The sequence below is a fragment of the Lagopus leucura genome, unplaced genomic scaffold, assembly GCF_019238085.1.
Source record: "Lagopus leucura isolate 7727_CA_CO unplaced genomic scaffold, USGS_WTPT01 Super-Scaffold_100159, whole genome shotgun sequence".
Taxonomy (NCBI): Eukaryota; Metazoa; Chordata; class Aves; order Galliformes; family Phasianidae; genus Lagopus; species Lagopus leucura.
In genome coordinates, this window is record NW_024962335.1 from 14,938,145 (window position 1) to 15,207,725 (window position 269,581).

The window sequence follows — 269,581 nt, forward strand, 5'->3', positions numbered from 1 at the left end:
TTGTAAATCTTTTGGTATATGCTGGTGGAGAGCATTTGCTCTGCAGCTGCCATATATTCTCCTGAAATGGCATGTCATAATTACAACGTACGATGTAATGCATATGTAGGAAGACAACATAAGATTTCACTGTTGACCTTAATTTCAGCATTTCCCAGCTTTCAACTGCTTGAGTTTGCATCCTTGATGTTTTACCTTTCCCCTGAAATTATAAATAACACTTTGCATTTCTCTGATGTATTCTGCCCCAAAACTTGATACTGTTCTCTAAACAATTTTTTTATTAGGCTTGACAGCAGCCTTTTGAAGTAAGTAACTTTTGCCATTATTTCAGCTTTTGAAATGAATGCATGCAGAGATCATGCTTTACTTAGTCACACAGGATGTCAGTGAATTGGAAGTGACAGTCCCTATCTTCTACATCCTGACCTACCATTTGACCTTCATTCACACTTCTTTTCTAGATAAAAGCTCTTTTTAAGATCACAGGACTGCATTTGTGACTTTCCTATAGAATTGACTTGAAATAGCACCGTATGCCATTTGGAAATGTAAGGCCACATCTCATCTGCAGTGAGTCCGAACAGAATGCTCACTAACCCAGTCATACCCCAGTCAACCTGGGGTTCATTGCTAAGGGCCACATGAATACTTGATGAATAATAATATGGACTGGAAAAATCTGGATAATGCAGATGAGGTCTTGTGCAGGGGTTATTTGAAGTAATAACAATAATAGATTGTCACTAAGTTCTTGTTAGCTGACTTTAAATTTGATCTTCTTAATATAGTTTCTTGTTTGTCCATCAATAAAGGCCTTCTGTGCATCATGTTCCCTTTTGACAGAGCAGTCCCTGTCTGTTGGTAAGCTAATTACCTGTGTTTTCATCCTGCCCTGTAAACAGATCTCCCCTTGCCGTTATCACAGGTCACAGCTCACTTGTTTTCTAGTAGACTGCTTTTCCTTCTGTCAAACTACAAAGGCCTCTTCTTCCAAAGCGAGAGATAATAAGCATTAGAAACTAGTCCAGACTGTAACTGTATAATCCTTCTGTTCTGTACAGACAAAATATGTAACTAATTGAGAACAAAGTCTTCACCTTGCCTGTACACACTTGCCTTTTCACTCTGATAACTTGTGGCCTCATGCCTTAATTTTATTGGTTTTTGTTTCCTAAGTGCTATTTATGGTACTTCCATCTCTAAATGCCTTCACAGAACTTCTCTGATCAACTTCCTTGGCTATTTCAAGGAACAGAAATCTTCCTTTTGCCTCTGCCATGACTTTTCTCTTCTGCAGATCCAGGCAGTGTGGTTGGGTACCATTCCTGGAGCACTGAGCAATACTGGAATCCACTTGGCTTGGTAGTAGCAGCAGCAGCAAAAGCTGCTGGGCTGCACATCCTATGGTCTAGCATGAATCATAGGAGTATGTATCACTTCAGCCCCCAGACAGCAGTGGCCCTGCTCCACTGTTACAAACAGCTTCATGAAAAATGCTCCTCCCTGTCACCTCTCCTGAAAGAGACTTTTCCTGACATCATGTTTTTTCCCCACTCTTTGCCTCCTCCATCATGTGAATTGGACTGATGGATAGGCTGATAATGGAAATCAGCCTTTGCTGAAATAAGGGGTAGATTAAGGTGTAAAATCGGGTGTCAGGATCATATTTCTACCAGTGTACTTTGAAGCTTCTGGCTGTTCTCCATTTGGTGATGAATGGAAGGAGGGGGGAAAAAGAGAGAGTAGGAAGCCCCCCTGCTTTCATCAGGGGGAGAATGCTTAGTGTGCAGTAAATTCCTCATATTTCCAACTCATTTTGGAGCACATTTGCCAAGAGTTTGAGTTATGGACCTATAAGTCAAATACCTTGCAAAATAGGTGTCATTATTCTCCCATTTTTCACCTGAGCTTGTAAGTAGGCCACATACATCTTTGACTTACTGCAGCACAGATTTCTTGCATGTTCTGTTCTGTTCCTGTATGTCAATTAAACTCCAGCAGGGAGGTGATATATGAATGTATTTCATCAAAATAATTATGCCCAGATCCTGGTGATGGTGCTCCAACGAAAGATGTGTTACAGATACAACATGCCAGGAAGTGGCATCAGAACTTCTGCAAGTACCCAGTGGCTCCTACTGGACTGCACTATGACTTCATCTTAGCAGGTTCAACAGCATTTATTGTGTTGGCCCCATACCCTGCCACTGCTCCTGTGCCCAAGTGCTTCATACCACTTCACTTCTCTTGTAGGTGTAAGGAAGAAGAGAAACTTTCACCCCTATTTTGTGGTGGGAAAACAAATACTGCCAAGCTAATATACTTACACAGGAGATACTTTTTGAGGATTAAGGACTAAAAGAAAAAGGACCCACTTGACCAAATGGTCACTTCAGTCTTTTACTGATAATACTTGCCTTCTGGAATCCCAGATCTTTGTGGCTCATGAGAAAATCTAGAGCAAGGAAAACTTGCCTTAGGTGCAGGAAAATCAGGAAAAAGAACACTTAAGCAAAATGGACACATACAAGCTCATACAAACTCTGGTAGACTTGATCACTGTGTTGCCATTCAGAAGAATTCAGACAAGTAGAACAAATGGACCAGTATGGACCTAATGGTGTTCAACAAAGGGAGATGCAAAGTTGTCAAGTTGAGAAATCATGCTCTAGTATATGTTGGGAGTGGGCAGGCTAGAAAGCAACTTGGTAGAAAAAGACACATGGGATTTGGTGGACAGCAAGTTGACCATGAACCAATGTGTCCTTGCAGCTAAAAAGGCCAACAGCTTCCTTAGCTGCATTAGGAAGAGCGTTGCCGGGAATGATGATTCTTTTTCAGCGGTAGCAAGAGACCTCTTGGGAGTTTCATCCAGATCTTTGGCTCCTCTGTAGAAGGATATGGGCATATTGTAACTATGTCCAGGAGTTGGACTCGATGGTCCTTTTGAATCTCATCCAACTCAAGATATTTTATGAAAATGATTTGGACTCTGGAGCATCTGACATGTGGCAATTGTCATTGTTGGAATTGTTCAGCTTGGAGAAGAATATGGGGGATATTAACAGTATGCAAAATACTTGATAAGAAGGCATAAAGGCTACAGAGCCAGACTCTACTCAGTAATTCCCAGCGGCAGATGATGAAGAAATGGGCACAAACTGAAACAAAGGACAATCCATTTAAACGGGGAGCCAGGGGAACAACTTTTTCATTGTAAGGGCGCTGGAATAGAATGCCTAGAGAGCATGTAGAGTCTTCACTCTTCAAGATGCTTGAAACCTATCTGAGCAATTTTTATGCTCTAAGCACACCCACTCTGAGCCCAGAGGGCTGGACATGAGCACCTCCAAAGGTGCCTTTTAGCCTCAGCTGCTCTGTGACTCTGTGGGTCCTGCAGAGCTCATGGAGTGGAACAGGGCTGTGGTTTGGTTGATGATTTCTTCCACCAAGTGTTAATGCTAGTAATCTTTCTAATAAAACTTTTTTCATTTTCTTAAGGCAGCAGTGTTGTCCCTCAGGCTTTGCACAGACTTTGCTTAATTTGGGTGCGTCTCAGGGTTTGGTTTTAGTTGAAAACTTATCTTTGCATATGCTTTCAGTAAGGTTGCTCATGACTTTTTTTTCTCTACTGTTATGGCTGGTGGGGAAATTCCTGCCTTTGGTGGCACTGTGCACCTTTCTGAGCTTTGTACCTGACACTAGTTCACATAAAGATGCAAAATGCTCAGTCAGGTCTTTTACGCGTTCACTGGCTTTTTAGCAGGTCGTGAAGTGAATATTAAGCTGGTTGCTGCAGTTCTCTGAGCTATTAACCTGAAACAGCACTACAGCTTTTATTAGGTGCAGTGACTTTTTCAGATGCATTTTAGCATTTTTCCTCTGCACCACCTCTCTGAGAGATCTAACACAAAGGTGAAATGGCTTAACGTTTCAGGCACTGAAAAAGGAGTGTTTGTACTACCATAGGACTGTGTTATCTCGTCTGATAGCTTTCAGCTAACCAGTAATACCACTTGATTAGTTGATTCAATGTTCTTTACCAAGCCTACACTACCCAAAGTTAGTTGTTACATTGACCGATGCATTTCAGAAGAAATGAATTAATGTCTGTTGCATTGAGAACTCCTTCCCTCTGAATGTCTGCTTCAGGGGAGATTTAGATTGAATATTAGGAAAAACTTCTACTCTGAAAGAGTGGTGCTGCAGTGGCACAGGTTGCTCAGGGAGGTGGTGGAGTCACCATCCTTGGAGGTATTCCAGAACCGTGTGGATGTGGCACTGAGGGACATGGTTTTGTGGGCTATATTGGTAATAGGTGGATGGTTGGACTAGATGACCTTAGAGGTTTTTTCCAACCTTAATGATTTTTTCCAACCTATGGTGTCAATGAGGTCTCTTCCCCTTGCTCTTGTCACTGCCCATAGCCCATCTAAGGATCAGCCCTGCTGGTTCCTGAATCCCCAAGGAGTAGGAAGAAGAGGCAAGACAGCCTGGTGGTGCATGCTGTCTCCAGAGTCTACAGGGATATCAGTTCCAACTAAGGAGACCTTAGTGATTTTCTCCACTGTCAGCAACAGAGGGGAGTCCATAGCACTTCAACACGTGGCTGTCCCACTCCACCTTTCAAATGAAGGATAATGACCTCTAGTATGGGCTGTTCAGCATAGCTAAGCTGCAGCAATACAGGTGAGTTCACTATCTGCAGAAAACAGGAGGTGGAGAAAAGAAGGCAAAGTTGCCTGGAGAAGATCTTGTGACTGGCAGTGTAGGAAAGGCAGCACAGCAATGACAGTAGTGTCAATGTCATGTGGCAGGAACAGAAAACCCTCTTGAACTGCATGGAGTTTACAGTACAGCTCTTAAAGTGGTAAAAGTTCTTCACATCACCAGAGTGTCCAGTGAAGCAATATTCCTAACAGTTAAAGCTAGTCATGGTCTCTTTTCATAATTATGAGCCTTGCCTTCTGCCCTGGTGAAGATTTCCTGGGGCAGCATACTAAAACAGTGAGAGCTGTGTGCATTGCAAGTGTGCCTAGGTTTCCTAAAGCAAGACAGAAGGATAGTAACTGAGGCTGTGAATTTGATAAAATAGTGAGATACAGAACAAGATCCACTGCAGGGGTGGGGGGAAGGGAGTAGAGAGCCAAGGTTATCCCTGCTGTAGGTATTGCACAAGAACAGTTGTCACTAATGACTGAAGAGGACAATGCAGAGATTTATGTGCCTGTAACCCATCTTCAGCATTAATGCATGCAGATGTTGATGCTGAGTTGGAAATATTCCCAAGAAGGAGCTGTTGGCACTAGCAGCTGATATTTAACAGTGTTTCATATCCTTCACCCAACCTAATCCTGACAAAGAAAAACTGACACAATAAAGAAATGATTAGAGAAAGCAGAACTTTAAATACATTAAGAGCTTTATGTGAGTAGAATTAAGAAACTTTTATTAACGCTTGTAAAAAGCTCATTAAAATGAGACAGCAGAAAATAACAGGGCAATGTTTTGGGCCTTCCTGACATTTCACACTCAAACAAAGATTGTAATAGGCACTAAAATAAGTTTTTTGTTTTTTGGGTTTTTTTTTGTTTTGTTTTTTTAAATGACTGTGCCTTCCAACCCTTCTTGGTTCCTACACTTCATGACCATCTGCATTAAACTTCCACACTAGTTTTAGTTTTGGTTGATATTTAGATCAATTACAGTTATGGATATGGTCACATGCAGTAACTCATTAGAGGTATACGGCTGGTAAGAAACTTCTAGTAGTTAACAGAAGGTTTTGTTTTAGTATCTCTAGCAAATTAAGTTGCTAAAGAAAAAATATGTAGGTTTTGCTGGGGAGGCTAACAGTGAGATGAAAAGATAGCTCAAGATTTTGCCTCTTTTTCTATTAAATGTATTTTGAGCTAATGAAATCATCTTTTATCAGATGATTAAATCAATTCTTGCTGTGTTTGATAGAGTAGATCCAGTATTTTATCAAAGCAAGTAAAGGAGTGTGGCTCAGTGCCCCTTTGCCAGGCATAGCAAGAAGCATATGGGTGCACTATAATTCAGATGTCCTGGTCGTGGTAACAAAATCCATGCTAGCACTTGAAATGTTTTTACTTGGGCATAGAGATGTGACCCTGTGCCTCAGTCTGAATTAAGTCACTTCAGGAGTGAACTTGACAAAGCTGACATGGACACAGAACAAGAACTGATATATGCCCAAGCACGCCTGGTTAACACAGCTCTATGGTCTCAATGCCATAGAGTCATAAAATGGCTTACATTGGAAGGACTCTAAAGATCTCTAGTTACAAACACCTGCCATGGGGTGGATTGCTACCCACTAGATCAGACTGCTCAGAGGCCCCTCCAACCTGGCCTTGAATGCCAGTTTAACACTCATTAACCCGGTAATACATCACTTCTTGTATCAACTACCCAACACACTTTTGGGCCAGCATCACAGCTAAGGATAGGCAGATACAAGTATGTTTCAGCCAGGCTTTCTCTTTGTCCTCATCTGTGAATGCAGTGCCAAGAGCAAAGCTGTGTGTGTGCAGGAGCCACCTATTTTAATATGCAACTTCTGGTTCATAGAATGGCCTGGGTTGAAAAGAACCCCCCTGCTACATGCTGGGTCACCAATCACCAGACCAGGCTGCCTAAAGCCACATACAGCCTTGCCTTGAATGCCTCCAGGGATGGGGCATCCACTAGATCCATTTCGTTGTTCAAGGATGCTCCCTATGGAGTGCTTTAACAGTGGGATCAAGAATCTTAGCCCTTAAATACTAACAGTGTTTCTTGACTTCTTAAGAAAGCCATTATCATCACTAAGATGGAAGAGTCTGAGGACTGCTTTGCTAGACTGTAGTATCCAAAAATGCCTGCCTGAAGTCAAGTTTTTCATGAGGTTTTTGAGCATCTGAAAAGTCTCCTCTATTTAAAAAAAAAAAAAAAAAGTTGAATATTTAACTTGATATTTTCACAAACATGGCCTCAGCATGAAAAGTAAGTGTTGAAATGACAATGGTTTGTAAAGCTCTCTTACAGTCTGAGGTGAAAAAAATAAATTGAGGTTAACAAGAGACATCAGGAAAGTGGAGAGGCAGGAAATTAAACCTTACTGTTCTCAGCGCTTGCTTGGAGAAAAAAATAATAGCATTTTGTTTTGTAAAAAACATTTGTCACACTGATGGCAAATATCAGCCACAGATATATTGCTTTACCAGAAAGCTGGCAAGCAAAGAACACAGATGAGAACAAAGAGATGGAAAAATTGGCAAAAAGCATTTTACCTTGTATCTTAAGCATTTATAAGTTACTAGCCTAGTATCTAATTATAGGCTGTGCAGGAAGTAGCAGCTATCGTTAAGGTTTTATGACGTTCTTCTCTAAATGTCCTCCATTGCTTTCAACCCTCACACATTGTTTAAGCTGCTGTTTTCCACTGTGGATATCAGACCCTGCCTGAGCATGTTCCAGACAGACTTAGCCCAACTACTTTGACTGTTTTGGATGAGGAAAAAAAAAAAAAAAACCAAAAAACCAGGGGATATAACTTTGGAACTTTACTTCACCCATCCTAGATAAACATTTTCTTTTCCTTTTTTCTTTTTGTTTTGTTTTAATTTAAATGATAAGTTTGCCTGCTGTAAAGCCTTACATTCTTTCTGACACACACACAGCTACTGAACCAGCCATGCTTTTGGCCATAGCTCAATATTGCAAGAGAGCTCTCTGTCAGCAAGCCAAGGTGATGCTATAGGTTCCCACCCAATGGCCCAGATTTCTCCAGTCTTAAGTTTGGGCTCAGCTCTCACATTGACACCACCTGGGGCCTCCAATTCCTTCCCACTCTGTCTCTGATCCTGCACCCACTGATAAAATGGTTTTCTTTGCAGTGCTCTGTACAGCCTCTGCTATGAGGGCCTCTCTTATTCAGGGCGTTGATCTTGGAAGGCTTCTTGACATTGCATTTCTTTGTATCCAAACAACCTGAAAAAGTGTTTCTCGTGCAGTATTTGTTGGGGGGGCAGGGAGATTCATTCCTATTTACAGGTGAAAGAATTTCAACCATTTTTATATTCTTTAAACAAACATGCCTATGGAATGAAAAGGGCCTTTGGAAAGAGGATAAACATTCATGGAGCTGCTTGCTTCTTTTTGTAGAGAGGGCCAGAGTAATTCTGGAGGTGGCAAAGTACATAAAATAACAGTGCCATAAAAGGGTAAACCTCTCTGATGAGTAAAGAGTGACCAAGGACACTCAGAGACAAGGAAAAACAACCCTGAGCTGAGAGTCAAGCACTTATAAGAAAACACTTGACAATTCTTTGGGCTCAAGCATTACTGGAGGTTAGCCATTACTGTCTTTTAATGCTATGAAAACAGCAGAAGTAAACAAGCCTTTATTGTCATTGTCAGTAGTTTCAAGGTTGCATATTGTGGAAGAAAGTGGTTTTTTCTGCTTAAGAGATCTTATATGTAAAGTACGTACAGCTGCAGAGGCATATACAGAAGGAACAAATGGTACTGTTGTGGTGAGTGCTCTGGGACTGCAGAAAAATGTTAGAAAAGAAGGAGGGGGAAATAGTAATTTTCAAGTGCTTTGTAGGTGGTAGTGGTGTGTGTGTTTGTTTGGTTTTTTTTTTCAGCATAATTTAAGGTGGTATTCTCTTCGTTGCATATGGACAACAGCCTGATGGAGCACCTTTTTTGCTTGTGATAACTAGAGCCCCTTAAAATGTTCCTGAGCCACATCTTGCCTCCAGACAATTCCCAGCCTTTGTCATCTCTGCAGGGCTCTCAAGTAACACGGGGGGGGAAAAAAATCATCAGGCATCTTTCAGTACTGGACAGGGTTTAGATCTATTTGCCCAATGGAAGCAACCTAAGAACATGCAAAGAAATACTCAAGTCAGAATTTCCTCTGTCCTCAAGCACAAAGCACCCCTGAGCAGCTATTCAATCCTGACTGGCCAGCATCTGGGCAGACTTTTACTTATGCAAAACTGATGGGCAGCTCTGACCAAAGTGCCTCAGAGCTCAGCCAGCACTGCCTGGTTCCTACCATGTCCCGTGAGATGAAAATGATGTACCATCCTGGCTCATTGTGGGGAACAGAAACACAGGAAACTTCTGACCAAAAAGATTCATTTGTCTGGATACTGCATTTTCATCTCTATTATGTATTCTTTGGGTTTCAAGGTGATTAGGTAATTTTTTTCTTTTCCTAAACAATAAAAGTTAAAGCTGCATTGCGGTATTTCAAAGCATAGCTATCGCTGTCTGGCACATGTAGAAAACAGGGCATTTTTGCTCAGTACCATTGCAAATGCAGACTACTGTCAGGATAAAATTTCTCCTGGGCATCTTTCTAGTCCAAGAGGATTTAGTAATCCATCTATGCCTTTGATTCCTAGAGAGGCTGGTTTTTCTGACCAGTGCTGAATTATCTTAATATATATTTGGAACAATTTTGGATTATAAATTCTATAAATAATAATAATAATAATAATAACATTCTAGAAAATGCATTCTAGAATGCATAACAATAACATTCTAGTACAAATCAAGCATCCAACCAGCTCTATTACTAAGTCTGCGCCTCTTTTCCTCTACTCAGTCTTGCAAAAGCAGAGGCTCACCTGGGGCAAGCAGCAACCTCTACACAAATTGTTTGATTTTTTTCTAAATAGCCAGGTGGCTTCAGAAATCAGTTACGACTTTTCTAGTTGATACATGACATTACAGTTGAGGAGTTCACCTAGCAAAATGTAGCATACAAAGTGATCCAGGATGAATTTAATTTCTCTTGTTTTAAATCGTGATTACATTATTTTATGTGGACATACAAGATTATTCTGGTATTCTGGTATTTCTGCTGCTATTAAATTCTTAGTAAAGCAAGATAATTTGAGCACTGGGCAATCAATGTCTGATCCAAAAGTGTTGAGAACATACTTGCCTCTCCCACAGGACTTGTTGGGAAAGAGCCCTCACTGTCCTTTGCTGTGAAAGGCTAGCAGGACAAGAGGTAATGAACTTAATTTGTGCCAGGGGAGGTTCAGGTTGAATATGAGGAAAAAATGTATGCTCAGAAAGAGCGGTGCTGCAGTGGCACAGACTGCCCAGGGTGGTGGTGGAGTCACTGTCTCTGGAAGTGTTCCGGAACCATGTGGATGTGGCACTGAGAGGTGTGGTCTAGAGTGGTCACAGGCATGAACTGATGGTTAGACCGAATGATCTTAGATGTCCTTTCCAATCTTCATGATTTTATAATTACCATTCTATGATTCTATGAAAATCCAAGCAGCTGAGGAAGAAGAGAAGGGATGAAACAGAAGCTGGGGGCTGTCATTAGGCCACTGCAATAAAGCAAAATGTAAAATAAAGTGGCAAGAAAGACAAAGGATTGCCTGCAGCAGGTCCCCAAGCATTTGTGTCTATATAGGTGATGAACCAGAAATGCTGTGTGTGTGAGATAAAACTTCTTGGAGGCATGACCAACCCTTCAGTGCTGGGTGCAGAGAAAATCTTTCACCAGTAATGGTTCATCCTGGAGATCCCCAGTTAGGTCTGCTGTAGTTTTCTATTCTCAGGATGCTCCTCCCCTTCTGGTTTCACAGCAGTGGGATTCTGATCCAGATTGTCCATATGAGTAGTGATCTCACAAAGTTCTGAGAGCCCCAGCCCAACTGGCCAGAGATATGATATAAGGGGAGACTCGTGGTGGGGTTCTTTCTTCAGCTGTCTAAGAATGCAGGGGCAAGCCCTTCCAATAACCTCTCTACAGCTACCATGGCTCCTCCACACTGTTCTTTATAAGAATCCTACAGCCACAGAGCTGTCTCAATGGCTTTTACTAATCAATGCCTCTTATCAAATGGACTGCTCTCATCCTGCCTTTCCCAGGGCCCACCATTTTTCCTAGCCAAACTTGTTGCCAACTTCCTCTTGCCTCATTGCAGCCAAGAAGATTGTCCCAAAACATCTTTGTTTCTCTCCACTGTTTTCCCTGCCTTTTAGGGATAATAACATGGTTTATCTAATAGTGACTACATCAAAAATCCTGCTGTAATTGCTATGTATGGGTACTAGGCTAAAAGCAGCTCTGGCAAACTTCTATTGAAATTAATGCGGGTTTGCTAAGACTACATTTGTAACATTTCCTTCGTAACTCTGCCAGCAGCCATTGTATGATAAGCTTTGGTACATAGAAAATGAAACAAAAGGGTAACAGGAAATAACAAAATACTTCATTCATCTAGGGAACAGGTTATTTTTGGGGAGTGCAAAAAAGCTATGTACTTCTAAAAATTTTACTTCAATTCTTATCCAGAGCAACCTGCTAGCTTTATTCTTTGACGAATCCTTGTTCCACCACTTTTCACTGAGGTCCTTTGGGGTTTTTGTCTTTCATTAATTCCAAGGGATACTCCATCCCTGTCATAAACAGAGAACATGTCTGTTAATAATGCTACTTGTACTGGTCTCATAGCCCTTTCATAGCTCATTTTTATTTATAGCTCTTTTCATGCTTGGATAAGGAGTCAGTGCAATACATGAGAGAGAAGCTAAGGTGAAAAGAGACATCCCATTTTCAGACACTACTCCCAAACTTGTTGGTTCTCTTGGATAATGTGTTGACAGCTGCAACCAAGCACTTAGAGTTTGGTAATACATCCTGAAATGCTTCATTTCTAAAGTTGAGGATTTTCTGTTCCTTTGAAAAGCCTACTGAGTCCTTGGGCAAGTACTACGTCACAGATTCTCACTTTACTGATCATCTTGTTTAGACTGTGAGGAGTAATTTTAATTGCAAAGTGCTTGAAGGTTGTAAAACTGTTTCTAGTTCTAAGCGTTCTAAGGCCATGGGATGAGTGATAACCAGCCTATCAGTGAAGTTAGACTCATCCTGGTTCAAGTTCTGGGGTATTGGTTTCCTTGCTTTTGAAATGTGCCTCAAGAGAATCAGCCCTTAAAGTTGTATCTAGAACGGAAACAAGCTTATGTCTTCCTTACTTAAAAACTAATTGATACCTAGCATCCCTGATGGACTTGGGGCTCACACTTGCCTGTGCCTTATTGCTTGGGCAGTCAACCAGCTGACTCACACTGGTGGGATGAGGTAGCATCAATGTCTCTAAAAGCCCAGCAGGGCAATATTAACCCTATTTGGGTGGTGGTGATCTTGCTTTAGCAGAAGTTTTGAAAGAGCCCCCAGTGTTGTGAGAAGTTATGAGGCTGTGGGCAAACTGGTTTGGTATTTGGAGAGCATGTAGCTACTGAGGGGTTTTGATCTAAAGAAAGTTTCCAGGGAAACTGCCTTGGTGAGAGTTCCCCTTAGAGATGAGAGAGCTGAAGCAAACATGGATATGCTTCTGAGAGGAAAGAAAGACTGAAAATACATCTATACCACGTGACTATAACAAATGCTATACATGGGCTGTTAGCAAAATCTTCTGATGGTGGCTTATTACTCTTCTGAGCATCAAAAATATCCTTATATTCACTACGGGACAGGGACCTGTTTGTATGATCACAGAATAATGTAAGTTCATTAAGTTTACAGCATGCTTTGTCTCCCAATAACTTCTCTGAGTGCACATGACCAAAGACAAACTGCAAATGTTTAAGCTCTCGGGTAGGTCTGCTTCTTAATTTGCATCAGTGTCTGCTTTCTTGGCTTTTCTGAGTAAGGATGGGAAGCGGAAACCAAACATCTGTGAAAGGAGAAAACATGGGGAAGCATGGGCCTCAAAAAATTCTTGGAGTCTTACTGATATTGCATTTGCATTTTGCATTAGAAAGCAACAGTGTAGAAGTGGAGTTTTTCCATTTGACAAGGTTACCTGGCTTTTTGGTATAAGAACCCCTTCTTTTGGAAGCTCCTGTGTTAACCACGAGAGCTCAGGTGTGGGAACGCCACTTATGGCTCTAGCCATCTCCAAAGGTAAAACCCAAGTGCTGTGCTCTCCTCTTAGATATTGTGTGTAACACCCAGTGCAGCAATTCTGCGCAGCTGAATTCAGAGCCTGTTCAAGACTCTAGTGATTAATAATATGTAGAATTATATGTAGATACAGCACAAACTGCCTCTGTAAATCTCGGGAACAGCAGCTAAATGAGCGAATTTGTTAGGTACCGCTAGGTGGTGCCTCCTGATCACTGTTAATGAGGAAAACAACTGGCAGGAAAGGCGAGGGGAGATGAAGAATGGAAAGGCTCAGCGATCTACTTGGGGTAAATGTAGGTAGGTAATACAGCTGTGTCCATTGCAGGCAGAGCTGACTTTCCAAAATCCTTGACAGAAAGCCTCTGCAAAAGCACCAGTTCTGCAAATGGAAGCTTGTATGTTTCTTTCTAATGTTTTGGAAGCATTAACCTCTGTTACATGAGCACTCCCCAATAAGGAAAGATGCTTAGAGAAAAGGGAATAACTTATGATCTTGCATAAACTGGTACTTTTTTCATCATAAAAAGAAATTAGATAAGTTATTTTTGCAATAAATGCATGCAATTAGATGAAGCACAGGCAGAGAAGCGATCCTGAGGCCTGTTAGTGATCTGAAGGGTTTACGTTATACTATTAATAAGCCAAGTGTGGAGTAAAGATGCAGTTGTCTAGGGTTCAAATACTCTTGGTGTAGCTTCATTAGCTACTTTTTTAACAAATAAAAAAATAGGAGTAACCTCCTCTCTTATAAGAAAGAACAATATTTTTGGATCAATATTTAACTTTGTTCTCACTATGGTAGATTTCAGCTGAGTTCTTGATCTTGCCTTATTGCTTTCTATTCCCTTTTTCTTGTTAATCCAGTGTGCACTCTTCTGTTAATGTAATCACACTGCTAAGATGTGTGTTTGCTGCTGGGGGTGAAGGCCTTGGTTCCCAGACTTCTTGTTCTCTGCCACTGTATTTCAGTGCTGTGGTTTATGCCAAGGCTGGTAGGGAGGATAAGCCATGTCTAGAAACAGGACCTCAAGGGAAGGGTGTGTGCTTTCCTGTGGTACAAAAGCAAAGACAGGAACTTGCTATGTTTAGTTTGGGCTCTTCTTAGGAATAAAACAACTTCCATAAACTCCAGGTGGATTTTTTAAGTCCTTTCCAGAATGCTCTGATTCCAATAAAAAGCAGAGTGAAAGGAAGATACTCTGTAGCATGCTGGAAACGCATAATGTAAGATTAAAAAAAAAAAAAATTAAAAATCTAGCCATTGGTAGTTAACCCCACAATTAACAAGTCCATAAGGCAGTAACTTGTAACATAACAGTGCTGTCGACAATTATTAAGACCCTGAACACTATCCTTTCAATCTGTGCCTACACATCAAAAAGGATATTGGTGACAGATGTCTCAACGTATTTAGAAAATTTTTTGGAGGTTAACTCAGGAAAATGTACATAGCAAAAATCATAAACTTTGTTTATGTGAAAGGTTGTTATGACTTGTGTCCTGTAGGAATCTGAAAAGTGCTGAATGTTCTGCTAGGTGGCTCTCTAACATAAGAGAAAATTGATGCACAGTGGTTGGCAGCTGAAGTGAGACAAAGTCTGAGTAAAAATTGAACTCAACAGTGAGGCTAATTAGTTAATAAAATGACTAATAGCAGGAAGGACACAAGGACATTGTGACTTAAATCTTGATTAAAAACCTGAGTCTCTTTCTGATGATGTATTACATCTTAGATAGGTTATGGACTTAAAGCAGAAATTTCTAGGTCTTCTCTGTGTTGAACGGACTTCAATCTGTGGAATAAAATTATAGATGAATGATAAGATGAACCAAAAGGAAACCATATCAGCTTATGTTGCTTTGAGATACACCTTCCTGGTTTTGAGGGTTCCTGAAGAACTTCTCAGCTGTGCTTCAGAACAGGTCTCTGTCTAACTTGCTCAAAAAGACTTACTGTGGTCTCTCCAAACCACGCTGTTACTCCCAGTAGTTGAAACTGACAACTTTTGCAGGAAAACCTGGGGCCTCTGAATATATTGGCTTAGGTTGCTACTCTGAAGAAGACCAGGTTCTGAGAAGAATGGAAGGGATGACTATAAAATATGCAGTAAGTTTCATTTAACTTGGCTGTGTCATGCTTCCACTGGACAGGGCCCTGTTATTCTTACAGATGAGCTCCGGGGTCGTAAAGAAGAGACACGATGCCCCGTGTTCCCTAAAAGTCATACCCACAAAATGGCATCTGCTGAGATTTCACGATCAGGTGTAATACCTTGATTGCTCTCTGTGGTTTTTCAGACAGCAGTCTAATGGCCACAGGAATGCAGCTGTTAGTAGGGATGCAGTTGTTGGCCACAGTTCGACTGAAAACTGCCTGGAGTCTTTGGAGGAGCTGAATTTCTTGGCCCTCCAGCTAAGTAGAAGCAAGTACAAAAGGCCTATTGTGATACAGTAGCCATTATGTTAAACGGATTTTATTAATATTTTTATCTTCTGGAGGAGAATGTCAACACTGACTGTGCACCTGAGATAAAAATTCCACTACTTCCTTTAGTACCTCAACAAGGGCTTCTAAGACTCAGTATCTCCCAGATAAAGTAGGCCTTATCAGCACGTTCCAAGGAACACTTGGTAGGTTTTCATAATTTAAGTCTCCCCCCAGCACATATTTTCCTCATTTCGTTTGAGCAAGCTCATCTTCTGAACCATTTGTAGCTCCATCCATCTGCAACAACATATCTTTGCAGAGACTCTGCTAGCTCCATGGTATGAATAATGCAGAGGAATAGCTGTGTTGAAGCTGGCTTCATTGTCAGTTTAAGCTTAGCATGAATAATTGAACACATTTTCTTTTCAGGGACAAGAACAGCTGCCATATGAGCTATTTAACCCCTTTTGCCTTCTCACATTTCTCCTTAAACTTGCTAAACCCCCTGTGCTTAGCCATGCCATGTAGGAATGCATCAAACACATTTGGGGTGGTGTCACAAATAATGTGCTATGCTTATAATCCAGGCCTAAATGAAGGCTGCTTAGTGTATACACCACTTATCTCCAGCCTTAACTCTTTTGTTGCCAGCTTGCTACTGGACTCTACTGGGACATCAATATTAGCATGCTGGACAACCAGTAAATGCCTTCTCAAAGGTAAACCTTCGGTAGGGAAGAATATAGCTAAGAGGTGTCAAGAGTTCAAATATTTAAGCACTTGGCATAAAAACTATGGAATTAATGGTCTGCCAGTTCAGTCTTCAAAGTTATGAACGAAGCTCATGCTCTTCTAGTCCCATTAGATGGGGAAGGAAGCCTATGGATTTATTTCCCATGTATCTTTTGAAAATGAAAAGTGTCACTTTGAAAATACAGGAGCTGGCTTGCAAAACTGAACTTCTTAATTAAGGAATTTGGTGTTTATAACTAGTCTTGCTCTTTTTTTTTTTCTTTTCTTTTTGGGAAAGTATGTGTAGTTGATATTCCAATCAAATGTGAGTTCAGTGAGGGAGGAAAGTTGAGAGGAGGAGATTTTTATTTTTTTCCTGAAGTCTGGTATGGGAATATTTTGAAACCATGAAAAGAACTTGTGAAATCTTCACTCTGAAGAGAGAATAAATTTATCATAAAATCCTAGCTACATGTCATTCCTTCAAAATTCTTTCACTCATAATTCTCCAGTTATATTCATTTTTATAAGGTTGTCACAGATGAATGCTTTCAAATGCTTTGTATTACAAGCCTCCATAATCTTGGGAGCCTACTACACATAATAATGAGCATATTTTATAATGAGATGTGTTTGTGTTCCCTAGCTTTCTTGTTAGAAATCTTGTTTCTTCTATGTTAGTGAGTCCCTCTCTTTATTCTGTCTCTGAATCATGCAAGCACAGCTTTCCTTTTAAAGTTTTAAAAGCTAGAAACAACACGTTGTATCTCCAAACCTAAAGGCTTTGTCCAGCAAGACACGCATTACATTATTAGTAAGTAGGTAAGTAAATTCATAAAACAAACGCATTAAAAAAATGTGAATACTGGAAGTCATACCTAGTGTTAGCGAAGGAGCTTTTCTGCATGCTGTATGTGCTAACTGAATTATATATATGAAAATTGTGTTTTCACAATCTTAGGGTAATGGAGTTGCATGAGAAACTCCTACTGCAGATCCTTAAGCTGTCTCTGAGAAAAATTTTCTTGAAGAGATCAAAGGAAGCTGGATATGGTGGTCTTCATCCCTCCATTACTTCTGAAAATACATTTCTTAGTTTATACCCCATGATGAAATTATGTGAAATCCCTGGGACTACTGTTACTGCAGTAAAATATCTTTGAACTTTTCATATTTGATGACCTCTGTCTTGGTCTTTACTGAGTCTGGGTGCCAGCAGGGCTCTGGTGGGAAGTGCCAGCCTCACACTCTCCTTCCTAGCAGGCTCCAAAGGACTATGGCTCCTGATTTCAGAGGAATTTGGAAAAGCATCACTTTCCCAGCCCTGCTGCAACAGAAAGCTTTTTTTTTTTTTTTTTTTTTTTTTTTCTCCCCAATAAGGAAGCATCAAAAAATATCTCAAAATCTGATTGAATCAATAGTTAAATATAGTGGTATGAAACTTTCAGTTAAAAAGACAAACTGCCTAAATCCTTTTTGTGTCCAGACAGCCCTATCCTGATTTCTGAAAATGGGAAACCAGCAGAACAAAAAGTATGTTGGAAGATTGTAATATTGGCCTCTCCTCCAGACTGGACAGGCCAATCTTCTTCAACAACTTTCATAGGACATGCCTTCCAACCTTTCTACCAGCTTTGTTGCCCTTCTCTGTACACTCTCAAAAAGCTTAGCACCCTTTCTATGCTGTGGAATCCAGAACTGCACACAGTATTCAAGGTGAGGCTGCACCAACACTAAATACAGTGGGAGAATGGCTTTTTTTGACTGTTTTGCTATGCTCTATTTAATGCACCCCAAAATGCTGTTTGACCTCTTGTCTGACGGGGCAAACTACTGGCACACATTATAAATATAAATAGAGCATGAGATATGTTAATTGCTATGAGGAAAGTTGTTCTCATGGTTGCTTCTTTGTTTTCTTTTAATTTGAGGTTATGTTTTTTGACATGTCATTCCCCCCCTTTTTAGTTTTCAGCTCTAATTTCTATTTCACAGATTAAATCTTGCTCAGCTCAGGGGAAGCCATCTGAAAGGTGCTGCTGCTGCCTCAGCTTGTCTGACAGTTGATACTCTTCACAGTTCAGTACTCTCTTTCAGTAGCTGGTAAAATCCCAGTAGGTCTGATCTAATAAGAAGGACCAGAGGTAATGGTTGGTCTGTCACATTCTTCAGCAAGAGAAATTATTGATCTTTGAACATGATCTTTCAGACAATATTAAAAATGGCAAGTTCATTTTGAGCAACCAGAAGGTGGCTTGTGCCTGACCTTGGTCATACAGCATAAATGAAAGTGTGATCAGAGGTGATGTGGAGCAGCTAGAGTTGCCAGAAGGAGTCGTCACAATTTGGAGGGATATATCTTCAGTGATATTTTAAAAGTGTTCAAGTCCTCCATGACTTCTGTGTTTCCCAGCATAAAAACTTCAGTTTTCTTTGGAGTAAGTCTGTTCTTTTTCTTTGCATTCTTCTGCCCTGAGCTACCCAGTAGTAAGGAGGGGTACAATGAAATACGTTATGCAATGCTTGTTAGCCAAGTAAAACAATCTGCTTACAGCTGAGTTTATTCCTGGAAGAAAAAAAAAAAAAGAAAAAAAAAAACACTATCAAGACTTCTGAATGTGATAACTACGAAAGAATACATTCTTTGTTCTCTCAAATATATGGGGGTGAACTGTGAGGTAGAGTGGAAAGCAAACTGTGCGCTAACGTGGGATATGTCATGAATAGGATTTCTGTCTCCAGAGCTGCCTTTTAAAGCTCTCGTAAGTACACTTAGAAGGGGACATGAAGTGAATAGCTGTGGCTCCAGACCTGCTGCTCTGAGAGCAGCAATGAACTGCTTGGTATGAGATATGGGGCTCCCACCTGCTGATCCAACACCTCTACCCCCTGGCATTCTCAGTTTCAAGAGTAGATTATAATGTGAGTCCAACCCCTCCATCCTGGTGCTGCATGGACAGAAACTTAAGTATGGACTGTTGCGTAGGAAAGGCTAGATGAGGCCTCAGATTCTTAAGCCCCTAAGGCTAGGCAAAATGCTCATGTTACTTAGTTGGAAATCTTGTTTCTTAAAGGGATCCACCGTTCTAAGCCCCATCTTGCCATTGAGTGAATGTGGTAACTACTCAAACCAATTTTTATGAGATACTTCAAGGAAAGTAATTTCTACCTATCAAAAAAAAAAAGCTATATATTTTACAGCTGTACTGTGTTGACAGGTTTCAGGAAGCTAGAGGATGTGTACGTGTGCCACGGAAATAGGCTACGTAGATGATCTTGTTGCACTGTCTTCATCCATACCCCCTTCTTTATTTGAGGCAGAATTACAACAGTTTTCACCAAGTCTTCAGTTCCTGGCATTCCCCTGAGTGTGGTTGTTTCCATATCTCTTGAATTTTCTCCTCTATTGGAGGAAAATAAAAACAAATGATTGCATATTTCTCTTAATGATGGCCTTCAAACTTACAAATGAAAAATTAGTTATTAAAATAACAGTAAGAATTATTATTTTTTAATAATCTAGAGAAAAGCTATTTTGGTCTAGTATTTTGCATTGTCTAGAGTTGTAAATACACTGAAGAATTTCCAATTCTAAAGGGAACTTCTTAAACTCTTATTTCTAGAACCTCCTGTATGAAACTTGTATTTATCTGTTATTCCAGTATTTTAGAAAGCAATAGGAACAGTAAGGAAACAAGAACAGAGCCAGGCCTCTTGCCCCTAAATCTTTGATGGTTTATTCTTGTAGAGCCTTAGCAGTGATTTGTGACTGTATGAGCAACATACTAATGATTAGTAAATGATGAGTTGCCAGTTATTTAAGAAGAGATGTGGCTTTGAGGCTTCAACCTGTTTTCTGGAGGGTAAAGTCAGAGGAGGGTGAAGATGGAAAGCAGACATTTGATATGCCATAAGGATGCATAAGTTTCTGTTCTGTGAGAATAGACATAGCTACCTCAGCTTCACAAACAATATTTATACTTGCACTTGTGTATAGGATAACCAGGGAACTGCTCTCAGTACATGCTCCATGAGACTTTTTTCCTTTCATCTGTAAGTGTTGACCTGCAAACACGAGCATCTTTCTCACGGTCATGTTCCAAATTTGGTCTTCTTTCCATCCCATCCTCATCTGTAAATTGGTAGATAAGGTCTTCAGATGTATTTAAGTATTTGCCTTAGTGCAAAGGGCGTGAGCAGCCTCTGCTAAGACGGAGGCTTTGTTGATGAAGATTTCCATGCTGAATGAAGCCTGAGATAATTTACTATGTGCCCAATTTTTCTTGAAATCATCTGGAAAAAGAAAAAAGCAAACTAGGCTGGAAAAAAAAAAAAAAAAAAAAAAAAGTAGCATGTTATCAGTTTCCTATTAATAAGGGATAGAGGGGAATAGTGACTAAGTAGTGGGAGATGGTATAGAAAGTTGGTACTTAAATGCTTATTTATCTGCATGCATCGATCCCAATGAGAGCTACCTAGCTGCAGCAGATGTCTGAATTTTGACATGCAGTAGCACTTTCTTCATGGTGACACCAAGCTCTGACTGTCACGGTGTCACTAGGAAGGAAGCCGCTGTGAAGTCTTTCAGTACCAATTTAATGAGGTGCAGATCTGCAGTGATGTACAGGCCTTCAATTATACTGAAAGGTAATGAATTCCCTGCAGGCAAGCTGGAATACTTGGCCCTGAAAAAACCTTATTGCCAGCCAGGACATTAATTTTTCCTGATGGGTTCTACGGAGACAAATGAACCCAAATGAGCAAACATTACACTGCCAGTTTGACAACACATTCATCAATAACTGTGATCTCCATTGCAAACTCAATGAGAGAGGCTAGAATCTGTCTTTCACCCTTTCTCCTAACACTACTCAGTGGTGCTAAAGTATCTTGTCCAGGGTGGAGGAAAGAAGTCACCAATTTCTTTCTTGTCATTCTTCTGAACAGTCGGGTAGGAAAGATGAGAATTCCTTGTAATGGAGATGCTTAAATGGTTGCGTTGGTTAATGCAGATTATCCATTTGCTGCTGCTTTTTCTGAGTGCCTCTGTAGAACACTAATCTCTTCCAAACCCTCTGGTCTTGTAGCATCCCTGGATGTAGACATGCTCTTTTATTCTCCCTCCTTGCAAGTCCCAATGCTCTGCATAACTAATTTCTCCCTGGCTAGCATGGCTCTAGCATATGAGAAGAAGGAATCATTTGGTGCCCCGTCCCACAAGCAGTAAGCAGAACACATTAATCTTGCAAGTAGCGTCTGAAAGCATGGTACTGAATGACATGCAGTGTTTATTTCCTTGAATTGTTAAGATTTGTACTACTGTTGTGCTAAAATACCACTCAGAATTTTAAACGAGCAGTCAATGTGTAAGAAGAGTGTAAGCTAAGGAGAGGAGTTGATGCTTCTCTGGCATTCAAGGGTGAAGCTTGGATGGCTTCGTAAGCCAACTTCAAAAAACCAAAGTTGCATACTAGAGTTTTTTGCTCTGTCATGTGCTAAGGCAAACCAAAAGTCACTCCTCAGGCATGCAGTCTCGTTGTGCTGTGAGTGAGGGCTCTCTCATTGCTTGAAGATGATGTATTTCAGTTGAGTGTGTTTGGTTTCTACTGCAAGAAGTCAGTGTCAGAACTGAGGCAGGGAGCAAAGGGAGAACACTGAACATTACTCTTCATTTGTATGCCACAGAAGCATATAGTGACTTAGGAGAATCAGTAGACAATGAGTCTAAAATCAAACTGCAGTTTGAGATCCATGGAAATGTAACTTAATGCCTGACACCTTGAGAATGATTAAGTCTAGTCAATAATTTTTTTGAAACTTTGGATGTGAAATACATTCTTTTTGGCCTCTTGGTCTGCTGTTCATAGCTGTCTTTCACAAAACTTGATTAGTAGTTTTATAATAAGTAAGTAAGCTCAAAGCAGAGGCGGTTCTTGGTGTCGACAAGGTCTGTGCTGTCTCTGATATGGGAGTTACCAAACAACATCTTCTGGAAAAGCTTCAGTTTCAGAAAGATGTGTAGGATGTCATTCTGAGTTATAAAAATAGCAGTAAGGAAAAATTAACCAGGGTCTCAAGATTCACTGCATTCAAGCTTTTTCCTCTTTGTTTCATTATGGAAAATGTTGCACTCCTGTTAAATAGCTTGGTTAGAGTTCACATCCAACTGTTGAATCTTCAATCAAGTTAAGCTGACCTGAATGATCTAGATTATCTGACTGATCTAGATCTCCAGCCACTCATTAGACAATCCCTTTGTTACAGTATTTATTAGTCCTTGCTTTCTAAAGTTTCAGTTAGCTTAACATTTCAGAGAGTGCATTTCTGGTGACAGTTCCTTATCTGCGGGAGCTCAGTATACAGGTCTCTCTCTGCTGGACAATTTTGCACAACTCATGCTAATAATAGAAAAAAACTAAAATTCTTTAATTGAATCAGGCCATGATTCAGCCTTTCAGCTACTCTAGGTGCCCTATTCATGTCCACAGCTTTGCTCAGAAAGCACTAACCTGATATTTTCTTCTTTCTCTTCCTCAGTAACAGTATCAAATATAAGCTGAAGTATTTCTACCTTGTATAATCTTTCAGAATAATAAAAGAAATTTAAAGTCAACTTTTATGCTGCGGGGAAAATTGTCTAGTCTATGGAATTGATTCTTCTACTTAAAACTGAAACAGCCAACACCCTTCAGGCTCTTTGCAATTTAAATTTTAATGTATATACATATACGCATGCACATATGTGGGCACTAGCATGATCTCTATTTTTCTTTCTTCTGGGCAGCTTACCATTGAAGTTTCCAGAATAATAATATCAATATCTCTTCATATTAAATGAACACTAATATTCTACTGTGATAGCAATTTTATTTCTCAGAGAAGGTAAAAATACTTGCCTAAATGCAAAATGCAGCATGTATTTTATTGTACCTTCAAACATAAATTTACTCAAGTGTTTTTGTCAATTCCTGCTAATCTTCTGTAAAAGTCTTAAAAATAACCTATGGAAACTTTTTTCATTCTCCAAGTGACTGTTGTGCATCACACTGACATTAAGTGGTGCTTTAGTACTTTTTTTTTTTTTTTTTTTTTTTTAAGATACTATCTGAGCCCTCTTAAAGTCATCAATATTTTCAGTATTACCTGTTATTTTCATTGTGATTTCCTGAACAGTGTAAATGTCTTCACTGTTGTTATTCTATGCAGTAGATATAGCTCTTCTGCTAGGTATAGCTCTTCTCCCAGGTGTCATGAAATCCTTTTCAATAATGCCTGGTCTACTTGTGCTGGTAAAACATAAGCCTGTTAGTAATGCAGGTAGTTTGGAGCTTGTGTTCATCTCATTCACCTTTTTATCTCTTCTCTGTATTTATGCGACAATGTTGTCATTGCTAGTGGCAAACATCCATGACTTTTGAATTCTTCCTGACTAAGAAAGTATCATGGGTTGCTCTCACCTGGGAAGAAGCACCACTTATTCATTTGTGTGCTCGTACTTAGAAAGGTGACCACTTTCCAAGGACAGTGCAAGGCAGATCCACTTACTTTTATTACCTTGTCCAAGGTGCCAAGGCAGAAGCTACTTTATGGGTTGTTAAATGAAGGCAAATCCTGGTTCTAGTTCTTACAGTTTGGGTACTTTTCTGTCCTACCCTGCTTTAACATGATGCATGGATATTTAATGCATTGAGAAAATTTTATCAAGGCCTTGAAAACCTGCAGTGTCTATCTCATATACAGCAAGTATTGCCCAAAGCAGCAGCACAAGGCTGTATATTGCTTGGTATATACTTAGTCCAGTTGGTTAATAGCATTCAGAACTACAGTTAATACCATTAAATTCTGATGCTTTACTTAAATGTTTTGTTCACAAGGCAAAACAGTTTGGTGCTTTGGTTTGTTATTTTAATAGCTGATGTCAATGGAGGAAGTAAAAGACAAGTACTGTGCCTACTAATCATTAAAAGAAAAAGAAAAAAAAATCTGTATCCAACAGAAAACACAAAGTCTGAGGTCCTATTTCCATCCTGTTACCATCACAGCAGTGATCCTTGATTTTCAAATGTGGCTTCAACTGTACTTGACAACTTCTCTTTAAGTTGCATTAACTAATAAAAAGAAAACCTTCATTTCTAAAATGTCTCTCTACCATTTCTGTAGCACAAGCTTCTCTCAGGGCTAAAACAGCTGAATTAGAGATTCAGTTCTGCTATCTGCAGGTAACTGCAGCTGATGAGTTTCTAAATCTATCCCTGTGGAGTTTGAATAAGATAAAGTTGAGAGTCCGTTTAAGACAACTACATTTTTTTTTATTCCTCAGCATCCTTCCCTGTGCAATAACTGCTATACATGTTTTTAAGCCAGCTTTGGAAAATGGTGCAGAGGATTTCACAGGATTTCAAGAAAATGATTTGCTTCTTTAATATTTGTGTGTGTGTTTGTGTTGGCACTTCATCATACCCAGAAACTTTGAACACTGGAAGCTTTAACAGGAAAAACAGTTAATCAGTATCAAATTGATCCAAAATAAATTTTTGGTTATATTACTGGAAATGTTTTGTTTTGTGAAACCTGGTTTTACCTGAACTCCAAGGATGTTGTCTGGGAGTGACAAAACAATGTTTTCAAGATGCATATTGCCTCAATGGACTGTCTTAGCCAACTTATCCCATGAAGCATGCTAAGAGATCCTACTTTAAGGAATAATTGAGATTGTTTATCTTGAAATGGAATATACTGAACTTTTTTTTTTTTTTTTTTTTAATTGGTCATACAACATTCACAGTGGGCCAGGACTCCTTGCAGAGGCTAAGCAAAACTCTTCAAAGTAATATATCTGGATTGATTCTGGTCAAAGAGAAGGAAGTGCAACATATGTCCTATTAAAACTGACATGAGAAATATAGAAAATGTGCATATTTCATCATCTCTTAAACTACATAATTAGTTTAATTTATTATATATATATATAATATATATATATATATATATATTATATTATTATATATATATATATAACAATGATTTAGTGTCAGTCAAAAGTATGATGATGTAAAATTTATCTACGGGTTTTTAATGTAAAAATAGGGAATGCAGGTAAATTGTGGTTTTCCAGTTCCCTAAATTTCATGGATAAGGGGAGTTGATATCCCTTAGTCTTCCAAACAAACAGTTTTGATTTTACAGGTGAGGCTTCATCATGCATCTTTTGCCAACTTCATGCTGTGCTAATATAATTTACCAAGCGTGCAATGATAAGAAAGAACATAATGATCCAGAAGAAAGACAGCCCCATTTTATTTCTGCAGAAAGAGTTAAAAAGCACTGTTTATTTCAAAATGAAAATAAGTAAGTTAGTTGTGTTCCTTCAAGCAACAAATTAATTACCAGAACTGGGAGGCAGTTTCACAACAGGATTACCCTTTGCTTCTGTCGGCAAAAGAACAACAAACCAGGGTGACAGAAATGCTGTGAGGAAAATGGAAGGAAAGGAAGCAGATGATGCTTTTTCCTCCTGATGCATTTGCATGAGAATAATCTCATAATTATCCGTTTTTGGCTGGAATTACATTCCACAGAATTTTAGCCTGGAGTATATTCATTGTTTCCTTCTAAAAGAGAGAGTGAATTGCATCAGACACATGATAGTGTAAAAGCTACCTTACTGTGATAACTGCATGGCCTTTGTTACAAGAGCTGAACACTTCACAGAAAGGCTTGTGATCGCCATATACTGTACTTCAAAAAAAGATGCTTTAGCTTACTTCTAGATGTGGGTGATGTTATTAAGAATGAAAAAATAATTGCTGCTTTCTGGTATTAGAAACTGTTGAGGCCTGATCCACCACCACTGGAGCCCTGTGGAATGTAGATTTGTCACTAGAGAACCTTTAGAATGTAGGAAGTGACCTATTCACCCTAATATATTTTATCACAGTAGTGAGTTCCATAGGTTATTTAAACAGGATTTATATAAATTTGATAAAACTTAACGGTAAAAGAACTGGGACCATCTGGTCAATGAGGTCTTGTTTCATATGAGAGCAATATTTCTTACATACCCGCACATCCTACATGCACAGTACAAATTTTACATGGCAACTAGTGAGAATACTTAGTCTACTCCATATCTGGTGCACAGATAACACTGCATATTTTCTTCTAGTACATTATGGACTCATGTGACTGCTTTTCTATTACAGTACTTTAGAATTAATGCATCCAGATGGTCCAGAACAGTAGGAGTCAGCCTTATGGAGATTTTCTCAGGCTAAGATGAGGAAAGTTGTCTGTACACATGCCTGAACAACCACAGCCAAGACACTGTTTGCTGAGGGATGTTTTCTCTCTACGGGAGACTAGATTCAGTGACCTACTAAGGGCAATGCTGCCTGCGCTGGAGAGAACAACATGCTCAGGAAGGGGGTGGTTACTTTTTAGGCCAGTTGTGTTCCCTCCCAGCTATGGTCTAGCTAACCAAAGGACACTGTTGGTAGTCTACCAGAAAATTTCACTGACAAATCTGAAATATGCCTTTACTTCATATACAGCACCATAGCTTTGATTTATCATTCAGCTGTCCACTGCCAACCCTATGGATTTCTGTAAGTCTCATTCCCAGGCCGTCCTGTAATAAGAAGCATTCTTTGAGGTTTCCTCATCTATAAAGAGGAAAAAGGACAGAAGATGACTGTTCTCCATTCTTACAATATTGTCTCTATCTATTTCTAGCTCTATCCTAAACATGCTAAAATTTTTACTTTTACTGAAGTGTGTGTAGAATTTGCTATTCAGTTTTTGTACCTGAATGGTTACCTCCTATCACAGTGTGCATGTGCAAATAATCAGCTAAATCTCAGCCTTTTCAGTGAACAAACCATTAGGTGTATTACTGTCAGAAAAATAAACATGGTGCAGAAATTTCGACATACCATCTGCACATCAGCTGGTAGATCACTTTCCACTTCTTTCCTGAGTCATGGATTAGATGTTTGGTAACCAGCAACAGGGACTCTCTGAACAGCATGACAAAACTGAAGACAGCATGCTGTAATCTCTACCCTGGAAAAATTACCAACTGTTCCTCTCTGCTGACATGAAAAATACATCCTTTCTGTTCTAACCGCTATAAACTGGAGCTCTCCTGGCGCCAGGCTGGTTCAGATTGGACAGTTGGTGGCTGGACAGAGTTGGTAGTGGTGGCAACCATCTTGCCATCTGTCATTTCTGATGTAAATTCTCTCTCAGTTTAGTGTCAGCCCCATGTAGTGTTAAATTCTATGGCTAAAGTGCAGAATGAGGCTCATAGAATCATAGAATGGCTCAGGTTGGAAAAGACTTTAAAGATCATCGAGTCCAACCATAACCTAACCATACTACCCTAACTAACAACCCTCCGCTAAATCATGTCCCTGAGCACCACATCCAAACGGTTTTTAAACTCATCCAGGGATGGTGACTCAACCACCTCCCTGAGGAGCCTATTCCAGTGCTCATTTCAGTCTGTTTGTCTGAGAGACAGTTTCAGAACTCTTCCCTGGCATAAAGACCAAGTGGCACACAATGTATACAATAGACTTGATCCAGAAATAGAGCTTTCATCTCTGGAAAGTTTAAATTTGGCTTCTCTGGTCAACAGAGGCAGAAACATAGCAAAGGAAAAACACTTGAAGTCTTCAAGTCAGACGTGCTGAATTCTTTTTATCAGAAATGACGTATTTCATTCTGACAAAGGAAAATGAAAAATTTTCCTAATCACAAGACTGAAAAACTTCATCATTCAATCTATTCTGACAGTTTGGTTTTGTTTTAACGAAGCACCGTTATTTCTATAGACTACCCCTTAAATTCATGTTCTTCAAAAATAAACTCCAAATTCCTAATATTTTGCCATAAACCATGTGAAAATTCAGGAACAATTTAGGATTAGAGTTTATGAAGAAGAAAGGTTTTGCTGTTGCTGGTGCTTTTTCGCTGGCTTCTGGTCTTTGTGGATGGGATGGGGATTTTTTTAGTATGTGCTGTAACTTTTCATCCTACTCTTTCTCTTTAAAAAAAGATTATAGTTGTCCAACTAGAGATTCACTGCTGATTAAGTTCAATGTTAAGTGTTTGTATTCACAATATTGTTTCTACCAGTTGTTTTTCCAGAATTGCCACTCATTTGACGTACCTGATAATGTCAGGTCAAGAAAGGCTGTTAGATAACTCCGAATAAAAGGATTAACATCATTATTTTTGGTACAAAGTGTAGCCTAAAATCTCCTAGGAGCCCCAGAGTCAGAATATCAGTAATGAGGATGATGTGATGTTCATGAAAAATGTTTGCATGATTTACAAATAAGAAGAGAGCTCCTTTCTTGGAAAAAGGTAGACTGCTTCCAGATCCTGTGGTGTATGTCAAAGCCAGCTGTAAAAGATCCTAGGAAAGAAAAAATATATAAAGTTAGACATCTGTTCCTTGCATCTTTGAGAGTCCAAGCCAATCAGTATGCTGCAGCTCCAGTATCAGATTAAGAAGCCTTAAAACCACCTAAAAATGCTTTCTGCGAGACATCCATACAAGAAAAGGTGTATAGCAAGGTGCAGGTGAGAGCAGCAATGATTTATTGTTTTAATAGCCAAACAGTCCTATCTGTTTGTTCTGCTAAAAGGCTATATGCCCATAATCCAAGCAAATGCAGTACAGCCTCAGCATTGCATCTAAAAATATTATAGAAAAAAGTGATGTGTTTGTGAGGAGAAGATTTTGATGATCTGCCAGTGTCCTGAGGTCTTCCCAGGAGGGCTGTGCTGTTTGTAGTGGAGATTTATTCCTCTTTTTTTTTGCTGGTTCAGTGCTGATAACTATTTCTTCCTTAGTCTTAGGATCCTCTTGGATTTTTTTTTATTATTTGATTTTTTTCTATTTTTCCTACTTAATCCATCTTCTTGCATGCTCTGCTTTTATTGATTCCCAGTTGTTGTCACCAAAACTGCTCTGACATCATCCTGTGTCTGTGCTCAGCCCCAACAACACTGTTTTGCTATCAGAGGCGTTTCAGTCCGCAGAAAGTAAGTATTTGATACCACTCTAAAGTGAAAATAAAACAGCTTTAAGCAACAGTTGCATTTCAGCTAGAACAATCCAAACCAGCTCATGCTGGGACAAGTCTAGACATTTACTGAGACCCTGAGCTGCCAGATCAATATAAAGCCTTTGGCTCCTAAGTCATAATAATGAAAATCAAATTTATTGGGCAACAGTACAAACCTTGGAGGCAGGGGGGGTGGAAATGCAATGCAATATGTACTGATCAGTGTCAACATTAATCTCTAATGGCACTATCTCTGGAAACTAGTCTAACAGGTTTCGTACATTTGTTTTATGTTAGCTGTTATGGGCCTCTTTATTTCTACATACAAAAGTTTCCCAAATAAGCACATAAGTGTGTCTGCTATGTTTGCATTCCTCAATTAAAACTGCCTTACTGCATCCATCCATTTTTTCCTTTTTTCTAACACTGGTTGCACTGTAGCTTCTGTATCCAGAGATGTATCTTGCAGATGTTTAGGTATTTGTCAAAGCTGCTTTCTGAACTACAGCAGACCTCCTGCTTTATCAAATTCCTCTTCTTGCATGCTGGGTGTCCTCCAAATGAAAGGATTTATCTGTTTTCACAAACAATTCTCATGTTGGATGTCAAAAAGACATTGCATTGCAGAAACTATTAATGGGAGAGCTTTGTGTGACACAAAGAGAAGCAAACATTTCATGCTTTCAGCTCAGTCCCACTTTGGCTGCCTCCATGCTTCAAAGCCGATCCAAGTATCTGAGGAATATAGCGAGTTTGAAGTGCTGTCATGCTTATGAATAATGCCTGGAAGTCTATCTGGGGAAATCTCAGAAAGAAGGCTGGCTAGAGGGATGATGTGAGTTGTTTCATGGCAAGCAACCTATCTGTTTCATTAACCAATAATGAGATCTTATAAAGCATCCCTGGGCATTGCTGTGACCCGAGATGAACATTTGGTGACTCTGAAACATTAACATTTGAGGCTGAGAACTGATGTGGCTGTGTTCTGGGTTGAGAGGCTTACAGTAGGTTTCGCTGCCTGGAGGGGAGCATAATGCCTAAAGAAAGGAAAATGTTCTGCTTGTTGTGAACAGTGTGTAGAACAGCAGTTTAATGCCCAAGGAAAGAACTATAGTACTTGGAAAAGCATATAAAAATGGAGATTAATCAGAAGCTAGAACTGCAATAACTAGTTTAATTCATTAGCTGAAAATCTGTGCCACTACAGGTAACAAGTTTGCTCTGCCTGTTCTTCTATTTGCTTCTGTGTTGCTCGTGTTTGTTTTTGTTTGTTTGTTGTTTCTTTTCTCTCTTTTCTCTCTGAGGAGCTGGGAAAGACAGGAACTACTATGATTTCATGTGGCCATTGAAATGCTTCTGCTAGTGGCTAGCATAGGGAGCTGACATAAGGAGTGATGGCAGGGCTGACACAGAAGAGAACTGTAATCAGTAAATAAATAGAGATTTGGTCCAGCACCTCTGTCATCCACACTCACACACCAGCAGACAAAGACCTGTGACTTCAGAGCTGTCGAGAAATTCCCCCGTATACACATCCTCAACAGATCAATAGAGCCTTAGCTTAAATCAATTGCAACAAATTGGGAGAAGAAAAGAAAAAAAAAAAGAAAATTAAATTAAATTAAAAAAAATAAAACAAACCCTGCCAGTGAGTCAGTAGCAGTTTAGACTGGGGGCGGAGGAGATTCCAGTATAAAGTACAGCAAAGGGGTGAGATGGGGTTGCTACCAACTCTGGCAAGTAAACTATACGATTTACAGAGTTGGCAGCTAACCTTAGTGCAGCTTCCTGAGAAGTTTTTTCCCTGCCATGGACAAAAAAATTGAACTTTCGTAACATCATTTATGCAAAGAGAAAGAATCTGTCATCCCCATACTGGGAAAACTGTAGTCAAGTTTTCTGGCAGAAGAATTCCCCAGCAGTTCATCTTGTGTCCACGGGTGAGTAACTGGGTTGGATTCAAATATGCTGTCCTAGAGAGCACTGTATGAAAACACAGCTATGGACTGCTTCTCGCAGTGATGCTAAGAAAAACATACTAATATTACAACCTGCAAATGCTAATGGGATCAGAGAGCACTGCTCGAGGTACTAATGTGACTGGTCTTGAATACTTGGAATGGTTTCCCAAGGCCCTGTTCTGCAAATGTAACTAAGACTGCTCAGAAGAGCCTCCTGGTTGACTCTGAAGGCTGTTGATACTCTAATATGTTTCTATTGCAATCAGTGTCTTCAGGTTTTGTGGAAAGAAAAAAAACTTTTCATGAACCCATGGCTAAATTCCCAACCCAACAAAACACTTGTATTCCTAGGTGTTTGGGCAAGTCTCAAACTCAACTAGGCAATAAAGACAAAGTCCTGAAGTTGTCACGAATCCCATCGTGAAACACTGGCTTCAAGGTACTGAACTCCTGATTAATTGATTAACAATTGAAAGCTGTATAAACCAAAACCTGACTGATCTAAGTTCAGGTTTTCCTGTTGATTCTTGAAAGATTACTTGGTTTGCCTTTCTTACAACTTCCCTCTTTGAATGTGCTGCTTCTTTTGTAGTGCTTCTTTTGTAGTTGCTTACTGGCTTTGTGGCAAAAAGCCATGCCTCGATTACATATTTAGGGACCCATTTAAAGAGAAGTTGATTAGTAGGCACATAATGGTCACAACAGTCTAATTTTTGTGGTGATTAAATCATTCCAGAGGGGAGATATGTGCACTGCGTGTCACATATGATTGAATATGTATGTTGCATATGATGGAACCACGGGATATTGTAATTTCTCCTTTTTATTTTTCTCAGACCACTGTTGCTTTCCTCTGAGAGACATCTAATTTTTCTTGGTGTTACCTCGATATTCTAGCATCACTGATGAAAAGTAGAAGCAAAGTTGCATTTGCATTTGTGAAAGGTTTAATTACAGGGATTCTGATGTCTGAAGACAGCACCTTAAATTATTTTGTCATGTGGGCTATTTTTGTATTTTTCTTTTTTTTTCTCATTTCTCTTTGCTTTTCTCTGCAAGACTTGTTTTGATAAACTGGTAGATTGCTGCTTAGAAGACCATTGGCTTTTGCTGCTCATTCTCCTCACATAAAATTGAAATAGAGCTTCTGCTTTAGTCTGCTAAACATCAGACAGATCTGATTCCTCTTCTCTGACCAGCTTTCCCCTACTGCAACTCCGATGATTTATGACACAGTTACCTTAATTTATAGCTTGAGAGAGAAGCTTTTGAAGACACAGATTAAAATCTGAACATGGTTGACTTGCCCATTCATTCTGAATGGTTGTTTTCAGTTGCATGTAGTTTTCTGCAAGGTCATTTCAGTTCAGGCTTTTTAAAAAACAGCAAAAACTCTGGAAGTCTGGCAGTGCTCGTGTAGCAGTCAAAGACAGCATTGTTGCTACAATTAAAATAGGACAGACCCCAGTGGCCCTTACCAATGACTTCTTTCTCTATACTGTTCTTGGGGTAGTCATTGAGCGTGACCATAAATCAAAAAGTGACAGCATGTTGTTATTGCTAGAGAACCAATTGGGCAAAATTTGGATTCAAAGACAGCATGTAAAGCATTTCTGTTCTTTGTTAACGATGCTACCTGCAACAATAGCTTTGCTTATCAACTAAAGCTGGTGAGACTGAAAGGGCTAATAAGCGTGTTTGTATTCTCATTTGTATTTTAGTGCTATTATTTTAGTGATGGTAATATCTGTGACAGAAGCCTCACCAGTAAATTGTTGCAGCCACATTTGAGTGCCAATATTTCAGTGCACTGAATGAGAAGGTCATTTACATTAGCAGAAATGAAATGCCTATGTGTGGGTGCTTGTAGCACAGTTACATCCAGTCCAATAAATTATACATGCCCATGAGTGTCCTTGGGCACTGAGGCCAGTGGGCATGGAATGACCTAGTTCTTTGACAGTAAATCCTCTTGGACTTGAGAACAGCATGGCCTGTACAGACTGCCTATTGGGAATGGTCCTAGCAATGCTCTCATCACTGACTCAGGCATAGGGATGGTTGGTGAACATCCCAGTGCATGTGCAAGTAAGGTGTGCTTACAAATGTCCTCCACTTGGTCAGAAAGATCCTGTTCATGTTCCACATCTCTCATCACAACTAACCCACACTGTCTGAATATGAAAGATTTGCAGAGGACTACTGATCTGAAAATATTGTTCCCAAATGTTTGGGACTGTGTTGAACTGCAGCTGCTTCTTGAGATGAAAAAGTTACATTCATTTTGATAAATTATATGCTGTTTTCTCAGCCTAATTAAAAATTTAAAATGAGAGGACAATATGTGATGTGATGTAACAGGCATAAATACACACCGAGGAGTGAACAGTCTTGCCCAAACTACATTGTGCCTGAAAAGAAGAGCAGAGAATAGGGGAAGCTAGGAACCATGCTCTGGAAAATCTTGCTTTCTTCTGTCGTTGGCATTATTCCCCTTTTGTGTGACAAAACCTACTGTCTGTATAAGCTAGCACACTCCCAGCAAGTGAGAAATCCACTCCCCCTGCCATCTGCTCTCCTGCATGAATAATTAGGAGGAGGAAATAGACCTAGAGCAGTAAGAGAGAGATGCTGGGAGCCAAGCTATTGCTGGGAGAAAATATCCCATGGAAACTAGCGGCAGGCTAGGAGAGAGAATCAGGGAGGTGGATTTCTAGCCTTAGACAAGTGCAGCACGTAGTGAGTTGCTCACAAAGCACCCAGCAGTGCTTGGGAATGGGAGAGCTGAGAGGGGAGAGAACAGCATTGGGTTCCAGCAAACACTGTCCTGGCAAACAAGCGCTGCCAAGTAGCCTGGATTCCTTTAAGCACTTACCACAGCTCATGACTTGCATGTGATCCTTGAGGTGTTCTGCATTGGCTGTCCCCTTCAAAACAAACTCTAAGAGAGCCTTGTTTCCATCCTCTGAGTATCTTGGTCTCGCATTCAGTTGATCGGTTTCCTTTTGCAGTTAGCAGCTTCGTACCATCCTTTATTTCCTGGAGCAATTGATTTGCCCTCCGTGTGGGCTTGTGGGACATCCTGAAACACTTACCTGTCACAGCATGACTCTGCCTAACATCGACTGTTCACAGTGTTGGCAGCATTGCAGGAAATTTGAGTCTCCACCTGTAGTTCTAGTTTACATTTTGTGTTCACAGCTAAGTGAAGAATCTCTGCCACCTACATCTCTTATTGATTGTAAAGCCACGTGTCTTCTGAGGAAATCTAGAACTACAAGTTAGACACAGTTATTCATCTGAAACTTCCCATGAAAAATTTATTAAGTTTTTTATAAGTAACTGGAGAAGGAAGTTCATGTCCCAGCATTTGGCTCCTTGAAATTCTTCAGGGTAGCTAATCCAGCAAGCTTATGGTCTTTCATTTCTTACCCTGTATTCAGCACTGTGTCTGTTTTCCAGACAAACTTTAAATCAAGACGTGGAAGGCACTTCATAGAGGCACTTCCTCCTGACCAGCAGCAAAGTCAGGGCATCATCAGAGCTGCAACTCTGATCAGTGACATTGTATGTAGTATATCATTTGGATAGTATGTACTGTGCATTACTGTGTTCCAAACAGAGATGTGGCAAAAAGCAGTAGATGCAAGACTGAAAATGCTAGGCTCTGGATAAGATTGTTTGTATCCCTTGTTCAAGTAGAGATGTTTTGATTTGATCAGAGATAACCATTTGATCAGCAGGAAGAGCACTGGGACAAGAGTGTGCAGGATGGTGTTGCAGCTGCTTTGCCCCTAAGTATTCCAACATTATTCTTGCATGCACATGCAGACAAATGGCTGTACTCACATTTCATCCTTCAATAACAACATTTTTGCCTATTCTATCAATAAATATAAACATACTTCTTCACTCAGTCATGTCATTTCCATAAGCTTTTAATACCTCCTTACCCCATGAGCACGTATTTTTACAACATACAGTTTCAAAGCCATATTTCAGGGGAAAAAATAAGTTTTCATAGCTTTCTGCATGCTTGTTTATGCCCTGCTGTGCCAAAACTTTCCTCCTGGTCTCTAGCTGCCTTCTAAATGTGTAACATGTGTCTCAAAACAAACTGCGCAATCCCTTATACCTGTACACTGACTCTTGTTAGCTATGGTTGATTTTTATTCTTCATCTTGCTCTTTCTGCATAAAGTTGGAGCAGTTGTTTATCAGGAGGAAAGACTTCCATAAATTCCCTCTGTATAATCCCTTTCTTCTGCAATAACAAACTCCAGCTGCATTTTTATATTGTTTTTTAGTGGCAACAGGGCCTTTTTATTTGCACATCACCAAAGCTGAAAGCACTTTTTATATCCTCTCACTTTTACCTCACCCCTGTGGTTCCTGATTGATTATTTAAACTTTTATTTCATGCAGTAATTAATGTGTTGCAATAAATTAATTCTTGAGCTTCTTTTCTGCTTCATTAATGCAGGAAAAACTCTTTGTTGTTCAAAGAAGTGATGTGCCTGCCAGATATCACACAATACGTTAAAAACTATATTTCAGTGCTGTAAGAAAATCAGCACTCAATCCAAACAAAACAGTAGGGGACACAGGAAAGCATAATGGTTCTACTTACATATTTAACTCTCTCTTTTGCACAGCTTTTTTCTTCCAATTGATAGTCCCAAGATCTGTGTTTTGGTGTTTTTTTTTTTTAATTTCCTCTTTGAAACCAGAAAACCTTAATTTGAAGTAAGGGCTGCTCTGTACTCAAGCTCTGCATCCTGGGTATTGTACACTTCTATAGACTCTAAAATGAGTTTGTTGTTTTTCTGCCATCCCTTGAAGCGGAAGGTGTTTTGTTTTGTTTTGCTTTTTCCTTTTCAACATTTGACAGTACATAATTTGGGGCAGTATCTTCCTGTCTAGTGACCACAGTGAACTTGCTTGTATCATAATGGCTTGAAAGCCTGGAGGATGTAAAGACATGTCACAAGTCATTAAAATGTAGAAGCTTCATCCACCCGCTGTTCCTCTTGATCTTTTTAACTTTCGCTACAGTAAAGAATCTTTGGGTGTTTTTCCTTCTCTCTTTAATTAAAGCAGACAGAAGACTTCTCTGTGAGGTTCTGCGTCTGTTGAATTTCACACATTGCTTTATTTGAGTAAACAAAACCCATAAATATGTATGGCGAAGAAGCCCCAGTACAGTAAATTGTTGCAGCTCTTTTCAGAAAAATACAAACCTCTCTAAATGGTTTCCTGGCGGTGCTTAACATGTAATTGCACTCAGGATATGTTGTACTTCTGCTTTGAATAATGGAACTAACAGAGGTTGCATGACTGATCTCACAGAAAGGGCAGGCACTACAGCATTTGGGGTTCTCTTGTGTTTCCTCCTCTGTGGGGTCTTTCAGTGCCTGCTCAGGAGCTGAGCTGAAGGAGTACTTAATGAATGAGGAGTTTATGTGAAAAAGAGCATTTGTGGTGGAGAGGAGGTTCAGGGGAGACTTTATTGCTCTCTACAGGGATCTGGAAGGTGGTTGTAACAACGTGGGTGTCAGCCTCTTCTCATGTGTAACAGCAATACAACAAGAGGTAACGGCCTCAAGTTGCACCAGAGGAGGTTTAGGTTGGATACTAGGAATCATTTATTCTCAGAGAGTGATAAGGAGTTGGAACAGGCTGCCCAGGGAGGTGGAACATCCTGGAGGTGTTCCAGAACTGTGTGGATGTGGCAGTGAGGGACATGGTCAGTATGCATGGTGGGGATGGGTTGATGCTTGTACCAGGTGATTTTGAGGTCTTTTCCAACCTTAATGATTCAGTAATTTTATGACTGAGCCTGATGTCGTCCAGGCATTGTCAATTCAAAAGCATAAGGAACTAGGCAGCGAACTGTACTATATATACTCTATACTGTATGTATGTATATATGTATATAAACTTAAAACCCATGAAAATAGGAAATACATTCGTCTTTTGTTGAAAGACTGTGTAATTTAGTCAGGCAGTCATTTCGGTAGCAGCAGCAGCAGCAGAAACAATCAGGAAACAGAGAAGACCCCAGTTGTAGAGATCAGTGCAATGTTTGAACAGTAGATGTCATAGAATCATAGATACAAAAATATTACCCTGGCTGTTCAGAAGACAGGATTATCATTTGTCCTTGCTTAAGCATATTTGCAGGACAGTACCAGTGAAAAAAAGTGAAAATTGATGGACTGTCATTGTCTATCACCCATGCTTTACAGACGTAAAATGCATCACATTTGTTATTGCTAAGGCTGTAAACAGTCTTAATCTGTATCACAGCCTCTAAAGCTAGAGCTGTTGCTTTAGGAGACTGTAAAAATGTACTTACGTGGCACAGAGCAGTGTGCTGCAGGACCCTGAAACTGGGGCTGCTGCAGTAGAACAGGGATCAGGAAGAGTTGAGATTTGAGAGTCCACATTGGTGGACTCCTCATCCCTAATGGTCTGGAACTGCACCTCACACAATGCATCTGGGACTGGATATAGATCTGATCTGCTGTAGGTACCCTTCTGTTCTGCTGTACTGCTCCATGTAGACATGTCCTGAAAAGTGTTAGGGTTACTCTGTTAGATTCCAGAAAATTATCTGCAGAGAAGAACAAGCTATTTCCAAAGTTAACCTGAGGTCACGTTACTTATGATGAACCAGAGGATACATGAGGGCTACCAAGAGTGGTCAGTTTGTATGCTGTTCTTGTGTGGCTTTCGTCCTTACAATTTTGCCTAGTGCTGTAGCAGATGCCCTGTTTTTTCTCAGTTTCATTCAGGTCTGCCACTGCTGTCTCCCTTCCCTTTAACATACTTTTAGAAAGGTGTTTAGCCAATAGCAATAGGGAACACATTCGTATTTTGCCTCTCCTATCAAATCAACGAGTAGTCTTTAATTAAAACATTATTTTTCTGTGAATGTGTTCTGTGGTTTCATTTTACAGCCTTACAAGTAGCTTCTCATTTGATTCCTACGCCCCTGGGAAGTGAGCTATATTGAAATACAGTGGTTACTTGCCCACTGAAGATTGCTATTTGAAAAGCTCCCCTAGGATGTATACTCTCTTGAAAGAATTTATTCCCTCACCTTTCTTCTTCCTCTTATTAAAGGAGCCCGCATGGCTGCATCAAGGTCCCCTTGGATTGCCCCCAGACTTCTGTTTCTCTGCCTCCTTTCCACACATAGCTCTCCCCTTCAGCCCCCTCCTCATTCCTCTCACCTCAGCCTTCATTTTGTGATGTCAGGCACATTTCTCTGCAGAGCCCAGCTGAGCTGCTGTGGCTAATGCTGTGTAAGAGTACACAGCTGAGGTCTTCACTTTATGTAGAAAAATTTTTGCTTCCATCCAATTTATCTAATTCTTTCACATGTTGTTTATTTATTCTAAATTCTAGACCTAATAATGGGGAAGATCATTAAGAAAATTAGTGAGGTTGCCAAGAGTCATAATTCCATAATTCCCTTCCCATAATAACAAGAACACCTTGATGTAAAAAACAAAACAAAACAAAACAAAACAACAACAACCAAAAAAAACCTGAAATAAGTTAATCAGAGCATCTGTTTTGTATTTTTTAAAAACTCTTAGATACTACACTGAAGAGGTTTTAAACACCTCTTCACTGAACAGGTTGACACACTGAACAGGTGCCCAAGGAGGCTGTGGATGCCCCATCCCTGAATGCATTCAAGGCCAGGCTGGATGTGGCTCTGGGCAGCCTGGTCTGGTGGTTGGCAACCCTGCCCATGGCAGAGGGTTGAAACTAAACGATCATTATGGTCCTTTTCAACCCAGGACGTTCTAAGAAAAGGAGAAATTAGACAAATTAGCAAAAAAAAACCTTTATTCCTAAATTCTAGTTTCCTTTTCTTAATCATGTTAAACTTTGATTTTCATCTCAAATAACTGGAAACATACCATTGAGATTTTCATTATGGAGCATCGCTCTGGTCTTCATGCCTCTGTGGAAAAGGCAGCAAGCCAAACTGTGACCTTAGAAGACAGAAGAGGCTTGCATGTACCAGAAAATAAATATTGGGGACAAAAATCAACTGTCTGTATTATGCTGCTGGAGAACCCAAGAAGAAATCGGTTTCTTACAGCTAATGTAAGCTGTCAACTTGAAGGCAGGATACAGCTGTTGAAGCAGAGCTCAGCAAGAACAGTGGGATTCAACAGTAGAAGATTTTCAGTCATGAAATATCTTCTTGCTATCAAATAAAACTTCACTCAGTCAGGTAGATGTATAGGAGGAAGAAAAAGCATTTCCCTTTTCAGCTAAGGATAACATCTGGGTCCAGTTCTGACTGGGTCATTTAGATCAGTAATTCAGTAATTTGCGTTGCCCATGCATTAATAGCAAGTGACTAATTAGAAAGGCAGATTCTAATCTGCTCCCAGATTCCCAAGACATTTAAGAAGATACAATACATAACTATACAGGTTCAGTGTCTGCAGTGAATGCTATCAGGTTGGACGGCCTCAGGGTACAGCCATTACCGCTTTAGGCACAACACTAGATAATAAAAATTGGAAAAATCTCTTAGAAACCAATGGCTTTTTTTGGCATGATGTATGGAGGTAGGGTGAAAATAAGATTTTGTTGTGTGGCAATAAGTCTCAAAAATACTCCCAAGCTGCTGAAAAGCATCAATAATTCAGTGTGACCACAGGAAACTAAAAGTGATATTGAAGTTGCTCAGTGTCTTTGTTTCTTTTTGTTCTTGTTAGGTTCAATCCTGCACATGGTGAGATTCTGAAAATCAGCCTTTCCTTGAAAGCAAAATCACAGGTGTGTCTAACTTTCCAAACATTTTTTTACCTGACTCTGTACTTGTGCTTAGCTAATGCCACCATTTTCAAATCCAAATTGCATTTTGAAATACTAATGATGTCATTTCAGTGTATAGTACTCTGCAGCTTCAAAGATCAGATCTCATTTTCTTTCGTTCATAATACTGAGGTTTATCCACCAATATAAACTCTGATGGTGGGAATTTGGGTAGACATGGGAGATGAGGCAGCATCTTCCACACCAAGTTAGCCAAAGTACTTCATGGAGGAAGTATGGGGCTTTCCATTTCATTTTCTAGTGGCTGTTCGTACTCCTTACCTAAAGGTGCCCAAGCTTTCATTAGCAGATTATTAGTGAAATTTTTATGTGTCTTTGGTGTTTGTCCTATGGGACACATTGTTATATCAGTGCTATAAACATAGGGATGTGGCCAGCCACAGAAGTGATCCTCAGAGACATCCTGAAATGTATTTGGGGTATCTGGCATTGAAAGATCTCCTGCTGTATAGGCTGTTGACATTTATGCTTCAGCTCTTTAAATTATTGATCTGCTGAACTGGCAGAGAACAACTGAACCCCAAGAATGCTCAGAAGCAAGCTTGGAATCAGTGGAGAGCCATTTTTTGTCATTGTGGGTGCACATACCCTTTCACTATAGCCAGTAGCATCACTTCATGGTGAGACATTGCCTCTGTGGCCAAGGCCATATTGTCTTTTTGAGGATTTTCTAGGAAAGAAAGCCCACACAGTGCCTTATGGGGTGGTTTCCTCCAGGATGCTCTCCAGTCCTTTTTTGTAGTTGCTTGGCAACCAGTAAAGGCAGCAAAAGGAGAAGGAGGAGGATGTGAGAACATGGAGGCACCTGAAGAAAAAAATTCTCTGGGGTACTGTACTATTTAGGATACTGCTGATACTAACATAGGATAAGGGTATGTCTCTCCTTCTTCTGAACTTCGGGAGGTGGAAAACTACCCAAGAATAAACAAGAATATTCTCCTCACTTTGGAGACTTCCACAGCCTAAAGAACAGTTTTTGGCAAAATTTAGCAGGGTGATAAGGAAAAGGCAGTGTACTTGTTACTCATGGAAAAAAATAATAAAAAAAACAAACAACAAACATAATTATTGCATGTTATTGTCTCACAAAAGCATAGTTAGATAAACTACATCTTTCTTTGACATCATACTGCTATGATATTTGACACGGCAAGAATTATCTGCAACCAATAGCATTATAGAAAGTTGCTAAAGTCAAGTATGGTATAAGTAGTTATTGATCTCTTTCTAGATTAAGAAACAATAGTTGAAAGGTCCTGAAAAGTTTACAAAAGTTGTAAGTTGCTCTTACTAAAGAATGAAAAATTCTTCTAGTTAGGATCATGTGCGAGGCACTGAAGCATCTCTTCAGTGGTGTAGTAACATCCTTCTTATGGAGATTACCACACATATATGCAGTAGCACTGAATTCTCAGCATAATACCTCAGTCTGACTAGGTAAAATGCAGCTCATCCTAAAGGCATCTCACTTCAGAAAAAGTCATCCCAGACACTAGCAAGGAGTCTATTCTTGCCCTAATATTCACCATATTTATTTCTGTGGAACCTACCACTTGAATGCCTTTGCTGCTCTTACATCATCCCAAGAGCACGTTCGCCAAGCTGACAGCTGTTAATGAGGGTGTCACAATATATTCAACATGAAAAAAATGCTCGCTCCAACCTCTGATCTCTGCTACATGTTGTGAGTCCAAAACAAGCCTTTATGACTTCTGTGCAGTCTGATCTAGTCTTGCTGTTACAATGTCAATAGCTAATAATGGTAATTTGCAAGTTAAGGGCTTTGGTGAAATACCAAGGAGAAAGAAAAGATAAATAAAAGACAGACACACACGTAAAAAAGAAAAAAGACTCTTTGCAAGTCAACTCCTTTTTTATATTCTGATCCAATCTATCAGAGGTTGTATTAGCAACGTGTAACAGTGATACTCAGACACTGGGAAGCCAACTCATCAAAAGATCAACATCCAGCATAAGGCAGACTATCAATCAGGCTTGGAAATCAGAGGTTAAACAGGATATCAAAGACTCAGTGGACTTCACCTCAAAATTTCTCCTTGATTTTCTTAGAAGATGAGCTATAGAAAAAATATTCAACTGAAAACAAATTATATAGAGAGCTAGCATTGATGGAAAATGTTCTATTAAGTTTTTAATTCCTGCCAAAATCTCTAGTACTCTGTCTTCCATTTGCTCAACCTGTTAGCTTCTTCTGACACCATTCATTCTGCTTTTTTCTTCAACTTGCCATTTTCTTCTCAAATTTGCTTTAATTCACTTCTTGGAACAGGTGGAAGACTTTGCTTAGCCTACCCCAGCTTTCAGATAGTTTCCACAGACTGCAGCAAGGACTCTCCCTCCCTATTTTCTCTAAGAATTCTGTGATCCACCTTCTGTATTCGGTTCTTGTCCACAAGGAAGCCTCACTCCATTTCTCCCACCCCACCTCTTTGTGCACTATTGCTGCCACTGCTGTGGCTCTGTGAAGCTCTCAGCTGAGCACCTTTCACCACAACTACATTCACAGGAGAGCTGGCAGAGGTGGCTTATAATTTCTTTAGCCAAAGCTTGTCTCCAGAATATTAAACCTTTTGTCAGAGAGGATTTGATGCTAGGAATTAACTTGAAAGAGATTTGATAACCAAAGTCCATACTCATAATGCAAAGCTTTCCATTGAAGAGCTTTCCCCCTCCTGAGCATCTCCTGAATTTTGAGCAGATTTTCTGGTAGCCATGGCAACTGCCTAATTTGCTCTCTTTTTGTGATTTAAGTAAGCATCATGTAAAAACTCTCCAATAAATGCTGCTAAAATACCCTGAGTTTTGGTATTGGGCATCTTGCCACGTGACTTAATTTAATCACTCTGAAGCTATCAGTAAGTGCATAATTCAAGACTTCATTTAGCACAGAAGCTCTTAAAAGTTTGGAAGGCTGCAAGGGAAAGGGGGAGAAAACAGCAGCTGCCATTCTTCGAAAGTATAGAATCTTCAGGAGCAGGAAGGCAGTTTTTTGAGAAAACCACTGGTCTGTCACTAGTGATCTGTGTAGCCAGGCTGGTACTTGGGTGTAGCTTCAGGGAGGTTGAGAATTCAACCTTGTGTCTGTGCTGCCTCTGGAGATAGAGTTGAGGGGTGTTCAGCCAGCCAGTCTAGCAAATGAGCCAAGAATAACAGCTGAATGAAGAAGTTTGGGTTTTGGTGCAAATCTGAACCTCATACTGTTGTGACAGAATCACAGGATCACAGAATCATTGTTTGGAAAAGACCTCTAAGATCACCTGGTCCAACCGTCATCCCATCCCCACCATATTACTGACCACGTCCCTCAGTGCTACATCCACACGGTTCTGGTACACCTCCTGGGATGGTGTACTGGGTAGATAGACTCTTCTGGGTCAATATTGACACTCACGGGAGAAGCTGAGTAAAGAGAATGTTCTTGGACCCCAAGGGAGGCAAGCTCCTGTAACGAGAAGAAAAATGGTTTCTTCATGTGGATGTTCCATTCTTGGAGGTGTTTAAGGCCAAGTTGCACGGGGCCCTGAACAATCTGATCTACTACTTGATCTAGCAGTTGGCAACCCTGCCTGTAGCAGTGGGTTTGGAACCTGATGATCCCTGATGTCCCTTCCAACGCAAGCCATTTTATGATTCTGCGATTCTGTGATTCATCCTGCCTGTTTAAATTATAGAATCACAGAGTTAGAGAATATCCCCAGTTGGAAGAGACCCATAAGGATCATTGGGTCCAGCTCCTCAAAGTCTCAATTATAATGATATGATTTGCAAGCACCACACTTGTAGGCAAGTATTAGCAGTAGCTTTAAACATTGTTGTGAATGGTGATTAAAAACACCTGCTTTCTGCTTGGTCTGGATGGCGTAGTCCCACTTTGCTCCTCAGCAGCCAGTGTTGGTCCCATGACAAAACCTTCAGACACGTAAAGGGCTCTCTTAACACAGAATGTAGTATCCCTGTCGCTGCAGAGGAAGCTGCAGTGCTTTGTAACTCTTCAAATAAGGCTTCATTTGTAGAGGACTGTGTTCGTCCGGGGGAAAACTGCTTCTCAGGAAAGAGATGTATGATTGGTTTCTGCTATGCTACAAATTTCTGTTCAGAAGAGAAAAAAAAAAAAAGAAAAAGAAACAGAACAACCTAATCATTTGTTCTGAGGGAAAACTACCACTTTGGTGTGTTGGTTTTTTATGATGTGAGGATGCAGACTTCCACCAGTGGAGTGTGAAATCACAGTCCCTGAGCGATGCGTACATGCGCCTTCCAGGAACCACGTACCTGCATCCCTTGGGTGTCTGAGCTGATGGGATGACAGTGCAGTTGCTGAATGGAGGATATCATGGAACGATACAGTCTGTCCCATTTCCTTGTAATCTGCTTGTCTTGTCACTCCCTTCTGCAGAACAGTTGTTTTTTTTCTTTTGTCTTGCATTCAGGAAAGATGCGAAGTGACTGATGCTGTGTGCGGTACCACTTTGCCTGGGCAGAGATCTCTGCATCCACCGAGATCGTGATGACCATTCACAGGGAAAACACAGTGTTGTGGGATGGTTGAACAGCAATAAAAAAGAGAATTCTGTGGCTTTAGGGAGAAGAGAACAAGAGAGACAGACTAGGGAACACAAGTAGGTAATGTGAGGTCTCTTTTTCAGCGGTGACAGATTCTGGTTTCTTTACCCTCATCTCTTTGATAAGAGAAAAGCCTGCCAGTGGGGGTGAAACTTGTGACACCAGAGCCTGCACACCCTTGTTGTTTGACTAAATTATTCATCCTGTTCCTGTGATAATATAGTTATGAGGAGGAGCCTAATTGAATTTACTGTCTGGCTTTGGCCAATAGGGAGATAAGGATCCAGCAGAACGGGATGACGGTGAATCCTGCCAGTGTGCTGTGAATGTGAAGCAGGAGAGACCGGCAGTTTGTGTGCAGAAGGGAAAGCGAACAGGTCCAGGGCCCCCGGATTAGCATCCCAGGGAAAGGTAAGGGGCGAGTGGGAACAGGGCTTGCTAGAATCTGACCCTGTGCCACGGGGCTGTTTTTGTTTACAGCAAAGCACTCTGCAGGCGGTGCTTTCCTGCAGGGTTTGGAGGGAATCAGAATGTGTGTGGTAGCACTTGCTCAGCATGTGAAGTGTGTGCCTTTGTCTTTATGTGTGCTGCAGGGCTTTATAATATCGCGTGTTTGTTATGTGTGTCTGTACAGTGATGCCTGTGTTTTGCACGGATGCTGCAGCAACCTATGAAGCCTGTGCATTATAAATGCAAGGAGAGAGTGAAAAAAGAGAAATTACCTCATGGGCAGCCTGGAAAAAAACAGTAGTGCTTTCTGGTTTGATTGAAAATGGGAATGAAGAAGCTCTTAGTGATCTGTTTGTGATCAGAAAAAGAGCAAGCGCATGTGCATTTGTCTGTGCATGTATCGAATCTGCAGCGAGATGTGAAAATGGGAAAGAGGAGGTAAGACTCTAGTATTAGTCACGGCAGGTGGAAAAAATGGCAAGCAATCTGTGTAATCAGATTCTCAAACATGGAGAGAGAGTGCAAATGAGTGGAGAAGTGGATTAATCCTATCTGCAGTGGAGCAAGCTACACCTGGAAAGTGAGGCTGAGAGGCTCAGAGCAGGCTATCTGCCTGGATAGGAGAACTGATAATCAAAACGTCCTGCCTGCTGGCTGCTCAAGAAATAACTGATTGCATTGCTTCCACTGATTTGCCATCTCCCTTTTCACCATACAAAGAGAGGGTGAGCAACTCCAAAGATCAGGTTGGAGACTATGAATTAACATGATCTGGAAGAACAGGAGCACATCAAGCAAATTAGCCTTTGCTCTTTCTTTTGTTTTACTGCCATTGCTCTGATAACAAGTGTCTGCATACCAGGAAGGGCTGGTGGGGGAGCTTGGATTACAAATGTGCCAAGTGCCACTAAGCCATGTATGATGATGTTACAGACACAGAATTATACAATCGTAATCACATGAATTGAAAGGAACACCAGAGGTCATGTAGTCCAACTCCCTCACAATGAACAGAGACACCTATAGCTAGAGCAGGTTGCTCAGAGCAGTCCCACTCCTGCAACTTACATCTTTAACAGCAGGTGATGGTGAACCTTAGCCCAGCCATCAGTGAAACAGAATCTGTTGTAAGATGGTCATAGGTTTAGCTGCTTTGTGTATGTCTTAATCACCTCTTCCTTTTAAAACCAGGTTCCAAAGGGAGATGTTAAGCCAAAGAGTACTCAATGTGGAACTCAAACCTGTGGAAATAAACTATTAGGGTGAATGCTGAGGGGAGTAGGCTTTTCAGCTTCCTCAGAAAGCAATAGCCAGAGGGTTCCTCCAAATAGAGTAGTAAGGCAGAGAGCCCCATAGGAGCAGCACACAAAATGACTCATGTTGGATTAACCCAACCTGTTCACTCCAAGGAAGACCTAAGCTTGAATAAGTTCTTATTCTGCCATGATACCAAATCTCTTACATTGGGGTTAGCTTTGCCTGGCAAATCTCCTTTGCCTTCTGGGGTTTTCCCATGTGACCCAAAGATGGGAAAATGCAGACACAGTGGCTATTCCCACTGAGGAGAATCTCCCTGCTCATCATGTCCCTATTCACAAGCCCCCGAGCTATGATTCTGGAGTGGTGGGCTCAGCCTGATGCCATCATCCTTCAGCTTGTGTGCATGCCCCAAGTGAGATCAAAGGGGATAGAAAATGTGTACTGTCACTGCATCGGTACAAAAAGGCTCCACCTCATAGATGATGTTTGTATTTGCTGATGGAAAACTGAAAGGGAATGTGCTGCAGCTTCTGGTAGGATGGAGCCATGCTCTCCCTCTCACTAGAAACAGCTTTCAGAAAAACAGGTCCAGCTTAGGACACATACTGAAAGCTAGCTTTTTTTTTTTTTTTGTCTCTTGATTTCTCATGCCTCTTTCCCATCCTTCAGCTCCCTCAAGTCAGCAAAAAAATGGCCATTTTTGAGTTTGCCTCCAACTTGCAAAGCACAGGTAGCAACAGTGTGAGCTGGAAAAGAAAGAAAAACAAATTTTGGAAAAACTTGGAAATAAATGCTTTGGCAAAATCTTATTCTCTTCCCTTTCCTCTGCCCCCGAATAGGAGCAATAATAGCACACTTATTCTCCTGCTCCAAAAGGCTGTGGGGCCTGCAGGTGCAAAGCAGAGGGCTCTCCTACAAAAGGGGAGATGTGCTCAGTGTGCCTGGAAAGCACACTTGAGAGATGTGCAATCTACTGTAGACCTGCTTTAACAGGGGGTCAGACTTGATGATCTCCGGAGGTCTGTTCTAGCCCCTATGATTCCACGATTCTGTGAAGCTGTGCGCCTGCCTGTTTGCACCTGCATGTTTCCAGGTAACAGCACCTTCCCCAAGAGATGCACTCAGGGTTCAGCAAAGCAGCATCCCTCTGACACTGCAGAGGAGGCAGCCAGGATGTAGCACTCAGTGCCGGCTGGGTGAGTGCATTGTTTGCCGCTGCCCTCAGAGTCAACAGAGAGGCTCAGAAATGGGCAGAACGCCAGCGTATTCCCAGGGAAGCTGACGTCATTGCCAGCTCTCCAGTGCCAGACACAGTGCTGGAAACCTGAGGTTGCTTTGGCCATTAATTGCCCAGATGATTAATTCATTCAATGATATCATTTTCCTGAGTGGAGGTTACAAGGTTTTGTACTCTAGTAATGAGAGGCGTGATGGGATGCCAAACTTTGCTCTGCATTGAGGTTAATGCTAATTACAAGAAGCCAGCCACAAAATCCTCATCGTTCCTCCCCTGGAAAGGGCATTATTTTTCTTTACTTTCCCTTCTTTCTCTTTGGCATTTATTTTTCTTTTAATTTTGGTGAGGAATTGCTTTTATGAGTTAAGCAGTACTGCAAATTCTATCTAATACACTGTGCTCTTAGCTTTCAGAGCTCCTTCTTAAGCAGGTTTGTTGCTTTAATTTCAGCTCTTATTTAGGGCTTTTTCCACCTTGCAGATCTCATTCCACTATCCAAGAACTCCTTGTATTTATGTCATTTATATTGCACAATCTGGCATACATGTATATATATACACATATATACATATGTACATGTATGATATAACAGGTTTGGATCCCACTGCACAGTGGTCCTTATTCTGCGCTGTGGCTTTCTCCCCTCGAAGGATAATGGTCTGTCTATAGGGGTGTGCTATTGCTTTCTATTCAGCTTGGAAATTCTCCAGAACACTGGGTTTTGTGCTAAACTCTCCAAAATATTTTATTGTTTTGTAACGTTTTAGGCTAAATATCACTCCTGCCACAATAACAGCTAAGCAAATAAGCACAGAATTCCCAGAAGGACAACACAGATTGCTACCTTGATCCAGATATAGTTATTAGCTGATAAAGGTGCAGCAATTTGATCTGATAATCTATCATTAGGTGAAATTGTCAACTCCAAATGTCTAAGAAAACACTCCGTGTATTTTCAGAGTCACTGTAAGCCACTGTATTTTCAGAGCTACTTTCAATCAACATTACATCTCTGCCTCCTACATCTCTCCCCCTCATCGACTCCAGTGTTTCTGTTTCCCCCTCCTTCTTCTGTGCTTTCATCTGGCTTTGGACCCCAGAGGTATACAAAGCCCTTCATCCTAAGTTTTCAAACAGACTCGGTAAGATCAAATGGAAACCTTACAGTTTCTGGATAAGCTTGTTATCTATGGGATAAAATGGTTTCCTTTCTCTTAAAGCAGTGGGTAAGCCATGCTGTCTCTCCATTCTGAATAATTTTTCACTTCTTTCCATCTTTCATGGTTTGCTGTGGTATTCTCCTATCTTACTGAAATACTAGAAAATGTCAAGGAATTTTTCTGAAGCACTGACAAACAGTAGAATTCTGATTAGCAATTGTTGCCAGTTTGGTATATATTTATAATAGGGTTATCAAGGAAAATTAAGTGATTATGCAGATCTGACAATATCTGTATTAGTGGCTGTCAGGCTCCAGACTCATCTGTTGTCTGTTTAATGAGAAGTAAGCCTATGGTGGCTGCGCAGATGAAACGCCAGAGCAAGGGTGTAGCGTAACTTGCTGGCATTAGCAGGCTACAGTGGCCACAGGACAGGCGGCCCAGAGCATGCATCTGCAATTGAGACCCTGCTCTTAAATAATGAGATGGTCTTAGTTTTAGTGAAGCAGTAAAAGAGTCTGTGACGTGGACTTCCAGATGAAAATGATCTTTTGTTTGGGTGGCAGCATTCTGTTGCAAAGCATTGAATTCTGCATTGCCACTACAGCAACCCGAAGGGGAAGGAAGGATCGCTTGCACAGAGTGGTTTGTGCACTTGTGATGGGCTATCATGGGAGAAAACAAAGCATGAGGTGGGAAAGACCCCTTTTTCAGGCTTACTGAAGCTGGGAGCATTGTGCTCAAATCACTTCTGCAAGAGTGGCAGTCATTTTTAAAGGGAAATTCAATTTGCTATAAACTGTCAGGCTGAAATATGAACAAGACAGACAGCTGTTGTATTGTTCGATAATTCTGAGGAAGTATTACTTTTCAGAAAGGGTGGTCAGGCACTGGAATGGACTGCCCAGGGAGGTGGTGGAATCACCGACCCTGGGGGTGTTCAAGGAAAGGCTGGATGTTGTGTTGAGGGACATGGTTTAGTAGGAGCTATTGGGAATAGGTGAACGGTTGGACTGGGTGATCTTTTAGGTCTTTTCCAACCTTAGTGATTCTATGATTCTATGATTCTATGAATTCATCATGAGGAACCGTGACAGTGGTGTTGCCTTCCTATGGGCCAGATGCAGAAGTCTGAGTTCATGTAAAAGGGAGGAGAAGTAATGAAGGGCTGGAGAGATGGGGGAAGAGCTGTAGAAAGCAGGGCGGGGGGATGTTGTCTTTTTTTTCAAAGAAAAACACTTGATTTTTATGAAACATTTCAGCTTTGGGCTGATTTATTTCTTGCTCTCAGCAAGAACCAGTGCCAGCATTTCTTCATTCTGAACCTCAGCTGGGAAGCTTAGAGAAGCACTGATTTACTTATTTCATCTCACACACAAGTGAGAGCACATAATAATTCCTTTCAAAGTATTAAACCAATGTCTTCCACAAGTTCTTCATCATTTGAAATAGTTACTTGTTCAACTCCCTCAAGTGTAAAAAGAGGGTAAGCTCAGGCCTTACATTTTCATTTCCAGCTTTATTTTAATTGGCAATAGCACAAACATAGAAGGAAATATATCTTAATTTGCTAATTCTAGTCCTTTAAAGTCACTACTCTGCATAAGAAAAGATTCTAGGAAAGCACTTTTTTGTAGAGGTGACAGCTGAAATCAACATTATTCAGAGCAAAGTAAGGATCCCACTGGTACTTCATTTCCAGCCAAGTAAGTAAAGAAAGTCACAGTTTACTGGGACCCAGGATACCCAAACCTTGCACAAGGAAACAACCAGAGCTGCTTGCACCATGCTTGCACCATGCTTCCTGTGTAGCCAAAACAAGATACTTTTAATAAGGAAGGACTGGCAGGCTCTCACCAGCCCTATATGAACTTGATAAATAAATGCGAAAATATTTACTATTAGAAAAGCAAAATCAAACACTGCAGAGCATTCAGCTCCATGTTGAATCAAACCTTAAAAATTTGCCATTTAAAATATAGTGGCACTCTTTTTTTTTCTTTTTTTTTTTTTTTTCAAAATGTGTTATTTTTAATGTAGGATATTTTTGCCCTGTGTGGTTGTACATCAAGTAAACCCATCCACTACACTGCTGTCATCCTCCCCAACTTTCATCTGCTTCTTGCTGGACTTACAAGAAGGTTGAGCAGCCCTGTAGCACCTATAGGAAAATATCAAAGATTTTCTTGGCTCAGGAACACTTTTGCTTGACATTGCAAAGCAAACTGGTAAACACCAGGGAAAGGTGCTGAAAAACAGAGACTCCTTGGAGAAAGAAGTTGAGAAAAGCAGGTGTTTTCTCATTCAGCTTAGCAGCGCAGCACAGTTGGGTTTAGCCACAGTTATAGAAAAGTAGTGAAAAAATATGGAAATCTGGGAAAAAGAGTGACCATGTGGGCCTGTAGGTGACAGACTGAACACAACACTGATGCACTGTGCCTATCATAGAATCATAGAATCAATAAGGTTGGAAAGACCTCTAAGATCACCTGGTCCAACAATCAGCCCACCCCCACCATGCCCACTGACCACATCCCTCAGTGCCACATCCACACAGTTCTGGAACACCTCCAGGGATGGTGACTCCACCACCTCCCTGGGCAGCCTGTGCCACTGCAGCGCCTAGGGACTGAGTGCACAATGCGCTTGGGTAGGGAAATGCACCCAACACCAGTCTGCTTTCTCAAGTGGGTCTCACAAAACCAAAGACCAAAGGACTGATGGGTTAGGAAGCATTTATTCTTTCTTAGCCCTGAAATATTTGGTTTTGCTGCTTAAAGATGAGACTCGGTGTCTGTATTTCCTGTCTGTTTGCTAAAGCATTAAAGCACTTTGGAGAGAGGTGTTGGATGAAATACTGCACTCCCTCCAGCAGCTGAAGCCATATTTTGCTCAATGCATCTATCTAAAATAGGCCATTGTGTACTTAGCTAATCTTGCAGGCAGGCTTTCTTCCTTGAGCAGCCTCATGAAGCTTCTTTTAACAGCAGAGAGAGGAGTAGGCGAGGCATAGTGTGCTGTTCTATAATAAAACCAAAAAAGACTGTCAGGAATTAGCATGGTGGTTACCCTGTCTTATTCTTGGCAACCTTAACAATACAGCAGAGCCTTTCAGCCAGGGTTTCCTCTTCTAGTCCCTATGGGGACTAGTTTCAAGTGTGAGAGTTTCTTTTCTTGAAAGCATTCACTGCTCCAGCTCCACAGAAACATGAGGCATAGGAGGGGAGGGTGCTTATCAAGACCTCAAGCTGACAGCCCCTATTAATGCACAGGGAGATTTTTCAAGGAAGATCCTTCGATGTCTCAAACTGTTGGTCACAGGTCATAGGCCTCTGTCTTTTCATGTCATACTTCTGCCTTGAAAGAAAGAGGCAGTTCTTGTTGAGCCCTGCAGTCAGATGGCATCTCTATCGTCCCCTCCCTTGGAGCAGCCCACAGAATGAGCAGGATGGTGCTTTTGATTACCTTCAGTGTTGACACATCTTCTGAAGTCACCAGATGGTGCCACCCGAACAAGTGATGCCAGCAATGCAAGATTATCTGCCCTTCACTGTGGTCAGAAGGGTAGAAGGATGAGATCTGAGCCTAAAACATTTAATGACTTCATTGAGAATCCTGTTCAAGCTGATGGGAAATTTGCCTGAGCTAGAAGGGAAAGAATGGACCAAATGCTTACTAAGATATTTTTTGGTTAAGTAAGTAGCACTGCAAGTTTTCTTCTACTTTCTGTTCTGTTAACTTGCACAAAATATTTGAGTTTAGTAAGTATTCCAAGAAAAGTAAAGATGTAATCAGATGAATATATAAGACACAAGCTTCTGCATTGCTGTAGCATTTCATCTGTCAGATAGAAAATGTTTGCAGTCAGATTTGGTAGTCTGGGAAAAATAATTATGATAACATACTGCAACTTGTGATATCCAAACCTCGCAGTTCTCCCTCAATGCCACTGTAAGGACCCAGTATGTTTTCAGTGCAACATCTCTCCATTGAAAAACCACAGCCCATCAGCTGTGAAGGCAGGCTGTAGTAATGCTGTATTTGAAAATTTGTTTAGAAAAGAAAGCTTAGGAATGAATGGAACATGTGGTGCTCTACTTACATGTTGTAAGAAAATTTGAAATATTTCTTGTGCTGTTTTGGAGGAAAAATTATTTTGAATATTTCCTTAAAACAAACCGTCTGGTTTTCAGCCTACTATGGATAATACAGGAATTTTCAACCATGCCATTCTTAGTCCAGCTCCATATTCTTCCCATACTACATTGGCTGAAAAGTCCTTTGCACTTCCATTTGGAAGAACAAATACCTTCAGCTCTGCCTCTGACACCCTGCCTTTCGATTCCTGTGATTGCTGTGATCTCTGAGAACCCCAAGATAGTTTAAACCAGGGTTTAATTTGTAGTGAGACATCCATAACTGCAACCTTCTCCAGAACTGCCTACATCTTGGACTAACAGAAGTAATACATGGTTACGATGCTGTAAGACTAGTATACTTTCTCAGAGTACAATGGGTGTTGAAAAGTGAAAAGACTCTAGGAGCTCTCCATAGTTGTCTAGCCTTCTAGGGGTACATTTTTGTGCTTAGTTAGTGATAGGGCATAGAGGACAATGGGTAGGTAGTAAAATCTTTGCTTTTTTGAAGGAGATTACCGCACAGGACTGTTTCATGGAATGGACATTGCTGGCAGTTGGGGGGAAGGTGGAAGGGTTGTCAGCAGAAAGATCTGTGAGTCTATAAAGAGCACACGTGAAGTACAAAATACAGTCAGATGCCCATATTAGCTAATAGCAAGTTCTGCACTTCCTCTTGGCAATAAGCAGTCGTTATACTTACTAGGTGGGAATACTGAGTTACTAAATAGGTTTCCCATCACATTTTTCCTAGCAAGAAGGTTTCTGCTACTGCTTCGTTAGTAGTAAAGAGCATCAGGCAGGTGCTGTGGTTGCACCACAGTGTGAACAAAGGCAATAGTTTGATTGAAGTCTGAAGTCTCACTGCCTCTTGCTAACAAAAAAAACTTGGTGGGCCATGGACAGCAGTAACACCAGGGGTTGGACTGTGCATGAGGTTCAGTGATGAAAATCCCAGGGAAGTGGTTGAGTCACCACTACTAGAGGTATTCAAGAAATATGTGGATACGGCACTAGGGACATGGTGGGGATGAGTTGATGGTTGGAATAGATGATCTTAGTCCTCTTTTACAACCTTAAAGATTCTATGGTTCTATGAAATCGCAGAGGGAAGACAGGGCCATGGCTGAAAAGCCCTCTGCCATCTACTGCAATGCTTGGCAGTGTTCCTTGTTCAACCTTCAGAGTAGCTAAGCTGAGGAAACAACTCAGGAAGGGATCACTGCCAGACACTGACTGGTCTTGCAGATGATGCACAGATAGCAGCTGCTACTCAAAGTCTATCTGATCAGGACACAATTGCTGCCTTGCAGTATGAAGAAATGAGCTCTTCTGAGTTGCTCAGGCAATGTTTTTGCATTAGTTTACCATCAGATTACATATTGCCTGCTGAAAGTTGGGGAGCATTACAGGCAGACAAAATGCTGTCTTCTTCACTTGAGCTTTCAGGGAGATGTTGTTACTTTGCTTTTGCTGCAGTTGAGGTGGTTTAGGCTCTGGACTGGTTTGGACCAAAGTGATAAATGGTTACAAACCAGAGATGGAGTTGGTTTATGAATAAGAAGTTACAAACTCATGGCAGGGATTGCTGGGAGAAACTACACACACTGTGCTAAGTGGGAGGCCAAGCTGAATGATCTTTGTCTTCAAATCTGAATGATTTTTTACAAGTACTCTACAGTGTAATTGAAGAGATCCAGAGCAATTATCCTCTTTCAGGAGTGAGTTACTAATGATGGGGAGCTGAAGTGAAAAAAAAAAGTATGCGATTAAGCTCATAATAGTGAAGAGGTTTTATGTATTTGGTATCATGCAATGTGCATAATTATTAATGCTCATGTAGCCCTCTCTTTCTTTGGCTTCACATGGACTTTCTTGTGTAAAATGAATCATAGAATCAGTCATACAGTCACTAACATTGGAAAAGATCTCTAAAATCATCCAGTCCAAACATCATCCCATCCCCACCATGCCCACTAACCATGTCCTTTAATGCCACATCCACATGGTTTTTGAACACCTGAGGGGACATGCACTCTACCACTTCCCTGGGCAGCCTTTGCCACTGCAGCACCACTCTTTCAGAAAAGAAATGGTTCCTAATATCCAACCTGAACCTCCTCTGGCACAAGTTAAGCCATTGGTTTAACCAGAGTTCTTCCTGCAGCTCCTAAGGAAAAGCATATGGTTGTACAGGATCTATCACCAACTTGTGAGGATGGTTTTCATTTTCATGGAGTTTAGTGATGGTACCAGGTTTACATAATCCCAGTGCTCACTGCATCATGTTTGGATACTGTGTTTGTGTTGGAGCTAAGAGAGGAAACAAGACAGAGAAACTTGTGTCTAACCTGGTTTATTTATAAAAGGTCACTCATACACCACCCTCTTACACAATTAACCTCATCTGAGTATACAAAGTTTTTCCATTGATTGGCTCTGAAACTGAGCTCCAGTGACCTTAGCAGTTCTTTGTTGAGCTAAGAACTCTATAATATTCTTCCATGGTAAAAAGTAATAGAGTTTTCAGTTTTCAAGTAGAGTGCATTTAAAACAGCTGCCATACTTGCTCTGCGTATTATAGAACACCTCTGTAATCTGTATTTATATCATTGTGCAACTCAGGTTCTCTCATACCTAAACGATTTTAACATTTTCATGCTTTATTTTCTTTTTAACAAGGAATGCCATTACTCAGTCAGGCATACAAATACACAAAGCTTATTAGTGATCTGCTGAAAGCCAGAAAGTAAGTCCATAGCAAAAAAAAAAAAAAAAAAAAAAGGTACAGAAAATACTGTTGTGGGTTGGAAGATGAGGTCTGCACTGCACCTCTGGAAAAGGCTGTATATGCCTGTGTAAGCATGAGCAGATCTTGGCTGATTGTCCTAGCTGGGGGAAGCTGGGCTCCAAGAATGTGTAGCTCTGTGCAAAGCTCTGGGGATGAAGCGTACTTCCCCAGCCTGCTGCAGTTAGCACCCTGCCATTTGTGCCAGCCACCCAATGCTTGATGCTGAGAAGTTGTGCCCCAGGGTTTGTTTGGTTGTTTGTCTTTTTAGCCTGCTTTTCAGCCTGTCTTTTTAGCCTGTGATGGTGTAGGGGTGACAAAGCAATGCAGCTGTTGCAGGGTGGTCAGTTGCATAAGGCAAGCTTTTGAAACAGCTATCTTTGTGAACCTAGGCTCAGGTACTCCTCCTCGGGAGCGCTGAGAATGAACCCAGCAGAGCAGAACAGCTCTCCAGCTGTCTCTCAGGGCATTACAGAGTTTGTTTTGGATCTTATACTGTACTTTTAGACACATCTTTTTTTCTGCAAATATATATCCACAGTTAAAACAGCTTTTATCAGTAAGGTATAGTCACATGCAACTGCATTGCTCAGCTCTTATCAAGTACATAGAATCATAGAAGCACTTGAGTTGGAAGGGAACCTTAAAGGCCAGCTAGCCCAACTGCCCTGTGATGAACAGGGACAGCCACAGCCACAGCTAGATCAGGGTGCTCAGAGCCTCTCCTGCCTAATCTTGAATGCCTCCAGCAACAGGACATCTACCACTTCTGGTTCCAGTGCCTCATCATCCTATAATCATAAGTAAACAGCTATGTTACTGGACCATCAACCAAGTCAGGACACTAATACAGAAAGTGAGTTTGCAGAATGGCTCTCAGATAACTTCTGTCAGAGAATAGCAGATGTTTTCACTGCAGTGCTCCCTGCCTTTAAAAGCTCTGGTGGTTGGATTCTTAAATAAGGCTGGCCAGTTTTGTTAACCTAAAATCTTTGTACTTCAGCTAACTGATCAGCAGGGGAATCAGAGCTCTTGGCTGGTGGAAGCTCCTCATGCTCAATTTGTTGGTGCAGCAGGTGGACATTCAAACTGAGCCATACAGTGTCTCTGCATTTTAAAAATTCCTAAATGAGGAAATCAAGGCAGTGATGTCAAGTGACCTTTCCCCGAGCTGATGGCAGAGGATGCTATTAAAATCATGCTGTGCTTTATTTCCACTTCTGTGCCCAGCCCACTCACCTACTGTCTCAGGACATTTTGTGGGTACAGAATCTGTTCCAGTTCCCACACTAATGCATCATATTGCTTTTTGTTTAAACATGGTTCTCAGATTTTGGAGCCAATTATGAAGGGCTCCTATACTGTTCAGCATGAATTCAAAATCTGTATGGATAATCAAACAGGAACCAGGAGAGAAGACGTCTTGATACCAAGGAAGCTGAGTGAAATGATTTTGTGTTGTTTTAAAAGCCATCTTCTAATTGTTGTAATAAACCTGAGTATAAAGCTCTTTGTGAATACAACATGCCTAACTTCATAAATGGCACTCAAAAGCTGACTAGATGCTTTACCATGAACTTGGAGCACCTGTCCCTGACTGTCCCAAACAGGATCCTTGCTGGCACCATGAATATATCTGCCTTGCAACTCCAACCTCCATCAGGACAGAGCAGGATCTCATGGATGTTTGTGAGCTGGAAAGCAGCTCACAAACTGGCTGGGGAGCAGACTGGAGTTATTAATCCAGGTCTGAGCAAGGAGGTTGTCACCCTTGCTGGGGCGTGAAGTTTGTGAGTATGCAGTAAAAAGGATGTACTTACACAAACCCACACAGCTTTTCAAGTGTCCCCATGTGATCAGTAGTAATCACATGAAAAAGTGAAGAAAACATCTCCTGGAAGCACTCAGCACAGTTTGAGTTGGTTATTACAGAGCATGAGTCAGATGCAACCAGCTGGTCTCCCACAGTGATCCAGAAGCTCTACCAATCCCTACTTTCTCTGCCTCTTTGGGGGGATAGTCTAGGCAGCCAATTTTCTACCATTTCTGCATCTGATGGGTGGATTTGGCAAGAAGTTATCTTACAATTGTGCCAGAAATCTTCCCCAGAGGGCAGTAAAGCACTGCTTTTCCCTCCCATCCTTAAATCAGCTAATTTTTTTCGCATTAAGTGCTGCTGCTTGAGATGGGCAAATATGCTTGGAAAGCAAATGAGCATCTTGCCACACAAAGGCAGTTTGTAGGCTTTTTATCTCCAGGTGTCTCGTTACTCGTATCATCAGGTCAAGTGCATCTCAAGTATCAAAAAGGGTTCCCATTCATGTGGGAGGAATCTGGAAAGCTGTGGTATTGTGATGTCTGTAATGATCAGGGTAGAAAAAGGGTGAATGCAAATGGCAGCAAAGCTTAGAAGGACTATACTTGTAGTAGTGATGATCTAGAAAACTTCAGATGTTTGAAGAGAAGAGACTTTGACCTTCCAAGGCATAAAACATTTTGGGGAAAAAAATATATATAATTTTTAAAACAGAATAAAAAATAATGGATTTTCTTGGCATCCTAAAATGAATTAGAAGCATTGATGCCAGAATTGTAGGGTTGAGTTTGAAGATAAGTTTCTTGAAAACATGCAATTAATCTCTGTCTTATAAACCTATATAAGTAATAAAATTGCTTCAGATATAAAAAAATAATACCATAAATTAATTACAAATTATGCTTTTTTATTTATTAAAAATATGCTTTGCATATTATTATCTTGCAGTGAACTTTCTTCCCTTTCACATCTTGAAGCTTTTTTTCTCCAAGACATCTAGTTAGTTCTACAGTAGCTAAATACTTTGTTTACCTGCATTTTGAATAAACAATATACTGAGGCAGAACTGAAACACTCTGGAAAGAAAATGATGTAGGAATGAGGAAGCATGGGAGATCATTACCAAGACTGGAGTCCCATTAGCTCTGGGAAGATTGCTTCAGTTTCCTCTGAGAATCCGTGAGCTGTCAGTCCCTTAGGCACCTTCCATCTAGACGAACTCTAATGCATATTGGCAGGCCCTACATATTAAATACATCCAGCTTCTTGATTTTATTTAGATCAGCACTCTTCAAAGCAGCGCATCTCTCAGCTGAAGGAAATCCTTGCTCTACTAATGGCACGTCTGAAGCCGCTTTCACTCTTCTCACCATGAAATCAGGACTTGTATGGCTACTGCAGGAGACTTGGACACACACACGACATGAGCTGTGATCACATCATGACTGGAAATGAAAAAGATGGGCAACACAGCCATATTTGCTTCTTCCTCACAGTTCTGTCCACTATACAGACCTATAAATTCTTCAGTTTGTACTGCTGCCTCTTGTTTTTCTTCAATGCAATCATGAGAAGCCCCTTTTGCACATGTGTAAGCACTAGGTTTGATGGATTGTCAGTGTTGCTCAGGTTGGGAATGGCCATGATAGTCCAGGGAAATAAGAAATTGAGGCAATATGCCAGTTCAACTGGCTTTCAGATGTAGATGGCTTTGTCGCACACAAGAGTTAGCAACAGATTTCTTTACCCCATCCTGCCTATATCCCCCAGCTGGATCTGGCTTGGCTGATAAGCAAGTCTTGATATTGAATGGAATCAGGGCACAACGGCCCTTCTAAGCACATTGACAAGGGGATATTACCACTGCAAAAAGACCAGGGGCTGTTAGTTGCCAACCGGATTTCCATGCTAAGAATGAAATGAGGAAGTAATGTATTGTTTCCAATAAGTAGCAAATCAGCATTTTAGTTCTTGTAAGCATTCAAACCATGGAGTATTATCTTAATATTCAGCTTTATTTTTCACTAGAAAATTTTCTACTTTGTTATTCATGGCTTTAAACATCTTCCTTAGCAATCTACTTAAGTGTCTGACAATCTTACAATGACATTTTGCTATTTTAAAATCTTTTTAGTGCTTTCTTTTCTTGCCTGGCATTGCAAAATAACAGGGAAAAGAGGAGAAAAGGCAAATTCTTTTCTGAGCTGGGTGTAGACCTTGGGAAATGGTTTCATTTGTATTCTGATGTCTACATAGTATACGTATTATCTTCAGGCCCAGACAAAGCACATCCTCTATGGTGAAACTGCTATACAGAAAGCACTGACAGCTACAGACTGAAAAAATAAGTAAGATTTGTGAAGCCTAGACTTTTCCAGTAGAATAACCACCCAAGAAGGTGGCAAGGTCTGCAAGAATGCAGCAACAAAACAGCAGAGTTGATGTGCATTTGTATACACTGGTGGTTTAATGAAGCATGTTGGACAGTTTAAAGTGATCTATTTCTGACAAAGAAATTGCCTGGCATCTCTAAGGATCTCTCTGAGCAGATAAACAGGATGGATAAGACATTGCTTTCCTGTGAAAGTTCTGAGAGGAATCATTTCCAAAGGAAATCACTGCTACTGTTGCAAGATGATAAAGAGTTTGTGAAGTAAGTGAAACTCTGATGAGCAACAGCCTAACACACAACTGGGATCTGACAGTTTGAGTAGCATCCTTGTCCTGACCATATGGCGTGTCCAGTTCCTTGCTCTGCCACCTCTGCCAGCTGCAGCTTCTCACAGCCTCCCCAGAGAGGCTGCACAGCTCTGATGGTGTCATTCACAGCACATACACCATGTTGAGAAGGGCCCCTGGATGCACAAAGCCTACTGGCCTTGGGTGAATCTTGTGCTGTAAAGTTGCATGCTTTGGAAAATTTCTACCAACGTCTACATTAGACTTGTAGATCATTGCTGGTATTTGGGAAAGCTCTAATTTTTTTGTACACATCATGCATTTTGGTGGGGTATTCTTTCCTTTTTTTCTTTTTCTTTTTTCCTTTATTCTTTTTTTCCTTTTTTCCTTTTCTTTTCTGTTTTTCTTTTTTTAATTATTATTTTCCTTTTTTCTTTTTTCCCTTTTTCCCTTTTTCTTTTCCCTTTCCCTTCTTTTTCTTTTCCCTTTTCCCCCCCTTTCCCTTTCCCTTTCCCTTCCCTTTCTCTTTTCTTTTACCTTTTTCTTTTTTTTCCTTTTTGTTTTCCTTTTTCTTTTTCAGTTTCTTTTCTTCTCTTTTCTTCTCTTTTTTCCTTTTTTCTCTTTTCTTTTTCACTTTTCTCTTTTTCCTTTTCCTTTTTTTCTTTTCCTTTTCCTTTTTCATTTCCTTTTAATCTTTTTCTCTTTTTCTCTATTTTATTTTTCCATTTTCATTCTTTTCTTTTTTCCCTCCAACACATGTTGTTTTAATTTACCGATTTACAGAATTTTGACTTTTATAGACAAACCTCAAGAAAAGTTTGAACACATGAACCTCTTGAGTCCTATAACTGTGTCAGGTGACATAAAATCTTAGCAAACTTTTTAATTAATTTCAGAACTACTTGTTTTATTCTGCCTTCAATTCCTACATTGCAACAAGTTTGGGAACGTTGATGCCTTTCAAGGGAATTTGACTAGAATATTTTGCTGAGAATTTGACTAGAATAACTGATCTCTTGCTTTCTTTTTTTATAAATTATGTGTAGAGAGCCATGCAGCTGGACTTAGAGCTCCTTGGTATAGCTGTACCTCGACAGAAGTCTCCTCCCATGCCGTGCAATGCACACAAAGGCAGAAAGAGATGCCTGGGAATATCTCACACTGAGCATGTATGCTACAGGCTATCTGCAAAGCAGATAAGTAAGGGGAGTTAGTCAGTGGCCATTTCCAGATGAGGAGCATTCCCTCATCTCTACATCCCCCTTGAGGACATACTATGGAAAGGTGGGAGGGTGATCTCCACTACTGATATCTGTGTTGGGTGTTCCATCTTGCTGCCCCCAGTAGTGCTCAGGTGAGGCTGTCAGGAGCAGAATCAGTTACCAGCAGATATGGTTGTGCTAGTTCATTACCTGATGGCATAAATAACAAACTCAGGGGAAATCTAAGCACACTTCACAGTGTGCAATTGAGTTTGGTTCCCTCCGGAAGCAACTGCACATTAGAAAGTAATCCAGGGGGATGGCAAAGAGGCTTAAGTGAGCATTTTGCTCTTGCTTTCAAACATGTTAACAATTTTTTGAGATAACTTACGTCTCCGTGGAGTATGTCCTTGAGAGAAAGCAGCTAGGTGCCTTGGTGCTATCAGCATGCTAAGGGAACAGATTGCTTTCCCTTTCTTGCCCTTCCAAAAATATCAGCCAGGAAGTTTAACTGCGTGTTAGTAAGGAGCTGATGGTGCCAGCTTCTTTGCTGTTGTTCCCAAGGTCAGCTCTAATTGACCTTGCTCTTGCTTCATTTAGTTGCTCACATCATTTTCTTTTGATTCTCTGACTATGCCTGCATTGTTAGGATTTCCACATGCTTCTGTGTTGTGTTTTAGTTAAAATGATTCTTGTCTACTTCCTCCCCTTCTGCTTATGCATTCTTGTCCTCCCCCTTTCCTGCTTTCTTTCTTTCTTTTTTTCAGGACTCGCTCATTCTCCTACACCTTATTAATTATTTCCCAATCCCCAAGCGCAACCCACAGCCCCAACCTGCAGCTCCATGGCCCAAATGCCCACTGTTTTCCCAGCAGCAGGTTATTCCTGCATGGTGGGAGGCAGCTCAGACACCTTGGCAGGACCTGCTGCCTAGCCTGGAAGCAGCCCATGGGCTGTATTTCAGCTGTAGGCTGTATTTCAGGACTTTCTGTGGGCAGATTTGTCCCTGGTGTGGCAGTAAGTTGCTGATTCATCTGCATGTGAGCCATAGGAAGACCGGAGTACACAGAAGCTAGGTACAACTTGATGGTTTAGAGCCAGCAGCTCTCCTACCTGTGGCTATGGAGTGACAAAATACAATCTAACAGCTCTGTCTTGTTTCTAAGAGACATGTTGGCTCCTGGCTTTGCTGAAGTTACAGCCCAGCTTGTCTACTAGGGTAGGAACTGTATGTACACTGGGTGGATGCCGAGCTGCGTGCTGTGAGAGCTATGCAGAGCCAGATTTGGTATGACGTGCTGAGCCCTCAGGATTTCCACAGGAGTTTCAAGCAGCGGGTGAATGAAGTCCTAACCTATTCAGACTGTGCCTGTAAGAAAAGTTATGTTGCTGAAAGTTAATGACTAGCAAATGTGCATGATGCAGAAGCAGATCATGAGATTTTCCAGTAAGCAAAAGGATCTGCTGGCTGATAGCACTGCTTCCATTGCAATGATCTCCTCAGTGATTGTGCTAGTAGTAATCAATACATTGATACAATGAAGCCATCACTAACTTCATTAAGAAAAAGAAGAGGGACGTTTTTACTACATTACTCATCTCCTTAGGAAAAGCTGTGTGATAAGGACAGTCTGTGCCATCTCTTCGGCAAATCTAAAGTCAAAGTTCCTATTAAAGTCAAAGTTTGCTACCCCCATTCCAGAGCAAATCCAGGTGCCGCTCTGCCACAGCAGCAGCATCTTCCAGAATATATCTGCCTCATGTTTTGCTGGAGGGAGATTTCCCCATGACATCAGTGTCTTGGGTTTCCTCTCCTTCCTTCCCAAGCCAAGGGCACACAGCCCAGACTTTGCAGCAAGCAGAGACTGTGCCAGCCCGACACAGCATCCCAATCTTTCTGGACAAGACAGTTTTATCATCCTGCAGTGTCTCCTGGGCAACACCTTCCACTACCAAACCCCTGGTGGAAAAAATGATGAGGCACTCTAAATATTATTGTTTGAAAGAGTCCAGGAGACAAGTGGTCATGGGATACTCTGGCCCCCCCTAGCCCTATGATGTCCTAAACCACACACTTTCATACCCTTATCCTACAGGAGGTATTTTCCCATTGCTTCACTTGCTGATGCTGCTTGCAAGCAGCCCATTTTCTTTAGCAGACTGAAAACTTGCAGAGGAGGAAACAGCCAGGCACCTGGCAGTGGGAAGAAACAGTTCAAGAGCGTGCGAGTCCTACTGGACCTCATCCCAAGGAGACAAGCTAGTGAAATCAGCCTTGTACAGCCTGTATGGCTGGGGCAAGATTCCTTCCCATGGCTGAGAGCTGTCACAGCAGGAACCAGCAGCTGAGGCAGTCTGGTGCTAAACTTCTTTCCTGAAGCTGGTATTGAAATCACATTTGTGTCCTACCTCTTGCCAGCTTATGCCAAGATTCTCCAATAGAGCACACCTAATTGCTGTGCACAGTCACCAGACAATCATTTGGAGCCGTTCTGATGGCTTACTGATATCTTGGATGCTTCTCTTAACCAGGACTGGAGCAACACTTCAGTGTGCTGCTATTAAGGTGAAGGAATTGTTCTTACATGTGTTACATGAGGTAGAATACACTAGTTCCTAAAGAGAGAACAGCAGAGCATGTTTTCACCCAGTCTGTAGTATGTAAAGGGCCCAAAGTCTTTGTAGGATCTACCACTGTGGTCATCCTGGACAGGTAACTGTGTATGGCTCTGTGCTAACACTCGTTTACAAGAGCATGCCAAATGCGTATAGAAATATGTATGAGGTAAGTATCTGGATCATAATTCATGGATATGGCACCTTCTTTTTGGAACAATTGCAGCATAACCAGAGAGGGCTACTGAGGTGCTTGCTGGTGTGTGCCTGCTGATTTTGTGCAGTTGACAGGCACACCAGGATTGGGTGGGAAGTCAGCACAATGCTTTGAGATACGTTATCAGCTGTAAATGTGGCAGGAAATCATTAAAGATTTCCTCAGCTGTTCCCTGGGAAAAGACTACCCCCAGGCTCCAGAAAGCACAGAGGAGTTGTACTGCCAGGGCTGAGAACCTAAAAGAAAAATCGCTCTAATAAGGTGATGTGTCAGCAGCTTCAGCAGAGAGCCCTCTGCTCCAGATGACTCCTATGCCCATGAGTTCAGGAGGGTGATGGATAGCTATAGATTCAGAGGACAGTGCTAAGGAGCTATTTGTAGCTCTCTTATTCCAGGCAGGCTCCTCTGAGTGAGCTTCACTAAGGTTCTGGGGGGCTAAGAGAACTATGGATGTAGAGTTCTGAAGCCTATGTCTTTAAAGCTTTGTAAATCCACGTAGTTGAAATTAAATGACATTTTAAAACTGGTTTGGTTCTTCATGAATTTTCAGACATAGCTCCAGGAGGAAGAATCACAAATGTTGAGCTCTTTTGGACCAAGTGAGAGGAAACAATCTCCTGCCATCTGGAGGTAGTTAGAGACTGGGACAAAAGTGCAAGCAGTGAGGAAGGCCACTGTGGGGAGGTCGAGGCAAGGAGTCCTTGCATTTGTAGAGGCTCATTCAAAAGGATGTGTTTTAATAGCAATACCAGAGATTCACTTGACTCATCTCACTTGATGTATGGGGTACATTTCACTTCTGTTGTAGCAAATATGACTGTCTTGAATAACATTCATATTTTACCAGAAACATCCTTCTATACTTTGTTTTTCTTTTTTTTCCAAACCTCACCAACCAGCCTCTGGTCAACAAGACTCAAATGCTGTGTCAGCAGAGAAAAGGTCTGGAGGAATTACTGTGGAAATCTCATTTCTGGACTGTGCCCACAGGTGCAATTAAAAAAAAAAAAATAGATCTGTACTAATTCTGTGAAATTATTCAACTGCTGAACAACTTAATGTTCTTGGTAAAAACAATGTTGTCATACTATGGTCAAGGGAAAAGAGCCAGATAGTTACATTCCACAGTGTTCATTTTCTCTCTGGGAAAGATGAGTAGAGGAACAGACCCTTCCTCTTATAAAACAAAACAAACAAGCAAACAAAAAAACCTTCCAGGTTTGAGTTCCTGCAAAGATCCCACTAGTAAAACTTGAAAGGCAGGTTGTTCGCTGTATCTGCCTAGCAGGAACCAGTATGCAACTGGTTCTAAGTCTAATAATTTTAAATGCAGGGAGCAGCAGGGACAGAAAAGCGTATTTTGAAGATTCCACTGAACTTGATCAAGATGTGTAGGAGGATTTTTCCACTGCTTGTTTTCTTCATGCTATTTCAATTTAAGATGTTTGCTTCTTAATTGTGGAGCCTCACTAACAAGCCTGCCAAAGATGATACAATTCTCTATCCTGCTGGACCATCTTCTGGTTATTTTGTAATAATCATACTATGCTTATTACACATATTAGGACAATATCAGAAATAACTGTCTCTCTTTTAAAAACCGTCATTTATAGTCAGAATTATGGGGAAAAAACTTGTAAGTATGCTGGGAGCTTTATTTCCATTTCTTCTGGATTGTCAGTGCCTAAGCTGGTCAGCCCTGACTGAAAATTGTTTTGAGATGGGCAAGAGGCCCTGAAATCTACTTTGCCACATCTGCTTGTTTATACTAATGTAGCATGCCACAGAGAAACAAGCACTCCTTTACCCTCGCACTGTTGATTAATGTACTCATTTAAAAGGCCAGAATAGTCTTCGTTATGCAAAATTCACAGTATGTATCCCACATGTATGTGTTTAACTCTCTTTCCACAGGAAAAGAAAGGAAACGTAACTGAAAAACAAAGACATATTTCTCCAGCAGGATTTCAAGAAGGAAAACCTACCAGGATAACAGCAAAGTTCCCTACATACACAAAAGTGTTTTTGCAGGACTGGTGACCCCATCAGAGTCTTGTTCTCGCTGAGGTTTCCACACAACACTACAACAATGAATTTCCTCCGGAGACGTCTGTCAGACAGTAGTTTTGTGGCAAATCTGCCCAATGGCTACATGATGGACTTGCAGCGTCCTGACAACTCCACAAGCTCCCCAGTTTCTCCTGCCATGGAGAGAAAGCACCCACAACCACCGCAGCCCTCGCAGTCTTCCTCTACTGGCACCAGCATTTTCAGCTCCATCTCCAGTGCCATGAAGCAAACCACACAAGCAGCTGCAGGACTGATTGATCATTCAACAAGTACTACACCACCTGTGGCTCAGAAACCCAAGATCCTCCTGGTTATTGATGATGCACACACAGAGTGGTAAGTCATCATAGCTGTCCCTTTGCCTTCAGCTCCACCATGTTTGGGGGATGGATCTAGGAGGCACAGGGCATCTACTGGGGAATACATAGAACCTTTCACATCTAGATCATCAGCTAGGTTGGATGATCTAGGTTAGATGACCTCTATGACCAGCAGACTAGGCTTTCCTCAAACCTTGTTTAAAAAATGCCATTAATTGGCAAACATCTTGACAGCCTCAATATATGGGCACACACAGAGCATTCTTGGCTCAGTTGGCTTAGCTGAGCTGGCACATCAAACATTGGTCCTAAGAGACTGTAGCTGAAGGTGTTTTAATGACATGGTAAGGAAGTTTGGTTTACTATCTGTGCCAGCTCTAGAATTAAAAAGGGACTCCTCTCTCTAGCTCTTTCTCTCTCTTTCTCAAGCTCTTCCATGGGTGCAAATTTATTCATAAATTAACAAAAAACTATCCAACTACTACTACCAATAGTAATGACTAGAGCTCACTGGTTGGTCAAGAGTCCTTCACCTGTTTATCATAGTGAATATGGGCAAAAGATTCTCAGGTTCACATAAGCATTAAGTTTGACTTGTTCCTGCAGATCTTTGTTTACAAACAGAAGCTTGGAAGTATATTTTTTATGATATTTGGTAACAGAGAACTCTTTTCAAAGGGAAGGAGAGCTGAAGGCTTCTGAAATGTTGCAGTGTGCTCCCTTTCAAAGTCAGCTGTTTTCAAAAGCTGGTGGAGAGACATGTTTTAGGGAAAACCCAAACCATGTGTTAAGGAGTTAGATGCTCATTGTTTTGTCAGCCAGCTTGTCTCAATATAAGCTAACACAGGCAAAGAGACCAAGCTGAAGACCTGGTAGTGAAAGAAGTTGGGTTACTAGATCTTAGCCAAGGGATATTATTTTATTGTTCTATCACCCCACTCTACTCTCTAGGAAAGCAGTCACCTTTGGTCTTCTTCACTTTCCCAGGAGCAAGAACACAAGATGAGACCTGCCTCCCTGGAGGTATCTGCACAAAGTGAAAGTCCTACACTCTGCTTTGCCCCCTTCCCTTGGATAAAAGGGGCAGAGACTGAGCACAGCTAGGTCACAGTGCTTCAGCCAGCTTGAATTAGAATAGGGAAAACAGTGGAGTTTTTCTCTAAGGAAAACCAACTTCTTGAGTGAGTGGGAAAGTCCCTGATAAGATGGCAATTGTATCAAAAGTTTCATCACATACTGTCTTTTATCGTGCAGCAGCACATTTATTCAGGATAGTGCAATCTGCAACATCATTCTTGTTCAACCCCGATCACTCTTTCCTGTGTGCACTTGTAAGTTTCCCAGCAGGTTCACTGACCTCCGTCTCTGCTCAGCCTTTTGCAGTTCCTTTAAGATGCTGCCAGGTGGCAGTCCCCTAACATAGCATCCTCCAGCTGGGGATGGGAGTGCCTGTAATGTGCTGCTCAAGCAGCTGGAGTTTAGCCGGCACTGCCTCGTCCAAACAGTGTAATCAGAGAGGAAAGCCCTAGCTCAAAGGCCAATACAGTTTTTCCTTGAGATTAATGGTGCTGAAGGTAGTCTGGGCAGGGAAGATGATGGGGAGGGGCTGGACTCCGTTGCAGTGTTTTCATGGTTTAACACACATTGCACTCAGTTCCCTAACTTTATATCTCCCAGCTGCTGGACTGTCATGCAGACTTTGTGCTCTGCAAACTGAGCTTGTCCAAGGAGCAGCAGCTGGGAGTTATAAAGAGGAGGTATGGCTACCCATGCTGTCTTCACTCCTCCACTTGTATGTAAGCACTCCCTGTATCCTCCTGTCTTGGCTATCCCTCAGCTGTCTGTAACTCAGAGGTTTCTACACATGATTTCTACACCTTTTCAATGACATAAACGGCAGGATTGGACCCTCAGCAAATTTTGCTGTTGACACTGAGTTGAGTGGTGCAGCTGACACAACAGAAGAGAGCAATGCCACCCAGAGGGACCTGGAAAAGCTCAAAAAGCAACCACATGAGAATTTAATGAAGTTTAATGAGGCTGGATATCTTAGATATGAGTACAGACTGGGAGAAGAACACCTTGAGAGCAGCCCTGTGGAGAAGGATTTGGAGATCTGAGGGACAGAAATCTGCATGTGAGCTCTTGCAGCCTGGAAGGCCAGTAGCATCCTGGGCTGCATCAAAAGAGAGGTGGCCAGCAGGGTAAAGGAGGCAATTGTCTCCATCTGCTCTGCTCTGAGGCCCCATCTGGAGGACTGCATCCAGGTTTGAGGCCCTCAGTACAGAGCTGCTCAAGCAGGTAAAGAGGAAGATGATCAAGGATGATCAGAGGGCTGGAGCACCTCTCCTGAAGACAGTCTGAGAGAGTTCATCTTGTTTATCTCGGAGAAGGAAAGGCTCTGGGAAGACTTTGTTGCAGCCTTCCAATACTTGAAAGGAGCTTACAAGCAGGAGGGAGACTGACTTCTCACACAGTCTGATAGTGACAGGAAAAGGGGGAATGGCTTTAAACTAAAAGAGAATACATTTAAGTTAGATGTTAAGAAGACATTTTTTACTCAGAGAGTGCTGGAACAGGTTGCCCAAAATGACTGTAGGTGCCCATCCCTGGAAGTGCTCAAGGCCATGTTGGATGGGAACCTGGACAGGCTGATCTAGATGTTAGCAGCCCTGCCCATGGCAGGAGGTTGGAACTAGATGATCTTTAAAGTCCCCTCCAACCTAAGCCATTCTCTGAGGTTTTTGTGATGGAGAACCCCATTCAGTCTTCCCAGCTCTCTGCCTTTCTCCACAGGCTTACAGATATCAAATAGAGCTGCATGAAAAGGCTCCCTGCTTTCACTCTGTGTCTCATGTTGTGAGGACACTGACCAAAATAGTCATGTGTATTTATCATAGTCTTGTGCCATATGCATGGCATGAAAATACTACCAACCCTTGTGTACCATGGCTTTCTGTAATATGGGCAAAAACACATGCTTAGCCTATAGACTGTCGCAGCCTAAAGGTAATGTGGTCCTTTCTGAAACAGTGCCAGTGCAACCACCCAGCAGATCACAGGGGTGCTGCTAGCAGCTGATTCTCAACTCTCCAGGAAATTCAGGGAGCCCTTGACAGCAGTAAAGAACAGTGGTTCTGTGGATGTTTATTCTTGGTAAAGTATGTCCAAGTAATGTCAGTCATCTTGTTCTCAGCCATTGTGTTAGGTGAGCTCAATCTGACCAGACCAAGGACAATGGCAGCAGCGTTTGCCTTGTGAAGGCACGTCCAAAGAAGTTGATTATCTGGAGATTCTGGCTTGTCCACTCTCCATCAATTATAGAAACACTCCAAGAATATCAAGTGTGAACAACAACAACCTATTGTCATTCCAGTGCTGGTGACTTGGGTTTTGGAATGAGCATCATGTTTGCAATGCATTTCACTTCTGCCCACTCTTATTCTTGCTACTGTTTAAACCTTTGTCTACTGTTTTCAAGAGAGTGCCCTTTCCTTTTCTATTTTGAACTAGTTAACAAATCTAGAAAAGATCCCCCCCCCTAGAAAAAAAAAACTACTGACGTGCTACCCTTATCTTAAGGGCAGGAGTCATCCTCCCTTGCATCAAGTCACACAGTTGACAACAAGGACTAGTTTGCTCAGAGGCAGGAAGAGTGAGAGACAATGGAATCTGCCATTTGATTTATCTTTTCTAAATGAAAACACTTTCTTATAATTGGAGACTGTAGCAATATTGCCAAGCCAGACATTAATTTATCATCACTGTTTGTATTACAGCAGAGGGAAAGAGCTGCAATTAATGGATTGGGACGAGGTGTTGCACAAGTGCATGACGAAATGATCTAACAACCTAAATAGGCGTGTGCATGCTGAAGGCACTTTAAAATGACAAATGGCAATCCTTTCTATTTTTAAGGAGCTGCTCTGTTTCTGATGGCACACTATAGCACTCTGCATATCTCGGAGATCTGGAGGAAGTGAAAAGCACCCAAGAGAATTCATGGCCTGTCTTCCTCTCTAAAATCCTTGCCACTCTTGACAGGTAGCATGCTCTGGTTTATTCCAAAGACAAAGCACTATAAAAATAATGTGAGCTCCACAGAATACCATCAGCTGCTTTCTGCATTAGCAGCAGTAAAAGAAAGATACATGCTACTAAAAGCAGGGGAACTCACACAGCTTTCTGTTGAAGCAGCAATGCTTGGACAAATTTTCCACCCTTCTCCAAGACTCTGCTCGAGCACATCACAAGAAAGCACGCAGCTAATCTGCCCCATGCAGGATGTGTGCAAGAGGAAAGGCACTATCAGTGCAGCTCCCTCATGTTCTTGCCTTTGACAGGCAGGCCTCAGAGGCACCACAGAAGTGACAGTATCCATGCACTGACATACTAGAGGAAAGCTCTGTTTCTCCTTAGCCAGTAATGGTGCACATTTCAACTGGATGCATCTCTCTAGAAAATGAAGCTGCTCCTTGTACACCAGGGAAGCAGTAACAGTGCTTTGGGAGGCTCCAGAAAATGTATCCACAACCCACCCAGAGCAGCTGCCAGGAAAGGGGAGCTCAGACATGAATACACACACATGCATGCAAACACACAGCTAAAAGCAGCAAGACCACGAAGGAAGGGGATGGCAGGACTCCATGTAACAGCAGAAGAGCCAACTCCGGCAGCCTGACCTCAGCCAGGAGGAAAGCATCCCACCTCTGGCAACTTCCTTACTCAAAGCACCCTTAAGTAAAATCATGCTCTTGCCAGATTGAATGTCTCAGCAGATCAAGCAGTATTTAGTATTGTGAATTGTTAACCCACCTCCTCTGCGAAAGTGCTCAGCTTTTGAGCCTAATGCTTGGTGTTTAAACAGATTATTTGGGAAGCGATCAAGCACAGCTAAGGCTTCCATTAACAACATATGCTAAAAACATTGCTTTTTGGACCAGGCAGCATAACAAAGTTGTTCTTGCTGCGTTTGTTACATATCTCAGTTGTATTTGTGAAATACCTCATGACGATTTTCAAAGCCATTGGCACGTGTTATCCAAATTTCAGGCTGTTTCAAGTGCTAACAATGGTTATGCTGTCCTGCACTAAAGGCCCTATGTGTGCCCTATGTGATGTGATTTTGTGTGCTAGGATTGTGCCATGCTTCACTGAAAATAAGCTGCTGAGGATATTTTAAGAGATGCAAAGTTGAATTGATTTTTCCTATTTATTTTACAGCCAAATCTGCCTAAGCATATTGTCTCCAAAAATTTAAAAATGAAAGAAGGGAAAAACTATGATTAATACTGAATGAAATCCTCTTAATACATCTGAAATGACTCTTTGTAAAATAATAATGTCTCAACTCAGATCTAATTATGGGCTGACCTGACAGGATTACTGTTTTTCACTTTATGAAGGAAATTATCAACATTTTTTCATTGAAATAAAGCTATTTTTCCTTCTGATCAAACCTTCAATATGTTATTTTTCCAAAAATGTAATTGGTCAAATATAATAGTCTCATAGTAAATTTTAGCAATTTGGGAATTTCTAAGACCTTATTTTTTGCAAAGAACTGCTTTTTAAAGATATTGCATGAGTATCTTGAATGCCATGAGTCATTCCATGCTTTCAGTAGGCTGAAGATGATATGTGAAAGCTCACACCAAGAGGAATATTTCTGTACTTAACTGATTGAAATACAACAGGAAGTTCAGGATTAGCTTTTAAATTTGGACTTCATTGTAATTTATCATTTCTATAACTCATTTTTCTCTTTATAACTCAGAGTTGATACTTCAAGCTTGACCTCATGAATTTGCAGGTTACATTTCAAAACTTGTTAAAATTTCTTGGTAAGAAACCCACGATCATCTAATATGGTGGTAACAGCCTACAATTATGAATTTGTTGCAGAGAGGTAACCTTATAATATTTCACAAGTTCTGTGCAACTATTCAGCTGTAACTTTAACAACTAACTACAGAAATGTATGTTTTCAAAAATCTGGCTAAAAGCCTTATATTTGCATTATTTAATGATGTCTAACCAGGACTGAATATTTGTGTTTCTATAATCCACACCAAGTGTGACTTGAGGGCAAAGTTCCATTTTAGGAACAGAGGAGGCATGTTTGTGTTAAACCATGTGTGTGTGTACGTATGCATGCTTGGAAGCAGCATGAAGATTTTCAGAATTAGAAGTAGTCCCTAGCAGGCAGGCATAGGGGTGAAAAAGAGGTAAGACTGTTGGAGGTATTCAATCAATCACATTTATCACATTGCTTTTCAATCTGTTTTAGGTATATCACCAGCATGTCTGCCTGTATTTTTGTCCTGCATATGCAAAGCAACTTGGGATCTAGTCTTCTTGCATGAAAGGTGATACAGAAATGTAAAGGATTAGTATCATTACAAAAATAGACATAAGGAATATGGAAAACATTCCCCACCAGGTTATAAATATGCTAATGCAAGTCAAATCTGAGACCTTAATTTCTTTACCAGAGATCCTATAAATGCATAGAATTTAACTTCAGAATGTCCTGCCTAGTCCTGTGCATATTAAAAAAATAAAACAACATCCCTCAGATGTGTTTCTCAAGGTTCGTGAGACAGATTTCTTCTGCTGGAAGCCAGGAGTTCTTTCTCAGAGTTGTGTGAGTTATCCTACTTCCCCAACTCCTAACATTCAGAGAGGGCAGAAAAAGGTTTTCCATTCCAAGGAGGAACCAGGAAAGAACATTGCACAGTCCCCAACAAAATGATACCACCAAACAGCTCCAAGCCATACTATCTAGATTTAGCAAGGCAGAAATGTGCCAGCAATGTACTATTTTGAATACTATGCAAAATAAAATAGCTGTCTCACATTGTGCTTAAAGCACACCTCCCCAGTCCTGTTTGTTGCCAACAGAAATGTGACCATGAGGGCATGTACCCTTTGGAGTGTAGCCTGGGGAGGGAAGACCAACATCGAAGTGTCCTTGCTACCCTGGTGGCTTGAATACAAAAAGACCTGCCTGCATGTTGCACTCACAAGTGCTGCTTCTCTTGGCCAATTTCTTTGATTATCGCCATGCCATGAGCATGAGGTGGCACAGGAAGATGCTGGGGGGCCAGCACTGTGTGGGACTCTGCAGTTGAAGGAATAGAAAGAGTGCCTGAATAGTAGTGTCTGTGATTGTTAAAAGTGCTGTTTGTTTGCTGGCCCAGACCTCCCCCGAAACTAGGCCTTTGGTTCCATTTGTCAACTCCTAGTCTTGAGAGAAAGGAGGGACCCACAGAAAGAGATGTAAAAACCCCTTCTCCCTTCTGACCCCGAATTTTCCTTTCTGTGTGTGCTCAAGCCAAGAACATACATCTGGCCCTATAGGGTGGGGTCTGGGACCTCACAAAGAATCACAGAATCATAGGATTTGGAAGGAACACTTCTGGGGACCATCTAGTCCAATCCCAAAGGACCTCACCATGAGGAGTTCCTTTATCCCAAAAAAGAACCAACTCCATAGCACCATCAGAGTCTGACACAAACCTCTTCAGGAGTAGGTGTGGAGGTATTTCTTCCTGTGTGATCCCATAGCTAGTAATGTCCTGGGGGCTGTTTTACAGTAACCAGAGCAGGCTTGACTTGTGGTTGTTCTGAGAAGGTAACAGAGGAGCTCTGTTCCCATCAACTTGCCATCAGACCTTGGGCACTGAGAGTGTACCTGTAGTGCAGCTGGGCTGGCTCTGGATTAGGTGGTTCCAGCAAGCTAATTTCACCCCATGGAGCCCTGGGACTGGCTATGGCAGCACTGCATCCCAAGCTGGAGCTGAAAGTGCTGTGTAGCTCCTGGCAAGGAATCAGTGTATTCAGGGCTACCTTTTGTCGCATCCTGAATCTTCAGTGTACCTCTTAGTTGCTTCCTCCCTATCTGTAAAATGAGGATCCCCTTCTATTTGCTCTTGGCTCTGGTCTGTTTAACCTGTCATTAAAACTTTGTTGTTCAAGATGTGAAAACATACATCTATTATGCTTTTCCATCATCTTCAGCATCCTGAACAACCCGCTAGGATTTATTAGGTACCCTACTTAACAAATATTAACTACTAACCAGCACATCTCAAGCTGATCAGTGTGTAAGTCTCTGGGCTGTAGCAGATATAGACAAGAGCTCGAGTAGATTGCAAACTCCAGCACTCACCCCAGTGATTTTTCTTTTCCCTGTGCTCTGGGCAGTCAGGACTTGACTGTCTCAAAAGTCCCTCTTGTTTGCAGCTGGGAATTGCTAAACTGGGGAGAAGTGGGGAAGGCATTGAGGGCTGGTCCCTGAAACGAAAACATCCCTTGTTTTTACCCCTGAAGAAAAAAAGGGCATAAATGCACCTCTTCTCCCTCCTCCCTCCCCACTGCTTTTACAGCCTGTTTGGGGGCTGGGGGGGAAGGGGGGGGGGGGGGGCTGGGCATTCCAGCAGCTGCTGGCCAGTATCCTAGAAACTACCTCCTTTTTCCCAGTCCCGGCCCCTTTTATGAAGGAGACAATGCAGACATACAGTGAGTGCCTTGTGCATCACTTAGGCCCCCAGGCCCTTTGACACAGGGATTTCGTGCAGTGGCTAACCCCCAGCCTCTCTCCATGACGTCCCCCCACACCCAATCCTGGGGACACCAGCTTAGCCTTTTCTAAGCTGCTCCAGAAAGAAATGCCATGCCTCGTTTTCCCAAGGGCTTGAGAGAAATATTTGTGATGGAATTTCAAGGGAAATAATTCAGATAATTCTAAAATGTATCCACTGATCCCTTTTGGCTTATTTACCCATGTCTCTTTCTCAGCACTTCTCTCCCTCTTTCTTCCTCCCACTCCCTCAAGCTCCAGGTGAGAAGCGGTCTCCACCCAAAGAGTGTCTTTCCTTCCTTTCATTATTGTGTCTTATCCCAGAGGCACAAACCCAGGGGGACTCAGAGAGAAGGGATTGTCCCACTCTACTCTGTGCTGGTACTGCCTCACCTGCAGCACTGTGTGCAGCTTTGGGCACCACAGTACAGCCATAAAACTATGATCTATTATAAAACATTTATTATATTATAAACTGCGGGAACAGCTTTTGAACCACTGTGCTCCTGCAGTCCATTGCTTCAACTCTCATAGTTCCTGGCTGATTCTGATGCTGAGGCCAGTGTTAGGCCTTTTCTAGCACAGAATGCTGTCTAGTGGCACTGTATGTGGGGAAGAGGTCCTCAGGCATCTTCTCCAGCTGATACTTGATAGCTGTACATCTCCTGTTCCTCACCTGTGCAAAGCATTTTCCAGCCTGGCTGAAGTTATGCACTCCCCTGCTGCATCTCTAATGTCTCCATTTCACAAAGATTCAGAGGAAAGTACTGAAGCAGCCCTCTGAGTCAGCTTTGATGTGCTTCTTTGCATCAAAAGAAAAAAAAGCAGAGGGAAGAGAGGAGAAATAACTCCAGGGGAGATGGCATGAGCTCTGTACAAGCAGTACATCCGCAATTCCTTTGCTGTGTGTGTATAAATGGCATGGATACAGGGGAGCACAGAGATTTGGGCACCCTCTCATAGCTGCAGTGCAAGTCAGCCTGCTCACAGGTGGGTAACACCAGAGATGTCAACTCCTCTGCTGGTATTTGAGTGCCTCACAAGTCTATTAGCAGCCTTGCATCAGTGCTTGCATCTCTTGTTCAGAAGGATGCTTCTCAGGCATCTAAGCAATAAAGTTATGGGTTTTCTGAGAATTTTCTCTCTGATGTATGTAATTCAAGGTAAATTGATCAAACTATCAGTTGGTTTGTTTTTTCCCTGCTGCTATTCAGGATACGCTCTGTATATAGCAGAAAAAAATGCATATATGCTTCCCATAGCCACAGTCACTGAGGAAAAGTGGGACTGTTTCATGGAGCTCTGGAAAACAAGCTTTTATTCTTTCCAAATTACTTCACAAGGAGAGGCATCAGGTTTCCTGTGACCCTGCCACCATTTCAGGCAGAAAGCAGAAGTAATGCCTGATGCCCTTAAGCCAGAAAACCTATCCTTTTCTAGGGTATGCAGCTTCCTTGCTGAGAGTTTCAAGGAAAGTTCTCCCCCAGAGAGACAGGGCAGGCCTTTGGCTGTTTATTACTGTGCTTCCTTCCTCCCAGCTGATGTGGCCACCTCTAAATGCATTTCCTAGCACTGTGAATCCCACCCAAGAACTGCTCCTGAGTGTGGCCCAGCAGTTTGCATCAATCAAAACATGTTTACATGCTAATTTGCTGAAATCACCACAACCGTACCACCCCATCTATAACCTGCATTGCCAAATTATAATGCTGTGTTCTACAAGAGTAAACATCTGGTATGCTTTAAAACTAAGAGCTGGACAACTGATCACTGGTCAACACTGAAGGTTGCCTGAGGTGGGCTTATGTGGCTGGTGCTTGTCCCATGCTGGTGGTGCAATGAGGCAGCCTCCACCTCAGGCAATGATCCAATCTGATTGCTGATGGCTGGCTGTGATGGAGATGAAGGAAGACACTTCCAGGCTCCTTAGAAAAGCTTTTGGCTGGTCTTCTGGGTGAGGCTCACAGCTGCATTACAAGCTGCCTAGGTAATCCCATAGCAAGTCACTTCCTGGGCAGAGGAGCCCAGCACCTAGCAGCTCATGTTGATTTAGGGGAGATTCATAGATGTTTTGCACACTGTCCAACCTGCAAGAAATACCCATGTTTCTGCTGCATCCTCATCAGTCAGCATGTTCTTTCTTTCCTCCATCCATTGCCCGCTGTACTCTTGTAGGGAACTGGTTGTCCAAAACTGTGGATTCCTCATCCTTGGAGGAGTTCAAGGCCTGGTTAAATAGGACCCAAAGCAACCTGATATGGTGGGTGGCAACACTATCCACAGCTGTGATTCTATAATTTTATGATTCTGTTATTCTATGATTTTCTGACCAGAAGCCCTTTCATGTGCTGTGCAGTACTGACCAAAAATTGTTCCCTCTTGTCATAGAGGAATCATGATGCTTCCACAGCATCAGCAACAATTCTGGTTTACCTAAAATTTCAAGGACTCCAGGGCAAGGCTAAAGCCATTTTTCATTTCAGCATGATAGCCTCTACAGCCCAGGGCTCTGAAACACCATGAGGAAATTGAAAACATCACTCCATCCATTTCAGAAATGTTTTCAGAATGAAAAGTTTCATTCTTACTCTGGACTGTGTCAAAATGGTGGCCTGACCTAACTATTTGGCTGCAAATTGATCAGCACCTGTAGTCTACAGAGACACTCAGAGCAGGTTAGCCACTTTGAAAGAAAGTGATGTATTGTTTTGGTAACAGATACTTGCCTGAGACACGGAATGAGACAAACTGCATGGAAGGAGGGATAAGAAGGAGAAGAGGTCACATGGTGTCTAACTTGATGTGCCTTGTCCTACTCCAAGGAATCCTGGTGCTGTCTGTGCCCTCTCTGTATCCATGAGCTGAGCCAGTGTTAATAGAACAACAGAATAACAGAATTGAGGTTGGAAAAGACCACTAAGATCATCTAGTCTAACCACTAGCCCATCCCCACCATGCCCACTAACCATGGCACTCAGGCTACATCATCCACATGTTTCTGGAATGCCTCCAGGTGACTCCACCACCTCCCTGGGCAGCCTGTTCCAATACCTCACCACAAGAGAAAAGGCTTTTCACTGCGTGAAGGGTAATTTCTGGGAGTGGAAGTCTCTTAGCTCCATCTGTGTCGAGCTAAAGACCACAGCTAATCACACTTCATTACAAGCTGAAGCAAAGCAGCACCAAGGAGTCTGCAACCAGCTGGTCAGCATAGTGGAGAGGCTATAGAGGGAGGAAGTGTGTCTCATAAATGTGGGTAAGGAGCATATGTTATGAGCAATCTGGGAATAAGACAGGCTTGTACCAGTGAATAGCGTGCCTCAAATTTCAGACCAGTTCCTGTGGGCCCACTTAAATCTTATTCCAGTTTTTCAGAAGTCGCTGGTTCTAGCAATATCCCCTGTACTTAGGAGCTAGGAATGTTGCCAGACCCAGCCATACCTCTAGAAATACGATGGAATTATTGAGTGCATTTAGCATTCCTGTTTATTGTTAGAGGTGTGATGTCTCAACTTGTCTGGTGAGTTGCTGTTTTTCATACAATGCATAGACTCAAAAGAGGGTAAGAAGTGGCCAGAACTCTGCTAGTTATACTAGACAGGGATAGTTTGAGCCACACTGGGCCACCTGGCTGTTACACCGTTCCTGTACTTACGTCCATGTAGAGGTCTTATTAGGACCACGCTGATGGATAGACTGTCTGGGAAGGGAAGCACGGTATAGCCCTCAGATGCCCTCGTTATAATCACATGGAAAACTTCTGACTTTTTCTTTTTTTTATATCTTTTCCTAATAAAACAAAAAGTTGATTTGGTTTTGAGCCAGGACCACAGAACAAAGCATCTTTACATTTCTCATTGCCAGAGGAGGGGAGAATTCAGTTCAGAACTGGTGCATTTCAGCCATGAGGAAAATTGCCTCCCTACTCTCTCTCCTTTTTTATTGGAACAAATAGACACATAGTAAAAATGTGAGCCAGCTTCTTATTTTGCTAATACTATAAAATAGGGAGTAAAGCCGGCTTCCCTTCATTTTCCTTTACTTTTTTATTCTACCCTGTCTTTGCCAATTGGAAACAGAACTCAGAGAGTTACTTTGTCTCTGGAAACAAATCTTGCAGGGCTTAACTGTGTTTTCAGCGCTTTTCAAACAGAAGAGATTTTTGGAACCTACATGATCTTCCTGAAATTTTGGGGGGTCTGAGAAAATGATCTATGTTCATGTTTTCTTATGTGAAGCTTGTTTTCTGAGGAGAAGAACTGGGGAGAAATAGCATGGAGAAATAGAATCATAGAATCGTTTGGGTTGAAAGGGACTCTTAAAGGTCATCTAGTCTAACTCCTCTGCAATGAACAGGAACATCTACAGGTAGATCAAGGTGCTCAGAGCCCCTCCAGCCTGACCTTGTGTGTCCAAGGAAGGGGCATCCACCACTTCTCTGGACAACCTGTGCCTCAGCAAATATCCACAGAGGAAATTCTATTGGCAATCTCCCTGCTGACTGATTGACATAACAAGCATTGTAATACAATAAAATTGTCTGCCTTTTTCCTATGCCAGTGCAAATGTCAGCTTTTTCCTCTCTGAAAGTGCTCTGTGGTCTATCTTGCATAGGCAGCTAGGAGAAGAAGTGATGGGAGGCACAAAGAAATGCTCCTTCTTGCACTGTTCAGCTGGAAAACAAACAACATTTCTCAGGTCAGGAGATCCTACATTCAAGATACTGTAGATGAGTATACAAATTCTCTAAACTAGTAATAGTAAGATAGGCAGTGGTAAAGCAACTCTTCAGTGAGTGAGCAAGAGAGAAAGCTTTACAAAATAGTTTGATGCCATGCCTTGCTTTGTTCTCCTTTTACAGGATAGAGATCGGGTATTAAATGAGATTAGTGAGGAATCATTGATTAGCGCTGTTGCTCTGGAAAAGATTATGAGAACATGTGGTTTTCAGTTTGAAAATAAAATGAAAAAGTCACAAGCCTTGAAGGAACTTTCCAATGTGGTTTTCGTCTGGCTTTCATCTCCACTGTTTCTCCTGGAGAACAGAAGGCTGAAGAAGATGTGAATTAGGAAAACATGCCATGACCCGGATAAAAAGTCTTCAGCAAAAATGGAACTGCTGAAGCAAAATAGTATGCAGTAGAGCTACAAAGTCTCTTTAACCATGCCCATATCTCTCATTTCTTCTACAGGGCCAAGTATTTCCAGGGGAAGAAGGTGAATGGAGAATTTGATATCCGTGTGGAGCAGGTCAGTGACAACTTACCTGTAAGAAATGTGTGGGCAGAGCTGAGGTGTCAACAACAGATAGTCTGTGGATTTTCTCCAAGAGAAGAAAAGATTTGGGCACAAGTTTTAACACTTGTCCATTTTAGTCGATGATGTATGACCTAAGTGAAAATATCCTACCTTCTCTCTCTGTCTTTGCAGAATCAGTCACTAATTCAACTTAAAATTAAGTTTTCCATTTTGGTGGTGGGACTATCATTTCTTCCATTGGAAGACTACCTCACAGTTCCATATGTGTGTCTGTAAAAGTGAAAAGCTAGTACACAGAAGTGCATCTTAGTGATGTTATATTCCACATGTGTGTTATTGAAGTCTTCCAACTTATTCTGATTTAAGTCTAAAAGTTTTGGTTTCCATATGCAAAATAACTGCACACAGCAAAATCTCTTCAGCATTGACTGATGTGCTGAGTGTGATTGTCACAGCAGAAATGATTGTTAATAACCATGCAGATGCCTAATTTGAAGGCAGGCATAGTAAGAGAGATGTAGAGAACTGAGTCTGTGATTGTGAAGAAATCGTGTGCTTGCTTTTTTTTTTTACTTTAGGGCTGTAAAACTACTTGGATGGGTAAAGAAAGCTGGTGAATGTTTGAATGACCTGGTATTCTCTGTCTTTATAAATCTGGAGATTCTGTGTCATATATGTGGATGTGCATATGTGTTTATATAAAAATACTCATGGAGTGGTTTTGAAGACTTTCTCAAGATCCAGTATCTGTGACAAGTTGTTCCTTCTCTTTTCAAAGGGATATTGTCCACTTCCTAAGGCTGTGCATGTGGACGCACAGTTTGATCAAAATCTGTGCCTAGGACAGAAAGGTTAGCAGGTCATCTTTTGCAACTGTGATATACGAATGCTTAATTTTCCTCTTTTCATTTGTTCTTGCTTCAGATACCCACGCATCATTACTTCAATCAGAAATATAGTTTGTCTTAGGAGAATTTTTTGTACTTTATAGGAAGAAACTCTTGATTTGAAAAGCTAAGTAACAGAACAGTTCGAATGACATAAAAACATGAAAATAAAACTGAACATTCAAATGTTCAGTAGTCTTGAAAAAAGATCATATTGGGAAAAAAGAACTACCCTATTTTTTTTCTGACATAATATTTTGCTGTTCTTCTAGAATGCTCAGTATTTGGTTTAAACTAAAGAAAGATTCTGTCTTGCTGCTTTCCTTTTCCACCTCCATCTCTATTACATCTTCTTTCTTGGTGAATCATTTTGGAAGGTTGGGGCATGGGGGAAGCAGAGAAGGAAAACAAGAATATTTTTTTTAAGTCAAAACATCACTTATTTATAATGGAGTAGCAGCACTGAAAACTGCACAGCTCTCTCTCAGCAGTGGGAAGTCAGTTATCTAATCTGGTTAAGCTCCCCTACCAGCTCTCTGAGCTGCCTCTCCCCCTTGGCTGTTGTTCGAGGAATGCAAGACATATGTGATCATGCTGTCTCGCTGTCTGTCCCCCACACCCAAAACTGTGGAAGACATTGGCTGATTTCAGCTGAATTTGAGAAACAGGCAGAAGTTTCAAAATATTAAGTTTCAACAAGTTCCTTCAGCAGAGGTTCAGTTCCTATTAAACACTGGATAACCCACAGGGAAGAAACTGTTAAGTACCATCCAGCTGCTTAGGGAGCTACTTTTATAAGACACGGCTTGTATAAAAATAGGTTTTATGGACTCTTGAAGAGGGTTTTCTGTTTGTTTACTGTAGAAATGAACTGAATAACCTCAGTGCCACTTCCAGGCCCTTGGTCTTCAGCTGATCACTAACCATTAGCATTAAAAAGAGACAGTAGACTCTATGGGCACACCTGGTTGCCGGTGAGTAGGAGAAAGAGTTGTCAGGGACACTGCAACCCATGTATATGTGTAGCTTCTACTTTCTTCTTCTGTTCAATTGAAATGAATGTGAGGGCTGACTTTTTTCCCATCTTTTCTTCTTCTCTTCTAATTTTCATCATGATGTCCAAAATTTATTTATTAATTTGCCTTAGAGGCTGCAGAATTTGTTGTCACCCACCCCTAACTGAAACTCAGGGACACAACTTCATTTTCAGGTATGTCAAGCTGAGTGCTGGGGTGCTGGGAAGCAACCATAGTCCTGGAAGGATGCTGGAGAAAACAAAACATAGGAAGCCAATCTATTAAGTGAAAGAGAAATCAAATGCCATTGGTTGTACGGGGGTTTTAGTCCTGGGCCTCAGAGAAGCAGTGGGCATGAATGACTCTTATTATAAACTATCAGATGGAGTCTGAGGGTGGTGACAGTTAAGTATTTTCAAGTAAAACTAGTGCTGGCACAAAGAAGACTGGATGACATTGCTAAGTCATGTCTTTGATGCTAATCCACAGATAGAAATATAGTGCAGCTCTGCAGCTTTATCTCTTTAGCCCACCAATACATCTCCAGCCTATTCCTGCAAGATTTTTTTCCCCAAACAGAGGAGTTAATTTGGTGTAAGTCCATTTAGGAGACCATTTAGCAGGGCAAGTATGATGTATTTATAAACAAAATATTTCCACTCAGAGAAACACATAATTTGATTTAGGCGTAAAACATAAGTTTGCACAAGGCAAAACTTCTGTGTAAATGCTCTCTTGAATTCAGGCCCCATTTGCTTTGGAGACAGTTTCCATTAAGTTGCCATTATTTGGGTATTTTTTTCACTACACATCCTTTTGTAGCACCAGTAGTCATTCCTGAAACTGAACAAAACACTGATCGGTAAGTGAAAATCTCTTTGACCTATTCCCATTTAAATCCTGATGGTTTAGGTCTTACTCAGTATGGGTTTAAGCTTACTCAGTATAGCTGAGTCTAAAAATACTATTCCTAGTTTATGCTTAAAATAAGATCATTAAATTTTGATCCATGCTGTTGCTTTTACTTGCCTTATGATTTCTGGCTTTGGGAACTGCAGGGTATACATCTGCAGCTCTTTCCCTCTAGAAATAGAACAGCTAGTGAATTTTTTTTAGAAAAGAAAGGTTTGATTATATAAAATGGATATATGGTTAAGCTCAGCATTAAGAAGAAATATAAATGCCACCGGACTTGGCAACACTGCTTTTAGTCTCTCTTGAAATTAATTCTGCGTTTATCTTCTCAGACCATCTTTCTCCTTCACTAGCCAGGGGACATGAGGCATTAGGAAATGCAGTCTACTTGGGAGGAGAAGGAATTGTACTGTAGGCTTTACACTCTTTGATTTTCCATCACTGAAGGCAACTGGTACTAATTGAGCATCTCTTCCACCACCTTCTCTGCCTTGTCCCACTGAAAACCAAACTGTAAGGATTTCATATGACCCTTGGATTTCCCATATGGATCATAAAATGTCCTGGGTTGGCAATCTCCTTGTGGGTTATGCTTGCACCATGTGCAAAGAGGATACTGTATGGTTGTGTGTCACCAGCAGAAGATGGAAGGAGAGTTGGAGCAGAGGCCTGGACAACCACAGCTCCATCAGCCAAACCATGACACTGTGGGCAGTGGTCATATCCCACATCTAGGATACAGATGCCCACGAACAGGATATGTGCAGAGTAGGAGATGTGCACAGGGATGACTGTGGAGACCTGACTCATGGCAGCAAACAGAAAGAGTTAGCTTGCTTATCCTGACAAAATGGACAGATGCTAAAGGAGACATGACTCCTTTTAATAGACGCACCAGTTTAAGAAAGGGTTTTGTGACACAGTACTGACAACAGCAAGGGCTTGAATCCTATGGGTCTGGTGGTCATCTTTGGCCCTGTGTCCTGAACTGACTGAAGAAAGTACGAGAAGAAAGAGGAGAGCACAGACCTAACTAGCAACAGCAAGCAGCACTTCTCCCAGTCTGAGTACCTTTCCTTTAGATATTTGCTAAAGGCACTTCAGTGCACTCAGAAAAAGTCTTTCCTGGAATTAGCTAACAGATTGTCTCTGATGAGGCCAAAAGTCTTATCTAAATTTTGATTCCTGTTGTCTGTCCACCCGTCTTCTTCCCACCATTTCCTGCTGTGACGAGGTGGGTCCGTCTCTGTCTGACATGCATTCTTCTTGCACAGCTCATTCACTCGTTACCACTGCCTGGTTTATTTTCAGGGAATGATTATTCAGTGAACTCCTATGTACATGCTTCTGGAAAAGTATTGTGGTATAGATTATGACTTTATTGGCAACATTGTCAGGAAAAAGTTGTACTTGGCTCATACAGAAGATAATTGCAATACAGATCATGTCTTCTATTTCCATTGTACCTCTCATCCTAAAACAATGTTTTCATGTGTGACTTGAAGTGGTCCTTTCAAAAGGTAGAGTTCGATAGGACCACGTGTGACAGTGTGAATTAGTCTCTCCTGAAACAACTGTATAATTTTTATTCATTACATATTCATTACAAGTTGTGGGTTGGGTTGTTTTGGTTTGTTTTTTCCAACTGAAAGCCAGAAAGCTGTTCAAGAACAGTAATAGCAGTTCTCATAACTTTGCCACATACAAGCATTCATAAACCGCGAATAAAGGGAATTGGAAAAATAGGAAGAATGACTTGAAATCATTAAATAGACTCAAGGGTTGTTTTTTTTTTTTTCATTTTCCAATTGTTTTTGGAGGCTTACAGAGTTCATGCATTTGATCTATATCCTGGGATCAAAAGGTTTAGAAATGTGTTTTTACTAACTAGAACTCCAATTTTCAAGCAGTCACATGATTTCTGAAAAGAAAATTTAAGAGGCCAAATGCCATCAGGGTGAATACTCCAAACAGCATTCACGCAGATCAAGGCATGGGGACCTTCACCACTATGTGTAGATTAGGAGCACACATCCTGAATTTGCGCTTTGCCAGGAGCAATTCCCCTTAGAGCTGCACAGGAGTGTGTGTCTCCCTCTCTGTTGGACCTCTCCATGCTTTTCTCCCAGGTAACAGCCCCAGTACTGGGGGCAGGGTCAACCTCAAGGGACAATGTCTCAGCAAAGAGACACAGAGAATGAAGTGATAACTAATCTCCAATTCTGCATGCATGCATGCCCCAAGTATGTACTGCCTTAGCCCCTCCTCTTCCCCTCACTCACATCCAGATGATCTGTTCACTTTTCTGCATGTGTAGGGATTAGAGACTGCTTACCTCCCCCGTGAAATGCTTGTAATGGTTGTAGTGAAATGTGCTGTTACTGGAATGCAGTCTGGCGTCTGCCGAAGTCTGTCTTTCCTTATACATATTGGAAGGTCCACCAAAAAATGAAGCATAAAATCCGCTGAGGAATGTATGTGATTCGATTAGACGTTAGTAATTCCTCATCCCAAGTGCCCAAGTCGTGACACAAACTAGCCTGTTACTCTGACTGCATTTCATGTCACAGGGCAGGGGAACAAAAATATATCCATAATGATAATTGGTGAGGAGGTTCAGGAGCAAGCCCAGGAAAGCAGAGGGCTTTGTTCAGAGGCTGTTTGTGTAGCACAGTTGTTTGAGGTATGAGACAGACAGTCTCAAATAGACTGGTCAAGAATATTTGGGGAGATGAATGGTGATTTCCAGATGGAGAGCTGGCTGTAGAGGGAACAAAAAATATGGAACAACAGCAGTCATCTTGCTCAGACTGTCTCCCTTGCGATCCTGCCTAGTATTTAATTAATACCACATTAATCGACTCTCCTTGTCAGTTAATTCCCAGAGCTCCAGACATCCAGTGACAGCAGGCTGGGAACAGAAAGTCCATTGGAAAGGATATAGCAAGATCAAGACTCAGATCTGAAGCGTGTGTGCGACCACCGCAGGAATAGTGGAGGAGAAAAGGAGCTCGGGCACACAGCTTGAGTGTGCATGCCTCACCAACACAGGGATAGGGCCAAGGTAACCAGCCTTCCCAGGCCTATTTGGAGGTGGACCACCATCAGTGGGTAGGCAAGAGCCTGGGAAACCAGGGATCAGTCAGGGAGCACAGCGGCCTCCCAGAAGACCACTGTTCCCTTGCAGAAGGTAGGGGTCTAACACCGTGCTGGAACATAAGAACAGGAGCCACTTCTGTAAGGCAATGATCAGATCTCAATTAAAAAACCACAGCAAAAACTTGAGCTGTCACAATCCAAGAACATTGTGGTCCCGACAGAGAGGAATCCAGTGACAGCAACATTTACCACTGTGTTGCTAAACACCGCCTACAAGAAAATCTTACAGGAATGAGGTTGTTCTGTCTAAGAAAAATAAATAAATAAATAAATAAATAAATAGGTAAATAAATAAAAGGGTAACTCTTCAAGCCTTCAATTTCTGCAGTGGGCTTAAGAAATCAAGAGAAATTCGGGTTAAACTTCTGGAAAACTTTCCAAGATTGTTATAGCACAGATTGTCTAAAGAGGATCATTGCACATGGAAGAATTTTTCTGTAGCATCTGCACACAATGGCAGAGGTAGAACTAATCCTGCCTTAGGAAGGAGAAACAGTTTGCATGATATCTTGAAGTCCTTCCACCCCAATTCCATGAAAAATATTTTAAATCTAGCCTGAACATTTGTATCCGAGGAATCTTTAATATCTATGGCCTCTTTGTTTTATTCTCAGCAAACAGAAACCCTAAAATATCTCAACAGAAAGATCTCCAGTATCTAGAGAACACTAATGGGACAAACTGAGAGTAGCTTGAGACTGAGTCCGAGTGAACTGGAGAGATTTGTGATTCCAAATACTTGAAATAGTAGGCATTTTTAAATAGAATAGTCCTTTCAAATCTGAGACTCACAAAGGTACAAATATACTCCCAGGCCCACAGTCTGTACTACATTATCATAGAAAATAGGTTGTCACGTTTGTCACACGTGGTTCTCTCTTGCTCTAAATGTTTTTGCAGCCACTGGCACCGTTTGCAAAGCAAGTATAAAACACCATCTGGCTAATGTTTTGCTGCCTTATACTTGATGAGTCCTAACATGAATGACTCTTCAAGGCAATGGAGAGCTGCACTCTCCTGTTCTGTGCACAGTTACCTGTCACAATCTGCATGGGCTGCTTTCTTTGTCTGCAAGGTAAGAGCAGGCTGGGGATGATCTCAGACTTAAAATCCCAGCCAGGGGAAGTCATCAGGCTACAAAACCCACAAAGTTAAAAATACAGGGAGCATTGGAAAATCAACAGGAAACAATTTCTGCTGACTGAAATTTTCAGCCTTCTTCCAAATGCCGTCTAGCAGCAGACTGTCAGATGGGACAAAGCATAAGAGCAGCAGTGGTCCTTAACTTAGTCTGTTAAAACAGAAGTGGATGCCAGGGGAAGGTTAGGACTCAGCTGTGGTTGCATGTTGGAGTTGTTTTGGGGCTGGGGTTGTGCAGAGCCCTGCAGACCCTTTCTCTGCTCCTTAATTCTTGCCAGGGTGCCCAGTACAATGGTTGCCAAAGGGGATTTCTCCCTTTCTTCTGGCTCTTGACATAAACAGGCCTGAAATTGGTCCTGGCAGTTTGGTATGAAGTACTTACCAGCTCAGAGGGTTCTCAAGCCTGTTTGGATGTCAGGTGTCTGAGCATGGCTTTGTTTGGTCTGACTGCTGCAGAGCAACGCCTGTCAGGCTGACTTAGTTTGGCTGTGTATGAGGAATGCCCATTTTCACTCCTGGCAAATCCAAATGTTAGAACAAAACCACTTTCGAAGAAGAGCATAAAAGCCATGAAAACACAAACCCAAAACTTGCCTCTCTAGAGCTGGCTTTCATGTTGGATGAGATGTCCCTCAGCTGCATAAACTGAAGGTGCAAAGTAACATCCTAAGTGGGACAACTCTGAGGAATAGACAGCCAAAGAGGTGGGAAACACATCCTTTCCTTTCCCCAGTTTACTAAGCCCACGTATACGCTAGCAAGCAGATGTGTTATATTGCACTCTCATCAGACACCCTGAGGACATTATGGATAGTACCGGAGGCATCTCCTCTCCTTGAATTTGTTCAAGGTGAACTAATCCCTATATCTATTGAGCTTTCCAAACATTTCAAATGCAGATGACTTTTGAAATACATATTTTCTTCTCTCTGATCCATTATAATCTCTGAAGATCAACTAACCTAAGTGGTATGTCTGCAGCTAAAACAAAGGCCGTGCAATCTCATAAGAGAAGGCCAGCAAGTCACATGAACCCACTACCTGTGTGTGTGTGTGTGTGTGCATGAAATAAGATTTTATTCTTGGCAACAGGAATTTTCCCCCTCCTTCTGTTATAACTGGGAGTTACAGTGATGTAAGATCATGCAAGGGTGTTGCTTTGAAAAGTTTACACAGGGCTGCAGACATGAAATTTCATTACATCATCAGGTTACCAATCTACAGTCACTGCTTTAAAATTACACAGATTATATAAAATGAAAGTTGGACGTGATTTTTTCATTTATCGTCTGGCCTACAAATCTTTACAGGTGCACCAGTTCTCCATCTACAAGCTTTTTCCATGAGGACAAAACATGTTTTTTTTTTCTTTTTTATTATTTTTGGTGGGTTTTCTTCTGTGTGAAAGTTGTTCCTGGCACTATCTTGCAGTTCCAACTAGTAGAAATTTCAGAAGAATATTAGATACTGCAAGGATCTCAATAAAATCACAAGGATTAGCAACACCACACGTTAGTGCTCTGTTATTAAGTAGCCACAAGTTAGAAGATGATTAACTGCTGCCCAGTCCCCACAAAACTAATTCTGAAAGAAAGTCATTAGTGAGAAGGGGAAAATTATCTGTTGAAAGAGAAGAAAACAAATACAAACAAATACAAATTTCTGTCTGGAAAACTGAAATCTGATTATTTATAAATATAGGTAAACCACAGCTTGATCAGGCAAGCCCAGTAGTTCTGGATCCATAAGGATGTGTTTGCATCATGATGGAAAGCAAAATACTGTATGGTGCACCAGTGAAGACAATAAATGAACAGGTTATGCAAGTCTGAGATCTATTCACTTGCCTCATAAAAGACAATTTTAGGGTTTGGAGCCCAAGTCTTGTGCAGAGCAGCTAAACCCAACGTTCTCCTCCTGCTCCAAATGGCTTGAACCCGCAAGCCTTGCTACACTCCTGCCTGTTGGGTGCATGACCAGCTGCCTCACCACAGGTCATCACACCTCTCACCCCGTTAATCACCGTGATTTGAGTGTTAACTTTCACTGACACCCTCTGCAGTCAGAATCACCTGGTGCACATTTGCCTTTTGCTCCCCCAAAGCTTAAATATTCCTTGCCAACCTTCCCAGACTTGTAAGTTGCACCTCTTTTAGAAGATAAACTGTTTCAATAACTGAGAGTACTGTTAAGAGCCTATCTGGCTTTTCTAATCCTTTAAGAGTTAAAATCTTAATAAGTGAATTGCATCATGTGGGTGCATCTGCTTATCACTTCCCTACAGCATAATGAGGATTTTTAGCTATTAAAGGAGGTTTAAACCATTTGTATTATTATTATCTTTATGGCTGGCCAGCAGCACAGCAGCCAACTCAGACATAATTCTAAATGAATGTTTCCAAGTGGAAACTTGGAATTTGAATTCAAATGACCTTACCTCTTTTTATTATTATTTTTATTCTTTCCTGTATGCGTTTTTCATCTTGCTTATTCTTAATTCCTTCAGTATTTATTACTGCAATAAGCTTAATCCTGTAAACTTGCGCACCTGAAGTGTGGGACTCGTAAATATTTCTGCAGCTTCTCTGGGGTAAATCAGATGGAATTGGATCTCCCATTGCCTCATGGGAAAAAAGTAAATTAAAAAAAAAAAGAAGACAATTGGATGTTGATGAGTTTATGTCTCTGCTGCCCTTGAATAATGCTCTGTCCTTTTGCTCTACTTCAGGCTGAGTTCTCTGAGCTGAACCTGGCTGCTTATGTCACCGGTGGCTGCATGGTGGACATGCAGGTCATGAGGAATGGCACCAAGGTGGTAAGGTGAGTAGTACCAACTTTTCTTGAAAACTGGGTTTTCTGGAGAGATTTGAGAGCAAGCAGGATGATTTCAGGCTCTGGCTGGTATTTGAAGGAGAACAGTTATGATGATCTGGAAGTTTCCCAGAAGAGATGGAAAGTCTGATTTGATACTAGTGGTTTTGTACCAGGTCTCAATTGCACATTGTGCCATCTAGTCATTGCTTCCAGTCCAGATCCTTCATCCCTCATCTTTAGGTTCTTTTTAGTCTTACGTATCCTAATAAAGGAGAGATGGTTAATCTTTATTTCTGTTCATTTATGTCTCCTGTTCTACCAACCATCTTTCACTGTAAACAGTGCCTTGCACTCATTAGTCTACCTGTGTAGATCCTGATGCTTGTAGACTGTTACTGCAATAAACACAAAGTCCTTCTATGAATACGTCTTCTCTTCCCAATTTGCCCCTTAAATCTCACCTCTTTTGCATTAGATTCTCTATGCTTTAGCCTTACCCTGATATATATCTCACAGGTAATACCTTATCATTTGGTGATGATTTTCCCTGCTAACATTACTTCATAATTTGCAGTCACTGCAAACAAAGATTCTTCCTGAGCAATGCTTTCCCAATTACACATCCAATTCACTTTATTTCTATTTTTATTTCACACTGTTTCTTTTCTTTTGGACACCAGAGTGCCTGCAGTTTTGACTTGTTACTGGTGCTATACAAAGAGCAGCGTAGGAAGTCATATGGAAGATATGATGGAAAAATGCTGTTTACAGGGCCTTGATACTACCTTCCACTTTATTATTTGCAAGTCTACATATTTATTAGTTTCTGTCATTAAATCTTTCAACTCTATATTTTATTTTTGACACAAAAGCTTTTCCTTATTTGATTGAAATCTCATTGCCAGTTTCCCAATCCATTTTTCTAGCCTCCCTACTTCTTTTTCTACATTTACATTTTCTACATTTCTACATACACTTTTTGATGTATATGATATCTTGAAATTTAATAATGTTCACACATTTAATCAACGCTTTTGTTTATGTGCTTCTTGTTCAGAAATAGAGTTACAAATATATAAGATATAATGCAGGGAGATTTTTTAAAGGGATTATTAGAGCATATGAAAAATGGTGATTCTGACAGTGCTGAGCTCAGTTTCATTTCTCAGGACAACATTTCCAAAACAGTGCTTGTCATTGTCAGTTAGCTGTGACTGTGGTCCGTGAATTCATTACAGGCCTTGACATCTCTCAGAATGTCCACAAGTCTCCATTCTTTCTTTGGCACAGTTACAAGAGTGTCTGCTAAAAACTGTAAATGTCAGGTCTGTTATATCCATTTGCTTTCTTTCAGTCCATGAATGTCTGTTTCTCAGTTAAAGTCAGCAAATGTCCTATGAACCTACCACTGGAGCATCCATCAGACAGTACACAGCGCTAATGCACTCTTTTGTTCACTTGCTCACAACGCTGGAAGGCTTCCCAAGAACCATTTCCTAGGTTGATCACATCTTCATTTTCCTTCCCATGCTTTTCCTCCCAAAGCCATTCATATGTCTAGTAGAAAATTCATCAGCTATTAAACTGAAACTGAAGACAAAATTTATTTTCACAGGAGTGTCTGAAGCACGGTGTTCATGTTTCTGCTCCTGGTTAATACACATATATAAAAACTAACCTCGTGTGGCTATTTATATATAAAGTGTATATTTATATATATATGTAAATGTAAATTTTTCTGTGAGTGGCAGCAGTTCAGCTTTTTGTGTTTACATCTGTGAGTGCTTATGGGAGAGGAGGATTTGTTTCTGCCTGTGTAGAGATGTGTATAGCATTTCAACACATCAAACTACCGTCGATGCTGTAGCCTCTGGGAGCACAGAGAGGTGGCAGATTGGTCTAAAAATAGTAAATACATTACAAGCCAGTGGAATTTAAATCAATGAAACAATAAACACTTAAGAGTAATAATAAAACAACTACTGGGATTTTCTCTCCAGATTGTGTAATGTTAATTGAACTCTTAGCCTATTAAATTATGTCATACTGCAGCAGATCTCCTACCTCCTTTAGACTGGGGACTTTCTGTCATATGGTAGAAGGAAAACTCTTTCCTTGCTGATTTCTTGATCCTTTCTGCCACCTTAGATTTAAGTCATTCTCATACACCCTGTGTAAACTGATTTGAGCTTCACAAAGAAAGGGCTGTGGCTCTTTAACCTGAAAGATAAATCTTCTTTTGTTGAGAAGATACAATCGTTGTCAATTAAAGAGAGCAAGGAACTGGAAGTATACAGACCTTCACAACTACTAGCCCAGGTATCTTTAAACAAGAAACTACCTAATAAGTTTGCGAACAACATAACTGAAGCATGCATTATTTTTCTTGCTTAAATTTTGTAAAAATGTATCTCCCAGTGTTCAGTTTTGCAGCAACAGAACTCCTTTATATATCTATTAAGTTCTGCACATCTGTAGTATAGCATGATTGAGGCAGTCTCATTGAAATGTGATGCTGGAGATAGAGAATATTATAAATCTGCAAAATTGCATGTGTTTCGCTGTGCCATTTCCACTGCGGTACACAATGCCTCCATCAGCACTCCATTCAGCAAGCTTTATTCATAGTTAGAAAACAAAGAGCTTGTGATGGAACATCTCACTAATTTTCCACCATTTCCCTATTTCAGTGTGTGACCTCCTGCCTCAAGTCTTGACTGGGAACAGAGCAGAGGGATGAGCAGGGCACTTGGGGCTCAGTCAGAGAAGCTTCTATGTCTTGGTCCTTGTTATCCCAGCACTTCTTTGGGTACAGTTGGCATCAGAGATTCCCCAGTGAAATCTCAAATATGGGAAACAGGAGATGGTACTCGTTCATCCCAGAAAATCTCTCACTGACTTAGAGTGACCCCTTCAACTGAGAAACGGCAGCCTTTCTGGGTGCAATGAATGGACCATTGTGAAGTAATTAAGCAGTGTGAAAAAAACTAAGCACGGGTGATGCCTGCTTTTATATCATTTGGGTGGATCCTTTATCTTCCTTCCAGAGCATCCACTACTTCCAGTTTTACAGATCTACAGACATATATGCACACACACACACACACACACACTCATACTAAACTGTCTGGAGTCTAATGTACCTTTGAAAGCTCTTAGGTTGTGTCATCTCTACTGAGTTTAGATGTAAAGAGTGGGATTTTTGTTTCCATTTGTTCTTCATTTCCCTGAAGGGCCTTTTTTACCAACATTTCCATAGTGCAAAGAGGCTGTCAGTGCTGGCACTGCACCCATTCTGAGGTGCATTTATACTTTCAGGATATTATAAAAGTGTCTCAGTATAAATGAGAATTTGAGCTGTCTCTGCTTCTGACAACACTTAGACTACTAAACTATGATCTCAGCCTCTGCATTAGATTAAACACAGTTTTCTGTTTGCCTTTTGGGCTTTACAAGGCTTCAGCTATTAATTCCAGTGGATGTGGGCAGGGATATGCCTTATATAAGAAAACTGGACAGTTTTCTTATATAGGGAATACTAATGTCTCTGAGAGCATTACAGGCTTTTAAGGACATAAATTAATCATGGGCCAGACTGCTCTCATCTCCTGTCTCCCTGTGGAGCTGGCTCTGTTGCCATTGGGGCTGATCATCAAGGGCAAAAATTGGCATCATCATCAAGGCCACATTTTGGTATGTCTACATGGGACCTACCACTGTGAAGTTCTGTTGCAGACCTCACTGTAGCACCACAGTACAACGGCTGATGGACTAAGAGGTGCCCATCATCTGGATGTAGAGGCTCTGTGTGAAGCAACAGCCCTGGCAAGTGGAAAGGAGTGACAAAATAGACAGAGAAGCAGAGAGAAGCCAAGCATATGGGACAAACCCTTTCTATGGGAAAACCCCAGCAATGGGGTGGCATTTAATCTTTCAGGCCTCGCCTGAATGTAGCTGCTCAGTGTAAAATGGGTCCCAATGAGACGCATCCAGAATCCTGAGGGAATTAGCTGATGTAGTCACCAAACCACTCAATGATATTTGAAAAGTCATGGCAATCACATGAAATCCCCGGTGACTGGAAAAAAGACAACATCACACCCATTTTTAAGAGTGGTAAAAAGGATGACCTCAGGAACTACTGACCTGTCAGTCTCACCTCTGTGCTGGGAAAAGTTGAGGAGCGGATCCTCCTGAAAGCTATGCTAAGGTACTTGGAAGAGAGGAAGGTGGTACGGGAGAACAAGCATGGCTTCATCAAAAGCAAATCCTGCTTGACTAACCTAGTGGCCTTTTATTATAATATATTGCATTAATGGACAAAAGAAGAGCCTCTGTTGTCATCTATCTGGACTGGTCTTTGACACAATACTCCACAACATTCTTCTTTCCAAATCAGAGAGGAATTGATTTGATGGGTGGACTGTTCAAAGGGTGAAGAACTTGCATCTAAAAGGGAGCCACAGGAAAGAAAAGGACAGATTCTTTAGCAGGGATTCTGATGATAGAACAAGTGGAAATGGTTTCAAGCTTAGAGAGGGGAGATTTAGGTTAGATATGAGAAAAAGGTTTTCTACAGTAAGGGTACTGAGGCCATGGAACAGGTTGCCCGGAGTTGTTTTGTTGCCTCATCCCTGGAGACTTTCAAGGTGAGGTTGGTAAAGACCCTGGGCAACCTGATCTAGCTGTGGTGTCCCTGTTCATTGCAGGGAAGTTGGACTAGATGACCCATAATGGTCCCTTCCAACTCTAAGGTTTCTATGGTTCTAAAAACCTGTGTGTTATCCAGCTCATCCTGGGTACTGTGCCTTCATCACTCACAGCTGTAGTGGGGTCACGAATGCTCTGTTTCTTCCATTTGTTCCTTTAACTAGCACTGTTTTCAGCTATTCAGTGCTTATACTAAGCTCTGTGCACTGATAGCATGTCATCTGCCTGTTGAATCACCATCCTACATACACAAAGATCCAAAAGTGCTCTTTTTTTCCCAAAGGGAACTTCGATGAAAAGATGAGTACATCCACAGCAAATGGAAACAAATCCCTTTTCACTGGGGAATTCGGAGCTGTAGTTCATGTCTTCTCTTCTGAGAGAGGTACCCAGAACTGTTGACAATACATGGAACTGGAACATTAACTCTTTAACTCCCAGTACACTACATGATGTTGTGATGTGGAATACTGATAACAAAAATCATAAAACCACATCGCTAGGAAGTGGACATTTTCTTGTCTCTTGAAGACCATTCATTCACAGGAGCTGGTGATTCCTCACAGTTCTTCTACCAGCAGATACCCAGGAAGGTCATGACAGTAGCTGATCCTTGTTGCTGGTGTAGGACATATCAGTAGGTTGTAGGTTGCCACCCAGCTTCTTGCCTTCAAGGAATTTTGTGTCAAGAAAGAACCGTAGGCTCTATGTTGTCCCTACCTTTTAAAATTTAACTCTTGATTTAACTGGGGGACTCTCAGAAAATGTCTTTTTTGTTATTTATTTGTTGCTTTAAAATTCTTCAGATTTCTGCAGAAATGCATGATGAAGGGAAAAATTGATTGGGAAGGTTTAGGTCCCTAGAAAAAAAAAAAAAAGAAGAAAAATATATTGAGCATATAGTTCTCCCAAGATTCACAGCATGTGCCACAAGGTACAATCTGTGCTATATGCATGCTATATATATATATATAACACTGAGCAACATTTGGGAGATAATTTTGTATCACTGACATGGCAATTTGTATTCTAATTGGAGACGGGGTTGTGTAATCACATGTGAGCTTTTAGAAGTGTACTTAAGACAAAACACCAAAGTCCCAAATGGCCGTTTCCCTCACCAACATATTCTGCAGAGAAAATGGACCGGCATAAAGAAATAAGTAGTCTGGATCCTGGCAAGCTGCAGTCACACATGAATCAAATCATCACCTCCAATAAATGTCTACAAATGGAGAAATGATTCCTATGTGGGTGAGAATAATGTCTTCCTGCTCCTCACCTGCCTGTTCCCCTCTTCTATTTTAAGCTGGAAATAACAAAGAGCAAGGAAGTTATAATGTGCTTATTTACTTATTCTCAGTTGCCTCCATCTCAGCTCCTGCTGCTGACCAGCTGCTTGGAGGCCTGCTTCTCCCACTGGGGCTTACTGATCTCCCAGATGAATAATGTCCCCCTTCACCTCCCTAGCAGCTGGCACCCATCTGACATGCAGGCAGGATGCTGACAGTTATTGGGAAAACATTTGGCCTGCAGACAGCTGCCAGAAAGCAAGTCACTCTGAGCAGACAGGGGTGGGGAGCATCTCCGAGACTAAACTGTTCCCTGGCCCCTTTCACATTTACAGTAATCCTTTCCAATAAAAAGTGTGTTGCCAGGGGCTTAGAGCACTCATTAATTAGTTAATCCTGGACTGAACACAGGAATGATTAAGAACTGTTGTAGATTGTTTCAGTCTTGATCAGCTATTTTTTCCAATTCTGCCTTAGTTTGTCTCCTTTATGCATGGTTTTTTACTATGGCTTTGTCTAGGAAAGGACAAATGGAGATGTTAAGGGCAAAGTCATGCTGCACCTGTACAATTCTCATCAAGTTAGAGCCTCATTAGCAATCCGCTGCTTGGACAGAGTGCAGCCTCAGCAAGCTCTTGGATGGCAGCAAGTTGGAGGGTGAGAAGACTTCATGGGCTAGTGAACCACTAGGCACTAGTGATGAAGTATCCTAATGGCTCACTGGGCATTAGTAAGAGTATAGCTAATGAGACACTGTTCACATCTGAAGTACTGAGTCCAGCTGTGAGCACCCTCCAGTTTAAAAAAGAAACTGGTGGACTAGAGTGATGTTGACTGGAAGGTCATAAAGATGATTGGTCAAATACTCGGGGATCTTCATCCTTGGAAATATTCAAAATTTGCCCAGACAAGACTTTGATCAACCTCTTGTAACTTTAAATGTTGTCCTTAAACGAGCAGTGTATTGGACTAGATGATCTCCAGAGATCCTCTCTGACATAAATCTGTGCTGTTGGAAAGTACCTGGATCTCCTTCTGTGAAGGCTTTGATCGCATGTGTTTTAAAGGCAAGCTGCTGTTGGAAGTGTGACTGTTATTTCCCTGACACATCAACAGGATCTACATGCTTTTCTTCGTCAAGATCAATCGGTATTCAAGTAAAACATGTAAGAGACTTCAGAGATTGCAACAGTAAATGTTGGAGCGTGTATGATGTGATTTTATAGCTCACTAACTACTGGTCTGTTGCTGAGTAGCAAATCAGAGCCTCTGATCAGAGCCAAGGTGTCCTTGTCTGTATTTATACAGTTACTGGTCCTACTGCAACCATGCTTCCTGTTTCCTGCTGCTTTTTCTACACTGATCTCTCCCACATCCCATGGCTTTCCCCAAGACATTTCTTGATCACACTGTCACAAAAGACTCCATGTTCCTCTCCTTCAGCCCTGTAAAGTTGGGCCTTTCTCTGTTCTGTGGTACTTTCTTGTTTCTCAAGAACCAGCTCTGCCTAATCTTACATTCATTCTTTCTTTGAATAAACACAGCAATGTTTACTCCTTCCTGTGGAAAATGACATCATGAGGTTAAGACTGAAAGAGATTTTTTTATTAGCAAATTACCCATTGCACCATAACATCCAATATAACACGAACATGTAAGATTTCTTATTACTTTTCAGTAACTTAATACCATTAACACACGGGTAAGGCAAAAATAAATATATAAATGAAACACTCATTCCTATTTATAAATGCCATTTCAATTAGCTCTCAGATACCTGAGGCACTGCATATTTGGAGGGATTACTGCTCTTCTCAGGTAGTTGCAGTCACTTAGTGTTTGGACTTGTGCCACCAAAGCTTGCCTGAAGGCTCCATTAATTCCCAATAATGTAAAACTTGTTGTATCATATTGCATAATTACACACTTTTCTTCCTCTCCCTTGCATGCCAAGCTGATAGGAAAGCTGTAGAAGAGAACTTAGTAAAAAATGTGCTCATTAATAGGAAGTGTCAGCAAATTGAGTAAAGTCTCTTTGAATAATGGACAAGTGGCAGATCCTGAAATAAGGATGTCCCTCATCAGTGTCCAAGGAAGATCTTTTCCTTTTGATATGAAGTGCCTTTTAAGACAGGCACTCTTCAAGAAAGAGCAGGAGAGCCCATCCTCCTTCCAGAGCATAGGCAAAAATTGCTTTGAATTCTTCATGGTGCTGAGGTATCTGAGTTGGCTGCAGATGACTGTTCACAGTTGGAGATGGAAGGGATTCTTCAAGGGTATTTTGACAACATCCTCTATTCTTGTATGTTCATTCTTCATGCCCATCAAACTCTTTGTGCTTCGGAGAGAATAGCTGAAGGGCCAGGAAACAAGCTCAATTCTTGTCTATAATCAGAAATAAGAAATAGGAAATCTCCTTTAGGCACAAAGTCTCCCAGCAGGATTTGCTGTTATCATCTCCTCTCTATCCATTCAGTGGCTAGAGACTTGTTTTCTGCAGAGATATGTTAGTTCAGAGCTAACAAGATTCTTCTCTTATTGTTCAAGAAGTTAGACCCAGAGTCACCAGAATACCAACTGCTGTTCCTGAGATGGTTAACATCCGTAGTCATCATCAGTGATCTCTTAAATTATGTTCCTTCACTTATGATGACACCATTACTGAGACAGATAATGCTGTCACAGATTTTATAGTACATGAGTATTCTGTGGTCAGATCTCTTCCTTCCTTTAAAGTATTAGGTATTTTGGATCCAGGCTTTATACTTGGATTGGTCTCTGAAATATAGTTTTACCACTAAGAAAGAAAGAAAACTTCCAAGTACATTGGAATGAGTTTTATAGAGAGTTTGTTAAATGAAACTAGCATTTCACACAGCTGCATCAGACTCCAGGCTCAGGATTGACAACACCAGCAACATCCCTTCCAGACACTCATCAGCATCCAAAGTGACTAACTTTGACAATTGTTGTCTGGTTTCAGTTACCAGGAGGAGAGGCAAATTGAGTGACTGCCATGGTCTGTGGCTACCTTCAGGGACAAAGAGACAATCATTGTAAAGGGAGAAAGAGTCATGGACACCTCTAAGAATTGCTTCTCCCAAGGGGTGGCTAATTCTGTTGTGCACCACTAACAGGCTTGTGCCATCTGTGGCTGTGCCATCCATCAGAGTCTGCAGCCACATGAATTGAAAGGATTTCTCTTTTCCATCCCAGAGGAAAATGAAATCTCAGTAGTTGTTACATAGAATCACCAAGGTTGGAAAAGGCCTCTAAAATCATGCAGTCCAACTTTCCACCTATCACCAATATTTCCCACTTAATCATGTTCCTTAGTACAACATCTAAACGTTTCTTGAACACCTTCTGACTGCACCACACCCCTGGGCAGCCTGATCCAGCACCTGACTCTCTCAGAGAAGTATTTCCCAGCATTCAACATGAATCTCCCCTGGTACAACTTGGGGCCTCTCCCTCTAGTCCTATTGCTGGTTACATGGGAGAAAAGGCCAACTTCCCTCCAGGTTGTTGTAGAGAGCAATAAGATCTAGAGAAGACAAAGGGCTTGTGTTTCTGCCATTGCTCTTCTAGACCTGATGGGCTGGGGTGCTTAGGACCTCAGCACAGGAGGTGGTACTGAGTTTGGCTCTCCCGATGGTTTTGGCAGCAGTGTTTCAAATGTGGGACTTCTGCCTAACCTCTCTTTCTGCCAAGGTTCTGAACTTTCTGTCGTGTGAGATGGTATGGGGTTGGTTTAAACAAGCAAAGAAAACAGTTATACTGTTGGTTGTTTCAAATCCAAGACTCGCTATGTTAAAGATTTACACTCCAAGAATGAGGAGTAGCTTGCAAAAGTAATCTACAGAAAAGCATGAATCCTCTTGCGTGAATTAAGCCCTCTTCTCTGCATCTCACTTGTACTCCCATTATTCAGTTTTCACACTGCCATTCCTACCGTGATTATTAATTTCCTTTTACTGCCTGCTATCCTTTCTACGCGCTCATCTCACATTTTGCCACTGGTTTTGCCTTCCACTTTACAGACAACTACAGACTCTAGGCTTTCTGGCTGCTGTTTATTCACAGCTAGTCCTAGGCCCTGCACTCCTCTGCCTTGTTCTCAGTATCCATGGGAACATCGTCATTGTCCTATAGTGCAAAAGAGAGATTCAGCATCCACCTTCACTGTAGAGATTCACTCCTCATCTACTATGTGAAAGACTGCCCTGCCTTCCTACACGATGCAGAGCTTGAAAATGGGCTTTTCTACTTCTATTCTGTATTCTTGTGTCCATTTTCTAAGCTGAAAAGCTCTTTCTTTGCCAGGATCTGAAAAGACAAGAGCTGTTTTCTAAGCTTTTGGCTGGCAGAACTAAAGCTGCTAAAGGCAGCTTCCCAGCCACTGTGTTCTCCCCTCAGTGGGTGACGCTTCCTTACAGGCTTCCTTCCCATCATGGCACCATGTGCAGTCTGGGATGCTGGATAGATGTTCAAAGGAAAAACCAGGTTGGATATTAGGAAGAGCTCCTCCAAGAGTGGTGATGCATTGAAACAGGCTGCCTAGGGAGGTGATGGAGTCACTGTCTGTGGAGGTGTTCAAGATACCTGTGAATGTGGCACTGACAGACATAGTGAGCATGGCGGGGATGGGCTGATGGTTGGACTAGAAGATCTTAGAGGTCTTTTCCAACCTAGATGATTTCATGATCCCTCTGGGGAGAGCAGAGCAGCAGCCTTAACATGGATGGCTAATTAACATGCATGGCTAATTATAGTTATTCCCTGAGTCAAGTCTGGGGAGAAGACCTGAGCCCCAAACAGGACTGGTTCCTTCTTCATCTGCTCTGTAAGCTAAATGAAGGAGGGATGTGCCTGAAGCTCCTGACATAGGCACTACAACTCTTTTAGCAGCTCAATGGAGACATTGAGTCTAGTTCATAGGAAGCTGATGAATCCCTCCTGAGGACCTGTGCCTGCCTCCAGTTGCTTTCTACATGGCAAGTCCAGAAGAATGGAGCAGCCAAAGCTTTCCAAGATTTGGATTTTCTTGCTGTTTCTCAGCAGGGAGTCAGTGCTTGCCTCAACAACACTGACACCAGGGAGGTCCATAAATCAGCTGCACAGTGATAGCACAGTTCTCCTGATGCTCATTATGCATCTTGCTGCTGGAGGAAAGTACCACCTTTGGTGCCAAGTACATTAGGGAACATGCTGGAGTTTAAAATACTCCACAGGAGGGAATCACAATGTTTCCAAAAGTTGGCCTCTTGCATCACAAAAGCAGAGCATGCTCCTTGCCATGCCTAGAGCAAGAACAAAAGCTCCAGGCCAACAAACAAAAAGAGCAGCTCTAAAACAACAAAGCTGCTCTGGGTTCTGTATACAGAGTTTGTTGCCACAATCTGGCCCAGACTTACCATCTCCAATTTTCCTGCCAAAATGATGGAAATATAAATAGGGACCATAAACCCAAAGTATTTCCAGCTCATATATCCAAAGGATTGAAATTATAGTCTCTTAGCAAGGAAAATGTTCGAGGGTAGTGAGGTAATGGGACCTGGTTAAAGAACTCATTTCTCTGAAAAACTTTAATACAGAATGGAATTTTTTCCAATGTCCTTGATGCAACCTTTGTTAAAGTATAAAATAATCCCCCATTTCAGAGGAAAAGACCCTTATATGCCTTCAAGAATGAACTGTTGAGCTCAATTTTGGAAAGTGTTTCTTTCCAGTTGCTGTTTCCAGAGATTTCTGAATGGCTACAAAAGCACAGCATCAACAAGGAATGAGATCTGACTGTTTGCAAGCAAATCTGTGTCCTCTTGGCTTACCTAGAAAGGGCCTCACTCTTCTGTTGATTTGCTGAGAGCTGCTGCTGTTGAACTATAGGAGTCCCAGCTCCAGACTTGCTAAATAATATTCTGGAAGTCCGCACCATGAATCACAGTGCTGGATTCTGCTCTGGACTCTGCTCATTTGATTAATTACATTACCATGCCTGCCTTTTATTTATTGACTCGCAGCCATAAGAGCCTGAGATGTGCTGCATGTGCAGCGAACTGATTAAAGGAGGAATGTATGTTAATGCATGGATGTGTACAATAGCTTTTTGAAATCCCTCATGATCTTCCCACCCACTGGGCATTGCTTCAATATCAAGTTCAATCGTCAGGAAACAAATTTGCTCCCTCATCTGCGTAGCACATTGCAATGAGCTTGCCAAATATGGCCAAGCTTTTTGAAAGAAAAGAGAATCCCCCCACCCGTGAATTTATGACCCTTGGCTCCCACGTGTGCCTTGTTCCTGTGCATGCTTCAGCGACATGGAAACTGCAGCAGATCTGTTTGACCTCTTCCTACACTCTCATATTTGCAGCTATGTTGGATTTTTGCTTTTTTTCATTAAGACCAGGGTGTGGTTTTTTTAATCTGTTTTGTTACTTTCTAACACAAGCAACACGTGAGGAAAGGCACAACGATGACAACATACGTTAATGAAAATTAAAGGGGAAAAACGGAGAAGAATCAGGGAGAGGCTGGAAGTGTTGCTGAATGTGGAAAGTAGTATTATTCCTCTGTTCTCTTCCAGGTCCTTCAGACCTGACTTTGTCCTGATCCGACAGCACGCCTACAGCATGGCACTAGGAGAGGACTTCCGCAGCCTCATCATCGGTCTCCAGTATGGTGGCATCCACACGGTCAACTCCCTCTACTCTATCTACAACTTTTGCAGCAAACCATGGGTGGTAAGTGATGATTCGGCTATGCTAAATGTCAGCACTGCAAAGTAGGTATCTGGCACCGATACAGCACTGTAGTGGAAATGCTAAGTTATGACCTGAACCAGTGATTGAGCACTTGGTGGGAAGGCAGGGACAACCCAGAGGAGCTCAGCTGCATGCAGTGCACCTGAGTGACGAGGAGGGGTGGAGTCAGGATCCACCCCTTGTCTGAGGGTTGGCAATGGAGGCAAGGGTCTTTTGCTGGAGTTTCCTACCTACTGGCGGTCTTCCAAAGGTAAGTACTTTTTCTTCTTTTGTTCATGTGGCTTCTGCATTTGGGCTTGTTTTCTTTTGCTGCAGGCTAGGATTGTGCCACCCTGCTACTATTGCTGTACTTTCTGTCATATTACAGCACTACAGCATTACAAGCACTAAACTCAGCTTTTGGGATTCTTTCATAGGAGCTGGATTCTTTAGTGCTAAAACCACCATCCCAGCCACTAAAGCAATTTGGTAGGGAGTGTTAACAAAAAAAATATATCAGCACTACTCATTTATGACATCTTGATATTACTTGGGGCTTATTTCCTCACCCTGAGCAAGGCATGTTTTACTTCTTCCCAGACTCTTTGTGTCACAGACAGTTGTACAGTAGCATCTAGATTTCTTGTAGGACAGAATAGTTGAATAGTAATAAATAATAGCACTGGAGATGTCAGCAAAATGTATTTTATGCTTTCTTCCTCCTTTTTCTGAGTGATGCTTTCTTGAAAGGCAGGAGAAGTAGAGATGTTATCTTCAACAAGTAAGTCTATCCACTTAAAATGATAAAGGCTGTGGGAAGATGCAGAAAGGGGGAAGAGTGCAGGTTCTCTCAGTGATTTCAGGAAGAAATAGAAGTCTGTAATAGTGTTTTTTCATTCCGCCTGAAAGACTGTGCCCTGGAAACACCTTGATCTGAATAAATTCCTGGGAAGCACAATACTGTTTTAATATTCAAGGCCCAGCTGGATGGAACTTCGAGCTGGTCTAGACAGAGGCATCCCTGCCTATAGCAGAGGGTTGGAGCTAAGTCCCTTTCACCTCAAACCATTCTATGGTGATATTGGATGCTGTGAGCCTCCTTCACCTATTCTTTAAATTTTGTCAGGTTCACCTGGAAATCTCAGGAAACCTTAAAAGCAGATTTATTTTATAACAAACTCAAAGTCATCAAGAGCTGAAGCAGCTGGAGAGCTTGAGGAGTAAGACTGGCCATCATAGCACCTGCAGGAAAGAATCAGATCTGCTGCCTTTCTTCAGTGCAAATCTGGGTCTTCCAAGCAGTTTCACTGCCCTCCCTGATCACTGCTGCTACCAGAATGGGAATTTCCCCTGCATTGGTCTAGGTCTGAAGCAGGCAACTACAGGCTATGTGGATTTGACAAGGAGATTGTTCTTTCCAACGTACTGCCCCATGGAAAACTCAGATATGTTTGTAGGAATTCCCACTACTCATTGAACAAATATAGTTTGGGATGGGACTTAATGTTTACAGCAAGAGTTAACTGTCTTCCCTCTTTACTTAATACTTTTTGGTTGTTGTTTTCTTGGAATAAAAAGTCTATTAGTCTTCAGACCCGTGGTTTAAGTCCAGATGAGGCCTGTAGTAACTCAGATGTTTCTTTCCATGACTGTCTAGTGTTGGGTTTAACTCAATTCCTATCAAAAAGGTACTGGTATTATTGAAAGTCTTCTTAATTGTCAATCTTTTTGCAATATTTGGAGTTTCCATTGAGACAAAGGCAGAGTCCTGCCTTACCCAAAAATGTTGCAGTGCAGTAATGCACTGGGAAGTCCAGGTCCTCATGTCCAGAAAAAAATAGAATCATAGATCGCTAAGGTTGGTGAAGACCTCTGAGATGATTTAGTCCAATCATCAGTCCATCCCCACCATGCCCACTAACCATGTCCCTCAGTGCCACATCCACACAGTTCTGGAACACCTTTAGGGACAGTGACTCCACCACCTCCCTTTTACATCTCACTTTTCCATCCAGGTAGATGATGCATGTTTGCCCTCAGTCCCCATTTGAATCATGAGGGTTGCTGGGAATTGAAAGGAGAGGAAGAGAGAGGTAGTAGGTTCAGTACAAGCTGTTTTCTACAATTATTCTGACTGTGAGCATGCTGACCCCAGTGACCAGACGAAAAGCCTGCACAATATGCTAGCTTTTGCTGAGAAGACCGCCATGTGGCCTATTCCATCTCATTTGTGGTTGGAGTCTGTCAGGTATCAGTCAACTGTTTTCAACTCATTCTTTTTAATTATGTTTTGTATGGTGTACAGGGGCCTCAAGATGTGGCAGGCTTATTTTTAAGAGTCTGAAGTGAAAGAAAACAAACTCAGCACACTGCAGAAAACTAAAAACTAAAAATAAAAAATGTAGGGCTGGCAAGGCAGCGTGGGATAAATTGGCTCTGCCAGTAACTCATGTCTAAATATGCTGGGTCTGGTTGTGCTGTGCCATGCTTTCCTCACAAGGAATACAGCTGGCTCAGACAACCTCCCAGATAAGTCAGAGAAACCACTTCCAAACACTTAGGTTTATAGAATGCCTCCTTTCTCCACTGCCCCGTGCACACATCAACCTCAAAGACAAATGATTGTAATGCACTAAAGTAATCTAACGCCTCAAATGGATCTGAGCTGGCATTTGGCACAACTGAAATTTTATCAGATTAAGGTTAGCTCAGGTAGAGATTGCACTGGGCCATTTGAGGGCAGAAAGCCTCACTGGCTGGAGAGTCAGATTTTTGTGATAGCTGGGGAGTGTGAGATAGGGACAGAGCACTTTGGTGCATGTTCTACTTTGATTGCAAAACAGGCATCTTGAAATAAGGCATCCGTTTAACAGAGATTACTGGAAAATTTTTGGACCTAAAACAGTTGAGGCACATGAAGAAATGAAATTAAACCCCATGGGAAAATGTGCTTTTCACTCTCCCTTTTATTTTTCCAAAAACAGTTCCATTTCATAGAAATGTTTATGATTTTGTGGAGGGGGATGGAATGGAGACTGCTTTTTCTTGGCAATTTGCATCAGTGTTTTCTCAGCAACTGTAATTACAATCAGCTGAGTTTGGCCTTGAGTATACTCAAACATGCAGCCCTGCTTTTTAATGACATTTTCCAGTACTACACATTTCTTCAAAGGTTAAAATTTGCATTAAGCACAGGCACAGTTTGACATGCGCATTTCTGAAGGAAAAAGAAAAGAAAAACACAACAAAAATCAAACACTGTGAGGGGACCTCACACAGAGAGAAAGATCTAAGCCATCTAAGTTTTAAGATGATCACAGAACTATTGAGAAATAATGGTCTAACCATGTGAAACACAATGCTTTAACCATTCATAAATATATATATATATTTGGTTGTAAAAGTCATGATACAAAATCCAGTGGGAACAATGCTCAAAGTATTGCATGCGAAAATGTCTGTAACTCTAAGACAGCTTTTGCATCTGTAAGACTGTAGGTAATTAGAAGTCTTGATGACAGTCATCTACAGAGTCCAAGTAGACTCCTAGCCAAGCTATTATGGACTGTAGAGGAACATAGGCTCCCTGGTGGCCTAAACATTTTAAAAATATGCAAATGGACTTGAGATGTTCTGAATGGATCTTCTTATTTCTCTGGAAAGATTCCATGCAAGTACCTTGAAACCAAGCAGCCAAGCAAGATATTTCCGCTTGTTTATCTGTTCCAAGTGCCTCAAACCCTGACTTTGCCATATTGCCTTGCCCCATGTTCTGCTCTGCAGTCCGAATGCAATCTCATTAAAATCAGTGGAGCAACAGACAGTAAGAAGTGACACAAAAATGTGTAAGGAGCATTTATTTCTAGTTGGACTGCTGATGAGAACATTCCTATCCATCTAAAACGCACTGGGAGTGATGACTTGAGCTTTACCATCGGGTATCCGAGAGGATCCTGTACCATGCAACATGCATGTTTCTGCCAACTTATTGTCCAATAAGTGTCAAGAAGGAAAAAAGGAAGGAAGTGACTCACAAAGGCCAATACCAAAGGCAGAAATTTTACAGATCACTGAGACTCTCACTTGCATGCATCAAAAGTAAGCCCAAGGAAGAAGTTGGGATGCCACCTGTCAGCCACCCAGCTGTTCCAGTTATTATGTTTGTGCTGTTTTTCTGGTATAACACAGATCTCACCTCAACATCACAGTGTCTGTGGTTCAGCAAGTCTGCATTCGCGCACAGTGAAGGACATGTGCTGCACACAGTCTGGGTGTTTTTCTTCCTCTCCCTGTCTCTGTCTCATTGTAAGTCCTGTTTGCTCACTTTGCTAGTCAAAACAGGGCTTTGTTTTTTCTTCTCTAGGATGTGCAGCTCTAGTACAAGTAGTAAAGAGAAGTAAACTGTCTTCCTTCCCCCAACATCAATACCTCTCTTGCCAACAATAATTATTCCACACAGGGAGTTTTTCTCTTATCTACTGATGCATATGAGGGGGTGGTGGTGTTAGTGATGGGATATGCCAGCTCTTGCTGTTTCCTGAGCTTTCTTAAATGCCACTTTTTGACATATGAGATTAGCAAAAGGATTCTTCTAATTTGTTTGCAAATCTGCTGGCAGCTGCCCCTTCAGCATGTAGCCTGAGTCTGGCACACACCCTGCAGCTAAAGTTTTTTTCTTTTTTACATGCTGGTTGCACTTTTTTTTTCCTCACATAGATTGCTCTTTAACTTTCAAAGGGGTATTTCTTCTCAAGACAAGTTCCAGTTTCTTGCAGAGAATTGCTTTTGCTTAGACTAGCCCAGGAAGTGGGACAGGAGCTCTATCACAGTAGCTCTCTCTTTATCTGCAATCTAACCTTGAAGTTGAAGCTTGGTACATTTGCTGCCCTTAGCCATTCCCCTGAAGTGCCTAGAACATGTAAGATCAGGCAGCCCATACTATTGGAAGAAAGTAGGCTTTCTCTTCTCTTCCCGGTTCCCCAGATGTCTGTTCCCTTCCCCTAAAATATGTGTCACCTCCCTCCACTGATAAAGGTGACACAAAGATCGCCTTCAAGATGAATGCATCCCTAGCTTTAATGAGAAACTTGAAGGAACTTACATAAAGAACTTACAGTGAGACTTGGGCCAGACTGGAGGCCTTTTGTTAGTTTAACTCAATCTTACCACATTTCAGAGGACTTGGAAACTTGATGCTGTTTCTAAATCACTTTGCAAATAGGACACCAATGAGGAGTGAGTTCATCCATGTCTACCAGCTCAGCAGGAGCCAAGATTCTCACTTCTTGTCAAGCAATCCCCAATCACTTTATTCTCTCAACATTCATGAAAATAATCAAGCTACTGTATTCAGCCTCATTCCTTTCCTGCAAGACTGGTCTTACCACATCACTGACAGCACTGCCAGGTCAGCACTGTCCATGGGAACAGAGCTGTATCTCTTCAGAGGGGGAGGGGTGTAGCTAGATGCGTGATTGTGAAGAATCCCTGCTTTTGCTTCTAATATTTGGAGGTTTTCTAATATGTATGTCACTTCTTATTCCCTTTTCTGTACTAGATCTATTTTGGAAAATTTTTCTATCATACTATCTCAAGATATCAGATTTCTCTTAGGCAGATTTGGTTGTTTTTTCCATCTGATCAATGACAGATTACGTAGGGAGGCTGCAGACAATGTATGTATTAATCTGATCATTCAGAAATTGCCATTTTGGGGCAGGAACTCACTGTGCTAAACTTCTGTTGGGTCTCTGGAACATAACTAGAAATCAGAATACTCTTATCATGGGAAACTTTCAATCTGGCTGGGCACAATCCTGAATAACAAACAGTTTATAACGATGATAATAATGGTGATAATGGGGAAGCTCCGGCTGACAGTCTGGGACGATGGCTACCTGGGACATGTAGGTGGGGCATGGCTAGGAGATGATGTCTCCTTTCTGCTGCTCTGGGAGACCCTCAGTTCATAACAATTGCAAGTAGTGTCAATTGTGCTTCCTTGGTCTGGTGCTCAGACCTGGTGGTCCTCTTGTCAATTTTATCCCTTAGCTATTCTCTTTCCCTTCAGTACCATGGGTAGATGTGTCTTGCTTTACTTTGGCTATGGGACAGAGATGCAAGGAAAAGTTTCAGTTTTGTTTCTCTTTGCTCAGTGGTGGGGCACTGATTTTCCACCTGATCATGCCTCTAAGCCCTTTCCTCTAACAAGAAGGGCACCAACCTCTCCCCAGCCACCTCTGGGAAATTAATGCTTGTTGATAGTAAATCCATAACTAAATCCAAACTGACCCCCTTCTGTCTCCTGAACTCCTCTTCTTGGTCCAAGGTTGTGTATATTGTTTAGTTTGGCCCTGGGTAACTAGTGCAAGTTCTTAATTGTTTTTCTTCTCTTTGTTCAAGAAAGCAATGTGGGAAAGGGATAATAACATTTTTCATTTTTTTCACTTGCCTTCTTCACCAGTATCAGAACACTTTGCAAGCTTTTACCTGTTGCACAATAGGCCACTAACATCTACTCTCTCCATTTTCTTTTTTTTTTTTTTTTTTGTCCCCCTCTGTCCCTCCCAAGTTCTCTCAGCTCATTAAAATCTTCAACTCGCTGGGTCCCGAGAAGTTCCCTCTCGTGGAGCAAACTTTCTTCCCGAGCCATAAGCAGATGGTAAGTACTTGTGCTTTCTTTTGATTCCAGCATGGGTGGGGGAGAAGCAGTAAATGTGATTTAGGCATGAGAGAGCGGTAGGTATGCTGGGGAGAGCCTCAATTTTTGCTTACAGAGAATTACTAGCTCAAAAGCAATATGCAAAAAAGCTCATGAAGTATGGAATCACTTTATTCAGATTAACTGTTTCCCCTCCTGTCACACTGGAGTTGTTTACGATACATAGGAAGTCTGGGATATGGGCAGAAATAACTGTTTGTTTCACATTAGTTTGCTTGGTCTGTCATGAGGTTGCCATCCATGAAATATTTATCAGCTTGACTGGGTACTCAAAGAAAACTGAAGTTCCAAAAACAGAGGTTGTTTCAGCTTGTAGTGTTTACTTTGCCCAGTGGCTCTGGTCTTCTTGCCAACACCGAAGTACCCAGTGTGTTGCGTGGCTGCTGGGCACCATATCAACCCCTTAGGGCACCTTCCAAAGGGACATGCACAAATGCCCGCTGCAGACTGGGCGTTAGTCCTGGAGAACATATGAGTGGCTTCATTTAAAGCTGCTAGTACCTTGTTTCCTTTTGCTTACAAGGATAACTAGTCCTTGGTGAGTTTTCCTCACAACTTATATGTGTGACTTAGTGACTCTCCCTGCCTGGCTGACAAGTCCATGTGACCCTCTGTGTAAGAACCATGGCCCCATGTGTGAGCCATCCAGGCTTGTGTTCTGTGCTTGATTGCAAATGTGAGCAGAGTTGACAGTCTGCATGATAGGGTGTTATGGACCTGGCAGCAGAAACAAACACCCAGGGGGAGCTTCAGAATTCCAGAAGAAGCTTCACTTTTTTTCTTGTAGAAGATCCCACCAGTGCTCACTAGGTACCTGAAAACCTTGGAAGGCTGGTCTTTCATTTCTCTGCTCCAATACTCTGTGCACTCTAACTGTGCTGTGGGGCCAGCAGCTCTTTCATATTTCACGTGTACATGGTGAAAGTAAGTACAGACATACTCTGAAACGCTCAAGTATTGCAGTGATGAGAGTTGCATGAGCGTTTAAGACAAAGAAATGGATGGTCCTTACATACCGAGCTAGAGTTGATTGCCAATCTTTAAGACAAAGTAATTGATAAATCCTGTTGCGTTTAATTCTCATTATTTATGAAGAGGGATTTGTGGCATGCATAGTGTTTTGGGGACAGTTGTGACTTTGGCCATCACTTCAGAAATGGTATTTTTGGAAGACTTGATTAAGCTTCTCATTGCAAATGTGTTACCTGGCAATTTATCATTACATTTTTTTTGTCTCAAAATATGATTCTGTTTCGTGTATACAACACATTTATAACCATATCGTAGTTTGGTTTAGTGAAGCACTGATCTTAATTTCACTTATTTGTCATCTCTATAACTTATCACCAGCTTGCAGATGCTATTGCTTACTTCCCAAAGAATACAGGAACCTTTTAAAGCTGTAGATAATATCTGAGCACACACTGTTGTTGACATGCAAGTTGAAGCAATCTGATTTAAATCAGTCACTTTCCAAACATTTACACAAGCAACAATCTACTTGGGCAAATTATGACCTGCTCTTCCCAGATTGGGGACCTGCTTCTCTCTTCTGCCTGAGGGAGAAATGGAATGAGTCTACATAATTTCCCAAGATCTTCCTAGCTTGTTTTCACAGTATCCGGGACAGAGAGAGTAAGCACTTAAGGCAAGCAAGTAGTCAGCACTCCAGCAAATGTATGTGAAACTTGCACACTGTTCATCAGCTTCTCAAGGTATCAGGAATGATAACAATATCCCTTCCGTGGTCTTTCCTTTCCTTTCCTGTAGGTGTTTTCAAGCTATACGAGTAAACACGGGTGCTTTGGTTCCTGATCCTGGAAGTGTTTCTAGTTGGTGTTATGGTATTACTTCATTGAGTGCGGCATACTTTAAGCAATGAAGTTCTCACATAAGAGACCCTCATCCATGTATGCCAAAAACTTTCTAAGCTTGGTCTCTAAGCCTTTGGATGAAACACAGAGCGGATGTAAGTCTGCTTTATTCTTTCCTCTTTATGGAGGAAATAGCGATTCTAACAGCTACAGGACTGTATTTGTATTTTAATTTAGTTGAAAATGCTTTCTCTCAAGCTTGCTTCTATGACAAGAGGGCATTTTTACCCAACCTTAAGCAATAAAACTAAAGAAAGGACACAAGGCTCTGATATTCCACAGCAGAAAAGATCTGAGAAAGGAATCTCCAATTCCTTTGCTGTGGGTGTGTACCTTTCAACAGTCCCCCTGGCTCACTAGAAATAAAAACAATCTGGCAACTGTTCTTCTAAGGCCCTACTGGTGCTACATGAACTACATTATGACAGCCCTGTTCTGCAGTGACCCCCTATGGCCAATTAACAAGTAGGATACATTAACTTCAAAAACGGTTTTTTGTCTCTCCTGGGCTTATGACAACTCATCAAGAGATCAACCTCTCAGAGAGATGGTGGGATTATAGGATGGTGTCTTTGCCAAAGAGCAAGAATTGCCAGAGGGGGAATGTTTGCTTTGAGCCCAATAAATGGTATCAAGAAAGGGAAGGAAATGAATAAATCCACTTGCAAATCCATCTGTGTACATTTAAAGTGGGCAGAAACTAACGTAAGTGAAGCAGAGACAGAATGTCTGTGATAGAAATAAAACCACTTTACTGTTTAGAATAAAAGGACACTATAAAAAGTGAACATTATGCAACATTACCTTAAAAGACAATATACATTCACTGAATATAAAATTTATAAATAACATGGAGGAAAACTGTAAACAGTGCTAGAAAATTTAGCAACAAATACATTCCTTCTGGACAAGATTTTTCACGCAGGTTTAGTTCCCTCCCCAAATTTCCATGGCTATCAGGAACAGCAGAATGGCTCTGTGAAGGAAGGATAGTGTCAGAGAGAGTGTGAAACCAGTACAAGCAAAGCAGCAGTGCTTAGCGGAGTGGTAAGCTTGTTGTCAACACTGGTAACACCAAAAGCAACTTATTCCAATTAAAAAAGGTTCTGCAAAAGTTTTTCCCTGCCTTTCTAAGCTAGAACAGACATTTTAAATATTTTTTTCAAAGATATGTGAAAGAATGGAGAATGGTTTGTTCCCATGGAGGCTTTTACTTTGAGTCCTTAGTGTGAAAAACACTGCAGCGTGTTTGCTATTAATCACCCTGAGATAGTACTCCAACCTGCATGAATGTCCTATGTAAAAAGCCATGCAGTTTTTCAAAACATGAGAAGTTTAGTCCTAAACTTGCAGTTTTGTCCCATGGAGGGATGAGGGAAGCCTACCACAGGGGGGGACCACAGTATCTCGGTGATCCCAAGAGGACTTCAGTCAAGGTACTCCAATCACAGATCTCTTCCTTTTCTCCATCTCCACCTCTTTCCTTTTTGGAAAGGAAAATTAAGATAAATTATTCCCTATCCTTCAATATATTTTTCATACTTTTTATAATTTCTAAGGGAAAACACTCTCAAGCAAAAAAAAAGGAAAATAATTATAATTTAAAAAACAAGAGAATGGCTTATATAGAGATGGCATATAGAGGGGAAAATTGCCCTCATCCTACATGTGTCTGGAGATCATGCTCTCATGAGGTGGGCAGTTGATAGATTCCATCTAACCTTTGATTGCTTTGATTGCAAAGTGAAGTGAAGAGCATGGGAGAGGTGACTCGTGTGAGCCATTGCATGCTCCAGTACCCAGTACTTGGGGGAGAACTTCATACCTGCCTCCTTATATCCTGTCTCTCAGTGCCCACATCCTTCATGGTGTGTTCTAACAATTGAGAACAATCACAGAATCAGCAAGGTTGGAAAAGACCTCCACAATCATCTAGTCCAACCATCCATCTACCACCAATACTTCCCCAGAAAACCATGTCCCTTAGTACAACATCTAAATGTTTCTTGATCACTCTCAGCTTAGCAGGATAGGAGAAAGGAGAGCACAGAGAGAATGGAATAAGTGTTAGAGTCTGAGTTAGAGCCCATAGAAGCCACATTAACAGCTCCCTTCTACTTCAAGGGAACCTTCAGGCAGGTCCTTAATGCAAGCACAAGCTAAAGCTTAGCCCAAGAAGCAGATGTCCCTGATAGCATGCACAGAAACAAAATTAAGTAGCTTCCCAAAAGAAATGTATTTTTACTGGATTCTTCCCCCTCCTTTTGGCTTCACATTTTTAAAAGTCTTAACAACTGTTTCCTTACACAACAAGGGAAACGATTTGCTACCAAACCCCAACCCTTGCTGGTCTAGCTGTATGCATCTCAGAAATATTTTACCGTCTGCAATACAAAATGTGAATTCAATTTATTTTCTGGTAATGTACGGTTGCTGTTTTGTTGTTTACAAAGCACATAGCTACATTATATCCTACCTGGGGACACAAGCACATTAGAATGAAAATATTTCCACAATAATTTGAGTGCAATACTGTGATGTCTCAGCTATAGCTACATGAATCAGTGACAGGTAAAATATGCAGAGCTGCAATTAAATGAAAAATCAACACTTCACTGCTTCGAGGGGCATTCTCATTCAGCGTCTGAAGCCATGATAAGTGGCTGCAGCTCAAAGAAACATCAGCTTTGCGAGGTCGCTTTGAGCTTCAGGAGCATCTCCCTAACTGCTGACTCCACACAGTGTGGACAGTGTGGGTGGAAGCATCCCTGCTGGCCAGGTTGGCTCCACTCTGAACTCAACTGAGATTGAGCCCTTGGAGATTTTGTTGGCAGTACAAAGCTCAAACAGAGGTCCAAATGCCCAATCCCATACTCTGCCAAAAGGGCTCTTGACCTGAACCTATGATGGGACTGATGAAGCACCCTACTACTCTCCCTCTCATCTCCAACCTATAATTTAGGAGTAGTCACAGGGAAGAGGACTTTTTGAAAAGTGTTCCAAGCCTGAATCACAGGAAAATCCAATGGATTTTCAGTGTGTTGAGTTCTGTATTGCCACTCAGAGCAGCTGGAAAAAAAAAATACACAGCAAACCTAGGTGCCTCCTATACCAGCTCCTTAAAAATGCCCTTTAAAGCTCATGCTGAAAATGAAGCTGTAACAATTTTTTTTGTAACAATTTTTTTTGCTGTAACAATTCATCTAGTGAGTGGGGCATTTCAAGGCATGTATATCTGCCAGAGCACTGGTGGCACAGAAGAGCCATAAAAATGCATCAAGACCAATCTCAGACATCCATTCCTTTCCATTTAGCAAAAAGGCCCCAAACAACTCTCCAATAGTTGAGAAGGTCACTGACTATAAAACGCTGTATTGCTCTGGGCTGGGATCACTGCAACACTTTCTCCTGCTGGTGGCAGCTCTGCTTTCTAAGTGGAATGAATTGAAGATATATGGAAACTTAAGATAAATAATCACAATAATACAAAAATGAAGTTAAGCATAATCTTCTCCCTGCCCAAGCCCTCCCCATTCAAAACTCAGTCACCCATTTTGTCAGAACCCCTTCTTCACCGTCATTAAAACTTAAAATACTTTTATTTGATAAGAAAAATTATATTATAGTTTTCTTAATAAAAAAAAAACAAAATAGAACGAAAAAACTTCTCCAGTCAACAGCAAAGCACAAGACAGTAAGGCTCCTCCTCCCACATCACTGCAGGACACAGTATGAGCACACGCACAGATCTATGCTTTACAGTGCCTAGAGGGGGAAAACAGCACTTGACACAGAAGGAATCCTCTGGACAGCTGAAATTTTATGATCCCAGCCAGCACTTATCAGGAGACCACTCTTCCTTGCCTAGTCCCACCCCTCTCCCCCCCCCCCACTTCCTCTCGCTATATAAACAAACACAGCTAGTGCAGCTGCAGGGAGGAACTGTGGTGCTGGGGTACAGAGGAAACAATGACTGTAGCCACTACTGCAGATACACTGGAGCTTCAATATCTTAAGAACAACTCACTGACTCGGAATGTCAATATTTCTGTCTTTAAAACACAATCAAACCATTCTTTTGTTTCTAACACTAAAAAATTTCCACGTCTTGTCAAAAATAGCTTATGTCATTATGTGTATGTATATACATCTTAGTTCAGCAAAACACTATTTTGGCAATAGATTTTTTTATAATAAGAGCTCTAGCAAGTCTCCCCTTTCCCTCTCCCATGTGATTGATTTACAGTTGGCATTTTTGCATGTTGGATTTAAGGTGTTTACAAGCTGTTTGTGCTGTTGAAGCTGAGCTGCAAAGAGTTCAGGCCCAACACTGTTCAAAACAGGATGCCACAGCATTTTATCTGCTCTGCTGCAGGTGGATTTACCTCTCTGAACACAAGGGATGGGGCTTTTGTTTTTTCAACAACAAAAATACAAAATACTCTCTCCTTTGTTCTGGAGAAAGTCAGAACTTTAAATATGCTCTTTAAATTAGCTAGGACAATCAGCCAACAATGCTTTTACCAGATGATGCGGTCAGACACACCAGGTGAATTTCTCCCACTGCTGGAGTCAATCACATTGCCAATCTCTTCCATAGAGGAGGATTTCTTTTGGATGTCATTTTTATCCAGAGTTTAAGCTGGGTTTCTTTTCAGTTTGCTTCATCTGCCAATCTGATTAATGAAACCTGTTTTTCTTTAAACAGATTTGTCTACGCGTTTTCAGCATTTAGTGCATGAGGAGGGGTGAGGGGAAGCCAGCGCACAGAAGAATACAGTGCCTAATTGGCATAGTTTTTAGATTTTTGTTTTCCTAAAAAAATAGAGATTATATTGCTACAGCTAATGATACATGTAAGAGAGCAAGAGCTCCATGGTTTTTTTCCTCCATTTTTCCCTCTGGTGTGCAAAAGTAAGCTCCCAAACGTCATCTGACCAAAACGAGTGGTATCAAAAATGGAAAAGGTAACTACTACAAATTCAGTAAGGTAGCACAGACTTTTTTCTTTCCTTCTTTTTTTTCTCTCTCTTTTTTTTTCCTTTTTTTTTTTTCTTTTTTTTCTTTTTTTTTTTTTTTTTAAGTGTTCGAAGTGCTAGAATTTGCAAGAAAATAGGCACTAATTTCATTGTCATCATCATGATCAGGTAAGAGTTAGTGTCCAAAGGAAGATCAGCCACAAGTAAGGGAGAGGGAAGATAAGGAAGGTACAGCGTGCTCAGGGATCTGTGGCATTGATGATCGTTTTATCTGGAGGCGCCCATCCTCTGTACCAGCTGCAGTAACCTTCCACCCTCTGGATGCAGGCATAGTGCTTTGCTTGGTGTCCTGAGTGGCCAAAGTTGGAGAGCATGTCTGTCCAAATGCACTCATTCTTGGAGGTGGCAAAGCAGGGCAAATAGTAGCAGGGCCGAATCTGCAATTGTAAAGAGCAAACCGGTGAGGCAACACAGAACTTTGTATAAAATGCCTTTCTAGCAGAAGCAAGGGATTAAAAATTCCTCTCCTTAGAACCTTGCTTACTAACTCAAAATTCGGCCTCAGTTTATTAAGCATGTAAACATATGCTTAACTTCACATACACAGGTAATTTCAGAGTCGAAGAGGCTTCTCAGGTACAGAAAAGTTGAGCTTTTATCTATGTTTTTGCAGGTCTGAGGCCATGAGAAAAATCTTGGTGCCAGGCTGACAGATTTTAACTATTCAAACTGTTTGCACAAGAGAAAAAAAAAAAAAAAAAGCTGGCAAGCTGGCCATATTTTGCCAAGCCTTTGGTACTTGATTTCATTCATCTGCAAACAATTCTGTGTGGATTCTAAAAGGCTTCCCTAGCCTCAGTTAGCTCCAACATGGAATTACAAAGGCATAGACATGGCATTTTTATGTATCTCTTCTCTAATCTCAAAACTAAAGCTGAGCTGTTCCATTTTCCCTGCAAAAACTGCTGTCCTTTATTTCCTTCACTAGCTGTTCACCATCATTGGGATTACCAGCTAGAGGAAACAAAATTCTAGGGTTCTAACATCTTAACACTACCTAATTAGAAACACCACTTACCTTGCATCCACAGCCCAGATGATAACGATGATTCAGTCCTTTACGCTGGGACAGAGTCAGTCGGTCCCATTTCTCATACCAATTGCACAGGCCAGTGTAAACCTTCCCTTCGTACACGCGGCCTTGAAAACAGACACATAGTCACAAGTTAGCACTTCTCAGCTCAAGCACTTTGCTCATTTCCTGAGACCGCTAATGCTCTCAGCATGTTTGGCTTCAGTCCCTGCTCAACAACTGCTTTCTTTTTATTAACTGGCTCAGGAATTTCTGACCAGAGAGATTACAGCACTTCTGTAAGTTAGGAGTGCTATGCCAGCTGTAAGCACCAGCAGCAACATACAGGTAAGTAATAGTGACAAGTTTGTCTCAACAATATTGCAAAACCAAGTGAATTGACACCTTCAGAAGGACTTGGCAGCTGTCACATCCCTATCTCCTTGCATCTCTTATCTCAACTGTCTGTACTCAGAATAGAATGGGTTGGAAAGGACCTCTGGAGATCATCTAGTCCAGTACCTTGCTAAAGCCTGTGGAGACACCATAACCTCTCTGGTCAGCCTGTTCCAGTGCTCTGTCATCCTCAAAGCAAAGTTGTTTTTTTCCTCATATTCTGATGGAACTTCTCGTGTTCCAGATTGAGCCCACTGCCCCTTGTCTTTTCACTCCCAAACACTGGTGAATACTTTAACATTTGGAAGGCTGTTAACAGAGCTGGGTACACAGCTGCCCATGTCTTTAGAAGCCATATGTATAGAATGGAAGATTTTGATTACAAAGTACGTTGTCCTTTACCTGTAATCAGATATTGGTACTTGTTGACCTCCAGTTTCACACCACAAAGACTCTCTGAGGCTTCTGTGTAGATGTACTGAACGTGCGGCATTATCTGGAAGCCCCTGTACATCTAGACAAAGAATAAAAAGGCATTAAGTCATCTAAAGATGACAACTTTTCATTCAGATTCTTTACAATCCGTGCTTCTGGACTGTGGCAGCAAGCAGTGAACTTTTAGTGGTCAGGGTGAAGGACTGACAGTACCAGCTGAATTCTGAGAGAAGTCTCCTTAGCAATCTTCTCATAGGACAGAACACCCACCTGTAGTGAGCCACTACAGTTTTACAGGGGCATCCCCATCCCTGCTCTCATTAGTTCCAATGGCACAAAAGGAGCAAAGCACAAACATCGCAAGCTCTGCTAACATCCTCAACAATTTCGTTTTTCCTTTATGTAGCTTATAATCAGGGAGAAATTGGTTCAAGTTTGGCTTCTTTCTCCTACATGTGACTTAAGCAATTTCTTCTGAACAAAGGGATTTTTTCTTTTAAACAATGACCTTGTTTTCCAGTATCAATGCTGTAAGAGTTTCAAGCTTTTGCTGCTTGATCCAAGTCATCAAGCCAGATGCCTCCTTCTCAGATGCCCAGCATACACAACTCCTGCTGACTTCAGCAGGGATTTAATGTTTCTCTAACTAAATGAAAGCAGAAATAGAATTCTACTTAAAATTAGCCTGTTACTGATGCCTGCCATAAAAACAACATCATGTATACATAATTCCTCTATGCTTTTTCTCCTTTTTCATAATCATTAAGTGGAAGACAAGATGCAGTTCAATTTAATTAGAAATATGAACCCACAGACATACTGGCAGTTGGAGTCAATCAGGAATTAGCACGTGTCCTTATCTGACTTGACCTTACCACTGCCATTTAGGGAAACTGATACATACCTGTTTAGTAGCATAAGGAGTCTGTGCATAGCAAAGAAGTAACTATTACATGCATACACTGAATCCAATAAATCATATCCTATTTTTGAAACACTGAGGATAATTTTCCTCCAAATTTCATCTTTAGAATTTGCATATTTCAAATTATTCAGGCTCTTTTTCCTCCTCCACCCCAAGCTGTATGAGTTGCCAACATTCAAAAGTTAAACAACGGAGGGCAGAGAGAATCACTGTTTCACAGTCTTTCTTAACCTATCCTTTTCTGTGTCAACTTTGTTGATAGAGAACACATTCATATTCATTTTAACTATTAACACTGTAATGAGGCATAAGACGAAAAAATCCTAAGCAGCCCCAGAGCTATAGATCCCTGCTGATGATCCCCACTGAAGTGGTAGTATTCTCCTCTGTGCTTTATTTTATTCTTTGCAGTCCCTTATTACCTAGCATATGTGTTCATTCCCATCTGCCCATCTTTCACTACTCCTTTCTGCTTTATTTAAAAAACAACCCTTTTTCTTCCACAGAATTCAACAGTGCTATTTTTTCTGGTGCTAGGTGCCTGATTCAAACCTCCACGAAATCAGTGAACAGCTCTCAGTAAGATGTAAGATCCAGTAAGATGCTAGATCCAGGTACTGCATATACAAACAAACAAAAAGCTACTATTTTTCAATGTGCAGAGGTCAAATCACCTTCTGAGTATCCAGGGAGTATCCTTACTGCCAATACTCCAATCAGCATTTTATGCACTTATCACAGGTCAGTAACAGCACTTCTGTGTACAGGAAAAGACATTCCAGAGGGTTTCTAGTTTCCAGCCTTCCTTCTACGCCCAACAAATATGCAAGGAAAGCATTTTTTAAAAATTAATCATACTGTAAGAACAGAAGCTCACAGATCATGTTTGGAATAAAGCACTGTATTCTTAGGTCAGCAAAGCCTTACACTGAATATGGAAGAACTGAACCTTGCCTCATTATTCCTCTTTATTCCTGCAATTTTATTGGTACAGGATGATTTACTCAGATTTTCCAATCACCGAGATAGCTGAAGATCTAAGTTCTGGCACAGGCATCCTATGTGTCCTTGGATGAGTGTTTTAGTCCTTAGTACATTTTCATTCCTCATTTGCAAAACAGCTCTGTCTTGCTTCACAGGGGGTAGTGGTGTGAGGAAATGCATGCTGACTGAAGATCGTATGTTCAAACCTCAAGCTAGTGATAGTCACAGCAAGAAGCTACGATTGCAGCATCTAAGCAGATAAGCCTAGCTAAGATAACAGCTGAGGCCGGGCCCACGCAATACAAGCAACCACTCACTCTGAGTGCTAAACTTCAAGGAGCATAAGGCTAATTAAGGATCTGAGCTACAAATCTACACCTGCACAAGCTCCCCTTGTAAAAGGGTCTACAACCCAGATCAACTGTTCTTCAGAAGAGCCGCTCAGCCCCTTCCTACAGGACCCCTGCAGTCCAACTCCTTGGACTGCACCATCTTCTGCACCATTAAGATCCAAACGATAGCCTCGGAGGTAATGCCAAACTGGCATCTAGTTTTTGACTCCTGTGCTTAATTTCCTGTTCACATTAGCATCAGGGACAGCACTGCCAGGGTTACTGAAGGCATCATGCTCAGCCTCTCACAAAGCCCTTCAGCTAACCCCTCAGCAACAACTGCCATGCTAACAGGCCTGGGCTGGGCCAGACAGGGCCTGCCTCCCCATCTGACAACTGAAGAAAATTTGCTCTGACCTTGGTGCTCGGGAGGAAACAGAAAATTCCGCAATCTTTTACAGATGTCCCCTTTCAAAACAAATGAAGCATTTTCTTTTCTGGACATGCAAAATATCCTGGAAGTGCTATTAGACCAGTCAGAAGAAAACCAACTACTAAACTAGCCTCTCTCCTAACTGCTACCCTCGGAGTCCTCCTGTCACCACAAATGTGTATTTTCAGAAACAAAATGACAGGGAACAAAGTATTACCAAGTGTCACATGGTGATGCCTGCTAGTGCTACTCTATTTCCAGCTATGTCAGCATTCCCCTTCACAGCTCCATACTGCTCAACACACGTGCAAGTACTGTGGTGGCTCCTGCTGCATGACTAACTTCTGCCTGTGATGTGATGGCTCTCCTCCATTCCTCCCATGTGAGGTTATACTAGATGCCACAGCTTGGAGTCATCTTGCCAAAAGTCAGCTGCCTAAAATGTAGGTGCTTCACAGGAATTAAACGCCCTCTCTAGTCATATGCCAAGGAGGTGCCCAGGAAAGTGGTGGAATCACCATCCCTAGATGTGTTCCAGAGCCGTGTGGATGTGACACGGAGTGACATGGTTATTGGGTATGGTGGGGGATGGGTTGATGGTTGGACTAGGCAACCTTAGAGGTTTTTTCCAACCTTAATGATTCTATGAAAGGCAACTCCAGAACAACTCAGCCCATCCTAAAATAGTTGTCTACAACTGATGGGCTAAATTACACTTTACATACACTAAATACACTAAACTAAACTATACACTACACTAAATTACACTAAATACACTTAGACTTAAATACACTTAAGATACACTAAATTACACTTAGTGGTTCCTATCTCTCTCCATTGACAACCATGAGAACAGGGAAGACTCAACATTTCATTTTAGTGCATCTAAAATTAAACTAAATTAATCCCACCCCACTTCTTCCCTCTTGTGACTATCGCACTTCATCCCCTTCGGCTCACTTTACAGATAAGCAACAAATCAAAGAAAGCCTTCTTGCTTTTGGCAGCTTGTACTGAGTGCTGCCATGGTCAACCAGCACTGTGTGTGCATATGGAGAAGAAGTATCCTGTCTCCTTGTTTCCTTTGCTGTTTCCTGAAATAGCTCTGGGACCATGCTTAGAATGTACTGCAGCAGCACAGAGCATGCAGGGGTTAGATCAGTCCTGTACAGAGTTCTGAAACGTGATCTTGAAATATTCTTACATTATTTGAGAAAGCAATGAAAGTAGGGAGTGCTAGAAAAAGCAAAAGGTCTTTTCAGACAAGTCTGAACACTAGGAAGCCTGGCACTGTTTTGTGCCTGAAGGCTGACCCTGTGCTCCTGTCTGGGCCCCAATCTGATTTAATTATGAAATTCAGCAGTGAGTTTAGCAGTGTTAGCAAGAATAAGAATCAATCACAGCAAACTCTAGAAAGCCATGAAAGAAATATAGTTGGTTTCCTTTTAAGGCATTCAGTGCTTTTCACAGGCAATTCAGTGCACACAACTAGGCTTAAAAGGCTTGTTTATTTTTCATCTGCAGGTGCAGGCAGGTTTATAGGTGGCCAAAAAAACCCCAAACACTGACATGTTAGTTTTATCTTCAGAATTACTCCCATGCAGCTGTTCAGAGCCATAGGCTGCCTTCATTTTCTTTTCAGAAGGACAGTTTTCATTGGGACGAGCAAGAGAGATTTGCTGCATCATTCTCATGTCCCCATCACATGGAGCTAAATTCTTCAAACTGAATCCTCTAAACTCAGCAGAAAGACAGCAGAGTTTCGGAGAAGTCACTTACTTTGTTTGTTTATCAAGAAGTGTGTCCTTGGGACATTCCAGTTTTACTGAGCACTTTGACTGCTTCGGGTTCCTTCCTGCCAAAGGACTGTGCAATGCAACATCTCACCAGCCCATCATTAGTGCAGCAGGGCATAATGTGGCAATACAGGCAGCTTGACCAACAGTCTTCCCTTTAAAATCACTCTTGTCCTTGCTGGGCATACAGCTTCCCAACAAAATGCTGTGGGACTGCTACTGCAAATTGCCAATTGGTCTTGGCATGAGGATTACTGCAGTATCTGCTATAAACGCCTGGTCCTGTGCTGCAGGCTTAATTCAAGAAAAACAGCCAGGACAGGCTCCCATGTTTTAAATAGTGATACAACAGTGTCTGTTGACATTAGAGTGGCTGGTGCTCTGCTCAGCATGATCACCTTGCCTGCTTGTGCTCTAACCTTTGTCAATAGAGACAGAGAAGCTTTTTTTACTCTCAGCACTGACACCACTGCAAGCTCCTAGGTAGATGAAGAACACTTATTTAATGCTGTTCCAAAGATTTATGACACTGCATCTTACTGGCTGACAGTAGAGCAGGCTGTATTGTTACCAGATGGAGGATGCTCTGGTTTCATCCTGACAATTTTCAAGGTTCACAGGAACATCAGCGTGCCTCTCATACAGTCAACTCCATTACACAAAATGGATCACCTTCTTTGTTCTGACAGAGGAACACCAACCACTGGGACTGAATTCTGGTGGAGTTGTTAGCGCTACACCACCATCTTACAACAGATTTCCCAGAAAAATGTGTAGCACTTGAAGGCTGTCATACATTTCCTGAGCCATATTCATTTCTCTTATCTCATTTGCATGCTTGGCTGTCAAGATATCTTCAGGAATGTCATCTGATCTTCAGATGACATGAGAGTACTGTGCTGACCTTGTTCCTTAGGTGAAGTTGGAAAGAAAACTAGGGGCTCTTTCTGGGTCTAGAAGAAATGTTATTTTGTTCATACACTTCCAAAGCAAGCGCTTTATATCTGAAATCTCTGTGCTCAGGGAGAAGAGCAGTAATAATAATTAAATAATTAAAATTTTAATACTGATTTTAAAAAGAGGGTAATAACTCACTTTGAGACTACTGTTATTCTAGATCACCACTGCAGCTCCTCCATAGACATGTGTTAGAAATAAAGCACTGAACTGAGAAAGAAGAAGGTTAAGGGCCCTGGACAGATGAGGATGTAATCAGGAAAAGAACAGTTGATGAACTCAATGCAACACAGTTTTGTGAAGTGAAGTACACCAGTTAACCTGGACAGTAAAAGCTGGACAGTAAAGGCTGGAAAAGAACAGCAGAGAGTGCTGTAAGGCTGGCAAGTCCAGGTACAGCTGTCAAAAAAAACAGTGGCAGCACTGTCTTGCTGCTGCCAACATAACCTGTTGCTTTTATGATACTAAATTAATCAGATTTATATATTCACTTTTGAATCTTAACCAGAAATTTTAAAGATAAAGAAAATAGTAAGCCCAGTACCTTGTGTCCTCTTAAGCAAAGTAGAGGCATTCCACTCTAGTGGAAAGGCTGTGCCAGAACCAGATTTGGCCACGTGTGCAGTTTTGCGATAGTTTATGCAACAGGCTTTGAGCCTCCTCCTCCCAGTTTTGTTGCTTAGCTATAAACTGCCTTATAAAGAGAGTTACTGTTATGAGGCAAGCAACTGTTTTTTTCTGAACCTTTACTTTGTCTAATATGTTTCAGATTTCTTCAGTGTCTGCCAAGCTTTTCCTTTCCCTTTTTTTTTTCCTCCCCCTAAAGACATAAACCAGTCTTATGACTGGAATAGCACAGCCAAGAAAAATAACGCAGAGCTGATTTTTAGCATTACATAACATGGGGGTCAGTTTAAGAAAAAAATTCAAAGCAACAGGTTGAATGCAGTTTCTACACCAAAGAGATCAGGGCTCTGAAGTCAGGAAATAGAGAAACCAAACAATTGGTGAAGGAGACCTACCTCTTTCCACCTACAGAGTCAACAGCACTTCCAAGCTGATGATACCTGAGAGCTAAAACGTTTGCTTTTGCTTTATGTAAGAGCTTTTGCTATGAGATTCCTTGGTTCTTAAGTGGAAAAAAAAATGCCATCATGGGAACTGGTGGTCACAAAGAATGCAAGGCAAGAAGAGCACATTCCCAAGGCTGGCAGACCCCCCAGCACCATATTTTGAGCTTAATAAAAAACACTGCACTAAAAAGCTTCAATTTCCACAGTCTTAACACTGTTTATGTTGAACACAAACATGATTCCAGTATCTATCATCCTCTACTACCAGATACGTTAACAATAAAGGAGAAATGCAGGTATTCAGTACTGCACGTCAGAAATGAGCTCTCCCTGCTATTTTTCCATGCCTCAGGCAAATTTCTATCAATTGAGGGGCTGCTACTTTAAATACTCAATCTCATTCATTGTTACATGTTAATTAGAATCATTATTTTATGTGAACACCCACGTGAAAAGTCTGTAAACATACCTTCATCTGCTTGACTGTGTATCTCATTGTTCCAAATGGTCCATCTTTCATGAGCTTCTTTCCCACAACTTTAGCACGGATCACTGTCAACAGAAAGGAAAAATACAACTGATAAGTAACTTTGAATTTAGATACAGAAGCCCTCACAAGGTTTAGGCTGGACCCTCCACTTCAAAAAAGCCACTCAGATAAATTGTTTTGTGAAACAAAACTCCAGACGAACATTCCTTTTCATTTATTCTAAAATTTCACATGCAACGGAGGCATGTAAAATGGGATGCCAAAGAAAGTATTTATTTAGAGGAAATCCAATTAAGTGTGAAGACAAAGAACAAGCATTATTTGTGTTGAAATCCCTCTCCAATTTGAAAAACAGATTATAGCTAGGACCAAGACAAGGTAAAATGCTTGCACCAAGCCAGTGGGCTGAAATTAATATTGAATGCCTTGAATCTGAACATAACCGAATTGCACGATGGGTGCCCCATGCAGCTTCTGTTTCCCAGTAACCCAACAACCCAGTACAGCACACTGCAGTGTCTCATATCTAGGGACTTCCTACAGCAGCTAGTCTTGAGGTACCACAAGACTCCCAACAACCAGCTCTCTCAAACAGTTAAGGATTTTGAAGTCTGTCAAACAAATCTAGCAGGTAGCTTACAGTCAGGTTAATGAAGCGCTCTCCTGCTTCTGTATTTTTTGGGCATACCACACAAACTACTGTTTCATATATCCTCTGCTTTGAAATCACCTGATCATCAGGAGGAAAGCAAAGCTTAGTAACAGGGCAGGAATTATTCAGCTAATACCCACTACCATAGAACAATCCCATTCTGTTATAAAACCACCAGAAGTGGCTTAACTTTTACAGGAGCTGCAAAAAATGAGATTTGAGAAGACCAGTCCTGACAAGAATCACTGTTAGAAAAGCTGTACCCAGAAGCCACTCAAACCAACAAAATCAAACAAATGGGGAACTCAAAATTCCATGAAGAGAAACATCAAAACTACAACACACCCATGTAAATCCTGCCTCTGAAGTTATGCATTCATTGTGCTTCTCACTATGATGGCCATGAAAATTATTCCAGTAGAGTAATCCAAATAGTGCAACACGCTCACAGCACTAACAGAAGCTCATTTTTTCCTGGAAGAAGGTACCAGACACTTTTGCACAAAGGTTATATTGGTACAACATGATTGCAAACAAAATATCCCTGCTGAAAATACAGCCCAATGTTTCCAGAATACTGAAATCCTGCAACTAAAATGGACTACATACATCCCATCTTCTCAGCCTGCAAAGGTCCTGATCGTAACTCCCTGTGCAGGACAGAGGTATTCCTTTCACAGAGATTGTACTAATGCATCACAGAAAACAATTCATTAAGAAGTAGGAAGGCATGAAAGGGAGATCAAGAGGTGGAGTTGCTCTTTGCAAGTAGGAAAACCCAATGAGCTATTATATGCATTACAGCCATATATAAAAGCCAAGTTCATGGACCCATTTGCTAGGCTTATAGGATACAAAACAAGCACCTTGTTGGTTCTTAACTCATTTCAGGGTTCAGATGGCAATAGAAGCACCTCGAGAATTGGTAAGAAGAGAAGCACTGAGTTTTGTTTGCTACCTCAATCAAATTAATGAAGGAAAATGGTTGTCCTCACTCACCTAAAATGGTACTTTCTAAATAATGTGAAAAAAAACAGATTTAAAGAGACAGATCTAGTTATATGCATCAGCCCTGGAACTTGTTCATGAGGATGGTGTGAAATGAAGACGAGCTCACTCTACTCCAATTTACATTCTGTGCCTTAGCCAGATTTCTCAAATAAACTTTAAATTCAGTAAGACAGTGCTGTTGGCTTTGATTCAAAGGTCCAACCAAACTTCTGTTTATTGAGTGTCAAGCTTGATTCTTTTTTTTTCAAACTTCTATTATCCAATGGCAGTAAAAGCACACGAATTTGTACAATTTTGTTGGTTCCACTATTTAACAAGCAGCTCAGAGTTCAATTTACTCCTTCCTTCAAAACTTCATAGCTACACTGAAGAATGTCCTTGAGGAGTGCAAACAGCTTTCAAAAATGAGGTACTTCCCTTTGTTTCCCCCAACCACCACTGCAAGTGAAACTGCAGAAAGCAGGCTGCCTAAGACTCAGTTAAAAAGAACACAATTTCGTTAACGGTCTGTGAATCCCTTGGTACTTCATTAGTAATACAGCCCTTAGCAAAGGGTATGAAAGGTCTTATCTTTATCTGTTGCTTATCTAACACACTGAAATTGAAAAACAACAACGAGTGTTTGCCTAATATAGGATTATTAAATTCAGATAACTTACAATGGTAAGAAAAATATTAAAATGCAATTTTGCAAAACCATAAGGTTGCCAAGCCAGAACATGGTTAGCATTAAAGATGACAGGCACATTCCCAGTTGCTGACAAAATACCTAAAAATCTGTTTTCTTCATGTACTTAACTGCTAGTTTGGCAGCCCTTTAACTTTCTGGTTAAAGTAGCACAGCCACTTCAGAAAGAAAGCAGCTTTGATTTACGGACTAATCAACAGCTTCACCACAAGACCAAAGGTTCAAAACGTGCATCTTCACTAGCACATAACAGCATCCCAGTTTCAACACTGCTACCCCTGCAGTCAGGTGGAAGGATATATGACTAGGTTAAGACGGCCCCATCTCTTCAGATTATTACTCTCCAGTAAATAGAAAGGAGCAATCATGCCAGCACATTCATCCAGTGAAAGCCATAAAGAACCTTAGCGTGGGCTGTCACTCCAAGCCTTTAGCAAGTGGGTGAGGCTGTCTGTATCTCAGAGAAGTTGTCTTTGTTATCCAAACAGTAACCTTTTGGATAAGTTCCTTCCTCTACCAGAAAGCTTGGAAGCAACAAGGAACTCACCCTATCTCATTTCTTCCATATTAAAGGAGAAATCAAGCTGTTAGCCAAGGAGCAAACAATGCTCCAGTTTCTGCCCTTTGAGGATCGGACACCTCTGAGTAAGAGAAAAACAGTGTTGGATGGATGGGACTGCTCAGAGGCTGCTCTTACACATGCAGCTTCATCAGCCGTGTGAAAGCAGTCCACAAATCGTCCCAGAACAGGGCTCCAAGCTGCAGAACTGCAGGCATGTGGATGCTGCAAATTCAGTCCCCGTTATACTGGAGAAATCCACTGTTTGCTTATGAGGACTTCTGTTTTTTCATCAGAAAAAGGCAAAAGGTGCTGCGAGTGCTCCCCTGAACTCCTTTCTCCCCAAAGCTCTGTTAAAGTCCTGCTGTTACTGATGGGAAATTTTATCCCACACAAGTGGTCACCAAAATAGCTGCATATTTTTAAACCACAATTCCTTTGATGTACTGCCTATAAAAATACGCCGAGATGAATGTTTCTCAGTACTTCAGGGTTTCGGGTCAGGTCACTTTGTGGGACTGGAGCAGTTGGCAAGGTCTCACGAGTGATTTGTAATTATTATGAAAAGTTAAATTAAATGGGGATATAAATCTTGATAAGAGTGGCTGCCATATAGTGATTCAAAGAGGAGAAAGGGCTGCTTGTCCAATGTTGGTAGAATTTTAAAAAATGATGGGTAGCAGAAGACACGGTCACAGTGTGAAGACTAGACAGTGAGCGAGAGAAGTGGGCACACATGAGACTAAGAGAAGCATTTCCCAAGCTGAGAAAACAACGTGCTGAAAAGACATGCAATTACAAAGCCGTTTCATCCTGGCAGAAAGCACTACTACACATGTAGTAGGAGCTCTTCTTCCCCCAGCTGAAAAGCAAAGGCATATTTAGTTAATTCAAGCCTGTCCTTTATGGGGGTCAGCCACTAGATGGTGACACTATCACAAATCTCACATTAACGAGAGGGCAGCGGTACGTGTGGGAGCTAACACCACGATTCCCAGTTGTATGTCCAACCACACCATGAGAACCAGATGCTTCCATGCAAGCTGGATGCTTGTCATCCATAAACAGCAGCTTTCAGTGGAGGCACGCTGCTTTCAGAGGCCAGGATTTGCTCCAAACCCATCTCCCTTGTGGCTAATGATTATGAAAGTCTCAGGAGAATAACACATGCTACAATTCTATTATTGTTTCCAGGATTTCTTTTACCGGTGTGCAAGAAGGGTATTTTTAAGTGAGAAATTTGGCTGAGCTGTACACTCGTTACATTTAAGCAAATGAAGGATGTGGAGGATTCACGTTGTTTACTAATGAAGACATAGGGGAGAAATAATTCTCTCAGCCCATTCTTAGACACCCAAATAGCAGCAAAACAACATATATGCAGAGCATCAATGTGACCAGGAGGCTAAGAAAGCCTCTGTCTGTTCTGAGGCCACTAGCTAGCCCAGCAGCTGGGCTGCGAAACAACCCCTCAGCAGAATGGAGTGCTTGGAAATGCTGCCTTGACACTAAAGGTGGGACATGTTGTGCTCCTTTTTCCAGCCCCCCATCTGATCTGTTAGTAATTATCACCAAGACTCCTGGCTTCCCTAATAACAGAAGGCCATAACTACAAGAGGACTGTGTCCTTTGGACTGGAAGTCTGGCCCAGCTGTATACAACCTCTTGGAAACCTGTTAAATTGTCTGGTGGCTGTAAGCCTGTGTGAGAAGTAAGGGGGTGGAGATGCCTCTGGAACAAGAAAACACCATCTCACCCATTTCTCCACTTTCACAGTACAGCAGAACCATGAGGAAGGCAATGATGGCAGCAGGGGGTTCATGAAAAGACAAAATCAGATACAAATCCCTGGTCTGCCTGTAATTAAAGTCTCATCCTCTACATAACCAAAAGACAATTATAAACATATTGAATTTGAAGGCTTCTTGTAAAGACCAAGGTTGAGAAGATGATACAGTAGAGGAGCTTTCTCTTGCCTTGTTCCACCGTGACCTCCAGCCAAAGCCACATGAGCAAAGAAAACTTTTTTTTTTTGCTTTGCCTTGGAGCAAGCCAAGGCCAGCAGAGCTCCCGGAAAGCATTGCCAGAGAAGCTCATCAAGAAAGCAAAAAATTAAGATGGAAAATAGCAAAGTAAGCAGTTCTCCGCTGGCTGCCTTCCTCTTATACCCCTCACCATTAAACTAGTTCCCAATTAGCCTTCTCAACTGGCAGGCTAAATGTCAATCTTCTGCCTTTTCATAGTGCCCTAAGGAACACTGACAGAGAAGGAACACCCCCTTGACCTCAATCACCACCAATTATCAGACCATTGCGATGATAATACCACAGTGGAAAGAAACTCAGGCTTATGTTGGCAAATTAGCTGCCAAGTTTGTTGGAACATTCTGACTGACAAAAATCTAAACAAAAACAGGAAGGAAAACACCCAGATATCTTTCCCTCCAATTTCTTTTTTTTTTTTTTTTAAACTAGAACTATGACACTTACTTTTGGCCTTTGTTCTACAGATCAAAATAAAAACCTTTCCCCTGTTGAAAGGTTTTAGTTGCTGTTTGAAGGCCACCCCAAAAAGAAGAGGACAATTAAATGGCTTCACCCAGGCCCAAGTTATGGCTGAACCAACTGATCTTAATTGCAATTGCTGAACACTTGAAACCAGGTTTCATATTCTTTTATACTTTGCAGAATTCTTAGCTTCTGAGAGCTTGTTGGCAAAACAAATTGAATTTTGTCATTTCTAACACTGCAAAACAAGAGTGATGCACTTTCATGCAAGACTGATTACATCAGACCTCCCATCACTTCAAAAACTTATAAGCTGCTCTAGAAGGGCTTTTCCTACTTGGGAAAAAAACTAATCCTCCCAACAAGACCACAAATTAAAGATGCAAGGTTGCACGAGACAAGCAGGACTTGGGTTGCACATGGCATTTATCCTGTAGTTTGTTCACTGGATATAATTTTTAACATGGCATCAGTAACAAGCACTTTATGCCTTCTCTGTATTGTGCCTCTCAGCCTATGCAAGTCTAAGCAGGATTGCCTTTGAAATACATCAGGATTGGAGAGGAAGAGGAACTGCAAGTTAAATTTTAGACCTTTCATACTGGTTCCTATATCTGATATTGTTGAAAGCTCTCAACAACCCAGCACTACATCCAGCTCCTGCTAGCTCCTTTGCTTTCCCATCATACGCAGGTAGTAGTCTGTTTAGAGGACAGAGGAAAGATTGAAAGGAGGAGAAAGAAAGAAGGGATTTAAAATGCATTTCCATCCAAGTAGAATCCTTAAGATCTATACACAGATGGTATGTTTCGTGCCAAGTGAGACTAGCTTCAGGAAATACCTTGTGATAAACACAGAGAAGCCAAAGCTGGGGGGGAGGGAACAAAAAAAAAAAAAAAAAAAAAAAAAAAAAAACACACTTGTTTTTGCTAGCTGCTACACCTACTGAAGTCAGGGAAGCCGGCAGGACCAAGAAATTAGCTAGAACAGGCAGAGCATAGCTAGTTGGGTCATAAAAGTTACATGCATCACTAAGTTAAACTCACAGCTTGCGTCAACACCAAGTTCTAGGTTTGCTACAAATGTAAGCAAATAGCATTGCTGCAGGCTGCAGAATGACTGTGTTCTACAGTTTCAGAATCTTCTGGGAAAATAAAATGAGGAACCAAACACACTCTTGTGAAGTAGCCACTTTGCTGCCTCCTTTTTGGCATGCTTCTTCCTCCTCTTCTTCCCCCGTCCTCTTTCCACCTAAACATTTAGGTAGTTACTGGCAGATTAATTCAGTGTAGGCAGTAGCTGAGTGACAGAATGAAGGAAGGAAGAGTGCTGTGAGTGGAGGAAGTGAAAGGAGCCCCCCATGAACAGAGCACAGCACAGCAGCACCTTACCGTCCTCTGTAAGGGATGTTCTCAGCAGAGTGCACTTTACCTCATTTTCTGTCATCAACAGCTACCAAAGAAAGAACTGCTTTCAGCCAAGGTTGGCAGTGTTGGAAGGAAAACCAACATGCAAATACCTTTCCAGAGCCAACTTACAACAAAGCATAGAAATAACATGCATGAGACTCAAAGCTGGTCAGGCAATGCTCCACTCAAAACACCTTTTCCATTTTCTTTTGGTCTGCATAAGATCTGGGGAGTAAGATGTAACTCAGTCCTCATATCTAGATCAAGTACTTCTAGACACAGTATATGAAGGGCAAGAGGAAGCTGAGCCGAGACAGGCAAGGCTCTGGCTTCTCAGAGCTCTTTGGAAGCATTCAAAGGAGCCATAAGTCTAAGTGTTCCACTCAGAGAATATGGCAGAGTTGAGGTGAGACCAATTAGGGGCAAATGGAAACCATATGTGGTTTTAATAAAACAAGGAGCTGGAGTGCATGGCTTACTGCTGGAGGAACATTTACTGCCTGAAAGGAATGCGCATCTGGCATTGATCGTTTCCCAACCCATCAAGTGAGCTGTAACATGGAAAGCAAATTGGAGCATATGAAGAGAGATTAATTGCCTGAAGAAGTACAGTTAGGGGAGCAGCTAAGAAGGAAATGTGTCCTTTGGCTGTGATTTAGTGATATGGTTGCAAGTGAGACTGATCTTGCATTTCCACAGATCATGATCAGGAGAACAAACTACAAAGAACAAGTGTGACTGAAAAGTCTGACAAAGAGTGACTGAAGTGGATTGCGAGGTACTTTAAAGAACCTACTATCATAGAAACCCCATTTCATGTCACACAGAGTAGACTCTTATTCTCAAGGTAATGGGCACTACTTAAAGAATAAAGTGCTGCTGATCCTAAGCAAGGGTAACACAGAATCCTCAAATGGCATAAAGTTGCTGAAGGGGATAGTGGTTGGTTTTACTTGTACCTCAAAACACGTAGATGGGAGATCTGAGGCTGAGGGGACAGTGCAGATATGCCCTTTTTCCCCCCCCCTTTTTTTTTTTTTTTTTTTCTTTTTGATGGCAAATTTCTTAAGACATTTCAGTTCCGCTCTGAAAGAAAAGTCTTTGGCCTGCAAAGCTGCAGATAAGCTGCTCGGCTGGGATACAGTCGCTTCTTTTGCGAGCTGTTGTGTTGCAGCTTGATATCTGCTTCTCAGAACCAAACCACTATCTTCGGCAAGCAGGAAAGAGACTACTCAACAGACACCAGAAGGCAAGAGAGAAAGGGAGATGCCCTCATCCAGCACTGAACCACATATACAGTGTGAAGTCTTCCTTAACTCACTGTGCAACCCAAGAATGCACTACAAGCTCTCAACCAAATGGACCAACTGGAGGAAGAAGAGGAGGAAGGAGAGTCCTGTAAAAAAAACAATAAAAGAACATCTGAAAGCAGTTTTCTTCTGCATATTGGAAAGAAGGCAGCTCTGACAGCCCACGTAAGGCTTTCAAAACAGGGAGTATCAAAAACCACAGGCCTGGACACTCCCCGCCACAGTGACTTACTTCAGAGGACTTCCTTCAGCACCTCGGCTGGCTGGGACGGGTGCCAGGCTCTGAGAGGAGGCCACACTCTGCTGATCACATGGTTTACACATGGTTTACACTCTATTTTGCACGTAGAACTAGGGAGGAAGAAGTGCTTGGGAACATGTATAGATTTCAAGGGTACTGGGTGGGCCTGCAGATTCCTTCCTACATTAGAAAACTTGCATTAAAATGATAGACTAAGCAGCTGCCCATGCCAAAGAGGTATACATACTTAACCAGGTCAGGTCTATAAGTGCTGCTCTGCTGTTCCTATTTGCACAGGACCTTACAGGACCTAGTATTGAGCCTGCTGGATGCTGGGATTAAACCTGCATTCAAACAGTTTCTGCTATCAGAAGCTACTACCTTTGCCCACCATTATAGTACAAACTGTTCAGAAGCTGACAGCTGCCATAGACTGTTCATGGACACTGGATGTACCCATGACACAGTTCTGGTTTATCATAATGTTTAAGGAATTTAGTAATTACCCATCTTAAAAATCCATTATCTAACCACAGCCCCTGACAGGATGGATTAAATCTTTGAGCTTAGCTACATTAAGAATTTTGCCCTGAAGTCCCGACACCGTTTAAAAACAGGGTGCAGCTCCCAGATCCTTATTCAGTGTTCATTATAACAAGTGAACTTCCTGCACCCTGAGTCAGCCCCACATGCCAGAAGTCCCATTTCAGCCACAGTCAGACTGCTTACAGGTCAAGGTCAGGGCACTCCATGCTGGCCAGCTCACCCACCTGGCCAGAAACTGTCCAGGATCCCATATGGTACCCCATGTTCCAGAACATCAAGCTTCAGTTTGATCCATCAGAGGGACACCAAGGGTCAAAGAGACTCAGCATTGATTTGTCTGGGGAGTAAGGTAGTAAATAAGTAATAAGAGAGTAATATGAGACAGCCCATGAAAGAGGTAATGGGATGGCCTGGAAGTCTAATAGCACCTGTAAGCAACAAGTGACTACATGAATAACAATTAATGCACACTGTACATCCCCTGGCTTAAAGACCCAGGATTTCACCTATGCACAGGTGCAGATTGCTGGCAGAAGGGAGAATAGGCAGACACCAGCCAATTACCTTGTTACTTCAGAGCTCAGGAACTAGCTCACTGTCCTACTGACAGACTGACCGACCACATTTGCTCCTTAAAGACCATGGCAGAGAGACATAGTATAGCCACCTTGTTCTTTTATTACTTTCTTCATCAAAGGGAATTTTAATCAAAATTTCATGATGGCAGACAGCCCAAAAGGCTCTTTGTAGAATAGATTTCCAGAAGTTGTGCTACTACCCTGACACTCACATACAACTTGGTGTTCCCTACGCTATACTAATGAGATACAGCTTTTGGCTAGACTTCTGCAGGCACAGAAAACACACTCAATAGTTAGTAGTGCCTGCCCCACCACCAACTGCTGTTGTTATTTATTTATTTATTTTTAAACACAAATTCAAGACTAACACAGTGTTTTATCCCTCGTCAGTATTGCTGATCAATGCTTTTTAGGGAAATGATCAAGTCTGACCACTCAAACCTGATGTGATTTAACTGAAATTAACTTACTAGTCAGTTAGCTTGCCAGTGCTATTGGAGCTATACAGCTTCACAGAATGGCTTAGGTTGGAAGTGATCTTAAAGATCCATGAGTTACAGCCCCCTGCCATGGGCAGAGTTGCCAATCACTAGATAAAGTATTCTGACCCAAATCTTTCATTTAAGCTCCGACTTGGGTGAGCCAAGTCTGCATTCTGTTATCAGTTCTTAAGCATTCAGGTAACTTCTTGGGAAGAAAAAGTGAAATGCCATAAGACACGGATGTTTAGCCCTTTCACAGGCACCTGGCACAGTGATTGCTATTTCTGAAGGCTGTAAGGCTCATTAACTGTTTTGGGAGGCAGATGTTCTCTGGACACTTCCCCGCTGACTGTTTACTGATAAGGGTAATCATTTCCAGGGTACACACCAGGCCTGGCTGCTTCCTGTCTCTGCAGGGCTCTGAGACACAGCTGTAAGAAGGCTTTATTGCAATGAAGTCATGAACCTGAACTAACCTCTCAGGAGCCAGCTTGTAGAGCTTTGCTTAAGCTTACACCTGGGACACAGGTGTAAGCAACCTTCAACATTTTGACAGGGAAATAACAGAGAAATAGGAGGGGAAATGCCTCGTTTCAGCCCATTGGCAGCAGCACAGCCACAAACTCCTTTGTTCATTAATGCAGCAAACCCATGGAGAGTTGTCTACTGCAAAGAAACGAAGTGAAAGGTGGGTACGTGTGCGCTAAAAAGAATCCTCAGCACTCAGGAAAAGCAAATTGTAACCCCAGAGGACCAATGACCCGGAATCTCTCCCAGCTGGAGGGGCAGCACGTAACCTGATCAGAATTTCCAAAAGGGAAGACTGTTACTGTTAAGCCATCAGGGATAGGGCTGGTAGAAATGGTTCTGGAAACGCTTTTTCCTGTCAGGAAATATGGTTTTACTTAAGTCACAAATTTATAAGGAAAAGGATCAACTTCAGGAAAAAAAAAAAAAAAGAAAGAAAAAAATATCCTCAAAAATGACTGAAACCTATTTTCATTCTGAATCAGCATTTCTCTTCAATTTCACTTGACATCTAAATGTTAGTGTGATACCACTGTTCAAAACAGACATCTTAAATTAACCCTTCGAAACATTAGCTTCAGATGCATTGGAGGATCTCTTTTTTTCCCCACCAAAATTCCATTCTGAAGACTTCTGTTATTTTCATTTTTTATCTCATTTCATTCTGAACAAACTTCTACCACTTCAAAATTCTTTACGGAAAAGAAACCCCAATCCTCTCCAACATGTGTCTGGATTCCTCCTTCTCTCTATTAATCAGAGGTGACAGCAACAAGCTCTAATGACAGAAGCAAGAGTACCTTCTATTTTTCCCCTCATTTTTCAGAAGCCACAAGTAACAAATTTATACCACTGAGAGCTGCGGATGCTTCCTTTCAAGAAGTAAACCCCCTCTCCTTATGATCGCATAAAGTATCTAAACTAAAATGAGCGCCCAACATGAGAGATCAGTCCTTTAATAGAACATGCCAATAAAAGCCTGTCAGCAGTGTGGACCTTAAATGAATGCAGACATACTAGAGCTATCTTTAAAAAAACACTCAAGACACCACAAACACGGTAATTTAACCTGTTCCTCAGGCACAGCACTGAACTGCTGAATAACTGTTCTTTGAGACTGCAGGCAAGTCAACTCTGACAAGTCTTCCTATTCTCTTTCTGCTTCCTAGCTGTTCCCAACATTTTGGAGCAGTATTGTGTGACTGCTGTTTCCTGAAGCCTCTTCCTTCAACTGCCTGCTGGACCCAGTCGGAATTTTGCCTCTGATTTTTAGCAGAGCAGGATCAGGCCCTAAATAAGTAGTGGTGGAATCCCCAGACTTAGGGACTGAACAGCTGCGTCTGCCCTTCCGAAAGAAAAGGGAAAAGTTATTCCTGCAGCTGTTTTCCCCTAAGTGCCTTCACTCCAAACTGTAACAGGATTGGAGGGAGGGGGAGAAGGTGGAATTTTAATAACCCATTAAAAAGGAGTATGGGCCATTGCGCAGCAGCTCTTTCAGTTCTACTCAAGCAGGGTCACTGCTGCCAGGCAGAGACAGCCCTAAGGGCACGGGAAAAGTCGTCTTCTTGTTTTCACATCTCGTTCACAGAACGGATAATGAGGGGGAGGGAGGAATCAGCTTTTGGGTTAATTAGCACCATGAACAGACAGCTGCTTTGTCATTAAAAGTTCAAGAAGTCATCGGGGTCATCACTGAACTGCAAGATGTACACACATGCACACGAGGCACACGTCTGAGCCTAGAGTTGTGGCAGCCTTGCATGGCTCTGATTTTCCACTACTCCAAGGGAAACTCTAAAGTTGTAAGACGACTGAGCTGTTGTAGCTCTGAAGGGAAACCAGAAGCACAAAAGCACTCCCTCTGAATGGTAGTTGTTCATCCCCCTTGGAACTGCTTAATTTCACACTTAATATACCAACTAAGAATAGTTAAATGGCTTATGCCCCCTGAGAAAAATCAGAGGCTGAGCTTACCAAAGCTTAGTTTCATCTCTGCTTCCAATGTTCTGTGGTATAAGCAGAGAAAACCAGAGTACCGAAACACATGATTTTCTTCCCCTGCTTCCTTCCATCAAGCAAGGAAGCTGAGGAAGTGCCAGTGCATATTAGCAAAACCAGAAAACGAACATATATGGAAAATAATGAGAAGATAAAACCTCCAAAATGACATGGACTACCATTAATAAGATTTGGAGCGCTGCTAGCCTCAGTCCCAGTTTGGCTTAAAAACAAAACTAACAAATTATCCAACTATGCAGAACAGCCGCAGATTGCTTTCTCACTGCTATAGTTCTCCAAGTAGCATTTTCCAGTAAGGGATCTCAGTGAAAATACACGAAAAGAAGTATTCCTCTCTTACCTTCGGAAAGAGGGAAAGAAGTGGAACTTAAAGCCTTGAGTAGCAGAAGCAGTAGATAAAGCAGGCTGGCATCAACTGGTCCTGTCAGCTGTAGCTTTGCTGCCTACACTCTCAAGGCAAAAATGGGGCTGAGACTACTGTCACTACAGCTACACCTCACAAAAACATGGGTCTCCTTTACTGGGTGAAAGGAACACAGATCCTGTTTGCTGTTGCTATTATACTGGCAGACAAATCGGATGCATGTAGCTCATGAGTGTGTAGTTCCATTCTCAGCTTGCACACTGCCAAGGGAAATTACTCCAGGAACACAGAAACTAGACTGATTTTTTTTTTTTTTTTTTTTTAAACCATATAGCTCTGTTGATTCCCAGGCACATGAGTTGCTCACAGCACAGAATTTCAGTATGCTTACAGCCATACAGTTTTTGTAGCAGTTCAGCTGGAGGTGTTCTGAGGAGGGAAAAACAGAATGGAGAGAGTCCAAAATTCCAGTTCAGAGGGGAAACAACAGTCATCAGCATTTTGACTCTAACTGCTTGAGTTAGGACAGCTGCTGGAAGCTCTGAAGGATTTATTTCATCAGCAAAGCAAACCCAAGTAATCTACGTAGCAATCCCTAGACTACTCCTTTGAGCACCTTCCCCTCCCTCCAAGACTCAGAGTACTTTTAGGAACAAAAGCTGCCCTTACTGTAACACCACGGTGAAATAACCTAGTGAGGTTGCCTCAAATATATAGCAATAATCTTTCAGTAAGCACTGTGGTCAGTCTTCCCTTGTTGGTCCACATATGTGTAGAGGAATATATGCTGGAAGTAACTCTATTATGGTGGCTTGATGAACAAGTATAGAGGCTGAAGAGAAACATGACTGCATCAGGTGTGCTAAGACAACTTGATCCATTTGCCTTCCCGAACTTCCATCAAGAAGGCAGCCTAACCAGGACGTGTGTAGGCAATGTTGTTGAATTCAGAAAGGGGAGCTTTGAACATCACTAAGGACAAAGTTTACGTCAAAGGCCCAAGCTGTCATACTGCACAAAAGACAAACAGGAAAAGGTCTCTGTACAGTTTCTGGGGCTGGAGGAAAAGAAAGACCCGGCGCTTTCCTTTACCTCTTCTAACAGCCGTTAGCAACAGCAGAAATCACTTTTTGAGAAGGGCAATCCAAACCATACATGGAGATCTAGCATGGACAGGAAGGAACCTATTGGCTTGAAAACTTTCCGGTACTAGTGAAAGCTTTGTTTCCCATCTAGTCAAGCACACAGGTGCTGTCTGCTTTTATTAATCTAAACTATTTCTTCAACCAATTTAGATGGGAATGAAAGGCATAGGAAGAAAGGCCAGTAAGGACAAGCTTCCCTGTTCTGTTTTGTTTTTAAAAGGCAGTCACTCTTTTGGAAAGGACAAATATCCTTGGCATCAAACACATTTGGTCCAATACAGCCTTATCTCAAATAAAGCCCTTCATTGCTGTTGGATGCCTCAAGATAAGAAAGTGTAAATGGTAAATAATTCCTTCAAACTTACCACGTTACCTCTCTTAGAAAGGCTCAGCAGTTTTTTATAACACTGTGAGCAGTACTCATGACTTCACAACTAGGGAATAAGTATGAAAAGCAAATGAAAACGACAAAAATAGCGTTGCGGACCATACAGCAATCCCATGAGCCATTCTTCTGCCAGAGCACAGGCAACTGCACCCCACAAAGCACACAGCCCCATGTCTTCAGGGCTCTGAATCATGTAATTCTGAACTCACAGCACCATCCCTGCAGAATCCAACTAAGTCGCACAACAGAGATGCAGGGCTTTGCAAGCACAAGGACTTACTATTCCTAGCCTTGCAGATCCATAATTATTTGGTGTCAGAACAAAAATATGAATAAATGCATAACTCCCATCCTGTGGGCCAAAAAGAGCAAACCAGAATATGCTGGGAATATCAAGAGAGAGCTGCATCTTAGAGTGCACTTGGGAGGTAGATTTGACATTCACAGATAACAAAACAGACTCTCCAGAGTTAAAATAACAAATGCCTTGAAAGAGTTTTGGAAGGAGCTTAAAACCGCAGGGCGTGAATCAGTCTCTCTAACTACAAGGAATTAGGATGACAGAAGCAGGCTATGGGAAAGTCAAGACTATCCCACATCAGGCTTCTGGGAGGTGTATTCTAACAGCATTGGAAATCCAGACTAGATAGATGACATCTCTGACTCACAATCACAATCAGGTTCTGTTGCAGCACACTTGTTCCGAGTGGAAGGTGTAAACTGCAACCTACCATTAAGGGTCATCGGCTGTTTGCCACCAGGTCTAGTAGATGGATAACATTCCATTCAAACCTTCCTGTGATCATCCACGGTCTCTCAAAGTGTCACCTTAGAATTCAGTTTGATGCTTTGGAATCCTCTACTTCTGTGCTTCTCTGCAAAGCTGCAGACTGTTATACACCAGAGAAAACCAGGACAGCTGTTTAATTGCATTGCACATAAACTGTCTGTAGAGAAGATGGAAGCAGATTTATTGAAGTCTCCTTTTTATCTTGATTCTTGAAGGAAATAACCAACTAAATCCTTAAGCTTCCACTCCCTTGGACACAACAAGAAAGAAAAAAGGAAAAAAAAAAAGAAAGAAGGGATAGGTGCTACTCTTCATATTTACAGAAGTAAAACAAAGATCTTAAGAACCCATCTTGCCCTTACCCCCAACAGTCCTTGCCATAGTAAGGTGCTTGCACAGGAACTGCTGCCCTTGTCTTCCCACACTTCTCCAGGTTGGTGATTTTGTCCCTGCAGGATGCTATGTCAGGGGGGCCTAGGTTTTCTGGCTATGGAAACACTGCACACGATGGCTTCTTACATGCCCCAGAGTTCATGTGACTGCTCTCTTTCTTGCTAGACTGGCCCTCTTCACCACTGCATTTATGGTACTCACTGATGCAACTGCAGAACTTTCCCATGAAGTGTGGTATCTGTGCTGGTATCACTTGTTCCTTCTTAAATCTCTCCTCCAAACCCTCCTCCCAAATACTAGACACGTTCCAGCTTTAAGCTCTGTGCCATACACAGTTTATTACTTACTGCAATAAACTGTTTACTCAGAAACAGGCCTGCATACCCTAGTCCAGAGGTGAGAGAGATAAACAAGGAGGCTGTGTCAGTCTTAAAGGTCTCCCTCCATTTGCCAAGAGAAATTCAAAGCAGAGGACCCAGCAACCCCACACGTGCCAAGGGCTGGGCTGCAGACCGTTCTGTTCCATCACCTCAATCCCCTTTAATCTGCAGCGTGTGTATCCCTGGGCTGATAAAAGGCAGGAAGATATTTATAGCAGTGTCAGACCAGGCAGGAAGTAGGAAACTGGGGCGGCTGTTTGGAAAACATACAAAGGGCTCCAAAGAGCAGGGCTGGCCTGGAACACCTTCCCCAGAAGAACACAGAGCTAAAGCAGAAGAGCCAGGGGAACAGATATCCTCTGGCTCTCTTCTCCCCTACCTGTTGCCTTTCCAGGACCAGCCATTTCCCGTTTTTCAAAGTCAAGTGGAAGTTTTCCATTCTGTGGTTTTCCTGTCTTGGTACAAGTAAGCACTTTTTTTGTTTTCCCTAAATATTTTAACTGTTTGGAGACCATGTCCAAAACCATTTCACTAGAGGAAGGAGGTTCCTATTTACAGTTGACTCAAAAAATCTGAGAGAGCTGATTATAAACCTCAGGGGAGTGATTGCTTGCTCCTGCATCCCCTAAGCAGGAGGGATTGAACTTGCTGTCTGAACAATTGCTCCAGTGCTCTTCCACAGAAATGAAGGCTAACACAATGCCAGCAGGCCTCCCTGCAAGGCTGCACTGCAGTAACACCCATTATAGAGGGAAACACTGAGAAAAGGAAACAGATGTTAGAGTCCCAATACTGTAATTACAATACAGCACAAGGGAATTAAAACTCATGTCTCTCAGCCTAGGCCAGCAGGAGCTTTGGACATTTTGAACATGGCCCTATGGAACAGAAGCATTCCCTTTTCCTATGTGCTGATGTAGGAGTATTTATTTTTAAATGAATCACCCGGGAGCAATAAGTAGTAATGCATTACCTTCACACTGCTGCACCTGGTATAGCTGCTGCTGTCTGTGCAAGTATTGTGTAAACACAGCACAACTTATACCTGCTTTGCTGAAGTACCAGTGATCCTGCAGGTCAGGAGAAACCCGGGCTTTTATGTATCAAAGTCAAGGAATTAAGGAGGGAAAAATCTATGGGATCATTTTTTTCAGCCTTGAAAATACAGTACCCAGCCACTTTAACAATGGATGAACAACTGAAGAAGATCATGGATTTTTGTTTAGTGTACATTTTTGTCCAGAACCCATAGCTAACAGGTGCTAATGACTGCTGTGAGTTGGGCTGCTACTGCCTGTATATGATAAGTATTTTTAGACAACATACTATGTTTGGATCGATATCATTTGCTTCTCTTAAAATGTAATCTGCATCACTTTCAAACTACACTCTTTTCCCTATAACTCACCTGGGGGAAGAAAGAAAAAAACAAAAAACCCATATACTTTCTTTCAGTTTTTTTTGAAGGCACTTCATATTCCCCTCCATGGAGACTTCTTGAAAGCCTAAGCCTTGCTCGGCAGCCAGAAACAAATGTGCTACAGGCTGTTAGAGCTAAGTCAGTAGACCACTGCGTTGTTTTACAGGGGTTCTATTGCTACTTTTTCACTTCAGCAGTACTTCCATACAGTCCTTTTCCTTTCTCCCGTAACCCTTCTCTCCTCATACTCTAAGAGTACTCTTCGAAGGGTCTGCCTCTCCATTGTCTCTGAAGCACCTTTCCCATTACAAGTTTCCAGTTGAGCCTATTGCTGCAATCCTCCTCCTCCCCCCCATCAGTAACAATGATGAATTTTTTCAGAGCCCAAGCCCATGGACACAGACCACCATTTTCCTAGAAGCACAACCCAAGACTCTGCCCCTGAGTTGACAACAGTCTCCCCAGGCACTGCTCTATCCTGGTTCCTGGTGGATTTCAGTCCCAGGAAAGATATCCCGGATCAACTCCTTCCTTCCTGAGATAAAAATGTCATTCTACACCTTAGGCAAACCAGTGCTGACATTTGAAGAGGTCTGATGGTATTTTTTTGCATACGTGTCTCTCTATTTAACTTGTTTTATTGTCTGTATACTGTTTCTAAGGGCTGAAATTGCCCTCTGGAAAGGTCTTGTATAAACATGAGAAGGAATTTGGACTATTCATAGTCAACATTTATTTTACCAGCATGAAACTCAAGAGACTTCTATCTTCTTTCCAAAAGACTCACAGAATCTTTTCAAGCTGGCAGAAACACTGACTAAATAGAATAATCAGGGTGTAAAACTACTTGCATTTTTATGTTATTAGGCATTGTCAGTTAATGCACTATATCTTCAGTCTGGTCACTCAAGTGAACTACTTCACATTACAGTAGGAGGTTAACTGTTGTGATTATTTTTTTTAATGTAATAGTTTTATGCACTCTAGTGTTTGTAACATTCCTCTTAGAAACTTGAAACCATCAACTGAAATCCAACTCTGATAAAAGCCACTGAAATGCTATTGAGACTAGTGGCACTACACCTGCTTTATGTAAGTTGTAAGTACAGTGTTGGTCCAGCATTCCCTTGCCATATCAACGACAGGGCCAGATTTAGATCTAGTATAAGAGGGCATAAATCCATTTAACTCACCTTGGTCTTGCCTAATATGTTCAAACAGTAGAAATTTGAAATTCACATGCTTCATATTTACTCAGTGTCACGTTAATAAACACAGGAATTAGTACACTGATTCACAGCCTTTTCTCAAGTTATTCCAAAGCAAGTCCAGTTTAACCCCAGATTTAAAGAAGCACTTATCTTGCTAGGGCAAGATAACACTGGTAGCAGAGTCACCAATAGGCAGGTAGGCAGTTTCAATACACTCTTTCAGACATCCATTTTAAAGAATACCTCTTGGTTTTAACACAGCCCCAGCAGCAAGCAGCCCTCTTCTGTGACTTGAGTGCTCAGATGCAGAGGGTTATTATAGAGGCAGGCCTTCAGTAAATGCTCAGTGGCTCAAAGCTAAGGAAAAGTTGGGATGGTCTATAATAGTTCCTAATAGAGTCAGCTGCTTTGGTCAACTTTTCCTCATTCAAAAGTCTACAGCAGGTGTAGTTAGTTTAAAAAGCAGTATCAATCTATTAAAGTTACATCAGTAAAGCTCCACATATCACATGCAGAGGTTCTTCAGATGTTCAGATGAGCTTGAAGTTCAACAAATTCTGTATTTGCTTAACTAATTAGTACTTGAAGGCCCAATTATCTTCTCATATCTTTTACATTACTGTCTTTTCACCACTAATATTTAAGTTGTTCCTAATCAATAATATCATGTGAAAAAGGAGAATCATACCCTGAGAGTCTATAGTAAGGATACTCATCGCTAAAAGGAAATTCAGATACATGCACCCCAGGCATTAATAGGAATGAAATAGGGCCCTCAGCTTAGTTTGGCTCAGAGCTAGCAAGCACAGCACACCCAGCCTTGCCTGCTAACTCACACCAAACTGTCCTCTCAAGTTTATTAGCTCTTATGAACTTCCATCTGGTGCAGACAGTGGAAGTTTCATTTAATGACAAGACCTCCTGCACAGACCACATGGGCTCCTTTTCTTGAGGAGCATGCTTGGTTGAGCTACCTAAGAGCACCAGATGGTACTGGAGCTGTTTGGAAAAAGAAATATGACCTCAGTCAACATTGTTACAAGGAAAAGCTATGTCCTCATCTTAGCTTTAACATCCAGTTATGGCCAAGGTGACACAACCAAGTGCTCCTCCTGAAGATTCTTGGTCCCACTGTAACTGTTGCAAGGCCCCACCCGGAGTACTGCATCCAGGCCTGGGGCCCCCAGTGCAGGAAGGACATGGAGCTCTTAGAGCGGGTCCAGAGGAGGGATACTAAGACGATCAGGGGGCTGGAGCACCTCTCCTGTGAGGAAAGGTTGAGGGAAGTTTAGCTGGGCTTATTTAGCTCAGAGAAGAGAAGGCTCCGGGGAGACCTCATTGTGGCCTTCCAGTGCTTGAAGGGAGCATATGAACAGAAGGGGGGAATGGCTGTTTATGAAGGTGGATAGTGATGGGACAAGGGGGAATGGTTTTAAACTAAGACAGGGGAGGTTTAGGTTAGATATTAGGAGGAAGTTTTTCACTCCCAGGGTGGTGACGCACTGGAACAGGTTGCCCAAGGAGGCTGTGGATGCTCCATCCCTGCAGGCATTCAAGGCCAGGCTGGATGTGGCTCTGGGCAGCTTGGTCCAGGGGTTGGCAACCCTGCACATAGCAATGGGGTTGAAACTAGGTGATCATTCGTAACTGTGTTGCCACCAGCCTGCTTCTTCTCAGAAAGGCTAGAGGAGCAGCTGTCAGGTGGAGTTCTCTGGAACAGGTGGGAAATCAGTGGAAATAAGAATTTAAAAGGCATCTACATAAAGCAAGGAGCTCTAAGACTCAAGATTGGAACATATGATTATCAGGACTTGGTAGAGTTACTTCCTGCAGAAAATCTGGAGTAAATGCATGCAATAGTAACAAGACACCAAAGGAACCTTATATAATATTCTGCACTACATCTTCCAAGCAGTGCTTTCCATCACATAATTTTTTTCTTAATATTTGCATTTGGAGATAAGACTAGCTACACATCCCAGAAGGTCATCTCCTTGCTCAAGTAGAGCAGGATTTACTTCAACAGTAAATAACCATAAAAAACAGCAAATAAGAAACTTGTATTTCCATCTTTCCCATTTTCCAATAGGATCACCAGTTTACAGTGGTGACCCTTCTGTCAGAAGACAAAACCAGGCACAAAGAACACCATCTTTCACCATGGTCTTTCACATGGACATAGGAATTCCATGTTAGTTAAAAAACTTCCTCAATTTCTTTAAGATCTCATCTATGATCAAGTTGTTCTGCATCTCTCTTCTAGTTTTCTAACAAAAAGGTAGAACGATCATAAAGAAAACCTATGAAAGAAAAAGGGCTGGTTTTCAAGGGGTATGGCACAATGGAGGGATGAATGGCATCCTTCATACCAAGGGAATCCAAGAACTTGCCAACTCCAGCTTAAACAGGAGTGAGGCTATTTAGAAGGCAGAGGGGCACTAATCACAGCTACTCTTGCTGAGACATTTCTTCCCCCAACACAACCTATAGAAAAGAATGTTACTCCAAACTCCTTTGAACTTTTAAGAGACAGCTAGTGCTGCCATAGCTCTTTCTGAAGTATATGCACAAGATGAAATTGAGATAAGTGTGGAATGGAAAAAGTACTTTATTTATCATTTGCAGGTTGGTTTGTAAAAACCCAGCCTGCAGTTTCACATACTTGTCCTTTTTTTGAAGGGGATGTTGGGGGGAAAACTAGAGAGGAGGCATTTTTCCAAACCTGTGAATGCAACGTTCAGCAGCCAAGCTGAAAAGTTCCTGCTGCTCCTGCAAAAAAAGGACAAACAAGCCCTTTTCATGTCAGCTATGTCCTGCTGGAAATGTCACGGCTTTGTCACAATGGAACAAAGCATGCCTGGTGTCTGTTCTTTCAAAAGGTCTCTTAATTCAAACAAAAGAAAAATATTCACATCTGGAAGGGGTCGAAGGCAGGGGGTGGGAGGGGAGGAAGCAAAGTTCAGATGCCATGTCATAGGATTGCTGTTTGTCTAATTATTGTACTGTCTGTTCTGGCACTTACTGATCCAGTTAGAGAAAGAAAGCCAGGGAGTTAAACAATTTTTTTATTGATTGACTTCAAGGGGTCAGATGAGACACACCTCTTCACTTTTGCTCTCTTCATCATTCTGCAACACTCAGACTGAGAAAAAAGGACCCTTTTTAATCAGTCTGGGAGTGGTTTCTCTTCTTTATTTGTTAGAGGAAGAAAGTAAAATTGTTGTGTGAGCTTGCTTTAAAAAGCTCACTTTGACATGCACAGGACGTACATCCTGAAGGGCTGCCCTTTCCAATGGGTTTATTTGAGCATCTGTTTCTGCAGAGATTAAAGCCTTCTAATGACTGCAGAGCTGGGAGGCTGTATCAGAACTGAGCCATGGGAAAATCAAAATCTAAGTGTCTAGTGAGGTGAGATCAGAGGGGAAGAGAATAAACTTGAGAGTAGGACTTCACTGCCTAGGCTCAAAAAGCTAACAGCAAGACTGTATTAGTGCTAAACTCTTATCTCCTTCAGCATTCAGGGCTTCCAAAGATGAAAAGCCTCTCCTAGGCTGCCACCTAGCTAGTTAATTCCTTGTATTGTTTTAGGAGCTATTTTAAAACGCTCTTCTGCTCCAGCCCTTTCAGCACTGACTCCTCCCTTCTGAGCCGGTATTTTGTCAGGAGTTTCAAGAGCGATAAAAACTTGCTGCCAAGTCCCTTTCTTCCTTGCAATGTGTTTTATAACCCAGCGCGTAGTTCAGTCTGTCCAAACACCACACCAGTACACTGCCACCAGTTTCCATGGAAATGGTTAACTCCTTCACAGCCAGAAGGCTTTAACATGCTTTTTGCCATGAAGAACATGACAGCGTGCACTAAGATCTCAACCTGCAGAAGCACTGCATTTTCCAACAGTTCTAGCAAATTTAGCAAAGGCTTTACTTTTGCTTCAACCTATCACATCAAATTGCAGTCTTAACCAAACTTATCCTATAACATGAGCTGCTCTCTTCCCACATGCATCTCAGCATTGCCATCGTGTCTGAAGGCATGATGACCCCACTGACATCAACTTTCTGAATGCCACCACCCGTGAAAAAGCAAAGGCATGAGACACAAGGACTCCAGAATAGACAGACAGGAGATGAAGGACATGACTTCAAAATCAACCAGAAACGAGAGCAGCAAACAGGAAAACTTCCTGCCCTACAGTTGAGGAGCTCTGCTGTATGAAACAACATAGTTTATTCTGCTCCTAGTCATTGCACATTGACAAAAATATACTGGCATCGATGTATATTCATAACAAAAACTTATTTAATATCAGTTTTCTTAAAAAATTAAGTTGACTGAAAAACTAGCCCTAATCTACTACAACATGACCTAACCAGAGTACCAAAGGAGATCTCCCAAAACACAGCAAATGAAGGCCATGCACTACCAGCAGCTTTAGCTGTGGAAAAGTGGGTTTCCATCCTTACTGTCACAAAGGACAAGCTCCCTGGCAGCTGCCACTCGGGTGGCATGCTTGTTAACCCAAACTAAAAAACAGAGGCAGAAATATGGATATTCAACAGAACTTTCAACCGCAGTTTCCTGGAAGGATTCCCCACTCTAAAACTATTCTATAAATATTTTCCAGGCTCTCATCACTAAGGCAAATGGAGCCTTCCCAGCACTTTTAACATGTAATGTTTTCTTTTGGCATTCAGACACTCTACAGAAACGAGAACTGAACAACCAGACACAGCCACAGCTTTTGCACGGAAGTGCCAGTAAGTTTGGCTAAAAGCAAAGTCACTGGCAGGGTTTGTAGCAAGAACTGTACTGTGACTTCCAAAGGAGCCACTTGGAGGGTTTCCTTGCAGACTCTGCTTGGGGTTGGTGACAAGTGGGAACCAACAGCCCCCCCTCATACACCGCACTACTACAACAACCGATGGAGGTGCAAGAAAACCCCATGCGCGCACTCTGCTCACAGCTGCCAAGGTGACAGCCCATGCGGACTGTCAGGAGGACACGTGTCCGGCTGCAGCTCAGAGGACACCACTGATGGGTTTCGTACTTTTTGCCACTTAGCAAACAGCAACCGTATTTGGCTAAGCAGTCTCAGCTACAAACAAAATAGAGAACTTGGACGAAGAGGTAATGGAAACTCTAGTCCCGAGACAGCTCGTGCGTCCCCTACCTCACGTTCGCGCAGGGCTGACCGTAGGGATGCTCAACCCCACAGCAAGGGGCGCCAAGCGAAGAGCTCCAGCTTTCCAAAAACACCCGCGTCCGCACGCTTATGAGATCACCCCACGAAGACACAGCGTCCCAAAAGCGCGGTGACACTCGTCCCTGTCTCCCCAGCACTCCCGACCGCCCTCCCCCCCGCCCCACGCTAACGGAGCCGTGCGGGACGCCCCCCACGGCGAGGCGCTCCCTCCCGCCCCGCAGCGGGCAGGTAGCAGCCCCGCAGCCCCGGGACGGAGCCACTCACCGATGTCGGAGTTGCAGAAGGCGTCCTGCGGGTGGATGGGGACGCAAGTGCACGCCTCCGCCACCAGGTCCCGCAGGCTCCAGCTGCACAGGAACACGGCGAGGAAGCCGAGCCACGCCGTCATGCTGCCTGCCCCGGGGTGCGCTTCGAGCTGCAGCCGCTGTTCTGTTCGCCCGACCCGACCCGAGCCTCGCCTGCTCGCAGCTCGCTCGTCTCTCCCTCGCTCCCTTCTCACACCGCCCCTCTCTCGGCCTCGGGTAGCGCAGCCCTCGCTCGGCGGCACGGAGCGAGCCCGAGTGAGCAGCACTGCACAACTGAGCAGGACCGAAGCGAGCCGAGCTGTGCCGCGCTGCCCGGTGCGCCGAGTTATAGCCTCGATCGCGCCCTCTTGGGCTCCGGGGGCGCCGCCGCAACCGACCAATAGAAGCCCCGCATTACCTCATCGGCGGGAGAGGCCAGCGGGACGGGGCGGGGCGGTGGCCGCGGCTTCAGCGCCTTATACGGAATAGAGCGGGGAGCGCCGCGAGCGGGAGGGAGTTGGGTTGGTGGCGCAGGTAGGGGCCCCGGGGGAAAAGTCCCCCTGAGGAGAAGTGCCTTGTCTCCCTGAGGAGAAGTCTTCAGTTCGGCGGGGGCTGTGGCTTGTAAAAATGAAAACGTTCGTACGAGTGCCTGCACGGCTCTGTCCCCGCACAGTCCCGTCCGCCCCAGTCAGGCTCTGCCTCTCCTCAAGAGAGGAAAGAGGCGCCTCAGACGCCCGTGGAGCTGCTTTTTACTCGCAGAGCTTGGGGTCTTTCTCTCACAGACATCTCAGTTGGCTGTAAGCTGACTTTTGGTTGTGGGAGATGGGAGGAAACGGCGCTGCGAAGGATTTTCAGGAAGCGAGTGGAAAGCAGCACCTCACCGTTTTTCCGCCTTCAGTAAACAGCAAAAGGAGGATGGGGAGAGGTCCTAGCTGAACCCCTTGCTAGGATGGTGTCCTGTGGCCCTTCACCCTGCCCAAGTGCCCTTTCTCCTGCCTCCCCACCACTCATTCTTCTGGGGATGGCAGACAGCAAGGGCTCAAGCTGGGGAAAGAAGTGTTACATCTACCCAGACACTCCCAACATTTAATCTCAAAGTGTATTTTAGCAGAGCAGCTTTAGAGGAATTTATAGAAAAGTCCTGCTTGTTTTGTTTTCCCTTATCCCCTTTTGGAACAGTACATTTCTATCAGCCGGAGAAATGTAAATGTTATAGTAGAGCTGGGACAGCAAGGAAGGAGATTGCCAGCTGCAGGATGCAGACAGCCTTATTATCCTGCAGAGGGGACCGAGGGGTGATTAATCACTGTATCAAACCAGTGTATGTAATGTCAGAGTACTTTCCGTGGGGTTTACAAGATTTAAGCATGTCTAGTTATAAATGATGCTGGTATTAAAGGCCAGGGACCAGCTGTCCTAAATTTCTAGTCAGCTAAGTCTGTAGATTTACAATTCTGCTCCATCTGGGTGAACCACAGTCTGCCTACACCTTTTCTTTAATCATACCACCCCTATAAAATTAAAGCATCCAGCATTGTGGAAACACAGGTTCTCATTTAGGGCATAGGTATACAAAAAATGGGTATTACTAGTGGCTATCAAAATAACAAAGCAAACAGCAGAAGTCATAGAATCATAGAATATCCCAAGTTGGAAGGGACCCACAAGGAACATCAAATCCAGCTCCTGGCTCTACAGAAATTTAGGTTCCTCTCCTTGCTGTGACACAGCCAGCCTGTGTGACAGTTTCATCTCACTGTGCTTCAAATGCCAGTCTGTGTAATTGGGGTAATGGTGATGGAGCTTCATAGGAATGGGTGTTAGTGAATGCAGTGAAAAAATCAGATGGTGTTGAGGTGATAACAGGTTATACAGGTACACATGAATCAGGACATTAAACAGGACATTAGATCTACGTAGGCATGCTAGTGTCAGAATCATTTGGGTTCAAATTGCAATATGAGAAACCCCATGCAAAAAGCTCCTTAGGTATTTGGGCTGTCAGCTCCACGTACTAGGACTGAAGTTGAATCTGTCAGCTTGGGCTGTCACTTCAATCTCACTGAGTGTAAACAAGGAACAATTCTACTGACCTCAGCAGAGAAACATGGAAGAAAAATGAGGTGTGTCTGGCACTTTCGTTTTTTCTTTATAGTTGTTAAAAAGTTTGATATCACCAACATCATGATGCACCTGATCTATCAGCATCTCAGATCAGTACCTGAGAGAAGCAGAATTATTCCATAATCTGACACTGGTGTAAATAAGTGAGACTTTGGCCCCCACACAGCTAGATTATAATCACAACTCCAGCACCACCTGTCCAAATAGATCCTCTGAGAAGGTTTCTTCATGTCTGTAATAACACCTCTCCGGTGTGTTCCGAGGACTAACAAGCTGAATATTTTATAACAAGCTTTGAAGATGCTGGCTGTTGCGTAAATGCTGAGTGCCTGTAATGCACAGACATGGGACACGTCCAGAGGAGACTGAAAAACAAACCTTTCTCTCACCCTGCTTTCTGCAAAGGGAGAAGGAAGAGAGCTAGAAGTTACTGAGGTTCCTTCCTTCAGGCATGGCAGCTTGTTTACATTGGGACTGACCAAGCTTGTTAAAGTAAAACCAAGTTTGTGCTGATTACAGGAACTAGTTAACTTTTCAGATGTAACCCAGTGAAGTAATCTGCAGTTACTTCCCATGCTGAAAAGGAGTGCTGCAGTCTGACCTAGTGGCAAGGCACAGCTGTTTGGAAGGCATGATGCTCAGGTTGTCTGTGTGTCATGGTGAACCACTGTCTTCTCTGCTGCAATTTGAGAGATGTGTACCTGTGCCTGAACAGGAAAGACTTAGCTCATTTGTCTGCTTTTTTGACACTAGATATTCCATTTCAAAGAGCTGACCTTTCCTTTAGTAGTAGGGATGCAGGATACTATGCAATAGTAACAGTCCAGTAGGACTGGATTATTGTGCAATAACTGTATTTATTTGCCACTTAGCATACACAGAAATGAGAGTGCTTTATTTTTGTGAATCACAGGTAAATAGTACTCGGGAAAGCTCAGTGTGCCCTATGGCCTGCTAGGAGGCCTCTGTTAAATCATTTTACCTGCTTATACATTAGTTTCCTCATAAATAGAGCTATTATATATTATCCTCTGATTGTATCTATTAGATGTTCAATACTAGCCTCTCCGCTTTGAGCCCTGTCACTAAAATACACTCTGGAATAGCCAGGAAAGAGTTCTGTTTGTTTATTTATATGAGAAAATTTTGATATGTGGTCAAAGTAACACAAAGTCAATTAAGGAGCTGAAAGGAAAACTCATTCTGAGTCCCTACCCTATGCCCTGTCTGTGTGGGAGTAACTGCAGAGGGAAAAACAAAATTAACTAGCATTCGGCTCCTTTGGCTAGACAAAACTTTAAGCCTTATGTGGCCATTAAAAACATAGCAAGTAAAGAAGGAGAAAATAAAGACCTTGATCTTCATATGAGAAAATTAGAGTTCACATTTGATTTATGTCACCAAATAAAGAAATCTATGTTATTTCAGTCCACCACCAAGAACACATTGTTGAACACAATTAAGGAACTCTCTGCTTTACTGGGCAGCCACACCACTTCATGCTGTGATCTTGTCGGATCCCACAAGCTAAGCATGACTGGGCTGGGTCAATAGTTGGTGTGAAATTTCCCAGGGAAAGCCATGTCTGCAGGTGTTGGCTGAGTAAAGTGGCATTCTTCTGTCAGTCGTGCACGAATGTGTAGAGACGGTGCTAGGGGGCACTGCGCTGCAAGAGATGTTTGCGTCTCGTGTTGAAGTTAAGTTCCTTGCGGTATCTGAAGAATTCACTCTTCAAGAAAGGAGCGATGTTAAGCTGAGTGTCTTGGTTAAGCGTCAGGAGAGAGAACTACATTCGCTTCCATAGATACCCATTGAAGAAGAGCATAACTGCTAATATCATTTTCCTTCCATAAGTCCTGTTTGTGGCTGGAAAGGATCAGTCCAGAGCTAGGCATAGAGGCTGGGATAAAATCATTTCGGGATGGTCCTTCAAGAGGCATAAAGTGTTGATGTAAATGCACTAAAGGCATATTCTCTTCTCTAGTGATCACCTTTCACAATGAGCTGTAAGGGTTTCCAGACACTGGCAGAAAGCTGCTTCTGAACTGACAAAAGCATCTGAATGTAATTAGTACAGAAGTGCTTAATCGAACAGGAAATTTGGGCCAAAAAAGAAAAAAAAAAAAGAAAAGAAAAAAGGGCAAAGAACAAAATGAACAAACAAACAAAAGAAATAACACTCACTACCACCAACTTAAAAAACCCTGGCACATGTAGTGCCTGAAGACAACCCAACTCCTCATAGAGCTCAGCTGGCTTAAACCAAGCAAAGCACAGATTATGTCGGGAGAGTTCGGCCTGCAGTTCAAACAGTTCTGCCACCTCCAAGAACAATACATTAATTTTAAATGTTACTGAACTGTGGGCATTTTTTTATAGATTGTCCATAGTAACTTGACTAGATCCATGGATGTAGAGTCCTTCCATCAGCACTCCAAATTGTTTAGCTGCCAAGTTGCTTCATCTTGTCCTGAAAACCTTTTCTGAAGTTAATGACTCTCATATCCTTTACACCAGTTCAGCATCACACCCTGTAGAAGACGTCACTGCTCTTCTGCTTTTATATAGCAGGTAGGAAAGGACTTTTTTGACATCTAATGTCCTCTTTGACAGCACACCCACACTATGTCATAGAATTATAGAATCATAGAATGGCTTGGATTGGAAGGGACCTCAAGGATGATCACATTCCAACACTGCTATAGGCAGGGCTGCCAAATGCTAGATCAAGTACTAGATCAGATTGTCCGGGCCCCATCCAACCTCCAATGATGAGGCATCCACAACCTCTCAGGGCAATCTATTCTAGCACCTCACCACTCAGTAGAAAATTTCCCCCTTACATCTAATCTGAATCTCCCCTCCTTTAGTGTAAAAACATTCCCCCTTGTCCTACCACTGTCCACCTGTGTAAAAAGTTGCTTTCCCTCCTGTTTATAATCTCCTTTTAAATATTGGAAGGCTGCAATGAAGTCTCCCCACAGCCTTGTCTTTACGAAGCTAAATAAGTCCAGCTCCTTCAGCCTGTCTTCATAGGAGAGGTGCTCCAGCCCCCTGATCATCTTTGTGACCTTCCTCTGGACCCTCTCCAACAGCTCCACTTCTTTCCTGAGTTGGAGGTCCCACACCTGCACACGGTAATGCAGATAGTGCCTCACAAGGGCAGAGTAGAGAGAGACAATCTCTTCTGATGCGACCCAGGATACTGTTGGCCTTCCAGCCTGCCAGTACACACAACTGGCTCATGTTTTGTTTTTCATCTATCAGGACTCCTGAGTCCTTCTTGGCAGGGCTACTTTCAAGGAATTCTTCCCCCAGTCTGTATACATATCTGGGATTACTTTGACCCAAGTGCAAAACTTTGCACTTTCTATGTTGAACCTTATTAGGCTTGCATGGGCCCACTTTTAAATTTGTCAAGGTCCTTCTGGATGGCATCCCTTCCTTCTGCCCTATCAACTGTACCATACAGCTTGCTGAGAGTGCACTTGATCCCATCATCTGCATCACTGATGAGGATATTAAAGAATACCAGTCCCCAGACAAAACTCTGCGGGACACTGCTTTACCCCAACTCGAACATAGAGCCATTGACCACAACCCTCTGGCTGCAACTCTCCAACCAATTCCTTATCCTCCAAATAGTCCACCCTTCAAATCTGTATCTTTGCAGTTCAGAGATAAGGACATGTCAAAGGCCTTGATGTGTCGTAGGCAACCCTACTGAAATGGTCACACATTGCATTAACAAAAGATGCTCTTATTTCCTCATTATCTTTTTCAGAATGTCTGTTGTTTTGTGGGTTGTGTTTTTTTTCTGACACTTTCCTTTGAGAAGACTTCTTTTTTTTCAATTATCATATTTGTTGCGGAAGTTGAACAGAGCAGCAAGGTAGAGTTAGAGGCCGAGCAACAATATTTACCATAATTTGTGTGTAAAAGAGGTTGGAAAAAAAACCTTCTCTGTTAATAACTGTTGTATCAACGGACTTCATCTGCTACTTAAAACAAGATGGCTCTTTATTCAAAAATGTCTTTTATTCTGTTTATACATATGAAAATTTTTTATTTGATCTCTTTCTCTGAGGTTGCAGAGGAATTATGTCACCTTCCTGTCTGCAAGCCAGATGAAGGTAACACTATCCCATTCCCAAGCTTTTAATTAGAGATACACCATTAAACTTCGATCAGCTCTAACCGTTCTATGTTGTGTTTAATTCTCATGGATCCTTCGCAGATTGCGCTTGCAGAGATCAGCCAGTCTGGGAGCAGAACACAGGCACTGTGTGCCACCAACAGCATCACATTATAAGGCACTGTTGAATATGAAATCACCCTCTCAGTAATGTGGGGATCCTCCCATCACGCTGTGATGTGGCATCAGCTGCAGAAAGGTGACCAGGAAATATCTTCTGACAGCCTTATCGAGTTGAAAATGTTTCATGCACATGACTCCGCACTTTGGCCCCAATCCAGAAAAACACTAAGGCACGTGTTCAACTTTAAGCACACGAGAAGGTCCACTGAAGTCAACAGGACCATTTACATGCACAAAGTTAAATATAAGCTTAAGTGCATTTCTGGATTCAGGCCAAAGGGCTCAGTACCATGCAGGGTTCAAGCCAGGAGGCTGTGATTAGATGGTCTGACAGAGTTGGGGGCGGGGAACGGGATGTGATTTGCTTGGCTCTACCTGCCTATGCCTCATTCCAAAGCAATTAATTTTCTCTCATTTTTGTTTATAAAAAGTTTTTCCATTTTTCTTGCTTTGCTTTCATGCTGCTGTAGCTATTCCCAAATTGAAGTTTTGTTTTGCTTTTAAACCCCTTCGAAACAGCATCAATAGCTTTAAGTGACTGAACAAAGAGATTTCAAATAGATGAGGTGCTTCAAATGGTAATAAGAGCTGGTGTTCACAGAGCTTTGGAGGCTGGCACTGAGAGGAGAGGGAGAGCGACTGAAAATCACTTTTCAGTTGTTCCTTTGTATGAACAGTTCTCTGGCTTATGCAATGCACAGTAATTAAAATGACTGAAATGCCTCACATTTTTAAGAGAGCTTTAAGGCAGCTCTGTGGCATTGTGGCCAGCAGAGTTCATGAGTTGTAGATTTGTGACTGCAATCAAGGTTTGACATTTCTATCAGTGTAACTTGAAGAAGACAGTATCTCTGTAGAGGCCTAGGAGAGGAGCTGGAGGAGGAAGGTATACACACAGAAAAACAGAAACATCTGGTCCCTTCACAGTTGCATGAATACCTATGGAGCAAGCTTTCCTTTCAGTGAAGTGAGAGCCTGAAGGTTCGTGTGAATGTCAGAGATCCCACTGCTTTCCTTAACTGTAGCCTGTCCAACTTCAAGAGTGGAACAGCACTTCCACAACCCTATCAGTCAGTGTAATGTCAAATACTCATCTGCCCCCTCCAATGTGCTGTACATTTCCATGAGGGAGGGTACTGGCCACTGCACTTGCTGAATGTATTTGTGGAGGGCCAAATAACTCCCCAGTGTGAGCAAGGCAGACAGGCAAGTCCCTCTGCTCACAACCCCCATTCTTGTGCTGCTTGACAGAGATAATCCTAGAATCATAGAATGGCCTGGGTTGAAAAGGACCACAATGATCATTGAGTTTCAACCCCCCTGCTATGTTGCAGGGTCACCAACCACCAGACCAGGCTGTCCAGAGCCACATCCAGCCTGGCCTTGAATGCCTCCAGGAATGTATAAGGGAAAATCTTGTTGCTTATCAGTGTCCTTGAGAAGTGACATGGGGGAAAGCCACGACATCGCTCATCTTCTCTCAAGGGTTGACCTGGCTGCTGGCAGGGATGAACAGCTGTGGAGAAATAGAGGAGCTGAGCCCAGTCTCTATTGGGATGGGATGTGACTTTTGTCATGCTGAGCATCAAGATCCTTCTCCCCTTCCCTCTCTGCCTCTCACCAGCCTTCTGAGGACACCTACTGAACTCCCTCCTCACCCAGCGTAGTCTTTCTCCCCTTTTCCTATACATCAGAGACACTGTGTACGATACAGTGGTCTCCACAACACTGTGTTAAGTTAGGAGATGGAGAAAGATCCCATCGGCAATGGCCCCGTATCTTGTGCATTACCCTGAGTGCCAGCTGAGGCTAGCAGAGCTGTGGTCCCTCCACACCCAGTAGGTCAGCCAGGCTGTTGGATGTGCCACTGGTTCTAAAGCATGTTGAAATTCTCTGAAATCACTGCATGCATGAAAAGCAGAATGCTGAGTGCCAGGGAGCTGACATTCCTCTTTTTGTTACATTAATGAGCCAGGAGACACTGTCAGGTTGTTGGATCTGAAAGAAGGGCCTCCTCTTTACCTGCATAACAGGTGCAGCTGCAGGAAAAGTTTACTGTCTTTTGCTTTCTTGCATAACCTGCAAACACTTCCCACAGAAATAAGCCAAATCACTTCATCTCCATAGTCCAGCTGTTCCTAGTTTCTTACTTGAAGTTGCAAACAAAGGAGTTAGTTACAAGGATGGTCTCTAACGATAGGACAGTGTCCCAGCAGGGATCAAAGTCAGCGATTCCTGTTTGTGAATGTCACCACATGCGTGTCAAAAGTGAGAAGTTCTGCTGTGTGTAGGTCCCAATGGAGACGATTGCCTCAGGGTAGGACTTTCTAAAATCCAAATTGACTTTTTCAGTGCTTTTGTTCCTGTATTCCCAAATTACCAATGTATTGTAACTGTAAGCAACAGCTTCACTTACAACACATCTCTCCCACACAGACTCACTGTCCAAGGCACAAGAAGCTGGGGATTTCTGATGTGAAATTTCAAGGACAGACCTATTTCTTCTATAGAGCAAAAGGCAGCACTTCTGTTTCCTCACTGTTCTGGAATTTTTCTCCATAAATCTTGGCACGCAGTGTGAGACAAAAGAGGAGATGGTAGGTCTGCAGCCGGGAATGACGAGGATTCTGTCATTTGTTTATTGTCTTACTCTTCCTGAGTGATGAATAACGCACTCATCAAAGGACCCTTTCAGATCTGCAGTGTGAGTTCCACACCTCATGTATTAATGCTGGCAGTGAAAAGATCAGTGTTTGATTTAGCGCAGTATGAAAACAGTATTCTTTCTCCACTGAAGAAAGCAAGAGAAGTCTACCATCCTCATTCCCCTTTATGCAAAGGGCTTGAGCAATCCCTCAGTTGTGCCTTCCTCTGTTCATGCAGAAAAGCACCTTAGTTTTTTCATTGTGACTGGTAATGGGCATTGTGCAGTAAGAGTTAATCTGTAACCAGATGCAGCACAACTGGAGGTGAAGCCAAGAAAGAGGAACAGAGCAAACTTCCTCTGTTTTTCCTTCGCACTGAACGAAAGTACCTTTACCAGGAACCACGGAACTAGGACTACAATATCACAGAATCACAGAATCACAGAATCACCCGGGTTGGAAGGGACCTCAAGGATCATGTAGTTCCAACCCCCCTGCCTAGCAGGGCCACCAAACATACACATTTAGATCAGGTTGCTCAGGACCCCGTCCAACCTGGCCTTGAACACGTCCAAGGACGGGGCATCCACAACCTCCCTGGGCAGCCCGTTCCAGGGCCTAACCACTCTCCTAGTAAAGAACTTCCCCCTAACATCCAACCTAAATCTTCCCTCCTTCAACTTAAAACCATTTCCCCTAGTCCTGCTGTTGTCAGCCCTTTTGAAGAGTTTACTCCCCTCCTGGGTGTAGGTTCCCTTCAGGTATTGATAGGCTGCAATGAGGTCACCCCGCAGCCTTCTCTTCTCCAGGCTGAACAAGCCCAACTCCCTCAGCCTGTCAATATCTTGCTTTACTAGCAAAAGCTGACAGAAACAGTGTTCTATACTTGCAGAGTACAACTCCTAATTTTAACTCAGTCTGTAGCAAGAGCAACAAGTAGCACACTGGATGCGGAGTGCTCTTTGAATGGGAAGCACATAGCATGGATGAATGTTCTTTCACCCCACTGGTACTGCCCAGAAAGGACTTCAAATGCATATCAGAAGCAGTGACAACCGCCCAGAGCTGGCAGGAATCATAGAATCATAGAATGGCCTGGGTTGAAAAGGACCACAGCGATCACCCAGTTTCAACCCCCGCGCTATTGGCAGGGTCGCCAACCACCAGACCAGGCTGCCCAGAGCCACATCCAGCCTGGGAATGAAGCAGGAAGGTGTTGAGTTCATGTATAGACTCCACAGCAGGACCAAAGCTGTGAGGGTACCACAGCTTGAATATGTGCCCTGAGCAAGAAAATACCTCTCTATACATCTGCTCCACCAAACCGTACTCAGAGTGTTGACCAGAAGTGCAGTGTTAAACCAAGTACCTGGCTGTGGAAGCCTGGGCTGCTCCAGTGCAGTGGTTCATCAGAAGTGCTACAAGGCTGGAGAGATACTGAATTTTTGGTAGTTGCAGATGTCACCTCTGTCCTCCTCTCTCCTTTCCTCCCATCCTCCCTAGTGCCCCACAGTGCAGCTCCCATTCTTCCCTTCTCCCAGTGTCTGTAGCAGTGGTTTGAAGCAATGCTTAAAGCTCTCCCTAGACACCCAGCTGAGGACTGAGAGGAAAGGGCTCTCAGTGTGAAGTTTTGCAATGCACAGGGGGATCTGTAGAGAGATCTACTCATGGGATAACCCACAGAAAAAAGCAGTCTGAGCTGTAAAAACAGAGCTCTACCAAAAGAGAAGTGTCTCTCCATCAATCTCCTAACACTAGAAAGTATGAAAATTAGATTGACAAGCATTTTAGGCTTTTTCATTTAAGCTGTGTCTTCATGTTACATAGATTTCAACCAAGCATTCTTTAACTGAAATCCTGTTCTAGTTCAAGTTCAGCAGAACCACCACCTTGGTGAGTGGAAAGGGGAAGGAGGGATTGGAGGTCTTACTAGTGCAGATAAATCCTTACTACAGTCAGAATATAAGGCACTAATCTGATATCCCGTAGCTCACAGCATAGCTATAGGGATGTCTTCCAAAGGTGCTGCAATTCTCTCTCACTATTCAGATAAAATTATCTATTGCAGCATCAAAAAAAGCACAGACCTGCCTCACAGAGGAGGAAGGAACAGGCTAGAAAGGGAAATTTTTACTTCATTTGAAATTGCTTGCCCTATCCGGAATAAATCTTCACACTGAAAATCATATATAATTGTGACTTAGCCTAAGGGGGCTAGTATAGCATTAGCTTACAGCACGGCTGTAAGCAAATAGCACCACAGAGAGTTGGCTGGAGGAAGTAAAATCTTATTCCCAGTAAATGCAAGAGCTTTTCCTTCTCCTTACTGCAGAGACAGAACCTAGCTCCTCAAATTAGACGATATCTTCAACTCCCCTAAGGTGTTTCCACAAATATCAATGCGATTAAATAGTTTTTACTTCATTGAAACTATAGTCTGAAGGCAGACATAGCCATTCAGTTTTATTTTGAGAAAAGTCTTCCAAGAATAAGTGAAAGAGGGAGAAGCTGGTGCTGTAAAACTCTTATTCTGTCAGGCATTGGTGGGAAGGAGGAGGGGGGCAGCAGTAAAGGCATGCCTATGGCATGGAAGGGAAAGTTCTCAAAGGATTCCTTTAATCAGATTCTGCAGAAGATAGGCTCACTCTGTAATTCACTCCATGTCTTATTCAAAGGCCATATGCTCTGGTCATGTGGAGATTTACAGTCTCCAATTTACTGGCCTCAGAGAATCTAAAAGAATTATGCAAGAAATCATGTGCTATGATAACTGAGGCTTCACACAGCCACGCTTTCTAAAGACTGCTTCCAGCTCAATATAAGACCCCTCGAGGGCTTTGTAGCCCTTTCAGGGAAGAGAGTAGAGGAGAAAAAGGGGGAGCTGCTAACCACTGCCATATGTGAGAAGCGTCCCTGTCTGCACGTGGGTGTGATGTTCATGTTATCATAGGGGCTGAGCTCCAAATAGGCCCCCCATTTCCTGTTTCCAGTCAGCAACTTACTGCTGGAGCAGGAATCCCATGTCACACTGTACTGAATTTACAAAAGAGGAAAACGATGGCCAGTGGAGAGGGAAAGGGTGGGGGAAATCCTCTAAAATAACAGGGATACGAGCCAGAAGTCCTGAGAGGGAGCAGAATAAGTGGGAGTTCAGCAAATAACCATTTTCTTTCTTTGACTAGTGTTCCTTAGAGACTTAAGCACTCCAGTTCTCAGAGTTAATTTTAGCTATTTGTGGTTGGCCTGTTCCTAATGTCCCTTTCCTATCTCTCACACACAGTGAACCTTGGGATACTCTCTGTGGGCTGACAGATGACGTGAAAACCTCTAATCTGCAGGTCAAATATCAAAAATGAAGTGGGATCAGGAAATTGGAAGCACAATTTGTTTTTTTCCAAATAAGGGAGATATATTCATATTAGAAGTTCTTAGCATACCAAGTTTGTGGTTTTTTTTAAAAGAAGTGTATGAGAAGAATGACATACTCTTGAAATTTTTATGGTAACCACCAAAGATGTTATCATCCCATGGACATCCCATGGCCTTTCCTATGCAGACTATGACAGATACACATTTATTACTTACAGGCTCTTCTCCAGGAAAACCAAAACCACACTGTCCCAAGTACTGTACTCAGATGCAACAGTCAGAGTAAGTCCCTGCAGAAGGGCACAGAGTACACATTAGGGAGGGTTCAAAATGAACACTGTGACAATAAAGCTGTGGTGCCAGGGATTAACAAGCTTGCTGTATGTGGTATTCACACTGTACTGTGTGTGATGTTAACAGAAGTCTGAGCTGTACCTGTTTTACACTCCTGTGCTGATGTGTTTTATGGTTCACCACATTTGCCCTACAGCTTCTGATGAATCTGATGACCAGAGGCACCACAGGATGCAGAAGCAAGTTAAAAGGTTTGAGATGATGTCTCCCATCTCAGCCAATGTTTCTCATAAACTTGAGCAACAAGTGGGTCTGTTACTGCCCCTGAATCTCCCATCCTTTACCAATAGAAATCTGTAGAGGATGCTTTACTCTTTATATGCTCTGAGTGATATATGTGTGGTATTGAGAACAGTAAAAAGGCATATAGTCCCCTAAGGAATCTGAAGGAGAAGCTGGCTCTACAAGAAAATTAAGTTCAGGGCTAAGAAATCAACTCAGGACCCTTATTGTCCGTTGATAGATTTAAGGCTTTGAGTCAGGTGAGGAATATGAAGGTCTCTCATATAAAAGACCTTGGCTCTGAGAAGCTGTCTAAGAGAAGTTAGTTACTGTTCCCCTCAAGAGCGGAAGAGCAGTAGTCCCTGAGCTGACAGAGGGCAGATTTCTGTTATTAATTGGGCAGACTGCCCTGGTTTTGATTTGGACCAGAAACAGAATACTGACTAGGACATCTTGGAGAAGGCTGCCTGTAGCTCTCTGTGCTGGCTAGCAGGACATGGTCTGTCTTCACAAAAAACAAGCCTGCTGAGTTGCCAATGTCACTTTTCCATGCATACAGGTTTTTCTCAGGTGAGGTTATGCTACTCAGGGAGCTATTTTCCACTATACAGAGATGCAGCAGGACTCCGACAGCTGTAGTCAGCACTGCTGGCAGCAGAGACACAATACAGCTAAGCTTTTTGGAGAAGTCTGGCAATGAACAGAGCACATGTGGGGCACAGGGGGCATCCCAGGTTGACTCTGGCTTCCCACAGATTTCCTGGAAGATCTACAGATGTCTGAAGATCCTCTTCATTTTTTAAGAGTAAAGTTGGCAGCTTGTTTCAGTTTCAGAAGGAGAGGCTGTTAGGGGCTGACCTGCTGGATAGGAAGATCTGTGGAGAAGGATCTGGGTGTCCTGGTGGGCAGCAGGTTGGCCGTGAGCCAGCAATGTGCCCTTGGTACCCCGGAATGCATTACAAAGAGCGTAGCCAGCAGGTTGAGGGAGGTGATCCTCCTCCTCTGCTCTGCCCTGCTGAGGCCACATCTGGAGTGCTGTATCCAGGTCTGGGCTCCCTGGTTCAAGAAAGTCAGGGAACTTCTAGAGAGAGCCCAGTGGAGGGCCACCAAGATGGTGAAGGGCCTGGAGCATCTCCTTGATGAGGAAAGACTGAAAGCCCTGGGACTGTTCAGCCTGGAGAAGAGAAGGTTGAGGGGATATCTTACCAATGCTTCTACATATCTAATGGAGGTGTGTCAAGTGGATGGGGCAAGGCTCCATCTTCTTGGTGGTGCTCAGCAACAGAACGAGGGACAACAGACACTGGAACAGAGGAAGTTCCATTGGAATATGAGAAAGGACTTTGCCTTGAGGGTGACAGAGCACTAGAATAGGCTGCCCGGAGAGTCTGTGGAGTCTCCTTCTCTGGAGATGTTCAAAACCCATCTGGATGCTTTCTTTGTAACCTACTTTAGGGAACCTGATTTAGCAGGGGGATGATCTCCAGAAGTCCCTTCCAGCTCTAACGATTCTGTGATTTTATGATTCTGTATGTCCTGTCCAAACCAAAGGTATGAATAGTGGGGAGCTCCCTCCCGTAAACCATATACAGGTTTTCCTAATAATCCCTGGACAGATGGACAGTCATGTGAGTCCTTGAAAATCTATCCACTTTGGAGCAGCCCTGGGTGTGGTGCAGTGGATGTGGCCAGATACATGTGCTGCCCTTTACAGACAAGCCCTCTGTCCCGCAAAGACTGAATATCAACAAAATTCTTCCTGTGGGGACTTCCAGCTCTGCCTAAGCCAGCTGTAAATTCCTTTGAGGCTGAAGACTAAGAAAACTGGAATCCTGGGAGGACCTTGGTACAATCCCAAAACCATTTCCACTGAACCTCCCCAAAAATATGGTTTCTCTGACCCAGGAATGCAAGCTCTGTAACAATGGCAAAGCTGAAGTCCTAGACCGTTGGCATTAACTAGTATTAGCTCATTATTTCTGTGCACTCTGTCTGCCTCAGCTAATATGAAAATCATTCATGTGATTTTGAGATATGTCTCCCTCTGGGAGACAGACTTATTGTTCTGCTTTTGTGCAGCACCTGGCATGAAGGGGTTGCTATTTTTTGAGTGAGATGCTACCTCCACATAAACAAATAACAAAGCTTGTGGGACCCCTGGCTTCTCTGTTTACTGCTTTCTTTTTGAGTTAGTTATTTTGATGTGAGTAATTATAAAGCATCTGAGTTAGCATAGTAAAGTTAACAGCTGTTTCAGCAAGGAAGTGGCTGAAAAGGGGTGACAGCAGGAATAGAAGCCATGAGCTGATGTGGAATGGCTGAAGCAATCAGAATCTGCATATACAGAGAGCTCCTCTGTTAGTTTCAGCAAAGCAAAAAAGAGAACTACATTTGCTCTAGGGCAGGTGAAGGCCCTATCAATCCTTCAAATCCAGGAAAGCCAGCCAGCCTGACCACAGGATCAGCTACTGCCTCACTTTCCATACCTCCAGTTTTTGTGCTCTGTTCCCCACTAGCTCTGTCCTCATATAGGAGTGGTGCCCACCACTTGTCGCCTTCTGCATGAACCAGTTGAAAAGTTTGACTTCCTTTCTGTGGCAGGTTTCCTGCACATATTTTTTATGTTTCCTTCCTCGATTACACTTTCTTTTCTAAACATTTGCAGATCTCTCCCTTTACATACAGAGTTTCTGAGGGGATGTCCCACCTCTTGGAGGGAATGCATTCTCCAAAAGCCTTCCCCATGGTGCCATGGCCCCATTTGTCAACATACTTCTCTCCAAGGAAGGAGAATACAATCCAAACCTCCCTCCCCTGCCTGTGATGTCTTCAAATCAGCAAACTGTACACCAAGCACCTTTCAGAATAGCCACCAGCATGCAGGGAAGGGCATGTCAAGGGTGAGAAGGAAGAGTGGCTACACTGTATTGTGTTCCAGGCACGTTTTGTTGGCTGATGGTCCCAAGGGGATGCTGGTGTGTATATAGGCAGCTTCTGGGCTACTTGTATTCACACTGCTGATGGAGTTAAGGCAAAATGAGGCAGCTGAAGCTGGCTCTGAGGATCTCTCTTATTTCTCACTGCTTGTCAGCAAAGCCTGAGCAGAGCAGAGTACCTAGCCACACATCACACCATACACACACCAACTTCTCTGCCTCCTCTTCCCAACTGTCGAAGGAGCAGGGTAGGTATTTCAGTGAAATCTTCCCCCCCGGGGTAAGAAAATAGCAGATGAAGAACAGTCAAGTGGTGTGCTGTACTCTCATACTTCCTTGTGCCCTAGACTAGACCCATAGACTCACACGCATGACTTTACACAGACATGCTCACATGAAATACTGAAACACTGAAGGGAGGAAGGCTGTCAGGCCTGGTTCCAGCTCCAGAACTGCCCTCTGATAGGACTAGACTTCTTATATTTAATTACTTTTTTTTCCCCAAAAGAGGGGATGGTCAACACCACCTCTAAACTCACCTCCACCCCCAAGCAGCTGTTTTGCCAAAGGGTGGAGAAGCAGACCTCCTGATTGAGGGTGGAGCAGTTTGAAGGAGAGGAAAGCAGTGACTTCACTGTATATTAAGTAACAGCAGAGCAGGCTGTGCGTCATTCTGAAAAACAAGATTTTGGGTGGGGGCAAAGGCTCTCTGCAGCATCTTGCACATGAAGCCTTCCCCTTTGTAGGAAATAAGCAGAACATGCTGTTCTGAATGGAGAAGCTCAGAAAGCTGTAGATGCAGTAAGCTAGACACCTTATAATCTTATTTAAGGAGATCCAGCCAGAGTAGCAATGAAAAGGACACATAATGGCATAGGGGAGTTTGCTCTAGACTTTCTTCCGACATAGATAGAGGAGCATGGCAATAGATCAAGTCCATGTGAATGGAACACCATGGGAATAGCTTCAAGTCCATCCAAATAAAATGCGAGTGAATGAGTGGGCTGAATGCAGTAGTGTGTCCAGCCTTCAGCCAGGGCAAGGCAGGGCAGGGCAGCACTAGGATTAGCTGTCTGCTTGCAGTGGGAGCTGGTCAGCCTTGGCACAAGCACCAGTACTGCTGCAGCTCAAACGCCCCTCCCCCCTTCCCCCCCCATTAACCTTTCCTTGCAGCTGAGGGCTGTAGGGCAAGCTCAGGCCAGTCTGTACCTGCATCCCCTGCATCCCCCCTCATCCTGGTTCTGACTGAAGGAGTCTCTCAGGCTTAAGGGCACTCTAATACATTAGAGCCCATTTCAAGCTGTTTTCACCTTCGCAAAGAGTTAAAAGCAGTCTTAAGACTACAAAGAGGGCAAATGTAACACACTCTTTTTACACTGCTTATACTGTTTGTACTGGTCTAGGAGTGCAGTCCTGAGAGAGGCCATCAGAACAGAAGCTTTTTCACAGGTGGCCATGGGCTGGCTGAAAAAAGCCTTCCTGCTGGCTCTGGGCAATATTTATGGCATCACAGCATACCTCTGGCCCCATTTGCAGGGGGAACATAACAGCAACCACTTCCTTCCTCACTCTTCCTAGGTGAAACTCAAAACACTCAGAACACTATCCTCCAGGGACAAGACAATGTCATGGGGACATGGCTCACCTAATATTTCTTTAGCTAGCCCAGGTAACAAAGTGCAGTGCCTTGGTGCTGGTGTGTGATTCTCCTGCTGGATATTTACCCAGGATCTCATCAGGGCTCTTTTGACCTATACTTAAGTCCAGGCTACAGAGTTTTGACTTGTGCTGTTGAGTTTGCTCTTCAGGATCTCCTGGCCACCTTTGTACCCCATATCCCCAGAGGTTTTGTTTGGTCAGTATCCCCAAGAGAAAACATTCCTGTGCCTTTGTGTGCAGAACACTGTGTTTTCCCAATAGACATCACTGTCTGGCCTACAGCATGAATATCCAACAGTACAGTGAATATATGGAATAAAAATCAAGCAAGATGTTATGAGTTGGACCTAGACAGGCAGTGAGTTGGGCAGAGAAGAACGGGATGACGTTCAACCAGGGAAAGTGCAGAGTTCTACACCTGGAGAGGAATGATCGCATGAATCAGTACAGGTGATGGGCTGACCTGCTGGAAAGGAGCTCTGTGAAGAAGGACCTGGGTGTCCTGGTGGGCAGCAGGTTGGCCATGAGCCAGCAGTGTGCCCTTGTGACCCAGAAGGCCAGTGGCATCCTGGGGTGAATTACAAAGAGCATGGCCAGCAGGTCAAAGAAGGTGATCTTCCCCTCTTCTCTGCCCTGCTGAGGCCACATCTGAAGTGCTGTGTTCAGGTCTGGGCTCCCCGGTTCAAGAAAGACAAGGAACATCTAGAGAGAGCCCAGTGGAGGGACACCGAGATGGCCTGGAGCATCCCCCTGATGAGGAAAGACTGAAAGCCCTGGGACTGTTCAGCCTGGAGAAGAGAAGGCTGAAGGAAAATCTTATCAGTGCTAATATCTAATGGAGGTGTGTCAAATGGATAGGGCAAGGCTCCATCTTCTTGATGATGCTCAGTGACAGGACAAGGAGCAACAGACTCACACTGGAGCAGTGGAAGTTCCATACAAACATGAGAAAGAACTTTACCTTGAGGGTGAAGAGCACAGGAACCAGCTGCCCAGAGAAGCTGTGGAGTCTCCTTCTTTGGAGATGTTCAAAACCTGCCTGGACGCTTTCCTGTGTAAGCTACTGTAGGAATCCTGATTTAGCAGGGGGTTGGACTGGATGATCTCCAGAGGTCCATTTTAAGCCCTGTGATCCTGTGATTTTATATCTGGCCCCTACACACCTTCACATACTGATACCACACATGGTAAGCATGCCTCAGATGCAGAGAACTCAAACTCGGCTCAGGAAAGGTATAAAAAACTGCTAGACTGTTAGATGTTCAGGCCCTTTATCTATCTCTTATAGTTGTATATAAAAACTGAACCCCCATTTTTGTGGTACCAAGGGAAAGAATGAAAGAAGCAAGAAGTGAACTCTTTCACCCAAACTTTGACAGAGGCAGTGTTCAGTTTCTAAGGGTCACTAATAACCAGAATTTCGTGTTCTGTCTCCCCACCTGAGAAAATTAAACAGCATTCACAGAGGTCTGCTTCCTTGCCCACAAATCATAAATGGTTTAACAGAACAGCACTAAAGAAAAATGAGAAAAGGACAAAGGAGCATATACAGAATAACCAGTACAGATACCCATTCCTGTAGCACAGGGCACTTACCAAAGCCATCTCTCATTGTCTTCTGAAGTGTCACTACAGCAGATTATTGTTCCTCTCAGATCTGGAAACTCTCTGCACAGCTGACAGTTTGGGGCCCCCACCACTCACCTACTGGGCAGCAGACAGTTCTTCTAAGCTGCAGCTGTAGTGGGAGCCACTGACTGATCTTTGCAGCTTGCTGCTTTCTATAGCTGTTCTGGCTCCACTAGCTGCCCTTCTTGGTGGCTCCAGCTAAGCATGCCCCATCACTTTTAGTTCCTGCTCACTGCTCTTCATCCTCACTGAGTCCTGGCTTTTGGCTGCTCAAAGATAAGTTCTTAAACAAACTTTGCTGGCCCTCTAGTTTGCTGTATTTCTGCCTCTTGAGGGACTGCAAACAATTGCTTGAAGCTAAAGGTGGTCACCTACAATGGGCACAGCTAGTCCCAGCTTTTCACACTTACTGAAAATTGTATTATCCACATTTTTATGATGAAATTATGATTATTTTCTTATACAAATCTTCTCACATATAGTGAGAAGACGTATGGATATTAGGTCTGCCTCTAGGCTCTTTCAGCTCCTTTTATTCAGAAAGAAAGGCAGCAGAGCAATCCTCCTCTTCCAGCTCTTCACCTCTCTGAGCAGCCCAAAGATAAAAGAAAGGAAGGTATTCAAAGTCAGTTCTTAGCATCTTGCAGTCAGCTTAAGCATCTCAATAGGATTCACCAAAAAATAATAGTTATCTTATATAAGCCTCAAGACAATTCCCCTGTAATAATTTAAGACCTAACTGTTGTTTCTGCGCCACGGATGAGTGAACTCAGACAGGCTAAGAGATGCCAAGGAGTTTGTGACCCATTCCCAAACTTTTCTGCTCTTCCCTGTTTTCTTAGAGCAAGCAACATCCCCTCCTTAGACTAAGGCATTGCATTAGTAACACTAATGATGGGTTGTACCATCCCTGCATGCTGAGCATGATTCACAAAGTCAATATGGCCCCAGCAGCTGAGGAGAACAATGCAGTGTGCTCTCAGTTACTCCTTTTGGCTACACCATCACCAGAGCCCAGAACAAGGGCAGTGATGTCATGTTTGTAGGCTTAATGTGTGAGTAACATATACAATGCTAAAAGCTCTCTGTGATCTATTACTTCCACATTAATACAGCTTAGGGCATATATACACAATCAGTTGCCAGAGCCAAGAATAAGTCATTTGGAAGAGATTATTTTATTTTAGGCTTTTAACGGGAATAATTCTCAGTCCCAACAGGCTAGTTCTGGAAAGGGAGTACCTAGCTAAACGTGGAGCTATATAATTTAGCCAAGACCTCAGCATTAAAGACAAAAGTTTGGAATGTAGAAATGGGCAGACCAGAATCCCACTGAGAAATAGCTTACATTTTTTTCTGAGAATTAGCCATTGTTGTATTTACATTAAAAAAAAAAAAAAAAAAAAAAAAGATTAAGAAAAAGCTCAAAAGCAAAGAAAGAAAGGAAAGACATTTTCAAGAAAATGACTTTGGAGCCTTTTTGTGCACTTGTGTTTGAACAAAGCTTTTCTCCATTTAGCCTTTGAGTGGAAGGAGGGCGTTATTCTTTCCTTTTGAAGATGTATTATGTGTATTCAATGCCAAAAGAACCAGCACAGGAGGGGGCTCAGGAGCTAAGTATAGTGACATTGCAACCAGAGGCCTGTCCGTGGGTCAGGCAGATGAGTTCGTTCTGGCTATAAACTCTATGGTGCATGTGCTGATAACCTCAACTATGGAGCTCATGGCAAGCTATTAGCCAGCCCTGGGACTGGGTAGGCTGTGCACCCTGAGCTCTGGGCTATCCCAGCTACACTGCTGGTGCCATCTCTCTCAGGCAGCCCCGAGCCAGCATCCAGCTGCTATGTGCTTTCACTGTGGATAGATGCCTCAGGGGCGATTCTTCCTGCCTTAAAAAACCCTTCCCCAGTGCACTGCCAGGTGGTTTGCAGGAACCTCAGATGACAAGGCCTGCCTGTGTCCTCTGTTTTGGGCCCTTTCCATCATTTGCTGGGTTAAGCCAGGATTCCTCTGGCCAGCAAAACAGGGGAAGCCCTGAGAATACATAGCACAAAATCTTATCTCAAGGAGAAAAAAACAGAGGCTTGTGTGTAGAGGCTCGTTGAACTGCACATTCCTGTAATAGTTTCCCAACGGTGAGTACCAATGGGACAGTCACAGGCTTTGCTCTTTGTTCCCAACAGGCTGGAAGCTTTATCTCCTGGGCAGGCTGGGGCTGGAGCACTGCCAGCCTCCCCAGGGACGGCTTTGGCCCTGTAGATGCCTGTGCCTCCGCAGTGGGCTGTGGATTGGCGGAAGCTGGTGCAAAGCTGCCTGTCCGATTAAATTTGTTGTTCTGCAAAAGGATTTAGCTTTGTTTGCCAGTTATTACTGAGGAAAAATCCTAAGCTGCTTCTTTAAACTGTGTTAAACCTTTCAGGGGGTGAAAGAACCTGGCGTCTTTCCCTCGAAGTTGTAAACAAGGAGGAGAAAGCTAAGAGAAGGCACAGAGAACAAGCCATAAATAAATAAACAAATAAATTTTAAAATACTATTTTGATTACATTCTTTTTCCTCCGCAATCAAAAATATTTTTAAATTTCCTGTGCGAGGGGGCTGCCATAACAGAAGCGTACCTGAACTTATCTTCCAAAAAAAAAATCTGATGATAGGTCATCTGCCACCATCTCGAACACACTCCAGCTCCTACACATACCTGCTGTCTCCCAGGGACATGCTGCAAGCCCATCCAGAAGGGTCTGCACAATATTAAGTTGAGGAGAGATGGAGAGATGTCTGAGATTCTCGTATTTCGTCATTCAGGCCTGCGCAAACAAACCAAAGGCAGCCAAGTCAAATAAGTAACTTATTCCAAAACAAGATATCTGTACACAAGGTTTGCTCTGGTTTAATTGAGTTCAAGGCCAAACTACTCCTAGTTAGAACAATAAAATGATATCTGTAGATGTCTAATGTATTTTAGGTTGGAAAGCTACAAAAGATGACTGTGAATGTATAGTTTGAGCACAACAGTGTGCTAAAATACAACCATGTGTCCAAAGCCAGGAAGGGCTACAGGAAGTGCCCTTTCTCTGCCACTGAAGTTTTAATTTCCCTTGTTCAAGCCCTGCAATGTAGATAATTTCTTTCACAGGATTCCTGCCTCGTTTCTGCAGTTAACAGATTAGTGTTTCATACTTTGCTTTATCCTTCTGCTTAGTGGATAGACACAGATCATCTCTAGCACACAGGATTTAAACTGTGCTCTGAGAGCAGAATGACTGAAAGCCCTCTTGAGTTCAAGGCTTTCAGCAAGATATCATATGTAGCTGCTTCAGGAACATCACAGCACTGCAGTAACTATTATGGATCTTGTACATGAGAGGTTGCCTACTGAAAACTGTAGAGTCAAAAGACTTTGAATACCTTATAAAACAAGGACTTATGTTTTCACTGTGTCTAGCATGCTGCTGCACTTTGTATTCAAAGCACAAAACCAAGATGCAGTTGTGAAGGCTCAGTCCCTTTTCAAGCTGGCTGTGGTTCAACTATCCAGAGGTTCCAGCTGCAACACCAGCTACAACAAACACCAGTTACAACACCAGCTACAGTGGCTTGCACCCCTGTCCTGCACTCAGCTCTTTGCAGGCCTGGTCTGCAGACAGGATCAGAAAAGCAATTCTTATTAAAAATAACACTTCTGAGCCTCAGAAAACTGCTTCAAACCACTGGTTGAGGTATCCAAAAAAACACAAGGCAGCCATGTCACAATCAACTGCAGGAATTCTGGCACAGGACAACCTGCCCCAGGTCACACTGGAGCTGCACGGCTGTGCCAGGATGCCAGCTCTGCAGGGCAGCAGCCCATGGCACGAGTCCCATGGTGACTCTAGTTCTTCCTGCAGTCCCCTACCTCACTCAGTGCCCACCTACTTTCCACAACACTTGAGGCAAGGGCTAATGCAGAAAACTGTTTCGATGCTTTCACAACCCTTGAGCAGTTCCCTCCTGCCTCTGGAGCCAAGGAGTGCCTGGAGGAAACTACAGTCTGTGGACTTTGAAATAAAGTCTGCATCATAACCCATCTGCACAGACGTTGCCTGGGTAACTTTAGTCCCGGATTTCCTAACTTTTTTGAGCACTTGAATCCATAGTTTTCATTCAAGCTTTTTGTGTGTGAAATATGTCCTTATTCAAAGAAAGTTAGAGTACACAAAGAATAAGTAAGAGAGGAGATAACTATCTGGGCAATGCCAAGGATTAGAACAAATGCTTTTTCCTTGCTCTTTATACTAGATTATTTGGAGATAAAAGAATTTGGAACAATTCCCAGCCAGGGCTTGCCGCTCTCAGAAGCTGGTCGTTGTTGTTAACTGCAGAGTTGAACAAAATCCTTCTCCATGCAAAATGATATTTTGTATTGGGCGTGAGGTGTCTGCTCTGAAGTTCAACTCTGTAAATAGGACCATTGCAAACACAGGAATCGGTGACTCTCTCATAGCATGTGTGATGGGATTTGCTCCATAATGCTGCCTAGCAAATTCCTTTTCTCTTGTAAGCAGAAATATATAACGGAGGTAACAGTTTTTCTTCAGTTATTACTATCTCTGAAGTAACATGGGAGATGCCATTACTGACCCCTATACAGGACTGTTTAGCTCCCTTCATCAGGGTTCAGTCCCAGGCATAGTTTAGAGAACCCCGAAGACCATTCTGACAGCTGTATGATATCTATGATATGCTGGGATATCTTTGTTCCTCCCATTTCCTCGTTGAGACCATTTTAGCAGAGGATGGGACAGCAGTGCTGGAAGATTCATTTTGCTTACACGCACTGAAGTGTTTCATTGTGTCACTTTTAGTGCAGCTTTTCATGACTGAAGCAGCATAGGGGCCAATGCCTGGCACAGAAAGACTAGCTATTGTAAAGTACACTAACATAACAGGCTCATATTGCGTCTGGGTCATCCTTAAAATCATGTTTTCTGGCTTCCTTTCTTTCAGTGCATCAGACCGAAGCTTTCTGACCTTAGTTTTATGCTTGGAAAATCTTTATCTTCCTACTCCTAGTACTAGACCTTTGTTTTTTAGTATTACCTTTGTTTCTTACATACTCCCTCTCTGGCTTAGTTTTTGTCCTGTGCTGATTGCCATCTACAACTCCAGAATCCATCAGACTCTGTGGCCAACTGGCTATATGAAGGCTCTCACACAGAAGAAAATAATTGAGAAGCACACTGTATTGAAGCAAAGTGACAGCAGCCTACATTCTGGAAGATTATTTACCATTAGCAGAAATTGTGCATATCCAGGCTAATCAAGCAGCAAACCAATCCTACCTGTTCTGAGCCATGCCCCGTCCTGTAGAGTACCAACTGCAATTGTAGGGGGGCACAGCTGATAGTCCTCTCCCTCAGACAAGTTCCTGCTGGGTGGCTGCCACAACAGCAAAAATGTATCACACGCAGGAGATTGTTCATACTTTTTCTACCTGAAACAACTACCTCTTACTTCCCATACAATATGCACCCTTCTTGTTCTGATTTCCTTAAAAGCCTTGACCAAGATTGCTGTGCTGCTTGCAGGTTTGATGTCACCTGCCCTCCACCTGGATTTTCTTATCATATCTGTCCTGACAGTCTGCAAGATACTGAAAGGCAAGCTTGATATGTACCTTTCCTCTAATGACCTCTCCATAAACATTTCAGTGTTAGTGATAGTAATAACCATAAAGATAATAATGATAATAGCGGGAATAATGATTGCTATAAGGTGAGTGGTAGGATTACTCTTGAAATCAGCCTTAAATTTGAAGAAAATGGAGTAATATCCCTTCTAGAGAAACCAGAAGCACTCTCCTTTTGCAGGATGAAAGGAGATGAGGAATGCTGGTTGGCACTGAATCCCTGTCCTCTTGGGCCTTTAATGGGTTTCCTGCTCCCACAGGTTCAAAGAGCAATTACAGTCTCCAGCAAAAGTACAGCAAATGGAAAACAGATTCTTTGGCTCTCACTAAAGTGCCAAGAGAATAAGTAACCAAAGATGAAGGACTTGTAGTCACTTCATTGCAGTAGCTTATTGAGCTGAAGGGAAATCTCCCTCCCTGTACCCATGGGGCCAGAGGAAGTCCCTAACACAAAAGCTGGGTGGTGGCAAGCCGATGAGAAAACCATGTTCACCCACATCTTTCGAGATACTCAGAATGGAGTGGAGGGATGGTCTGCAACATTCTGGGACTGCACGGCAAGATGCCTTGGGAGCTCAGCTCCTTCACCTCTCTGTTGTCTGGTGCCTTTGAATTGGCCATCAGAGAGGAACAAATCCAAGGTCTGGGGAAAGCAAGGGCAGGGCAGTTTCCTTTCTGACAGCAAATCATTATAAAGGTCTGTGGAGGTACGTATCCAGAACAGAGCAGCTGGATAAACAGATGGGGGCTGAGGAATCAGCCTTGGGTATCTCCAGCCTGATAGTTGTGATGCTTCCAAACGCACCAAGGAATGACATCCCCATACTCTTTGCAGAAAAGGAAAATTGTGAAGAGGAGGAAAAAAGAAGGGCCCAGGTCACTCAGACTCAGGATAATCCTCTCAGAGAGCTGCTGGATGTATGTACCACAGCGGGTTAATGCTCCGGAATTTCATCAGGAGAGACCAGCGGGCATGAGCACTGTGAGCTGCATGCTAATCTCCTGTGACGACCTGCGTAGGCCACACAAGATGGCCTCCAACAGGGCAACACCGCCCAAGCAGTTCCACAGGGGTCTGTGCAATCAAGCACTAAAGATTAAAAATGAAATCCACAGGAAAAGCAGGACTGGATTTAGGACCAGAATAACAGATATTTGGTTGGTTTTTTTTTTTTTTTTTTTTTTTCTTCTCAGATCAGGGTTTTGATATAATAATTTAAAAACAAACAGAGGAATTAATTAATTAATGGAAGGCACTGAAAGTACAATGTCTGTATAAAAAGTATTGCCTGTCCAAAAGACAAACTTGCACTACTGTCATCGCCTACACCTGGTGCTGGGAAACGCTTTCATGTGATCAGCAACACCTGCAGTATGAACATATCACAGCGCTGGTATGTAGCGAGTGAGATTTCTCTTCCATCTCTGAAAAGAGTCGTAACTTTACCAGCACATTTCTGATTTGGTATTCAGTAAGCTGTGTCATACATGGGAAACTAAATAAGCCTGTCTGAAGCAGAAAGCCCTTTGGGTTGCTTTGCATTGTGTTTCATTTCCACCTCAGATTACTCGAGATTAAATCCCATCACCGACGGCAGAGAGAAATAACTAATAAAGCAGTACATCAGCAATAATAGCAACTTTGTGCTCAAACAAGGATACTCAGTGTCCAGCGACTGTACAGGTAGGTCACCTGGCCAGCTTAGCAACCAGAGAAACTTCTCCCTTAGAACTTATGTCTGGCACCATTCAGTCGTACAGCACAAAGACGGGATGCAGCTCAACTCTGCAGTTTCTCAGGTGTAGAGGGGAAATTGTATACTTATATTTACACAACTGTGATGTAATAATTGCGAAGGATTTCCTTGGCAATCTTGTATTACAAATTGATGCTTCCTCTGGTTTTCCTTACTGACTATAGAGGGAGAAGGCATCCATTCTCTTTTTACCATATGGATGTGTAATTCCCCTTAAGCTAACAGGAAGCAAAAAGAAATTGGACCCTAATGAGGAAGGGTGCAAAGACGTGAATGAATAGAAGAATTCTTCTTAAAAGCTCTGATCTGGACCTATGGGGTGGTTTTCATTTCTGACCTCCTGCTGAGAGGTATGGACTACAGACATAGAGTTTGAATATGAAAACTCTGAGTCCAGAGCCATGCACATTTAGACAGAAAACATATTTCATTTGGCCTCATCTTTTCCACCCATGGAACATTTGAAGCCGATGCAAAAATAAAGACACTGATTTAATTTGTTCACCCTTTGACATTCTTCCAGTCTATCTGGGATGGTGGGGAAAGGCTGTTGTAATTAAATGTTTTGAAGGAATGTCAAATATTTTTCTCCTAATAGAGTATCTTTTGAGTTGACAGGTTTGGGCAACACAAGGTGAAAGTGACTTTTCCCTGCTGCAGTTTGATTGGGATACTAGTTATCAATAACAGCTTCTCCATTTTTCCACACCAAGATTCATCCCCTCTCCTTAAGTAACCATAATTAAGCTAAATTTCAGCTTCTATTGGTAAGGAAAGGAATAAAGGCAGAATAAGATGGGAAAAAAAGAAGCTGTGGAGGTTCCATTACAAGACAGCCACCTTGTCCTCCAACAGCGCATAATTTTAGTTTGAATATTGTCTTTCCTTTATCAAGCCCATACTTTCACATAGTATTCTTTTTCTGATGAATCAGTATGAATGCATTCAGGAAAATTCCTCCAGGCTACTTTCGTAGTGGTAAAGATCTACTGCCTTCAGGACTCTTCACTGCCAAGGCTAGAACAAAGAATTTCTAGATGAGTAGAAAATAAGCTAGACCACCAAGCTGAAAGGGTAACAACAAGCAACACCTCAGCACCTGCTCACAGTCAAAAACAGATGGCATACTCGTACGATTGATTCTGTGGCCCATATAGTTCAATCTTCATAACTAACTTAGATAACACAAAAATGCATCCTCAGCATATCTCTAGAAGGTGCAGTCTTACAACAGCTGACTGATACATACATATCAAATTCAGTTGAGAAGGGATTTATGCAACTAAGTTCTCCATTTCATGGAGACCAAAGTTCTGCACATGAGGTAGAATAAGACACTACATCCCTGCAAGCTGGGAACCAACTGGCTTATAGCTCTGAAAAGGATGAGGAAGTTACAGTGGATGCCAGCCTGAGTGAGCTAACATAGCATTGTAAGGTAACTATGCCATAGTAGGAGGAGCATGGCTGGTAGATTTAGGAAAATAATTTTTCCTGCTGCCTGACACTGGGGAGACTGCATTTGGCTGTCCAGCCTGAAGCTCCTCCATTGCTGAGGGATGTAAAGAAGCTGAAGAATGGCCAGCTGAAGACTACCTCTAAATACAATGGTCAGAGGCCTGGAGCACATCATCAGCAAGGATATGTAGAGAGATCTTGACTTGTTTAGGCGAGTAAAAGGAAGGCTAGTAACTAATAGCTACCTTAAGGGTAATTACAAACAGATCCATATTCTTCTCAGTAGCATCAAATGATAACACAGAATAACAGCCACAAATTGCCACCTGAGACATTAAGAAAAAGATTTTCCTTAAGGTCAGTGCAGCACTGAAACCACTGGTCATGGAATGGAATATTCCATTTAGGAGGCATTTGAGACAACTATTCACCAGTTTTGGCTGACATATCCTATGGTAATAGTACTTCAGTGAACAGGTGTCTGGACTAGATGACTTCTACAGCTGCTTCAACCAAGATGTTTATTGCTCTGAAACTTTTTGCAGCTAGTAGATTTTTCAAGGATTTATCAAAATACACTGCCCAGTTAAGAGGCATGTCCTAGCAAAGGCTATTATCCTTGCATGCCTCACAGACATTTTTCCTCTAAAATATGATGAGTAGAATTAGAGTTATGTTTCCTCACGCTCACCACTGTGATTCCCACCTCTTTTTTCAGGCTATAGGTTGTCCATTGATCATGTTTAGATAGAACCTGAGGTTGAAATGTGGGCTTCTTGGAAATAATACTGGCATAAGCCACACAATCAACATTTCTCTTAACTGTTCTCGGTTAAAGGTAGCCTCACTGGGCAGTAAGGCATGATTTTAACAGCTTACACTTAACAAGTCAAGTCTTGTGGGCAAGCTGTGTTCCTTATGAACAGGGATACCTTTTGGATTTTATCCTTGGTTCTGAGAAATTATAAAGACATTTCCAGAGGTATCCAAACAGGCAGAATGAAGAGGTGCTGCTCCCAAAGATCCCAAACGCCAGTTGGCTTCAAATATTTTACCACCTAAAATGTCTCCAGAAACCTTTGCCTACATTCCGTATCTGTAAGACAAAGTTCACTTATTCAGGTGTTCACTCTGTCATCTAAAATGCTAAAGTTATGATGTTCTCTTTTTCCCAGTCTATTTAACATAGAGTATCCTGTGAGAATCCCAGCTATGTACACAGAACAATGACTGCCAACTATCTCTAAATCTGGAAAGAGCCAAATCACAGCCCACATTTCAGTCAATGACGCCTTAGCGGAGTGGTACCAAAGAAAAACCCAAACCCGAAGTGTTACATCTCCACAAAGAATGCAATGGTTTTACTCCGCTGCTCATGACTAATGAGTCATAAGGATTCAGTGAACAGGCAGATAATTTGTAATAATATTTGTGAAACAGAAGAGGGACAGTTCTTGTGGTTAAGGCTGGGCTGACACGCAGGATGTCTGGGTCCAGTTCCTAGTCTAGCACAGATTTTCCTTTGTAAGCATTGGCAGGCTGCTTGAACTGCCATCTTCAGTTCCTTGCCTATAATTTTTTTTCCTTTCTTTGAGTTTTTGACTATGATCTCTTTTAGTTCTGAAGTATCTGTCGTTTCTGACATCCAGGAATGTAGACAATATAATACAAATTGTGTTATGAGCAGCGAATAGCTCAAAACAGCCCATGGGCTAAATGTATTCACTGCAGCTACCTAGCAAATATATTTGAAGGAACTAGCCTGGACAAGTGAATGGTTAGCAAACAGGCTACATTCAGAAGTAATGGTTTATAATGAATTTTGTTAAATGCCTGCTGCTGCTCCTACCATTCAATCCAATACCAGCACAGCCATCTCTGCTACCATTTCATGCCAACCCAGATTAAGGGATGGCACAGGTTTTCACTGATATTTATAGTATCTTGCAACAACAGCAGGGGAAAAAAAAAATACAACTTTTTCAGACCACAAAATGTGAGACAGGAATTTTATGTCTGACGTATTGAAATATTTTTTTCAAGTTGCAACATTCAAAAGCCTATCAGTAATGTCTCCCAGGACTGATATCTCCAACTTTGAACACAAAATAGTTTTAAAATTGAGCTTACTACTGATTAGGTCACTTTCTAGCCTGCAATTTTCAGAGGCTGATTAAAATGCCAAGATACAAATACAAAAGTGAGCACAGTTATCTCTATCTTGCTGCTTAATTTCAGAAGAACCGCCTTGGCACCAATAGGTCCACATTGAAAGAAATAAAATCAAGTATAACTAGGTTACATTTTAGTCACTTGATTCTTTTGACTCTTGACTCGAAATACATGGATCCCAGAGTATTAAAACTAAAAAAAAATCTTCTACCAGCAGAGTTTCATATCCTTACAAACATGCTAAGAACTGAACAAGCTTTTTCCCCTCATTGGGAAAAGTGGGTGAAATTGTGGGTTGGAGTTCATGGGATAGTGTGCTCATTCTGGAAAACAGAAAGAGCTAGAAAGGTCTTGAACTATACAAAAGGACAACCAAAGAACACAATGGAGCTTTGGCCTCCAGAAAAAGAGAATAATGACCAAATGGAAAACAGCTGCATATGCATTAGCTCTGCCTGCAACGCTGAAAACAGTGCTATGGCGTGCACTTGTCATAATACTGGTCACTGTGCACAGCAAATTGTGGCTCTTCATTATATTCAGCTTTGAATGCAGTATTACTACCAAGTTCAAGGATCTGCTTTTCATGTAGTTCTGTGTCTAGTTACAAAAACAAATCCTGAGAGACAAAGGATCAAGCCCCCATAGGATTTTTCAGACTTAGTGGTGGGAGGTGATGGACTCAATGAGTTAAACTTGATGTGCACTCTGAACTCTGATGAAAACTAGAGATAAGCCTTGACCATTTTACCAGAATCTGTGAGGTCCTCTCAGCTGGATGTTCAACATTCTAGGAGTTGATGAGGACTTCTTTCCCTGAAGTCAGTAGCATGGTAAATACAGCTTAAAAGTACCCATCTCCCCCTTGTCATGGTTTAATTCTATTTGGAAATGAAGCAGATTCTCATTGCAAAAAACATCTGAAGAGAAGTTATGGTTGCATAATCGTCCTGCAAGACTTCAGGCTGGCAGCAAAATGGTACAGCTCACTTTCTAAGGCTATAACAAACACCATCTGAATCTCCCACCTAGGAATGGGGAAGAATTACAAATAGGCTAAAGATGGGCTAGTCTGAGAGCTCAGCCTCCCCTCCAGCATATGGTAAATCCAGTGACTTACCAAAACAGCACATTGACAAAGAAAGGGAAGATAACAAATCCAAACAGAATAGAATAAGGGGCAGGTTAATCAATTACCCTTTTCCTATAGCACAGCTATCATTTCAAGCCCTCTGTTTTTGGTGAAACAGCTGCTAGAGCTGCTTTACTGTTAACTGCTTGCAGTTTCTGTTTCCTGGTCTCTGAGGCTGTCAAAGCTGAGTAGCAAGGGCCATTTCAGCCAACCATATACTGTGTTCCACGACACGTCAGCCAGTCATTCCTAGCCATTTCCCATCCTTGCAGTTACTGCAGCTGACCACCAGCCTTGACTTTGAAGGCTATTTCTACTCCTCAGTAACACCTATGCTTCAACAACATAGACGTCTTACAGGCATATATATAATCCATTTTAAAGCATTTTTAGCCTTACTTATTGTCGTGATAAAACCTAGTACCAGCTGAACAGAGTGAAGCCTACTAACTACTCCTTTCTAGTCCTTTCCCAAGATGGCTGCAGGGGATACTGCCCCTGCCAGGTCTGTCTCCTTTGGAGATAGCTATCCCCTTCAAACTTCAGCTCACAGGTGAAATCCTGCTTCAACAGTTAAAGGTTGGCAATTGTCAGTATAACTTACAGCCTCTATTCTTATTTTGTTTCCACAACAGAAAATAAAGACAGTAGTTATGCTACACAACACTTGCTTGTTGGAAAAAAAGCAGAGAATGTACACCACTGCTCACTGCACTTACACATTTCTGTGCTTGCACCAGCTTTCAGAGACCATTTATCAAGGCTGGCTTCAAACATAAGACCTTCCTCCCTCCCTTTCTAGGCTGACCATTTCTGCACCCCAGCTGATTTTTAATCTGATTCCTCAGGTATCAGAACATTATCAGAAGATAACCAGGGACAGCAGAGGACCAAGATGGGGATCAACCTCTGCCAGCTAGTGATTAACAGTCTGAAATGAGACTGTCAGAGCAACACTGTTTTGACTTGGACCCTGAGGCAGACACTGTGGCAGTCTGGTAGCGGTAGACGCTCATCTTGCCTCAGATGTAAACATGCACGAGGCTTTTTTTACTACTTTTTGGGAAGCATCAACAGCTCTTGGCAAGAAAGAGGAAAGAGATTACTAAGAGCCTGCTGGCATGCTCCTTGAGTTGATGTCATCTTGCAGCCCAACTGGTGCTGGGTGCACACACAGTCATGCATACACACAGCTACCAATCACCAAAGTTTTGTTTTGGCTGAAAAAATTAAATTAGTTATTGTTGGCTGGAGAGTTCTCCCTCTCACCCTTATTACAGCTGCTTTCTGTCTCCTGCTGGCAAGGCAGCCCCCCCCCCCCCTCTGGAGTACCTGACGTCCAAACTCCAAGGGAAATCTATCAGGGAGCACTAAAAGCTGGGCTGCTCCTTAAAGGGAGGTGAGGCAGGAGCCATGATTGAGCCTTGCCAGCTAGAGTGCCAGAGAAAGGTAAGCAGGACAGACTCTGAGATGCTGGTCAGGTCCAACCAAGAGTTCAGATCAAAAGACAGTATCATAGTGATGAGGCAAATCAGAGGTCAAGCCAGGAAGTCAACCTGTAGGTCAGGGGTAGGATCAGGTCCAGTGATCACCAGGCAGGTCCACAGTGATAAAGCAGGGACAAAAATAAGCCAGTCTATATGTTGAGGTCCAGATCAAGCAGCTCCATTGCCAGGCAGAGAGAATGGCTGTGCTTATACTGGAGATCATCACTCTGTCACTATAGCATATGTAAGGAGAGAAAGCCCATGACTGAGCTTAAATAGAACTCCTGGGCCCCATGGGTGTGGGCACTGGGAGAGGCTCATCAGGGTCATTAGTGCACTGTATTTGTCAGGGCCCTGACAAATTTAGAGGCTCCATGAAGTCTGGGATTGTTTTGTATTTACATACTGCCTCCCAGTCATTAACTCGTTTCCCACACGGTAACTAACATCTCTCCTTCAGCTCGAGCCATTCTTCTTATTGTGCCTTCTGCCCTACCTGCACTGGGACATTTTTTCCTCTCAAAATCCAGATGTGGAAATCACATTGGCTTTTCCTTCCACCATTTTTCTGTCTTCCTTTGTCACTCAGATTAGGTTTGCCAATGATTGGGAATAAATTGCTGGTTTTTCCTATTGTAGTCTCAAAAGTGATATACATGAATTAATGTCAAGCTACAGTTATATACTTTACTGTATTGCATTTTCTTTTCTGTGTCCTACGGAGGACATATCAGCTAATAAACTGAGGAACATAGACAGAGAACTCAAGGTTGCTTTAGAAATTCCATAATCAGGGTTGATTGTACAACTTTATGTATCTACTTGTCAGTCCTTGATTATTGGATCACATACCGAGGTTTGTATTGTTGTGTTTGTTGTTGTTGTCGTTTCATTTAGTTTTGTTTTATACTTTTCCCCACAAGACTTCTGCCTTATTTAATACTTAATCCTTACTAAATTAGTTGTTATCTCCTCAAATATTTTGTCCACTATTCTCACGCTACTCAAGTGCTGTCCTGTAGGGGAGAATTACTCTTTTACCCTTGAGCATTTCAGTAGTTTGCATCACTGAAGTTTCACAAACGATAATCAATGCCTACTCAAAACATCTTTTCCAGATAAGGGGAGAATTTCAGACTCATTTTCTAGACAGAAAATTGAGCTTGTAAGAGATTAAGTTCAAAAGTATGTACTACATTTGAGTGTCTTACATGAGATACCTTAGACCCTATTTTGTTTTGTCTGTGTAGCAGTATTTGATGTTTTATATAATCATACAGAAGTTTTCCACTGACTTCAGCTGCAACCATCGCTGCCTGGCACTTGAGTTAGTAAAGATAAGGGCTGTTAGGTAGCAGTCTGGATTTTATAGACCTTTATATACATTTCTTTTAGCCCTGTAATTAGTCCAATAATTCAGGATCAACCAAAGTGAAAGGCAAGTAGTCCAGGGAAGCAGCTAGTATCAGTTTAAAGGCCTCATGAGATAAAGAGTTGATGGTGTGCTTGGGCTGATTTTTCTGGGGCAATTAATTCCCTTCACTGTTACAGCTTAATGTGGAATTTCTCATCTGAATCTGCCTGGTTTAAACTCACAGACACAGATTCTTGTTTTACTTTTTCCACTGCATTAAAGATTCTTTATACGCCTGGTATTTACTCCTGAAGAAGGTATTTGTAACCTGTATCCATGCCACTTGCCAAAAGTTCTGTGGGCATTTCTTTGACAGACATGTTCTTCAGCTCTTTAATAGTTTCCACTCCATCTCCAATTTTTAAGTATTTCTTTTCTTTTACATATATATATATGTATATATATACAACACACCAAAATGTCATTTTCAGGGTTTAACTGTAGCAGGATATAAAAATTGCAAATCAGTTTCCAGTGTTTCAAACTGAGAATGCCGAAAATTGAGGGGCAAAAAATTACTGCCTATGGAGAAGTGTGATTTCAATGATTTTCTCAGTATTTCATATGGATCTTTAGGCACAGTTAGGGACAGAATCTGATTCACTAAGGTGCTTTTCATGTGCCTTAATCCTCAAAGTGCCCTTTCTTTTCCTGCTACTCCCTGACTCATAATTTAAGCATTTTCTGACTTTTGGAAGAAATGAAGCAGGGGTCCTGCAAACAACCTCCTCCTTAAATCCGGATTTAGCCTCAGAGCAGGTTCACCTGATGGACCCTTCTGTAGGGGATCTGTGGAAAAAATAACCCACGGTCATATAATTAAAGACTGATTCATAATGTTTATGTACAAGTAAAGAAAATTAAGGCTGCATTTCCTAACTTTTGGGTGCTTAACTTTTTGACCTTAGTAAGGTTCTTTTCATATGACATACGGGCATGACAATTCTTGAGTTTACCACAAAGTAAACTGAATTTAAAAAAAAAAAAAAAAAAAAAAAAAAAAAACATATTCTCTCTGGCAGGCATAAATTGGCACTTGCATGACTTACCAGGACTGGCACTTTGACATGCAGTGCATGAAGAGAAGGCATATGTTTATATTCATTACCTGTGGTCATACAGACTGCTTTGCAAATATTAGGAGAGAAATTTTTTCTGAAGGGAAAAGGCCACAGTGGAGACAGAATTTCCTCTTCTATTCCATCCAGTTCATTTGTATTTTCCTTCTGGGTCTGTTCTTCCCTGGCTCCTTAGCCATGTCCCGTTCTCCTTACACAGTTGGCTTTAATATATGCCCCTTGGTTTTCCTTCCTTGTCATAAATATCTTGCCTACGCAGCTGTCATATTTACCACCAGAGTATGTCTGGTGAGTTCATCCCTGTCTGGTTGCCCATACTGCCTCCTCTTCTTGCAAATATTCTGCCTTCGATCTGATTTTCTCCAATACAGAGATAAGATGTGGTGTGGGATCATGTCAAATACTGTGATTTGACATGGCCTGTAGCAGATCAGAGAAAGCCTCATCAGCAGCTCCCCCCAGTCAGGTGACTGTAGCAGACCCCAGCTACCAGATGTCATTTATTGGTTCAGTCCCTAATTTTAACACACAAGCTCTTGTCCCAGTCATGGTTGGTTTTTAGAGGCAGCTCTTTGCAATCTATGCATTTCCTAACATAGAGGACAATTCTTGCCTTGTCTGTCCTTCTGAAAAGCTTGTAGTCTTCAATCTGTAGTATTCCACCACATTTCTGTGATAGCAGTTAGCTCATAGATTTCTGCTTTCACTGTTTATTTCCCATGCTATTTGCATTGGTCTAGAGACCATTCAGCTGGGTTATTGGCTGTGTCACCTTCTTGGAAAAGCCCTCACAAATTCATTTGGGAAAATCTGAGGTTTTTCCTTGTTGCTTCCTAAAGACTAGCTTATCTCTCCCACAGCAGGCCTTCAGTCCCACTGTTATCACCCAGCTTTCATTTATCTCTGTCCCTGTCCAGATCTGGTTCTTGTTTATGCATTTGAACCACAGGTTTCACATGCAGTGCCTTAGCCCTGACTCTGGCCCAGGGTAGGTAGGGTGGAGCACACACTGGAAGGGATAAGAATGCAAAAATGCCACCAAGTAATATCACTTCTTGTCAGCTTTTCATAACCATAAATAGGTATCTGCCTGAGTTAAGATCTACCGTACTCAGAATTACCCCCCAGAGTAAGACTATACAGGAGTAATTGCTGCCTATCAGTTCACACACAGTCATTTCTTTTCTGTGTTTGTTCACGTTTCAGTGCTCACGGATTCCCTTTTTTTCAGTTCAGTACGTATGGTATCTACAACTTGAAATTGTAGGGAAAAATCTTGGTGAGCATCTGCACTTCAGCATCCAACTGAGTGCACATAGGTGCTTTCATGGCTTTGGAATAGATTTTTGGCAAAACTGTACTTAGCAGAGGCAAACTGCAAGTTCCAGGATATTGGAACTTGACTAGGTTTTGCCAAAATCTTCTTTAAGGATAAAGAAGTCCAATGGCAGTTACATTTCACTGCCTTTTTTTCTTCACAGCTAGCATTGCCAGTTTCCCAAAGAAGCAGCCACAAGGATTTTTTACTATGGAAAAAACAGTTCTACTTTTGCTTGTGTGTGCAAGTATATACATGTAAGTGCATGTAGCCTTCTGTTGTGCCTGAAGTGCTCTGCATTTTCATCTTAAGAGAGGTACTTGGGGTGAAATATTTCACCTCAGTGCACCCCAATATTCACCAGAATTCAAATTTTTCAAGAAATCCTATTGTAAGTCAGCATGGGCAGCCCAAGTATAGAATCATAGAATCCTTAGTTAGAAGGGACCTCTGAAGGCCATCCAGTCCAACTCCCCTGCAAAGACCAGGTTGCCCAGGGCCTGATCCAGCCTTCTCTGAAAGTCTTCAGGGATGGGGCAGCTGCCACATCACTAGGCAACCTGTTCCAGTACCTCAGCACTCTCACTGCATAAGACTTTTTCCTTATATCCAACCTAAATCTACCCTCTCTAAGCTTGAAATCATATGCCCTTTTTCTATCACAGCAGACAGACAACATAAAGAGTCTGTCCCCTTCTTTCCTGTAGCTCCCCTTTAGATATTGACATTCCTCTGACGATGCTGCCATGCTACAGGCCAGCACGATGGGTCACAAAGACCTGATGGCAAATCTGCATGAAAGTTGCACATAGAATATGTTGTCAAGCATATGTACTATTCAAAGCATATATATTTACGTTGTGAAGTCAGCTGGAAACAAAGAACAGACTGTCAGTACATCCATGCAATCCCCAACAGAAACACTTGTGATCTAAAATAACAACAACAACAACAGAATATGATGATAATAATAATGTGCATGAACATTAAACACTTCACGTTTATGCAAGCTCTGTTTTCGTACATACAATTTAGACAAACTAATATGTGTTAGCTTAGTGTAAAGCTGGGCTGAGTGATAGGAAACACATGTTACTTGATACTTGTGGTTGCACAATGACAAAAAAAAAAAAAGAGTCCTGACATTCTATAGGCCTCTGGACAATTCTGCTATTGATGTGATGTGAGTCACCACAAATAGGCCATCCTATGTCTCTGAATCACTTCCTGCTCGAGGGGTTCCTCTGCTTCTTCCAGAGATTGTGTGCTGGGGAGGAATTCACTAGGCTAAGTCCATGGAGACCCATTCTAAATGCTTTCCCTTTCCCATCCTTCTCTGTGCAGCTGAATGACTCAGAGAGGGGATGACACCTTGAACTGATGTCACCATTCCCTTGATGGGATGGGAGAACCCTATGGGGAGCCAAGGAGGAAATTTAATTTGTGTGTTTTATTTTAAGGAGATCCTTTTTCCTTTTGTTTTTCTTTATATTTTGCTGTTTTGAGGTTTGTAAGGGTTGGGGAGGAAGGTGTTTTGAAATTAGAACCTGTCTAATTAGAACCCGTCCTTTATAAAATGAAGAATGTTTGCACTATTTTCAGTACAATTGCAATGCTTTGCCTCTCTGTCTCAAAAAGGTGTTAAGGCTTATACCACAGAAAGAGGAGTTACATATGTAAGTACCTCTGAAGCCTAATTAACTTTACAATTATTAGTGCTTTTTACTGGCTGTATTGAGGTTCCTGGAACAGTCATAGACGCTTTCCTCAGAAAAATCCTTGCAGTTGAATTGATGGTGTTGCAACAACATGAGAGATTGCAATCCCAGCGGAAGATAGCAAGTAGATCATTACAAAATTCAAAGTTTTGCATGATTTGAGATATCCCAATAGTATTGCTCTGCATAAAAAGAAATGTCAATAGAATATTTTCATACATTTTCACTGGAAAAGAAATCTGCATTTAAGGAAAATAGAATGTTCTTTTGCTATTCAGAATGCTCCTGCTTTCATTTGACATTTCCACTTGAAAATGCTTTCTTGATGACATTTTTCACAAAAAAAAAAAAAAAAGTTAAGCCATTGTGAAATGCAGAAACCTTGCATTTCAAGTACTTTCTGGTTTGTTTTTCCCAGGTTAGACCAGACTGATATGTGATCCTTTGGTAAATCAGTGTTGTGATGAAAGCACAATCAGTTTCTGAGAAATTCCAAAATTATTTTGACTTTAAGAGAGGCTTATCCTGAATGCCAGCTGATGCAGTACTTTCTCACTAACTGACAGTGAACAGTATTTCTGAATAACCTCTGCCCGGAGTTCAAAAGTTACTGTGAAAGAGGTTCTCTGCACTGAGGTGTGACCTTCTCCTAACCGTTAATGTATAACATCAGCCTGTGCTCAAGGCATCCAGGCTGCCCCTCAATTTCAGAAATCCTCTTGTTGGATATGGAAAAAGTTCAGTTTTCCATATGCATCTTCACAAACATCGATCTAGTATAGAAAGCCAGACACATGTAAGCAGCACAATAGCTAACACTCAGTCAGTTTCTGAGGTACCCTGTGGAGTTGTATGGACCTGTCCTAACCCTTCATCAGCACAAAACCACCTGCAATTACTGATGAGCACCTCTAAGTTTCCTGTGCTATAATCTAGGCTGCAGGTGCCTCACCTAGCTTCAGTCATCCTCTGCTTGAGACCCTCCTGAACAAAATAACTGACTTTGTGTTCTTCATCTCTCTGTCCCTTCTGAAAAGCAGAAAAGCCACTTAATGTTTTTAGAGATCCAGTGTTTGTAATGTCTTGTAATGGTATCCTCATGAATTCAAGTCTGCCACTTCAGATCTCACTCCTACTTGCAACTGTTCTTTTTTTTTTTTTTTTTTTTGCATAGATCATCTTCTTGGCTTCCATGTAGGAGTAGAGGCTTCTATGACCTTGGACCTTAGTTCTTAAAGGTTTATTTTACCTCATCTGCTTCTCTGTAGATGTGCCAGGCTTTGGTGTCATCAATTTCTAGCACTCCAGGCATTCTCACTTCTTCAGATTTTTGCTGAAGGAAATCTTAATAGCTGTCAAACCACTCATCTTCTGTGCAGTCCTGTAATTTAAGAATGCTAAATGCAGGTCACAGTTAACCTCCTTACTCTTTTCCAGTGGGTGGTTACTTATTTAGATATTGTTTCTACCAACCTGTTGTACTGAGTGTAAATTTGGACCAGCAGTAAAATGTCTCATACTGTGCTTTGCCACTGACTGCCTAAATTCATATCCACTAAACTGTAGGGCAATTTTAGCCATTAACTGTTCCAGGTGGCTAGATTGAGACAAAATGGATGTGGTCCCCTTCAGGGCTTTTTACTAAGGCTATCTCTGAAATAAATACTTATTTCTCCAACATAATGTAATTTATGCCAGACTTCATCAGTCAACCAACTGTTCCCATTCCATGGGAGTTTTTACTTGACTGGCTTGTGCTTTCAGTGTATGTGACAAGCCTTAGCAGGTTCCTTTTCCCTTGGAAGATATCCTCAAACTCTTTTTCAATTGTTTTGATCTTCTGCTTCTTTGGTGAGTTACCTCTTTATTATGAGATGAAGGGAGTGGCATGTTTTTATTCACGGATAATTTTTTCCCCTTGGTGTGATTATAAATTGTGCTTCTTCCAATTTGCTAATTGCCCATGAATTCAGTCACAGCTCTAATAGGAATTAGCTCACCACACTGAGTCCTGAGCTTCATCTATTTATGGTCAATTGTCCGTGGCTTTGCTTTCCATGCTAATATCCCTCCTCCTGGCAACATCCCAGCTTGTGCCAAAGTCCACTTCCAAGGCACAGATACTCAATTTGATTTTGAGATGGTAGTGTTTTAATCATCTGCAGCACTGCTCACCGGTCTCATGAAGAGTCATCTGAGGACGTGGTGCTATTGTCCTCTTTGTCCATGCTGGGGAAGCTCTTGGAAAGTGATAGGAATTACTGTGGTTCTCAAAGGCTTTTCCAAATACCAGCCATTGTCCTTGTGTTGTTGTAGATCTGTGCTGCTTTATGAGGACAGCAGCTCCGTGCCCAGTGTACCATTCTGCTTCCAGTTTCTTTTCTGGTAAAAGCCTACATCCTCTGCAGCATGATAGCTCTGTCCATCTTCTGTAGGTTTCAGTCTGAATTAGGCAATTTCCTATGGCTGGCAAATTCAAGTTGCATTGCCAAAGAATAATTCTGGCTGCTCCAGAAGATTTTCACAGCTTTGTCTCACATCCAGCCACATTTGCTCTCTTAGTAAAGTCTCAGCTCCTCATAATCAAGGAGATTGGCTCTTCAACCCCCTGACAACCACAAGCCCGGTTGTATTTTTGCCTGCTTATTGTACTATTTAATGACATACAGTTCACATGTTGTCTTTTTATGTGGAAGCCAGTATTCTTCAAACTGCTGTGATACAGTGTCCTGGTGAGCCTCAGATGTCAAGCCTAATTCAGAACTACTAGAAGCATCCAGGATTTCAGCACCAGTATTGTCAAAAATAAAACTGCCTCTGACTGTTACAGAAGCATTCCACCGAAAAGTCACTTAGTAATGTTTCCTAGTGCCACCGAGGGCCACATACAAATAGTGGATGCACATCACTGTAGACCACTGCTCAGCACCTCAGAGTGAACCAAGCTCCTCCTTTTCCTTGGCCCACGGTACCAGTTAGTAGAAAACAGTAGAATACAGATGCACAGATTACATTTGCTCTCCAGTTGCCTCAGAGAGCATCAGGTCCGGTAAGGTGAGGCTTTCAGTACCTCCAGTCTTCTAGTCAGAGCATTTTATTAGATTTTTTTCTTCTTTTTTTTTTCTTTTTTTTTTTTTTTTTTCATCTCTGGATACCAGGGTGTTGCTCACAATCAGTTACACCGAAATATAGGATTCACCTGACCAAATGCAAATATGTCCTATAGATGTATTTTATGCGGGCATGTATATTGCTCTAGTCACCAGTATTGTCTTTGTCATCAGTAGGAAGAAAACCAAGCATTGCTGTTTTTGAGCTGTTCTCAGCCTGAGGTCAAATAGTTCACACCAATACTCTACTCTGCACTGGTGAGATCTCACCTGGAGTACTACATCCAGATGTGGAGTTCACAATACATGAGAGACATGGACCTGTTGGAGTGCGTCCAGAGGAGGTGTGCATCCAAGAGATGGAACACCTTCCTACAAGGACAGGTTGAGAGAACTGGGACTGTTCAGCCTGGAGAAGAGAAGGTTCTGGAGAGAACTGACAGTGGCCTTTTGGTATCTAAACCGGGGCTGTAAGAAGGGAAAGGAAGAGACTCTTTTATCACGTTCTCTTGTGATAAGACAAGGCAAAATGGTTTCAATCTAAAGAAGGGGAGATTTAGGTTGGACATAAGGAAGAAATTTTTTACAGTAAGGATAGCGAGACACTGGAACAAGCTGCCCAGAAAGGTGATGGAAGACCCATCAATGGAGACATTCAAAGTTGTGCTGGATCAAGCTCTGAGCACCCTGCTCCAGCTGTAGGTATCTGTGTTCATTGCAGTCAAGTTGCACTAGATTGCCTTTAAGGGTCCCTTCCAGTTCAAACAATGCAATGAAATAAGTCTCTGAAAACCCCAGTTTCTCTCCACTGTTTGTAAAATTTGTCCAGACTGGCTGCTGCAGATGTAGCTGAGATCTAGATGTTAAGTGAGATCTGATACTAAATGAGAAGCATCTCATTGGAGAAGTCTGACAGAAGTCTGCTCCATTGATGTCTGTGATTTTCAACTTTTCATCAGCAAACAACATAAACCTGGGCACAAGAGTAGGATCAATCTTGGAATGCCATGTGCAAGGCATGGCCTTTCTGAATGACACTGCTCCTGACTGGCACCTGCTCATCAAAATAGGGTACCACTGCAGAAGCCTATCCACATAATGACCATGAAATGGAGCCTTTGGTTTATATGGTTTTCAAGCTTGAAAGAAAAGTAGGATGGAGCAGGAGTAGTGTCTCAGGAGTAGGCCTTGAAAGGATGCAGCCACTAGGTTCCAGGTAGCCAAATTTCTGCCTCAAACTTGTGGACATAACTCTGGGTACATCAGGTACCTCTGACATTTTCCTGACTCTCTTCACAGACAACAAAATGCATACATTTTACTCAGGAAAATCAAAATTGGGTTTGTGTAGCACTGGCGTCAGTGTCACAGGAAGAGAGCACTGTGCTTTTTAAGCTCAGTAGACAAAAGCCAGGATGCTGCCAAACTGTCAAGTTTTGCATGAACTGTGGGAAAAGAACTGCAAAAGAGACTCCAAGACCATACAGGCTGATCTACCTACCAACAGACAGTGGGCAGGTCTGCAGTTCAGCACATGATCTAGACTGACCAGGAGATGCCCAGAGCGCATGGCACATCACCGAGCTCCAGCTGATGCGTTCTCAGCAGGGGCAGTTGCTCCAGACACAGCGTGGTGCTGCCTCAGACAGTGGTATTACTGGGAGCTGGGAGCATGCAGTATGCACACACGTGGCTGGGCTTGCTCCATGCAATGCAAGAGCAATCACCACAAGAGCTGTTGCCTTTTGACCTTTTCTCCGTGTATCTGGGCTGACCAGGGCCACACAGCCCTTGACTGGTATGCAAGCCTAGCTGAATAATCTCGTGTTTCCTTGTGAATGCCATCCCCATTGATCAGTTTCCAGCTGGCTTATATAGATGGAGCCTAATTCAATGCAAGTGTTCTGCATGTAGAAAAGGCTCCGTGAACGTTCCCATGGGGTCTAAATTGGCTCCTCTCTTTTTTCTTGCTCTTTAAATCCTATTGTCACTCATGTGTAGCTTTCCTGCACTCAGTACATGCCTATTCCTGGGGGGAACAATTGCCAGGGGCTTAATTTTAGAGAGGAATGTTCACTCTGCTGTCTGGGAATGAAGCCTGGTGTAGCCAGCTTCAAAGAGCAGACATATTTGTAGAGCTTAAAAGACATCTTCCCCTTGAGTGGGATTTGCTATTGTATCTCCTAGGCTCTCATCTCCCTTTTCAGTGCATGGGAGGGCTCAGGTGCTATCCAGACTCCTTCCATCTTTGGACTCTTCCAAATGCAGATAATAAGAGCTAGCAAATCCTCAGCTCTGCCTCCTGCACACTGAACATCATTCAGCAGACTGAGGATGTGGCAGATTTGACAGGATCTGTGCTTAAGGTTCCCAGCATTTGGCTTGTCTGTGCACACTGAGCCCTGGCATTCAAACAGTACAGACCTAAAAGAAGGATTATTTTTAATCCCAATAAACTTGCACAGAAGGAGAGAGTTCTTTGCCTTCTTGCTTTGCATCACATCACATCACGATTTTAGTCCTAACAAAGGACTTCACACCAAATATAAAGCACCAAGCTATTTTTCCTTCATGCCTGTTATTTTTCTGACAGACATATGTGTTTGTTTATTTTTTGATTACAAAATGCAATTATTGAGTTCTCTGAAGTACCCCATGAAAAATTAAGAACATGTTGTGTCAACTTGCTGCTTAATTTATGTTAATTAAACTGTTCAGTGGGAAGGATGTTCCTGGTTAGGTTGTTTTAGTGGGATCTGGATCTTATTCTTGGCTCTGCCAGAAACCGACTTCTTGATTCATGGCAAGTCAGTTAATATCCCAGTGTTTCAGTTCTTCATTCTCAAAATGAAGACAATAATTCACCTACATCTTGTCTGCATTGACTGCAAATGCTTAAAGCAGGGTTTCTTTGCACTGTGTTTAGCATGAGTTTCATTTGTATTTGTAAACACCGATAACTGACTTTCTTCTCTCAGGAAAACAACACCTCTGCAAGTCACTTCCTGATGCCCAGATTTTGCAGACAAATATAATTTCCACCCCACTCAGAAAGGCAGCCAGGCAGAGCTCTGTCAGATCATGCTCAAAACTAGGTTTTCACCAGGGTAAATATGCTGAGTTCAGGTTTCAGAACACTGCCATTTTATTCTGGAAGTCAGGAATTCCTCTTCAAGGAGAGCTTAGTTCCCTCACTGCATTCCTAAACTTCATCTAAGCTGAGGAGTTTGTGAAATCTCTCTGTGAGTTTTACTACAGATCAGGTCCAGGCCTGCAAGTTAGGTAAGACAGAAGTTCTGGCTTGGGTGCAATTGGCCAGCGCACCTGGGAAAGCTTTCTGTTGTGTGAATGGCAGAAAGACCTGCTTGGCCATGATGCTTTCTCATCTTTCTGTGTGTCAAACAGCCAATCTCAGAATAGGCTCCACTGGGTGAGCAGGATCAGACCCTGCCTGGTACTTATCTAGCAGCAGTGATGTTTTTCTATCTGGATTTCATGTATTCTTGTTTGTCCTGACCATCTTCTGTTTTATTCAACAGTCATGTTTTGTTGGCATTTTGCCTTGTGGTTGTGCACAGTGCTGGTGCGCTCAAGGTCTCATCCAGATGCTGACTGGACTACCCATTATTGGAGGCAGTGTATTCGATTTTCAAGTCAGTGTTGGCTTTACATTAAATCATTTTCTCAAAATGATCATCTCTACTGAACTCCAGATTTAAGCACTTGTTTTCTAAATCTGGGGAATCAGACTACATCTGCAGTAAGGAGGGTGAGCAGAAGATAAAGCATTATGGGAATATACTGTTATTTTAGCTAATTATTTCTACCTGACAGCATTCAGAGTGCTTTTCAATGTAATCTCCAGCCAGTATAAACCCTTCATTATGAAGAGGTAAGGTATCTGGGGGGCTTCCTCTCTTCCTCCTGCCCGCATCTGCTCTAGAGCACAACATTGGCACACTTCCATCAGCTCTCTCCTTCACTTGACGTACATAGCACCACTACCCAAGCATAACTCAGACCTATCAAACAAGAGCTTCACTGAATGGCCAATGCTTTGCACGACCACCTGGGCCTGGACTGCCACACTGCCAAAGAGGAAGAGTCCTAGCTTTTCACTGTGACATGTTTGGGCCTCACAGTCCACACTGCCCATAATCAAGTTCACGATATGGCTCATGCCTCAAGTATGACCCAAAATCCTGAAGTACCATGTCCCCAGTCTGATCACATCTACAGAAAAGAATGCTAGAACAGCTTTCTTAATGTCATTAGGAGTTAGTATAAACTCCTCTCATTATAAAAATTTCATGCAGTTTACATCTGCTCCTTGCTGGATACATTTGCCCCACAGCATTGCAAGCTCCATGATGCAGACTATCCTGCTCTTGAACATGATTGTGCAATAGACTTGTTTTGCAGGCTATCCCTTGAGAGGAAAATTCTGGATACCAACTGACACTCCCCAAACTAATAAGCCTGAAATAGAGGTCACTGAAATTCAGAGCTCATTCAGTTTGCACCTGGGTGTTTAATTCTTAATGTCTCTGATTCCCATTAATAAACTGTAAGCAAAGGAGAGCGCTCAGGAAATGGGAGTGGTAGGAACCAAGGATTAGGGTATCCATAAGCATCTGCCTCTCATAACATTGACACTGAATTAAAGCAAATAGCCTCTGCTTCACCCCATTTAGTAAACACATTTGCAATTCACACCTATCCCCTACAATGATTTCCTTTTTCATTTTTTCCTCACAATTCACTGAAAAATTCTCCCTCACTCTCTCTATAAACTCAGCAGCCTGTCTTCTATTGAAGTTGCGAGTCAGATGTTAGCTTAGCCAGTGATTAATGCAACTCTTGAAAAGGTCAGCTTTGAATCTTATTGCCAAGTTCACCCACCTCTTTGGGCAACTCCTTATACCTCTTCTATTCCTTTTATAACATATTTGCAATGGAAAATAATTAAAACTGTTATGTTGCTTTATATCTTGAAAGTACGTTAGTTGTTATCTTTCTCTTGGGTATTGGGAAATGTTTTGAAGCTGTGATTCAAGAAGCAGGATCTGTTTAAGCCATCTCTCACACGGATTATTTGAAGCTAGGTATGAGATCTCCAGTTGTCCATCTAGGCTTTATGTGCCACCTAGCCCCCTCTCAAAACAACCTGGTGGTTCTGACAACAGTATAATTGTTGTCATCTATTGGCAAGGACACAGAAGAATCACATCAGTATTTGCAAATAAACTGAAGAGTCTTCATTCTCCCTCACACCTAAGCCAGTCTTTGTGAGTTTGGACAAGTAGACTGCTTTAAAGATTAAGGTTGGATTTGTCATATAATTTACTGCTTATGGTGTTCCCATTCTGGGTGTTTACATGTACAGCATCACCAAAGAAGCTCTGTTCTGCATCAGCAGAGTCAAAATAGTCCTTTGATAGGTAATATTTTAGGAAATTTGATCTCAAAGGCTCTCACATAGAGAAATACAGTGAAGAGCAAACAGATTTTTCCTGTGCGTGTTTTTGTTTTCTTGTTCCTTTTGAAGTAAAAGAGAAAATGTGGGAACCATTTCTAAATTACCCATGCACCAGAGTGACAGAAGAAACTCAGGAACAGATAAAGAGCAACAGCTGGAACATATTGTGGTACAAGGAAGCAATTAGCTTATAGCATAAAAGAATGAAATCACATATAGAAATGATTTGTGTCTCCTATCACTACCTTGGCAACGTGAAAACTTTGGGTCAAACTAGACCCACGACTGCAGGCCAGTGTTGGTGCAGTACAGGCACATGCCACCATAAAGGCAACAGTCACAGCCTTTCCTGAACAGCTCCTGTGCCCTCATTGTGCATCTGGCACCACTTGAAGGAGAGGGTCATGCCTGGGAGAGAAGGGAATGCAGGGCACGTTTCTGAGAACTGTGGAAGAAGCAGGCTTCACATCCCTCAGAAACTTTTATTCAGAGCACCAAGGCGGGTTCTTTGATCAGTGAGCAGGCTATATTGCATGGAAGCTGGCTGAGAGGGCTGCTTGACCTTGTGAAGTCCATCTCTGTATGCACATGTAAACACTGTTGTTCCCCTCCAAGAGACAAACAGTGCATTTGGTTGAGATCTCATGCAAGAATCATAGAATCATTATAGAGTGATAGCATGGCTTAAGTTGAAGGGGACCTTCGAGATCATCCAATTGCAAACCCCTGCCAACCCCCCAGTTCTGGCTACCCAGGACCCCATCCAACCTGGCCTTGAGTGCCTCCAGAGGTGGGGCACACACAGCTTCTCTGGCCAGCTGTGCCAGTGCCTCACTGCGCACTGAGTAAATAATTTCTTTCTAACATCTAACTTAAATCCTCAGAACATTCTCCAAGCTAAATAAGCCCAATTCCCTCAACTTCTCTTCATAATAGAAGAGAGGGACTATGTGGTCCATACCTTCCCCGCTTTCTGAGATTGCTCAGCACTGCTCCATATTCCCAGAGGAACTTGTTTCTCCTTGCCGCTGGGGTGCCTCGAGGCAGCCATGTCCCACATCCCCCTGGGACTTTGCATCAGAAGTGGCTGACCACAGCATCTCAGCAGCCCTCCTACTCTCACTCAGCCTCAACTTTGCAACTAGAGGCCATCCTCACAGGGTTGCTTAAAAGTTTCATCATCAAGCAATAAAACAGTGAAAATATCTCAGGGTGAGAGAGGAATTTGAGATAAACAATCTTTACCAAACATTGCAAAAGAAACCATAGTCTTATTGAAATGAATAAGCTAACTCCCAGTGCCTTCAGTGAGGCCAGGGTTTCAGTCTTTACGTGTGAGATGCCACGCTGCCATAGTGATGAGGTCAGGATATAACATAAGCCACATGATGTCAGAGGACTGGATTGATAGACATAATCAAATTTCCTACCTCATTATAGTTTCACTGTGCAAAGTCTCAATTTAATCAGCAATCATACTCTCAGTGGGATTTGTTTCAGGAGGGACCACCTTTACCACTCCCAGTTTCTGAGAGCTGGTTAATCCTTTCACAGGGCAGGGTTTTCATATCATGCCTCATAAACTCCCTCTGTGAGGGTTTAGGAAGAAAGGGCAAGATTTTTCATCAGTGCTCCTTGAGCATGTCTTCAGAGCAGGCACAGAGATACCCAACCCAAAGATGGCTTTGCACCATTAACTTCTCATGGGTGGAGACTAAGGGTGAAAAAGCAGACAGGCACTCAGACCCATGTGTGCTAACCTCTGTCCCCCTCCCTAGAAAGGTCTGGGAACAGAAGCGACTGAACTGTCCCTGCATAAAGCCATCTACATGTGACTTTTTTGCCGAATTCATCCAGCCGTATGTTTCCCAGCTCCATACTCGTGAGTTTGCATCACAATGTGCTTCATGAGCCAATCAGCCTATGATTGGATCTCCATGCAGTGTCCCATTGTGTGGAGCAAGTGTGCCGGCTGTGCTTCAGTAGAGGTTACTGAAAAACTACATACAAATGCACAGCAGCATTCGTGCTTCGGGGAACCTTTCCTACCAACGACCATCACTAGCCCTGTGTGCTGTAGGATCACTTTAAAATAACTTCACTTGGAGACCTTGGTGGAAATCGTCTGCCAGTCACCCTCCTCACGGTGCTTTTCATTCTGAGAATTAACAGTCCTCAAAAAGCAGCCTCAGAAGGGGCCACACCTGTACAGAATTTGCTTTCATCCCCATAAGGGTTCCCAGACAATGCCATTGCTAGCCAGAAGTTTGCTGAGTTGTACAAGAACCAAAGGCTTCCTTTGCTTTCTCTTCATCCATTAAAACCTTGTGAGTCAAAATTAGGAGGACAGGAGTGGAGCTTTTGGAGGCTGTGGTTTCTCACAAATACCTGAAGCTAAATACTAATGAGAAAGTAACCCATCACCACAGCAATGCCACAATTAGATTCAAATTCAGTCTAATCTGGTTTACATTTACAATACAGACAAACTAATTCAGCTAATTCTTATGAAATTGTACTCTGTCCTCAAGGTCTGGTATCAGAGAGTTGTTGTCAAAGTCCAGAAGAGCACACTCACACTCCGACCACCAGCTACTCTCATTGAGCCACCTCTGCACGGGAAGTTTTAACACCTTCTTTGTCCTACCCACAACTGATGGGTAAAAACCTATCAACTGAGAAGTCCACCAGGATCTGTGTAGACAAAATTCTCTTTGATTTCAGGTTTTCAGAAACAAAATCTAGAAAAATAGAAAAGCCCCTTTGGCTTCTTCCACCCAGGACTAGTTTTTATCTCAGGAGTTTTGAGTAGAGACAGACACAGATTGAGGTATGATTTAGCTTCTTTGAGTCTTTGAGTGAGCAAGTATTTTTTCTTTGTGAGTACAAAGGCTTTTTTTTTCTTCTTCTTCTCTCTTTGAAAGAAACTCCCACTCCCCCAAAGTTTTGTCTATGCATCTCAGTAGCAACTGTTCTTTCAGCATGGTTATCAGAGTTCAACTGCTGCATTTCTGAGATGCTGGCACTACATCCATGAGAAACAAAACAAGAACCACCATGAAAGACTTCAGCAGCTAGTTTGGATAAATAATTTAATGGCATGAGGTCTGATGGGAAGAAAAGAGGTAGAATTGTAATAGGAAAACAAGTACCCATCTTTTAGAACTACTCCTGGGCTTTGCTCTGAGTGAGCGCCAGGTTAAGTGCGGCAATGCGATAGCAGGCAGGGACAGCAGTGGAGGTGAGCGGTGAATCTATTCCTGTTTCTTCTCGTGCTTGTCCCTGTCTTCAGCTGGCCAAATGCCCTTCTTTTGAGCACATGCCCATGCACCTCCATGCTGGCTCCTGCCCAAATTCCAAAATCCTACCTGTATCCCATGACAGCCTGGGAAAGAAACAAATACCATCCTTCACTAGGCGTGGACCGGCTCACTCACATCTGCCTCATTTATCCCAGAGAAGTGGAGATATTGCCTCACAGATGAAATCAGCTCAGGTCTCCACCTCTTTTTCCAGTAAAGGGTGAACCCTTTCTCTCCAGACAAAACAGAAGGAGTGGGCTCATGGAGACCACAGCATCCTTTGCCTCTCCAGGCTTGCCCAGGCTAAAGAAGAGGGGCTGTGTGTTACTGTGAATGGAATTTCTCTGCTTCCTGCTACTCACTGTTCCTGGCCGCTGCAGCCTGCCATACATCAATGTGTGTGCTCAGCTGGCAAAAAAAAACGCTGCTGACTGAGGTGGTGGCTGTGAGATGAAAAAGGCTGACCCACACAGTGGTTTCTTCTGTTTCCTCTGAATGCATTCACTTGAGGAGCCCCTTTCTCATTACAGCTGGGAAAGATGTCAACAGCAGCCAGTCCCAGCTGAAAATAACCCTGCCTATGTCCACTGTGCAGCCTGCTCAACTCCTTGGCCCTTTTTTACTCAAAATGGCAAATCGGGTTTCCTCTTATCACTGAGGTGCAGCCAAAGTTTGCATACAGGGTAATTACACAGGACACCTCCATAATGCCTTTCTTCCACTTCATTGAAAGCTCTTATGTCTTTTTAGGAAAGAGATGTAGCAGGATCTTATCTTGTGGAAGGATCCATGAGAGGGAGACAAATGCCCACATGGTGCCATTGTGGGCTTACACCCTTACACCCTGAGTAGGAGAAAGTTTCCCAGTGCTTGAGAGGTTTCAAAGCTTCCCTGGCCCAAAGTCAAAAGTCCTCATGAATGAAAGATGCATAAATAAAATGCATATAAGGAATACTTTCCTTTTACAGGCTGGAAGCATTTCATTTCCCTGTTGGACTAAAAGAATTGAGTTGTGTTCATTCACAGAATCACTGAAACATGAAATTTTCTGCTACAAAATTTGCATTCAGAACCTTATTTTTTTCCTCCAGATAATTTGGAAAGACGGTGAAGTGGTTCCCTTCCTGCATTTTTTGGCTCCTACCAAAAACATGCCATTTGAAAGTTCCTAAGTATTCTCACCTGACACAGAGCTAACTCAATAGTAGAATACAGTGGCTGCCTTTCATGTCCTCAGTGTCTATGCCATAAGGCAAAAATTAGTCTGGAGAAACCTTCAAGATTTTTATCTGAAGAAAGAATCTTGAAACTGTGAAGCACAAGAATGAGAATATGGAAAGAACAAAGCTCACACTTGGCCTCCATCTGCTGTAGATGTCCACAAATATGTTGTAAGCTCAGGTCTCCGAAGAGCTGCTACCAGGGTTCATTGAACCATGTGCAGTCCATGAAGGAGATGGGTCCATGGAATATGCCTTTGAAGATCTTTACTCCCCACTTTTAAGACCCAGGGAGTGACCACAAAACACAGAGCATGTGTGTCTCACTGCCAGGCCACTTGGTAAAGAATTTGGATTCCTGCATAAGTCTAAGGGCTCAAAATGCTTAAAATAAGATCTGGCTGCAGAATAGGACAAGCTGGGCCCATGGCATAAGCATTTTCATGTGAGGTAATACTTGACTTTCCAGGTCTGTGGACGAAAGAAATGAAGACTAAAGAAATGCAATATAAATATTTGTAGTAGCAGGTAAAAAATGTAGCCACCGCGAATTCAATATGAAAAAGGTAGTCTGTGAAAATTATCTTATGGGAATGGTATGTTGTATAGCAGCTTAAATCTACTGTGCATGTGATAGACCTTTCATCTGTACAGCCAACAAATAACACAAGTGTGGGAGCATACACAGATTATGCATAATGTGAGATGAAAACTATTCTGCTGCATAGCCCTGTGTGACAGACGTGGGCTGTGTTGACAGTAGCAACTCATACAGTGCCAGGGCAGCACAGGCATGGTGTGGCCACAGCTGTAGTATTAAAACTCCAAAATATCCTGAGAAAAAGGCTGCAGACGCATGCTGGTTTCTATGGTGTGCTTGGGAATTGTTTGGGGATTTATTCCTATGGGCAATTCAAGGTCATTGTCCTTGCTATGGCATTGCATAATTTATTGGTACAGGTGTAGCCTGAGATACCAGTTGCAGGGTGACACTTCCCATCTTCCTCATTCTTTTATATGTCCAAAGTCTTTTGTGCTCTAGAGCATTAGTTAAGGCAATCTGATCAAGCACTCGATCTGGTGGTTGGCAACCCCACCTGCGGCAGGATGATCCTTGAGGTCCCTTCCAACCCAAGCCATTCTATGATTCTATGATTCCTTGCTGTGCTGGTCCCAGAGACTTTTAAAACATTATAAAAATAAACCATGGATTTTTCCAAAACAGACAGACAGGGACTGTCTGGTTCTCTGTGCCACTGCTTCTATAGCTCTGGGTGCAAGAAGGAAGGAGGTGATGATCCATCACTCACCAGCTTTCAGAAGCCCAGAGGGCATTTCAGGTGTTCTAGCAGATCACAGTATCCCCTTCCTTTTATCAGGCAACATCCATGGTTCATTGCTTGTGGCCTCTTCCTTCTAATGACTGACATGGCAATGTCAGCCAAGGCCATTTGTGGTCATTGGCATGTTTACAGCAGCAATGAAACATCAGAGCCTTTTCTGTGTCAGGAAGAGTATTTCTTGCTGAATGTACTGACAAGCCCGCAGCCTGCTTCTCACCTTGCACTGGCATAGCTGTGTTGCTCTCAGATGTGCTGCAAGAGGTTGTGGAGTCCCAAGTAAGCGCTTGGAGGGGTGTGATTCCCTAAGCACTGCCATCAGGGAGCGCAGCTTCTTTTGGTTTGAGAGCTGGGAATGCACCTGCTTTGCCTTTCAGAGGCAGAAATGCATCTGCAGCTGGACGTAGTCTGAGGTTAGAGACCCGTGCTAATGCATGAGCCATCAGCAAAGCCTCCTTGCTCAGTGAGGCCTGTTCCTGAAGGCATTTTCCTTTGTGGAGACCAGGGAAGTTTTTTTCTCACCAAAGAAACCCTGCGCTGGTCATTGTGAAATCAGTGAGAAATCAGAGTTTGCTCCAAAAAAGGGACAGGTTTCTGAGTGAAGGAAGAGCTCTGCTGGTCAACATGTTCTAAACCCCAGGGGTTCTTGGAGTAGGGACGGCTTTGAAGACTCCACCATAATTTCATAAAGCATTTGCATCCCTCTATTTCCTTCCTGTAGCTTCTACCACACCTGAGGCACTACAGTTTTCCCAAAGGTAACCCATCAAAAGCAAACTCTTACAGAGTTCTCCACCTTGTCAGCAGCTGGCACTCGCCATCTCTTCCCCTGCAACATGGTGACGTGGGAAAAGAAAATTTCTGATTTGAGAAGAAAATACCCAATTCAGGTCAGGGTAAGGGACACAGGGGAGCAAGGGAGACAAGGAGAGTTTCCTCCCGACCTTCCTTTACTGTTCCCACTGCATCTAGCAAAAAAATATGTACAATTTTTTTTAACATCAGAATGTATTCACTCTCTTAGCAAGTGAGGAAACACAAGGGGCTTCCTTAATGGCAGCAGTGACAGAGGATAAACAAACCCCAAACATTAAGCAATTACAATTTCCATGTACTCATAATGACCTTTAAAAACCTGCCTGTATTCCTCTCAGAGGTAATGGGGATGTATTGAGCAGAACCGCTAGATATGTGTGTATGTAAAAGTGCACGCAAATAAATATGCTATATTATTTTTTTGCTGAGCATCTCATCTGTTTGTCTGGACTTGTTCAAAAAATTCTCACACTGGAAGCACCAAGGGAATGAAATTAATTTAACATGCTCACACTCTTCATCCTCCAAAATACTGAGAGGGACCACTGGGAACCCAAAGGCATCCTGTCTCAGCTAGAAGAGAAGTTACAGTAACATTAGAGGTGGCATTAATGAGAAAAAGTTCCATATTGTGCTTAACCCTTTCCACCTGCTTCTAACCACAGCAAGCGTTATGAGCCCTGAAACATTGGTCTGTGGTCAGTTCTCCTGAGAATGTGGGGACTAAGTCATGCTGCTGTTAGGGTTTCTTTTTCTGTGTGTGCTGTGCTTTTTAGAAGTGATGCTAGGATCAAAGAATAGGTTTTTATCACCACGAAGGGTCTTCTCAAACCAAGGCACTGCTGACCTCACTTCATAGTGCACACCGAGTAATGCCATATCTCCCTCCGGTTACTCAGTGTGTTCATTCTATTAGAAGCTAGAGGTCCTGGCTCCAGCACTAAATGAAATGAGCAGAGGTCCATCCATTTAAAGCATCTTAAATCCAACCCTTTGCTTTGCACTTGTTCCTGTTCCTCTCAGGCCTGTAGCAGTGATGTCGCCATCAAATTAGTGAATGTTTTTTCTCCTCACAACCTTGTTATTAGCAACCTCATTCTTGCCTATTCTTTGTGACACTTGCAAAACCTTACACTTGCTTGCTGAACTGCTGGCTTCTGGCCTTACAGTGCTTTTTGCCATGTCTTAGTTTATTCCTATTTGATCCTATGAGCTTCCCTTACAGACTTCCCAAAATATTGCCCCGTCATCCACCTTGCCCACAGCACTGATTTCATCACCCCAGCTCAGTGAAGCTCTGTAAAATTTACCCCATCCTAAGAGGCAGTGCTGTCTCCCCTTTTACGTACGCTACTGCCTCCCAATCTACCAACCACTGCAGTGCTTTGGGTCCTACCTTGCACAGTGCTTCTTGATACAGCTATGAATACAGACCTCCTGTCACAAGTATCTCAGCACTTATTCCTCCTCAGGGTTTATTTCAGCTGGTTTGGAAGCACGGGACCTCTTTCCCTAGCTAATGATTTTTTCTTCATTGGGCTGCAATTATTATACAGTAATGAACACACACACGTGTGTGCTTTGAAGGAATCTGTGTCACGTGTCTTTAATAGAGCACAGATGTGAATTCTGGCAGCTCTTATTGTTCAATATGTTCTCCTATTGTTGCTCGGTTTTTCTCACACTGTTCCTGATCTGGCAAACAGCAGAGGACTTGTCTGTCATACGTTGGTCTCCACAAACCTCCATGGAGCCAAAGTGTTAATCCACTGAGTCAGCCATTCTGCATGGATTTGGTGATTATATGAGTGAGCAAAGGAATAACAGGGAGCAGTAATTCTTCTCCTCCTCCATATTTCACTGTACAGCCCTGACGCTGCCACGTCTGGCAAACCCAATGTGCAATCAGTGTTGATCTTTAGCTTAGACCTTCAGTAAGATAGTTCCATAAACATAATGACATCATGTCATGACATCATTACTTTCCTCTGTGTTTGAATCAGCTTGTGTGCTTTTATAGAAAATTGTATACATTCACTGCTCCTCCAACTTAATTGACAACAGGGAAGCACCACACACATTACTTTCAACATCAGGCTCTCAAGGGCATGAGCAACATTCCCATAACCCATTAGGTACCCGCCCAGACCAGACTTTGTCATCTTACAAGTAAAGACAGCTAAATAAACAGAAAAGTCAGTTTCACAGCGTAAAAGCTTGAAAAAATAAAAAAAAAATTGAAAAGAAACAAACCCAGGATTCTGTCTGGGGGAAGGGTGAAGCCAAAATTTTGCAGTACCTTGTTCATTGGGACTTCAGGACTGATTTGAAAACACTAGATGCTATGGTGATACCATACTGGTCCCAAGAGACTAAAGCTTTGATGTCCCATTTCCCATCTTCCCCAGACCTTTCCCAGAACAAACCATGATTCTGCTGCTCCATGGAGTATTAATGTTAGTGTTGATTGGAAAGTCTCTGCAGAAGAATAACCCCTAGAAACTAGAAGTGGTATGTTGTATGATATGGATAATGTGAACTGATGCATGAAACTGAGCATGGCTGAAGGATTCAGCATTCTTTATGGACAGGACAGTATATTAAATCACAGACCCATGGCCAGCATCTCTTGAGAGCCTCAGTGAAGCAAAAGACTTGAAAATACTGTACTTACATGATAGATTAGGTTTTGTCTATGGTATTTTCCTGAAGGTCAGTTTATATCCACCTCTGTTCTGCTGCTCCACCAGAAATAAATACAGAAGATAACTGTACACTTACAAGAAGTACTGAAAATCCCATTATTTGTAGGAAAGGAGGGGCGGAGAGTAAAGGGGAAAGTGTCATAGTTTACAGCCATGTGTTTGCAAATAGGGGCTAATGTATGCATACCGGCACTCAGTTTCACACATCACTGCTGAAACACTGATTAACTGCAGAGTTATCTTTGCAATGACACTACACACAGAGCACAGCCCATAAAATCAGGGGCTACAATGACTTCCTTTAGGCCATCAAAGTCCTCCATCCATGTCTCCCCAACCAAAGTCCCTAATTTAGGATTTGCACTCCTGCTTGACTCCATACACTGATTTATAGACATCTGTAAACATTGCCATCTCAACTCTTTTGTGTGACAGCATCTAGGAATCAATTTATAGGATTTTAATTCAGTAATTCAGTGGGTTGAGTTGTGCATATGAACTAACACTTCCATGTCTGATTACTGAGCTAATCACAGTGCCGCAGTCTCACCCCAAAACCCACAGGCGTCCTCTATCCCAGCTCTGTCAACAGTTCATGCACATTTTAAAAGCATAGAAGTTTTTTTCCCCATTTCTCCAAGAAAAAGAGCCATTACAAAACATAAACATAAACAAACACACAGAAAGACACAGACATTTGCATCATTAAAAAAAAAAAAAAGCATGCCTTTCTCATTAAACTCTGGTGTTATTCTTTGATTATAAGCATCTTCTTTCCCAGGAAATCTATGACTAAGTGTGTGTAAACCCACATCCCAGGGGTCTGCTCTTGTGGCAGTTGTGGCCACCCCCAGAACCCCCAGAACTGGGTCTGCGTATGCACCATATTCACACATGTAATACATCCTCTCTTCCTTCAGCTTCCCTACCCATCCATGTGCTTGCCAAGTATTCTAGCTGGTCACCTCGTTACAACAGAAATCCCAACCAGGATGTGGTAGAGGCTCACAATATTTGTACTGATTGGTCTAGCCCACATCACTTCCACCACTTAGAGTCAAAAAATTGTTTGAGTTGAAAGGGACCTTCAAAAAGGTCATCTAGTCCAACTCCCCTGCAATGAACAGGGATACCTACAGCTAGAGCAGGGTGCTCAGAGCTAGGTCCAGCACCTAAACAGCAGCATCATAATTCTCATATCAGGTGGCTGTGGACTCTGGTTTCTTTAGTTCTGTGGATTATTGAGAGCATTTGTTCCTACTTCAGCAGTCTAAGGGCACTCCGTTATCACTAGATCTACACTTCATGAAATCCAGCCAAATGCATACACTCCCTTCTCTCCTTGCTTTCCCCATAAGGAAGGTTCACATACACAGAAATTATACCAGTGTGGGATTTTGGTGATGCAAATGAATTTCCAGCAAGCCTTGTGCTAACATTCCCTCAGAACTGCAGCTTTCCTGGTGAAGCTGCCACATGTTTGCAGCCCTGGTCCCTGGCATTATGGTCAGCCCAAGTGGCTTGAGGTTCCAGCCTGATCCAGCACCAGCCAGGATGAGGCAAAGCTTCATCAAAAAAGCTGACATCACATTTCCAAGAAGCAAAGAGAAAGAGAGATACTTGAGCAGAGCTTTGCTAATGCCTGTGGTTTTTCCCAGGCTAGCATGAAACTTGGGTTGTTTATTGGATCCCAAACTATCTTTGCATGTACACAGGAAAACAGATGCTTCCCACTCCCAGGCCCTGTGCTTGGGCCAGGCTCCCTCAACAGAACTCTGCAGGTAGGGCACACAGCCGGGACATCAGAGACATGGCTTCCTGCCTCACTGCTTGGAGCTGACGATACCGCGTTATCTATCTCACGCACTTCTTCGTCCCCTTGCCAGGGGCATGAAACTTGTGGCCTGCTTTTCCTGCATGCTGGGAACAGTCATCACATTTGGCTCAAATAATATGCACGGGGCACAGATGACAGAGCTGGGAAACAGGCCAGGTCTCCCTGAGCCCAAACAAGCGGGTACCCTGGCCGCTGGGCTCCCTTTCATCTTCCAGAGCTAAAAGTCTGGCATGGTTCATCCTATCCTCAGGTGCAGCCCTCTGTTTGACTCACAGGTGCCAGCGGCTAATGAAGTTTCAAGTTCTTACAATAAATTATAGAGGCAAAGGAGAAATAGAGAGTAAACTCATGTGCCTGGACATATGCTTATCTTAACTGTGGGGCTGCAGGAAGGCTTCCTGTCAAGGTCTCCTATCACAGGACTGCTGGCCTGTGCCAGCACTACGGCGTATTGCTGCTGAGGGTTCTTTTCATTCATGAAGTGGAGTAGAACCATGCAATTGTTAAGGCTGAAAAGACCACTAAGATCACTTAGTCTAACTACCAACCATCCCCACCATGCCCACTAACCACAGTGCCACATCCACGTGGTTCCTGAACACCTCCAGGGAAGGTGACTCCACCACCTCCCTGGGCAGCCCGTGCCACTGCAGCACCACTCTTTCTGAGAATAAATTTTTCCTAATATCCAATCTGAGCCTCCCCTTGTACTACTTGAGGCCATTCCTTCTCATCCTATCACTGTTATCCGGGAGAAGAGGCTAACTCCCATGTCACTGCAACCTCCTTTCAGAGAGCGATGAGGTCTCCCCTGAGCTCCTCTTCTCCAGACTGAACAACTCCAGTTCCCCCAGCCACTCCCCATTAATACTTGTGCTCTGGACCCCTCACAGCTCTGCCGCCCTTCTCTGGTCAAGCTCCAAGGCCTCCATGACTTTCATATAGTGAGGGTCACGACACTGAACAGAGCACTTGAGGTGCAGCCTTCAGCTTTCTGCCTGAAGAATGTCTCCACAAGTGACACGGGTTGTCTGAGGGTGCGATGCACTCACTGTTCCCCTCTCCCATGACATTTCTTTACATAGGCAGCCGAACAGCAAAACATCAGCGCTGGTTACTAATTTTGTTATTTATAGCAGGCTGTCGCAGATGGAGACAGCAGCACCATTCTATCTTTAGGGCGTAGTGCCTGCCTGTCCGTACAGACAATTGGTAATTAGCACAAGAACAGTTTGTTTATCTGTTCTCAAACTTAAATAAATAGGAGAACCATTTATCTGTCAAAACACAACTCCAGATCTCTAGGTTAACTGCTTGATGAATAGAGCTCAGTGCTTCAGGTATTTAGGTAGACTGAAGTTCCTTTTAGAGAACTTCCCAAGAAAGCAAATAAAAATATGCAATAAAAATTGGTGTGTTGCATATCAAAGGGATAGTAGATAGATCAGATAGACCTGGTTGCTTTTCTGGTACAGTCACTTCCTACGTGGCTGTGCAACCCAACTCTCAGCCAGTCCCTACAAGTGAATCCCTGCACGAGCTGGGGAACAGGAGGCAGAGAGGATACTTCTACTCTCTCCAAGTAAAATGTACATTAAGATGCCCTTGGCTGGCTGGGATGGCAGGACCCTACACAATGTAAACTCCACAAGAACTAGAGTGAAGACATGACATAATTTTTTTTCTATTTTCATTGCTGATCCCAACCCTTCTTTGTTCTCTTTTATTCCCTACACCCACCCCTAAGTTAGAGGAGAAAGGGAGAGACTTTGTGAATAGATGGACTTTGTGAGTTGTACCCGAGAGCTGGCCCCTCTTCCCCTCTCCTTCCCCCACCACTGCTGGAGGGAGGGGAACGGGAGCTGCACTCGAGGGACTGCTCACACTCATGCTGAAGGCCAAAGCAATCTGTGTGAAAAGAGCAACAATCCTCATCTTTCTTAGAATTCAAATGTTTTCAGCTCCTGAAAGTGCTCGTGTATTCACGCTGGCAGGTGGAGTTTTTTACATGCACATACACACACATGCATATCCACACATACATGGTGGGGGAGAAAAAGTGGTTTTAGAAGTTAATGTTATCACGCAGCAAAAGAGGGTCAGATCTGAAGAGTTCTGCCTGTCCTCTGTTTCCGACCACGTGTGTCCCAGCAAAGAGCCACTTGCTTATTGAGCTGCCACCTGGGCAGTCTTTATTGGACCTGTTTATCTTCCCATCAGCATCTAGGCAGGGGATAAAAGCAACCAAATGAAAGTAAACTATTTCAAATACAATGGCTGGAAATAAAGACTAATGAGTTCCTTCTTCTGTCTTTCAGCTCACGACTCCGAATTTCCCTGTAGTGGTCAAGCTGGGACACGCTCATGCCGGAATGGGGAAGGTAAGTAAAGGAAAAAATACATGCAGTTCAGGAAAGAGATATCTGTGTGGCACAGCCTCCTTGCGTGCAATCAGCCAGCAGGGAGTTAAACCTTCCCACAGCCTATCTGAGTGGCACTGGCTGTTCCTGTGGGAGAAAAGGCCTCCTGCTGCTGTCACGCACAGAGCCAGGCAGCGGTGTCAGTCTGGAGGCTGCCAGGGTGTGGGAGGGGGTTCAGAAGAGTGGGGGGAAGGCTGGGCAGGCAGGAGCCATTCAGCTTGGCTTTTATACATTTTCTGCTCTCTCAAAAGCAGCAATGTTGTTTATTCAAGCACCTGCAATGTGCAGCTACACCCCATAGCTCTCACAACGAGGCACAGCAGCTCTGGTCCTTTTGAGAGCATGACGATGACCTTATTCAATAAAGTGGGAGCCCTTCAGCTATTTTTTTCCTCCTTGCAAGGAAGAACAAGACCTTACAAAGCAGAGTGGCTGGTTGCCTGCCAAGGAATCCTGAAAAACAGTTCGCTCCCCAGAAGGACCTGTTTGTTTTTCCCAGGCTCACTGGGATCTTTATTCCTCCAGTGAATTGCCAGCCCCTGTTTCTGGGGGTGCCTGGTCTCCCTTTTTAGCAAGGCATCTCCAGTATGTCTCTGCTGCACTTTTGCCTCCTGTTTCCTTCATATGCCTCTTTAAAAAAGCATCTTCTGTCTGTCCAAAACATCTGTTCAGAGTCAGGGAATTCTGATGCATCATCTCTGAATCCAAATGGATGATACATGAACTTTGTAATTGATATCCCTGTCACTGCACTTCCCTAAAGCAGACCCTTCTTCTCCCTGCCTCACACTGTTTGCCTGAAAAGTATACATAGGTACACCATACCTAAGCCTGGTACAGCCTGTTTGCTTGCCATCTGTAAACAAAAGTGCTTTCTAGCTTTCTGAATCACATACAGAAGCTCTCATGACCATCCTTCCTTTGGCTGCAGCAGCATTCCCATGTGTGGATGTTAGCTGCTGCAGCGGAAGTGGGCTCAGATTCCTGGGCAAGTGGTGGAAGTGGCCTTCAGCATCAAAGAGCAAACATTTAAATAAGCAGGAAAAGTTTGTTAAAATATTGGTGTTTCATATTTTAAACAGGCAGAGGTGTCATTGAATTAGAATACTTGCATGCAGACAGCTTTGAGCTGCTTGCAGCACGAGCTGCTGAACATGTCCCCAAGAAGGATTTTGTTAGCAAACTCCTAACAGGATAGAACTGGAGGAAGAAGACTCTCCCTGATGAAAGGCTTCAAGTTGTCTGAGGCCCTGTGGGGTTTCTTAGTCCTGCTGCAATTCTGGGTCTCTCTGACCACTACACAATTTCATCTGTAATGTAGGGAGGGATTCATGTGTCTTTCTTTGCAATACAGACTCTTGGGTGGCTACAGAGATGAGGAAAGAATCAAAGGAAAGCATCCCACCCAAAGCAGTGTTTGCAGACAAAACAGTCCTCAGAAGCTGTTGTCTTCTGCACCACCGCAGATCTTCTTCCACCTCTCATTTTCTCTTCCATTTTACTCTACAATAATCTTGGTTTTTGCTGTTGCAAGCTATAGAAAAAAAGTGTTTCTGTGCAAAGTGCAGGCTCAATTATATGCAGTGGTACAAGGGTGTTACATAGGAAATCATTCCAAAAGCAGATTTGTTGAGACCTGGCGTCCTAGAAGAAAGAGCTGGTCTGAGGCCAAGTTTATTTTGGTCCATTATGAAATGTAGGGACTAGTAGCAAAGTATGGATGTGGCACTGGGCACTTGTCTCTTTAGTTAATGGGGAAGGTACAGGAAGGAAGGGCTGTTGACCTTATGGTTTTAGTTTGGGCTCTGCTCCAGCCACAGCCTCAAGGTAAGTTGAGGCTGATTAAATTAGTTTTCTTGAAGTCCTGTTTCATTTCATTGCATTGAGGAAAAAAAGAGAAAAGAGAGAGTGAAAATAAAGAACTAGTCAGTTGGTTTAGAATACAAGTAACAGGAATTTGTTTTATTTTATTTTTAAGGCAATGGCAGGGTTGACAGTAAAAAAAAGTAAGAAAATGACAGAAATCCAGATAAGCAGAACTATGGGCTTACTGAAAAAGTAGCACCTAGAGGTAAAAATATAGAGAAATAAATAAGAATAATCAAATGTAAATGTCCTTTTAAGTAACTCAGAAGAGAAATGTTCCCTGGAGACATGATGATTTTAACCATCATAACATGTAAGTAATAATCAGTGATAATAAGGAGATTATAGAGAATAATAGAGAAATTAGAGAGAGAGAGATAAGAGATTTCTTAGTCTTCAGAAGTAAAGATGACAGAAAGAAACAGCAGGTTATTATCTCTGAAATATACACAGGAAGAAAAGAGAGAGGTTTGCTCTTGGTTTGGATGAGAGTAAGAAAGTAAAAGTTAATAAAGCATCAGCATCAGGTCATGTTTTATGTAAAAGCGGTGATTGAAGAAACAAAGGATAAAATAAACAACCTATTAGTCAAAGTACACACTCGTGCATTAAAAATAGTACTTACTGTAGCAAACGATGCCAAGATAGAGAGCCATGTACCTGTACCTGTAATGGGTGCTTCAAAGGATGCAAGTATTCAGATTACAATCTCATTACCAGGAGAAATTGTCAAGGAAGTGCTTACATTTTTCTTTTTATTAATGATAAAATCACGTACAATGGGAGGCACCAAGGCTATGAAGAATGAGCAAAGATGGGAAGTCCATACACTGCTTTTTTTTTTATTTGTACTGAGGTAGTGGCCAGGAGCCAGACAAAGAGAAGGCTTCTTCCCCAACCAGCTCCACTTGACTTGTGGGGATATATTTGTGTCATTTCACAGATCTTCATTTTCTCTGTTACAGACCACAGTGCTACAGTGATTACCTGGTGCTTACTGCTAATTCATGCTAATAAGGCTCATAGCACTGTAAAAAATACTGACTGTTGATTAGGTTGTGATACTGTCTAGAAAGAGCGTCATTGTAATAGTCAGACTTTCATTTTCAAATATCCTGTTTTCAAAGCATTTTTTATAAATTTATTCACCACGTTTTTTTTGGTGAAAGAGCTGAGCAGGGAATCCTTAAGTGTAAAAAGGAAAATAGCTGCTTTAGGATTTTTAAGAAACAGCCTCTGATTGTTTTATCTTGAAAGAAGAGTAGCCAGCATAAAAAGACAGAACAAAGAGGGGTGACAGTACACCAGCAGTGACAGAACTGTTCTTGCTGCTCCTCAGCCCCTCGCATGACTATGATTAACTCCCTTCCAAAATTTGAAGTCACCTCTATCTTATGGGCACTGGAAAATTGTAGCAAGTATTCTGTGTACTGTTAGTCCAATACCGTGTTGATACAAGTGCAATATCAGAAATATTGCTTAGGTGATGGTTTACATTGGAGTCAGCAAACAGCTTTCTCAAGCTGCATTTAAGCTCCTCAACAATACCCAAGGTGTTTTCCAGGAAAATCGCAGATGGATGCTGGGAGCAGTGCTTCCTCGTGTTGCACTGAACTGTTGTTCACCCAGCAATTCACAAGAGGTCAAGGCATTCTGAAGCACTGTGAAGTTCGAGCCTATCTATCCTTAATGTGGTTGGGGGGGTCTCTGTTGAATAGGGTGAGTGCTACAGTGAGAAAGAAGTAGTACTTATTCCTGACTCCAGATCTTGTAATGCCAGAGCCCACTGGAAGAAATAAAGCTCTGAGTGTGTTAATATCTGGCATTTGTATGTTAACATGACCCCAAAGTGTCCTAGGAACAGAGCCCAGCACTACAAAGTCACTCAAAGAGCCTCTTCACCTCTTCCTGATCAGATCATGAGAAAGAGACAACTGCCAGATCTGCAGAGAGAGGAAAAACAGTTTCTATTCGTGTGGTTTTACATATATTTATATAAATTTAATAAATATATACATATATTGCTACTTCTGTTTTATTTTTAGATCTCTCTAATTAGGCCAGTTTAAGAGTCACCTCCTCTCTATGCCTGCCCCATAATTATGAAAATGCCTCCTCCAGTACAAATCCTGGCTCAGATGAATTTATTACACTGCAGAAGAAAAACTTGTTGTTCATAATAATGTGGTCAGAGTTATTTTCTCTCTTACTGGATGGGAAAGACTTCTCTCTCTTTTTTTCTTTTTTCTTTTTTTTCTCTCTCTTTTTTTTTCTGATATAAATATAGTACAAACTAAACAGAGCCACTATGTAATGTAAAAATACCACAAGCTTTTTATCAGGAAGGACAGCTCATCACCTTGTCTCTCTCGGGACTGGAAATAGAATGTTCTAAAAGTGAAAGCTTTGAAAATCCAATGCACTAAAGAGGAAAGGAAGGGGAAAGGGCTGCCTCGGTTTGTCAAGGAACAAATATTTTCTTTCACAGAGGGCAAATAATGACATGTAACATTCAGAACAGAGAAGCCCAATCACTGTGTTCCCACTGACTCATGAGTGAGGAGGTAACACCCATCTTGAAAATAGCAAGAGCATCCTCCTCATTTCTTGCACAGCAGTCTGGAACCTTTCGCTAGATGCAGAAAGCAGTGACTGAGCCAGGATACTGGGGTCCAGAGCTGCCAAGACCCGTGGTTGAGAGCAGCTATTCATTGGAAAATTAATAGGGATTATAAGACTGAATGTAGTAGAGATATTCGGGAAAGCCTCAGTTTGAGGATAATAAGGAAGTGAAGACTTTAGTATATCTTTATTATTTTGAGGTGGGTCAAAGGGCAAACGGCATTTGGTTAGGCCTAAACTGAATGTGTGAATGTGTGTCAGCTTGCTCGAGTATCTGCTGAGAAGGGGGGTGTGATATGGGGAAGAGGGAAGCAGAGAGGCAGGAAGCCCTCCGTGCAGAGCCAGCTGTCCCAAAAAGGCACAGTCACTGCAGAGAGGCAATGTGCAGGTCGAGGTGGATGAAAACTCCCAAACTCCATGTGGCCAGGCCAGCTTCTATGAAGGAAAGTAGTCAGAGCTTGCATTTTTACAAGCCTAGTAGGACTCAGTTAAACACCACAGAGCCAAGTCTGGCCCTGGCTCAGTTTAGGACATTCACCTTGCAGCTCAACCTGCCTCTAAGCCCAGTTTGGACAGAGAAACTGCATATGCAAGCCATGTCCCCAGTGGTGTGGGTTTAACCGGTGAGACTGAGCAAACTCTGGATGGCACTTGATGAGGCAAGGCAAAGGGAGCCCTTGCAAACTACTGTAATTCTGACACTCCAGCCAACTGACAGTTATTTTTTCATGTGGCCACATCACTAATGAAAGCAAAAGGGCACAGTGAGGCAATACCTGCGGTGCTTAGGTTGAAGATGAGAGAAGAAGGCCACAGCCCTAGGATCATAGTGTGCAGAAAGATGTGGGGTATACAAGAAGCAGGGAGGAGATTTGGGGCCTGGAGACTGAGGCAGTAGAAGTTTAGAAGCCTTTCAGTATCTAAAGGGGGGCTGTAAGACAGAAGGAGACAGACTCTTTCTCAGGGTTTCTCGTGATAGGAAATGGGTTCAAACTAAAAGAGGAGAGATTTAGATTGGATAATAAAAAAAATAAAAAAAAAAAAAAGGTTTTATTATAAGGGTAGTAAACTGAACAGGTTGACCAGGAATGCAGTGGAAGCTCCATCCCCAGAGACATCCAAGGTCAGGCTGGAGGGGCTCTGAGTGCCCTGCTCTAGCTGTGGGTGTCCCTGTTCATTGCAGGGGAGTTCAACTTGATGACCCTTATGGGTTCCTTCCAACTCAAACAACTCTATGAATCCATGAAGATTTTGCCCAGTTCTGCTCGGGAAGAGGCTAGATCAGTGCCTGTTGGGAAAGCTGCAGATGGGGATGGGAACAGTATCTTCTTCTGAAGGGCCACTGCTAGGCAGAGAGCAGGACCCACTTGTGTGAGGATATCCCTGGGGATCCAGGTCCCTCTCTACTGCACCCAGAGGAGTGTAGTGGGACACTGCTGGCACCCACATGGAAGAAGAGAGCCAGAAGGGAAGCGGGGACTCTCCTGGAGAGATTTCTTGCTCAGAAAAGGCATTTGTCAACACACTGCCCCAAGCTCTTCACAACAGGTCACTAAAACGCTACAGCAAACAGCAGCTGATGGCTCCAGAATGAGCCTATTGCTGCTCAAACAGCCAGCACAGCTAAGCAAACAGGCTGGCAGGGCAGGGGCTGTGTTTGCACTTGCTGTTTGCACTCCTCTGCGCAGCTAGTGGGATATTGCATTTATCCTAAGAAGGGTGAAAAAAAAAAAAAAGAGAGAGAAAATAGCTTCCTGCTGATTTCTTTCCAACTTCTTTTCTTGCTTCCACATTGTGGCCAGCCTGCCGTTTTAGAAAGTAGATTTATCTCTTACTAGGTAAATCGATAACTATTTGATCAGTAATCATTTTTAACAGTCCCATCTTAAATGATGCCCTCTGATGTCACACTGCATACATTCTGCCTTTGGTTATTTTCCATGGATTTTTTCCTCCTGTTAGAAGAATGAATACTTTATCAATGTGTAAGACAGTTACAAGTCTGGAGGAAATGAGTTATAAAAAATGTAAAAGTAGAAAGCTAATAAAATGGCAGACTTGATAGATAAGGCAGGAAAATAAATCTAATTTGACTGTAACTGGAGTGCTTCCTGTTTATCAAGTAATAACCGCATCCAGGCCTAAGCCAGCATTAACCCAGGACACAGTTGTTATTTTGTCAGATTTGGCTGGCTCTAACAATTAACAAGGGGCAGCTCAGATTTCAGCTTTGGTGTGGTGATTATTTTGATGCCTGGTGGGAAACAGGGCCTTAGCCTCCCAGAAGGGGACCTGGCAAGGTACTTTCTCTGAAAAGCCCATGGGAATGTCTGTGGCACTGGCTGGGAAAGAAGGCAAAGCTATTTCCAAGAGGCGGTGCAATGCGGTAGCACCAGGGGAATCATCTGCTGTGTTCATTTCTTAGTTTGTGTCAGGTCCCATAGAGAAAATGTGCTTCACATTCATCCTCTCTCTCCCCATAGGGAGGAGCTGATGGAGAGCAGGAAGGAATTCACCCTTCCTTCCTGTAGCACACCACTTTTTTGAGGAGAAACCCTATTTAATGAGAAGAGCATACAACTTCTTTATAGGAACACTGAGACGGTCTAACTCCAGCCTGCGAGGGGAAATGGCATCCCTTCCTCTACCTCACAGGCCAACACTCCTGGGCTGAGACCACAAATGCCTCAAACCAAGGCCCAGAGACATCTGTTGTACAAGCACAGCACTTTCTGTCAGATCCCACAGAGGTCCCTGTTCCAAGTAGGTCATTACATAATGACACAAACTAAAAGAGAGGAGATTGGATATAAGAAAAAAGGTTTTCTTTTTTTTTCCTATTTTTTTTTTTTTATGATAAGGGTAGTGAAGCACTGGCACATGTTGACCGGAGAGATGGTGTATGCCCCATTCCTGCAGACATCCAAGGTCAGGCTGGAGGGGCTCTGAGCACCCTCATCTAGCTGTAGGTGTCCCTGTGCATTGCAGGGGAGCTGGGTTAGGTGGCCTTTAAGGGTTCCTTCTGACTCAAACTATTTGACGTTTCTGTGATTCTATAATGGCTTTTGTCTTTCCTCATGACTAAAGTGGTCTAGAAGATTGTGGCAACCCCCTGCATCGTGCACTCTCAGGTCTCTTCTGCCACTGACTCCTTGCGGTGGCACTCTCCACTTCGTGTCACACATCCCAGCCACTCTTATCTCTATAGCAAAAGCACCTGGCACTGCCCAAGCTGCATGCCTGCCCCTCCTCCTCCCCCCTACCCCAGGATTTTGCGAGGTGTGCCCAGACTTGGGGCTCCCTGGCCTGGAGTGCTCCCCATCAAGACATAAGAGGTAAAAGCCCAGCCCTGCTCTCACACAAAATACAAAGGTTTACATTGACCCTTTCAGTCTTTTATTCCTTTTTTTTCTTAGTTTTCCCCCATCCCTCCATATGGCGGTAGTTCTCCTCTGCTCCATTTCTCATTCAGTCCTGAATAGCAGAAGCCCAACTCTTGCCACAGAAAAAGGGAAAAGGACAAGGAGTATTCTGCATTCAGCAAGAGGAAAATCAGACACTAGGCCCTTTTTCTCTTTGTTCAGGCTTCTAGAAGTGGTTGTGGGTCAGATTGGTTGTGTTTTTCACCTTCCCCACAACCTGTGCAGTTCTCAAGAACTTCTTTGCACCAGGATGTGGAGGCATCTTTGGCTTCTGGTACTGGAGCTTGCACCAAGCTGTCCAAACAGTGCAACAGGTTAGCCACAAGCTTGTTCTCTGTTCTCTAGTGAAGATGGCTCCTGCCCTCTCATGGCTGAAGGCAGATATGTAAAACAACTTGTTTGTTCTTCACAAGGAAAAACCAAATGTGATTGCATGTGTTTCCCTCAGCCGGCTCCATGCAGTCTGGCATCTCCCTCCTTTAACATACACATTGACGCAACTGGGGAGCTCTTCTGGGGCAGAAACCATCGGCTTGCTGCAAGCAAGCACTCAGCAATGCTGGGCTGCAATCCCCAATCGTGATCTCAAGATGTTACCAAACTGCAAAGGATAGGTAGTACGTAAAGAAAGGCACTTCCTTGTTCACCCTTTTCACACAGTGCTGCTCTTCTTCTGCCACTTAATCCACCCTTCTTGCATCTGTCCTGTTCTGAGCAAGAAGAATTGGATGGGTTTCTCTGATTCACAAAGCAGATTTTTGCCAGTTGACTAAAGATTATGGTTGGTGGTGTGAATGAGATGAAGTTGTCCACCATGTCCAGCTTGTTCAGTGCTCCTCTCCCAAAGCACATATCATTACAGCTTGCACTGTTTCGGTCCTTTTTTTTTTTTTTTTTTTTTTTTGGATAAAGTTCAGAGTGTTTCTCATCAGTGAACACAAATCCATGAAAAACGAGCTTCTCAGAAAATCTCCACTTCATAGGTTCTTGCCATCTCATCTCCAAGTGTGACTCAAGCCCAACGCCCCACCAGCTGTCCTGCGCACACCCATGCCATCCTGCTCTCACAGATCTCTGCAGGCACCATAGGCTTCCCCAGAGACCCTGTTTTTCTTCTGAGCTTGCTTCCAGCAGGAGACCTGTACCGCTCCTCAAAGACAATCAGGGAGGAGGCAATGTGAAATGCCAGAAAAATGAAGCCTAGAAGTGGCAGACAACAAACTCTCTTGATTTCTTGGCACTGATCGTGATTTCCTGGCCACCCAAAATGCTCAGTTTTCCTCCATCTCGACATGGGAAATAGCTGTTCCAGTGTCTAAATGAAGTAATGCTTCTTAAGAGATCAATTATTTCTTTGAAGCATCATAAAAGCAATGAGCATTAGCAGGAGCCATCTGGGCAAAACTCAAGCTCTCTCCATGATGCCAGCTTCACCAGGGCTTGTGCATGAGGCAGGAGAAAGGGGTTGCTCTGGTCTGTTTTGGTCTCAGGAAGCTTTTTCTTTAAACCACACAATTCCTGCTCTGTTCTTAACTCTGTCTGTGCTAACTGACATTGTGTGATTCAGGCATGGAGATGACTTCCACTTACCAAATATTCCTGTTCTTTTTGCACCTGTCATGTTTTTGCTGAAATTTTGGCAATCAAGGTCAAAGTAGAGAACCAGTATGACTTCCGTGACATAGCCAGCATCATAGCCATGGCAAAGACCTACGCCACCTCCGAGCCATTCATCGACTCCAAGTATGACATCCGAATCCAGAAAATTGGCAACAATTACAAAGCTTACATGTGAGTGTGTGGCTATGTCGGGGTGACATGTGGGGAGATATTGCTGGGGATGCAATTCGTTTAGCGTCTGGGCAGGAACAGGAGGCTGACTTAATTTATTTGAGAAAATGGCCCCATTGTTCTCCTCCCACCTCTGAACCCAGATCCCTCTGCCACTGATCATCCTTGTTACTCACCATCATTGTCACTGGAAAATAAACCCTTCTCTATCTGTTGTTGATCTTCACTTTGTTTCCACTGTAAAAACCATGTTCTACCACCACTTCCCACCTGCACCTTTCCTTGCAAAAGGGGTCATCATATCCAGCCATTTAGTAAACCCCTCCATCTCCCTGTGTCTTCCTGTGGGAACCAAACCCACCACCTTCCCAGCTGGACACACAATAAAAAAGGGGAAGCAATAAAACAAGAAGGGTGTCCCAACAGCTGGGGAGCTGAAAACTTTATCAGAGTTGGTTGCACCTTGTGGAGTCCTACAGTGTCCAACCTATAGCAATGCCCTGTCTCCTCCCATGCCAGAGCTCATGGCACCATGCTCTCAGGAGGGCATGAGGAGCATGCAGCACCAGGTAAGGATAGTCTCAATTTGGCCAGCATGCAGTGTTTCCATCGGCATTTTGCATGATTGCTCCCTGAGGCATACAAAGAAGGGGAAAAAGGAGGACAGATATTCGTGCAGGTGCCCTACAGCTCCTCCCTGCTCTGCGGGGTAATAAGGGAGTGGCACGAAAGCAGCACTCAACACTGGTGTGTCTGAAAATATTAAAAAGTGCTCAGCCAAATTTCAGGAGTCGTCAAGTCAAGCTTAATTGAAGATGTAACCACATGACTCAACACCTGTTTCTTTTTACTGCAAGCCAGTAGACAAGCACAGTCAAATAGCACGACTTCTCCAGCAATACCACTCCTTACCCAGCTGCAAAATTCAGGACAAATAGCTCCAGCAGTGCATTCTTCAGATCACCAGATACATTTCATGTCTTACCTAAGACCTGCAACACTGTGAGTTGCAGGCCATATAGCTCTGGTGCAAGTGTAGTTAAGTAAGATAATCAAAAGCATGTGCTCACACATTTTTCGGTTCTAGCTGCCTGGTTGGATTCCTAGCACAGAGGTATTTAAATTAGCTAGATAATGACTTCTTGGGAAGGATGTGTGGGACACTCAGCTACTTCATATGAACCTAATGAGAGAAATGTTATTTTAAATCTGATCAGGTCGACAACAGTTCAAATTGGCCAAAGGAAAGAAGGTATTAAATGTCCATTAAAATTCCCTGTTCCTGCCAACCCACTCAGCCTTGGGACCTTAGTCTGCTCCCAGCCTGTCCCTGTGTGAAACAAGGACCCAGTTAGGCTGACCATGCCCTGTCCCTGTTTATTATTCACACCCACCACACTCTCATCCAGTCAGTGATCAGAAATAATACGGGATAATTGAGGAAAGAGAGCAGTCACACTAAAAGCTAATCTCACTGGGGAATATAGCTGTGTAAGTAATTGTTTGGTAGATGAGGCATGTTTCCATACAAAAACAGCCATGAATAAGAAACACCTTAATGAGAAATTAAGCTTCTTCACAAAACAGCAAAAACAGCCATGTGACTTGCTAAGCCAGAGTATTTATTTAAATTTAGAGAGCCATTTATGGAAGTGAGCTTGGGAGGATGGTATAACCAGTCTGATCATGGGCTCTTCCTTCAGGGCATCAGACTGAATAGATTATTTCTACGGTATAAATAAGTCCTTATGATGTCAGAGGGCAGAAGTAAAGGCACCCAAAATATCAGAACTCTCACTGGTGTCTCAAAATCGTTAGTTATGATAGCAAATCTCAGCCTCAGAGGCAATGCAGCATGTGTCAGATGAAGTGAATTTCTTTGATGTGTGAGCCATGGAAACTACCCAGGATTTCTATACCTACACCCACACATATAAGCTTTAAAAACTTCTTCCTTCTGACAACAGACAGCGTACCAGAATTTCTGCATATTATGTTTACTTTGCACCAAGCATCTGCCAGAGGGAGGATGCTGAGGGTGACTCATGCATTCCTTCCCGCCCCAGATGTTCAATGCACTTCCTTCCAGCCCATGACCCAAGGCTTGAGTTCAGTTTCCCATTGACTTCAGTGCAGTGACTCCAGCTTTACACTACTAACAAACACCTACTTAGCTCATGCCTCGGGCCAGCTACAAAACAGCAGATAAGCAGCATGTAATACGTGCCTAAAATTCCACCAAATGCATTTGACCGACATTGTAATACTGGTGAAGAGAAAACATGAATACTTCTCATGTGGCAGCAGAAACTGGGGGAGAGATTATACACTCCACCCTTTCCTCAGCTCAGGATCGAGGGATCATCCCCAGTTAGGATTTCACCTTTCCTTGTAAAACTATGGCTATGGTTTGGTTTTCTCACCAGTGAATCAACTGCTTACATTTGGTATGCTGGCTGCATTTTCTGAGCACTGATATTCAGTCATTCTGTTACTAATCACACTCCAGGAGTTCTCAGTAATAATGGAATTCCAGATGCCACCTGCCACTGCAGGGAAACTTTCTGAACCTATATGATAGTGAAGAATGGCTCTTCCCATTACAGAACTGAAGAACAAAATCGAAGACTCACGTGTCAATAGAAAAAGAGAGGCTGAGGGGTGAACACAAGCCATCAAAGGACTCTTAACAACCAAAGCTCAAGGAGGAATCTATATTTTTGCTTAGAATGTAGGGTGGGAAGATGGATGTTGGGTGAAGGTAACAAAAGGGAAGAGCTAACAGTATAAAAACACAATTATTCAAGAGTAATTTTTGGCCCCCTTCCTCTCTTAAAATATGGGTTAAAAAGACCATTTAAATTTCACAGCAACTGTACATACCACTTCAGAAAAGAAATGGAAAAGGACACCAGGCTGTCCCTCACCAGAGTGAAGGGAAACCCTAGGTAGCCAACTATAATGATTCAGATTTACTATAAAGCAGGACATCAGTATTATGACTGATCTATATAACCTTATGAGTTCAAAGTCTTTTCTACATCATGTTACAAAGGTGAGAACACAGGGAGAGGGGGTTTCCAAAACCACATGTTGAAAGCGCTGGATCACACAGCACACTCCTTTTCCTAAATCTTTTCCATTGTGGAGATTCTTCCTAGGTGTATCTGTCAGCTTGTTGATTTGCTCTAGCAGGCTATTCTGCCAGGGTTATCTGCACAGTGATGTCACAGCAGGCTGTCCAAGGTCTGCCCTGTGCCTAAGGTCAAGGAAAGGAAAATTGTCACCTTCTCATGGATGATGGTGAAACCCAGCAACACCACCTTTTTTTGGAAATTAACCATCACTTGCAACTTATGAGACGGTAACCATTTTGCAATTATAAATTCTCCAAGACCAAAACATAGTAAGCCACAGAAAGGTCAGTGGGAAGTCAGTGGAAAAAGAGTGTATAATCGTATTTTCTATGACACCAGTACAACTGCAGTCAAATTTACGGAGACCCAGAGTGTTAGAGCTGACATTTGTGGAACTGCTTAGTCAGATGTTTGCATGGAGTGTTGTTCTTCCACAGATGGAGGATGCTACTATTGCAGAACACAAGGGTGATTATCCCAGAGACCTTCTCCTGACATTTTAGCTTTCCTAGGCCTGAGGTGTAAAGAAAGAAAGTATTCATAGGGCTTGATGTGTGCTCAAGATTCCTTGGAGATTTCCTTGCCTAATTCCTCATTCGGCCTTTCATGAGTTTGAACAACGTATCCTGTATGGAGTGTTGCTGAGGCAGGATTTGGAAAGATTTCTACAAGGAAGAACCTCACCTCATCCCCTCCCATGCAAGCACTAAGTCAAGGACGAGAACTGCAGTATGAGGGAGGATGGGGCAGGAATGTATGCATTTTCATGTTCTGGTTCTGTTTCTGGTTTGTTTTTTCTAGGAGGACGTCTATCTCTGGAAACTGGAAGGCAAACACAGGTTCTGCAATGCTGGAACAGATTGCAATGACAGAGAGGTAAGGAAGAGGGTTTCAAGAGAGTACTAACTATTCTTGGCTTAGAAGGGAGGAATTGTATTTTAGACCTCAGTTAATTGAGAGAACTGGTAAGAGAGGTCTCCTGGGAGGCTGGATAAAGGAGTTTAAAGACCAAGTATTTCCTTAAAAAAATACTAAGGGCACAAAGGCAAACTGTCCTATTTTGGAGAACGGACTGGAAGGACAGCTAGAGATCAGCATTGCCAGGTCATTAGATCTTTAGTGAATTTAGCCACAGGAAGCAAGACCAGCATAGTAAGGTCGAGCACACAAGTACAAACATGTAGGTACAAAATCAGCAAGGTCACAGCACAAAACGAGAACAAGAAGTTATTCTAAGCACATTACAAATGAGAGGCAGATGTGGAAAAAGTGTTTTTCTTCTGTCCAATAGAAGGAAAAATCTGCCCGTTGAAGTGTTGAAAGCATTAGGCTCTCAAAAGCGGACGCTGTTTGCGTGAAAGCCACACTGCTCGACAGTGCAGAAGGAATTGCCTCATGCACCTTGCACTCTAAACTTTGCAGATGGTACTTCTGTATATTCAAAACACTGTGATATTTGCTAGTATTGAAACTGCATGATATTGTTGACTCCCGGTGACTTTTGCTTTGATGTATTTTCCATATGCTTTTCTATAGAACTTCTATCAAGTTACTTGTTCTCCATCTTGCTTTTTTAAAGTAGGTTATTCATAGATTTAAAGAATCCATATAATATGTGTACTCAATCAGGCCTAGTGAATCTAAGATTTTTTTTTTCTTTTCAGTAGGTGTCTCCTGTTCCCCATGATCTTAAGGTCATGGTTAATTCTAACTCTGCCCAGGTTTGGGCACCACATTTGAAGAGAGATAACAGTGAGCTGGAGAGAGGTCAAAGGAGAATAAAGGGGATGCTCAGAGTAGAGAATGTAGCAATTGCTTATGTCGTGTTCTACCTTTTCCAGTTAGCAGACTGTGATATTTTTTTCAGGAGAGGTGTGCACTTGTGCACAGCGAATGTATGCCTTTAGTTCTGATGTTCAGTTTTCTTCATTAGCTTTCAGAGAGCTGGAAGAAGTTGTCCACAACCTGAACAATGCCTCACCCTAGAGGATAAAAATTAAAGAGCATAAGGTCTTGAAATATATAAAAGACATTAGCCACCTTTATATTGCTAGCGCAATGCTGTAAGAAATAATAAGTTTAAACTACAGCAGAAAAGGTTCACTTGGGCTTAGTAAATATTTCCTAATAGTAAGGATAATAGCACAAAAATGAATTACCTGGAGGGAATAGGGGATCTCTGTCCTCTTTCACACTGGATTAGAGAAATGCCTCTTCTTTGAAGTAGAAGAGTTGTGCAGGTGATCATATAAGGTCCCTTCTGCAGCTTCAATTCTGCAAAACTGGGAAACCAAACCAAGCTACTAAACTGATGCCAAAGGTGATGCTTCAAGACCCTACTATGACTGTGGAAGCTGGACATTAATATGTATCCTGGTTGTTTACAACACAATTGAAGCCAGAGAGATGACAGGTAGACATTTCTAATTGCACCTGCTGCCTGCTTTAGTGGTTGGCAACTCTGCCCGCAGCATGGGGTTGGAACTAGATGATTTGAGGTCACTTCCAACCCAAGCCATTCTGTGATTGCATGATTCTGATTTTAAAGCCCAGATCACTGCCGACAGACCAGCTGAATTTTGAAGGTTCTGATTATAGTAGTACCACAACTCACTGAGCCTTATCTAGCCACAAATGCAACAAATCCCATTGAAATCTAAGTCATCAGTGCATACAAGGCAGAAGCATGCCAAAATGCTTTGCCAAGTGAAAACAATCTGAAGTACGTACTGTACTCAACAATAGCCCAAAGGATTGACATATCCAAGTCATACTGGGCAAAACGATAGTGAAACTCCATAAATACTGCTGCTGATTTGTAGGCATAAAGTGCTCCCCTGCCCCATAGCACTGCAAGCAGTGCTTCAGAGCTCAGAGGATGCACAGCTCTCCTCTTCATGCCAGTTATTTATTCTCAGGCTCTGCCCTCCTAACAGGGCCTGGGGTGAACATGCTTGGTCTCCTCATTAGGAGCCATTTTCCCTCAGACATTGCGTTCACACAAGTTGATCATTATGTTGTCAAGCCATGGGGACTCTGGCTGGCTTCAAGGATGTAAACTTGATCTTTGGCCAAAACAGCTCTTTTCCCAGTCCCCTGAGGGCCTGCAAAATGTCAGTGTTTTCAAGAGGCTGTGGCCTCCCCTCCCCGCATCTTGTCACAGTCCTGCTTACAGATCTGCTCTTCGGAGATTATTATTTTTATTGAAATGCTCAGGACTGCAAAGCAGCTGCACAGGAAATAAAACCAGGCCGCCTCGTTCCCTCCTCATTTCCACAGCAGGGGGGATGCAGTCCATTCATAATATGCCTCTTGTCATTCCCTCTCCTCCTCTGACACCGGGACAGCTAAAGGGGCACCCTGACAAAGCTGGCCTCAGCTCAGAGCAGCTGATAGTCCTGTTCTGGGATGGCCAGAGAAAGTGGCTGCAGCCTAGTCTGTGTGATGAGACCACCTGGCCAGGAACAATGTCCAAGGGATGGGAGGGTGGTGAGGAGCTGTGGAAGGATGACACTGAAAGAGTGAATTGTAAAAAGAGGAGCTGCTGGGTAACAGATCACAGAGGGGATGGCTACTCTGCAAAGTTCTGCACTCACATTCCCATCTTAATGAAGCCCCGGTGTCCTGAATGTCTTATCAGGAGAAGTTTTCTGCATAATGGAGGGCTTTCAGGCAAAGCCAGTACAAATTCTAAGGGGCCAAATCTTCTGGGAGATAGAATGAGCTAAATATTTATAGCTTGGCTAAATGACAACCGGCTGGATATCTGATGTAAATACCAAGGAGGGAAAGAAATGTTTTAAGGTGGCTTTGAGGGCAGAATTGAGGCAATCTGAACTAACAGGAAGCTTCAGACAAAATTCTCTTGATTTTTTGGGGTGCAAAAAATGAGGGCAGAGCATATCAGTAATGCCTTACGATTAAAGGGGCTCCAGAATCTCTTTGTGCAGGCGTTGGGATGGGTAACTGTATTAGTGTATCACTAAGGCAGCTAATCGTAGTCCATGCCTCTGTGCTTTCTGCAGGTACAGACTGTGGGTGGATGCCTGTGCGGAAATGTTTGGAGGTCTTGATATTTGTGCTGTCAAAGCTGTCCACAGCAAAGATGGAAAAGACTATATCATTGAGGTGAGAGCAAGGGCAACCTTGGGGAACTGTATCTGCAAACACTTTCCCTCAGAGTTTATATGCACCAATATGCTCACTCACACCAACATTCGAGGTCCAGCAGTCACTGCTCTAGGGTGCCCATTTGTCTCCTCCAAGCTCTGGTTCACTGATACGCAAGAGTCTAATTCACAGCCTCAGGCAAACTGACTGACTGGTGAGACTTCACCTGGAGTACTGCGTCCAGATGTGGAGTTCTCAGTACAGAGGAGATGTGGACCTGTTGGAGTCCATCCAGAAGAGGGCCACAAAAATGACCCAACGGATGGAACACCTCTCCTACAAAGACAGGCTGAGAGAGCTGGGGCTGTTCAGCCTGGAGAAGAGAAGGATGTGGGGGGACCTGATAGCAGCCTTCCAATATCTGAAAGGAGGCTGTAAGAAAGAAGAGGACAGACTCTTTAGCAGGTCAGTTGTGATAAGAGAAGGGGAGATGGTTTCAAATTGATAGAGGGAGATTTAGACTTAGTGGCTCTTGGAGCTAAGAATCAGTGTGTTCCTCAGCAGACCAGAGGCACAGATGGGAATGGGTGTACAGGACGCTCAGGTCATTTGAACAGGGAAGGGGGGGAAAAACTGGCCAGAAAATCCAAGTGGAAACCTAAGAGATGCCCTGGGGGAGAGAAAATGTGACCAGTAAGCAAGTGCCTCTGTCACTATGTGATTCAAGGAGGCACAGCATCTGACCTGCTGTAAACTCCGCCAACACAAGCCAGCTGAGGAAGATGAGCAGAGCCAGCCTATGGCTTCATGAAGGGGTGCTGACACACTGGAAAGATATGTGTGGGAGAGCAGTCCCACCCGCTGAGGGTTGGGATGCTGATGAGAACCACATGAGCCCTCCAGCGACTGCACATTCCAGCATTATGTATCTGCTCTCCGGGGAGCAGCGACCTGTCAAAGGGCATGTGATCCAAGCACCGTTGCCAGCAATGAAACGCTGGTGAGGCTCTGCCTTTGCTGTAGTGATGAGTCTGCTCCTGTGTGCAATTCATCAGCACCTAGAGGAGCATCCCCCAGAGCAAACTGCCTCCCTGCTCTGCACTTGTATATCTCTACGCACGTGTAGCTGAGAAAGGAAGAGCAGAAAAGCAGTCTTGCTAAAAACGAGCATAAGGACATTTGGACTGTATCCATACATGGTCAGATGTGAGATGTGGTTTTCATATCCCCACATCTATTCCTGCACGTAAGCCTATGTACGTGCACACATGGATAATTCTGTGCTTAAGGATTATATGCCTCTGCCTGGATATACCTCTGGCTTTTCACATCTGTCTGTGTCTGTGAGTGACTGCATGAAAAGCACAGCCACCCGCTGACAGCCATCACCACACACAGAGAAATGCACACTAACACTCCCCTCTCTCCAAGACCAAGGTAAAAAGCAACAGATCTAATACAGCACAAATTAGAAGACACACATTAGCTTCAGATGGGTCATGCTGAATTATCCCACCAGAAAACCTGATTGAGCAGCTCCGATGTACCAACACCAGCAGGCATTCAGATGCCAGGCTGACAGACACCGTTGGGAAAGGAGTAAAGCAGTGCAATACAAATAGCAGAACAAAGCCAAACAGGCATCTTTTCTACTTTATGCAGATCTGAGAGAGATGCTGACAAGTAATTAATTGCCTCCAGCCTATTTCCTGGGGTACTCTTCTTGGTCTGAAACTGATCCTTTATTTTGCTTTTTTCTTTTGATAGTGGGAAAAAAGAGACGTTTTTTGACAGTGCGACAGTTGTGTTTTTCTTGGTGAGAAGGAACAGTATGCAGTGACATGTTACATGAAAGCATGCCTAAATGGCCTGAACAAATACGGAATTTGCACAATGCAATTGCAGGCAGTAATTAATTTTCACAGTGCAAAGCTGTTCTCTAGGAAAGAATTGCAGAAGCAGTGATAAGCAAGTCTATGAAATGCAATTTATCACAGTGGTTCATTGCAAACAGAATCAGATTAAAAGAGATGAATTATCAGCAGAGGATAAGAATAATCTTTTACTCATGGTATTTGCTGCCACTTGAACTTCACCTTCATTTCCTTTCCTGTGGCAGATACCAGGACCTATTGCCCTTCTGCCCTTTAAAGCAACAACACACGTTGTCACTGGGCATGGTGTGAATGTGCTGACAGTTGGACTAGATGATCTTAGTGGTCTTTTCCAGCCTTAATGATTCTATGGTTCTACAAGTTCCATTTTCATGTGCAAAAGGAAATCTACTGATTTCTACAAAGTTTCACAGCTGTGAATATGATGGCAAATGTTGATTCTTCCTTTTCCTCTGATTTAAAGAACTCTATCATTTTAAAAGAATATTCAGCATGAACATTCCAAAGGCCAAACCCTCAAAAAAGCAAAAGTTAGGTACCACTGTTAGCAGCCAGATTCTCAAAAGAGCTCAGCAGTATGTATGGTCTCTCCCACCTCCTTTTTGGCAGTCTAACCCTTTTCTACATCTCTGCTATATTGACAAATATGGAGCAAGTGAGAGACAAGTAAAATGATCCACTTGATGCATTCTTCCTCCTGGATTGGCTAAGCCCTATCTGCTCTGGAGCCAAGCTGTGTGATGAGAGACATGCTCCCTGCTGGCCCTACCCATCCCTTCACCAATGTCTTATCTGTCCTTTTGAAATGCTTTATCATGTGTCCTTCCTTCTTTCCTTCCCTAAAAAATCCTCTAAAACCCCACTCTTGCACACCAGAGCACAGAAGAGCATGACCATCCTTTAGGCTTCAGCATCATAGAGGGGCAGGAGGAGGAGCAGGACGGGGTTTACCTCAGCCTCCTCTTTGCCATGCTGCTTTCCGTTCCCCCACGTCCCTTATCAGGCAGCAGCAGCTGCCTCAGGAGCAGCCACTGACCTTGGACAGCTGTGAAGGCCAGGACCATGTGTGTCAACATCTTATTTTGCTCAGCTGCTCTGTGTTTTTCTCAGCATTTGTGCAATCTATCTGTGATTCTGATATTTATAGAACCATAGAAACATTAAGGTTGGACGAGATCACCAAGATCACCAAATCCAACCGTCAGCTCATTCCCTACCATGCCCACTAACCACGACTCTCAGTGCCACATCCGTACAGCTCTCGACCACCTCCAGGGATGGTGATTCCACCACCTCTTTGGGAAGCCTTCCAGTTTGTTTATTTCGGCGCTGACGTCAGTGTCTGCCCAGCTGCAGGGCCACTCACCTTTCCTGGAGGAGACACAAAGTGACATCTCATGCTCCTTTCCACTCAAGTGACAGCCAGCTGTGTTCTTTTTGCTCACCGAAATCACTGTCATTCTCACAGGCTTTTTCCTATGTGTCTGACTGCTCACCCCCATATTGGCAGCCTCCCACAGTTCATGTCCCTCTGCCAGACACACACCACCCACACTGCAGGTGCCCTGATCCCTGGTGAATCTTCCTGATAACCAACCTACTCTCCTTCTATGACTAAGTGACGCTCCTAGTGGATAAGGAAAAGGCTGTGGATGTACTCCACCTAGACTTTAGTCTCCCACAGCATTCTCCTGGAGAGGCTGGCAGCTGGCAGTGGCTTGGACAGGTCATAGTCTCCATTGGGTAAAGAACTGGCTGGATTGCCAGGCCCAGAGAGTGGTGGTGAATGGAATTAAACCCAGCTGGTGACCAGCCATGAGTGGTGCTCTCCAGGGTTTGGTACTGGGTCCTGTCCTGTTTAGTATTTTTATTGATGACCTGATGAGGGGATCGAGTGCACCCTCAGTTAGTGGGCATGGTGGGGATGGGTTGATGGTTTTACTAGGTGATCTTGGAGATCTTTTCCAACCCTTGTGATTCTGTGGTTCTCTGTCTCAGATGGGACCTGCTCCAGGGTTCGTTCCCGTTGTACTTCTGCTTTATAAAATAGCAACTTTCCTTTCTGCTCCAGCAACTGCTGCCACAGAAATAAGGAAGAGCATTCTCAACGTGGGGAAATTAGGAGTTTTATTTTAGTTGGTTGGTTTCAAACTGAATTTTATCATTGGGAGGGTTAGGCTGGTCTGTCAGCAGACTAATGGCACCATCTAGTGGTCAGATGGGGCCCTCGAACGGTGCCTTGTGTGGAGCTGAGATCTCTTGCACGTTTGAACTGCAATCGCCAAACAAGATGGGAATGCTTTTAATGAGGGAGTTGGGGGGAGAAAAGCTGCTGAGAAACCTGCTGGAAAGCTCCTAGGAGCAGTGAGGTACAGGAGCATGCTGGCAGTTCCCTGCCGTCATGGATTTTACACTGCTAGGGAGACATATTTTCCTACCTCCCTTTTCGCAGAGAAACAGACTGAACAGCAAAGATAAGTCACTTTGTGTATTGAGCTGAGCATTTTTATCAGATCTTCTGCCTTCCTTCTTTCACACTCAGGGTCAAGTAGCCAGGGATATAAATGCCAAATTCATGCAAACTCCCACTTTAAATCTCCTGGGCATCTTCTCTAGAGTTTGCATGAGCCACCAATAGACATGAATGCAAATTAATAGCTTTTTCACAAGAACTGGCTAGCATCAACATACAAACTCAGTGAACTCATCTAGCTGATTTCCCTACTTTAACTTGAAAAAACAAAAAGAAAAAGAAAGTGTAAAACCTTCCATTTCACTCACAGCCTTGCAGCCTTGCCAAAGTGGATTGCACATCCAGTTGTTATCTGAGCATGAGTCAGTGCCTTTCTGGAGCAAAACAACCTTTAACTCTGCATCTCCAAGGTTCTTAACGTTTGGTTTAAAAATAAAAGCAGAAACAAAATAAACTCTGATATTTGGGTACAACTATATTTAATCCAGCTGAATCTTAACTTCATCATAGCGCAGCTCTTCCTGTGGGATTTAGCTAATGTTTGTGAAGAACTTGATTTAGAATGAACTGCTGAAAATGGTGTTCAGGACTGCTATGCACCTGAGGGGTTGCTGTGTTTCATTGCTATTGTTGTTGTCAGACCATTTTTTACCTCAAAAACCCTTTTACAGCTCTCTTTACCCCATAGCCACAGTTTTACATGCCAGCTTCCTCCAGCACAGTTCTAGTATTTGTTGGGAAGCAGTTGTGTCGTGACAATATCAAGAAGAAAAGCAGAGAATAAGTTACTTTTCTGTATTAGATGCCATCATTTTGGTAATGTTCTATTCATTATGTATCTGTGGAGTTTATTTCCCCTATCAGGGTGCAGTATTTTGTGTTTATTAATCCCAAATGTTTCCTGATTTGTGCCAGCACTAGTTACTTTCATCTCCCCAGACTTTAGTACAATGTGTTTCCATTCTCCTGTGCCTGCATGTGACCCTTTCTTCTGCAGTGTCTCCCCCAAATGCTGTGGCACAATGTTAGAGAAACCCCATCCACAAGAGTCATCTCCTCAGGAGATGAGAAAAAGCAAGTTTGTGTTTACTTGATTTAGAAAGCCTTCAGACACCAGAAGACGTGGCTTGGCTTTCAAATTGTTAAGGGGTGGAAGATGGGGTGTGGTGGAAGCATTGGAAGGCACTGGCACAGGTTGCTCAGAGGAGTGGTGGATGCCCCATCCCTGGAGTCATCCAAGATCGGGTTGTAGGGGTTCTGAGCACCCTGTTCATTGCAGGTGTCCCTGTTCATTGCAGGTGAATTGGACCAGATGGCTCTCAAGGGTCCCTTCCAACTCAAACAATTCTATGAAGTACATGTCATTTCCAAAAACACCACAGTGAAATCCCAACCAAATATATTTTAGCATGGAGGGGATTGATGACTAGAGGTGTTTGTAAGAATGCCAGGGACATGAAGCAAGGTAGTGTGATAGGTGATCTGAAACATGCATCTGCCACCAGGAGCTCTCCTTATTAACTGCTGCTCTTCCCTCTCTTGGCAGGTAATGGACAGCTCGATGCCCCTGATTGGGGAGCATGTGGAAGAGGACAGACAGCTGATAGCCGATCTGGTTGTTTCCAAAATGACTCAGCTTGTCAGCACTGCTGGATCTACCCCATCACCACTGAGACCTTGGGTATGAGAGAATAGAGACGTTTTGGTCAAGACGTTTCCTCAAACTCTTTTGTTCCCTCTTTTTCCTGTGTGTGTGTGGTAATCAGAAGTCTCATAGAGTTGAACAGTCCCACATGAGAGTGTGTTGTATTGATTGATTCTCACCCTTCCAAAGAAGTCTCTTGCAGATAGCTTGCATTGCATGCCCCTAAGAAATGGTTTGCTCTCCCTTCCTCCCCTTCTTCATAGCTGTGGTACCACAGTGGTACTGTGGGCCATGCATGTGCATACACATTCTGGCTTGCTAAATTAAATCCCATTTTTATTGAAGACAACATTTTTAGAGGTGTTTGCAACTCTCTGCTTCACCTCCATCCAACACCCAGTCCTCAGGATAGGCTTCATTCCTGTTTTTGCATCCCTGATCAGTAGGAGACTTAACTACTGTTGAATCCATATAAGAACATGTCATTGTTGCATTTAATGTGCCTCATGGCACATTCAGTCTAAAGGTGCATGTGCTACACTTCTTGCAGCATCTAGCAGGGAGCCAAGAACAAAGGGTTGAGGACAACAAAAACTGTACAAAAGAAAGAATAGGAAGAGTAAGCAGGATAAGGGATAACACTGATTGCAACACACTGGATTCTATGGCTTTCTGCCTCTGTCATACAACAGCTCACTCCCTTCTAAACCAAGTCCCAACATGCAGTGTACTCAGAGTAACTCCAAAACAGATTTTTGCTAGAGTGGAGAGGGTAAACATTTAACAGACACTAAAAATGGTTTGGGATAGAGAAAGTGATACAGACAGGATAGGATTTACTCTGGCCAGAATGGAATCAACAAATGCCATCTGAAATAACAAAGATATAGAGTGTATAAATGAAGAGCAAAGGGGAGGCCTGCAGAAACTGAGAAGAAAACGGACAGATACATCTGTTGTCTGTGTCTGTGATGTACTGGTACAAGACTGGATTGAATTACAACGGACCTAAAATAGGGCTAAAACAAGAACAAAACAAATGGTCTTGGAAGGATAAGATGTCAAATAGAATGTTTAAATAAGAATCCTCATCAAGAATACAACCTACAAATAATCTGTACACGAGATCAAGAAAATTAAAATCACAAATGTTTTAACTGCTGTTTTACTATAGAAAAAGACCTGGGTACAACAAACATTGCAGTAACTGTACAAATTACAATTGCCACAAAATGTACAACAAACATTGCAGTAACTGTACAAATTACAATTGCCACCATAATGTCATAATGCATAGTTAAAAATTGACAGAGAGATATCATTGAATGCAAGGCAAGTGAGATGCAGAACTGGAGCTACAGCTGTAGACTTCCACAGAATCAAGAAAAAGAAAACAATTCTTAATACAAGGTGAGCAGTATTGAATACAGAATCACAGAATCATAGGGGTTGGAAGGGACCTCCAGAGATCAGCGAGTCCAACCCCCAAAGGCAAAAGCAGAGAAATACACAGAAATATTAATTCTTGGAAATCCAATGTGTATGCATAGAATATCTACACATTATTGTGGCTATCTGTACAAGTTTCTGGATCAAAAAAAAAAAAAGTAAATTAAGAAACTGACAGAAATGGAAGAAGCAAAAAGTTTTATTAAAGTGAAACTACAGTTATTGAAAAGCAAGTCCAATAACATGGTGGAACAATAAGTCAGAGAGAGTTCACAGTGCTTTTAGGTAACTTCTGGGAACTGCAGAATCCAAGTGCAGTAGGAAAGAGCAGCTTGACCATTCCATGATTCTGCGATTCTATGACTTTACGATTCTATGACCTAGCCTTCTAAATCACCCAGATACTGAGGAAGTGAACATGTAGTACTAGGCTTGATGTCCCAAGAACAGATGTGGTATCAAAAAATAACCATATGGCACAGACAGATAGAAAAGGTGATTTTAGTAAAACTAACAAGTTAAGAAAAAGCTCCCTTGTACTATAAGCAACTCTTTATGGATGTTATTTAAGAGAACATTGTTTTCCTGAATACATACATACATGGCAGATCTGCTCCTGTATGAGGAATGCAAGAAATAAACTCCTAGACCTAATGGCAAAGTAGAAGGAGACATTGAAGATGGACAAAAAAATCTTCCAGATTTGGAAATATGACATTTGCAAAGACCTTTACATCTATGTACAAGGAAACCGCAGTGGGATGGAATTTGATTCTGAAGATCAGATGAAAGAAAGAATGAAACAATTTCTCGGAGTTCATCAGAAGATGGAACCCTACCAAAGGATTGCTAAGCTCTGTGGATCATCCAGCATTAAGGGAGGAAAAGAAGACAACACAGACAGAATGTGGCTCTACTAACTGTAATTGCTGGAAGTGAAGAACTTCTTAAACTATACATAGATTTTCCTGATAAGAAAGACACAGCAGAGCACAAACTCAGTGATTAAATTAGTGATGATCGATATTTTTATAAAATTATTAAGCCCCTGATCCAGCTGGCTACATCCAATGAAACGAATGTAGCAAGTGAATCAGCTGCCAAAAAAGCACTATTTCATTAGAAACAGTTATTACTCCATAGGATTGGTGTATAATACAAAATCTATATTTGAAAAGGCTTTAAGAGTAATATAGAAATATGTACATAAGGAAGCCATAGACCTTAAAAATTATCTCAATAACTAATTTTAAAATTAATGCAGAAGACGTATAAACCAACAGAACTGTGACTTAAGAGCATTCACCACAATCTTTTTATACTGAAGAAAAATGATCCATCAATCTTCCTTTGATTCTTTGCCCATCAGCAATTTGAGAATATATTCATAAAGTGGTAGATAGCGGGAAGTCAGTCAAAATAATATAGCTTCACTGTCTCTAAGGCAAGGTACCAGATGAGCTATTGAAGAAAGCGAGGAGAGAGAGGGACTGAAAGGCAAAGTTTCACTGTGGAACAGAATCTGGCCTCTGATGAAGACATAGATCTGAGAGATTTTAAATCTTGCAAATAGTTAGCAAAGTGGAAATTAAAGGATACTAAACATGGTCCTGTCACATTAATAACTAGCTATTAATTGGGTTGATTGAGCGCAGGACTTCACAGAATCATAGAATCATTGGGTTGGAAGGGACAATTAAAGGCCATCTATTCCAACCTCATTGCAGAGAGCAGGTACAACTACGGGTAGATCAAGTTGCTCAAAGCCTGATTCAGCTTGACCTTGTAAAATATTAATAGCAACCATTTTTTTCATGGCAACCGTATGATGTACAGTTTTATGGTTACAGCTGCAGCTCTCTCACGGCTCTCTGCCTCATTTCTGCTGTTTCCCCTCTTTGTTTTCTTTGCAGAGGCTGAAGGACCTTGGGTGGCCCTCACCCCTTCACCTCTGCCTCAAAATGCTGTTTTGCCTTCGTCTCTTGGAAGCCTTGGGTTGGGTACAGGCAAAGGCTATAGAGGCCAATATGACTCCCTTTCTCTAATCAAGTCTAATCAGAGATGTCTTACGGGATTAGGATAGTGCACTTCCACCAAAACAAGACAAGGTTTAGTGCCTCAAGCTATGCAGCACTAGAAGCTATGAAATGGAAAATTTCCTTTGTTTCCCCCCACCACTTTTTGGCATGTCCTAGATAAATAGTGCACAAGATGGGCTGGCAACCTCATCACATTGATGCTAGTCAGTTGAAACTCATTTTACTGCGTCCAACTATGAAACATTTCTTCCCATTTCCAAAATCACTTAGCTCATTCTGCTGACCTTCCAGGATCTTCGACAACCCCTTTATCACTGTGTTCCCCATGTAAATAATCTGGCACATACCAGTCTATCTGTCTCCAACTTCCCGTGTTCTTTCATAAACAATTTTAGGCAATAGGCTTACACAGACTTTTGTTAACCTTGGACCAAGCTCTACGTGCAACAGTTCTGTATTGCTTAATCTATTTATTAAAATAGATGTCAGAAAGAGTAAACAGTGAGAGGGAAGAAAGTGCAGATGGCACCAACTTATTTGGGTTAGTCAGAACCAAGGATGGTAGCGAAGAACTTCTGACAGAGCTGTGTATGTTAAGTCACCACAATAGTAAACTGTGCTGGAGACTGAAAAGTAAGCTGAACTAGGGGTAAAGAGGAGAAGAATATAAACAGTAGGTACACCTTGCAAGTCCCACTAACTGTGCCACTTGAAAAAGACATTGTAGCAAACAGACTAATGAAAAGCATTACTCAGACTAGGGCTGTGTTGGCATGGGAGAAGCAAGGAATTTGGATGCACAAGTAATGATTTGGTGACAGAGAATCAAGATAGTGCTTCATCTGCAGTGATGCAAGCAGACCTGCTTCTGGCATCTGCAGGAAGGACTGCAAAGCCAGGAAAGAGAAGTGTGTGATGAAAATGATTAGGAGCCTGGAAACATTCCCATGGAGGGAGCGAAGGGATTCAGCCAGTTGGCTTTAGAAAGGACATAAATCAGAGAGGGGGCAGTAAAAGCCTACAAAATAATGAATGGCCTAGCAAAGGTAGGTTGTGAGAACTATTCTCAAACTCAAATAACGGAGTTGAGAAGTCTGGAAGGTAGTGAGGCTGAGAGAGGAATAAATTTCAAAGGGTCCAGGTGTCGATGTTTAAAAATATCTGCAATTGTTGCAAAAATTACGTGGAGCAGATAGTAAGCTTCATGTTTCATGGTTTACGCTGGTCCTTACTTACTAGCAATCAAGATAAGACCCCTTAGGGTAAATATATGATTACTCCATAGAGGTTTCCATGGTTCACCCCTTTTTCCTTTGGAGCATCTGGTGCTGGCAACTGTCCAAAATGGGAAATGGGACCAAGAGATCCCTCAGGCCTGATAAATTCGGCAATTCCCGATTGCCTGAAAACATTATAAACCATAACTTCACTGTTATTCCCTGTGAGCAAACAACTTATGTGCTCATTATTATTCAGCTCTCTCTTTCAGTCCCTTGAAATTTTACCAGCGAGATGCTGTGTGTATATACTTAACGAACACTTCAGGATTCCATTATTCCTATTACCTCTGGGCTTCTCTCTGGGGACTCTGTTTTAACAGGAATGGCTTTTTTCTTTTCTTTTTTTCCTCTAGCCTCCACAAGTTCAGCCTCAGACAATGAAAACTCAGCCTGGACCTCAGCTTGCACAACTGTCTCAGCCACGGCCTCCTCCCCAAGGTACAGTTGTTTGGGACCCTTATGATCACATGGACTGTGAGACTTCAGTTTGCTTTCCAAATAAAAGCTCTGAAGATAAGGTCTCACTCATTGTTTCAATTCACTGATAAGCAGCCAGCAGATTCCGTGAGCCATTAAAGGAGCTACTGTAATACTCTACAGTAGCTCAGAGAGTGAGATGAAAATCTAGTACAGATTCAGCTGATAACACTGTTAGGGTTTGGATCAGCAAAGCATTGCCACTTGATGTTGCATTGGATCAGGGTTTGGAGCACACTGTATTTGTGTTTACACAAAGCTGTAGCAGCTAAAAGTGTAAAGAAGTGATAGGAAGATGTGGGTGCTGTCACACCTGGAGTAGATACCAAGATGGTGACACCGGGATCCTTGATCCATCCATACACACATTGCTCTGTCACCAAGGAAGAGCACACCCCCAACTTCTCTTGACAGCAGAAGCAGTCTTGACTTGTGGCTTGGCCAGAACAACACGTTTGGTTTACTGTCCAGATTTAGCCTGAGGTGTTGAGGAATGGGGCTGCTCTATAGGTACCTCACATCACAATAAGCATTCAATTCACCTCCAGACCATCCTTTTTTGCCACCTTTGTCCCTTCCTCCCTTTGCAATCTCCTCCCAAATAAAATCACACTTCTAATTACCTTTTCCTCGTCAGTTCCAGCTTTGCTATTTCTAAAATTTTGCATTCCTCATACCAAGTATGGTATTACTGATATGATGACTTAGGAATCATTGGCCTTGTAGGATACTTCTTTCCTGAACGTGCCCAGCATTCCCCTCCAATTCTCTGTGATGTTTTTTTCTCACAGCTCCCACTTTGACCACGTGAAATCCAACTAGTCTCACAACACTAACTTTTGCCAGCTTTTCACACTGCTATGTTATATCCAGCAATATCTCTGAGCCAAGGCTGACTCAGTAGCCTAGTCTTTGCTCACAGCTTTAATGACTAAGATTGAGCTGCATGCAGTTTTTTCAAATTAGCAAAAGTGAGTAGTGACCAAAATAATCAAGTTCAGAATCTGTTTTGAGGGTCTGCTACTAATATGGCTGAAACCAGCTGCTGATAATGCTGGAACAAACCTATGTATAATGATAGGGTGTACAGTTTTGCATAAAAATGTTGGCCCCGTGAAGAGCCTGTTGACCCAAACCAATCTTCCTTCCCAATGCAAGTGCTTACCAAGAACAAGAAATATTAATTACATGGAAAAGTACAGCACATTGAAGCAACTTATTTTGGGTAGAGTGGCAAAACTTCTTTAATTTTTAAAGAAATAAAGAAATGGACTACAAAAGCTCTAGAGACATGGGCATGACACCAGTGCTAGATTTTCTTTTTTTGTGAAATAGGATTTTCCTTATCCTTTCGCATGAAACTGCTCTGAGTAGTCTCTCCTCTTAGCAAATATCATCCCTCCATATAGATGCTACTTGCTCATTTTCCACGTGACCTTCCTCATGCTTATTATCTACACGACCCTTCCAGGTGGACCACGCCAGCCTCAGGCATCTCAGCCTCCACGGACAAATGCACCTCCGCAGCAACGGCTCTCTCCTCAAGGACAGCAGCCTCAGAGTCCCCTGTCCACTTCACCTCAGCAGCAAAGGTCACCTGGATCTCCACAGCAAATCCGATCGGCAGCTGGATCCTCTCCAGTCCAGGCTTCCAAGGCAGGCGTGTTCCCACCACAGCAGCCCAGACCTCCTGCCCAAGGCCGGGCTCCGAGCCAGCCAAGCCCCACCGAAACGTCCAAGCAGCAAGCCACCCCACAGCCACATCTGAAGTAGGTGCTCCGTTAAACCACTGGTAATTGCAGATACTAAAATAAGGCTTTCAAAAAAAGTTTGTCAGGCAAAACTTGACAGGCAGCAGTCCCCAGGGACAAAGGCCTGGGTAACTGTGAGAGACTTCAGAAGTACAAATGCCAGGCACAACTCAGGTCACCAGTGATTCTGCTGTCTTCCTGCTATCAGGAAGAACCAGTTGTACTTTACATCTATTAAGACTTCACATTCATCCTCTTGTTCATGTGCTTATTGCTAAATGTGTGCTCTGTCCCGACCTTATCAATACACTACTGCCTTTCCAGCAGGGTATGCAATCATTACCCTTACAGACTAAGCAGCACAGTATCATAGAATCACAGAATGGCTTGGGTTGGAAGGGATCTCAAAGATCATCTGACTCCAACCCCTTCTCTGTAAGCATGGTTGACAACCACTAGATCAAGTACTGGATCAGGTTACCAAGGGCCTCATCCAACCTGGCCTTGAATGCCTCTTGTAGACAAGGCATCCATAGCTACTCTGGGCAGCCTGTGCCAGCATCTCACCTCCCCCTCTGTGAAAAACTTCCCCCTTACATCTAACCTAAATCTCCCCTCCTTTAGTTTAAAAACATTCTCCCTTGTCCTATCACTATCTAGTTGTGTAAAAAGTTGATTTCCCTCCTGTTTATAATCTCCCTTTAAATATTGGAAGGCTGCAATGATGTCTCTCCATAGCCTTCTCTTTTCCAAGCTAAACAAGCCCAGCTGGCTGAGCCTGTCTTCATAGAAGTGCTTCAGCCCCCTGATCATCTTTGTGGCCCTTCTCTGGACCCTCTCTAACAGCTCCACATCCTTCCTGAGTTGGAGGCCTCAGATCTGCATGCAGTACTGCAGATGGTGCCTCACAAGGGCAGAGCAGAGAGGGGCTATCTCCCTGCTGGCCTCCCCTCAGCTGATGCAGCCCAGGTCACTGTTGGCCTTCCAAGCTGTAAGGATACACTGCTGGCTCTTGCTAAATTTTTCATCTACCAAGTCGTTTTCAGCAGGGCTACTCTCAAGGAGTTCTTCCCCCAGTCTGTACGCGTATCTGGGATTGCCCCACCTGAAGTGCAACACCTTGCACTTGGCTTTGTTGAACCTCACTAGGTTTACACAAGCCCAGCTTCTGAGTTTGTCAAGCTCCCTTTGGATGACATTCCTTCCTTCTGCCACATAACTGCACCACTCAGCTTGGTGTCAGCTGTGAACTTGCTGAGGGTGCGCTCGATTCCATCACCTATGTCACTGTCCTACATCATTGATAAAGATGTAAAAGAGTGTAAGTTCCAAGGTAGAACTTTCTGGGAAACACCAGTTGTCACTGGCCTCCATCTGGACATACAGCCATTGTCCACAACTCTGACTGTGATCTTCCAACCAATTCCTTATCCACTGAATAGTCTATGCTTCAAACTCATCTCTCTCCAATTTAAAGATAAGGATGTGGTGAGGGACCACATCAAAAGCTTTGCACAAGTCCAGGTAGATTACATCAGTTGCCCTCTGTGGCACTAATACATAAACAGAACTCCAGATGGTGACTGTATGCTTAAGAGCACTGATGGAACACTGAATTATTGCACATTTTTTGTAGCAGCCTTTTCTGCCACCCTTGGTGGAATGTATCTGACTCCACCAGGGCAGGAGAGTTTCGCAATAAAATGTTTGGTGTTGACCAAGTGGGTGCAAAGAAAAATTGGCACAAACAGACCAGTGATAGAATGTCAGCTAGAATTGTAAAGAGAGTTTTTAGACAGAAAAGAGTGATGTTCTGGAACACATTTTCAGTGATCATGTCAACAATTAGTAAGGCAAACTGAGAGCGGAGAACTAACAGATCAAAATACTATTGCTAAGGACGCAGTCTCTGTACTTTAGTTCAGGAACTTTAATTCAGAGTCTGGTCTTGTGCTGAATTCCTACTGTGGACAAGAGAAACCACTCAGTGACAAAGCACAGTAGAAAGAAAAAAAAAGGAAATTTACTTCATAAGCACAGACCAGATCTGAACTAAAACATTAGGGGGTGTACACCCAGTGAGGCCAACCAAAAGACTGTGCACACAGCAGAGTCAGAGTAGGCATGCCAAAGAGGCTAGGCAACAGCACACTTTGCATGGGACACGGCTACCACTTTGTGCAGTCCCAAAATGGATCACCATTCATGGTGTGGCTGGTGAAAGAAAGGTGATCTTCAGTATAAGTCTATTCTTCTGTATTAACAGTTACATGATCTCAGTATTTGTTGGAAGAGTAGCACCAAATGGCAATTGTGGGTTTTTAATCAAATGCCTTCATAAACAGTTAAGAGTTCTGGACTGTGATACTGGAGCCACCCATCCCCTACTCTCCTGTTCTCCCCAGTTCCTGGATGTCTTAGCATATGGAGATTCTCCTTGCTTTTTTTGTTTTTTTTCTGGAGTGTCTCTGCAGTGAAGCACAAAGCATCAGTAAACAGCTGTAAAAAAGCACCTTCTCCTGCTGAGTCTGAGTTTCAACTCTGTTTTCCATTTCAGCAAGTCGCAGTCCCTGACAAACACCTTCAGCATATCTGAGTCATCTCAGAGGGGGAATGCCAATGAAGATGAAGCAAAAGCTGAGACCATCCGCAACTTGAGGAAATCATTTGCTAGCCTGTTTTCCGATTAACAGCCCTGCAGCTGGGTTTGTGCTTCGGCCAGCCCTCACTCTTTGTACAGCAAATGTCATATTGGAATATACTCAGTGGTACCCAGCAATTTACAGCTAATACCTGGGTAAAAGGAATTGAGAAAACTACAGTTGTTTTAATACGAAGAAGATATTCTAATGACAGCCTGAAAGGTGACTGTATAAAAGCAGCATTATTTCATTGTTTTTTGTGCATAATCAGAATTATGTTTGTTCAAGTGACTGAGTTGTAAATCAAATTTTACTCCCGCTAATCCCTGTGGAGACTACAGTTATGACAGTGAAAACTAGATTTTATTTTGGTTTGTATATAGTCCATACAATCACTAACTTCCAATTACAGAATCCTTGTTGAGGCTGAGCTAAAAAGAATATAGGATTATTTCAGAAACAGATGTGCAAAAAACTAGTAGTCACAGACTGATAAAGCCTGAGTATGGAAATACAGTGAACTATGGAACTTCACAATACCAACTTCACTTAAAGTCATTTTTCAGAGTAAACTACATTCAAATAAGATACAGTGCCACGCATCGGTAGCTGCCAAAGATCACATGAGCAGGTTAGCCAGATGGACTGATAGTTTGTTCCAGATCATTCTGCTCATAGCAGTTAAAATGTACTTTTCATGCCTTGCATTTATGTCCCCAGCATGTGATTCCCAAATCTTCAGAAAAAAATGTTACGTTCAAATCCAAAATAACCTGAGAAATGGGCTTTCCAAACACACACACACACACACACGGAGAAAACAACTTCTCTCCTTGCCCCAGGAAACACTGTAGAGTTCAAATCGACAATCCACACAAATCCACTTTGGTGGCTTAATCACATCTGGCTATGTATGTCCCCTGGGAACATATTTAATTAATAGCAGAGCTGATGAAGTGCACATACGTGGGTGCTGAGTGTTCCATAATGCAGATTGGACAGAGAAATGGAGTGAAATCCTGTCTCACTCCTTGAACTCCCACTGACTGGGGTGAGTGCAAAACGAACCAAGGTGACAGACCTGTGATGGAACAGGAAAACTGTCATCTAGAAATAAGATGAGCTGGGGTCCATCCAGAGACACCAAGCAATGGGAAGGCATGTATGTGACTGCCCCAAGCAGGTAAGGACCTTCTGGAGAAGACAGAGACGGATTTTTGCTGGCTGTGCTTTTCTTAAGACTGTAATATAGAATGAAGCCGTATACAAACATGCTGCAACTAGGACACAGCAAAAACAGGAATGGCACAAACCACATTCATAACTGAAAAAAACTGCAGAAATCAATCTAACTATGGCTACTTCTACCAGCTGAGAGCCCACCCTGTGCATTATGCTAATTCTATTTATAATACATCTGATGAAAGCACCAGTCCCCATCCTATTGCCTGACATACGCGAGGCAGGGCTCCAGGAGGAAGCAGGCAAGCCATTCTTCTGTCAGTTATTTGAGCCACAACTCATACACACAGCTTCAAGGCCAGGCTTCTGACTTTATGTTTCCCTTTGCAGCTTCGCATCAGTTGCACTTAGGAATACCAATGAAGGAAAGGTCAGTAAGTTAGTTACAAACATCTGAACCAGAGGCACAGATCTTAGCTGTCACTTAAAAAGGTCCCCAAATCGGAAAAAACAACAGCAGTATTTGCCATCTTGGATCTCATGATTCACTGGTGGGAATGAAGCCAAACGAGCAATTCCTTCAGCACCTGTAATGAACATCCGATGCAGTCATCCGGACCTAATACGACCAATCCGAACAAACCTGCACAAATATAATTGCTTTTGTGACCTGTGCACTTTCAGGCAAGTAACTGCATGGCTTTTCCAGCTTGGAAGGCTCTGAAGAGACTCATCTGGACCAATGATTTATATCTCAAGTTCAGAACTATAGAACCACTCAATTCCCTTATGATTTATCCTTTTTTTTTTTTTTCAGCTCTGTTTTGTCCTTCCAAGTTTGCTAAGCAGCTTACAATGCAGCATCATAAACACATGTCATTGTCTGAGAAAGAAAACAGACCCTGCTGTTTTGCAATCTCCAGGAGCAATAAAAGAGTGACAAATGACTTCGAGCACTGTTCCACTGGCAAGAACAATAGCAGATTAACAAGCACCACTATATGGACAAGCGGTAATACAAGTCTGGTGGAAGAGGATTTCCTTCACTAACACTTCCCTCAGCATGACTTATGTCTTGCCCTACTAAGCAGTCACCAGAAATGCAGACAAATGTAGCAGTTTACTGCCACAATCCTCAATTGTTCTATCCTACTGATCTTTGTATATCTGTCTTATCAATACATCCTACACACACACACACTCACACCAAAAAGAAAAGAAAAAAAAAAAAAGGTAACTACTACTGGTAAGGCATGGCCCCTTCAATTGACTCCAGATAATCACAACAGTTGGATCATTTGTGGATGCTGCACTTAAAACACAGCAGGACTGTCCTCCAACTGAATACTGCAACAGGACAGCACTGCTCACCTGAGAGCCAGCAGCGACTCAGATCTCTTCATCTGCCTTCAGCTCCCAGCTGGCACCTTTCAAGGGACAAGCAGACAGAACAGGCTCTCCCCTTGATCCAGCCTCCAAAAATGCATAACAGCAACAGGCACTACCAGCTTATCTTTCCTACCCCTATAGTTGCTGAAAAGCATTTTCTGTTCTGTTCACAAAAGTGCTTTAAAGAACATACTGAGCTGACATCCTGAATTACAGAGATGAAACTCTGTACCATATACTATAAATGTTCCAACAGTACAACTAGGGCACTCTCACACTGGATGTTGTGGCTAGCAGCAGATTCACCACCTTTGATGTCGGGCTATTCTAAAATCCCTACAGTCTAACAAAGCAATAGACAGAGGTAATAAAAGGTGTATATTCTTGTTATGAATGGTGCACTAAGGTATATCTAAGCATTATTTAGGTACCCAAATGCAGCAGCTGAAGTAAAAGGAAATTGAGAAGGCAATAGAAAAGTTGTAAATGGAAGTTATGTATAAATCACAGTGTAGACATGGCCCACAGCATGCCTTGGGGTCTTACTGCTGTGAAAACTGAACACCTGGTCAGAGCATGCTTTCATTTTCTTCACATGGAAACCAGGAAACATGAATAGATGCGTGCATTTGGAATCAGCCCAAGATGGAGCTGGGACACAACTAATACACCCACCCGTACTCACCACCTGGAAAATGAATTTACATCCTGCTGTTTAGACACAGACTGAAAAAACATCATGTCTTTCTTGTAATATCTAGGTGTGGTATTTCAAGAGGAATGTAACTCATGTTCTCATGCAATTAAACATCTTGTATAAAGCTAAGGCTTAGAGTAACAGTTCTGCTCCGATGACTGCAGCTGTACTTTCTTTCACTTATCACAGATGGGTTTGTAAAACCTTATACCTTGCATATGACTAGGTCATTTAATATGGTCCTTTGAAGTTCCATGAATAAGGTAAAGCAAATTAAAAAAAGAAAGGAGTAACAGTTCCCAATTTCCAAGCGACTGCAGTGCATGCAAATGAACAGTACAGGTAAGGAATGGTGGCCACCCTCAAGCATTTCACCTTTGTGTCTCTTCTGTAGAGTTTGCAAACAGCAATGACACCTACACCTGCCTTAGAGCTGATGAATAACCAAGTGGCTGGTTTTCAAGTATTTCCTTTGTTCTGTCATGTCATTTTATACTGTTGGTCCTGAGATATTCACATTGTATTTCATGTGCTGCTTTATGAATTAAGGAAATGCCTCTGTAGGAAACTCAACAGTTTGGCATAAGGCAAATTCCTTTATCTTTAGCTCACAATGCCTTCACTACGGTGCAAACGAACAAAGGGAAGGAACACCTTTCAGGTCACTCATTGGTGTACCTGTAATGATGCCTGATTTATTCTCAAACAAATGTCCCAGTGACAAAATCCAGGATAAATAGTATCTATTAAATGTGTATGACCTTGCCCGAGTATTATGTATGCATTTCTGAAGGACAGATCACAAGGGCAAAATGGTGCAAGACACACAGTGTAGACTTCCATTTTCCTTTAAAGAATCACTGTTGGCTCCACAGTGCCTGACTACAGACTTAAATGAAAATTCCACTGGAACAAGGCAATTCAAGCACTTCAGAAAATATTAAAGCTAATTTTGATATTGAAGGGGAACCACTGCCCTCAGGCTCTACTGATAATTATGTGGGATCAATAATGGCAGGACTTGCATTGCTTTGCTGTTGCTTTGAAGTAGGAAAAGAGAGAGAAAAAAGAAACACAACATTTGAGAGAAAAAAGAAGAAAAAAAAGCATTATTTTACTCCCACAGAGTTAACAGGAGAACCTCCTGACCCAACTGAAGTCAGCTGATTTGTGAAACAAAAGATGAATCACTGAAATGTCACCTGAAAAAGCACAAAAGTATTACTGATGAAACAGCTTGTATTTAATAGGAAATGTAATTCATTGCCATTGTTTGAATTCCAAAAGGATTGCAGAAAGCAATATCAGCCATCACAACAGTCATCGGTACCATTTACATTTTCAGAAACACTGAGATAAGCCATCTTAAAAAGAAGGAAAATAAGAAATGAAAAGTTCTAACAAAGTTTAGTTATTCCAGTCTTCCTTTAATTGAGCTTCAGTATCAAACTGCAGATCTCATGAGGAAAACTGTAACAGGGATGTTGTTAGTTGTTCATTAGTTGACAAGACAACACTTGAAAGCTCTAACATGCTACAGCATGTTTTCTTCTGTCGAGATAACTTTTGACACTGCTCTAATGAAATTAAACGGAATTCACTGAAGTAAGAATTCATTGTTTCTCCTGCTGTGCTCCCACTTCCACTGCAGCTGGGTCGACCTGTTTAATTCCTCAGTTAGGCAGGCAGAAAAAATTCATTTTTGCATTGATTTTAGTTCACGCACAGTAAATGCGGCCATGTACTACAGCTACTTATTTGTAAAGTCAACCTGTTCAAACAAGGAAAAAGACAAAAGTTTTGCTGCTGGCTCTTTGTAAAATTGCTCTGCTTCTGTTCAGACTTTTGAGTTGCACTCTAGCATGGGTTTCACTCAGCTATTTGCAAAATGAACTGACTTGTGTTCTAATATTTCCACTTAAAACAAAAAATCCCTTCCCTGTATTCTTTGTGTATTAAGTAACAACATAAAAATACTTTTTACCTAACAAAAAAAGGAAAATGCAATCTCTGAAAAAATCTATGGAAACACACCTACCACAGCAGTGGTAGTACCCTATTCTATCTGGGATGTGGTAGATTTTTTGTTAAGAAAAATTATTAGCCAGGTAGATTTGAAACAAACTATTTTTTTCCTGGCAAATTAATAAAACTCTTCAAATAAGACAGAAAAAGATAGGATTTGTATTTAAAGTGCTCTTTATCTGATGCAGCAAATACTTAGTATCCTTCTAGTCTCTAAGTAGCACAGGTGATTAAAGAGGAGAGGTGGGAGGGGAACAACATGTATTGTATGTCATAGCCCATCTTGAAAGAGACCTTAGTGCCTGGTACAGCACTACTATTAGAACACTAACAAACCCTAACTCTGGGATCAAAACATTACCATGCAAACAAGTTCTTGCCACAATCTGAAGAGAAGGCAGATGTTAGTGCCTGGGTTTTACAACGTCCTGCAGTTAGAAAGCAAGCTCAGGAACTAGAAAATCCACTGAGGGAGAAAACAGCAATCAAATGAATGCACGGCGAACGTCCGTGGGGCGGCCCCGGCTGGGTCTAGGTGGAAACCTGTCATTGGGACCAGCTCGTCCTGGAAGCGTAGGGTTTGCTTCAGGCAAGGAACCAATGGGGTCAAAATGTGGTCTGAATGGAGGAAACTGGCCTGGTGCTTCCCCTGGGCCAGGAATGAGTGAATTAATTGGGTCTCCAATATACAGAAGCGTTGGTCTCTCACTATATTCTCCAATGATCATGGGGGGATAGATTGGGTTTGATGGGAATGGGTTGGGAGGAAAGGGACTAGGATAAAATGGGTTGGGATGAAAGGGAATTGGATGAGGTGTAGGGGGCAGAAACATGTGCCTCCATCTCAAGGCCTCCTTCTTCTGTTTCAACTTTTTCTTGTATAGCTGCAGACAGAAACAAAAGTATTTTAAGGTTCAGTGTCTCTTACTGATGTTCATTTTCTCCTACTCCAACCAAACTCAACTTGTGTTTATGGAACACCACTTTTAAACTAAAACTTAACTCAAAACTACAGCCTCCCAAAGTCTCTGTTTTAGCCCTGAAATTTTCCCATGTAGACTAATCACAGTGAGATTATACAGAGAAGCCACCTACTTCTTTCCAGTCAGTGTCACGAGGCCTTGCAATGGGATCTACAAGAGAAGCAGAAAATCAAAATGAGCAACCTCTTTTAAGTAGCACTCATGCCAAGGATTTGTGGGAATATGCAGAAGGAGATGAAAAAAACATCTCTGGTCAATACATCTTCCATAAGGATAGCGTGTTTTTAAAAAATAAAGCTGTAGGACCATTCAGTATGTAATCTACTCATTCTATATAAAATACCATCTCCAAAACTTGTAGAGAATCCCAGGAATAATATTCCCATCTTTGATTTGTAACAGCATTTCTCTTTACCACCTTATTTCTTCAGTCTCTTGTGAGGAATTCTAGCAGGAATATCCCTTCTCTCCACTCTCAAATAGCTGCAATAGCAAGTACATCTAAGTAGCTAGAGCAACAGATGAAAACAACAAAAGTTTGTACCACATGATGGACAGAACTACATGGTCCATGAGAAAGGGCTCAGGCAACTTTTACTATTTTTCAGGACAAAAAACAGAATACCCACCTGAATTACATCTAGTCCACTGGTACTGGTTAGTATCACTAATGACTATTTGATGGCAGTATTTAAAAATCAAGAGTGGCTACCTGAGGAACCTCTAATCAAAATGTAAGACCTAATTACCCCTGCTCACATGAGAATGAAACTGAAGGAAATGTGTATCACCATTACCTCTGAAATCTCGCAGATACATAAACCTCCACAGAAGCTGATCATTTGAAGCTGCATAAAGATCACGGCAAACAGCAGACAGAGAGATGAGTGAACGGACATCCAGAAGTCTAAAAATCCGAAGCTTCAGCTCAAGAGGGAGGACCACTAACCCAAAAACATCTGGCAAGTTCAGAGCTACAAAGTGGAGGAAATAGAAGAATTACTTAAATGGTGCAAAGCTGATGACCCTGAAGAAAAGAAGGACATCATAACCTTTCCCTTATATCATTCCCCTTTGATGCCTCAGTTAAACAATTTTTCTCCAAGAGCACCATGACGTGACTTCTTAGAAAACATATCTCTTCCCCCTTGCAGTACATTTATGGAGTTCTTGAAATAGGCCAAATGGCATTTTATGCTGAACACCACTGACAGCCGTAAACCCAAGAAACATGCCGCATGCCTAACTATGTTTACAGGCTACACAGAACAAAGGCTAAAGGAAAAAGGTCTGCCCGATTACAAGAGTCCATAAAAAAGATATTAAATACACAGCACATGTTTCACATCAAACCTGCCCGCACTGAAGTCTAGAAGGAATTCCACTGTGTCTTCAGAATACTAAGTTACTCTTTTATGGCAATATCTACACACAAAAAGCCTGATTTCCTACTGCTTCACAAACACCAGCTAGGATTACTTCTTCCCATTCCTTCCAAGCCCTCGATAACCAGTTACTAAGAAGACTGTTTTGGGGGTCAGACTTCCAAATACAAGGGCTGCTCCAAAATCAGTGGTTCCATTATTTTATTTTCCATATTATTATATATTATTTCCATATATGTATATATTATTCCATAAAATATTTATCCATATTTTATTATGTTGGCCGAAGACGTTAAGAGGCAGATATCGCTAAGGCGGTAAAGCATGAGTGTACAACCTTCAGGCTTGTGTAGACTACACTGAATAAAGAGGAATTGTCTTGGGGCACATATAAAATATATAATATAGTTAATGTATATAAGTAACAAAAAAAAATTTAATTAAGAAAAGCAACAAAACATAAAACTAGTGGGATATTTGATGTTGTTTCAGTGAAACTAGTGCATCAGTCCAAATCAATGGAATTGGTTGCAATTCTTAACAAGTTCTCATGGTGCTCATCAGAGATTTCTGATTAAATTTTATCCTTCCTGTAATGCATTGCCAAAAAGGGATGACAGGAATAAGGCGTGATTGTGAAGCAGAGCTATTCTTCTCTGCTGAGGTAGGTCTTAGGAAAGTCTCGTAAAGAGACACAATCAATATCTGATTGCAATTTTATACATTCCACATGAAAATTCACAAGTAATGTATTTATGTCAACTGAAAACAGAAAAATGGCAAATATGAAAAAAAAATTGATTTTTTTTGCAATCTTCCCAAATTCCTTTATCAAAACAGAAAACTGCAAATATTTCACTGTTCACTGGACAATTTAGCCAATGTGTCAAAATGCTTAAAATTATTCACCATAACTTCAGTTAGCATTGCACTGTGGCTCCCCTGTGTCTTGAATTCAGTGTCGACTGCACAGCGATGCTTGGCTGCCGCTCAGCCATGAGTGCATGCCCAGGGCTGGGCTGGGCCGCACCACATAGCAGGGAAGAGCCTGCCACAATGGTGTGGGGTAGGGGATGGCTGCAGGATGAGCTATGCCAGGCTGCATGCAGCCTGTGGGCTGGACGTGCCTGCAGTTCTACTGTTGAACTTTCTGCTGAACCAGTTCTACTGGTTGAGCTTTCCCACCAATATTCCCTTACATTTTGTTGCTGTGCAGCTGATGGGGCGGTCTGACAAAATGGCGTCTGAAATGGAAGTTTCCATGCAGAAAAAAATTGCACCCACTGACATTTATCAGCATTTGCTGAACATTCATGGAGACGAAACAGTATATGTGAGTACAGTGAGGCGGCAACTGTGATGTGAAAGGCAAGCCGTGTTCTGGATGGCCACACACAGCTGTCACACAATGAAACGAAGAGTGTCTTTGTCAGCTCATCATGCAAATCAGTGGGTTACACCCAGGGAACAATGTACAGAGCTGAGCGTCAGCTTCAAAGAGTTAGAAAAGATGGTGGCAACACTGGAATATTGAGAAGTTTGTGTCAGACAGGCCCTGCCAAGGCTCATATAGGAACCAGAAAAAGGAATGTATACAAGTCTGTCAGGTCCCATTGCATCAGCACCAGGCTGACAGTGACAGCTTCCTGGTCCATTATCAATCATGAGATGTGGTGTCACCACTATGAGCCAGAGTCAAAACAGCAGTTCATAGAGCAGCGATACGTGAATTTCACATCAATAAAAAAGTTCAAGATGCAGCCCTCAATGGGCAAAGCGAGGAAAGGGATGATCCTCCTGGATTTCCTGGGACGTGCACAAACCATCAACGCTGACCACACATCACAACAGTAACTAAGCTGAAGGCTCCAACTTGCAGAGTCAGGACAGCAAAGACAACCTTTTGCATCATGGTAATGTCAGGCCCCGTGCCAGTTTAAACACAGTGGAGTACACTGCCTATCTTGGCTGTACTGTCCTGCCTCACCCATCGTACAGTTTGGATTTGGTGCCTTCTGAATCTGTTTGGACCAATGAAAGGCAGACTGCATGGGCAACATTCTTCCTAGCAATGTTGCTGTCACAGCAGCCGTGAAACAGTGGGTTTCCTCCACTGGTGCAGATTTTTGACAGCATAGCATGCAGGCTCTTGGTCACAGCTAGGGAAAATGCATAGCTAATGGCAGTGACTATGTTGAAAAACAGTGTTTTGTAGCTAAGAATTTCCTCTATCAAAGAGTGTTATAGAGCTCTTCATGTCTGTTGCAGTTTACATGGAAATAAATAGGAGACATTACTTTCAGGGTGACCTACGTATAATAGTTTCACAAAGAAATGGACCAAAATACAAAACCACTCCCACAAAGTGTCTGTGGCATGTTGTTCTCATCACCAAGTATGGAAAACAGCCATTCCATCTCAGTATCCTAAGTGAGAGTAGAAAGAGGTGTTTTGTTTGTTTTTTTTTTTATCTTGAGCAATCAAATATTACAGATGGGAAATTATCATTATATTAACTTCTTTTAAAATACAAAGATTCATTTCTTTAGAAGGTCGATTTTTTTCTCACTCTCCACATACCCACCACTGAGCAGCTGCCTGAATTGTTTCTAACACTTCCCCCTAAAGACTTTGCACAGACTCCCTCCCTTTCTTCCATTCACAAAAATTAAGTATCATCTCTCTCACCTTGTCGGGCAGCAGCCAGAAGAGAGTAAACCAGCTGGTCTTTAAAGAGACGAGATAATTTCTGAAGGTCTTTGTAAACACTCGCAACCTTTTCTATCAAATCAGAGAGATAAAAAGCTTAATTTCAAGAGGTTATAATGCAATGATTATGCAAGAGCAGAAAAACCATGGCTTTCTTATCAACAGAATGGTGATCTGTCTGTCATCTTGATGGGCCCTGGTTTGCAACGAGTGTGTAATAGTCATGGAATCACAATTTATTGAGAAACTACAGCCTACATCCGTGGTAAGGCTAGGCTACCCCGTGGCCTTAAAAAGCACCATTAAGAGAAATACATGAGTTCTCCAAAAACTGGCTCTCAAGCTGTCAAAGCTTGTTTTATCGGATTTCAAAGCCCAGGTGGAACACGCCTATGCTATAAATGTCTGCAACATTCATTTTTTTGACAAGAATGCTTTTCCATCCTGTTATCCTAAGAAAGAAGAGCTAGAAGGCTCTACCATTATCCTGGACATGTCAGTGCTCAGTTATTCCTCTACAGCCTTTTGACTAGCCTCAAACATCAGTGACTGGAGATCTGAGAGACACAGTGTAGGACACCAAGTCATCCTCAACTGGCAACAAAGAGGTTCATTCATACATCGTAAAACAAAAGGCTAGTCAGGCCTCTGCTCACAAAGGATCCACATCCATCTGTCCTTCTCCTCCCCCACCTTAGTACTCCCCTAATTTTGGCTTTCTGGAGAGAGCTGTGTGGTTGGCACCTGTTTTATAACACAAATAACAGTTACAGTGTCGCAGTAAGAAGGTAGGTATCACCAGCCTCTAAAGTCCTGACCAGCAGGGAAAAAAAGAGGGTCTAATCCAGCACTGCTGCCTCAGAAATTTAGATTTACATTTAGGACTTCATAAATAACAGGCACTAGGGACAAAGCATGACTCAATCTTTGCAAAATCCTTTCTTTATTCAGTTAATCAAAGAAATTCAAATTATTTTAGCAGCAAAATACAAGTAAATGACTATATTCTGAATTCCTTTTACTATAAAGCAATAGCCCATCTAAAGAGTGATCACATTTTTATTATGTCTTGCTAATTTTTGCCCACTTAGTCCTCCACTTACTATCCTTACTTATTACATCACTTACCTACTTCCCAGTTTACTATTATCAGTATTATAGCTCATGCATACCTGGTTCCTGAAAGCAAACAAAGGATGCTGGCAGCAGCTGTATTCTCTTCACACCTTTAATCTCTCTGTTGATTTTTAATGTTGCTGCAAACATCAAAAGAAAAAAAAAAAAAAAGAGATATTTCAAAATTGAAAACATACTGAGAGACAGCCAAGACCACTTCATTACTGCTTTACTCTCAGAGGTGTTTTACTTTTCTCCCTTACCAGCTCCTGTCAAGGAAAATACCAATGACAGCTAGCAGTTAGATAAATAGAAATTTCAGAAAATCAGAACAGAACTTCTAATTGAAAAGAATAACCAAAGATATTGGTGACAAATATTGTCTTCAACAATTCTATTACATGGAAAGAGATCTAATAGAGCTAGGAGTGGTACGTAACGAGCCATTGTAATAAACCAGTCATTCAAGACATACCAATTCAGATATTATAAATTCTAGGAAGAACTTCAACAGCTTAAACCACATATGGTTTTTGAGACCACAGTGAGAATGTTCATGTGTCTCAGTAAGGACAGAAAAGAACACACCTTACAACTAAGGAATATGGTAGTCTAGAAATGGTTTAGTCTTGCAAAGAGTATGAGACTAAATAAAATGGATGAAATCTATCTCTTTTTAGTATTTATTAATGTATACCACAGTTCCAATGAAATGAGATAAAACCCGTATTTTTACAACACTGTAATAAAAATGCTAACTGAATTCCCCAAATATTATTCCATTCTCATTAGAGAGAAAGAAGTTTATACTGAGGCAAGAAATGTCAAGAATTTTCCGCATCAGGAAGTGGCATCTCTTGCACCTCATCAATCTGGATAATGACGTGATTCCAAAGAAGTTCATGTAAGTCTTCTCTTGCTAAGCAATGCTGATATTTAGCAACCTATATCCAGAATAAAAACTTTACTAATTTACCATTAATAACAACAAGATCTCCCAAAGGCACACAAGTCAAACCAGCAGAACCCTCTTCGCAAAGGGGATGCGTGTACTGTAGCTTGTAAACACCATTCCCTCTCCACTTCTCTGGCATAGACACTGCCTTGGCTTCTGTCCCCTGAAAATACACAGATAATTCTGTCATATCTTCAGATGGAAAAAGAGGACTTTTTAGCAGTTTGAAAATGCCAGAACTGTGTTTGCAATTCAGATCTTCAGTTTAGTCCCAATCTGCATTACGATACAGACTATAACTGCGTGAGTATGTACTTTTTTCCCCCAAACCCAACAGCAAATCTAAGGACAAGTTTAGCAATTTCTGTTTTGTGCCACTTTCTGGCAAAGTTATTCAGCATGTAGACTTATACTCACTGTGTAAGTCTGCACTTCACTCTACCATTCATTCCAACATTCTGATAACTCCTGAATGTATGTTAATTTTCTGCATTTAAAACATCTTATTGCACCTTTTCTGCCATCTCTGACTGGTCATAGCTTGAAAACAATTTGAAAATCTCAGTGGATTAACAATTTTTCTTTCAATTTCAGTATGAAAATACTCGGACAGAGTCCCACAGAAAGAGATACACATAACCACAAGGACGAGCAAGGTCTCTCTTTCTTCTTAAACTTGCACAAAAATTATCTTCCAAGTCCACAAATTGGAATAAACTTTGCTCTCTATGGCAAATGTGTTCACTGGACAGTACCACAGCCTATTGCTAACAAATTAATTAAACTGATATTTGTCAAACAGACCTAATTCCATGTGCTTTTAGCACCACAAGGGAAAACAAGACACTACCTTCTCTGGGAACAAGTATCTTATGTTCAGTCACATAATAGTAAACATGTAATGCAAGCTGCACGAAAACCTAAAGGGAAAAGATGACCTCACTGTACAGAGACAAAACCACAGGTGCTTAAGTATGAAGTCTATTAAGTCTAGATACCTCCAGACATTAGTGAAACCAAAGGCTAACTGAACCCTGCTGAAGATGATGTAAGTTAGGTGACAATAGTTAGGTAGACGCCTTGTTAGCCACCATTTTAACTGTAGCCTATTGAGATTATACTCATGTTGAGGACAGCACTATAATGAAGTGCTACAATCCAAGCACATCTACACAAGCTTAACAGTAAAAAGCAGAAATGGGAGGTTATCAGCTGAGTTCCAGTTGAGGACTGTGAGGAACATGGAGGCAGGCCTCTTTTACACCTAAAAGCTGCTCTAGTGTTTAGCGTTAAGCCATACTTGCCAGTCAGAGACGCTGATACTTCAGCCAACTGGGCTGCTGACTGTATACCAACAGCCTGATGCACATCTCTAGAGGCACCTTGCATTACAGGTTCTTATAATATTCTACAGTTCTCTCCCGCTGACCGAGACATCTCCTTTTTGGTTGTGCACATACCTGAGGTACATAGCCTGTCTCCATCATGAGAAGATGTACTAGGACAATCAAGGCATCAGTGGCACTGGTACACTCAGCAGAAAGGTAGAGCACCTCTAAGGAATGCGGAATCTCTCCGTCAGCAGCCTCACTGCACAGCATAGGTTCGGAAGGATAGGAACCAGCACCTTCATCCAGATCGGCATCTTCTGGGACTAATCCAGAAGGAAATTCTAGGCTGGATCCTGCCTTCAAGAGATCACAAAAGATACATGCAGAAAATTACAGTATCAGTATTACTGGTCTGTCTGGCAGTCTTCGTGGGCACCAGGTCTACACTACAGATCTCCCATGTAACTTTTACAGTCTCAATTCATCTCCATTTCCTAGCATCCCACCTGGAGACTGGGATTATATACACAGCCTCTGTATTTTTTCAATATTTATAATGCAAGTCTTTAATAAAAAAAGGTCTGTCGTTTTCTTGCCAATTGATAATAACTTATAAAACATTCATTGGAATTCTTGCAACGCTTACAGGAACAATTACTGTGGTACTTCAGCATGCATAGCAAGAAACCAACATCATTAACTCAGACTGTTCACAAATACAATAGGCTTAAGTAGCTATAAGAATCATTAACAGAATGCATCTGCTGACATTTCAGAAAGATTGTGGCTTTATTGTTGTTTCCTTTCTTGCACTGGCTTGCATGCCCACAGCACCAATGTACTAGGGACACTTTACTCCTGGAAGAATCTATGGGACAAGGATCCAACTATATTCTCCTTCACTACTCAGAATTTTTTGGATACTAAATCTTAATTCCTATACTTTGAAACAATGCTTTATACATACATTTAGCAATGTTTCTCATAAAAAGGTTGTAGTAAGTTATAATTTTTTTTTTTACAACTAATCCAAAATCAAAGAACAAATAAGCATATTCTCAAGCTCCTGTCTAGGAAGGGACAAAAATCATATAATGAGATAGGCACCAAGCAGCATGGCACCTAGGGTCTCTTCTTGGAAGACTACTTTCACCACGGGACAGATTGCATCGGGCAGATGCAGTTATCTGTTCAACTATTCTACCTACAGGCACAAACAAAGCACTGAATAATATGCAAAAGACATGCCTATTAACTGGAAATAGGTGTGTGGGTTCATACAACAGTACACTTCTGAAGCACTGGCAGGAGCCACCTGTCTAACTTCATGCACAGGATAGACAGATCTATCATTCCAAGCAGACCACCTGAATCATAGAGAACTGTTGTAGCCATGAGAAAAGAATCACCCACTCAACTTGTGTCAGTTCAGTATTTGCTGCATTTCTGTGGTACCTGAAGTAATTTTTTTCAAGGAAGCGCTGAGGCAGCTAATACTCATAACTTCCTTAAACAAAGTGCATGTTCCAGCAAAAGACATGCAATTCTGTAAAAATATAAAACCCAAAACATCTCAGGATACCTGTCAGAACTGGGACATAACTAGTACATGATGAACACAGACTTCCATCCAATAACTGGCAAATATCAGACAATCATAAGGAGGCAAATATTCTGAAGAGATTCTTTGTTATGCAGTGCATCACCTGATGTAAGACACCTCATTTTTTGTCTTGTGTCATACAAGCCCATTGTCAATGTGCTTACCCTACTGTCACTCTTCTGAGCTTCCACTTGAGCTTTCTGGTCGTCAGACTGTTCATTCTGCCTTTCTTCTTTTGGACTGTCAGCTGGACTTCTGGGAGTCAAGGTGGATGTCTCACGACCATTCTGAAGTGAGGGAGGACTTGAAGATGAGGCAGGAAGTAGGCTGGATTTGGCGTCTGTTTCTTCTAGTAATAAACATATCAAATCACCAGGAACAATCCCATATGAAGCTAAAGTCTTCTCATCTTCTGTAAGAGCATCCTTGCCATTCAATGTTACTGAAAACTCTGTATCACAACTGCAAAATAACAGAACAAGGAAACACGGTTAGCTGCATTTAAATAGCTGTACACAGAGGTATAGTTAGAAAAACACACTGTGATCTACAAATTTTATTCCTTTGGGTTTTAATCCATCAGTAAGGTTCAACAAGGGCAAACATAGCGTCCTACACCTGGGGAGGAATGTCCGCATGTATCAGTACAGGTGAGGGGTTGACCTCCTGGAAAGGAGCTCTGTGGAGAAGGACCTGGGTGTCCTGGTGGGCAACAGGCTGGCCATGAGCCAGCAGTGTGCCCTTGTGGCCCAGAAGGCCACTGGCATTGCAAAGAGCGTGGCCAGCAAGTCAAAGGAAGTCATCCTCTCCTCTGCTCTGCTGAGGCCACATCTGGAGTGCTGTGTTCTGGGCAGCCCAGTTCAAGAAAGTCAGGAAATTTCTAAGAGGGGCCAGCAAAGTGCCAATGAGACGGTGAAGGGCATGGAGCATCTCCCATATCAGGAAAGGCTGAGAGCCTTGGCACCACTCCGTTTGGAGAAGCCTTGATGGCAGAATCTTATTAATGCTGATAAGAATCTAATGGGCAAGAGTCAAGTGGATGGGGTCAGGCTCTTTTCAGTGGTGCCCTGCATCAGAACAAAAGACACAAACTGGAATGTGGGAAATTCCACAAGAACTTGAGGAAAAACTTCCTTACTGTGAGAGTGACAGAGCAGTGGAACAAGCTGTTCAGAGGGGTTGTGGACTCTCCTTCCCTGGAGATACTCAAAAACCACCCAACTGCTTTCCTGTGTAAGCTACTGTAAGGAACCTGCTTTAGCAGGGCACTGGATTAGATGCTCTCCACAAGTCCCTGCCAAACCATGTAATTCTGTAATACTCAGCAATACATAATAGCAAGAGAGAGGAAATAACTAAAGTTTGAAGCTTTTCCCCTGTTTCTCTCCACGTACACTTTAATGGAAGCTGCTTGGTAAGTATCACAATTGCCCATAAAAGCATTACAAGGGAAAGCAAAGGGTCACTGAACCTGAGCCTTTCAGCTGCCTCAGGAATGGGCCACTTCTGGAGGTGTTTAACAGCTGAGGCAACAGGTTTGACCATGGAGACTGCCATGAGTTCCTCACACCTGAAACCTTCTGTGCTATCTGAACGCAGAGACTGTCCCCTTCTGTACTATGTGAAATAGACACCCTGCCGAACACTCTGTGAGACAAAGGCCACACAGCAGCGCTCAATCAGCTCCAACAGAGTCATAACCCATATTCCAGAGGCTAGCACTCCCCACAGTACGCCCTCCTTCCTCGCTCTGCTGCTGACAACCGTACAGCAAAACTCTTCGGAAGTTTTTATTAAGTTTCGCCTTACAACCGTTCGGTCCGCGCTCCTATATGAGGGTAGACGCCTCGCCAAGCCCGGGGCCAGGCCCCGCGCAACTCCCACACCCCTACGGACCCCTCCCCGCAGGGGGCGGCAGCGCCACATCCCGAGCAGGAGTGAGGAGGAAGAGAGAAATGGGCCGGGCCGCCCCGACACCACCCAGCATGGTACGGCCCCGCTCTCCGGCAGCCCCCCCGCCGCCGCGGGATGGTTCGCTCCGCGCACTACCTGTAGCCCCAGGCGGGTAGCAGGGCCCGGCGGAGCTGCGCGCGCAGCTCCCCTAGCGTTGGCTCCGCCCCCTCCAGCTCCAGCGGCGCCGTTCGCTTCTGCAGCCGCACACGAAGCTTCATGGCTGGCGGGGCCGACGGGGCCAAGCGCCTGCCCGCTTGACGCTCCGTGCGGGCCCCCGCCGGCTAACGATGGTGGCGGACGGCGGGCGCAAGGGCTGCCGGGGCGTGGCGGTGTTTGGGTTGGCGCGGAGCCGCCTCAGCCTCCGGCCGGCCCCGCCTCCGGCCGGCCCCGCCCCCGCTGCCCGAGGAGCTGTTGCTCGGTGTGTCAAGATGGCCGCAGCCGATGGCGCGGTGTGTGGGTTGCTGTTGCGCATGCGGGCGCGCACGCGTGGTATGCTGTGGCGGGGAGATATGAGATAGGAAGGCGGTTGTCAGCACGGTGCTAACTAAACTACGTCCATCAACGGTAAGGAGGGAAATGAGAGCGCACAGAAAGGGCACCGTGAGCACTGTGCCTGAGTCTTGGAGGAGGTTGGCTCTGCAATGTGTCGTGCTCCTTCAGCATCGCGACCGTTTTTGCAATGGCTGTGGATACCCTCCTCTGTTTTGCTTTTTAGTGTTGATCCTCTCACAGCCACCTCCCGTGTTTCCACTGTGCTCTTCTGAGAAATAAACGTTCATTGCTTTATTTTCAGCAGAAGCACCATGTTAGCCACTTGCACAAGCTAAAGAAGCGTGAAGTGAGATGCTTCTGTTCCTCAGAACCTGGCTGCACTAATTGATCCTTGTTAGTTAATCAGCTAATAAGCATTTCTGCTGCTGTTCTGACAATTTTTCCTTTGAATTTTGTAAGTCATGCCACAGGTTCAGACATGCTCTGCCCACAGCTCTAAATATTAAACAGGAGAAACTGAGAAACAAAAGGCTGAAATGGTATGCAGAGCTTCCATGTTGGCCTGTGCCCATTTCAGATGGCCCAAGTCCACTGTCTTATTTTTGTAATAAAAGGGAAATTATTTGATGAATGAATTTCTGTGCTATTTTGATTTTCTTTTGTCTGTAGGGGAGGGAACTCCAGTAATCAAGTATGAAACTGACCTCAGACCAGAGTGCCTCTGGTCAAGGCGCTTTACAAAAATAGTATGGAAATCATTGAACCATAAAATGGTTTAGGTCAGAAGAGACCTTGAAGATCACTGATTTCCCACTCTGTGTCATGGGCTGCCACCCTCCAGAGCTGAGGTTGCCCAAAGCCCCATCCAACCTGGCCTTGAGTGCCTCCAGAGATGGGGCACCCACAGCTCTCTGTGCAGCTGTGCCAGTGCCTCACTGCCCTCTGAGTAAAGAACTTCTTCCTAACATCTAACCTAAAGCTTCCTTCTTTTACTTTAAAGGCATTTCCCCTTGTCCTGTACGAAGTCGCTCCTCTTCCTGCTTATAACCTCCCTTCAAATACTGGAAGGCTGCAATGAGTTCAACCTGGAGCTTTCTGCAGGCTGAACCAACCTAACTCCCTCAGCCTTTTTATGCAGAAAAGGTACTCCAGTCCTCCAATCTTCGTGGCTCTCCTTGGGACCCACTCCAGCAGCTCCAGATTCTTGTACTGGGGGCCCCAGGTCTGGATGCAGTACTTCTGTGCTTACAAGTTTGAATAAATGGTTGTGTACAAGAGTTTTGGCTTTCAGCATGGTTCACTTTATCGGAATTGGTAACTTTTATTAGTCTAATCCTTTAAAAAAAGACTATACAATATAGTGACAAAAGAAAGTTCTTCGTCAGTATTAAGTAGCTGAAAATATGATTTTCATGGTTTTCATGATATCAACATAATTTTGCAATTCAAGTGCCCCACACACATGTGGTCAATGTAAAAAATAATAGAAAGAATTTCACCAAAGAAGTCAAACTATTGAGAGCCCTAATGGTAAAATTTATCTTGAGAAACTTGAAACTTAATGTAGCTCTGGACCTGTTGACCTGCAGTCAACTTCCCATGGTAGGGGAGGACTATAAAAAGTAAAGGTCTCTTTGGATCATTTGCATACCTTATGGAATATTTTTTTCTGAAAGCTGAGTGCAGTAATAAAGAGTGAACCAGTGGACCTTTTCCAGTGTTTTTCTTTCTATACTTACTACTGCAAAGAATGTGTTTTATAAAATATAAAAAATATACATTAAGCTGTAGGATTCTGATATTTTGAATGGCAGAAGTGGTAGGATGAGCAGATGGGCATGGAGAAAGCGGTATCATCAGGAGATCTGAAAATCCAGGGTACCATTCTGAGTGTGACACTGTCAGGGATGTTCAGATCTAAGCCAGTGGAAAGAACCTCCTGGCTTCTTGCAGCTTGATGGTGGTCAACTTTACTCCTAAAATGTATTTGAAATTCTTTATACTGGTGTTGTATATCTAACACCTTTAGCGAAGCTCTGCTTTACAACATCTCAGGTTGGCTGCTGGACCTTACTCAGCATCCTTACGCAGAACCTTCATGTGGTTCTTAACTGCTCTACTCCTGATGAAAATCTTAGCCATACAGAGCGCAGGACCTTCCAGTAGGCTTTCAAGGATTTGCTACATTGCTTTAAGCCCTTTTCGCTACCACCATGTTTTCCTCAGTTTGTGACTTAAGAGATTGCAGTGTAGATTTTTATAGTAAGAGGAGGCAGTGGGGCCATTGACAGCCATTCTGTTTCCTAAGCCTACAGAAAGCACTTTTTTGTGCTGTCACTTAGCACGGAGGCTCACTCATAGTGCTTCTTGCATAATGTCTCGTGAGTGTCACCATTTCTGTGAATGACTCCTCCTCGGAAGGAACTGAATATGTCACATTCCAAAGTGGCCATCTAATTGTTACTGGACATGAAAAAGCAGCACCCAGTGCTGCCTGTCAACATCAAAGTAGGGAAGTTGTCTCTATTTAGGATGACCCAGCAGCACTGCATGGTATACAACTACACAGGCAAGATTATCATTTTCATTTTTCATTATCATTTTTCTTCTCTGCAAATCTCCCTCCTTATTTCTATGTTTCTACCCACACCATAACCCCTGTTCTTCATTCTTCTACTTCTGTTTTCAATTTAGCATTCTATTAATATCAAGCTGATAGCAAGCTTTGGGTAAGTAGAGTGGTTATCATGATTCTGTGATTATAGGTATTGTGCACTGCCATGTGGGCTAGTAGGTGAGAAAATCATAGAATCATAGAATCATAGAATCACAAAGGTTGGAAAAGACCTAAAAGATCATCCAGTCCAACCGTTCACCTATTCCCAGTAGCTCCCACTAAACCACATCCCTCAACACAACATCCAGTCTTTCCTTGAACAGCCCCAGGGTCGGTGACTCCACCACCTCCCTGGGCAGTCCATTCCAGTGCCTGACCACCCTTTCCAAAAAGTAATACTTCTTAATGTCCAGCCTGAATCTCCCCTGCCGTAGCTTGAAAACATTCCCTCTGGTCCTATCACTAAAAATACCCCCAAACAGAGTAATTGTGAACATGTCTGCACAAATCTAAAAGCAGTTTTGCTGCAAAGGATAATCCAAAAAAGGGATTGCTTACTGTGATTGATTATATCAAACACTGCAGAGTAACATCTGATATATGATTACATGTTACCTTAGGCAAACCCACTTGTATTAATTGCGTGTATGATCCTTGTACAGGTAGAACCTAGGAAAGGTATCATAAAAAGCACAGCTTCCAGTGGTGGCAGGTGCATGTCCTAGGCAGCACAGGAAAGAGTTCTTCCATTATTATCTGCAATTGCCATGAATTGGGATAGTGTCTTCATTTTGCTGTTAATAGGTAACTGCATGCCAGAATTGGCATCCAGGAATCTACTCATGGGAAATCTGTCTACTATGCTGGTAGAAAAAACACTCTACTGTATCATTTATTTTGCTTTCCTTCATCATTCTTGACCAAAGATCAAAGTACTCCTCTACTGGAGGCTGTAAAAAATTTGACAGAGGTGTCCGAATCAGGAATGTCCTTCAGGACATCCTTCAGGACCAATTGGTCGCTATACCGTCTTTCCTCCAGAGCTGTCAGCTATGATGTGAGAACCTTAGATTGGAAAGGATCCTGAGTTGCAGAATATATGATCTTACATATCTTAGGCAATCATGTCCTATGTAAGATTTTATGAGTTTATCAAGGAAATGTTAGGGTACTTGAAGATCAGACTACCTCTCACAAGTACCTGCTTTTGTTCTTTATATATTTCTTTTCACTACTGAACTACTGAGAGCTATGTGCAGAGCAAAATTCTTTGGAGTTACACCTCAGAAACAGAGTTTGATATCTTTGCATTAGCAACACCCTTGCAATTCTTAGCTGTGAGGCCAGTGTGCAGTGTGAGAACACCAACTTTGTTAAATAAACTTTGTTAAAAGTGAATCAAGTAGTCCTGGTTCAGGTGCTAAGACAGGACAGTTACAGCGGTCAGGAATGCAAACTAAATGGATTAAAACAGTGGAAAGTGTGTGTTTGTTTTCCATCAGTTCATCAGACAACTGCCTTTCAACATAATTGTACATCATCAATGAGTTCTGTGTAGGCACTGCAGCTATGGGCGTTGGTTTGGTTTGGTTGTTTTTTCTGCGGCCCAGCACAGATTAGTAGCTCTCTGGCAGCTACACTCCAAGGCTTTCTAGTGGCAGTAGGGAGCAGAAGATCACCTGCTTTTATGTCCTTTAGCAAACTTCTCTGTATCATTTGCTGGATACTTTAAGCATTCCTGGCAATATCTCCTTCCCATTAACCATATAAATGTTGTATTCCTTTTCCCTTGAGTGATTTTCTGTATGGAATATCATTGTATAGGAAGGGTTAAAAACATGAAGCTATTGAGTCATTTTGATTTGATATTGCAGAGCAAGCTGCAGAAAGCATACCTATTCCTGAGTGTGCTGCTGAGTAACTGGAAGAAACGGAACAAGGAGGAAACTGAAAAGTCTAATCCCAGTTCTGTGCTAACAGCAGAGAGATTGTGAAACTAAATGCTCTTTCTGGAGTGCAGGTTGGGTTTATGCTGTTTTTTACTGTTGCATTTGAGAACTGTTTGTTTTGTGTTTCTTAACTATTCTTCGCTGAATTTTTGGAAGTGATAAAAATTCTTTCGTGGGCAGTGATTGAAAAGTTTGTTCAGGGCCAACACAAGACATTGACAACATTCTTTCTCAGGGATATTCTAAAGGTTGATCAATTTAAGATGGTGTGTTTTATGGCTGTGTTAAATGTGTTAAACAAGACAATAATAGTGACTTTTTTTGTTGTTGTTTTGTATCAAAGGCTTTGATTCTCAGTCAAACTTCAGCTGTTATCTTTATTGCAAGTTTCATTTAAGCTGTTTTGCAGACTTCACAAGGCAGAACTCTAATATCTGCATTCCAGTGAGAAGAGTACTTCATCAGGGTGAGACAAGTACACAGACTGAAGCAAAACAGTTTTTCATCTTTTTTCTTTATTTAAGATACTTGAACACTCTATCTCTGAAAAGACAAAAGAATTAAGAGAATTATTTATAGAGAGGAGTTGCTTGATATGTGCTCAGTTACTGAAGATAAAAATCAGAGCTATTTGTCTATCATCTGTTGTCATCAGCAATGAAATTGGCAGCTCTGATTTAGATTATCAGGCAGCTGATATCTTCCACCTCCTTAGTTTTGTCTGCTGTGGTCATCTGACTAAGCTTGTACAATCAACCCTGGCATATAACAGAGGCTTTGGTCTTTGATGAAATTGAGAATATCAGCCTTGGAGTGTGAATGTAAAGCTTGTTGATTTGAGAAAACAATATGAAGTGATGCCATCTTCTAGCACCATGAAAGTTCAGTTTGTTCTTTCAGTTTCACACTTGGGATACATTTAAGATATTAACAAAAGCATGTAACTACAAAGAGAAGAAGTAACTAAGGTTGCTGTTTTCTGTTCCTCAGTGGGAGTGAAATTCAATGACAATGAGGTACCTCACCTATGTTAGTGCTGCTAGCAATCCTTTTAGATAAGTTAGGTAAATATCTAGTATATATCTGCCTTATTTAATGATAGAAAAATCTGTCTTTTTGTTTTTATATTGATTTTTAATTGACTCCATAGAATTAGGCTAGAAAAAGTAACATTTGCAAGAAAAGCTAAGACTTCTTGGAAAAATGCTAGAGTTTGTGACTCCAGCTGGCTGTTTTACGTAACATTGCTACCTTAAATTCTTCATGTTGTGTTGATTAAAATAGAGAAAAGAAGCATAAAAACTAGAGATGGAAAGACCACGTAAAGAAGGATTTTCCAAATTTGTCTCAATTTGGATCATATTTTCAGATTCATCTGGTTTTTTGTTTGTTTGTTTGTTTGTTTTTCCCGAAGCTACTTTTTCTTGCATAGAATTTCTGGAGCGATTTCATGATTTTATGAAATTATTATGAAGTATTTCATGATTTATATGATTTTCTATTATTCTTATCTATGATTTCTATGATTTTTAAGGATTCCTTCAGATAACTGTTATCAGAACAACACTGATAAAGCATTTTGTCTATTTTACAGTCCAGAAGTCCCATGAAGAGCGGTATTTTATGAGCTACTGGGTTGATATTGGATTTGTAGCTGTTCGAAGTCTGGTCTCATTAGTATTAATTCCAGCAAAGAAGTAAGACTATCAAAGGTTTGGAGGAGGGAGTTACATGTTTCTTTGTTTGTTTTGTTATACATTTGTGTGTTTTCTGGTTTTGTACATAAGCAGATATGATCACAGCCTTACACATTGGAAAAGTGTGATCCGGTCTCCTCAGTGTTAAGGCCAGTGTAAAATCACCATAGACCCCTAAAAAAATTCCACTCAGCACTTGGTATACTTGAGTTATCATAAGAAACAACATTCAATTTCTAGGGAGTCGAACAGTGCCTGTCACTGGTAGTGAAAATCATGATGAATGCAAGTTTTGAACAAAGAAACCTTACTTCTGTAAGTGTAAAAGAAAAAAAAAAAAACAAAAAAAAACTGATTTGTCACTGCTTTTGTGAAGCTGTGTTTCGTGTTTGTGTCCCACCATGTAGTGTCTTACTTGCTTTGCCTTCAGACACACTCGCTGTACTGTAGTATGCCATGTGATCACTGTGTAATTCTTGTACATGTTTTGAATTAACCATTGCACTGCCTTCTTAGGAGCTGATTTGATCAGTGTTTGGATTAAGTCAGAAGTTTGTCTATTTATATGAAAAGGGTGTTGGGTTTTAGGAGGACGGATATTTCTCAGCTGGTATTGTTCTGTCGTGCTCACTCTGCAGGAGCTAGGATATGGTAAAATAAACCAGCTAAAACATGGGTGAGAGGAAAGCATAGTGGAGCAGAACCATGCAATCTCACCAATCGGTGATGCCTACTGGAGTGCTGTCCAGTTAATCACTGCTCCCACAATGACCACTCTGTGCAGTAAAATCACCAGCTAAACCTCTCATGGGTATCCACCCTTGTCCTCGTTTCTTGGAGGGAACAATGACAGATAAAGATTTTTTGTGACTCATGGTATGCATCATTTACAATCACATTTGCATCATAAATGTTCTTAACAGGTCCCAGTAACCAAGGTGAGAAGATGCAAAAGATGTGGTATTCTTTCCTGCCCTGTTTGCTCTTTTTACAACTTGAAGCTAATCCTGGTCTTAAAGTGAGAATTACTCAGAAAGGGCTGGATTATGGTATGTCTGTCATTACCACAAGTTAATTTACCATAAATATTCTATGTACAGAATATAGTTCTTTCAAAAGGGTGCAGTGTAGAAGTCTGGTCCTTAAATACCGAAACAGAATATATTCCTTTTGTCACCTTGCAGCAGAACACCCTTTGTCCCTTCTTTCTCTTAGTCTCTTTTTTGGACTCAAGGTACAAATTTATCCTCGAATTTGGGACCGCATGCTCCTGCAGTCCAACAGTGTTTCTATTACACTTCTCATATTTATCTACTGTCTTAGAACTAGAATGAGATGGTCATATAATTGTTTCTTTTTAAAAAGTGCTAAAATCTTGATTGAAAGTGTGATATTGAATTGAAGATAATCAACATATAATTGAGAAAAAAGAAAGCTTATGATCTTGGAATGGGCATGTAACTGCACACTTTTACTGTCATTCTTCTATTTGAGGTGAGATAGAATCTGCATGTGCTGTTCTTGAAAAAATAAAATAAAAAAATCTAGCAACCATCTGCTGTAATTTTGACCCCTAACAGAACATCAGCGATCTTGTACATGGCACTCCTAACCTCTAGAGTGTATTTTCCTTACTCTTTCTATTCAGGCTAGCTCTCACTGCCTCCTGCTGATGGTGTAGTCTGTGGGTGTGGAGGGCACTCAGTACAATTTCAATTGTTTACAGAATTAATATTAATCATAAAGGTTAACAAGGTACTGATTCAGCAAAGGCTGGGTCATGCTAAGGATTAATCATTACTTATGTACTGAACACACTGACAGCTAGACAATGGACTTGTGAGATGAAAAGTAGAAGCTTGAGGCTTATGAGTTCAAGATGAAAGTGAGGATCAGGTCTACTTATTTCTCTGTATGAACATTGTTTTTAAGGCTTTTGGGGAGTTAAGAAGTTCAGGGCAAACATCAGTCATCCAAAACAGAACTGTTCTTTGTATCTCTTTATGAAATGCCAGGAAAAGCACTCCCTAGGCATCTCTGTTGCCTTTAGAAATGAAAATTCAGTCTGCTATTTCTTAATATGAGCCCAGCAGTAAGCATGGCTTTCAAGTGCCAAAGTTATAGACTAACCCTGGGTTAGCCGTTGGGGGTAAGAACAGACATTGACAGTGACTCTGCCAATGGTATTTCTTGTATTTGAAAAACGTGGTGCCTGTCATAGAACCATAGAATTGCTCAAGTTGGAAAAGACTTTAAAGATCATCAAGTCCAACTGCAACCTAACCATACTACCCTAACTCTGCTAAATCATGTATTTTCCTTTAACATGAGATTTGAAGACTGAATCAATAGATCCTCCCTGCTCACCCGTTCTGCCAGAGAGACTCCATTTGAGGTCACTGGCTGCTCTCATTTAGAACCATAAGTGAGCTTTAGGGTATTTCTGTGAAACAGAGTCTACGTTTTTGCTTTTGAAGAAGGAATTTCCAGGGAATCATCATGAGTTATCATTTATTATCATTGTTTGCTTTTTTAATTACTGAATTCGGGG

The 269,581-nt window shown here is 42.4% G+C and overlaps 4 protein-coding genes and 2 long non-coding RNA genes across 7 annotated transcripts in view; 4 read left to right on the forward strand and 2 right to left on the reverse strand.

The window, feature by feature from the left end:
* LOC122190402 overlaps positions 1-3,466 on the forward strand; it is a 12,055-nt gene extending 8,589 nt beyond the window's left edge. The window contains exons 2-3 of the long non-coding RNA XR_006182116.1: positions 2,087-2,171; positions 2,257-3,466. This is a non-coding gene — a long non-coding RNA (uncharacterized LOC122190402). The remainder of the gene's footprint in view (positions 1-2,086; positions 2,172-2,256) is intronic.
* Positions 3,467-66,181: 62,715 nt separating this feature from the next.
* On the forward strand, positions 66,182-243,076 carry SYN3 (synapsin III). 2 transcript variants are annotated; one of them, XM_042889639.1, is made up of 14 exons: positions 66,182-66,579; positions 80,340-80,397; positions 90,252-90,343; positions 95,686-95,688; positions 102,929-103,085; positions 109,657-109,746; positions 210,247-210,309; positions 219,907-220,049; positions 223,988-224,062; positions 227,212-227,314; positions 233,211-233,345; positions 238,431-238,515; positions 240,026-240,323; positions 242,863-243,076. In XM_042889639.1, the coding sequence occupies exons 1-14, from the start codon at positions 66,263-66,265 to the stop codon at positions 242,993-242,995; spliced, it is 1,752 nt and encodes a 583-aa protein (XP_042745573.1). In that variant the 5' UTR covers positions 66,182-66,262; the 3' UTR covers positions 242,996-243,076. The 2 variants fall into 2 exon arrangements, with proteins under 2 accessions (XP_042745573.1, XP_042745572.1); XM_042889638.1 differs by lacking the exon at positions 95,686-95,688.
* Positions 115,291-149,998, reverse strand: TIMP3 (TIMP metallopeptidase inhibitor 3). Its single transcript, XM_042889640.1, has 5 exons — positions 149,644-149,998; positions 125,532-125,614; positions 118,530-118,641; positions 117,738-117,859; positions 115,291-117,096 (listed from the first exon to the last, which is right to left on the reverse strand). Exons 1-5 carry the CDS (start codon positions 149,765-149,767, stop codon positions 116,899-116,901), a joined length of 639 nt encoding a protein of 212 aa, XP_042745574.1. The 5' UTR covers positions 149,768-149,998; the 3' UTR covers positions 115,291-116,898.
* A 4,360-nt stretch (positions 243,077-247,436) lies between the features above and the next one.
* On the reverse strand, positions 247,437-260,563 carry FBXO7 (F-box protein 7). Its single transcript, XM_042890364.1, has 9 exons — positions 260,372-260,563; positions 258,487-258,784; positions 256,849-257,076; positions 255,410-255,551; positions 254,490-254,573; positions 253,297-253,389; positions 250,021-250,197; positions 249,336-249,373; positions 247,437-249,124 (listed from the first exon to the last, which is right to left on the reverse strand). The coding sequence occupies exons 1-9, from the start codon at positions 260,491-260,493 to the stop codon at positions 248,726-248,728; spliced, it is 1,581 nt and encodes a 526-aa protein (XP_042746298.1). The 5' UTR covers positions 260,494-260,563; the 3' UTR covers positions 247,437-248,725.
* Positions 260,564-260,731: 168 nt separating this feature from the next.
* Positions 260,732-262,044, forward strand: LOC122189928. The gene is made up of 2 exons (XR_006182025.1): positions 260,732-260,839; positions 261,768-262,044. It is a non-coding gene; the product is annotated as an uncharacterized LOC122189928 (long non-coding RNA).
* A 5,658-nt stretch (positions 262,045-267,702) lies between these two features.
* The window catches only part of LOC122190158 (BPI fold-containing family C protein-like), a 19,405-nt gene continuing 17,526 nt past the window's right edge, over positions 267,703-269,581 (forward strand). Inside the window, exons 1-2 of the mRNA XM_042889945.1 lie at positions 267,703-267,706; positions 267,954-268,079. Of these exons, the coding sequence (XP_042745879.1) occupies positions 267,703-267,706; positions 267,954-268,079 (130 nt within the window). The remainder of the gene's footprint in view (positions 267,707-267,953; positions 268,080-269,581) is intronic.

Excerpts from the sequence above, each read along its gene's own strand:
- SYN3 (XM_042889639.1), top strand. The coding sequence starts at position 66,263 with ATGAATTTCCTCCGGAGACGTCTGTCAGACAGTAGTTTTGTGGCAAAT. Across the intron at positions 109,747-210,246 it reads TCCCGAGCCATAAGCAGATG|CTCACGACTCCGAATTTCCC; the intron begins GTAAGTACTTGT and ends TCTGTCTTTCAG. Across the intron at positions 220,050-223,987 it reads AACAATTACAAAGCTTACAT|GAGGACGTCTATCTCTGGAA; the intron begins GTGAGTGTGTGG and ends TGTTTTTTCTAG.
- TIMP3 (XM_042889640.1), bottom strand. The coding sequence starts at position 149,767 with ATGACGGCGTGGCTCGGCTTCCTCGCCGTGTTCCTGTGCAGCTGGAGC. Across the intron at positions 118,642-125,531 it reads ACACAGTCAAGCAGATGAAG|ATGTACAGGGGCTTCCAGAT; the intron begins GTATGTTTACAG and ends TTCTTTGTCTAG. Across the intron at positions 117,097-117,737 it reads ATCTGGGCTGTGGATGCAAG|ATTCGGCCCTGCTACTATTT; the intron begins GTAAGTGGTGTT and ends TTACAATTGCAG.
- FBXO7 (XM_042890364.1), bottom strand. The coding sequence starts at position 260,493 with ATGAAGCTTCGTGTGCGGCTGCAGAAGCGAACGGCGCCGCTGGAGCTG. Across the intron at positions 257,077-258,486 it reads CTCAGAAGAGTGACAGTAGG|GCAGGATCCAGCCTAGAATT; the intron begins GTAAGCACATTG and ends GATCTCTTGAAG. Across the intron at positions 255,552-256,848 it reads AGACAGGCTATGTACCTCAG|GGGACAGAAGCCAAGGCAGT; the intron begins GTATGTGCACAA and ends GTGTATTTTCAG.